At 37.6% G+C, this 246300-nt stretch overlaps 2 protein-coding genes and 2 pseudogenes across 7 annotated transcripts; 3 read left to right on the top strand and 1 right to left on the bottom strand.

Annotated features, from left to right (window-relative positions):
- The first annotated feature begins 70126 nt into the window (after positions 1 to 70126).
- On the top strand, positions 70127 to 154151 carry LOC105479616 (SNF2 related chromatin remodeling ATPase with DExD box 1). Of its 4 annotated transcripts, none has more exons than XR_011621165.1 (24): positions 70127 to 70271; positions 70879 to 71117; positions 89218 to 89395; positions 97215 to 97383; positions 100243 to 100309; positions 104183 to 104283; positions 112981 to 113082; positions 114060 to 114141; positions 115911 to 116302; positions 128151 to 128350; positions 134124 to 134214; positions 137038 to 137137; positions 138172 to 138231; positions 138329 to 138404; positions 139790 to 139925; positions 140459 to 140596; positions 141862 to 141957; positions 142056 to 142173; positions 142373 to 142494; positions 143758 to 143946; positions 144635 to 144753; positions 145989 to 146171; positions 147831 to 147919; positions 148009 to 148103. XR_011621165.1 is itself a non-coding variant. In XM_011737659.2 (24 exons), the coding sequence occupies exons 2-24, from the start codon at positions 70928 to 70930 to the stop codon at positions 152384 to 152386; spliced, it is 3081 nt and encodes a 1026-aa protein (XP_011735961.2). In that variant the 5' UTR covers positions 70128 to 70271; positions 70879 to 70927; the 3' UTR covers positions 152387 to 154151. The 4 variants fall into 4 exon arrangements, 3 of the variants coding, with proteins under 3 accessions (XP_011735961.2, XP_011735962.2, XP_011735963.2); XM_011737659.2 differs by lacking the exon at positions 147831 to 147919 and adding an exon at positions 152325 to 154151 and having other exon boundaries at positions 70128 to 70271; positions 148009 to 148118; XM_011737660.3 differs by lacking the exons at positions 70127 to 70271; positions 147831 to 147919 and adding exons at positions 70353 to 70606; positions 152325 to 154151 and having other exon boundaries at positions 148009 to 148118.
- Positions 84532 to 89211, top strand: LOC139362122 (adenosine 5'-monophosphoramidase HINT1 pseudogene; annotated as a pseudogene).
- On the bottom strand, positions 153934 to 199508 carry LOC105479614 (hematopoietic prostaglandin D synthase). 3 transcript variants are annotated; one of them, XM_011737656.2, is made up of 6 exons: positions 199478 to 199508; positions 186480 to 186621; positions 169802 to 169894; positions 166453 to 166562; positions 159637 to 159735; positions 153934 to 157150 (listed from the first exon to the last, which is right to left on the bottom strand). In XM_011737656.2, the coding sequence occupies exons 2-6, from the start codon at positions 186610 to 186612 to the stop codon at positions 156986 to 156988; spliced, it is 600 nt and encodes a 199-aa protein (XP_011735958.1). In that variant the 5' UTR covers positions 186613 to 186621; positions 199478 to 199508; the 3' UTR covers positions 153934 to 156985. The 3 variants fall into 3 exon arrangements, with proteins under 3 accessions (XP_011735958.1, XP_011735957.1, XP_011735959.1); XM_011737655.3 differs by lacking the exon at positions 199478 to 199508 and adding an exon at positions 194682 to 194840; XM_011737657.3 differs by lacking the exon at positions 199478 to 199508 and adding an exon at positions 186917 to 186939.
- Positions 199509 to 221797: 22289 nt separating this feature from the next.
- Positions 221798 to 222128, top strand: LOC112426320 (large ribosomal subunit protein eL33 pseudogene; annotated as a pseudogene).
- The last annotated feature ends 24172 nt before the right edge of the window (positions 222129 to 246300 follow it).

Here is a 246300-nt window from a genome sequence, read left to right as displayed (position 1 = left end):
AGGATCTAGAACTAGAAATACCATTTGACCCAACCGTCCCATTACTGGGTATATATCCAAAGGATTATACATGCTGCCATAAAGATACATGCACATGTATGTTTACTGCGGCACTATTCACAATAGCAAAGACTTGGAACCAACCCAAATGTCCATCAATGACAGACTGGATTAAGAAAATGTGGCACATATACACCATGGAATACCATGCAGCCATAAAAAAGGATAAGTTCGTGTCCTTTGTAGGGACATGGATGCAGCTGGAAACCATCATTCTCAGCAAACTGTCACAAGAACAGAAAACCAAACACTGCATGTTCTCACTCATAGGTGGGAATTGAACAATGAGATCACTTGGACACAGGAAGGGGAACATCACACACCCGGGCCTGTTGTGGGGTGGGGGGAGGGGGGAGGGACAGCATTAGGAGATATACCTAATGTAAATGACGAGTTAATGGGTGCAGCACACCAACATGGCACATGTATACATATGTAACACGTTGTGCACATGTACCCTAGAACATAAAGTATAATAAAAAAATAAAATAAAATAAATAAATAAATTAGATACAGTAAGAAATTAACAATAACTAATAATAAAATAGAACAATTCTAATCATATTTCAGCATCTCTTCTCCTGCACTGCAGGCCCATTATTAAGCAAAATAAGCGTTGCTTGAATACAACAACTGTGATACTGTGTCAGTCAATCTGTTAACTGAGAGGGCTAAAGCAAATAACAGGCAGGCCGCCAGTTGCATCTGCAGTGTGGATATGCTGGAGAAAGGGATGATTCACGTCCTGGGAGGGAGACAGCAGGATAATGTAAGATTTCATCACACTATTCAGAACAGTGTGCAATTGAAGACCAAAGAATTTATTATTTCTACAATTTTTCATTTAATACTTTCAGACTGCAGTTGATCTCCGATAACACACTGCAGGTAGCAAAACCACACAGAAGGGGAACTACTGTATTGCTGTTTTTGCAGCAGCAATAATAGCTAAGACTTAGAGAGTGCTTACAAAAACATGTAGACACAGTTTTAAGTGGTATACATACCTAAATTAGTTCATTTGATCCTTACAACAACCTTACAAAGTGGGTTCTATTTTATCCTTATTTTACATATAGGAAAATGAGGCACAGAGAGAGGTTAACTGCCCAAAGCCACACAATCAGGAAATGGTAAAGTGAGGTTTTAGCCAATAATCCTAACTCATAAATCTGTGTGCTTCACCTCTGAGTCTCTTGAATATAATATTAGTAAGAGAGGAATAGTAATAAGAATCTGATCCGGAATGCAGTCACGGGCTACAGAATGACATTGCAGTCAATGATGAACCGCATATACGACAGTGGTCTCGTAAGATTATAATGGAGCTGAAAAATTCCTATCACCTAGTGACGTCTAGCTGTCATGAAGTTGTAGCACAGTTATTATTTTTACAAATTTAGTGTAGCTTAGGTGTACGGTGTTTCTGAAGTCTATACTAATGTACAGTTATGTCCTAGACCCTTACATTCACATACCACTCACTCACTGACTCACCCGGTGATATAGTCTGGATGTTTTCCCCTCTAAATCTCATGTTGAATTATAATCCCCAATGTTGGAGGTGAGGCCTGGTGAGACGTGATGGGATCTTAGAGGCAGATCTCTCATGACGTGGTGCTGTCCTCGCAATAGTGAGTGAGTTTTCATGAGATCTCATTGTTGACAAGTGTGTGGCTGCAGGGAGCCGTGGCTCACACCTGTAATCCCAGCACTTTGGAAGGCTGAGTTGCGCAGATGGCTTGAGCTTAGGAGTTTGATACCAGCCTGGGCAATATAGCAATGCCCTGTCTCTACAAAAATAAAACAAAATAGCTGGGCTTGGTGCTGCCCACCTGTAGTCCCAGCTACTCAGGAGACTGAGGTGGGAGGATTACTTGAGCCTGGGAAGGTCATGACTTCAGTGAGCCAAGATCATCCCACTGCACTCCAGCCTGGCCAACCAAGCAAGACCCTGTCTCAAAAGGAATAAATAAAACGTAAAAAACATAAAAAGCGTGTGACACATGTTCCCCCCACCCCTCGCCACTGTCTCTTGCTCCCACTCTTGCCATATAATACACTGTCTCCCCCTTTGCCTTCCACCACGATTGTAAGCTTCCTGAGGCTTCACCCAAAGTCAAGCAGGTGCCTGGTACCATGCTTCCTGTATAGCCTGCAGAACTGAGAGCCAATTAAACCTCTTTTATTTATAAATTATCCAGTCTCAGGTTTTCGCGTTTTGTTCATTTGTTTGTTTGTTTGTTTGTTTGTTTGTTTGTTTGTTTTTAGATAGAGCTTCCCTCTGTCACCCAGGCTGGAGTGCAGTGGCGCAATCTCAGCTCACTGCAACCTCAGACTTCCAGGTTCCAGCGATTCTCCTGCCTCAGCCTCCCAAGTAGCTGGGATTACAGGCACATGCAACCACACCTGGCTAATTTTTTGTATTTTTAGTAGAGACGGGGTTTCACCATGTTGGCCAGGCTGGTCTCAAACTCCCTACCTCAGGTGATCCATCTGCCTTGGCCTCCCAAAGTGCTGGGATTACAGCCATGAGCCACCACACCCAGTCTCAGGTATTTCTTTATGGCAATACAATAATGGCCTAACACACCTGCCACATTCCAGTCTAGTAAGCTCCATTTATGGTAAGTGCCCTATACAGTTCTACCACTTTTAAACTTTTATATCATATTTTTACTGCACTCTTCCTGTGGTTAGATACACAACTACTTACCATTGTGTTATAATTGCCTATAGTATTCAGTTCAGTGACATACTGTACAAATTTGTAGCCTAGAAGCAATAGGCTATGCCATATAGCTTAGGTGTGTAATGGACTATGCCATCTAAGTTCGTGTAAGTACACTCTATGATTGATGTCTGCACGATAAAATCACCTAACAATACATTTCTTGGGATGTATCCCTGTCACTCAGCAACACATGACTGTATATTAAGTGTATACAGTAGAAATAATTATTATAACCTCTATTTTGGATAAGTTCTACTTTAAAGTAACCAACATCACTACCATACATTGTAGACACTGATATTATTTTTAGATTCATTTTCACATTTGAGAAACCAACCAGCAAAAAAATCCCCTCTTGCAGAATCAGTTTCTATAGATAAATATTTAAAATGAAACAAAAAATATGAAGACTCTGCACCAACTTGTAACAAGAAAATAATGAATTTAATCCAAGATCTTTATTTTTTTTTTTAACTGGTTTTCTTTAAGTAGTAAATCCCTTATAACCTTTCAAAGACATTGGATTAAAGGGAGATTTATCTTTTTCTTTAAAAACAGTTTGTATGTAAAAGTTTGGAAATTCCCCAGCTCTGGGTGATAAAAGGTTCAGGTTTACACAAATGTATCATTCTTTGAATGTGAATTAATTATATCAAACATTAAATAATATGAATTTCAAGGTATTTTCTCGATAAAAATACCAAACCTGCATATTAGCACCTTTGAGACAATTTAGCACCAATCGTTGTTGTATTTGCTATCATTGTTTTCCCTTCAACTAAAATGTTTTCCTATTTTATGATTGATTTAGATTTATATTCTACAAGGATATTAATTTTAGTTACATGATCTTATATCAAGAATTATAGAGCTTAAGTTACATTAATGTCTTATACCATAAGAGATAAAAATTGATCTTTTACGAATTTTTTCTTTTGCAATTGTTGTGTTTCTAATTTCTTTATAAACAGGCTTAATTGTTTTTAATAAACCTCAAAAATATCAATATAAACATTAGAGCCAACACCAAAGCTATGACAACAGAGTATGTTTTTCAAAGAATCAATGACTTTGAGTAATAGAATAGAAGCAAGAGAATAGAAGCAGCAATTATGAGGTACCTGGAATTGCATTCGATATTTTAATGTATCATCTTATTTCCATGATTCTTGAAGTGTGGCTACTAGTGCACCTACATAATCAGCAGGGTACTTGTTAGAAATGAAAATTCTCAGACCCACCTCAGACTTACTCAATCTGAAATGCTGGAGGTGAAGGCCAGCAATCACAGTTTTAACAAGTCTTGTAACAATCCAATTTAATCTTCACAATGACTCTTTGAAATTAATACTTTCTGCACTTTATAAACAAAATTTAACCAACATTCCAATGGTACAAAAAGAGAGAGAGAGGCAGAGAGAGAGATCCAATTGTATGCTGCCTATGAGGGACATATTTTAGATTTAAAGACACAAACAGGTTAAAAGTAAAAGGATGGACCTGACACAGTGGCTGTAATCCCAGCACTTTGGGTGGCCTAGCGGGGTGGATCACCTGAGGTCAGGAATTTGAGACCAGTCTGGCCAACCTGGTGAAATCCCATCTCTATTAAAAATACAAAAAAAAAAAATTAGTTGGGCGTGGTGGCGCATCCTGGTAAACCCAGCTACTTGGCAGGCTGAGGAAGAATTGCTTTAACCCAGGAGATGGGGGTTGCAGTGAGTGGAGATTGTGCCACTGCACTCCAGCCTGGACAACAGAGTCAAACTCCATCTCAAAAAAGAAAAAAAAAAGAGTAAACGATGAAAACAATACTATACATGGTATACAATTAATAGCCACAAGAGAGGTGAAGTGGGTATGCTAACACCACACAGAACAGAATTTAAGACAAAACGTATTACTAAAGACAAAGAGTAGCATGTATAGTGATTAATGTATAAATTCATCAGACAGATACAACAATTATAAACATACACATCTAACAACTGAGCCCCAAAGTATGCAAATTTAAAGAATTAAAAGGAGGAAGAGACACTTCAAAAGTAATAATGGAGGCCGGGAGCCGTGGCTCACACCTGTAATCCCAGCACTTTGGGAGGCCGAGGCGGGCGGATCACGAGGTCAGGAGATCGAGACCATCCTGGCGAACATGGTGAAACCCCATCTCTACTAAAAATACAAAAAAATTAGCCAGGCGTGGTGGCAGGCGCATGTAGTCCCAGCTTCTAGGGAGGCTGAGGCAAGAGAATGGCGTGAACTCAGGAGGTGGCAGAGCTTGCAGTAAGCGGAGATCGCGCCACTGCACTCCAGCCTGGGCCACAGTGTGAGACTCCGTCTCAAAAAAAAAAAAAGTAATAATGGAGGATTCAAAATCTCACTCGAAAATGGATAGAGCAACTAGATAGAAAAATCAACATGGATAGAGACAATCAGGATAATACTGCCAACAATCTTGACCTACTATTTATAGCAAACTCCAGCCAACAACAGCAGAATAATGCTCAAGTGTACATGGAACATTTCCCAGGACAGACCATATGTTAGTTCACAAAGCAAGTCTCAGTTAATTTAAAAGAATTGATATCAGTCAGGCACAGTGGCACACATCTGTAGTCCCAGCTACTCAAGAGACTGATGTGGGAGGATGACTTGAGAGCAGAAGTTCGAGGCTGTAGTGCACTGTGGTGATCATGCCTATGAACAGCCATTGTGCTCCAGCCTAGGCAATTCAGCAAGACATCATCTTTAAAAATAAAAATAAGAATAGAAAAAATTGGTATCACACAAAATATATTATCTGACTATAAGGGAATTAAATAAGTCAAAAACTGGAGAAAATACGGGAAATCTACAGATATTTAGAAATTTTAAAATGTACCTCTGAATAACCTGTGAATCAAAGAAGAAATCACAAGAGAAATTAGAAAATATTTTGAGTTGGATAAAAATGAAAACCTGGGCAGGCATGGTGGCTCTTGCCTGTAATCCCAGCACTTTGAGAGGCTGAGGTGGGAGGATCACTAGAGCCCAGGAGTTTGAGACCAGCCCTGGCACATAGTGAGACTCCAACTCCACAAAAAAAATTTAAAAAATTAGTCAGGCATGGCGGCTTATACCTATAGTCCCAGCAACTCAGGAGGCTGAGGTGGGAAGATCATTTGAGCCTGGGAAGGTCAGGCTGCAGTGAGCCATGATCACATGACTGCACTCTGGCCTGAACAACAGAGTAAGAAGAAAGAAAGAAAAGAAAGAAAGAAAGAAAGAAGGAAAGAAAGAAAGAAAGAAAGAAAGAAAGAAAGAAAGAAAGAAAGAAAGAAAGAAAGAAAGAAAGAAAGAAAGAAAGAAAGAAAGAAAGAGACAGAGAAAGAAAGAGAAAGAAAGAGAGAAAGAAAGAATCAAAAGATAAAAAAGGAGAGAGACAGAGAGAGAGAAAGAAAGAAAGAAAGAAAGAAAGAAAGAAAGAAAGAAAGAAAGAAAAAGAAAGAAAAGAGAGAAAGAGAAATAAAAGAGAAAGAAGAAAGAAAGAAAGAAAGAAAGAAAGAAAGAAAGAAAGAAAGAAAGAGAAAGAAAGAGAAAGAGAGAAAGAAAGAATCAAAAGATAAAAAAGGAGAGAGACAGAGAGAGAGAAAGAAAGAAAGAAAGAAAGAAAGAAAGAAAGAAAGAAAGAAAGAAAGAAAGAAAAAGAAAGAAAAGAGAGAAAGAGAAATAAAAGAGAAAGAAGAAAGAAAGAAAGAAAGAAAGAAAGAAAGAAAGAAAGAAAGAAAGAAAGAAAGAAAGAAAGAAAGAAAGAAAGAAAGAAAGAAAGAAAGAAAGGAGGCCGGGCGCGGTGGCTCAAGCCTGTAATCCCAGCACTTTGGGAGGCCGAGACGGGCGGATCACGAGGTCGGGAGATCGAGACCATCCTGGTTAACACGGTGAAACCCCGTCTCTACTAAAAAATACAAAAAACTAGCCGGGCGAGGTGGCGGGCGCCTGTAGTCCCAGCTACTCGGGAGGCTGAGGCAGGAGAATGGCGTAAACCCGGGAGGCGGAGCTTGCAGTGAGCTGAGATCCGGCCACTGCACTCCAGCCTGGGTGACAGAGCGAGACTCTGTCTCAAAAAAAAAAAAAAAAAAAAAAGAAAGAAAGAAGGAAAGAAAGAAAGGGAGAAGGAGACAGAGAAGGAGAGAAGGAAGGAAGGAAGGAAAGAAGGAAGGAAGGAAGGAAGGAAGGAAGGAAGGAAGGAAGGAAGGAAGGAAGGAAGGAAGGAAGGAAGGAAGGAAGGAAGGAAGGAAGGAGAAAGGAAGGAGGGAGGGAAGGAAAGCAAGCATTATATATCACAACTTATGAGATCATAATTTAAGTTTATGACAGCTTAAATCAGGAATAACTAAAATGTGTAGAAAAGCTAAATAAACCTAACAAGTGAGGAAATTGAACTAGTAATTAAAAATCTTTACACAATGAAAAGGCCAGGTCCAAATGGCCTCACTGATAAATTCTACCAGACATTTAAAATACTTCATCAATTCTTAACAAATTCTTCTAGAAAATAAAAAGGAGGTCACACCGTTCAATCTATGAGGCACTATCTTCATATTCGAAGAGAAGAAAAAGTAACCAAGAAAAAAGAAGACACAAATGACCAAATCAGAAAAGGAAAGAGGAGACATCACTAATAGTGATAGGGAAATACTGTGAATGATTTTATGGCAACAAATTAACTTAGACCAGGTGCAGTGGCTCACACCTGTAACCCCAACACTTTGGGAATTCAAAGTGGGCAGGTCATTTGAGGCCAGAAGTTCAAGACCAGGCTGGGCAACATGGTGAAACCCTGTCTCCACTAAAAATACAAAAATTAGCTGGGTGTGGTGGTGCATGCCTGTAAACCCAGCTACTCCGGAGGCTGAGGCATGAGAATTGCTTGAGCCTGGGAGGTGGAGGTTACAGTGAGCTGAGATTGCATCACTGCACTCCAGACTGGAAGACAGAGTAACAAAAGAAAAAGAAAAGAAAAGAAAGAAAATAAGTAACTTAGAGGAAAGAAAATTTTTGAAAAAAGAAAAATGTTACTAAAATTGACTCAATAGAAAATATTAATATAACCACAGTAAAAAGAAATTGAATTTGTAGTTTAAAACCTTCCCACAAAAATAAAGCTCAAGCACAGATAACCTCACTGGTGAATTCTAACAGACATTTAAAGAAGAAAGAATATCAATCCCTCATAAAATCTTTCTCAAGACAGAGGAGAAGCTTTTCAACATTTTGTATGAAGTCGATATTACTGTGATAACAAAGCCAGACAAAAATATCACAAGAACACTACAGACCAACATTCTTCATGAATATACACACAAAATCTTCAACAAAGTATTAGTGAATCAAATCCAAAAACATACAAAAAAAGAGAATGCACCATGACCAAGTGGTATTTAAACCCAAATGCATGATTAGTTTAACATCCAAATATTAATTCGTATGATACTTTACTAATTAGAACTAAAAATGCACACACAATCCTCTTAATAAATGCATAAACATCACTTGGCAAAATCCAAGATCCATCCGTGATTTTAAAAGAAAACTATCAACAAATAAGAAATAAAAAGAAACTTCCTTGCTCTGATAAAAGAAATCCATGAAAAACCTAAAGCTTTCCCCCTACTATACTATAGTGAATAAGGCAAAGATGTCTGCTCTCATCACTCCTATTTATCATTGTACTGGAAATTCTAGCCAGGGTAATCTGTCAAGAAAAAAAAAAAAATGAATGAATGAATAAATAAAATACATAAATATTGGGTTAAATCTTTATTTAACCCAATTGGGTTTAAGTACCACCTGGTCATGGTGCAGTATCTTGTTTATATGCATGAGAAAGAAAGAGGTAAAAAAAAACTCTTTATTCATGGGCAACATAATTGTGTATGTAGAAAATTCCAAAGAATCCACCAACAAAGCTACGAAACCAATAAGTTCAGCAATGTTGCGGGACAAAATTTCAATATACGAAAGTTAATCGTACTTCTAAATATTAGATATGAACCCTGAAATAAATTTTTTTAAAAAATTTCATTCACAGTGGCATAAAAAAACAAATAAGAATACATTTGGCCAGGCATGGTGGCTCACACCTGTAATCCCAACACTTTGGGAAGCCAAGGCGGGTAGACCACTTGAGGCCAGGAGTTCGAGGCCAGGAGTTCAAGGCTATCTTCACCAACATGGCAAAACCCCATCCCTATTAAAAACACAAAAATTAGCCGGGCGTGGTGGTTCTCACCTGGAATCCCAGCAACTCAGGAGGCTGAGGCAGGAGAATCCCTTGAACCCAAGAGGCAGAGGTTGCAGTGAGCTGAGATTGTGCCACTGCACTCCAGCCTGGGTGACGGAGACAAACAAAAAAAAGAATACATTTAACAAAAGACGTGCAAGACTTGTACAAATGAAATGTAAAATATTGCTGAGAAAAATTAAATATCTACATAAATGGAGAGATATGCCACGTTTATCAATTGGAAGACAAGATTATCAACATGGCTATTCTCCTCAAATTGATCTAAATATTCAACACAATCCCTATCAAAATTCCAACAAGCTGTTTTACAGACGTTGACAAGTTGATCCCAAATTGTATGCAAAAATGCAAAGGATTCAGTATAGCAAAATAATCTAAAACAAAGCAAAGCTCATACTACCCCATTCCAAAACTCTCTATAAAGTTATTGTAATCCGGGCAATGTGGTTGGCATGCAGAGAGACATTTAGGTCAATTAAATTAAGTTGAGAGTCCAAACATAAATATTTTTGGTCTATGGGTTAAAACTAAGACAAAGGTGCCACGGCAACTCAACAGGGAAAGGATAATCTTTTTAGCAATTGAAATCTATGTACAAAACAATGAATTTAGACTGCTAACTCACAAAATAACACAAAAATTAACTCAAAACTTAGCCTTCAACATAAGACTAATTAAACATAAACTAAAAATTCTTGGAATAAAATATTTTGAGAAAATTTGCATGGCTTTGGGCTATTCAAATTCTTTTAGATACATCAAGAGCATGATCCATAAGGAAAAAAAAAAATGGAGACAGGTTCAAGATGACTGACTAGAAATATTATTTGCCAGTTCTCCTCAGAAATAAAACCCAAAATTACAAACAGATTATCATAATTTGAATAGAATATCAACGAGAGAGTACTAGAACCCAATGGAGAGCTCATGGGGAAAAATAAACTGAGGCACAAAAAAAGAAGGAAGTAAGGGGCCAAGTCGGGCCATCAGACATTGTCTGGAATCCCTGAGGGACCTGGCATTGGGTGGAAAGGGTAAATGGGAGGGTTTGGGCTCCCCTCACCTCTATGGCAGACTGCTGGTATATAAACTGTAGGAGAGCTCCTCTGCCCTCATGATGGCAGACACCAGTCAGGGCGGTGATTTGGGGACTTTTTGAGGGCATTACACTAGACAGTGATCTTTCGTAGGGGCACTTGCCCTTTCCCCAGACTCGAGTATCTGCAGCGAGGCGCCATTGTAGGGGTGCAGCTATTGCGGGACTGAATTCTGCCCAAGGAACCTCAGCCCTTGGTTTTCCATGTCCTGGGAGCTCCCATAGACATTCGCTAGCACTCGCTAGGAGGCCGGTAATGGCACAGTAGTGTCTGGACCCAAGGGAGCTTCAGGGTTCCCAGCCATCTAACCCTCCGTGGAGCACTACTCCTAATGGAAGGGAAAGTGCACCACACCAATGGGACAGCTCTTGGGACAAAGGAAACCAAAGTGTATGCTTCCCAGTACCCAAAACTCCCTGCTTGGGGCTTTGATTGGCAGCTCTCCTTCCAGCAGACACACTCCATGCTGGGCTCTGCAAGTGAGGAATGAAATCCCATTTTACCAGTTGAGCAGCCTCAGTACTTGAGTCTGACATAGAGAAGGAGACTTCTCCTCTCTCTCTGCTCACCACTGCTGATGCGACTGTTGCTGCCAACAAGAAGCTGGCATGAGCAAGCGGGAGGCAGCCTGTGTGGGCCTGTGAGAGGAGACTGCATCCCCAGGGGCAATGTGACCTCTGAGCCGAGATTAGCAAGAAAGGCAGAACCCCTTCCTCTCTCTGCACAGAACTGTGAAGGAGAACAGGAGGGCCAAGGAGCTGTGTGTTTGGGACTGTGGGGAAGACTGCACTGCAGCCATTTCCAGATGGCACAGAGGCTTAGTGTTGAGCCACAAGGTAGGCATCTCCTACAGTTCTGGGCTACATTGCAGCATAGTAATAAACAGCTGTGTCTGACCAAACTGAATATCCAGAGCATCTGGATGGAAATATGACAGGGAAGTAGATCACACTGCTGCACGCTGCACGCCGAGGCCATGGTACGAGGACAGCCCCTATCTGCCTTGCAGAGAGCTCAGCGTGTTTCACGAGGGGTCCAATGACTCCTCTGCCACCGTTGTCAGGGTTGGTGCTTATATCTGGAAGAGTGTTTCCAACAGTGTTCCATTGTCCCCATCACTTTCAGGTATACCAATAAAATTTAGATTTGGTCTTTTCACGTAGTCCCATATTTCTTGGAGGCTTGGTTCGTTGTTTTTTTGTTTTTGTTTTTGTATCTTTTTTCTCTAACCTTCTCTTCTCACTTTATTTCATTAATTTGATCTTCAGTCACTGAAACCCTTTCTTCTGCTTGATCGAATCAGCTATTGAAGCTTTTGCATGCGTCACAAAGTTCTCGTGCCATGGTTTTCAGCTCCATCAGGTCATTTAAGGTCTTCTCTACACTGTTCATTCTAGTTAGCCATTCGTCTAACCTTTTTTCAAGGTTTTTAGCTTCCTTGCAATGGGTTCGAACATCCTCCTTTAGCTCGAAGAAGTTTGTTATTACTGACCTTCTGAAGTCTACTTCCGTGAGCTTGTCAAAGTCATTCTCTGTCCAGCTTTGTTAGGTTGGTAGCAAAGAGCTGCAATCCTTTGAAAGAGAAGAGGCACTCTGGTTTTTAGAATGTTCAGCTTTTCTGCTCTGGTTTCTCCCCATCCTTGTGGTTTTATCTACCTTTGGTCTTTGGTGTTGGTGACCTACAGATGGGGTTTTGGTGTAGATGTCCTTTTCATTGATGTTGATGCTATTTCTTTCTGTTTGTTAGTTTTCCTTCTAACAGTCAGGTCCCTCAGCTGCAGATATGTTGGAGTTTGCTGGAGGTCCACTCCAGACACTGTTTGCCTGGGTATCACCAGCAGAGGCTGCAGAACAGCAAATATTGCAGAACAGCAAATATTGCTGCTGGATCCTTCCTTTGGAAGCTTCGTCCCAGAGGGGCACCCGCCTATATGAGGTGTCTGTCGGCCCCTACTGGGAGGTATCTCCCAGTTAGCCTACATGGGGGTCAGGCACCCACTTGAGCAAGCAGTCTGTCCACTCTCAGAGCTCAAACGCCATGCTGGGGGAACCACTGCTCTCTTCAGAGTTGTCAAACAGGGACACTTAAGTCTGCAGAAGTTGCCTGCTGCCTTTTGTTCTGCTGTGCCCTGCCCCCAGATGTGGAGTCTATAGAGGCAGTAGGCCTTGCTGAGCTGCAGTGGGCTCTGCCCAGTTCAAGCTTCCCAGCCACTTTGTTTACCTACTCAAGCCTCAGCAATGGCGGATGCCCCTTCCCCAGCCAGGCTGCCATCTGGCAGTTCGATCTCAGACTGCTGCGCTAGCAGTGAGCAAGGCTCCGTGGGCATGGGACCCACCAAGCCCGGCATAGGAAAGGATTTCCTTGTGTGCTGGTTGCTAAGACCTTGGGAAAAGTGCAGTATTTGGGCAGAAGTGTCCCGTTTTTCCAGGTACACTCTGTCACGGCTTCCTTTGGCTAGGAAAGGAAATCCCCTGGCACCTTGTACTTCCCAGGTGAGGTGATGCCCCACCCTGCTTCAGCTTACCCTCCGTGGGCTGCACCCATGGCCAACCAGGCCCAGTGAGATGAACCAGGTACCTCAGTTGGAAATGCAGAAATCACCCGTCTTCTGCATTGATCACACTGGGAGCTGCAGACCAGAGCTATTCCAATTCAGCCATCTTGGAATGGACTCTGTGAATAATATGTCTTGTAAAGGATTTCTCATCAATAATTTTTTTCAAAGCACTTTTGAAATCCAAAGGCAAAAAGACAAATTACTCAATCTAAAAATAGGCAAAATACTTAGACATTTCACCAAAGAAAATATATAAATGGCCAACATGATAGGAAATATTAGGTGTCAACTTCATCGGACCAAGGGATGCCTAAATAGGTAGTAAAGTATTGTTTCTGGATATGTCTGTGAGGGTATTGCTAGAGAAGACTGACATTTCTGTTGGTGGGCTGGGAGAGGAAGACCCACCCTCAATGTGGGTGGGCACACTAGCCACTGCCAGAGTGGCCAGAATAGAACAGGTGGATGATGGTGGGATAAGTTTGCTTGCTGAGTCTTCTGGCTCTCTTTCTTCTTTTCATGCCAAATTGTTGCTTTTGTTCCCCCTGTCTTTTGACATTAAACTCCAGATTCTTGAACCTCTGCACTCTGGGACATGCACCAGCAGCTTTCCAGGCATTATCAGATCTTCAGGCACAGACTGAAGGCTGCACTGTTGGTTTCTCTGATTTTGAGGCTTGTGAACTTGGATTGAGCCACTACCAGCTTGTCTCTTTCCTTGGCTTGCAGATGGCATATAATGGGACTTCACCTCATGATCATGTGAGCCAATTATCTCTAATAAACTATTTCTTATGTATACATATATCCCATTCGTTCTGTCCCTCTGGAGAACTCTGACTAAAAGAGACGTTAGTGCCAGGAGTGGTTCTAGAGGAAGAGAATTTTAAGGATGAACTTCCTTAGTTTGTTTCGTGGTTTCGGGAGTCGGCTCTCTAATCTGATTAGACCTAAAAGTGCTAAGGACTCTACTTCTTTTTTTCTCCTAATTTTACTTTAATTTCTGGGATGCATGTGCAGAATATGCAGGTTTATTACATAAGTATGCATGTGCCATGGTGGTTTGCTATACCTATCAACCCATCATCTAGGTTTTAAGCCCCTCATGCATTAGGTTTTTGTCCTAATGCTCTCCCTCCCCTTGTCCCCCATCCCCCAACGGGACCTGGTGTGTGATGTTCCCCTCCCTGTGTCCATGTGTTCTCATTGTTCAACTCCCACTTATGAGTGAGAACAGGCAGTGTTTGGTTGTCTGATCCTGTGTTACTTTGCTGAAAATGATGACTTCCAACTTCATCCACGTCCACGCAAAGGGCATGAACTCATTCTTTTTTATGGCTTCATGGTATTCCATGGTGTATATGTGCCACATTTTCTTTATCCAGTCTATCATTGATGGGCATTTAGGTTGGTTTCAAGTCTTTGCTATTGTAAATAGTGCTGCAATAAACATATGTGTTCATATGTCTTTATACTACAATGATTCATAATCCTTTGGGTATACATACAGTAATGGGATTGCTGGGTCAAATGGTATTTCTGGTTCTAGATCCTTGAGGAATTGCCACACTCTCTTCCACAATGGTTGAACTAATTTACACTCCCACTAACAGTGTAAAAGCGTTCCTATTTCTCCACAGTCTCACTGGCATTGGTTGTTTCCTGACTTTGTAATAATCACCATTCTAACTGGCATGACATGGTTTCTTATTGTGGTTTTGATTTGCATTTCTCTAATGACCAGGGATGATGAGCTTCTCTTCATATGTTTGTTGGCTGCATAAATGTCTTCTTTTGAGAAGTGTCTGTTCATATTCTTCTCGCACTTTTTGATGGTTTTTTTTTTCTTGTAAATTTGTTTAGGTTCCTTGTAGATTTGGGAAATCAGACCTTCGTCAGATGGGTAGATTGCAAAAACGTTCTCTCATTCTGCAGGCTGCCTGTTCAGTCTGATGATAGTTTCTTTTGCTGTGCAGAAGCTCTTTAGTTTGATTAGATCCCATTTGTCAATTTTGGCTTTTGTTGCAGTTGCTTTTGGTGTTTTAGTCGTGAAGTTTTTGCCCATGTCTATGTCCTGAATGGTATTGCATAGGTTTTCTTCTAGGTTTTTTTGGTTTTGGGTTTTACATTTAAGTCTTTAATCCACTTTGAGTTAATTTTTGTATAAGGTGTAATTTTGTATACTTTTATATAAGGTATAAATTTTGTATAAGGTGTAAGGAAGGGGTCCAGTTTCTGTTTTCTCCATATGGTTAGCCAGTTTACCATCACTATTTACTAAACAGGGAATCCTTTCCCCAATGCTTGTTTTTGTAAGGTTTGTTGAAGATCAGATGGTTGTAGATGTGTAGTGTTATTTCTGATGCCTCTGTTCTGTTCCATTGGTCTATAAATCTGTTTTGGTACCAGTACCATTCTGTTTTGGTTATGTACCCTTGTAGTATAGTTTGAAGTCAAATAGCATGATGCCTCCAGCTTTGTTCTTTTGCTTAGGAGTGTCTTGGCTATACTGGCTCTTTTTTGGTTCTATATGAAATTTAAAGTAATTTTTTCTAATTCTGCAAAGGAAGTCACTGGTAGCTTGATGGGAATAGCATTGAATCTATGTATTACTTTGGGAATTATGGCCATTTTCACAATATTGATTCTTCCTGTCCATGAACATGAAATTTTTTTTGAGGCCAGCATCATCATGATACCAAAGCCTGCCAGATACACAACAAAGAAAAGAAAATTTCAGGCCAATATCCCTGATAAACATAGATGTGGAAATCCTCAATAAAATACTGGCAAACCTAATCCAGCAGCACATCAAAAAGCTTATCCACCACGATCAAGTTGGCTTCATCCCTGGGATGCAAGCCTGGTTTAACACACACAAATTAATAAACATAATCCATCACATAAACAGAAACAATGACAAAAACCAAATGATTATCTCAATAGATGTAGAAAAGGCCTTCAATAAAATTCAACATCACTTCATGTTAAAAACTCTCAATAAACTAGGTATTGATGGAACATATCTCAAAATAATAAGAGCTGTTTATGACAAACCCATAGTCAACATCATACTGAATGGGCAAAAGCTGGAAGCATTCCCTTTGAAAACCCGCACAAGACAAAGATGGCTTCTCTCACCCCTCCTATTCAACATAGCATTGGAGGTTCTGGCCAGGGCAATCAGGCAAGAGAAAGAAATGAAGCATATTCAAATAGGAAGAAAGAAAGTCAGATTGTCTCTGTTTGCAGATGACATGATTGTATATTTAGAAAACCCCACTGTCTCAGCCCAAAAACTCCTTAAGCTGATAAGCATCTTCAGCAAAGTCTCAGGATACAAAATCAACGTGCAAAAATCACAAGCATTCCTATACACCAATAGACAAGCAGGGAGCCAAACCATGAGTGAACTCCCATTCACAACTGCTACAAAGAGAATAAAATACCTAGGACTTCAACTTATAAGGGATGTGAAGGACCTCTTCAAGGAGAACTACACACCACTGCTCAAGAAAATAAGAGAGGACACAAACAAATGGACAAAAAGGACTCTCCTTCTAAGAGTACGTAGAGCACTGATAGTCCTTGGCATGCATTGTTTACAGAGTTATGCAAAATAAATGCATTTGATACTCCTGATTCACCACTACTGAGAGGCAAGGAGTTTAGCGACTCTATACATGGTACCTTTGAATGTTTGCAGAGAACCAAGGAACATAGTGAAGTTGGTTGGCTGCTCCTAAGTTTGCTGGACAAAGTGGTGAAAGAAAAAGATGAGCTCAGAGATCATATATCCCATCTCCAGAAGTGCATACTTAACCTCAAATCTCCTAAGATCGCCCTGGGTGAGAGTCTCATCTTCTGTAGACAAAGGGCTGAAATTGCTGAAAATAAGACCAAGCTCTATCATGTGAGTGGCTGACATACAATGAAAGGCACATGCTCAGCCTCACCAGGTGTCTACTGATAAAGTGAGGCCATTGACTCGGAAATAATGGAACCCTACAATTTGAGATGGGGATGTGTGGAAGGACCCTGATGAAGCTGGAGACACTAAGTTCCTGAATTCCAGTGAGTTTTTTTTTCCAGAAGAAATGGCCTTCATCTCCCTCACAACCCACTCCCCTATGGAGGCAACATCCCCTCCCTCACCCAAGCTGCTATCAGCCTTTCCACCTTTGTCTAAGATTAACCCTGCACTGGCTGAGGCAACAGTGATGGCCTCCCCTGAGGCAGTTGCCAGGCAAGACAATGCTGATTCTCCTCAGGACCCACCCCTAACACCTCTCTTTGCTTCTAGACCTGTAACTAGACTCAAGTCCCAGCAGACACCTAAACATGAGGTACAAAGTGTGACCCATGAGGGGGTGCACTATACTCCAAAAGAACTACTTGAGTTTTCTAATTTATATAAGCAGAAGCCTGGAGAACAGCTTTGGGAATGGATATTAAAAGTATGAAGTAATGGTGGTAGGAACATAAAGTTGGATCAGGCTAGATTTATTGATATGGGCCCACTAGGCAGAGATTCTGCATTTAATGTTGCAGATCAGGTAGTTGTGTTTCTGTTTTTGTTTTTGTTTTGAGATGGTGTCTCACTCTGATGCTCAGGCTAGAGTGCAGTGGTGTGATCTTAGCTGATTGCAACCTCCACATACCAGGATCAAGCGATTCTCCTGCCTCAGCCTCCAAGTAGCTGGGGTTACAGGTGCCTGCCACAATGCCAAGCTATTTTTTGTTTTTTAGAGACAGAGTTTCACCATGTTGGCCAGGCTTGTCTCAGACTCCTGACTTCAAATGATCCACTCACCTCAGCCTGCCAAAGTGCTGGGATTACAGGCTTGAGCCACTGCACCCAGACAGCTAAGGGAGTTTTAAGAGGTTCTAATAATTTACTTATTGGTCAGTTGAAACATGGATCAAAAGAAGGCCCACTGTGAGTGAGCTGGAAATGCCTGATCTCCCTTGGTTTAATGTAGAGGAAGGGATCCAAAGGCTTTGGGAGACTGGAATGCTAGAGTGGATTTTTTCACTTTAGACCTACTCACCCCAAACGGGAGGGTTCAGAAGACATACCCTTCACCAATACCTTGTGAAACAGATTTGTGAGGGGAGCACCAGCATCTTTAAAGAGTTCTGTGATTGCTCTTCTCTGTATGCGAGATCTTACAGTAGAAACCCCAGTCACTCAACTGGAAAACTTAAACACAATGGGAATCATTGGATCCCAAGTGGCAGGAGCCAAGTGGTAGCACTCAGTTATCAAGGCAACACGGGAGTAGTTACCGTAATGGAAAGCACAGGCAAAGCCACAATCAGAATATTCTGATCCATGTAGAGTTCTGGCATTGGCTAATGAATCATGGCATTCCTAGAAGTGAAATCGATAAGAAGCCTACTATGTTCTTAATTGATCTGTAAAAAGAAAACTTCCAGGTCAAGTAGACAAAAGTCTAATTTCAATTATAAAAGCAGATAATCATGGCCTTCCATCAGTTTCCAGACTTGAGCCAGTTTACATACCCAGAACCCCTTAAATGAAGAGGAGGCCAGGTCCCTTTGAGGAAGGACCCCACTCTACTACTGAAAATTTATACTGTTAATGTTTCTACCATCCTTTCCCAAAGAGACCTCTGGCCTTTCACCAGGGTAACTGTGCACTGGGGAAAGGGGAATAATTATACCTTTGGGAATTACTAGACACTGGCTCTGACATTGATTCCAGGGGATACTTGGCCCTCCAGTTAGAGTAGGGGCTTATGGAGGTCAGGTAATTAATGGCATTTTGGCTCAGGTCTGACTTATAGTGGGTCCAGGACCTGTCTTGTGGTCCTTTACCCAGTGCCAGAATTCATAAATAAATAGACATACTTACCAGCTGGCAGAATTCGCACATTGGTTCCCTGACCTGTGGAGTGAGGGCTATTATGGTGAGAAAGGCCAAAGGGAAACCATTATAGCTGCCTCTACCTAGAAAAATAGTAAATAGAAAAATAATATTGCATCCCTGGAAGGATTGCACAGACTAGTGCCACCATCAAGGACCTGAAAGATGTAGGGGTGATGATTTCCACCACATCCCCTGTCAACTCTCCTATTTGGCCTGTTCAGAAGACAGATGGATCTTGGAGAATGATAGTGGATTATTGTAAGCTTAACAAGTGGTGACTACAATTGCAACTGCTGCACCAGATGTAGTTTCATTGGTATCTGGTATGTAGCATTGATTTGGCAAATGCCTTTTTCTCCATTCCTGGCCGGGCGCAGTGGCTCATGCCTGTAATCCCAGCACTTTGGGAGGCCAAGGCGGGCGGACCACGAGGTCAGGAGATTGAGACCATCCTGACTAACACGGTGGAACCCCATCTCCACTAAACAAAATACACAAAAAATTAGCCAGGTGTGGTGGCAGGTGTCTGTAGTCCCAGCTACTCGGGAGGCTGAGGCAGGAGAATGGCATGAACCCAGGAGGCGGAGCTTGTAGTAAGTCGAGAACACACCACTGCACTCCAGCCTGGGCGTCACAGCAAGACTCCATCTCAAAAAAAAAAAAAAAAAAAAAACCAAAGTATCAACCGCTCTGATTTATTGGAGAGACATTTGCATGTCAGGGGATGGGAAATAAATCCAACTAAAATTCAGAGGCCTTCTACCTCTGTGAAATTTCCAGGGTTCCAGTGATGTGGGGCATGTTGAGATAGTCCTTCCAAGGTGAAGGATAAGTTGTTGCATTTGGCCCTTCCTACAACCAAGAAAGAGGCACTGAAACTAGGCCTCATAAAACTTAGAAACTAGGCCTCATATAGAAAAAATTAACACCAGGTGGCTCCGGATAGGGTCCCACCCTGCCTCGATAGGGACCCACCCTGATAGGGTCCCACCCTGCCAATTCCGGGAAACAACCACATGGGGTCCCACCCTGCCAATTCCGGGGGTCCCACCCTGCCTCGAAGTTCCCGGAATCAACAACTCCAGGGAAAAAACCTCATAAGGTCCTGCTCTAACCAATTAGCATAAGACACCTTGCTCAGGCCATAGCTAGACCCAATCATTTTGCGCCTTAAGCTTTGTTTGAATTTCGCGCCATAAGCTGTGTTTGAACTTGTGTTTGCCTATATAAACAGCCTGTAACAAGCAGTCGGGGTCCCAGGGCCAACTTAGAGCTTGGGACCCTAGCGCGCTAGTAATAAATAACTCTCTGCTGTGAATCTCGTGTCGGTGATCCTTCGCGGCGACCCCTGCCCAGGAGGGAATCGACAGTTCGGTTCCAACAGCACAGTGCCTAGTGGGTCTATTAGGATTTTGGAGGCAACACATTCCTCATTTGGGTGTGTTACTCCATTCCATTTATCAAGTGACCTGAAAGGCCGCTAGTTTTGAGTGGGGTCCAAAACAGGAGAAGGCTCTGCAACAGGTCCAGGCTGCCATGCAAACTGCTCTGCCACTTGGGCCATATGACTCAGCAGATCCAATGGCGCTTGAGGTGTCAGTGGCAGATAAGGATGCTGTTTGCAGTGTTTGGCAGGCCTCCACAGGTGAACCACAGTGGAGGTCTCTAGGATGTTGGAGCAAAGCCCTGCCATCTTCTGCAGATAACTACTTTCCTTTTGAGAGACAGCTCTTGGCCTGTTACTGGGCTTTAGTGGAAACTGAACATTTGTCATAAGGTCATCAAGTCACCATGCGACCTTAACTGTGTATCACAGCAGCATTCTATCATCAAATGGAAGTGGTATACACGTGATTGGGCTCAAGCAGATCCTGAAGGCACAAGTAAGTTACATGAAGAAGTGGTTCAAATACCCATGGTCCCCACTCCTGCCACCCTGCCTTCTCTCCCCCAGCCTGTGCTGATGGCTTCTTGGGGAATTCCCTATGGCCAGTTGACAGAGGAAGAGAAGACTAGGGCCTGGTTTACAGATGGTTCGGCATGATATGCAGGCACCACCCGAAAGTGGACAGCTGCAGCACTACAGCCCCTTTCTGAGATGTCCCTAAAAAACAGTGATGAAGGCCGGGCGCGGTGGCTCAAGCCTGTAATCCCAGCACTTTGGGAGGCCGAGAAGGGCGGATCACAAGGTCAGGAGATCGAGATCAGCCTGGCTAAATACGGTGAAACCCCGTCTCTACTAAAAAATACAAAAAAAACTAGCCGGGTGAGGTGGCGGGCGCCTGTAGTCCCAGCTACTCGGGAGGCTGAGGCAGGAGAATGGCCTAGACCCAGGAGGCGGAGATTGCAGTGAGCTGAGATGCGGCCACTGCACTCCAGCCTGGGTGACAGAGCGAGACTCCGTCTCAAAAAAAAAAAAAAAAAAAACAGTGATGAAGGAAACTCTTCCCAGTGGACAGAACTTCAAGCAGTACACATGGTTGTGCACTTTTCTTGGAAGGAGAAATGGCCAGACATGCATTTATATAAACTGATGTGCTGTAGCCAATGGTTTGGCTGAATGATCAGGAACCTGGAAGAAGCATGATTGGAAATTGATGACAAAGAAATCTGGGGAAAAGGTATGTAAATGGGCCTCTCTGAGTGGTCAAAAACTTTGAAGACATTTGCGTCCCATGCTCACCAAAGGGTGACCTCAGCAAAGGAGGATTTTAATAATCAGGTGGATAACCTGCTCTGTGAACACCACTCAGCCTCTTTCCCCAGCTACCCCTATCATTGCCCAATGGGCTCATGAACAAAGTGGCCATGGTAGCAGGGATGGAGGTCGTGCCTGAGTGAGAAACATGGACTTCCACTCACCAAGGCATACCTGGCTATGGCCACCACTGAGTGCCCAATCTGCTAGCAACAGGGACCAGCAGTGAGCCCTTGAAGCAGCACCATTCCTCGGGGTGATCAGCCAGCTACTTGGTGGCAGTTTGATTACACTGCACCTCATCCATCATGGAAGGGGCAGCAGTTTGTCCTTCCTGGAATAGACACTTATTCCAGATATGGGTTTGCCCTTCCTGCACCCAATGATTCTACCAAGACTAAAATTCATGGGCTCATTGAATGCCTTATCCACCTCCATGGTATTCCATGCAGCATTGCCTCTGACCAAGGCACTTCATAGGCAAAGAAATATGGCAGTAGGCTCATGTTCATGGAATTCACTGGTCTTACTATGTTCCCCATTATCTTGAAGCAGTTAGCTTGATATAGAATGGTGGAATGGCCTTTTGGCATCCCAGTTACAATATCAACTAGTTGACAATACTTTGCAGGGCTGGGGCAAAGTTCTCCCAAAGGCTGTGTATATATGAAAGGGAGTTTATTAGGGAGAATTGGTTCACACAATCACAAGGCAAAGTCCCACGATAGGCCATCTGCATGCTGGAGAAGAAAGAAGCCAGTAGTGGCTCAGTCTGAGTCCAAAAGCCTCAAAACCAGGGAAGCTGACAGTGCAGCCATTAGTCTATGGCTGAAGGCCCAAGACCCCTGGCAAACCACTGGTGTAAGTCCAAGAGTTCAAAGACCAAAGAACCTGGAGTCTGATGTCCAAGGGCAGGAGGAGCAGGAAGAAGCATCCAGCAGGTAAAGTTATCCCACCTTCTTCCTCCTGTTTTGTCTTTGCTGTGCTGGCAGCTGATTGGATGGTGCCCACCTACACTGAGGATGGGTCTTCCTCTCCCAGTCCACTGACTCAAACGTCAATCTCCTCTGGCAACACCCACACAGACACACCCAGGAACAATACTTTACCAGCCATCTGGGCACCCCTCCACCCAATCAAGTTGACAACTAATATTAACCATCACAGTACTGTTTCTTTCAGAGCCAGGATTCATGCATCCAGGAATCAAAGGGTGGAAGTGGAAGTGGCATCACTCACAATTACCCCTAGTGACCTGGCTAGCAAAATGTTTGCTTCCTGTTCCTGCCACATTATGTTCTGCTGGCCTAGAAGTCTTATCTCCAGAGGGAGGAATGCTGCCCCCAGGGGACACAACAATGACTCTACGGAACTGGGTAGTTAAGATTGCCCCCTGGCCACGCTCCTCCTACCTCTAAGTATACAGGTTAAGAAGGGAGGTACAGTGTTAATTGAGGTGATTGACTCAGGCTATCAAGATAAAATCAGTCTACTACTCCACAGTGCAGATAAGGAATACAGAGTACGTCTGGAATACAGGCGATTACTTAGGGCATCTCTCACTGTTACCCTGCCCTGTAACTAAGGTCAATAGAAAACTACAACAACTCCATCCAGGCAAGACTACAAATGGCCCAGACCCTTTGGGAATGAAAGTTTGGGTCACCCCATCAGGTAAAAAACCATGACCAGTTTAGGTGCTTGCTGAAGAGAAAGGGAATACAGAAACAGTAGTAGAAGGTAGTTATCAATCCTAACCATGGCCATGTAACAAGTTACAGACATGAGGACTGACTGTCGAGAGTATTTCCTCCTTTTTTCATTAAAAATATGCTTGTGTATATATACCTGTACTAAGGAAATATCTCAGTACAGGTATACATACCTGTACTAAGAAAAATCCTAATGGTTTCACAGTAAGTGATGGACCTGGCATTTAAATTCAGACCCACTTGCTTTCAAATATGTGTTCTCCTTTATGATGACTTAATTGCCTAAAAATAGACCTTTTGGACTTGGAGGTAACTGAAAGGTAAAATAGTTTAGCAAAAGGTACCCTCCAATACAATTAGTTTGTAAGGCTTTTTTCACATTTTCTTGCCCAAATATTTTTCTTTAAAATTGTGATTAGTCAATGATTATTTGCAGGTTACTATCCTTTATTTGCTAACTTTACTAACAGAAAGTCATTAAAATTTTTTAAAATTCAAAATGTAACACATTTTGAAGTGATAGGTTTTCTTTTATTCAACAAAAGTAACAGATCATATCAGCAACCTAGTCATCCTGATTTCTACTCTTTACATTGTCTAGAACTTTTCGGAGTCAGAACATCATGGCTGAAAGTGAGTCACCTTATCCAACACCTGCATATAACAGGATCACCCCCATACTAATTCCACTGAGATTTTTATCTAGCACATTTTTCTACACCTCTAATGATCCTGGCTTAATCACTAAACACAGTAATATATCAGAAAAACACAATTCCTTTACAAAAAAAAAAAAAAGTTTCCTGTATTTCACAAAGCAGAGCAAAGCAAATTTCTAATCTCACAATTGTGTCACTCATTCCAGATGGCCTTTTCCTCCTTTAAAAGCTTCCAAAAGTTCCTTGCAGAAAAGTCTTTCCAATGCTTCCCTCCTACACACAGCCTTTGCCTAGCTAAGTCCTAGTCATCACCCTTCTGGTCTTAGTTTAAATGTTACTTTATTTATATATTCGGGTTTTTGGTTTTGTTTTGTTTTTTTTTTTTTTTTTTTTTTAGTACCATGTGCACACTAGAGGCAAGGCACTGCGTTGTGCTGGATTTTGAGGGTGAGAGAACAAGCACGGACATAATGTTACTTTATTTATATACTTGGGGTTTGGGGGGTTTTTTTGGTTTTGTTTTAAGTACCATGTACATACTAAAGGCAAGGCACTGCCTTGTGCTGGATTTTGAAGGGTGAGGGAACAAACATGAATATCTATCCTTTGAAAGCTTCCGGGAAGTGGGGGTAGGGACAGAGAAACATTACAATTTAAAACCTGTTTATAACGATATAATTATAATCACTAAAGGTAAGTGCTATGGAGGAAAGGTTCAGATTACAAAGAGAAAGTAAAACTGGGGAATCTAATTTAAAATGAGACGTCTCTGAAGGCCTCTTGGTAAGTGACATTTAAACTGAATCCTGAAGTATAAAGAATAATTATTGTGAAGGGTGAAGAGAAGCTTTGACTAAACCAAAACAGTGAGGAGACACTAAAGCTTGGGAGGGCCAGGAAGTAGCCTAATGTGGCTCAAGGACAGTGAGCAAAATGGAGAAAGGCATGGATGAAAGTGAAAAGATAGTCCAGGTGCTTGGTGGCTCACACCTGTAATCCTAGCACTTTGTGAGGCCAAGGGGGGGGTGTGAATCACTTGAGGTCAAGAGTTCGAGACCAGCCTGACCAACATGGTGAAACCCTGTAACTACTAAAAACAAAAAAATTAGCCAGGCATGCTGGCGGACACCTGTAATCCCACCTACTCGGGAGGCTGACGCAGGAGAATCGCTTGAACCTGGGAGGTGGAAGTTGCAGTGAGTTGAGATCGCGCCATTGCAGTCCAGTCTGGGTGATGGAGCGAGACTCTGTCTCAAAAAAAAAAAGTGAAAAGATAGACGAGGTTTGTAGGCCCCCTTGAGGATATCTAAATTTTATTTTAGTACAATAGTAAGCCTGTCACTGGTTTCAAACTGGTAAATAACAAAATCTGATTTACATTTCAAAAAGATCTCTGCTTCTCTGCTGTTATTGTGTGAAGATTGGATTAGGCCAATTAAATTCAGAATATTTAATCCCCAGATTCTTTTTTTTTTTTTCATTTTTCTTTAAGTTCCGGGATACATGTGCAGAATGTGCAGGTTTCTTACATAGGCACACATGTGCCATGGTGGTTTGCTGCACCTGTCAACCCGTCATCTAGGTTTTAAGCCCCACGTGCATTAGGTTTTTGTCCTAACGCTCTCCCTCCCCTTGCCCCCGACCCCCAGACAGGTCTCAGTGTGTGTTGTTCTCCTCCCTGTGTCCATGTGTTCTCATTGTTCAGCTCCCACTTATGAGTGAGAATATACGGTGTTTGGTTTTCTGTTCCTGTGTTACTTTGCTGAGAATGATGGCTTCCAGCTTCATCCATGTCCCTGCAAAGGACATGAACTCATTCTTTCTTATGGCTTCACGGTATTCCATGGTGTATATGTGCCACATTTTCTTTATCCAGTCTATCACTGATGTGCATTTGGGTTGGTTCCAAGTCTTTGCTATTGTAAACAGTGCTGCAATAAACATACATGTACACGTGTCTTTATAGTAGAATGATTTATAATCCTTTGGGTAAATACCCAGTAATGGGATTGTTGGGTCAAATGGTATTTCTGGTTCTAGATCCTTGAGGAATCGCCACACTGTCTTCCACAATGGTTGAACTAATTTACACTCCTGCCAACAGTGCAAAAGCATTCCTATTTCTTCACAGCCTCGTGAGAAATGAGAGAATCACTTGAGCTCAGGAATTCGAGACCAGCCTGGTCAACATAGTGAGACCCCACCTCTATTCAAAAAAAAAAAAAAACAGGGACCATCTGGATCAGGACACTTTTCCATTAACATCTTTCTGTTGAACCACTGAAGAGACAATATTAACTTTGGGTAGGTGCTGGGGTCTGGTAACATCTTTCTTTCTTCCGAATTTCTGGTGCCCTCTACTATCTCCCACTTGATGGAAAGATAAGTAAACTCTGGATCACTTCCCTCAGGATGGCATGGCCTATGATGGCTGTCATGCTAATAAACGTTTTGTTCGTTTGTTACTGCGGATCACGGTTTTGTTAGTCGTGGGCCCCAGATTGTTTTATGAGCATGGAGCAGTATCAACAAGCTATCATCCTCAGGGCACTGTCCTTCAGTAGGAGTTCTGACATCTGTCACCAAAACCAGGGGGCTGCTCCTCAATGATGCATCTCATCCTAGAGTGGGAGATTATTTCTCATTCAATAAACAGTTTCGACATTAACGAGAACACCACCATCAAACAGCCATACCAGAAACTAGTATGTGTTAAGAGCCAGTGATTACTAATAATTCAAAATAATTCTGGGAGTAAAAATAAAATGTGTTTAGTCTTCCATCTCTTCCCTGAAGTCTTACAGGAAGCTTCTTAGTGTCCTGTTTTTGATTTTCTCACACTGAGAGATAAGAATGGGAGAAGAGCAAACATCATCATGTTTATATATTGTTAGAAGAAAGCAGAATTAGAATAATTGAAGATATAAAATATCTACTTTGCATGGGAAAATGTCATGTCTAATATCTGCTTTAATACAATTCAACAAGAAGGAATAAAAATAAAGTTGATGATTATTGAAACGGAATGTTGGGTTTATGGGAGCTCATTAGACTATTTCCTATTTTTGATGTATTTAATGTTTTTCATAATAATAAAAAGCGAAAAAGAATTCATATGGATTGAAGAAGTGAGGAAGAAGACATTCTCTGACACAAAACTGAAAGCATAAATTAGTACAACCTTTTCTTTTTTTTTTTTTTTTAAGACAGTGTCTCACTTTGTCCCCCAGGCTGGAGTGCAGTGGGGCAATCTCGGCTCACCACGACCTCAACCTCCTGGGTTCAAGAAATGCTCCTGCCTCAGCCTCTCAAGAAGCTGGGAAAACAGTCATGTAACACCACACCCTGCTAATTTTTGTATATTTTTTAGAGACAGAGTTTCACCATGTTGCCCAGGCTGGTCTCAAACTCATGAACTCAAGCAATCTGCCTGCCTCAGTCTCCCGAAGTACTAGGATTACAGGCATGACCCACCATGCCCAGCCTTGTACAATCTTTTAAAAAGTAATGGGGAAGTATCTATTAAAATTTAAAATGTGCATACCTTTTATCATCCCAGTTGAAATTTAACCCACAGAAATAATAACATTAATATTTATGTACAAGGACATTCACTCTACAATCACAATAGCAAAATATTGGACACATAAATATTTATTAAATAGACCAATAGTTAATAAGGCAAAAAAATACTATAGTCATCTTAGTATATACAAGTGTCAGAGGCATTTGAACTAGAGCAACTCCATCATGAATAGGGGCTAGGTAAAATGAGGCTGAGACCTCCTGGGCTGCATTCCCAGATGGTTAAGGCTTTCTAAGTCACAGGATGAGATAGGAGGTTGGCAAAAGATACAGGCCAAAAAGACACTGCTGATTAAACAGGTTGCAGTAAATAAGCTGGCTAAAACCCACCAAAACCAAGGTTGCGATGAGAGTGACTCTGTTCATCCTCATTGCTACACTCCCACCAGTGCCATGACACTTTACAAATGCCATGGCAACGTCAAGAAGTTACCCTATATGGTCTAAAAGTGGAAAGCTTGAATAACCCACCTCTCGTTTAGCGTATGATAAAGAAATAACCATAAAAATAGACAACCAGCAGACTTCAGGGCTTCTCTGCCTATGGAGTAGCCATTCTTTATTCCTTTACTTTCCTAACGAACTTGCTTTCACTTTAGGGACTCTTCCTGAATTCTTTCTTGCATGAGATCCAAGAACCCTCTCTTGGGGTCTGGATTGGGACCCCTATCCAGTAACACAAGATAATGAGTACATACAAGATGAACATGTATGTACTACATGGCTCATGTTAGATCACTAAACGATGTTTTTACTTGCAAACCAGTGTTGTTGGCATTGTGCATGTGTCCGTTATATACCGATGTGTATAACTTCGGGGAAATGTTGAGAAGGATACATATTAAATGTAGAATGGTTAATGGAGTATGGATTTGCTTTCATACTTTACTGTAAATACTTTGTATTTTTTTAAGTAGTAAGATTACAGGTGGGTTTGTTTGTTTACCCAAGTGCAAAGCTGAGCGATAAACCCAAGCAGCCTGGCTCCAGATGCCTGACTTTTAACTACTCACTAAACTGCCTTTAACTGGAGCAGTATATAAAGTGGGAACTTCCTATTCTTAGAATTTATTTTTATTTAGTTCTTCATATCATATCTTCATCTCTCCTGTCATACTCAGAGTGAGTATATGTTTCTGATTTCAAACATCCTTTACCATCCTTGCAGCAACAGTACCTTCTGTTTCATAAAGTATTAACCCGTAACATTGCAGGCCATGTGTATGTCCCTTAGAGATCTATTTACAAGAAAAGAAAGAAGGAAGGAAGGAAGGAAGGAAGGAAGGAAGGAAGGAAGGAAGGAAGGAAGGAAGGAAGGAGGGAGGGAGGGAGGGAGGGAGGGAGGGAGGGAGGGAGGGAGGGAGGGAGGGAGGGAGGGAAGGAGGGAAGGAGGGAAGGAAGGAAGGAAGGAAGGAAGGAAGGAAGGAAGGAAGGAAGGAAGGAAGAAAGGAAAGGAAGGAAGGAAGGAAGGAAGGAAGGAAGGAAGGAAGGAAGGAAGGAAGGAAGGGAGAGAGAGAGAGAGAAAGAGAGAGAGAGAGAGAAAGAAAGAATGAAAGAAAGAAAGAAAGAAAGAAAGAAAGAAAGAAAGAAAGAAAGAAAGAAAGAAAGAAAGAAAGAAAAAAGAAGAGCTACTTAACAGAACTTTAACATAAATCCCTGTAAATCGTGGTGCCCTTGAAATTACAACTTAGTTTGGTCGTGTAGTTAAGCCAATTATTTTGAAAATGCTACCGAAATGTTCAGTAAGCAACAACCCCTCTGGCCCCCTTTGCCTAGTTTCTTTGTCACTGTTTGGAGCTTCTGTTTTGAAACACAATAGCCTCTTTGTTACAGAGCCACAGGTAAAAAGTACTCATGCTCAAAGGTGACAGATTCCTTTCAACACTAATCCCAGGATGACCACACCCCACCCTCCAGAAGTTCTTAGTCTATGAAGGTTCTCATGTATATGCCTGTTAAAACCAAGTTCTTTTAGCCTTGTTCTTGTCTTTCTTCCCACCTCCTTTGCAACTGCTTTTTCCTTAAGGCATTTTATTTAAGTGGAAACACTAAGTTATATAAGAGAGGCAAGGAACATTTTCTTGCCTAGCCAACTAAAGGAATCTTCTTGAAGTAAATTGAGATAGGATTAGTGAAAAAGGGCAAATCTTCTGCCAAAAAAAGCAAAAAAATTGTTGTTAATATATTACCCAGAATTAATTAGATGGGCAGTTTAGCATCAGCATTACATTACTAATTTTTTTCCTTACCTCCAGCAGCTTTTAGAAGACTGATTTACCAAGCATATTTTCTGTCCAAGCTTTCTTTCATGGAAAAATTTGCTTTACCTAGACAAAGCACATGAAAGCAAATTAAAGCACATGTAAGATTAACGAGGTTCTTGCTTGCTTTCAAAGCATATTCTTAAATTATCCTGGTCTTTTCTATTCAAAAGCTTTGTGCATCGGGCATGTTTACTAAACATGAATATGAAAATATTTCTGCTGGTAAACTTCAGTGTAAAACTTCACCGCAGATATGATGAATTTTTTTTTTTTTTTTTTTTTTTTGAGACGGAGTCTCACGCTGTTGCCCAGGCTGGAGTGCAGTGGCGCGATCTCGGCTCACTGCAAGCTCCGCCTCCCGGGTTCACGCCATTCTCCTGCCTCAGCCTCCTGAGTAGCTGGGACTACAGGCGCCCGCCACCGCGCCCGGCTAATTTTTTGTATTTTTAGTAGACACGGGGTTTCACTGTGGTCTCGATCTCCTGACCTTGTGATCCGCCCACCTCGGCCTCCCAAAGTGCTGGGATTACAGGCTTGAGCCACCGCGCCCGGCCGAATTTTTTAAGACTGATATTGGTCTTACTTGTAATTTGTAGAATGAACTCCACAGCAATAGAAAAGCCCATGCACATCAGTATGCAATTGAAAATGGTGGCTATCTTAAAATCTTCCCTAAAAGAAATATGCCCGAGTTAGCACATACAGTGATAGATACCATGATGCCCAATAATACTTACCAAGTTCTTTCATCCACTAAAATTATTTAGAATATTTCCACCAGGGCAAAATGAATAAACAAACTTTTATCTGATCTTCATACTAAATAATTGAGAAAAACTGCCTACCATGGCAGCCACTCCCAATAAGGACTGTGATGGTAATTTGATCCCAAAAGAGTACCCCATCGACCCCACTTGTTCCCCACCTGCTCCCTGAAATGGTCACCATGGAAAACTTTCCACCTCTAACATTGAACAATTCTTCCTGTTTTGAAATGATCCCAACTGCTTTGCCCCTTTGTGGTCTATCAGCTATTGCCAGATGAACTCAATGACCACTCAATAAAATTCTCCCTTGCTTCTAAAATTCCTACTTTAACAAATGCTTGCCAATCGGAGACTTAGTATTTTCTTTACACACTATAAACTCATACTTGTCCAATACCATTGAAAACCTGCTGAAATAGGCCGGGTGCGGTGGCTCAAGCCTGTAATCCCAGCACTTAGGGAGGCCGAGACGGGCGGATCACGAGGTCAGGAGATCGAGACCGTCCTGGATAACACGGTGAAACCCCGTCTCTACTAAAAAATACAAAAAACTAGCCGGGCGAGGTGGCGGCGCCTGTAGTCCCAGCTACTCGGGAGGCTGAGGCAGGAGAATGGCGTGAACCCGGGAGGCGGAGCTTGCAGTGAGCTGAGATCCGGCCACTGCACTCCAGCCTGGGCTACAGAGCGAGACTCCGTCTCAAAAAAAAAAAAAAAAAAAAAGAAAACCTGCTGAAATAAAACATTGCCAAGGGCTTTCTTGCTACAAGTTTATGAGTAAATAGACTTTGTTAATTTTGCCTCATGCTTAGTTTTGTCTTTAAACATAATCATATGTGATAGATATGTTAAACTATCTCCTAAATATCTCTGAATCCATTTTTTCTCCCCATCCCCACTAATATTCTTTTTACTTTTGAGATGGAGTTTCACTCTTGTTGCCCAGACTGGAATGCAATCGCGCTATCTCAGCTCACTGCAACCTCCGCATCTTGGGTTCAAGCGATTCTCCTGCCTCAGCCTCCCAAGCGGCTGGGATTACAGAGTAGGAGGACGAGCCGCAGACAAAACCCCTCAGACACCGAGTTAAGAAGGAAAGAGTTCATTCGGCTGGGGGCATCAGCAAGATTCCTGTCTCAAGAGCCGAACTCCCCGACTGAGCAATTTCTGTCCCTTTTAAGGGCTCACGACTCTAAGGGGATCTGCATGAGAGGGTTGTGATGGATTGAGCAAGCAGGGGGTAGGTGACTGGGGGCTGCATGCACCGGTAATTAGATCTGAAAAAACAAGGTAGGGATTTTCACAGTGCTTTTCTATGCAACTTCTGCAATCTATAGATAACATAACCAATTAAGTCAGGGGTCGATCTTTAACTACCAGGCCCAGGGTGTGGCACCGGGCTGTCTGCTTGTGGATTTCATTTCTGCCTTTCAGTTTTTACTTTTTCTTTCTTTGGAGGCAGAAATTGGGCATAAGACAATGTAAGGGGTAGTCTCCTCCCTTAACAGGCATGCACCACCACACCTGACTAATTTTGTATTTTTTAGTAGAGACAGGGTTTCACCATGTTGATCAGGCTGGTCTCACACCCCTGACCTCAAGTGACCCACCCAGAGCCTTGGCTTCCCAAAGTGCTGGGATTGCAGGTGTGAGCCACCACACCCAACCAGTACTAATATTCTTATTATACATCATCTAGAATGAGAATTAGTCCAGGAAGTGATCTCTTTGCCTCCAGTGTCCTCGGATTCATCCTTGTCCTGCTGACAAAGTATCATTGGTAGAAAGCAAATGCATTCATGCCCTTCTCTAATTTTAATGGCATCCCCAAAGCTAACTAACGTAATAATGCCCAAATGCTTTCCAAAAGACTTGCAGTAATAGTAGTAGTAGTAGAATATTCTAATGAAAGTAAATTAATATTTGTTAATTTATAATAAGAGTTTCCATTAACCTTGACAAATACTCTGAAAGGTAGAAAGGTTTTGTTATCATAGCTGAGAAATCTAAGATTCAAGAAAGCTAAGTGAAATTGTCCAAGGTCACTTTGCTAGTAAGTAGCGGATCCAGAATCTAAAACTGTGTTTATCAGATTGCAAAGCCCATGCTTTCCTGAATGCCCTCCCCAACAGCCATACTGAATTCTTTCCATTCTTTCAATAAGCTGTGCTGGCTCATACGTCCTTGCCTCTGTACATGCTTCTATCACTCCCATCTTCTGTGAAACTTTCCCACACCTTCACTCTCCCAGGCAGAGATGACTGTTTTCTCTCTCTACTGCTGCTTTAGCTGAAACTTGCCTCTTTCATAATCTTCATCACACTTCAATATTATATAAATAATTCCTTACAGTGGCATTTCTAAAAATTGTAAGCTCTTTGAGGACAAGGCGTTCTACCCCACTTCCCAGTTTTAAAAAAGTGTTATTCTGACATACCAAGTGATATAGAATTTTCAGAGAATGGAAAAAAACTGGATTTTTTTATAGCTCATTAAGGCTCTTCAGCAAAGAAAGGAAACGGAGATGATAATTAGTTATTTCCTCAGTGAGTTAGTTTAAAGACTAAATCAGTGGTTCTAAAACCTGACTGTATACTGAAATTTCCTTAGGAGATTGGGATAATGTGAATCTCCAGATCTCATGCCATATCTTGTGATTCATAAATTGTATAATTCATGATTCTATGTGCATGTGGATATCCAGGGGGATCTACTAAGCAACTAGATTTGGCTACCACAGAATTTAATGTTATAAGCTATATAAACACTCAGTATAATGCCCAGTCCATGGTAAATGCTCAATAAATGTTATAATTTAAATGATAACACCTTACAAATGTCATACTACTTCACAATTTACAAAGTATTCACACAAGAATTATTCCATTTGATCTTCAGAACAACACAAGTGACATGGTTTGGATCTATGTCCTCACCCAAATCTCATGTGGAATTGTAATCCCCAAAGTTGGAGGCGGAGCCCAGTGGGAGGTGATTGGATCATGGGGGCAGATTTTTCCCCTTGGTACTATGTACCAAACTCATGAGCAAGTTCTCATGAGATCTAGTTGTTTAAAAGTGTGTGGCACCTCCCCACCCCACCTTCCTCCTGCTCCAGCCATGTGAAGATGCCTGCTTCCCCTTCACCTTCCACCATGATTATAAGTTTCCTGAGGTCTCCCCAGATGCAGAACTTGCTATGCTTCCTATACAGCCTGCAGAACTGTGAGCAAATTAAACTCCTTTTCTTTGTAAATTATGCAGTCTCAGGTATTATTTTATAGCAATTTTTAAATTCTTTTATTTTATAGCAATTTGAAAATGGACTAATACAAGGATCAACATTATTCTCTCTCATCCCAAACTATTCAGTAGAATGTAATCACTTCAATGCTGTCTCCTTCTACTGGAATGGAATAGAGAGATGAAGATCTCTTAAAAATAAAACTTTCTTTAGCCTGAAAAAAAACTCATCTGCTCTTCCAATGGCAGATTGCATACGATGACTCCCAACTTTGGGTAATCAGATCTCTAGTTTGTTTAAATGGCATTTAGAGCCATTGGTCATTAGGAGGAGAAAATAAAGAGAGCTGGTTGGGCAATCAACACTGTTATAAGAGTCATCTTTAGGCAAGATACAAATCTACATTCAGCCAAGAGAGTATTAAACCTTTATTTTGCGAAAAGGAAGAGCACCAAAAGAATGAGAAAAGATGCTGCTGTAAATGTGATGCCAAATTCTGCAATTCCTACTCGCTTACTCATGCAACTTCAGAAAGCTGAAGTTGAGCAAATTCTTCCAAATTTTTGCTTCTGGAAGTCCCAGCAGGGCACCCTAGCAGTAATACTAAGAATTACATCTAATATATTGAGTAATCTCTCAATAAATGAACATAGAAAGTCAGTGAGACATGTGAAAAAGATATACAATAGGTTTCGTGTCAAATGAGGTAGTAAAGAAATCCATTGTAATGCTGATAGGAGTGCAGAATCTCAACAATTTAAACATGGCAATTAAAAGGTGTGAAAAGGCCAGGCATGGTGGCTTACGCCTATAATCCGAGCACTTTGGGAAGTTGAGGTAGGTGGATCACCTGGGGTCAGGAGTTCACGACCAGCCTGGCTAACATGGTGAAACCCCATCTCTACTAAAAATACAAAAAATTAGCTGGGAGTGGTGGTGGGTGCCTGTAATCCCAGTTACTTGGGAGGCTGAGGCAGGAGAATCACTTGAACCTGGGAGGCGGAGGTTGCAGTGAGCAGAGATCACACCATTGTACTCCAGCCTGGGCAACAAGAGTGAAACTGTCTCAAAAAAAAAAAAAAAAAGTCACATTGCAGTAAAATGAATTTTAAACAGGGGCTTGAGGGGAAAATCCTATAAGTAGTAGTGTCAATATCCATTTTGAAACTGTATCTGTATAAAGTTCCTAAGTTCTAACGAGTTACGTCAGAGATGGGAATGAGTAGGCAGGCAATATTGCTTCTGTGCTAATCCAAAAAAATTTAATTTGTGATTTAATATGAAATATTTAAAAGAATACATCTAAATAAATTTAAATGATGTTAGACTTATGAATTTAATTTGAAATGTATAAGTTTGACTGATATTAGACTTGCAACTTTAATTCAAAAATTATAAAATTCTTTGTTCATGAACATTATTTCAAATTTTAAAATAATTCAATAGTAAACCCTCGAGTTTAAATGTATTGAATACGTAAGTAATAGTCAAATGCTTGCACAGACTTATTGGATTTGTAAGCCTTCCTTGATTTGTTGTTTTCTTCCCTCAGACATTAGAAAACTCCAACTGAGCCTTCTCTTCACACATGCCATCTTTGCCTTTGACCTTCTCTGTTGATATTTTGACTTAGCACAAAAGCTCTCACCAGAAGCCTAGCAGATGACAGCACCATGCTTCTTGTACAACCTGTAGAACCATGAACTAAATAAACCTCTTTTCCTTATAAATTACCCAGCCTCAGGTATTCCTTTTTAGCAACACAAAATGGAAAAAAAAAAAATAAAAAATCCTCAATTGACTGTCTTCTGACTAGATGGTAAGAATATGTGAGAGAGAGAAAAAAAGAGAGAAAATACTGTGTATTGGTTTTGTTAATGTATCTACTAATTTCCTCTGTTTGGAATGACTGGCATTTCTTAATGTTTCTGCTTCTATTAACATTGAGTGGAATACCTAAAATGTTTCTGAATTTTGTCAGATAATATACAAATTTAATCAAAGTTTATAATTACGTGGACACAAATTTCATTCACAAAATTCTTTTAATTTTATTCCTGATCACCTAATGTATATTCCTTTAAAAGAAAAAAGAGAAAGGAAGGAAGCAGGGAAGAAGGAGGGAGAGGAAAGATAAAAGAAGAAGAAGGAAGGAAGGAAGAAAGGAAGGAAGGAAGGGAGGGAGGGAGGGAAGGAGGTAGGTTGGGAGGAAGGTTGGGAGGGACAGAGGGAGGGAAAAAGGCAAAATTCCTATCTTTCAGAGTGCTATGATCTGAATGTGTCCCCCACATTTTTGTGTTGAAATTTAATTAACAATGTGATAATGTTAAGAGGTGAGGTCTTTAGGTGAATAAGTCAAGAGGGCAGAGCCTTCATAAATGATTAGTGACCTGTAAAAGGTGTGAGGGAGCTGTTCATCCCTTCTGCCCACCTTTTTTTTTTTTCACCCCTTCTGCCATGTGAGAATGCAGCAACAAGTTGCCATCATGGAAGCAGAGAGCAGCCCTCACCAGGCACCAAACCTGCCAGCACCTTGATCTTGTATTTCCCAGTCTCCAGAACTGTGAGAAATCAATTTCTATTATATATAAATTACCAGTCTGGGGTATTTTGTTTGACCAACACAAATAATCTAAGACAAAGAGTTATTCAAAATGTAATCCTTTTACTCCTTTCTCTTTTGGAAATATTCAGTCATTCACCAAATATTTTTCAGGTGCCCAAGTGCCACATCCTGTGTTAGATGCTAAAGATACACTCCTGAGCAATACAGGCATGGCCCATACCTGTGTAGAATTTAAACAGAACTTCATAAGGTACAATAGAATAGACTAAAAAACTACAAAAGACAAGTAGATGTTAATTTTCTAATTAACTTGAAATATCTCTAAACTATATTTTAATTCCTCACTTTATCAATATTTACTATACTAATAGATATATTGAATTTAAAGGGTAGATGTGGGAAAAAATGTTCTATTACACCAAATGCCTTGTAGATGGATTTTTAAGATAAATATTTTCATATTTCACTCTTTCAAACTAGTTGTTGTTATTAAGCAAGGGACAAATATAACAGACTAATTATGCTGTTTGGGGCAATGGTTTTAAAAATGGTCACAATTGGCTGGGCGCAGTGGCTCACACCTGTAATCCCAGCACTTTGGGAGGCCGTGGCAGGCAGATCACGAGGTCAGGAGATCAAGACCATCCTGGCTAACACGGTTAAACCCCATCTCTATTAAAAATGCAAAAAATTAGCCAGGCGTGGTGGCGCGCACCTGTAATCCCAGCTACTCAGGAGGCTGAACCCGAGAGGTGAGGTTGCAGTGATCCGAGATTGCACCACTGCACTCCAGGCTGGGTGACAGAGCGAGACTCCATCTCCAAAAAAAAAAAAAAAGAAAATCTCTTTATGATTAAAAAAATCTCCTACAGTCTATAAGGTTTTATAGGAAGTAATTAAATGCAAATAAGAAAACCATCTCAATATGAATTTTGCTGGCTCTTGAGAATATATTTTAATTTTAAAAACCACTTGATATACTTGTTCTTTTCTAAGTGCTTCATCCATTTCCACAAACTGAAAAGTATAATTTAGACTTAGGTCTTCCCTGTAAGAATTGGTCAGAAGCATTCCTACATAACACACAAAATTCAGAGAGTGAGCACAAAAGGCTAAGTCTACTCTCTTACTATGAGAACAAACAGGCTAACATTGCACTTTGTCAGTCTTAGAGTCCTATCTGGTTTCTTCATTCTTGTATGATTGCTTCTCTGGCCTCAATCCGTTAACACTGCCCCTTTTCCTACTCTTTAAACACCACTTAACACACTGAAGTTGTACTGACCCATTCACATCTTTCAACATTATGGTTTAGTGTTTCTCATACTGTGCTATACATTTCCTTTTACTTTGTTCAAACAGTATAAATGATTTTGCCGTAAATTTTGACCCCAGCCCTTGTTCAAAAATGGGCACATTAAAAATTTGTATTTACCTTTTAGATGTCTCTCAAATAATCTTACTGTTTCATTCAAATCTGAAGATCTAGTTTAGTTTCTGTGGAGCTGAAATGCTTATTGGTTGCCTCCTCACCAGCTCTACAACCTCCAGGCTGCCTCCCACTTATCAAATAATTCCTTAAAGTTGTTTACGAAGACAATGGCAGTAGTGACTATCAGCTGGTGATAACATTCGGTGCCTTCCAGATTTCAGTATTTCATGTCCCGTGTCTGGGACACATGCATACCACTAAGCTCACCCTGTTTCTGGGTTTTCTACAGCTTGGTAAAGTGATCACGGCTTCTCAATTTCTTACTTAATGCTTAGAGGATATCTACAGGAGTTTGGATTGGGCTGTGTGTCTTACTGGAATCAGACATTAAATAATGCCAGTCCTTAGAACCACAGACTCAGCACCTGCATCTGGCTGTGATTCACATCTGTCTACTATCTAGTTCAAAATCATACGAGTTTTTTTGTTCATGGTCACGTGATCAGAAATCCAAATAAAAGCAGGCAGCATGAATTATTTTATTGATTTATTACAATGATGAGGTAAGAAGGTCTGTGTGGCAACTCTTGGGGCGATCAAGTGCACGTAGAGGTTCTGACTATATTTGTTTACCTCTGTTGGTGGCTCTTCAAAACACTCCGCTTCAAAGTGGATTTTTAGTGGAATTTAATTTGAACATCTCAAAATCGATTAATTCAACTTCAATTATAGTGTCTAATATAACACCTTATAGCAGGCAATTATCCAACATAGCACAGAATTAGTTGGGACTCACTGGCACCCAGTTTGTGCTTAGGTTTTTTGTTGTTATTGTTTGTTTGTTAATCTCAGTGAATATATATATATATATATATACACATATACACACACACTAAATATATATATATATATATTTAGATCCTCGGGGTCTACTTTAATTTTAGAAACATGATATTGTGTTTTTACTGCCACTCCTCCTTGTTCGGTACAGATCCTATAATCCAAAAAGTGTTTAAAAATATGAATTTAATACAGATGAATTAATGTTTTCTAAGCTAGTGGCCTGTCTTTCTGTGGCGCAGAGCTATAATTTTCCTATTCTTTAAAGCCGCAGCGGGGTGTGATGGCTCACACCTGTAATCCCAATACCTTGGGAAGCCGAGGCGGAAGATCACTTGAGCTCAGGAATTCCAGACCAGCCTAGCCAACATGGAGAAACCCCGTCTCTACAAAAAACACAAAAAATTAGCCAGGCGTAGTGGCGCGTGCCTAACTACTCCAGTAGTCCTAACTACTCCAGAGGCTGAGGCAAGAGAATCACTTGAACCCAGGAAGCAAAGGTTGCAGTGAACTGAGATTGTGCCACTGCACTCCAGCCTGGGCGACAGAGCAAGACTCTCTACCACAATTTTGATCGCAAATGCATGCAATAAACCCTATCACGAAAGACAAGAGGCACCTGACAATTAAAGAGATTATTATATTTGGGCTGTATTGGGAGATTATTCATTGATGAGGAACCCTAAATAAGTAGGGTTTTATTTATTTATTTATTTATTTTTATTTTTATTTTTTGAGACACAGTCTCGCTCTGTCGCCAGGCTGGAGTGCAGTGGCGCCATCTCGGCTCACTGCAAGCTCCGCCTCCTGGGTTCACATCATTCTCCCGCCTTAGCCTTCCCAGTCGCTGGGACTACAGGCGGCCCCCACCATGCTCAGTTAATTTTTTGTATTTTTAGTAGAGACGGGGTTTAACCGTGTTAGCCAGGATTGTCTCCATCTCCTGACCTCGTGATCCGCCGGCCTCGGCCTCCCAAAGTGCTGGGATTACAGGCGTGAGCCACTGTGTCTGGCCTGAGGAAGGATTTTAAATAGGTGGATAAACAGGGAAGTCATTGGGAAAGAATGGAGATGGGTTTTTTGGTTTGCTTGCTTGCTCTGTTTTTTGTTTGTTTATTTGTTGGGTTTTTTTTTTTTTTTTTTTGAGGCAGAGTCTCACTCTGTCGCCCAGACTGGAGTGCAGTGTTGTAATCTCGGCTCACTACAATCTCCGCCTCCCAGGCTCGAGTGATTCTCGTGCCTCAGCCTTCTGAGTAGCTGGGATTACAGGCAGGTGCCACCATGCCTGCCTAAGTTTTGTATTTTCAGTAAAGACAGGGTTTCACCATGTTGGCCAGGCTGGTCTCGAACTCCTGACCTCAAGTGATCCACCGGTCACCACCCCTAGCCAAAATGGGTCTTAACTAAGACCACGCGACAGAGAGCAGGGTAGTTGTTTGTGGTTAGTCATTTCTTGGAGCACAAAAGAGTCAGAGAAGGGATCCTGACTGTCCGGGTTTCCAGGTACACAAGGCTTAGATAAAATTCAACATTGTCAATTGTCCTTTTGTTGAAGATAAATGAATGTCAGTCATTACTGAACAACTTCGAGCTGATTATAAACTTCCCAAATGTTGATGAAGGGTCTAAGAAGTAGTCTCTCAAGGATTGTTGTTGATATTCTTCCTAGAAAATTGGTTAAACCATCTGTTAAGAGGTGGTAGAAAATGTTGATTGTTTTAGGATCCTGGAGACCCTAAAGGCTTGGGCATTGCAATAGATGGATGCCTAAAAGGAAAAAGAGAAATGTTAGGATGAAAAGTTGTATTACAGTAAAGAGCTAGGAGTTGAACTCTGAGGGTACTAGTTCAGTGGATTCCAAGAGGTTGTTGAAAATCTTTTGGGTATACAGCATTGCTTGTTGCATTTCATGCGTTTAAGATAGATTGTCAATGCTGTTGGTGATGTCCACAGTCTTGGTTGCATCTCATCTAAGGGTATGCTTGACCCAGGAATTCCTGGAATTCACTGGAATTCCTTAGTGGTCCAGACAATGGTTTGTCCAGGGAGAAATCCAGCTTACGCATGGGTTGCTGCAGTGGTGGGTTCTTCCAAGTTTATATCAGAACATTGTTTAACTCGCGAGACTTCTTCAGATTCTGTGGAAAGGGTCAACTGCAAGGCAGCCTAAAGTCCCAGAGATTGGGCAGTCAGGTTTAGTTCTCCATGACTCTGAGTCAGGCAAAAGGAAGAAAAATTGGAAACATTAGTTTGAAGGACTATAGCCAGATATTGAAGGAAACCAGAAGAATTAACAATTTGGTAAGGATTAACTATTTGAGCAAGGTAATCAAATTCAGTACAATTTATGGGTAGGTACCAGAACTGGTTTTTTCACAGGGTGAGGGTTGGAAGTCACTTAAGTCTCTGACAGACAAGACAGAGTTTGCCTATCTATCAGTTATCTGAAATTTACAAAGAGACATGAAAAAGACATCAAAGATCATGAACTGGGCTGGAATCTGATAACCAGGAAGGATGTGCTGTAAATGATGCATAGTTTTCCATTGAAACACAAAATTTATCTCTATAGTCACCCATCTTGTGATCAAAAATGTTCCCAAAAAGAAGATTTTTTTTTTTTTTTTTGAGACAGAGTCTGGCTGTCGCCCAGGCTGGAGTGCAGTGGCAGGATCTCGGCTCACGGCAATCTTCACCTCCCAAGTTCAACCAATTCTCGTGCTTCGGCCTCCCCAGTAGCTGGGAGTTACAGGCACACACCACCATGCCCGGCTCATTTATATAGATATATAGATATATTTTTTTTTCCTTTGAGACGGAGTCTCGCTCTGTTGCCCAGGCTGGAGTGCAGTGGCCGGATCTTGGCTCACTGCAAGCTCCGCCTCCCGGGTTTACGCCATTCTCCTGCCTCAGCCTCCCGAGTAGCTGCAACTGCAGGCACTCGCCACCTCACCTGGCTAGTTTTTTTGTATTTTTTAGTAGAGATGGGGTTTCACCGCGTTAGCCAGGATGGTCTCGATCTCCTGACCTCGTGATCCGCCCGTCTCGGCCTCCCAAAGTGCTGGGATTACAGGCTTGAGCCACCGCGCCCGTCCCATTTTTATATTTTTAGTAGACACGGGGTTTCGTCATGTTGGCCAGGCTGGTCTCAAACTGCTGGCCTCAAGTGATCTGCCCAGTTTGGCCTCCCAAAGTGCTGGGATTACAGGCACCAGTCACGGCGTCTGACCCCTACTTTTTTTTTTTTTTTTTTTTTTTAGACGGGGTCTCTCACTTTGTTGCCCAGGCTGGCCTCAAATTCTTGGACTTAAGTGATCTTCCCAGCGCAGCCTCCTGCGTAGTTAGGACTACAGGCATGCACCACCACTGTGCCTGCTAAGATTATAGATTATTCTTTTTTATTTTTTTTTTTTCTTTTTTATTTTTTTATTATTTTTTTTTTTGAGACAAGCTTTTACACCCAGGCTGGAGTGCCAAGGCATGATCTTGGCTCATTGCAACCTCTGCCTCCTGGGCTCAAGTGATCCTCCCACCTCAGCCTCCCGAGTAGCTGGAACTACAGGCATGCATCACCATGGCCAGCTAATTTTTAAATTTTTTATAGAGACGGGTTTCACCATGTTGTCAGGCCAGTTTCAAACTCTTGGGCTCAAGCAATCCACCTGCCTCGGCCTCCCAAAATAATAAGATTATTCTTGATTGCAAAATAAAACTGGTCTAGTTGGATTTGACTTGATTATTTATATAGATGTAGTCATAATAATACCATTTAGACCTTTCTAAATTTGCTTTACTGAATATTTTCAATAAGGATTTGAGAATTAGATTAGACTTTTAAAAGCTTATTGAAGCTAGAAAGCTAAGCCAAGAAGCTAGATTTCACCTGCAGAGGCTATAAATTTGGGAGAATTCTTCTCTTCTTGGGTTTCCCAAATTATCTTCAGGCTCCTGGGCTTGCTGGGAAATAACTTTTCTCTCTCACCTGTAAGGCTAGAATTACTGTAAGCCAGGAACCAGACCAGTTTCCCAAGAGGGCTATGTAAGCACTGGGTCCACAAAGTCAACCTTAGTTCCTTAAAAGTGCCTAGTGATATTAATAAAAATAGCATCATTCTCAAATATGATGTTCCAGGCCAAGATCTTGTTTGCATAACCAATGCTTCTAGTTGTGTCCTTACAACAAGGAGGACAGATTCATTTTCAACCTATCTAGATAACTGTTTTGCCATTAGAACAAGAATACTCAGTAACAGTTTCTGAATTTTGGAGTGGTCGAAATGGAAAAAAAGATCATTTACAAATGTTTTTATTTTAAAAAGCAGTCTATTAAATTGTTATGAGTTATAGATAGCTTAAGAGAAAAGAGCAACTGGTTTCTTATATTTCCGAAAACTAGAACATTAAAGCATCAACAATACTCCAAACAAAAATCATAATCATCTCTCATCAGTTCATTCCTTTCAGTGTAATTCATTCATTCCAGTGTAATTAATTCCCGTGTAAGAATTAATGCCCAGTCTTAGATTAGTAGCCTCATGAGTCCACCTACTTCTTGAGTGGCTTCTGGAAATACCTGAACATACCTGACTCAGTCTGCTGGTATGATCTGAAAGTTGTTTAAGTGATGCCATCAAAAGTCTGTACCTCAAAACATCTAGAATCATCCTTTTCCACAGCACAGTCCCTCTTTGCTGAACATGAAGTATTTAGGCCTGTAGTTGATCATAAGAGCTTTCAGAGGAGCATTAGAGAAAAACAAAAAATCTGTCTATTGATGTCCAAAGATTAAAAATGATCATGGTTAAATTATTACTGATAATTTTCAAAAGTGGAAGATCTGATGGGTGTTTTTAACAAGAATAGTGCAAGTGAGAAGAACATTTGGGTATTTCTGTGTTATACAAAACAAGATAATAAAGTCAATCCAAAAAAGTGTTTTAGACAAAATATAAGCATAATGATGAAGTCTACTTTTCAAAAAGAGTGGCTATTACATTTAATTTATACATATGGATATGCATGATCTTTATGAAGAAAAAACTCCAGATATAATAATCCTGACATATACTATACCATGACTATGCCAAGCACATATTTAGAATACATCAAGAATATCAAGTAAAAGGATTCTGTAAGTCTACAGTATGTCCTAATCAGAAGACAGTTGTAGCCAGCATTTTTTAAATAACCGAAATTATGACTAACAACACTATACTGTTGCTTTTTTAATATGAGGCAAAGCAGCACCAGGACTCTGATAAACAGAAACATACCATGGACAGTAAAGGCACGGACAATTCTCCAGCAATTTCCCATACAGCTTACAATTTCTGAAATATTTGTATTAATAACATTTTACCATTTAATCTAGGGAAGATTAATCATAACTTCCTACTTAGCAATTGCCCCACCCCAAGTTCCATTTGGCAACTATGGGCCAAAAATGAATAAGGGCTCTGGGGACTCAAAGGTGAGCAAGACACAATTCCTTTCTCCAGAGATCCTTGTCTTACAGTGTAGTGGGGAAAATACACTAATAGGAGTTACAAGAAGCACAGACTAGCCACGCTGTGCCCAAACTTGGAGTAGTGAGGAGAATGAGATAAGGAAAGGTAATGAAGGTGGGTTATGTATGGCTTTTGGAGAAATGATCCCTAAATGATTTTATGTAGTTTGAAGAATGAATAGGAAGAGTAAAAGGGCATCTATCTAGACTTTATAAAAGAGTTTCAGGGAGTGAGTAGATAGAAAGGTGATGAAAGTATAGACAAGAGATGACCAAGATCCTTAAAGAGACAGAAATCAAGAGCACAAATTAAGAACATTGAAATATAGGCTGGACACGATGGCTTACACCTGTAATCCCACCACTTTGGGAGGCCAAAGCAGGTGGATCACTTGAGGTCAGGAGTTCATGACCACCCTGGCCAACATGTTGGAACCCCATCTCTATAAAAATACAAAAATTAGCCGGGTGTAGTGTTGGGCGCCTGTAATCCCAACTACTCAGGAGGCTCAGGCAGGAGAATCTCTTGAACCCAGGAGGCAGAGGTTGCAGTGAGCAGAGATTGTGTCATTGCACTCCAGTTTGGGTGACAGAACGAGACTCAGTCTCAAAAAAATAAAAATAAAATAAAATAAAAAGTAAAATAAATAAATAATAAAAAGCAACTCTGAAATACAAACGTGAATTTTAATGTAAAGTGATAGGTAAATTCCTCCCTAATCAGTAGAATTTTCCCAATAATGATGTCCTCTGCCAAGTGTGATTCATATAGTAATTAGAGATTTGAAGATTGGCTATAAATGTTTGAAATAGTTGCCAAAGAAAACAGGAATGAAAAGAATAGTGTCCAAAGACTGTAAAAGCACTTTCCATTGGCACTGATCCCTACCATGTATTGTAGAGATAATATTTCTGGAGACGCCAATCAGGTTCCACATTGGAACCTTCTCTAGCAGGGCCAAAAAGCCATTGTGTTGAGTGGAGAAGGCAGATTATGGATGAGTAAAGATGTGAGACCTGGAGTGGACTAAAGAGACACAAATCTAAAGAGGAATCAAAAGAGTGGAGGGCTCTGTGCAATTAATGTAAGTATAATGGGACAGTCTAAAATAGGTGGAAGGATAGGACCACCCCAGCTCCTAATCTGAACCTAAACTATTAAACAACTCATTCGTTATATTAAATCACTTAATCCTTGCATCCACCCTCTGAGATGAAGTGACATATTTTAGAAGCCACAGGATCCCTGATCTTGTACAGAAAATATTCTTCCTAGAAATTTTTATTAATTTTTTTTTCTTTTTTGAGACGGAGTCTCACTCTGTCACCCAGGCTAGTGTGCAGTGGTGTGACTCAGCTCACTGCAACCTCTGCCTCCTGGGTTCAAGCGATTCGCCTGTCTCAGCCTCCCGAGTAGCTGGGATTACAGGCACCCACCACCATGCCCAGCTAATTTTTGTATTTTTAGTAGCAAGGGGGTTTTGCCATGTTGGCCAGTCTGGTCTCGATCTCCTGACCTTAGGTGATCTGCCCACTACAGCCTCCCAAAGTGCTGGGATTGCAGGCATGAGCCACCGTGCCTGGCCTTATTTTAATTTTGTATTGTAGATGGATCTGCTTCTACAGTAAAGCCTTTTATAGCTAAGGATTAGGGTAATTTACTCAAACATGATTTAAAAAGTTTATTCATTCTCCAGCAAAGTCTTGGTAGAAAAAAAGTTTATTCAGTACAACTGATGAATAAATAAATAAAATGTGGTATAACCAATGAAATATTATTTGGGGATAAAAAATAGTAAAGTACTGATGCATGCTGTAGCACAGAAAAACTTTGGGAAAAAAGCAGCACATGAAGTAAAAGAAGCCAGACACAAAAGGCAACATATATATATTTAATTTATATGAAATGTCCAGAACAGGCAAATCTATAGAGACACAAAGTAGATTATGGCACCTAGGGCTAGCGGAGAGAGGGAGGAGAATGAAGAGTGACCACGTTTCTTTTAGGGGAGAAGAAAATGTTCTACAATTAGATTATGGTGATGGTTGCACAACCTTGTGAATATACTAAAAAATATTGAATTGTATACCTTAAATGTGTAAATTATATAGTATCTGAATTATATTTCAAAGCTGTTTTTAAAAAATTTACTAATTTCATGTTTAAGGGACCTAAAATGTACTAACAACTCAAAACATGATAGTTATTAACAATTTAGTAACCCGCTAGAAAATATTTCAGAACCTGTCTGTTATTCCAAATAATTATTAGTCATATTACAAGAAGATGGGAAATTAGTCATGTACCTAATTGATTGATAAAGGATATTTATTTTAAAAAAAACTATGGTATTTTGATATAATGTAGACTGGCCTTTTTTCTTGGAATTGTATTACTGTAGGATTGTCTTGTAATTGATTTATTTCATGGTGCTTATACTTCCATAATTCAAATGATTTAAAACTAATTGTATTGAATTTTGCTCTATACTCATATTTTAATGTGACATTGATATTTTGGTCCTCTATTTGGTCCATACTTATAAAATCATGCAGTTATTGGTATTTTAATTATAAAACGTTGCTGAATCATTTCATCAAAGATTAACAAAATTCTTCACCATGGATTGCTAAACATTAAATTCAATGTGTGGCACCCTTACATGTTTGGATAGATTATCTCCTTAGTTCTTAAATCAGCCTTACATTCTTCTTAGCAGCCTTTGTTTTTTGTCATTAATTAATTCAACAGCTTATATTGAGTACCTCTTATGTGCCCGGCACTGGGGACATGCAGCGAACAGACACTATCTCTGGGATGTAGGAGTCCAGGAAAGATGTATAATTGAATGAATAATTGCAATAATAGGCATTGTGGCAGCACTTAGTAAAGAGCCCTTAACAGGTATAGAAATCAGGCTAAGGCATTTCAAGGAATGTAATGGCAAGGTCAAGACTTGAAAAATGAATAAAAATTAGGAAGGCAATGAGTAGGGTAGTTCAAAGGGATAATAAGCATATTAAAAAGTGCAGAAATCAGTGACAAAATCAAGCTTCAAAGGTAATGTTCAATAGTTCAGAGTGGTTTAAGAATTGAGTGCAAAGGAGGAGATATGGCTACAGAGAACTAGACAGGTTTTGAAATGCCTAATAAGCTGGTTTAAGGAATTTGGATCGTCTAAGGGGAATGGAAATCTTGAAGAGTCTTAAGCTTTAAAACAAGATTAAGACCTGTGTTTTTAGAAAGACTAAATATCTTTAAGTACTCTTCAAATCAAGCAACTTCACAAATCCTTATAATCATGATTCCTATGAACCTCAGCTATTATTTCCAAATATTTGACATTTTTTCCCACTTGAAAAAGAGCTATCCCAAAGGGATAATCTGTCCCTTCCAGTAGCAACCAATCAAATTGCAAGTGGAGCTCCCTTGGTTGAGAGCTTCCAGGTGCACTAGATCAAGAAGAGTAAGAACAACCATTTTTAGAGCTCCTTTTCATTACGCAGTGTTCCCTCTGAAGAGATAATGGTACGTTTGCACTATGAAATATTATGTAATCATTAAAAATAAAGAATTAGAGCTATTGACATAGAAAGGTTTCCAGGAAGTATTTCTGACAAGAAATGCAAAATGCAGGAAAGTGTCTCAGCAATCTTGCAACCATAACATCCCACTATATATGTATGTGTATATTAGCATATGTATTGTACATGTTTATATTTGAGTATGATGAACATTGATCACAGTATCCAAGCTGAGTAAAGTTTCTCATTTCCATTTGTTTTATATGTATGTATAAAATATATATTTATATATATTTTGTGTATATATTATATATATATATTTTTTAGATAGGGTCTGACTCTGTCACCCAACCTGGAGTGCAGTGTGGTGTAGTCTCCACTCACTGCAACCTCTGCTTCCCAGACTCAAGCAGTTCTCCTGTTTCAGCCTCCTGAGTAGCTGGAACTTACAGATGTGTGCCAGCACACCCGGCTATTTTTCTTTTTCTTTTCTTTTCTTTCTTTCTTTTTTCTTTTTTTTTTTTTTTTTTTTTTTTGAGACAGAGTCTCACTCTCTAGCCCAGGCTGGAGTGCAGTGGCGCAACCTCAGCTCACTGCAACCTCTGACTCCCAGGTTCAAACTATTCTCATGCCTCAGCCTCCTGAGTAGCCAGGATTACAGGCGCGCACCACAACGTGCAGCCAATTTTTTGTATTTTTAGCAGAGGCGGGGTTTCCCCACGTTGCCCAGGCTGGTCTTGAACTCCTGAGCTCAGGCAATCTGCCTGCCTCGGCCTCCCAAACTGCTGGGATTACAGGTGTCAGCCACAACACTGGCCCTGTTACATTGTTATATAGAAACATGTGCAATTGCACAAAGCAAAACAAAAAGAACCTAGTAAAAAGAACCCCATCAACCAACTCCTACTAGGAACCTCAGCTTAGTCTTGATTTTTTTTTTTTTTTTTTGAGACTGAGTCTCGCTCTGTCTCGGGCTTGAGTGCAGTGGTGTGATCTCGGCTCACTGCAACCTCCGCTTCCTGTGTTCAAGCGATTCCCCTGCCTCAGCCTCCCGAGTAGCTGGGACTATAGGCGCCCACCACCACGCCCGGCTAATTTTTTGTATTTTTAGTAGAGACGGGGTTTCACCGTGTTAGTCAGGATGGTTTCGATCTCCTGACCTCGTGATCCGCCCGCCTCGGCCTCCCCAAAGTGCTGGGATTACAGGCGTGAACCACCGTGCCCGGCCTAGTCTTGATTTTTAATGAACACACATACACACTGAAGTTTTCTCAGTGTTGCAGTTTGGCCTCCCTGGGAAGCTGACTCTGAGTTGGAGGGTGCAGGGAGTTCATTGAGAAATGCTTTGGGAACCAACCACTGTGGGATATTCTTGCAGAATTGTGCTGAACTGAAACAAAAGGACATTTATATTCACACGTAGTCAGTCATCGATATGGGCTTCCTCCTCCCCACACACTTTCACTTTGCAGACGGCAGGTCTACAATCTTTTGAGGGAGAATGCAGCTGGAATAGGAACTATAAGTTACCAGCAGTCAGAAGGACTTAGTGCTTCAGTCGTGAAGTGGGAAATGAGTAGAACACGTATCACAGCATCTACTACAAGTCATTAGCATTTTATAAGGAATCATGATTTAATATACTTATTTGTCCTATTTAGTGCTTTTATCTTAAATTCCAACTTATTTCATATTAATCACATTTATTACTATTATTAAGATTCAGATCATTTTATAGACCTAGTAGTTAAATATATATTGTGGTTGCTGGCCTCCATGATAGCCCCCAGTGATCTCTGTCTCCCAGTTCTCTCACCTATGTATAGTTCACACCCACACTGCACTAGGAGTAGTCTGTGTGACCACTGGAATACAGCTGAAGTGATGGCATCTCAGTAATGACATTCAGTTGTAAAAGACACTGCAGCTTTCATCACTCTCTTTTCAGATCCCTTGTTCTGGGTGATGATGCTAGCTACGATAGGCAGGCTCACTGTTGAGGACCTGTGGCTTGCTAATAACATTAATAAGTTTGGAAGTCGATCCTCCAGTCCTACTTGAGTCTTGAGATGACTGCAGCCTCAGCTAAAAACTGGAGAACCCCTGATGCAGAACCACACAGCTAAGTCATTCCCAGATTCCTGATTCTCAGAAATGGTGCGAAATAATAAACATTTTTTGCTTTAACCTGCCTGATTTGGTGGGTAACTTGTTGTGTGGCAATAGATAACTAATACATATATATTTTTAATTATTGAAATATTTCTACTAAATTTCTGGAACTCATGAAGGTATAATTTAAACCAGCTAAAATAAATAAAAGAAGATAAACAATGGAAGATAATTAGGATATTAGAACATTTATGACTATCATACATTTTACTTTGCTAGAGTCTAGGTACCTGTGCAGGCAAAGGAATAGTAAGATTACTGTAGAAACAACATGCATTATATACACCTTTTCTTGTGTCCTATATTAACCCAAGATGATTAAGCTGGTTTAAACATCTGAAGGTTTCTCCTTTTTTTCTTTTTTCTTTAATTTTTAAAAAAATTAATAATCATGTAGAAACTCATCTGGAGCTGATTGTCTTCTAGCTTACAATTTATAGAACACAGAACATCTACTTTTATGATGCTCAACAGTCTTTGGGAATCAGTCTTAACAGGTGTGCTACAAATGTCTATTTCCAAGACAACAATGATAACTACATCAATTTCAAACAGGAATGTGTTAGAATAGGACTGTGTGTCAATATTTGTTGAAAACTTAAAATAATCATGAATCAACAACCAAAAAGACAAGATTTAAAGGAAACGGGCCTAACAGATACTATCTAATACTATTACATAATTTTTCCTAAGTACACTAAAACTTTTATTTTGAGTTTATATCACTTAAAAAATTAATTTTTAAATTATTTGATTATTCTTACATCATTGGAGGACAAACAGTTTTACAGAAACCACAAGGAACATGCTTAAAAAATATTTAAGCAACAAACAGAACTATAATAACTTTATAAAACTTGGAATAACTCTAAAGAGTTTGCAACAGAGCCCACCTAAACACAACTTTTTTCAAGTTCTAAGAATCATTCAACCTGATGTTTTTATTTACATATGAGAAAATGAAAGTAATAATAATGATAATATTTTACTGAGGGCTCATATATATCAAGCAAAGCTCCCACCTAAGCATACACCCCGTCTCTTGATCTTTTCAATTTTGCCTTATCCTTTTCTTTCCAAAAGCAATGATCACTTTCTAATATACCACATAATATATATCATTTATTAGTCTAGTGTTAGGTTAAGTAATTTACGTACTCCCATGGAGCTTGAGCTGGGTTTAGATTCTAGATTTCCTTACACCTATTTGAGCCTATTTGAGACCGTCAACAAATGTGTGCCTACTACGCACCACAACACAAATCTATCCATAGGCCAAATTGCTTCTTTTTTTTTTTTTTTTTTGTTGAGACAGAGTGTTGGTCTGTCATGAAATCCTCCCAGGTTCAAGCAATTCTGCCTCATCTTCCTGAGTAGCTGGGATTACAGGCACCCGCCACCACGCCCAGCTAATTTTTGTTTTTTTAGTAGAGATAGGTTTTCACCATGTTGGCCAGGCTGGTCTCAAATTCCTGATCTCAAGTGATCCCCCTGCCTTGGCCTCCCAAAGTGCTGGGATTATAGGCACGAACCACCGTGCCCTGCCTCCAATTGACCCTATCTTACTGGAAATATAAAAAATTTTAAGGAGAAATGTGCTTTAGAAATGATTCTAAAATTTTTTTATTTCCTTAAAGAGAGTATATTTAGAATATGAACCCATGTTAAGTATTAACTATTTCACTACTAAAATACATATTTTATTGTTTGGCTACTCTAGATATACAGAAATGTGTGAAATAAATGCCCCTTTTAGGATTAGTTCTTTTATCTTAAAATGTTATGTTCACAGTTAACTTGTGATTAGGGACTGGAATTCAGGCAGAGTAAAGACCTGTTTTGGTTTGTGACTCATACTATATAGATTTTGAGTGGTTTGGTGCCTGTGGCACTTCAGGCCTGTAATGGCAAATCATTGCTGGAATGATGATGTTTTTTCCCCTCACTTTTGAAATCCTTCATCAAATGGATAAATACACTTAAATAACATAACTTATGTAAGCTAAATATTGCAAAAATAGATATGGGGTTATGCTGTTAATATGCATTTCCCAGAATTTTTACAAAAGATTTACGTTTAACCAATTACATTTTGATCTCTGTTCTTCCTTATAATTTAATCCCCAAACTCAGCCCTAAATATCAAAGGTGTTTGTATACCAAATTGTTCAAAGTACATTTATACATTTCCAAATTATTTCTCATTTAATCCAGTTAAATTGTGTAAATTTAAGTCTGAACTCAAGTTATTCATTCCTTCGTTCCCAGAATATTTATAGAGCATCTGTTTCAAAAAAGCATTTCAATAGACTGTCACAGAGCTTAGAGTCTGTGGGGGTGACAGAAAATTATACAAGCAATTATGACACAGTGATAAGGACACACAATAGGAAAACACTATATTCTCTGAACACTGAGAATGGCTGAGGAAGGGCATGAAAGACAATCAGCTGGGTGAAGGTGGGTGGAAATAAACCACCTTCAAAGAAGAGTGCCGTTCACCTTCAAAGAAGAGAACAGCATATGTTTACAGGGTGAGAGTGTTGCATGGAAGAAGCAAAAGTTCAGTATGGATGGAGTTGGTTGGGGAGGGTCATAACTGAACATGACACTAGAGAGAACACAATTAATTTTCCCCAATACAGAGGCTTCCTGCCTATTTGTCGATGCTTCAAATTCCATTACTTTGCTCACTGGTTTGGTGATGATTCAAACTCGAGCCTTTCATCACGTAATTAAAAATTAAATTTAAACTGCAAAGACACACGGCAGAAATAGCTGCTGAAGCATTAATAACAGAGTATGCCTTTAGCTCAGGCATACAGGTGAGTCTAGAAGTTTAAAATTGGGGTGTGAATTTATGAGGGCCAGAATGTTAGCAGTTTATTACTTACACCTTGGACAGATAGATTTCACACTCATCTTCATCTCCTTTTCAGAAGACACAGGAACATTCATAACTGAATGTCTATGTGCAGATACTGGTTCCAGTTGGAAAGTCTTATCCCACCTTCTTTGTTTGTCCTATTTCAACGCATCCTTTCAGGACCCAGCTGAATAACCATCTTCTTAATGAGGCATTCTCAATTTACACAGTTAGTTGTATGCCTTTTGTGCTACCAAAGTACGTCATTCATACCTTTGTAATAGCATTTACTCTGTGGTAATATTCCGTTAACAAGTCTGTCTCCTTACTTAATGACAAACTCCTTCTCTACAGGGACTAGATCTTATTGTCTTGGTATCCCTAGCACCTAGCATTGTAACTAGCCTATCAGACATAAAACTGCTGGACATGGTGATGAGTGCCTCTATTCCCACCTACTCAGGGGGCTGAGGCAGGAGGATCATTGGAGGCCACAGTCTGCTATGATGGAGCTTGTGAATAGTCACTGCACACCAGCCTGGACAACATAGTGAGGCCATGTCTCAATCAATCTACTGAAACATAAATCAAATCAGTGGCTAGCAGGGACTGGGGAAGGAGGGGAGAAGACTGATGATAAGACAAGAGGATGATATACTACCCTCTTGATATAGATATATGTCTCAGGGGTGATATATCTCAGGGGCAGTGGTGGTTATATGATCATATATATTTTTCAAAACTCATCAAACTGTTCACCTAAAAAAGGTAAATTTTACTGTATGCATATTATACACCAAAAAGCATGTTTCATAAAAAAAATACTGCATATGAATAAGGGAATAAACATGAATGAATGAAAGACACAATGAAGCATTTAGCTGAGACTTGCTAGGAGCGCTTACTTTTTTTAAAGTAACATCTGAAACCAGGGCAATGCTTAGCACTAACAGAATTTTAATGGTGGGTATTTTAGGTACACCAGTGAGATTTCTGAATAGAGGCACTTCTATAAATTCTTTACATTATTCTAATTTGCCTAAGTATAAAAGTTACTGGCCAATATCTATCATTCTGAGACAACTTTGGTATTACTTCTAATACAGTATAAGTCATTTATAATTCACAAAAATAAAGTATTCCTTTTGGTATAATTAACTCAAAAGTGCTTTTCCAGTAAGTCTCAGAGATATATTAACAGCAGACAACAAGTGTGCTACAGAAATTTCAAATGAAGCCAAACTCTGAACATGTAGAACTTATAAAATATTTTGGACCTGGGGCGTGGTAGCTCACATCTGTAATCCCAGCACTTTGGGAGGCAGAGGCAGGTGGATCACTCGATCTCAGGAGTTCGAGACCAGCTTGGCCAACATGGTGAAACACCATCTCTACTAAAAATACAAAAATTAGCCTTGCATAGTGACATATGCCTGTACTCCCAGCTACTAGGGAGACTGAGGCACAAGAATCGCTTGAACCCAGGAGACAGAGGTTCCAGTGAGCCAAGATAGCACCACTGCACTCCAACCTGGGTGAGGGAGTGAGATTCTGTCTCAAAAAGAAAAAAAAGAAAAAAATTGCATTAATTTTGTGATCTTTTTACATGTGCCTTAAGATGATCTATTTATCATGTTATCCTTAGACACCTTTAAAATTGTGATAATCTGACAACAAACTAAACCGATGTTGAGTTCGAGTTGTGATGGGTTACTAACCTGTTTCTCCCTCTCTAAAGACTTAGGTTTAAATTTGTCTTAGGACATAAATTGAAATGTTTACTATTCTAATTTAATCACCAGTGAAATGTGGTGTCTATGCAGGCATGCACATACAGCACCCTCACCTCTCATGAATTTCAATCTCTGCACAGCGATGTGAGGATAGTCCCCTACATAAACATAGTACCATTGTTACACCTAAGCGTATGAACAATAATTCCATAATGTCATCTAACATAGAAACGTTATTTAAATTCTTCCAATTGTCCCAACAATGTTTTTTTTACATTATAAAAATATTCCTAAAATAAAAAGTGAAACTTGAGGCCTGTGTCGAGCATCATGGTACATTACCTGAAGCAATGTCTAGCATTACGTAGTAATTCACAGTTATTTCATTTCTTCTTCCATAATTTTCAAACCCAGCATTTTCTACAGCACCCCGGGGCAGTTGGAAACAGCTTATGTTTATTTTCCAGTCTTAGTTCCACTTCTTTCTTACCAGCTAAAACATGGGCTAAGTTACTGCCATGTAAACTTTCCAAGAGTCAATTTCTTCATTTATAACTGAAGAAATAACATTGTCATGACTACAGTCAGGATTTAATGAAATTATAGATGTCTTTTATAAACTTAATATGCTCCATTATTTTATCCTGGATTCTTAGGACATGGACAAATCGATAGCTTTGTTGTAACTAGTCATAGCACAAGCCTGTCTACTGGTAAAATGAAGGATGAATATGGGGAAATTTCAGAGATTGTTGTAGCTAAATCAACATATATTTATTAAGCACTTACTATACAGAAAGCATAGTAGGCACCTGGGAAACAATATAATTCCTGATTTCCTGAACTTATTATAGTAAGTATTTATGTAAGTATTATCCCTGCTTTACAGTGAGGAACCAGGGCTGAGAAAAAAAAAAATATATATATATGCCAAGTAGTTACTTCACTGGACTCTATTAGGACCATATGTGCAATGTATTTGTAAGTGCCCAGCATAGTTCTTGGTCTTACAAAGCTACATTAAGGCCAGGCGCAGTGGCTCATGCCTGTAATCCCAGCACTGTGGGAGGCTGAGGCAGGTGGATCACCTGAGGTCAGGAGTTTGAGGCCAGCCTGGCCAATATGGTGAAACCCTGTCTCTACTAAAAATACAAAAAAAAAAAACAAAATAGCTGGGAGTGGTGGCAGGCGCCTGTAACCCCAGCTACTTCGGAGGCTGAGGCAGGAGAATCACTTGAACCTGGGAGGCAGAGGCTGCAGTGAGCTGAGATCGCACCACTGCACTCCAGCCCGGGTGACAGAGTGAGACAGGGTGAGACTGGGTTTCAAAAAAAAAAAAAAAAAAAAACTACACTAAAATATCATCTAGGGAAAAATTAGTGACCTTCCAAGCAGGTCCTCACCACAATGTGGTTATCATGACAGCTTTGTAGGTCTGGAAATCCTGATTGATGGTTATTATTTTCCAAAGTTTATTTCATCATCTCCCCCAAGGTAGCTCCTCCTCCACTTTTATTTCCTATCTCAGGAGAACCATCATCCACCTACATCGTTGTCCATTCCAGAATTCTCCTCTCCTCATAATCAATGCCCCCATGACATCTCAAACTATCAGCAAATCCCATCAATTCTATTTTAAGAATTTGTTTCCAACTTCATCTTCTTCTCTCCATCTCCATTAGCACTACCCTAGTCTAGATAACTGTCATGTTTCCCTTGGAATATTACAATGGTATTCTCTCTCAACTTTAGGTGGCCTTTGGTCTGTCATTTGTTTTTGTTTTTTTTCAATAAAATTATTTGAAAAGTTGGAAAATAATATGATTGGCTCCCACGTATCTCTCAGATTCACCATTTAACATTTTGCTAAATGTGCTTTATGCCCCTTTTTCTCCATATATACATCTGTAAATTTTTTCCCCTAAACTCTTTGGGTTTTTTTGTGGGGGAGGGTGTTGTTGTGGTGGTGGTGTTTATTTGTTTGTTGAGTCACTCTTCACCCAGGCTGGAATGCAGTGGCGCGATCTCAGCTCACTGCAACCTCCTCCTCCCGGGTTCAAGCAATTCTCAAGCCACAGCCTGGGTGTAGCTGGGATTACAGGCGCATGCCACCATGCCCAGCTAAATTTTTTGTATTTTTAGTAGAGATGGTGTTTCACTGTGTTGACCAGGCTGGTCTCCAACTCCTGACCTCAAATAATCCACCCTCCTTGGCCTCCCAAAGTGCTGGGATTACAGGTGTGAGCCACTGTGCCCAGCCCGCTATACTCTTTGAAAGTAACTTTGGCAATATCTCTACCCCTAAATGTTTCAGCATGAATATCTAGATAAAGACATTCTCTTACATAAGCATAGTACCATCATTACACCTGTGCATATGAACAATAATTCCATAGTATCACCTAACATACAAAGTATATTTAAATTTCTCCAATTGTCCCAAAAATGTTTTTACATTATAAAAATATCCTCCTTCTCCCATGCAGACTCCAGTAAATGTCTACACATGGTGTTTGGTTATTAGATTTCTTTAATGTCTTTTCATTTAGAATAGCCATTGCTTCCAACATTTATTTGTTTATGTTTTTCAAACTTTGCCTTGTTTGACAAGTTCAGTTTAGCTGTCATAAAATGTGCCACATTCTGATTTTGTCTCATTCCTTTTCTTTTTCTTTTTGAGACAGGTTCTGGCTCCATCGTGCAGGTTGGAGTGCAATGGCACAATCTTGGCTCACTGCAACCTCTGCCTCCTGTGCTCAAGAGATCTTCCCAGCTCAGCCTCCAAAGTAGCTGGGACTACAGGCACACACCACCACGCCCAGCTAATTTTTGTAATCTTTTTGTAGAGACAAGGTCTTGCTATGTTGCCCAGGTTGACCTTGAGTTCCTGGGCTCAAGCGATCCAACAGCCTCAACCTCCCAAAGTGCCCGGATTACAGGCATGAGCCACTACACCTGGCCTGATTGCTCCTTTATTATGTTATTTAACTTATACTTATATCTCTTGTATTTCCTGTAGATTGGAAGTAAGATAGAGACCTAACTAGGTTATTCAAAATATTTATATTTTTGGCAAAAATTTTGACAACAGTCAGTACTTCTGTAGTAGTTTGGTAGAGATGCCCTAACAAAGTTCCACAGATTGGGTGGCTTAAACAGCAAAAACTTACTATTTCACAATTCTGGAGGCCGGAAGCCTAAGATCAAGGGGTTGTCTGGCTTGGCATCTTCTGAGGGCTTCTCTTTGGCTTGTAGATGGAGATCTTCTCCTGGTGGCTTCACATTTCACATGATCTTTCCTCTGGGTAAGTCTGTGTCCTAATTGCCTCCTTTTTTTTTTTTTTTTTTCCGAGATGGAGTCTTGCTGCATTGCCCAGGCTGGCCTGCAATGGCGTGATCTTGGCTTACTGCAACCTCCACCTCCCGGGTTCAAGCAATTCTCCTGCCTCAGCCTCCCCAGTAGCTGGGACTACAGGTGCATGTCACCATGCCCGTCTAAGTTTTAAATTTTTATTAGACGGGGTTTCACCATGTTGGCCAGGCTGGTCTCAAACTCCTGACCTTAAGTGATCTGCCCACCTTGGCCTCTCAAAAGTGTTAGGATTACAGGTGTGAGCCACCATGCCCAGCCCCTAATCTCCTCTTCTGATAAGGACACCAATCATATTGAATTAGGGTCTACCTATATGATCTCATTTTTTCTTCATTACCTCTTTAAAGGCACTGCCTCCAAATATAGTCACATTCTGAGGAACTGGGTTAGGACTTCGACATACAGATTTTGGAGATACACACTTCATCCCATAACAACTTGTCGCTGCATTGCATCAGGGGGCATATAATGTCAAGTTTGCCGGATCTCTCCATTGTAAGGATTCTCTTCGTAATTAGTAAATCATCTGTGGGATGAAAACTTGAAGACCTTCGTGTGACTGTCTTGTTCCCCACCATCCTTTCACCCATGAATTTTGCCATCCATTAATGATCCTTGCCCAAATTATTATTTTAAAGGGGCAAAGCAGTGGTTTGCCAATCATTTCTCTCTACATGTGTTAACTGTCATTTTTTCTGTAAAAAGAGGCCTTCAGTTGCTTTGCATTCCAAATTAATATTTGTACAACATGAGTCAACTTAACTATAGCTGCCTAAAAAACTATTGATATTTTCCCCCACCCTGAGGATTAAGTACAAACTCCTTTACATAGCCTCTCTCTTTTTTTTTTTTTTTTTTTTTTACAGATAAGCAGTTTTTTTTTAATTCATCCTCCTCCTCTTCTTCCTTCTTGTCTTCTTCATCTTCCTCTTCTACCTCTTTCCAGGCAATTTTAGCAGGACTCTTTGCACCATCAAACTTTCCTTTATACTTATAGTCAGCAATATCCTTCTCACATACTTCTCCTTCAGCTTGGCCACCTTAGTGACGTAAGGCTGCTGTCATTTATGTTATTCCGCATCTCACCCAGCTTTTCTTGTCACATCTCCAATAGAGATGCCAAGGTTTGTGGATTTGATCTTGGGGAGGAATTCTGAACAGAATAGGAAGAACCCAGATGGTGGCCTTTGGGGGCATTAGGTTCCTTCTCCTTCTTGCCTCTCTTAGCTGGTCCATAATCCTTCATTTTCCAGTCATAGCATTCTTTATCCACCTTGGCCATTTCATCGAATTTAGACTTCTCTTTCCCAGACATCGTCTTCCACCTCTCAGAGCACTTCTTGAAAAATTCTGCAAAATTGACAGGGACCTCTGGGTTTTTCTTCTTATGTTCTTCTCTGCACGTCTGCCCAAAGAAGGCAAAAGCAGAGATCTTGCCCTTTGGTTTCTTGGGGTCAAGAAACCAAGAATGTATTGTTCACTAGTCTACATAACCTCTTAAGTACTTCAGCCTCTTCTCTCCTTGTCTCTATTTTACCTTCTTTACTGGTTTACTTCTACTCATTTTTCATAACTCAGCTGTCACTTTTCCCTGGCTGCTTCTACAAATATTGTAAGAGCGCTCTAGCACTGTACTTCCACTATCATAGCATATTTTGTGCTATTTTGTAATTTAAGGTCTTCTCACTGACTGAGCTATTTGAGGAGAGGAATCTCATAAGTCTTGTTTATTCTTACATGTCTCAGCATCTCTTATAGTTCTTGGCACAGAGTAGGCCCGGAATAAAGATTAAATTAATTAATGGGAGTTAGGCACCATATACAAATCTATGTACACTATAATTTATAACTGATTTATGAAATTTGCAAGGGTAACTTTTAGTTTTTTAAAAAACTAAAAAAACTTTAATTTTTTAAATTGGCAAAAATTGTATATATTTATGGTATACAACATGATGTTTTGACATATTTATATATTGTGGAATGGCTAATCAAGCTTATTAACATATGCATCACTTCACATATTTAGCATTGCTTTGTGGTAAAAACACTTAAAAATCTACTCTCAACAATTTTTAAGTATACAATATATACAAGGAGAATTTTAATTAAAAGTTTTTTTTTTTTTTTCAGTTTATTTGCTTTCTGGGAGCTTAATTCCTAAGTAAGAAAAAATTCCACTCTAAAAATAAGAATTATTTAGGTAGTCCTAGCTATATGCCAGTCCCGGCCCTAAGCATGAATTATTTCAAATTTAATTTACAGAAATCCTTTAGCATAGGTACTATTTTCCCCATATTACAGATGAGGGAATTGAGAGAATATCACACAGCTAGTAAACAGAAGACACGGATTTGCACTCAGGTGTCTCTAATTTCATAATGACTTTGTAATTTAGAAATTATTATAATTTTTTTTTGGTGGAGGTGCCAGGGAATGAACGTGGGACCTCACACTGAAATTACTTTCTTGAGTTCATTTTCCTCATTATAGCTGACTATAAATGTGTCATTTTATGATCATTTGTGGAAGCCCATGTTTTTGATTCAGTAATACTTCCACCTTCAAGAGAACAGACATGTACAACATAAGGCATTTATACTATTAGCAAATACCTAAGTTGGAACAGTCTAGACAATATACATTGTGCAAAAAATGTAAAATGTTAACATGTAACTTATTCCCAGAATTGTGAGTTGATTACATCTAAGTAGATATGGCAGTAAGAGAATTTTGAATTACGTTTAATGTTTGTGGAATTTTAAATGACTGAAAAAGGAAATAGTTTATTTTCTCTTGGAATCTTTTTGTAAAGACCATTTCAAGAAGAAAAAATGTATATGTACAGGATTAGGGTGATTACAGTGATCCTGTTCGAGTTATATATATTGTGAAACATGACTTTTGCAAAATGACACATATAAAAGGATAATTTTCAAGATAAGAGTTACTACAACAAAGATAAATACCACAAGTACCCATGTGATGAAATTTGGACATAGATATGTGAATTTAATGACTCAAAGTATCAAACACGATCCTGACATTGTGGGTACGTACAACAAAATGGTGACTATAAAGGAAGGGCGTGATGGCTCATGCTCGTAATCCTAGCACTTTGGAAGGCTGAGGTGTGCTGATTGCCTGAGCTCAGGTGTTCAAGACCAGCCTGGGCAACATGGCAAAACCCTGTCGCTACTAATAATGCAAAAATTAGCTGAGCATGGTGGCATGTACCTGTAGTCCCAGCTACTCAGAAGGCTGAGGCAGGAAAATCGCTTGAACTCGGGAGGCAGAATTGCAGTGAGCCCAGCCGAGATCATGCCATTGCACTCCAGCCTGGGCAGCAGAGCAAGACTGCCTCAAAAAAAAAAAAAAAGTGACTATATAACATAATGAGGAAACTGAATTGCAAGGCCACTAGAAGAGAAAATGTAAAATCTTGTGTATATGTGAGCATGAACTCAACTTGCCAGTTGAGAGTATCCTGAAAATTTAAGATATGCATAAGCAGAAAAAAGAAGGGAAAAAAATAGGATTTAAAAATTAAGTGAAAAAGAGATACAGGCCAAGCGCGGTGGCTTATGCCTGTAATCCCAGCACTTTGAGAGGCCAAGGCAGGCGGATCACAAGGTCGGGAGTTCCAGACAAGCCTGGCCAATATGGTGAAACCTTGTCTCTACTAAAAATACAAAAAGAATTAGCTGGGTGTGGTGGCGCATGCCTGTAATCCCAGCTACTCGGGAGGCTGAGGCAGGAGAATTGCTTGAACCTGGGAGGTAGAGGTTGCAGTGAGCCAAGATCACGCCACTGCACCCCAGCCTGGGCGACAGAGCAAGACTCTGTTTCAAAAAAAAAAAAAAAAAAAAGAGTTACAATATGAAATTTGTTCTTCAAGTTCTAAAAAATCAAGCATGATGTAATTTATTTAGAATTTAAATTCTACTTTTTTTAAGAAAACAAATTATGTTAGTTAGCAAAACATGGCAGATAGTTACCAAACCAAAAGTATGAAAATTTTCAGTATTTTTCAGTTTCCTAAATTGGTAATGATAGTTGCTAGAAGTTTTAAGTTTAAGAAGGCACATATATGGATGTAATCACCAAGAATTCTACCAGAGTTATGAGGATTGTGGACATCTTTGTCAGAATTTCTTAATGTGAAGCTTACAGAGCACTAGGGTTCCATGAGCCCCCTGAAATTATGTGCCACCTGTCATGTGCATATGCAGCTTTTTTTTTGGAAGGGGTTTGTGACTTTTTAAAATCTGGATTCCTAAAAGAGGTTTATAACCATGCCCTCTACCTTCCCAAATTAAGAATCATTACTTAAAGAAGTATTTGCTTACAAATTGGTAATATTTGGCTTACTTTCTTGTTACCAAGGAAGAAAGATTTTTAGTTTTATGACTTGGCATCTTGTCTTTTCCATTTTATATTCACGTGTGGGAGATAAGATTAGTTTACACAAGTTTCCATTACCAACTAGGTGTGGTTTACATTTCTAAGATATCAAGTTAAGAAAGGATCCAAGTTTACAAATCTCATTTTTAATCTCTGTTGCTGTTCGTTTTTTTGTTTGGTTTCTTAATCAACTCAGTTCAATTTTGGAAGGGCTGCTGCTTCCTCAAACTGCTTCATGGTTTTATTTTGATAAGTATGAAGCAAAAAGAAATAACAGTAAAATTCCCACAGTCTTTTCTCCTGTTTAAGAAATTTGAGGATTCTATCAAACATTTTCACTGAGCCCATTTAAAACCAACAGGTAATTAATATGATTTTTGCAGCCATATATAAGTATTTTAATTTAAACGGTGAATTCTGTGGGGCATGGTGGCCTATAATCCCAACACTTTGTATGGTTGAGGTGGGAGGATTGCTTGAGTCCAGGAGTTCAAAGCCAACCAGGGCAGCACAGTGAGACACCATGTCTAGAAAAAAATACAAAAATTAGCTGGGTGTGGTGGTGTGCAACATTAGTCCCAGCTACTCAGGGGGCTGAGATGGGAGGAGCTCCTGAGTCTGGGAAGATCGAGGCTACAGTGAGCCATGATCACTGCACGCCAGCCTGGGTGACAGAGTGAGACCCTGTCTAAAATAATAATAAAAGAACAGAAAAAGAATAAAAGAAAGGTGAATTCTATCCCCATAGGGACCCTTTAAGCAATACTTTATTCTAACCACATTTGAGTTGCCCTGCTGACAAAATTCTATTTTATGGTCTGTATTCTAGGAAGTTTCTCTTAATGGCCATGTTTAATCCCATAAAGTCCTTTAACAAAAATTAGAAATAATGATGCTTTTCTATGATTCAGTAGCTATTTCTAAAGAAGAGATGCCTTTAATCTCATTTACACTCCTGAGAAAGAAGAATTAGACACTATTGTGGGAAATAATTTTTATGCAAAAGAAGATAGAGAAAGTATGAGGACACAAAGTATATTAAAAGATGATTTCTAGACTGAACTACTCAAAACTTGACAAAAAGAGCATAAGATTTTCAGGCAGTTTTTGAGTATGGGGATTTTAAGATAGAAAAGAAGAAAACATTTTAATTTTAACTGGAAGAATTGTTACACTCAAGACAAAAATGTAGAAAATATTTGGATATGTTTCAACTATCTAATACTGCATGACAAACCACTCCCAAAATTTAATGGCTTAGAACAATAGCCATTTTATCCTGTCTCATGATTTTGTAAATGAGCCAGGCTTGCTAAGTAATTCCAATTTATACTTTTTTTCTCATTTACTAGTTGGAATACTTTTATAAAGAAACACTTTCCCTTACCTCTTCTTCAATTACCTGGTAGAAGCCTTCAAAGAGTAAAGACAGGATAAAGCTTGATACTTTCCATCTGTTTATCAGTTTTCATGATAATAAATTGTTTTCCTTTCACCCTCCAAAGTCAACCAGTTTAAAGAAAAAATCAGTAAGAACTCCCGGATTACAACATATTTGATGGCTTTCAAATCACTGCAATTTTTAATCACATTGAAGCTCAAACTGCCCCATCTTTGGCCCGTAGGAACCTCAAGTTGACCTCTGAATCCTTTTGACATGATATTAATGGCCTTTGATAATTTCCTTGCTTTTTGGTATAGGAAGATATTTCAGTCTCACCTTGTGCATTTTCCAGTGCATACTGTAATCTGCTCTTTTTCCAAGAAGTCCAGGTTTCTGTTAGCAGTAAATGATATTCAAAGAGTATGATCATGGTGCTAGGGCTGTGTACTGGGCTAGTCACTTCCTAGGCCTTTTCAGTGGACAAAGATGGGAAACAAACACACATTGTGTCTGTGTATCAAATCTCGTAAGTTCATATTGATATTTCCAATTTAAATAAAACACCATTCCACTTGCACTGTAGGGTGTGTACTATAACCTCTCTCTATTACATCTCTATTTCCTTTCTTCTAATCTGAGAATTGTGGTTCTCAAAAAAAAAAAAGAAATAATAGAATTAGAATATAATTATTAATTTGCTTTACCCAACAATATACACACACTGGTCTCAGAATAGCAACACTAAATACACTTCAACTGTTTTACTGAAAACCACTTAAACGTTTTTTTCATATGTTCCTGTCATTCTTTGCCTTTTAGGAGGTGAACCTTGACAGATCATATAACCATTATGAACTGTACTCTCTTTCTTTTAAACATCATATTATCTTTGTTCTGCAAGTAACTATGTAGTTAATGCTCTATACCTATCCTTACAACATTGTCTCTATAGACATTTCGGTTTTGCGAAGCTTATTCTCTGATAGATACCTCAGTAGTACTCATGGAAACAATATCTGCAGAATTTTACCTGATGTTAGTAGTGTGTGCCTTTATATTTGGAAGGCACTTTTGCTTGATATAAAATTCTTGGATCACATTTTATTATTTTAAATCCTAGATGTCCAAGAAACTTTTTTATTTTCCTTTAAAATCTAAATTTTAATAGAAATGTCTTAGGGTTGGCCATCGTGTTGGTATGCTTAGCTAAATGATGTGTTCTTTCAACATATAGTTTTAAATCCTTATCGTTTTCAGGAAATTTTTTTTGAATTATAGTTTTTAGTTATTCTACTCCTTTGCTTTGGTTTTCTTCTGTAATAACTCCTATTATAATTATATTGGATCTTCTTTGTTTATCTTCAATAATTTTTTTTAAATCTATTTACCTTTCTATTTCTATTTTTAAAGTATTTTCCATTTCCACCCTATATTTCTCTAAAGGCATGATCTGTTATGTTTACCTATATATCTGTTAGGTCTACTTTAATCTCCATTTCTAAAATATATATATTTTTTCTCTTCCTTTCTTGAGATCTGTCACCTCTTTTCTGAGATTTATGAACTCTGATTTATGTTGTACTTTTGTGACATATATCACTTGAATGGTAGTTTGCCTTACATTTTATTTGTGGTTATCTGTATGCTTATACAATTTATCTAGTTATTAATATCATTAATTCACACAACAAATATTCACTGATCCTCTACTATGTGCAGGTGTTATAGTCTGAAGTTGAGCCACAGTAGCCAATCACTAGATAAATGAAAGAGAGATAAAAGCTTATTGCTTTATGCAACTAAAATTTTGTAGTTTGTTATACAACAATAGCTGACTAACACAACATATTTATAATCATTAAGTCATGTGTTTAGTCTCAACAGAATGCTTTCACACCATGAATTCACCATATTGAAATTCTCATTTTGACATTGTCAGCTGGATTTATGCCTTTAGGAATATTTTAAGGAAGATATATTTTCAGGAAATTAAAAGTTTGAATTTTTTTCTTCCACAAATGAATATTTGTGATCTAGAAAATTATTGAGTCACAATCCTTTTCCCTGAATCCTTATAAATGTTGCATCATTACTTTCTGACATTTAACAAAAAAACTTTTGCTTGATTTCTTTCCCTTTATAGGCTGTAGATTTTTTTCTGAAAAATGCTTGCAAGACATTTTTTAAATTCTTGAAATTAAAACAAATTCTGCAGGATATTTTTATGGTATAGTCTCTTTCAATAGATTCTGCCTTGACTTCATTAAGCTCTTTCACCTGCAGACTAAATGAAGGCCCATGAACATTTTCTATTATGTTTTTCATTATTTCTTTTTTTTTTTTTGGCATGTGTAGATGAGTATGTATGATTGTTTACACCTATTATTCAAAGGTTCACTCTCACTTCTCTGAATCTTATATTTATCATTTCTTTAATTTCATTGACTTCTTTTTTTTTTTTTTTTTTTTTTGAGATGGAATCTCGCTCTGTCACCAAGGCTGGAGTGTAGTGGCATGATATGGCTCACTGCAACCTGTGCCTCCTGGGTTCAAGCAATTCTCCTGCCTCAGCCTCCTGAGTAGCTGGGGCTACAGGCATGTGCCACCACACGTGCCTAATTCATCAATTTCATCTATTGTCTGCAACAGATCTTTCCTTCATGACTCTCAGAATAAACTAACTCCACCAACACCTTGAGAGTAGACATCTAGCCTCCAGAACCATGAGGAAATAAATTACTGTTATTTCAGTCATCCAGGCTGTTACTATATCAGCACTAGCAAACTAACACATCTCCTTAAACTTCTACTTCACTTTCAAAGAAAACCCCAATCATGAATCATTATAATTCTCCCAGGTCAATGAAGGTTGCAGAAAAATCCTACCCTTAGAACTGGTCAAGAGGGGTCCCTATCCTGGTCTAGTGCTTTAAAGAGCAAAATCTAGTTATTTCCAGCTATGCCCTGCCCTAAAGGAATCTTTGGGACCAAGAAGACATGTTCATTCAGAACTTGTGCCTTCACTTTTAGACAATAATTCGAGTACCTGGTCCCTAAAATTCTTTGCTCACACAGCCCCAAGAAGTCTAACAGTGACTTTTCCCGAGGTCCTCCCTACTGAGGACAGTGCTTTCAGTATCTATAATCCTAGGGCAAAAATGTGCCAAAAGGCCCCCAGGTCCAAGAGGTAACAAAGGAGTGGGAGAGCAGTAAGTTTGCCAAATAACATACAAGGCAACTTGTTAAATTTGCGTTTCAGATAAACAACAAATAATGTCTTAGTATCAATTCCAAGTATTTCATCAGACAAATGTATACTAAGAATATATTCATTGTTTATTTAAAATTCAAATTTAACTGTATGTCCCTTTTTTAAAAAAACAAATATGGTAACCCTAGTTGGGGGCCAGAGTTGGGTGTCCATATGCTGGGCATCTATATGCATAATCACATGGCCCATTATGATATTATTTCTGATAACATTAGTATCAAATTGAGTATGAAAAGGTGGCACTAGGAAGGCAGGATATATGAGCCAACCAGTTCTCTTTCATTAGCCCATATTCTGACACAATAGAAATTCTAAATTCAACTTGGCTTCCCTGGTATTTTCAAAATAGGAAGAACATACGTAACTTTTACATTTTGTTAGCTATATTTATAATGTTTGAATATTTAGACATTTTTTATTTATGTGGTTCATTTTCAATCTTGTCCCAGCTATAATGTCAAGAGGTGGTACTGTTGCAGAAAAGCACTCTAAGAGTCAATATTATTGTTAATCACATTTAAAGAATGATGAAACTAGGACTTAGAAAGGTCATTCAGCTAGAGGAGTCTGTTTTCAATTTCAGATCTCTCTAAATAGAATCAAATTGTCTTCATCACCAAAAATAATTTACTACTTATAAGTAAATATATTATTTTTTTCTTTTCTTTTTCTTTCAATCATGGCACACTGCAGCCTTGATGCCCCCAACCCGCCTCCCCCCACCCCCACCGCCAGGCCAACATGGCAAAATCCCATCTCTACAAAAAATGTAAAAATTAGCCAGGCATGGAGACAAGTACCTGTAGTTACAGCTACTTGAGAAGCTGAGATGGGAAGATCGCTTGAGCCTGGGAGGTCAAGGCCACAGTGAGGCGAGATTGAACCACTGAACTCCAGCCTGGGTAACAGAGTGAGACCTTGTCTCAAAAAAAACAAAAAAAAAAAAAAAAAAAAGAGAGAGAGAGACGAAGTCTCCCTTTGTTGCCCAGGCTGGTCTTGAACTCCTGGCCACAAGTGATCCTCCCACCTCAGCCTCCCAAAGTGCTAAAATTACAGGCATGAGCCGCTGTGCCTGGCCATAAGTAAATATATTCTGATCATATAATTTAATATGCATGCATAAACTAATGCATTTCATGGGATACTAAAGACAGGTATAAAGGAAGTCCTAATTGTTCAGGCTTTGACCCTGAGTTTTATGGGCCCAAACACCGGATTTTATAAATGTGCCCACACTTGATAAAACTGTGGGTATGTGTTGTAAATATACAATTCACAACACTGACTTATAAAACAGACTGCCAATTTAAGTTTACAATGGCTAATGTATCTGGCAGAATGATCATTTGTAGCAATTCCTCTTTATGGGAAATGCCAACCAGAAGATCAAATTATAACTCAGAAAATTGCTTGTCTAATGTTGGAACAAAGGGAGTGTATCTTAGTTGTTTTTTTGAGACAGGGTCTCGCTCTATCACCCAGGCCAGAGCGCAGTGGTGCAAACATGGCTCACTGCAGCCTCGACCTCCCAGGCTCAGGTGATCCTCCTGCTTCAGCCCCCAAAGTAGCTGGGACTACAGACGTGTGCCATCATGCCTGGATAAGTTCGTATTTTTTTTAGAGATGGGGTCTCACTATGTTGCCCAGGCTGGTCCCAAACTCCTGGGTTCAAGTGATCCACCTGCCTTGGACTCCCAAAGTGCTGAGATTACAGACGTGAGCCACTGCTCTTAGCCCAGGAGTATACTTTTTTTTTGTTTGCTTTTTCTGAGACGGAGTCTCGCTCTGTTGCCCAGGCTGGAGTGCAGTGGCGCCATCTCGGCTCACTGAAAGCTCCGCCTCCCGGGTTCACGCCATTCTCCCGTAGCTGCGACTATAGGCGCCCCCCACCAGCCCAGCTAATTTTTTGTGTTTTCGTATTTTTTGTATTTTTAGTTGAGACGGGGTTTCACCGTCTTAGTCAGGATGGTCCCTATCTCCTGACTTCATGATCCGCCCGCCTTGGCCTCCCAAAGTGCTGTGATTACAGGCGTGAGCCACTGCGCCCGGCCAGGAGTATATATTTTTAAGGTAATATTTCCATCAAGATCGGTGAATTACATGCAAAAGAAAGGAAATCAGTATATCGAAATGGTATCTGCATTCTCATGTTTGTTGCAGCACTATTCCCAACAGCCAAGATTTGGAAGCAACTTAAGTGTCCATTAACAGGTGAATGAGTAAGAAAAATGAGGTGCATATACGCCATTAAAAAAAAATGAGATCCTGTCATTTGCAACACGGATGGAACTGGAGGTCATTATATTAAAGGAAATAAGACAGGCATAGAAAAACAAACTTGGTATGTTCTCATTTATTGTATTTTGGGAGCTAAAAAATTAAAACAGTTGAAGGCATGAGAAACAGGGTAGAACGATGGCTGGGAAGGGTAGTGTGGGGCGTGGGAGGGCCTCGGTGGTCGGTGAGCATGGTTAAAGGGTACAAAAATAACAGTTACAATGAATAAGATCTAGTATAGCACAACAGCATGACTATAGTCAACAACAATTTATTGTATTTTTATTTTTATTTTTCGAGACGGAGTCTTGCTCTGTTGCTAGTCTGGAGTGCAGTGAAGTTATCTCGGCTCACTGCAATCTCCGCATCCCAGGTTCAAGCTATTCTCCTGCCTTAGCCTCCCGAGTAGCTGAGATTACAGGCGCCTGCCACTACGCCCGGCTAATTTTTTGTATATTTAGTAGAGACGTGGTTTCACCATGTTGGCCAGGCTGGTCTCGAACTCCTGACCTTGTGATTCGCCTGCCTCGGCCCCCCAAAGTGCTGGGATTCAGCCGTGAGCCGCCGTTCCCAGTTTATTGTACATTTTTAAATGACTAACATAACTGGATTGTTTGAAACACAAAGGGTAAACGCTTGTGATGGGTACCCCACTCACCCTGATATGATTATTACACATTGCATGCCTGTATCAAAATATCTTATGTACCCTATAAATATGTACCTACTATGTACCCGCAAACATTAAAAATTAAAAAAATTTTTTAAATAAATTAATCAAATTCCACTCTAAGAATAATCAAGCCGAAAGTGAGGAATTACTTCAAATGCTTTGAAGCGGGTTCTTATCCCTCACTAATTACCAATACATTTGCAGGTCTCGGTTTCTTTGCTTTGTAAACATAGGCTTCTTGCAAGGACTGGGATTATACACTTAAAATGCTTAGCACAATATTATTACTATTATGCTATCTACATTATAGATGAAACACTACAGATTATAATACCTACAATATATACTAATTGTATTATATATATATATTTTTTGTCATTATGCTATTTACTATTGTTTTATTTGATAACTCTGTAGCTAACTTAACAGGACAGACAAAGGTACAGATCAATCTGGCCCTTACAAGCCGGCAGAGACGGGTACGAATTACCATGACAACAGCGCGCGCCTAGACATTTTCGGCTCGCGCGTTGTTTGGGAAGAAAAAGCCTAGGCTGCGTGTTGCGTCATCATTACGCGCTCGTAAGGTTTATCCGTGCTGTTTTGGAAGGTCCCGGCACGGCTACCGTCGGCCCACGCCAGGAATTATTTTTTTATTTTCAACCTTTGTTACATAGCTCTGAGGCTACAAGATCGTAAGTACTGAGGGAAGAAAAAACAAGCGAGCGATTGAACGTTAAAAAGATGCCTTAGCATACACTCCACCTCTGAACCTTCCTGTGTGCTCTTAATCCTATCAGCTTCCTCTCAGCTGGGATCGCGCCGCGTCAACTTCCGGGCGGGTGCCCGCCAGCACGGCCTCCGCCGCTCCCCTTCTTTGGCCCCTTTGTGTCCCCGCAGTGTCGAGGCGCGGGCCCTGGCAGGTCCTTTCTCGAGGCAGGGGGCACGGTAGCACAGGGAGCCTCTCTTTGTGGGCGGGCGCGAGGCCCGCTAGGGGGTTATACTGGGGAACGTGCCTGCGCGTGCTGGGGTAAGAGGAGGTTGCACGAGGGTCAGCTCGTGGTTTCAGTAAGGAGGGGTGGGCGGGGGAGGCGGACGAAGGGGAGTGAAAAGCAATGGAAATTTTGAAAAGATACCCCTCGTCCACCTTCTAATCGTTGTGGCCTAACAATGAAGCGCAGCCATAATAGTCCTGAGCCACTGGCATGTTTGCGGGCCCTTTATTGCCTTGGGAATAAACTGCTGTGGCATTGTATTTCATATTGTTTTCATGGTCTCTTTTCCTTTATTTTTCCCCTGCAGATAGTTCATTTAAAGCCCCCATCCCTGCAAGGTGGTGGTTTCTATCAATATGAATCTTTTCAACCTGGACCGTTTTCGCTTTGAGAAAAGGAGTAAGATTGAGGAAGCGCCCGAAGCAACCCCTCAACCTTCCCAGCCTGGCCCTTCTTCACCAATTTCTCTTAGTGCTGAAGAAGAGAATGCTGAAGGGGAAGTTAGCAGGGCAAACACTCCTGATTCAGATATAACTGAAAAAACAGGTGAGTTACAATGTTGAAATTGATGTAACATCAAAGACAGTTTTTAAAAGATGAAAGGCAGAAGGGATTAACATTTTTATTCTTGATGTCATATATATTGATGCATTGTCCTGCGGTGTGCCCTTTTAAATTCAGCTTTGGGACTGCCGTAAACACCATGTACCCTCAACTGAGCATCCATCCGTTGTTGCTTCACTTTTATATGAGTTCTTGGAATATGGCCCCATGGTGGAAGTTGAAATTAGAATTTAGGTCATCCATAGGTCAGAATGGTTGCTACTGGAAGAGCCATGTAAGTGATTCAGTTCTATGATAAACTTTGAGGCTATTTGGCCAGACAGTTTCATTCATTCCAGTATTCCCTCAAAATATTGATCATCTACTACGAGCTAGACATTGAGCAAGGTGCCTAAAGACAACCTCTGTACACAAGGGAAGATCAGATCACATCAAGTTATTGCATCCACCTGACTTCCTGGATGTCCTCAGAATGCAAATGAGTAATTGGTATTCTTCATGGTGAATGAACATTTTTAACCTCATCAGCAGATTGTCAGAGACAAAAGGATTTGAGGATAAGCCAAAAATTAAGATTTCCACTCGAATCTATGTTCATTGAACAGTTAACTATTAGAGGAATATATCTGAGCTCTTGTTGTATTATAGGCATAGTGATAAGTGCTTCACATTCTGTCGTTTAATTTGCACAATAATCCTACAAGATAGGTATTACTGACATTGAGGTTAATGTGAAATGAGATTCAGAGAGGTTATTAGGAACTTGGTAGAGCCTGAACTCAAGTCCTGGCAGTATGATTCCTGAGCATAAACTCAATAGTTATATAGTTTCTTGTGAAAGGTGAAAGGAATGTTAGAAGTTGTATTTTAATATTTATTTCAGTAATATCTTTTTTATGCAAAACTGTGTTTCGTAAACAGCTTTTAACCTAATGTAGACTGAAAGATTGGTAACACCCACGTTTTTCCTTAGTATCTTTTTGTTTGCTACTCTTCTCCTTAAATGTAATAATGATGGCAGATCCTCTACAAATTATCATTAGAATAACATTTTTAAATACTTTGGTGTAATTGGAACTTGGCGGAATGACTTGGTAGATTGGGTTAGGAGTCAGATTTACAAAGGCTTTGTCTAAGTAGTTTTGCATTTAAATGCTATAGGGAACAACTGAAGGATTTTAAGCACCAGGATTTTAAACCCTGTGTCCACTCTTTGAATAGGTATTTGACATCCATGCTTTTCCAATGAATATATTCATCTGTTTCCTCTGTGGTTAGACAGGGCAGACAGGCCAAGGTTTTTACACGGGATTTTCAGTCCATAGAAGCTTATGCTTTTTCATTTTTGTTAAATGTGGGACATTGGACAAGTGACTTGAAATCTGTGATCCACAATTTTTTCTTCTCTGAAAGTAAAAACAGTTTATAAACTGGATTTCAGTGGAATGTTTTAGTTATTTATCAGTATTGGTCATGTGAAATCTTTAATTTCCTTTATTGATCAGAAGATATTTTTCTGTTTTTATTCCTTTCTTATGAGACCACTCATTGTCTCTTTATTGGGACTTTTTTCCATACATAAATTCTGCTTAGAAACTGAGATTGCTTTAGGAATTACATGGTCAGCCTTGATGGCTTTGGGAAATAAGAAAACTAAGTTTGTTCTAGGAATGTTGAGAATTAATCTTTGTAGGAGTGGAGCACTTTGCTTTAATAAAAGATTGTTGTAAATGATACTATGAACTTTGGAGAATCTTGAAAACTGAGAAGTTTAGATTTTACATAGTAAGTGTTAGGTATCCATTGAAGACCTTACAGATTGAATGAGGAAATGATGAAAAAGTTTTGAAAGTCAGTTTAGCAGTAGTGACTAATACACACTGATTGAGGGTAGGGATTGAAGGGAAAGAAATCATTTAGGCAACTCCCATAATCTGAGATTAATGATAGCTGTAGAAATGGAGAAGAAGGAGATAGAGAGATTTCTAAGTAGCTAAGGGCAGGGTTTAGATCCCTGATAGGAATGAGATAAGATGAATGGTAAGATTTTTATGCGGGGTGGCTCAAGCCTGTAATCCCAGCACTTTGGGATACGGAGGTGGGCAGATCACCTGAGGTCAGGAGTTCAAGACCAGCCTGACCAAAACCCTGTCTCTACTAACAATACAAAAATTAGCCAGGCATGGTAGAGCGTGCCTGTAATCCCTGCTGCTTGGGAGGCTGAGGCACAAGAATTGCTTCAACCTAGGAGGCAGAGGTTGCAGTGAGCCTAGATCATGCCACTGCACTCCCGCCTGGGGGACAGAGTGAGACTGTATCTCCAAAAAAAAAAAAAAAGGTAAATGTCTTTAAGAATTCAAGTAAGAATCAAAGGTCCCGCCAGGCGTGACCTCGGGAGGCCGAGGCGGGCTGATTACCTGAGGTCAGGAGTTCAAGACCAGCCTGACCAACATGGAGAATCCCAGTCTGTACTAAAAATGCAAAATTAGCCGGGTATGGTGGTGCATGCCTGTAATCCCAGCTACTTGGGAGGCTGAGGCAGGAGAATCGCTTGAACCCTGGAAGCGGAGGTTGTGGTGAGCAGAGATTGTGCCATTGCACTCCAGCCTGGGCAACAAGAGCAAAACTCCGTCTCAAAAAAAAAAAAAAAAAGTTCCTGCCCCCAGGTGCTAATTTAGCATGGGGTCTAGGGGGAACTGAGGAAGGGGGGATTCAGAATTGAGTGTTGGATCTCTGGAAAGTACAGGATACTGAAGTTAGACTTTAAGGTAGGTACTAGAGATGAAGACTGGTGAATTATGAGTAGGATATGACCATTGACCTTACTGTAACATGTGGTAACTTTTCATACTGCCATTTTGGGATAATGCTATGTTAGTTTATTTACAGTAAAGTGTCAGGTCAAACTAAGTTAGGTTACAGGACAGAAATTGTATGTAGTAGAAGTTACCTGTAATCACTCTTTTTTGACTAATCCTGTTATTTTATCTAGTGAGTTGACTTCATTTCCTACGACCCTCCTTTAGTTACTGTGCCACCACCACATAGTCTCTTGGATCTGTCCAGCAAGGTCCCATTTTGCTTCTTCCAGTTTGCTCTTTTGCCTGGAAAACTCTTCCTGCTGATATTTGCATATGATTCAGATGCTTTGTTTCATTAAATCTCAGTAAAATGTCGCCTTTTTTAGAAGACCTTCTTTGATCACCCTGTGAAATAGCCACCCACCCCAGCCCACCCTACCTCAGCTTTACTGTGATTTTTCTTTATAGTGTTTATCACTAGCTAACCTTTCATTATATAGTTGTGTATCACTAGCTAACATTACATTATATAGTTGTGTCTCCCCTGTTAGAATGTATGATTCATGAGAGCAGGACCTTATCTGTCATGTTCACCTATTTATCTCCATTGTTCAGGGCAATGACTGGCTTGTGGTAGGCCCTCAAGTGCATTGAAGTAAAGATTATTGCATGATGAGTGGGTTATTAGTACTTTATACATTTCTTTAAATTTATTATTTATTTGTTTTTAGACAGTCTCACTGTGTTACCCAGGCTAGAGTGCAGTGGCAGAATCTCGGCTCGCTGCAACCTCCACCTCCTGGGTTCAAGTGATTCTCATGCCTCAGCTTCCCGAGGAGCTGGGACTACAGGTGCCTGCTACTATGCCCAGCTAATTTTTGTATTTTTTGTAGAGATGGGGTTTCACTGTTGGCCAGGCTAGTGTCAAACTCCTGACCTCCAGCGATCCACGTGCCTTGGCCTCCCAAAGTGCTAGGATTATAGGCATGAGCCACCACGCCTAGCCCTATACGTATTTATTTATTGTTATTTTTTTTGAGATGGAGTCTTGCGCTGTTGCCCAGGCTGGAGTGCAGTGGCACAATCTTGGCTCACTGCAACCTCCGCCTCCTGGGTTCAAACAATTCTCCTGCCTCAGCCTCCCGAATAGCTGTGACTACAGTTGTGCACCACCACACCCGGCTAATTTTTGTATTTTTAGTAGAGACAGGGTTTCACCATGTTAGCCAGGCTAGTCTCGAGCTCCTGACCTCAGGCAGTCTGCCTCCTCGCCCTCCCAAAGTGCTGGGATTACAGGCGTGAGCCACCACGCCCATATTTTTAAATACGACCTTAAAATAGTCCCTTTAGCCATCAGGCATTCTTTGGCCATGTTTGCTTGAAGCTTCTTTTGGTACAGGACATCCTCTCTAATGCCCCTCTAAATCCCCACCAGCCTTTGGATTTGAGGGCGTACACTTAACCTCTGCCCCCTGATTTATTTTACTCTTCTCGGTGCCCAAAGTTGTCAATGATTGTTATTTACACATTATTTCTCCTTTTTTTCTTTGACTTTTGGGAGTACAGTGAGTTTGGAGGGATTGAAATAATGGCAGGTGAAAGGGAAGAGAGATCCTACTATATTTTATGAATAAAGAATAAAAATGAGTGAAGCCTGATCCTCCAAGAACACCAGGAGAAAATGGTATGTAAATACATAGTTAAAATAGTATGGTGTGATAAAACCATATAATAGGGCAAAATACTAAGCAAAGTAGAATCACTATCTCTAATTCACAAATGATTAAATTATCTATTCTTTAGGGGAGGATCACAAAAAGTCGCAGAGATACGACTTTTGGAGTGGACTCTAAATAATGAAATCATTGTTTACTGGGGGAACAAATGACGAGAGAGTTGGAAATATATGTTGCCTCGAAGAGTCTAATATGTGTATGGAGGGTCAGGGGGGATTATAGTACAGGAGGTTTTAGACAATATAGATGAAACCGAAAAGATAGAAATGTAAGCTGTTGGGTTGTGAGGGGCCTTTATATCCTGTATCAGGGAAGATATATCTTATTCGGTACACATCATAGAGCATTTCGTTATGGAAAGGTTATTAGTGAAGCTGTTGTATTAATTGAAGTCTCAATGTAGGGAAATGATTATAGAGATGACAGAGGAGGCAACTGAGGGGAGTTGTAAATGATATGCATTTGATGATATTAGGTGATCAGTTGAATGTGGAGGATTTACAGATAACTCAAATGTTCCTTGCTTGGACAGCTGGAGGATTGACACCATGGACTGAAATAAGAGGTGAGTTTAGGAGAAAGATACTAAAAAGTATGCTGTGTTTGCATTATCCATCCTGTTTTAGTACCGAGGTAGTGGATGGTTGAATATTAGAGTTTAGAGCTCAGAGAGTGGTCTAAACCTTAGAAGTCAACTTGGGACTCATCGTTATGGTAGTTAACAAAAAATGTCCTAAACAGAGTGTACAATAAAAAACATCATTTGACAATGAGCAAAGGCAGGAAAACTGATGAAAAATTTGGAGGATAACTAGAATAGTCATAGAAAATGATAGTGTCCTGGATACCTAAATACCTAGTTTGGTATTTACTTGTCCAGTAACAAATCCTGTAGAGAAGTCAAGTTGAGTGGGGCCTGATCAGTGACCAGTTTCCTTGGAAATTAAAAGCGTTTAACAGTTTCAGTAGAATGGGTGATGAGATAGAGATTATTCATTCAGGAAGAGAGAAATAGGTAACTTGATTGGGAAGCAACGTCAGGAAAAGATGTTTCAGGATTATTGAAAATTGAGTGTTTTTTTGTTTGGCTTTGTTTTGTTTTTGAGCCAGAGTGTCGCTCGTTTCCTTCCTTTTTAAGACGGAATAATATTTCACTGTTTGCCATAGACAGATTTTACATTTTTATGCGGTCAGCTTGTTCATCCTTTCCTGTAAGTCTTCTGCATTCCCCATTACCACACTATAAATATACTCCAGTTGCCCAGGCTGGAGTGGCAGTGGCAGGATCTCGGCTCACTGCAATCTCCACCTCCCATGTTCACGCCATTCTTCTGCCTCAGCCTCCCAAGAAGCTGGGACTACAGGCGTCCGCCACCACACCTGGCTAATTTTTGTTTTTTGTATTTTTAGTAGAAACCCAGTTTCACCATGTTAGCCAGGATGGGTCTCAATCTCCTGACCTTGTGATCTGCCCACCTCGGCCTCCTAAAGTGCTGGCATTACAGGCATGAGCCACTGCATCTGGCTGAGCGTATTTATTAACCAAGAGCAAGAAGCTAGTGGAAAGGGAAGGACTGAGGGAGGGAGGTATCTGAAGAGAGGCATCAAGTGATGGGAACTGAAGAACAGTTGGGCTGTTTAACTGTGCAAAAGAATAAAGATATATTTTACCTGGGGGGGGATAATTGAAGGAGATAAAAATAGATGGGTTCATAGATTATTGTGGCGTTGGAGGAATGGAGGAAAGTTTTAGCGTATGTTTGATGAATTTATTTTTTTTTGCTGAAATAGATTTAGTCCTCTAGCGTGGTTGCCTCTTCAAGGTGATTGTCCTACTGAAAGTAGCGCTTGTTGGTAAGTGAGAGACATTGTTAAAACTATACCAGTCGTCAAAAGGATTTGTTGAGAGTATTGCTCTGCCACATACAGATTGTATGATCGTGAGTAAAAAGTCAACTGTGTTTGGATCTTACTCTCTTTTCCTGGCTATGCTTAGTTTTCTGTATTCCTTGCCCACATTAAAATGGTTATTATCCTTTGAATGATGAAACTGAATGTATCATTTTAGCTCATAATTCCATGACCATTGCGCAATACTCAGTCTTTTTGTGTGGTATCTGTGACCAAAATGTGAATCATCGTTAAACCTGTAGATAGTCATTCTGGTTTCTTAATGTCTGTTAATGTTAATTGAAAAGCAATACTTGGTTAAAGGGTTAGTGCTGAATTGTTGTAACAGAAAGTACAATAAGTACTCAAACGTAAGTAGAAATCTTAAGTGCATTTTAAATGTACATTTATTTGGCTGGGCACAGTGGCTCATACCTATAGAGTCCCATACTTTGGGAGACCAAGGTGGGAGGATTGCTTGAGACCATGAGTTCAAGACCAGCCTGGGCAACGTAGTGAGACCCTGTCTCTACAAAAAATGAAAAAATTAGCCAGGCATGGTGGTGTGCACCTGTAGTCCTAACCCCTCGGGAGGCTGAGACAGGAGAATTGCTTGAGCCCAGGAATTTGAGGTTATAGTGAGCTATGATCACTACACTGCATTCCAGCCTGGGCAACACAGTGAGATTCCCAAAATCTCCCAAAAAGGGGGGCTGGTGGGGGCAGGGGGATATAAGTATTATTTTAGTCATTGCCACTTCACCCTACACAAAAATTTCACTGGTTTGTATCAGACTACATCTTGGTTTTCTGATGTCTGCTTTTTCATACCTGTTTAAAATATTGCAAAACTTTATTATCTTTAATAGGCAGAAGTATGTTATTGTTGCTTTTTCTTTATTTTTAAAGTTAAGTATGTTTTCATAAATTTACTGGCCATTTGGATTTTTTGTGTTTCTTTATGCTTTTCTGTTTTTCTAATAAATGTCTCTTTCTGATAAATTATTTGTAAGTATTTTTTAAATTCCATGTGTCTTAGTCTGTTTGAGCTGCTGTGACTACCATGGACTGGGTAGCTTATAAACAGTAGAAATCTACTCTGACAGCTTTGGAGGCTGGGAAGTCCAAAATCAAGGTGCTGCAAGATTAGGTATCTGAGGGCCATATTCCTAGACCACGATCTTTTTGCTGTAACCCCATGTGGCTGAATGAGTGAGGGGTCTCTTGGGCCTCTTTTATAAGGGCACTAATCCCATTCATGAGTACTCTGCCCCCATCACCTAATGGCCCTTCCTCCTTCCAGCAAATGTCACCCACTAATACCATTACCATAGTGGTTAAGATTTCAACATACCGTTTTGGGGAGTGGGGCACAAACAGACCATAGCACCCCCTTTGTTGTTTGCCATAGAAAAATTTTACATTTTTACTCGGTCAGCTTGTTCTTCCTTTCCTCTAAGTCTTCTGCATTCCCCATTGCCACACTATGAATATACTCATTCATATTTTCTTCTAGTATGTGTGTTAATTTTAAAAATTGTGATAAAATACACATAAGAAAATTTACTGTCTCAGCCGTTTTTAAGTGTACAGTTCAGTACATTCAGTTCAATACATATACATTGTCATGCAGCCATTCTCCAGAACTCTTTTCATCTTGTGAAACTGAAACTCTATACGCATTGAGCAACTACTCCCCATTTCTGGATTCCCCCAGCCCTTGGCAGCCACCGTTTACGTCGCCTTTTTATGAATTTGACTATTCTAAGTATCTCATTAAAGTGGAATCATCACTTAGCATAACATCCCCAGGATCCATCCGTGTTGTAGCATATATCAGAATTTCCTTCCTTTTTAAGACGGAATAATATTTCACTGTGTGTATATACACATTTTGTTTGTCCATTCATCCATCAGTGCACACTTGGATTGCTTCCACATCTTGGCTGTTGTGAATTGTATTGCAGTGAACATGAATGTGTAAATATCTCTTTGAAACCCTGCTTTCAGTTCTTTTGGTTGTGTATCCGGAAATGGTATTGCTGGATCATATGGTAATTCTATTGTTAATTTTTTGCATAACCTCCATACTGTTTTCCATAGTTGCTCCACCATTTTACATTTCTGCCAACGGTGTAGTGGGTTCCAGTTTCTCCACATCCTCTCCAAACTTGTTATTTTCTGTGTTTTTGATAATAGCTAACATAATGGGCATGAAAAGTTATCTCACTGTGGGTTTTGTGTTGAATTTTAACTTTAAATCTCATCTGAATTTTATTTCATTATAGGGACTAGAGAAAAGATGATACTGTTTTCTCGTTTGTTCGTTATTCACCAGTTACTAGTCAGTTTTTCATTTATTGAAAAATCCTTTGTCTTGCATTAAATCGTCATCATTATAGTCTAAAATTCCCATGTCTGTTTGCATCTTTAGGTCTGTTAATCTGTTCCTCTAATCTTAATTTACCAGATTATTTTAATTTTTATGGTGTTATATATTTGATGTATCTTAGATTTTGATGTGTTTTTGTTGTTGTCGTTGTTTTCTCTTTGACCTGAAAGTTGTTTAGAAGCAATTTTATGGGATTTTGTCCCTCTTTAAAAAATTTCCAACTGGCAGAAATTTTGCTTGCATATTTTTGTTAACATTTACTTCTAATTTCACTGTTTAGTGACCAGAGAATGTGGTCTGTAGTATTTCTTCTTTGGGGGAAATCAGATTTTCTTTGTGGCCTAATATTAATTTCTGTAAAAATTCAAGGGTGCTTGGAAAGAAGACATAATCTAAGTACAGATTTAATTATATGTCAAATAATAGATGAGTTTTATTATATCTTTGGTTTTCAAACTGTGGATCATTAACATTTATTGTGTCATAAGATCAATTTCTTGGGTCCTGACTAAATATGTATAACTACAATTTTTAATGGAGTAGAACAAACAAAATTACCAAAGTGTATTGCTTATAGTAAGAGCTTCTCACATTTTCTTTCAGTTACACTTGCAAATCTAACAATCTGTGTGCTTAGGATCATAATCTGAAATATGTCCCTTACAGTGGGTTTCAGTCAAAAATGTTTGAAAAACACTGTTCTATATCTTGTTTATTTTTGTGCTCTTGCTTTATTAAGAGCATGGAGAAAAGTTAATGCCTCGTATTTGTCTCTTGACTCTTTGCCTTATATATCCTGCAATGTTTATGCATTTCGTTATTAGTATGGAGTTGAGATAACGTCAGTTATATTTTTATTGTAGGTATAAAGTCTGTTTGGGTTTTACAGTTTTACCTTGTTCAATATTAATTGCATGACTTTCTTTTCCTTTACGTTTTAATTAATTTTTTTTTTTTTTTTTTTTTTTGAGACAGAGTCTTACTCTGTCCTCCACGCCGGAGTGCAGTGGGGTGATCTCTGTCACTGCAACCCCCACCTGGGCTCAACTGATCCTCCTGCCTCAGCCTCCTGAGTAGCTGGGACCACAGGCGTGCACCATGCCCAGCTAATTTTTGTATTTTTGGTGGAGACAGGGTTTCACCATGTTACCCAGGCTGGTCTCAAACTCCTGACCTCAAGTGATCCACCTGCCTTGGCCTCCCAAAGTGTTGGGATTACCGCGCCCAGCCTCCTTTATGTTTCACCCTTTCTTTTGGCTTAAATTTGAAGTGGGATTTTTCCCTCATTTCATCTTAGAACAATGTATTAGAAACTACTCTTTAATCTTATATTTAGTGTATTACTTTTCTAGAGTATTTATTAGAGAGTTTGATTCATCTTTTGTTAGGATAGTAAAGGTATTTTCCTGTCTACTATGATTTGCAAATTAAGACTACAGATTTTACAGTCTATTGTTTTGGTAATAACTCTTTTGAGACGGTGTCTCACTCTGTCACCCAAACTGGAGTATGGTGGTAGGATCACGGCTCACTGCAACCTCTGTCTCCTGGGTTCAAGCAGTTCTCATGCCTCAGCCTCCCAGGTAGCTGGGATTACAGATGTGCGCCACCATGCCTGGCTGATTTTTGTGTTTTTAGTAGAGACAGGGTTTCACCATGTTGACCAGGCTGGTCTCGAACTCCTGACCTCAAGTGGTCTGCCCACGTCGGCCTCCCAAATTGCTGGGATTACAGGTGTGAGCCATTGTGCCTGGCCGTATTTTGATAATCTTCTAGGAGGGCAAATATATGATGTGTTTTAGTTGGTATTTGAAGGAATTGCCTTGAAAATCAATTGCCATGTAAAGGATTGAACAGGGTAGAGCAATACATGATTTGAATATCGGAAATGGCAGGGATTTATAATTCTGTAGGACAGGTGTAAAGGTTTAGATGTTTTTATTTTATTTTGGGAGATTGCCTTTGTTTATGGATTATCAAATTAATTTAAACTATTTCTGTGTGAATTCATAATCTCCCACTAGTGATTTTTTGTTTGAAGGAACCTTGATCTTGGACCATTGAAAACGTAAAACCAGTGGCAAGCTTGAGTGCCTGTTTTATGGTAGACTTAGATACGAGAATGGGTAAAGGGTACTGGATAAACTTGGGATATAAGATTGTCTTCTTTTATGCTTACTAGTCATACCACTAGTGGGAAATTTCATTTGGAATTACTCCCTAGGGCCATGGAGTCTTCCTCCGTATGCTGATGATGTAGGTTCCCATTACCTTTGGTAATAAGAAAGTATCTTTAAAACAAGTTAGCCTTTCCTACTGTTTTTATATGAAAGAACAGGCTGTTTTCTCTCCTGTTGATTTAGGATTTTGTGTATTCTCTCATTGCACAAATTACGCTTATAACATAGTTACTCATGTACAGGGCTACTTCACTCCTATTTCAAAAGGGCAAGTTGAACTGTAACTTGCCATTGTTTTGCTTTAATATCTCCCACCTCTTGGTACAATGCCTTAAACACAGACCATATTCAGCATATGTCAGAATTGAATAGTAGCAGGTGTCTTTTCTTTATAACTGTTTCTGGTTTTCCCTGTTCTTTCCTCTGTTTTTGTAGTTTTCTTTTTTGCTTCCTGTCTCCTTTATGGTACTACTTAAAAGTGCTTATTTGCTTTGAATTAAAAAGCATCATTGCAGCAGAAATATCTTTTTAGCCATTAGCTCTTAGCTATTTTGCTATTGCTTACTTCTAAAAATAGTTCAAATAAACAAATCTTGCGTTCAGCACTATTCTAATTCTGATTATTGACTATATCAGTAAGTTGATATATTATAAACAGCTTTTAATGTATCCCATCAGTTTCCTTTTTTTATTTATTTATTTTTATTTTTATATTTTTGAGACGGAGTCTTGCTCTATTGCCCAGGCTGGAGTGCAGTGGCGTGATCTCGGCTCGCTGCAGCCTCCGTCTCCCAGGTTGAAGCAATTCTCCCACCTCAGCCTCCCGAGTAGCTGGGGCTACAGGCATGTGCCACCACACCTGGCTAATTTTTGTATTTTTAGTAGAGACAGGGTTTCACCATGTTGGCCAGATTGCTCTCGAACTCCTGACCTCAAGTGATTTGCCCGTCTTGACCTCCCAAAGTGCTGGGATTACAGGCATGAGCCACTGAACCCGGCCCTCATCAGTTTTCAGAGTGTGGTCTGTGAACTTTTCAGTGTTCCCTGAGGCCTTCTGAGGGTGTCCACAAGGTCAAAATTACTGTCATAATAATATTAAGACACTGCTTGCCTTTTTCACTAGATTGATATTTGCACTCATGGTGCAGAAGCAATCATAGGTAAAATTACTGGTGCCTTAGCACCATGGATCAAGGCGAGGCTCTAGACTGTTCTAGTAGTCAGTTTTTCTTAAAATTGTGTAAATGCTGGTTTCACTTAAAGAGTCTTGATGAAGCAGTAAAAATTATTAATTTTTTAAAAATCTCAACTTAAGAGATGTCTTTTTAGTATTTTGTGAAACAAAATGTGAAGTACACGTTACTGTATACTGTACAGCAGTGATCTCAAGGGAAGGCATTTGAGCAGTTGCTTTGCACTAACCAGTCACTTTTCTTTCCCAGAACACTGATTCACAAAGTATAGTTATACAAACCTAGGAATTTGGCAGATGTTTTCTCAAAATGAACAAAGTGGTACAAAGAAAACAACACAGTATGTATTGCCAGTGATAAAACCCCAGTTTTCAAAGGAAAGTTTGAATTTTGGAAAACTAGTGTCCACAGCTGTGAGTTTGACAGCTTCCAGATACTTAGACATTTCTGATAAGATCAATGGTGATATTAACCAAAGTAATTTTTTAATATAATATCATGAAATATGTCAACATTTGGAAAATGGAAGATGTGTATTACTCAGTGAACCAGTATTTTCCAAATGACCAAAGCACAGTGTTGGGAAATAATACATGGTTAACGGTTTTAATGTAGTAGAATGCAAAATGTTTTTTCTTATGGTTCCTGATTCCACATTGCAACTAACTCTAAGAAGTTACCACTTGTCAAGTTTGGGTTTAGTATCAAAGAAAAATATTCACAATAATCTAAAAAGGCTATGAAAGTACCCTTCCCTTCTCCAACTACTTTGTGAGGCATATTTTTTTCATAAAATGAAATGAAAATAATGTATTGCAACAGATTAAAGGTAGAAACAGATATGAGAATCTAACCATCTTGTATTAAACCTGAGATTTTGACAAATATAAAATAGTGTCACTCATCTGACTAAATAAATTACCTGTGGTGGGGATATATAGTTTTCATGAAGATATTGTAGGGGAGCCAGAGATCACTTCCAATTCCCCTTTAGCTCTTATGTGGGCTCTTTTGGCTGAATCTAGAAACCAGATCAATACCAGGAAGACTACAAAAGAAAAGCATACCATTTTATTAGGTTTATATGTACATGGAGATCTACCCAAGAGAAATCAGAAGAACTGACCAAAACAAATGCTTTTTTACTTTTTAGACAAAGAACAATAAATTTGAGAAGAAATGATAGGCCAAAGGGGATCTGGCAATGGGCAGCAAACTTTTAGGGGAGTCACTAGGAGACATGGGGGGTGTAAAACTGGTGGAAGGTAAGTGTTACTTTGGTAAATATATTTAATCAGGTCTGTTGCAACCCCGAATTCTCAGTCAGCGGTGATAAGGGCTATAGTTTCACCTTGGTACAGGGAGGGTACCCCTCCCAGAGGAGCCTCCTTGACTTGCTGCATGCAAGAAGAGACGAGTCAGCTACCCATTTCTGCAACTACAATTTCTCAGGTGTTGTCAATTCATATCAATGGTTGGGCATATTTCAAAATGACATCTTTCATGACTTCAATATATTATGTTAATATGTGAAATGTTTGGTTTTAGATAAATAAATATTTAAACATTCACTTTTAATTTTATTTTCAAGTATGGTATCAGAAATACAACTGACTTAAGGAAAAACTCTTTGGGACTTAGAGTACGAAGGGGTTCTGAGTTGAAGAAATGTTGTATCATAGCTTTCCCTCACCGCCCCCACCCCCATTATACTATTTCTTCTGTTAATCACTTGCCAAGCAGGCTGTGAGGATGCCACTTGGTTCAGTACAGTCTACATGTTTAATGTATATATTTTGAGACTATATTATTACATATCTGATAAGTGCTAAGTAGTTAAATACATAATGGGAAGTAAGCCAAATTTTATTTTTTTTCCGTATTCTTTTTCTGTTCTGTTAACTAAGCATATTAAAGGTTAATTTTAAAAATGGGGGCTGGGCATGGTGGCTCACGCCTGTAATCCCAACATTTCAGGAGGCTGAGGTGGGCGGATCACCTGATGTCAGGAGTTTGACACTAGCCTGGCAAACATGGTGAAACCCTGTCTCCACAAAAAACACAAAAATGAGCCGGGTGTGGTGGCAGGCACCTGTAATCCCAGCTACTAGGGAGGCCGAAGCAGGAGAATCACTTGAACTCAGGAGGCAGAGATTGCAGTGAGCTGAGATCGTGCCACTGCATTCCAGCCTGGGCGACAGAGCAAGACTCCATCTCAAAAAAAATAAAATTAAATAAAAATGTGTATGTCTTCACCATGTATTTTGTACTACAGTCTGTGTAAGGGAGAAAAACAAAGAAAAGGTCAATAAAAAATCATGTTCAGAATGTTCTAGTTCTCCTAATCCTCACTAATAAAATATTAGGCCCCCCCCCACAGGTGAAAAGATTATTCTTCATTTTTGGTCTGCAGTCCAATGCTCCACTCCCTCCTGTCTTCATTTTTAATGAAGAGGACGTGATGGCTCACATCTGTAATCCCAGCACTTTGGGAGGCTGAGGTGGGTGGATCACAAGGTCAGGAGTTTGAGACCAGCCTGGCAAATATGATGAAACTCCATCTCTCCTAAAAATACAAAAATTAGCTGGGTGTGGCAGCGGGCACCGGTAGTCCCAGCCACTCAGGAGGCTGAGGCAGAAGAATCACTTGAGCCCAGGAGGTGGAGGTTGCAATGAGCTGAGATCACGCCACTGCAGTCTAGCCTGGACGACAGAGCGAGACTCTGTCTTAAAAATAAATAACCTTTCGAGCCTCCACCCTGGCCGCTGCGCGTTAGAGAGGCCAAGACGGCCGATGAGATTGCCAAGGCTCAGCCTGGTGGCGACACAATCTTCGGGAAGATCATGCGCAAGGAAATACCAGACAAAATCATTTTTGAGGATGACTGGTGCCTTGCTTTCCACAATGTTTCCCCTCAAGCACCAACACATTTTCTGGTGATACCCCAGAAACATATATCCCAGATTTCTGCAGCAGAAGATGATGATGAAAGTCTTGGACACTTAATGATTGTTGGCAAGAAATGTGCTGCTGATCTGGGCCTCAGGGGTTATCGAATGGTGGTGAATGAAGGTTCAGTTGGTGGACAGTCTATCACATTCATCTCCGTGTTCTTGGAGGTCGGCAGATGCATTGGCCTGGTTAAGCACGTTTTGGGGATAATTTTCCCTTCTTGAGGCAATAATGAAGTTAGGCAAGTTGCAGTGTGTTAAGTAACACTTATTTTTGCCTGTGTATGGAGCGATTCAAGAAATAACTTTAAAACAGCATACATAATAAAAGACATTGTTGCATGGCTAAATAAATAAAAAAGAGAGTTTTTAAGGAAAACTGGACAATTCATTTTCTCGTTGCCTTTTTTTTTTTTTTTTTTTTTTTAGACAGAGTTAAGCTCTTGTTGTCCAGGCTGGAGTGCAATGCTGCCATCCTGGCTCACTGCAGTCTCTGCCTCCCGGGTTCAGGTGATTCTCCTGCTTCAGCCTCCCAAGTAGCTGGAACTGCAGACGCACACAACCACTCCCGGCTATTTTTTTTTTTTTTTTTAAGTGGAGACGAGGTTTCACCACCTTGGCCGGGTTGATCTTGAACTCCTGACCTCAGGTGATCCACCCACCTTGGCCTCCTAAAGTGCTGGGATTACAGGCGTGAGCCACCGCACCCGGCGTCTCATAGCCTTTCTGAAGTGTCAGAAAGTAGGACTTTATTGTTTTAAGTGTTCAATTGACATGCATTAGCTTTAGTTCCCATTTTTGATACAGTAAAGATCTAAATTTTTAGTTATATGTATTTTTAGATTTGTGATTATCAGGAACACTTTGTAAAATCAGAGTCTAAAGTACCTCTATACTTACTGTATAGGAGTTTGGACTGTAATTTTGTTACTTTGTATGTGATGATTATATGTAGGTTTCTTCATGTTTATCGCAATTAACATGGCTGTGACTTATTCCAATACAGAGTTGTTTGCTCAACTTGCATGCAATGTTTATAAAATTGTTCCTTTGGGAAAAAGTATGATTTGCTTTTTGCTATTGTTCCTAGGACTTCTTTGTAGGAAATAGAGAAATGTTTGTGTTTTGGTTTTCTCCAGGGCAAATAGTAGTTGTGTAGTACTTGGTTATTGTTACAGGTTGAGTATCCCTTATCTGAAGTTCTTGGGACCAGAAATGTTTCTCATTTTAGATTTTGGAATATTTGCGTATACATAATGAGATTGGGAATGGAACCCAAGTCTAAACACAACTGATCTGTATTTCACATACACCAAGTTTGTGCATGAAACGAAGTTTTTACAGCATTTTTGATTATATGAGATCAGATGTGGAATTTTCCACTCTTAGAGTCATGTCAGTTCTCAAAAGATTTCAGATTTTAGAACATTTTTTATTTCGGGTTTTTGGATCAGAATGTTCAATCTGTATTTACAGATATGGCTCGTGAGCCTCAGTAATGATCATTATAATTTAGTGTTACAATTTAATGGAGGTGACTAAGAGTTTTAGGGTATAACAGTTCAGACTTTTGGACTTGGATTTCAGATCTGCTTTCTCCTGTATGACTTTGGGCAAGTTGCTTTTTCTCTCAGGGTTTATTTCTCTCATGAGGGATATGTGTCCCTCATGATTATTGTAAGGATTAAATGTTTGTTATATTTGAAGATTTGATAATAACCTACGAGAGAGTTAATGACAGCTATCATTTTTAACCTTTGCACTAAAAGATTCAACTGGTTATTGCTTTTTAAAATTAATTTCCCAGACTAGGCACTATGTTAACTTTAATATGACTCCCTTCAATCTGATCCTTTCCTCCTAAAATATGTAAGGGTAAATGGTGGTTTTATTGGGAAAAGGGAAAGTAATATTGGAATTCACCCCTTGGAGAGAAGAGATCTTGGTGTAATACTTTATTGACCTGTTTTGAACAGACAGATGATACCAGTCACACTAGTCTTCTAGAACTTCCATAACAAAATGCTACAGATTCGGCGACTTAAATTTATTTTTCACAATTCTGGAGCTTAGAAGTCCAAGATCAACTTGGCATGTGTTTTCTTCTTAGGATTCTTGGCTTGTAAAGTGATCTCTTGCCTGCCTTGTCTTCAAATGGCCTTTCCTTCTTTTGCATCCCTGGTGTATCTCCCTTTTCTTAAAAGGACAGCAATCATATTGGACTCAAGAGCTCATCCTATAGGCCTCATTTTAACGTAATCCTTTTGAGGGTCCAATCTCCAAATACAGTCACAAAGAATAGGGCCCACATGACCTCAATTAAACCTTAATTACCGTTTTAGAGGCCTTATCTCCAAATACAGTTACATTTTGAGGTATGGTGATTGGGACTTATGAATGATGGGGAGGAGTACACAGTTCAGCCCCTACACCACGTAAACATAAGAGCTAATGTTTATGGGATGCTGGCTATGTGCCAATTGCTGAACTAAATGCTTTGCATATATAATCTGATTTTATATGCATATTAACTTTGTGATTATTAGTATCTGTTTTACAGAGGAGGAAATCAAGGCTTAGAGAAATTAATAACATGAAGAGCTGGGATTGAAATCTTTTGGGCTATGGTGTTCATGCTGTCTCAAGCAAAACCTAAGTGCTACAAAAGCACAAGAGAAAAGGATTAGAATATGAAACACAAACCTATGTTTATTTTGCAATTTCCAGTGAAGTCTTGTTAGTAAACAACCTGTGAAACAGAAAATTTAACACCAGCCCTGGTTGGCGATTAAGTTTTTTCTTTAAAAGGTGGTGGGAATTTTGGTTTTTAGATTGGAAACAATGAATGAAATTTGAGATTTTAGCACATGATTGTAATTAACAACAGATTTGTTTTCCAGTTGCTCAAAACGTTTTTCTCCTTTTTATTCTCTTGCAGAAGATTCTAGTGTTCCAGAAACTCCAGATAATGAGAGAAAAGCAAGTATATCGTATTTCAAAAATCAAAGAGGAATACAGTATATTGATTTGTCTTCTGATAGTGAAGATGTCATTTCCCCAAATTGCTCCAATACAGTTCAAGAGAAAGCATTCAGCAAAGATACAGTGATTATTGTGTAAGCCGATTAATAGATTTATTATATTTGCATGTGTACGAGATTTTCCAAGGAAAACCCTACCTAATTTGAGATATTTTGGTGACTTCCCTTTTTTTTTTTTTTTTTTTTTTTTGCCCTACCTGCCTTTCTTGGCCACATCTTGGTTATTTTCTCTAACTTATAGACATGGAGAGGTACAATGTGTGTGTTTTCTGGATAACAGTGATTTTTTTGGCGGGGGGTTGGAGGAGGTGCGGTTAACAGTGATTTTGAGAGCAGATACTTAATTTCCTTATTATAGAAGTTTAAAAGAATAATTAGTACCTTTGATCACATATAACTGCTTTATGATTTATTCTTCAGTCCATGAATCAAATCATTTTAACATGTTTATTGGGAACACTCTGAGCTAGACACTGTTTTATGATTAGGAATATAACAGTGAACAAACCATCCCCTGCTTCCTTTCTGCCCTCACACAGCTTATATTCTAGTCAGATAGAAAAGTAATAAATAAAAGATATAGTATGTCAAAAGGTAAGTATTATGGGCAAAGGGAAGAGGAATAGGGAGCTAGGGTCAGGGAATGGTTTCTTTTTTTTTCTTTTTTTCTAGACATGGGGTCTTGCTGTGTTGACCAGGCTGCTCTTGGACTCTTGGCCTCAACCACTCATGCCATCTCGGCCTCCTAAAGTGCTGGGATTACAGGCGTTAGACACTACACCTGGCTCGAGGGTCAGGGAATGGTTTCTAAAGAGCGTGGTCAGAAAAGCCTCAATTGAGAAGACAGTGCTTGATTAAGAAGACAGTGCCAGAACAAAGACATAAAGGGGGTGAGAAAGTGAACCATGTAGATGTAGGGGAAAGAGTATTCCAGGCATTGGGAATATCATGTTCAGTGACTGTATTATGCTTGGTGTTTTGAGGGAGGGACATGATGCAGAGTGAAGGATCTGAAGTCATATCGTAAATGATGAGATGAAGGATGGGCTTCATCACATTAGTTCCATAGGCTGTTTGGCTTTTATTCTGACTGAGATGGGAATTCCTGGGAGAATATTGAACAGAGAGGTAAAATTATCTGAGTTAGATGTTTAAAAGGTCTTAATGACTGTAAGGGAGCGGTAGTAAAAGCATAAATATTGTTGTGATAAGCCATCAAAAAATGATGGAGACTTAGATGAGGCTAGTGCCTGTGGGAGGGATAATAAGTGGTTAGATTCTGGAATATACTTTGAAGGTGAAGCAAGAGAGGATTTGTTGCTGGGGATCATGTGTATTGGGAGATAAAGGAGTCAAGGATCATCCTAAGATTTTTGGACTGAGCGTACTGGAAGGATAGAGTTACTAGGTACTGAGATAAAGGTGGCTTTCTGGTGTGGGTGGGCAAACACCTTTTGAAGGAAAGTTAGCAATTCATTCTTGAACATGCTGTGATTGGGAACACTCCTAGACATCTGAATAGAGATGTCAAGTAGGTATAATTAGGTTTGGGACATTTGAGTTCTGGGGAGAGATTACATGTCTGAATTTACTAGTTGACAGAGTATTGGTTTGCTATTTAAAGCCATATGATTAGATGAAATCAGTGTAAGGGACACTAGTACAGTATAGCTGAAGAAGGGAAGTCTGAGGCTAGGGGAACTCTGGATTTTTAGGGTCAGGGACATGAGAAGAAACTTGTAGAAGGTTCTAAGAAGGAGCAGCCATTGAGGTAAAAGGCTACACGGTCTTGTAGAAGTTAAGTGAAGATAAAGTGTTGTAAGAAAGAGCAAGAGATCAGGACTGTCTACTTCTGATAAGTTGAGGACTTCATCTTAAAATGAACTTTTCACATGAAGCTATGATAAACATGCCTCATTCTGAAATTTACTCCAAGATAAAATGTGGGAAAGATCCTGTATGGTTAACCCTGAGGAAATTTGGCACATTTTGAGAAAATTGTAGAAAAGTTGCAAAAAAGTAATGCATTATCAGCTCCCACAGTCTTTTCAGAATTACCCATTGTTAGCATTTTTCCACAATTGCATTATCACTCTCTTCGTAAACAGCAATTATTACTGAACACTTTGCCTGTAGTATTTTCTCATTTATCTCCTAAAAACAAGGTCATTCATTCATTTGCATATTAACAGTAATATTTCAAACCCAGAAATACCAATTGACACTAGTACAATACTATTATCTTATACACATTTCATATTTGATTTTGCCAGTTATACCAATAATGTCCTTTGAGCATTGCTACTCAAAATACTGATTTATAAATGAGGAATATGTCTTAGAATGCAAATCGGGTACTGATTCCTTCACCAAGAATATCTTGCAGTGAAAAAAAAAAAGACAACTGAAGTAAGCAATGTGCTTAGTAACGTAGTTGTTTACGTTCTGTTGCTTGTTCCTTATGTTGTCATGGACAGACTACAGTTGGAGAACTAGCAGTCAGTCCCTGGACCATATTTTCAGTAGTACTTTGTAGTAATTTTTTTTTTTTTTTTACATTGGATTTAGTTTTTCATGTCTCTTTAAACTCATTTACTCTGAAACTATTTCTCAGTCTTTTTTTGTTTCTCAGGATACTGACCCTTGAAGATAATAGGCCAGGCTTTTTTAGGATTTTTCTAAATTGGGTTTAACTAATGTTTATTCATGGTTAAATTTAGGTTAAGTGGAAAGGATAGTACATACTATTACCTAAATGATCTTGTGTCCTCAGTGTGTCATATCACCCTGAGGCATGTGTCAGGAGGCACATGATATCCATTTATCCCATTATTGCTGAACTTTGATGACTCAACGTGGCCCCTGCTAGGTTTTGTCTATCAAGTTACCATTTTTCCCTTTGTAATAGGTAAGTTATCTGTGGAGAGATACTTTGAGACTGGATAATAGTCCTATTCCCTAGCCAGCTTTCACTCAGTAGTTTTAGTATCTATTGATTTTTGCCTGATTAATTTATGATAATGATGGTTGCAAAATGGTGGTATACTAACCAGTGTTCTAGAACTTATACTTGACTTATACTTGTATTTGGTAGTCTGTAAAGAAATGTTCCCTTTTCTCCCCATTTACACATTTATTTATGTGGTACAATAAATATCAAAATGAAATTATACATGTGTACTTATTCAGTGGTTTATAATTTATTACTGTTATTCTTCATTTTGGTGCTCAAATTTCTCAGTTTTGACAGATGAGGGCCCCTTCAAACAGGCTGTTGTGTTTGTGTGAGGGATTCCTATCATTTTCCTTTCTGGAAGAAGGTATTCCAGACTTGTACTTCTCCTACCTCAAGCCTGAAATTAAAATTAGCTATTTCTCCAAGTAGTTCTGGTTCTTTTTAGTAGGAAATTTTACTCGGAAATCGAGAAACTTGTTTTGTGTTCTTTCTTTGCTGCTGATGAGGTAGGAATTAGTGTCATTGCCCTTTCTGCAGAAGGACCTAGGAAATACTGAGGTGTAGGGGGTTGGAGTTAGGGAGAGAGAGAAGGAAATATGTGAAACTGTGTGTGTGTGTGTGGTTTTTTTTTAATCATTTGTTTATAATGATACTGATAATTCTAATCTATATTTATTTGTTTGTAATGATACTGATAATTCTAATAAGTCACTACAGGGCTTTTCTTTGCCTCTCATTCTGTGTTGTCTTCTGACAGTGAGAACCCTGACTTCTACCAGTGTCAGTGTATTTACTAATCTGCTCAGTCATCAAGTATGCATAAAATAGTTTTAGAATAGCTACACCCATACTACTTGACCATTAAGCCCACTAAGTAGAGTTTAAGATTTGTTTATACGTTTTATTTTTGTCTTTAGATTGAGGGTATACAGTCAGTGCACTTGGATTATTAATTAATTAATTTAAATGTTTTGTTATTCATTTGAAATACCATTAATTAGTTTGTATTCCTTTTAGGGTTTTTTCCTTGTTCTTTTCTTTTAAATTTTACTTTCAAATTTTTAAAATATGAATAAGATTCCAAAAATCAAAACTTTACAAAGAATATACTCAAGAAAAGTATCACTCCCTCACTCTCTTTCCTATCCCTTCTCCTTTCAAACCTTAGAACTAATCAGTTTGTTTAGTTTATTCTCATACTTTCGTGTATTTTTTTCTTGTTTCTTACACAAAAGATAGCATACTACATGTGTGTATATTCGTTTGTTCTTTATTTACTTAGCATTTATGTATGTATCTCCTGGAAATCATATCAGTTCTAGAAATTTTTACTATTTTTTGCAGCTCCATAGTTCTACATTGTGTGAACGTTCCTTATTTTATTCATTCATTCCCCATGTATGGGCATTTTGGTTATCAGTTTCTTAACCTCAACATTTATTGACATTTGGAGCCAGATAATTCGTTGTTGTGAGGCGCTGTCCTGTACGTTTAGGATGATTAGTTAAGTATCTCTTACATCACCCCAGCAGATGCCAGTAACATTTCCCTAGTCGAGACAATCAGAAATATCTCCAGACATTGCCATATATCCTCTTGTAGCAAAACTACCCCCCGCCAAACTTTGAGAACCCACTGATGTAGATGCTAGAAACTCTGGCAGTAGATAAAATCTCCTAGGAAGCATTCATAGACAAGAAAGAACTGAAGACAGAATCGTAGGCAGCTTCAGCAATTGAAGGTGAACAAAGGAAGAAAAGTCTGTTAACGAGATTCAGAAGGACAGACTGAAAGGTGAAAGGAAAATTAGAAGTAACGTTGCAGAATCCATGAGGTGAGGGTGGGGCCAAATATTCAAGGATATATTTGTCAACAATGTACAGGACAACAAAGGAAAACTTAGATAAGCTATGAAAAGTTTTTATTCCATTCAGCAGTTTAGAAGGCATTATTGTCCTTAGTGAGAACAGTTTCACTAAGTAGTTGTGCGAAAGAAATAAAAACAGTAAGTTTGACAACTCCATAAGAAAGCCGAGATTGTGCCACTGCACTCCAGCCTGGGGCACAGAGCAAGACTCCGTCTCAAAAAAAAAAAAAAAAAAGAAAGGAGGTAGAAAATCAGTCTAATAAAATCTGAAATAGAGGAGAAATGGCTTTTTCTTTTTTTTTTTTTTTTTCCTGCTGTGTCCATAGTGCCTGAAAACCCTGGCACATGGAATTAATTTGAATTAATTAATGCAGTTTTGAGCAGGTTGCCGGCTGGGAAGGAAGAGCTTATGAAGAGAGAGAAGATTCAGGAGCAAGATAGTAGATAGTTAAAGCAGAATCTTGTAGATGTAGAAAGGACTAGAATGCCTTAGTAGTGAGAGGGGACTTTGTCTTTAACAGGAAGGTACTTCTTTATCTTAGACTGGAAAAAAGAGCAAGTGGTCAACTCTGTTGTTTTTACAGGTTTTTTTCTTTTAAAGTTCAAGCATATAAGAACATGAAGTAGTATATAATGAACACCTGTGTACCTTCCACCTGGGTTTAACAGTTGTTTTCCATATTTGTTTATTGTGTCATCTGTTACTATTTTTAGCTGAAGTGTTTTAAATTACGGACATCCCAGCATTTCTCCCTTATTACTGGTTATGTATCTGCCATCTATCAGTGAACAATTCTTTAGTATCATTTAATTTGCACCTTATGTTCAGATTTCATGTATTTTATAGCTGATTTTTTTTAAAACCAAGACCTAAATTACATTTGGCTATTAGGCTTCAACTGTATTAATCTAGAATGGGCCACTCCCCTTTTCTACTTCTCTAAAGAGATCAACTCTTTCCTCAGAAAAAATAGGTTTTTCTTTTTCTTTCCTTTTTTTTTTTTTTTTTTTTTTTAAAGACAGAGTTTTGCTCTGTTGCCCAGGCTGTAGTGCAGTGGTATGATCTCGGCTCACTGCAACCTCTGCTTCCTGGGTTCAAGCGATTCTCATGTCTCAGCCTCTCTAGTAGCTGGGATTACAAGCACCGCCACCCCGCCCAGCTAATTTTTTTAATTTTTAGTGGGTGGAGTTTCGCCATATCGGCCAGGCAAGTCTTGAATTCCGGACCTCAGGTAATCCACCCGCATCGGCCGCCCAAAGTGCTGGGATTACAGGTGTGAGCCACCGCACCCGACTGGTTTTTCTTTTTCTTCATGACATTATTTTCTATCACTTGTATTTCCTGTAGTCTGGAAGATAAATCCAAGCCATGATGATACTCATGGTCAACATCAATATTTAATACAACATGAGGCACGTGAATTTGTTAGATCAGTGAGTCTGATCACTGGGTAAGCCAGAAGAGTAAATATCTTTGGTAAGCCAGAAGAGTAAATATCTTTGAAAGTGGTTATCCAGGGCAGGAATTATAAAGGAATTTCAACCTGAATGCTTTCATTTTCTCAGTCAGCTAAGAGGCAAAGTCAAATAGGGAGCAGGGAATATAGAGAGGCATAATGAAAATTCAAAGTTGAGTACATCAGGAATGAGAAGTCTAGGTATAATAATGCAAAGGAAATACATGTGATTGTCTTCAAATTTTGAAGGACAGGCATAGTGATGAAGAGGTGTATTTGCCTCGTTACTTTAGAGCAGTTTCTCAGAGCTGATCTCAGGAAGTCAACCTAGAAGCTTTTGAAATACATACTCTGGCTAGGCGCAGTGGCTCACACCTGTTAGTCCAGCACTTTGGAAGGCCAAGGCGGGCGGATCACTTGATCCTAGGAGTTCGAGACAAGCCTGGGAAACATGGAGAAACCCTGTCTGTACAAAAAACACAAAAAAATTAGCCAGGTGTGGTGGCAAGCACCTGTGGTCCTAGCGACTCAGGAGACTGAGGTGGGAGGATTGCTAGAGCCTGGGAGGCAAATGTTGCCATGAGCCAAGATGGCACCACTGCACAACAGCCTGGGTGACAGAGAGTGGAACCTTGTCTCAAAAAAAAAAAAAGCCACACATATTCCTGATCTTTGGGAATTTGCTTTTAGATGTTCTTAAGCATCACATATTGTGCTGTAAAGGACACAACAGAAATAATGTAAGTACATATAGAGATATTGCATATTCGGATATGTGTCTAAGAGAGCTATTCAGAAATAGAATTAGCAGCATAGCAAAGTCTGAGTTTGCTGATGTTAAGAATATACCTGAGTATACACCCATCTTGCTTTCATTCTCTGGTCTCTAGCACTTATATTCATTTGTTACTATTCTAGTTCTGATCTCTAGAATGCCTACCATGTTTGAAAACCAAAATTTCAAAATGAGATTTTTTTGTCTAGGAAATAAATGAGTAAAATTTGACTCAAAATATCTTTTATAAAGAATAAACATATAAAGTTAAATCGAACAGGAATAAAGTTAGTTGTTGTAGAGTAAATCCTCATATGAAATAAATGTTCTCTGTTTGCTCAGGAAATGTTTTGTTTCTGGCAGAGATTCCTTTATTGAATGGGACCATTCTGATTTTAGCAGTTAGATCCTGATCACACCTAGGTAGGCCTGAAAATTACTTTATCTTTGTATCTGTTCAATCTTCATAATTTCTTAGGAGCAGCATAACTTCGTCTGATATGGAGAGTATTGGTGAAAGAAGATGAGTAAAGAGGAAGTGGGCATGCAATAAATGTGTGCGAATCCTAACAAAATAAATGCTAGAAGTTCCTTTTGTTCTTTTCCATCCCAGCTCAGGGTTGAGATTTTTTTCAGTGTATACTGACGTTGGTAATACAGGTTTTTCACATAACTACACTGAAATGGAAAAAAAAGTTTCCTTTCTGACAAGTATAGATTATATTTACTATTGAAAAGAACTGCAGATGTGTTGTACTGTGTATAAACATAGACAGTATAATGAAATAACATTAGTGATACATTAAAAATGTTTTTTCCTCCTCTAAAAATATTTTTAGTTCTGAGCCATCCGAAGATGAAGAGTCCCAAGGCCTTCCCACCATGGCACATAGAAATGATGATATTTCAGAATTGGAAGACCTTTCGGAATTGGAAGATCTTAAAGATGCTAAACTTCAGACTTTGAAGGAACTTTTTCCACAAAGAAGTGACAGTGATTTACTTAAGGTTATATTCTTTTATAGTAATTGGTTATTGTAACTGTAATGATGATAAAATCTCTCCTGCATCCAGTGCCATAGTTAGTAGTGGATAGTCATTTTTCTAAAGATATCTTATGTTCGAAGATACTAACTATTAAATTTAAAGGAAGTAAATGCCAGAAATTTATTGAAAGTCTTAACTTTTTGATAGATGAGGTTATTCATTTGTAAATAATGCAGTAACTATAGCCTTAGTTGCAAACATAGGTTGTGAGTTTTTTTGTTTGAGTGTTTCTAAAATGCATAACCTCCCCATTTCCATTGGAAATACTCAGAAATGTCAGGAGCCACTCCATAAAACTGTGACAAGCGTTTGCAGTGACATTTAGTGCCCTGAAGCCAGCAATGCTAAACACCCTACAGTACAAAGGACAGTCCTGCGCAGCTAAGGATAGTCCTGCCAGTGGCACTCTTGCTGAGAAATACTGATTTAACTACAGAAACAAAGTAAAGGAGTATGGTTGAACTGTAAAGTGATGTTAAGGTATCTCTAATTATAAGAGTAAAAAAAAATTTGACCAGTTAAGTTTTAGGTAGAGAATAAATTTCTGAAGATTAATAAACAGTCTATTCCTAGCTCTGTCACTTACTAGTTGAATTATCTTAGGGGAATCATTTAATTGCAGGTTCTTTGTATTTTCATCTTTATATCTGTCATCGCTACTACCACTACCAGTTCTCCTCCCCACAATATGAGACTTAGGAGTTACCATATCTGTATGGACTAGGCACGTAACTTTTAAGTGGTAACTATAGAGTACATACTCTTTTAGGAAGAGGTAATTGCTGTCTGGCTTCAGTAGGACATGGCCGTGTGAACTATTAGTGATAGCCCATTTTTACTGGATGCTCAGATTTTTCAAATAAAGCCATAAGGCTGGATATTTGTTGAGGGTTGGTCACCACTTTAACAGCTATATTCCTATGCCTAAAATCACCCATTTAAAATGTACAATTTAGTGGTTTTTACTATATTTATGAAATAATGCAACTGTCACCATAATCTTAGTACATTTCAATGACACCCAAAAGAAACCTTGTATCCATTAGCAGTCACTCTCCAGTTTCGTCACTCTCCAGTTTTCGTCCCTCTCCCAGCTCCAGGCAACCACCAATCTATTTTTTTTTTTTCCTATTATTGGTATTTCATATAAATGGGACCAAATATCTGGTATTTTGTGACTGGCTGCTTTCACCTAGTGGAAGAGATTCATCGCTGTTGCAGCATGTACTTTGTTCCTTTTAATGCTAACTAATTTAAAAAAAGATAAAAATAAACATGCAGTTCAAGCCAAACAAAACATATCTATGAACCATAGGTGGTCCTGTGCCTGCCAGTTTGAACTCTTAAGTGTAGATTACATTATTTTTATTCTATGTTACTTTTGACATGAATCCACTGGATTTTTCCTCCAAACCATTTTGATAACCGTCTTACTATTAGCTAAATGAAACTTTAGTGATATCTTGAGTCTGCATTTTCTCTGACAGCAGTGTTACTTGTCTGCTAATGTGATTCTTTTTTTTTTTTTTTTAATGGAAACAAATGTAGACCCAAGGGCTAACATATTTTAAAGCAGTAATAAAGAAAGAGCTTCCAATAGAATAAACAGGGAGTATTAAAATATTTAACATAAAGGGCCAAATCTCAGTTTAAAAATACTTTCACTTGATTGCCAATTTTTAATGTAGTTCAAAGAGTTGTTTTTTCTTGTAAAAATATCTTTCTCTAATTTTGTAATTTTATTGGAAAAATAAGATTGATATGCATAATTTCCCTGAATGTTTCATTAATCAGTATCTGAAACTGTGAAATTTAGCATATCGCACACTCCAAAGCAGAGCACTCTCTTGAGGTAATCTGTATTTCAAGTGATCCCCTTCAGTTCTAGAGATTTAAAGGTAATGTTTATAAGTTACTCAACAAAAGGTTTTAAATCCATATAAAAGAATTCAAGAGGTTGTGAAATAGTTCTAGGCTTGCTAAGAATATGCTTTGGCTATTTTGAAAATGAAGAGGGGCCAATAGGATATATCTGAGCATCCAAGATTAGGAAAAATTAATGTGGAAGAGCACTTTGATTTGAGGCTACTTGATTTAATACAAAAAGTACCTTGTTTAAAAGTAAGATCTTTTTAAAACAAGTAACTCATTTGAAATATGGGAAACTATAACAGGAGAAAAATAGGGGATTTTAGTTTTTTCTGAAATCTAAAATTACTGAACACTATTAGAATGATGTCGTGCAAGTAATATATGCGTATGTTCTTCAAAAATTCAAACAATTTGGAAATAGAGTAAAATTTAAGAGCCCTTATCCCATTTATCTTGAGCAGTATTAGATTTTTTTTAAAGAGTAGAATTGTCCTTTTTCCCCTAGAAATTAAAAAATTTTTAAAAATATAAATAGATGTCTGTCAGTCTCCTCTTTCCCCTTTCTGTCTCCATCTGACACTCACACATACACAAATGTGAGCATGCACACACACACACAGAGTGCCTACATGTTAAGTAGGAAATTTTGTGTAAAACTTTGTAATTAAAATAGAAAAAACCTGGAATATACTGTATATATGTGATTATATTTTAATTTTTCCTTTATAGTAAGGATGAGTCAACCTGATACGTTGTAAAATACACTTAAAGTTCAGACCTTTTACATAAAACAGATTTTCCGAAAATTTATCATAGGACTTAATGAACTTAAACTGTGACACACATACTTTCCTAACATGTTTATATTTAATATATTTGTTTTTGAATATTTCAGTAACAATTCTTAAAGTGCTGATTTAAAACATTAATCTTTTCTCGTTCTGTTAGTTGATTGAATCAACAAGCACTATGGATGGGGCAATTGCTGCTGCCTTGCTGATGTTTGGTGATGCAGGTATGCCTGACTTAATTTTAAGCCTTGTCGATTTATTGTTACATCATAATAATAGTACCTTCTCATTAATATTGCTCCACAGTTTATCAAACACTTTTATGAATTCTTATAGGAACCTGTGAGGTATTAATAGTTTCAAATTTTTTCCCTAGAAAGGAAAGAAGTTTCTCATTGATAATTTTACTGCTTTTCTACCAAATGTCATAACAGTGAAGTTTTGGCAGGATATATTTTCTTTCTTTTTAAAGTATAATTTCTAGTTGCATTGTGGTTTTATTATAGGTTTACAAATCTTAGTAGGAACATAATGTCTTAGGGAAAGTCATAGCTGGTAATCAGCATTTCTTCATTTAGTAAATATTTTTTCATGTTTCAGGGCTTGGGATACAAAAATAAATGTATTTGAATGAGCTTGCAATATAGAAGCGTGTCCAATTTTTTAATAATTTTTTTTTTAACTTGCACCTACCAAAAAAAAAAAAAGTAAAAATCACCTGACCCTACTAAAAAAGTATTTAAAGTAAATAGTTAAAGCAAACCCACACTTCATTAACCACCCTTAAATTATAACCACCTTTTATGTCATTCTCAACTTTTTTCCTGCTTCTATACACTGGCATGTAACACACATACATTAGGTTACAAAATGTAAATATATTGGTTTGCATCTTTTAAAAAATCATTTAATAATTTGTCATGGATAGCTTCACATTCCTCTGTGACTACCCACAGGATTAGTTTATTAACTGTTTCCCTATTAATTAGCACTTAACGTTTTCATTATTGTAGTACTAAAGTAAACGTCCTTATACATAAATAGAACAAAGATTTATGTTATTTATGTAGGCTAAATTTCAAATTAGGATGCTAAAGCAAAGTGTATACACATTTTAAATTTTAATATGTATTTCCATGTCCTTTTGTTAAAGGTTATGCCAGTTTATGCTTTTATCGACAGTGTGTTTGTGAATGCTCATTTTTTCTAAGTGGATTCTTTCTACTTTTAATTTTTTTTAAGTTTAAAATATGTACAAAAATAGAAAACAGTATGTGTTCCCCTGGACCCATCCATTCTTCAATAATTATCTACCTAATTTTTCTTCCACTAAGTGGATTGTATTTGAGTAGACGTCTACATAAGACTTTATTTTGTCCATATGAAATATTTTAAATCTTTAATTTCCTCCAGTTTGAGCAAGGAGACAGTATTTTGTGGGTGCTACCTACGCAAAGTATCAAGATTCTTTTTTGTCTTCTATTTATTATTAATAGCTGTGTGACCATCAGCAGTGTTGCTGACTCTTCTGTCTTTGTTTCCTTAGCAGTAAAATAATATATAATGCCAAACTCAGAGGTTGTTGTGAAGAACTAACAATGTATACTTCTTACTAGGGTGCCTGGTACATAGTGAGTACATACCAAGTGTTAGCAGCTATTTGTTTAAGGGTCATCTGATGATTAAAGAAAAGTTACAGGCGAATGTTACATTACTGCGTCCCTAGCACTTATTTTAAAAGCGTCTGAGCTAGGATTATGCCACTGCACTCCAGCCTGGGTGACAGAGCAAGACCTTGTCTCAAAAAAAAAAAAAAAAAAAAAACCACCTGAAAAATTATAGGCTCAGTGAACATTTGTTGAGCTGCAAAATGCTTGGGAAGTTTTGCAGCTTCCCAATACGTTCTTGCTCTCTCATTATCTCATTAGTCCATAAACATTTCGTTAAAACCAGGTTGTGGAATTACTTTATTCCACAGTAGCATCTAATCTTTTTTCTCTTGAGCAATTCATCTTATTCAACTTGTTCATTAGTTTCACAAATATTTATTATGCTTCTTTACTAGGTAGCACAGGCTGTGGCTTAGGTACTGAGGCTACATGTGGAATCAAAGTAGATACAACCTCTGCCCTCATAGAGTTTACAATCCTCATTAAATTTATTTAGCTTCAGCTGAGTTATTTCTTATTCTTCCATTGTACTTCAGATTATTTCATTTAAAAAAAAATGTTAACTGGCAAATTACAAGGAAACAAAAATTTAGGATTTTCTTGTTTTTTAATTAAACTTCCATGCTGCATCATGGAACAGACAGAACAATCTCATCAGACATCTTCATTTTTAGTGTAGTGTACTTTGAGGTAGTATATAGAATGACAGCTTTGTCTAACCTGAAGATAAGGTTAATCTTCAATATACTATGTCTTTAAGACAGGAAACTATACTTGCCATTTTAGAACAGTTTTCAACAAAAGACCTTTTCAAATACCTGTAAGTGATCTTTAAGAGATCTGCAAATTGTGACAGTTCACATTTTTTTTTTTTTTTTTTTTACCACAAATTGCAGTCTTATAGACAGCTGTCAGCCTGCATATTAAACACTAGGGATGTTTTTGTGCTGTTTCTTTTGAAGTTTTGTTTTTGAATATGAAATTACAGAAACAAAAAAATGTGTTTCCAAAGTTTTTACTCTACTTCACAAAGTAAGAGTACGAATTTATTGATGTTGTCAGGAGTCTCTCTAGCTGTTCTGTTGTGTTCTTTTTTTATTTTTTATTTTGAGACAGGACCTCACTCTGTCACCCAGACTGGAGTGCAGTGGTGCAGTCTCAGCTCACTACAACTTCTGCCTTCCAGGCTGAAGTGATCCTCACACCTCAGCCTTCCAAGTAGCTGGGACTACAGGCATGCACCACCACGCCCAGCTAATTTTTGTTGTTTTAGTAGAGGTGGGGTTTCACCATATTGCCGAGGCTGATCTTGAACTTCTGAGCCCCAGCGATCCGCCCACCTCAGCCTCCCAAAGTGCTGGGATTACAAGCATGAGCTCTGCACCTGGCTTCTGTTCTGTTCTTTTTAGGAAAGAATTCAGCATGTCTAGGTGATGTGGCAAAATTATCTGATTTGAAGCTTTTTTTTCAGACTTAAAATATTACATTTAGAATATTGTGGTTAGTATTTGTACTGACAAGAATACTGTGCTTTAAAATGTTAATAACATTCCATTTTATTTTGTAATAGCCATGTTAATGAAATTTTTAAGCTGACATGTATGTATTTATTTCAACTTCATAGTTAGGGCTCTGATATAATTAATGCTGAAATCTTAAAACTTTGTAGTCTTTAGCAGGTGCTTTCATAGTAGCACAGCAATATGTCTGACAAATTTGTTCTCTGAAAGCAAAAGTATTTAAGAAATAGGTAAAAGTATACAAAATGTATACGAGCATACATAAGTAGCATATGTAGCTCAAGTTTGTTGTCTTCCAGTCATGACAATATGCAAATTTCCTGTTACTGCTGTACTCTATGTTATATTCTCTTGTTTTTACATTAAAAGCATTTGTTGCTTAAGCTCTCTGTATCTCCATCCTCATTTGTGAAATAAAAATGTTACCTACTTTGTAGGTTTGTTTGTGAAAAGTAAATGAAACAATAGTTTATAAAAGACCTTGCACAAAGCCAGGTACATAGTAGACACAGAAATTACTGGTTTCTGTGATGGTATTCAGATAACTTACACTTGGTGGGGGTCAGTTTTATTTCACTGCTCAACACTCAGCCACTGGGAAGAAACCCTCCCTCCTAATGTTGCTCTGTAGAATTATTCACTAATTTAGAAATGTGTATTTTTAGATTAAATAATGTGATGGTTTATGCATATAGTATTACAGTGATTTCTACTTCTGAAAGACTGCAAAGAATGTTGACTTTTTTTTTTTTTCAATTCGGTCATATGTGGAACAACATACACTGGGCCTGACATCAAGAGAACTGTCTAGTAATTCATTATAATACATTTTTGCCTTTGTTTTACATTAAATTGATTTTTTTGCTGTTTCTATGCAAAGTTTGAGTGTGCTGCTCTGCTTTAAAAGGTGGTGGGCCCAGGAAAAGAAAATTATCTTCTTCTTCAGAGCCATATGAGGAAGATGAATTTAATGATGATCAATCTATAAAAAAGACAAGACTGGATCATGTAAGTTTACATTTGAATTACAGTATCAAAATTGGCTGCTTAACTTTAGAATATATTGAGTTTGTGGATATTATTAGACCTGAAAATCCACCTAAATGAATTCCTTTCTTTCACAACTAAGGGAATTTATGTCTACATTTAATTTGTGACTGTTTTTGCTTTTTAATTTATCCAGTATGAAGCCTGTTTAAGCACAGACTATTTTGTGTCTGTGGCTATCAGACCTGAAAATTTGTCTAAATGAATCATTCTTTTCTTTCACAACTAAGCCAGATAATTTATGCTTCTATATAATTGGTAACTGTTTTTGCTTTCTTTTAAATTTATGCAGTATTAATTGCTTATCCCTGCCCTCTTCATTACATTGGGTTCTCTGAACTGTGTGTGTGTTAATCTCCAAATTTCCCCTTTTTATAAGGACAACAGTCAGATTAGGTCCCGCTCTAATGACCTCATTTTAACTTGAATATCTCACTAATGACCCTGTCTCCAATAAGGTCACATTCTGAGGTACTGGGCAGCAGGACTTCAACATATGAATTTGGAGGGGACACAATTAACCCATAATAGTGGTGTTTCCAGAAGCAGGTAGATAGGGAAGGCAAATTCATACTTAGAGTAGGTTATCTGTTACTGTGTCTTTCATGATGAATTATGAAGGTCTAATCATCCTGCCACCAGACAGTTGACTGAATCTCCCAAGGAATGGTGCTATAATGGGGACTCATTGTTGGCCTCTGTTCCTTGCAGGTTGAGCACTGACCGTAGCAGTAGCCAGATTAATCTTGGTGTAGAAAGTCTTACCTTGTTGACTTGCATGCACAGACTCAAACCCAGTTGCCATGGCCATTTGTAAATGGGCCTATTGAGCAGGCATTCAAGTGGCTGTGGACTTAACTGGTGTTCACAAAATGGGTGATCTTGTATACCTGATCTTTAAAAATTTTCTCTGCCACATGTGCATCCTTGGCTGAACATTCACATGAACACCGTTATCCTTGTATTCTATTCTCAGGATACCTTCTTTTTTTGTTTTGTTTTTGAGACAGAGTCTCACTCTGGCCCAGGCTGGAGTACAGTGGTATGATCTTGGCTCACTGCAACCTCTACCTCCTGGGTTCAAGCAATTCTCGTGCCTCAGCCTCCCGAGTAGCTGGGATTACAGGCATGCAGCACCATGCCCAGCTATTTTTTTTTTTTTTTTTTTTTTAATTTTTTTGTAGAGATGGGTTTACACCATGTCAGCCAGGCTGGTCTTGAACTCCTGACTTCAAGTGATCCACCCACCTGGGCCTCCCAAAGCACTGAGATTACAGGCATGATCCACCACGCCTGGCTGTATTCTCAGAATAACTTATATTCTGAGATGTTCAACAATGTGCCTCTTCCCCAGACTTCCTGGTTACCAGTTTTTCAGTCTTGTTCTTCTCGTTAGCCTCTGTCCATGATATATTGCTGATCTCTACCCCTGGCTGTCTCTTGGTACACAAAATGGGCAACAAGATGTACTGCCCAAAGTTGTACACAGGGCTACTCTCTGAGTTGGGTTTATATTATAGCAGTTGTTCATTTGGCTGGTTCTAAAATTATGCAAATCTTTTGTAAAGTCAAGCCAGTTCAGGCTGGTTGCAGTGGCTTATGCCTATAATCCCAGCACCTTGGGAGGCCAAGGCAGAAGGATTGTTTGAGCCCAAGAGTTCAAGACCAGTCTGAGCAATATAGTGGGACTCCCGTCTCTGCAAAAAAAAAAAAAAAAAAAAAAAAGAAGAAGAAAAAATTTTAATTAGCTGGGCATGCTTACAGGCAGCTGTAATCTCAGCTACTCGAGGCTGAGGAGGAAGGATTACTTGAGCCCAGAAGGTTGAGGCTTCGGTGAGCCATAATTATGCCACTGCACTCCAGCCTGGGTGACACGTTGAGACCTGTCTCATAACAAACACATGAAGTTTAAAGATTTCTCCCCTCTTTATCAGGTCATAAAGAATTTTCTCTTTTTTTTCCTGAGACATAGTCCCACCCTGTCACCCAGGCATGATCTTGGCTCACTGAAACCTCTGCCTCCTGGGTTCAAGTGATTCTCCTGCCTCAGCCTCCCACGTAGCTGGGATTACAGGCGTCCACCACGCGTAGTTAATTTTTGTGTTCTTAGTAGAGACAGGGTTTCACCATATTAGCCAGGCTGATCTCAAACTCCTGACCTCAAGTGATCCACATGCCTTGGCCTCCCAAAGTACTGGGATTACAGGCGGGAGCCACTGTGCCCAACCTATCGGGTCATAAAGAATTTTTTATAATGCCTCAGGTATTGGTTGAAGAAGGGGCAGCAGTGATGCAGAAGCAGGTACCGTGAGAGTCTGAGACACCTGCACATGCAATTTATTTATGTCTCTTGAACCTACTCAAGTCCAGTCTCAAGTATACTATTCTACTTGATGGGTTGCTGCTGCCAATGCTAAGGTTTAGGCTAGGTAAATCAGATACCCAGATCACATAACAACTCAAGTCTCGTGGTCATTTGATGTTCTGTGGTCAACTGTTCTGCTTTTATCAGGATTTATTATCAAGTCAATAGCTATTTCACAAGAATAGATCAGTCATTTTTGTTTTTAAAATGTGAATTTATTCCAGTGTTAATACATTAGAGAACGATTTGAGTATAATCCAAAATTTGCGTGTATTTATGTGCAGTTTTGCCCATGAGAAATAGTAGGTGATCATAGAAAATTGCTTCCAGCTGAACCAAGCTACATAGGAAAGCATAAAACACACACGTTTCCAGTATCCACTGGCTGCCTCTTTTTACCATGTATATTATCCTGTTAGGTGGTGATGTGCTGTTCTTTGACATTTGTGATCTTTTCTATTTGAAAAAAGCAGTCATTCAACATCCCAATCCTATCTCAGCATTCTGGTTCAAAGATGCCACACAGTGCATGCAGAGGGAATGTTTTGAGTATTAAGGAGAAGCTCGAAACAAGAGAATATTTGGAAAGAAATAAGAACATATGATAGATCCCAAGCAAGAGATATAAAGGAATCCACATTATGGACCATCAAAGATAATGCCACAAAAATTAAAGTGTATGTATAGCTGGACCAGGTTCAAGTGCTGGAAAGTCAGTAAGAGCAAGGCCTAAAGAAACAGAAGAAAAGGAAAGATAGTCAAATATTTGGATTCAAGACCAAAGGGTGATAAACTAAGGGACAACCTTTCCCGTATAGATCTTTGTAATTATATACATAGACCTAAAATAGAAGTCGCTGTACCCTGCATAAGTGGTTCCTTTTAGTGCTAGTAGTGGTTGCTTTAATGATTTCAAACAATGCTATAGTTTCCTAAGCCTTTGGCTGTCGGACATAACCATTAGTGTAGATATGAAAGCTGCAAAAGAGTTTTTCAGCAATAATACAGAAGTAAATTGAAGAAGGCAGCTGTGCATGGTGTTAAATTCTTGGTTTTGATTAGACAAATAACCTGTTAAGAACGCATGCCTCGAATAACCCAAATATGAAAGACAGAAAACATGCTCTGGGATTTAAGGCTCCTAAAGGTGACATAACTGATATTCGGCACCAGTGCCAAATGGAGATTTGAAGCTGAAGCTGAAGCCAATAATATCACTTACCAAACTGTGAACCTTTTAAAAGAAATTGTTAAAGTCATCCTTTGAGGTTCGTGTCAGGTATAGCAAAATGTATGGATGACTGCCCACATTTGCATTTATATTTTTACTTAGTTCTCTGTTAAAGAGGATGAATGCCCCAAAACTTTAAAAAAAAAACACACTTTAAAAATTCTTAGTGTATCAAGCTCTCTCTCTCCAAAAGCAGATTTCAACCTATGTCACATTCTTCCTTTTGCCTCCAAAAACTGCCTCTCAGATAATAGCCCCTTTTTAAAGGTGTGATAGCAGTGTTTATAGCTTACTATTTTAAAGTGAACATTTAAGATATTAATTGATATTATCTAAGGCAGGGATGCAGAAGTGGTTATAGAATGTTGGAAGAGGTTTAACATTGCAATGTCATTGTTGAAGCCTGGAGTAATATACCAAGAGTGTTTGTGTTATGTGTGGCAGAAAATTGCCTTTGACTTGATTCTTTATTTTGAAGAATTTGATCCTTCAGAGAAATTTTAAAAGTTTAAAACAAGAGCTATATTGATCTGAGAAAGCAGTTTGGACTTGGAGCAGTCAAAAATGAGGATGTTGAAAAGTTTCTGGGGTCCTATCCTGATGATCTAACCGCAGAAAACTTTCAGCAACTTGCCGCTGATGGCTGTATGAATGCAGAAGATGATGATGACAGTGATGATGAAAGTCAGAAGTCTGTACGCCATGACATAATACAAGTGATCAGTTGTTTTAAATGCTGTGAAAAAAGTCGGACTGCCTTGAAGATAGTGGCTTTACTGCTGAAGATATTAGAATAGTCTTGTATGGCATCCGGACGAATTTGGAACCATACAGGCAGCTTTAGTGTAAAAGGAGGAGGCCGGCAACGCCACAGAAATTTTATTTATTCTTTATATTTTAAATTAGTACAGCGGACATAACACAAGGACAGTGAGCTACAACTTTCTGTATCTGGTGTTACACATTTCCATTCATTTTCAGATAACCCATCTTCTACCACTTCACAATAACTCATAAGCTGTGAACCTCCCAATGTCTACAAGCAAACTTCAGCTCACATTTATTGTAGTATTTATGTGTTAACTATTTAGTGTGTGTAAAATTGTGGTATCATTTTTATTAGATTTCCTTCTCTTTTTATGTGTCACTGATGAAGTTTTTAACATTGTATCTCTAACAGTTTTTCTCCTAACGGCTATAATTTTTACTTTAACAATTTTACATAGTGTAGTAATTTTTGGAAATGCATGTGTCACAGCAAAAGTGACTGTGGTCAATAGAAGAGGACATGATGATCTTTCTTTAAAACTCTCTGCAACGATTTTCCCCTTGGGGCTTGCCAGAGACTTCGTATGATATCCTTACCTGCGACAGATTCTTGGATAATCATTGCATCTGCTGGTGTCATGAAACCCAAATGGCAGAGTACCTTGTATTGCACTCTGGACCTGGTACAGAGCCCTCTCTTAACCCAGGCCCCATTCATAACTGACAATCTTTTTTTTTTTTTTTTTTTTTTTTGAGATAGAATCTCCCACTGTTGCCCAGGCTGGAGTGCAATGGCATAATCTTGGCTCACTGCAACCTCTGCCTCCTGGGTTCAAGCAATTCTCCCACCTCAGCCTCCTGAGTAGCTGGGATTACAGGGGCCTGCCACCATGCCTGGCTAATTTTTTATATTTTTAGTAGAAACAGTGTTTCACTGTGTTGGCCAGACTGGTCTCAAACTCCTGACTTCATGATCCACCCGCCTCGGCCTCCCAAAGTGCTGGGATTACAGGCGTGAGCCACCATGCCCAGCCATAACTGACAATCTTAAGAGGTATTTTATAAAATCAATCAAGCAGTACACACCCGAATGAAGTATATCTTGCCTCCAGTGTGCAGGGAGCTCCCAATGTCCAAACAGTCTAAAGAGGCAGATAGGTGCAGCCTTTCTTTTCTTAAGAGTGGAGTTTGCAACATGCTCCAGACTACACTCCCATAAAAGTGATGGGCCTCAGAGTGAGGATGGTCATTCCTTCACCCTGATACGTGGCATGTATGTATCTGACCAGTACCGTTGAAAATACCCACTACCTGTTTATCAAGTCCAGTCAACATGATGTCTTCAGTATAGTGGATCAAGTGACACTCTCTGGACTCTGCAAAACCATCAAAGTCCGTGAGTACTGTATTATTTGAGAGAGCCAGGAAAGTTACTGTAACTCTGAAGACTGAAGGTGTATCATTAAACCTGCCAAGATAAAAACAAATTGCTTCCATTTGATCTAATTGGGAAAGGGGAAAAAGCAAGTGCTTGATTGATAACTGCATAGCCATATTGATTTGCTCCAGCAAAAATACCACATCCTGTAAAGCAGCTGCAGGTGGAGTTTGATTGTTTATGATACTCTTAAATAATTCTCCCAAGACTCATCTACTTTTTGTATAGGTCAAGGAGGCATCTTACATTGGGATGAGATGGTAATGTCAATATCTGCAGTTCCTTTCGGGCTGTAGTACTTGTTTATTATTGTTGTTTTGATTGAGAGGGACAATTCTAGGGACTTGGATTTGGTGTTTCCTGTAATAGTGGCCCATACCTCATGGGTCAGGGAACTAATATAATAGGGGATTTCTGCCAGTGCCAAATATGTCTGTTCCAACTATGATTCTGAAGATGGAAAAATAAGCACTGAGTTGAATCATATCCCTTGGGCCCGCTGAGACAGATAGGGGCCCAAACTTTATCAACTAGCTTTTGTAAAGCGTCTGTGTAACCTCCTGTACCACATGAGTATATTCAGTCACCAGGAATTAGAGCTGGCAGAAGTATGGGATCCAAGAGCAAACAGCACATGATAGGCACACCATCTACTAAATATTGTGCTATCATATATTTGATTCCCAAGAGCTGTTTACTCTTTTCCAAATAATTTTATCGAGGTGAAATTCATGTAGCATTAAATTAACCATTTTAGAGTGAACTATTTAATGCTATTTAGTACATTTACAATGTTGTATACCATCATCCCTGTCTAGTTCCAAACGCTGTCATCACCACATAATAGTATGCTATACCCATTAAGCAGTTTCTCCCCATTCCCTCCTCCCCCTAACCCCTGGCAATCACCAATCTGTCTTCAGTCTCTGGATTTACCTATTCAGAACATTTCACATAGGTGGAATTATATAATATGTAACCTTTTATGTTTAGCCTCTTATTTTTTAATTTCAGAAAAATGTGTTTTGTTTTTATGTTTTATGTTTTCATACTTTTATGTATGAAATTGGGGTATATATGCAAGTTTGTTACAGAGGTATATTGCATGATGCTGAAGTTTGAAGTGTGAATGAATCTGTCACCCAGATAGTAAGCATAGTACTCAGTAGGTAGTTTTCCTTAACCCTTCCCCCACATCCTCCCTCCGCGTTCTTGTGTTCCCCAGTGTCTGTTGTTCTCATTTTTATGAACATGTGTACCCAATGTTTAGCTCCCATTTATAAGTGAGAAATGTGGTATTTGATTTTCTGATTTCACATTAGCTGGCTTAGGATAATGGTTTCCAGCTACATCCATGTTGCTGTGAAGGACATGATTTTGTTCTTTTTTTATTAGCCTCTTATGTAGCATAATGCTTTCAAATATACTACAATGTTCATTTGTGTTGTAGTATGTATCAGTACTTCATTCTTTTTTTATGACTTAGTAATATTCCATTTTATGTGTTTACCACAATTTGTTTGTTTGTCCATTGATGCACATTTGATATATTAACAAATGAACAACTGAAGTTTAGGAAACACTTACGTGTAGTGAAAAAGCAGTGGTCTAGAGTTAGATACTTGCGTCTGTTCCCTCCTCAGCTGGTTGTTATTCATCTGTGAGCTTTAAAATACTGTTCTTGGAATTTCAGTGTGCCTGGGCTATAAAGGTGGCAGTATGAATTTCTGAGGATTTTGAAATGTTTTTTCCAGATGTGTTTCACCAATATGTCTTATTATTCCTCTGCTCAAAATCCTGTTGCTTCTGAAAAAAAGATTAACCTTAGGCTTTATTCCATGTTAGCTCTGGTTTAATTCTTCATCCTTGTAACCTATCTACATTCTCTGCACTGGAGCCCAAGTGGACCAATTACTATTATGAAACACATGCAGTTTTCTTCTTTAGTCCAAATATCCATAGCATTTTACTGGTCTCTGTTTTATGAAATTTTATTTTACTCCATTGTGCAGAGGAGGTATCAGAATTTAGTTATGTCTATCTAAGGTATTGAAAGAGAAAAATAGCAATTCAGTTGTTGGATAATAAAGGAGGTTGAAGAAGAAGACTATATTTTTCTCCATCTTGTGTGTATAGCATGTGGTACAGTTCTAAGCAGAGTAGACAAATGCTTTTTGATTGACTAGAATTTTTCGTATGCATGAACACAAGGAGTCTTTTCTTTTTGCTTAAAGTGGACTTTAACCGTTTTCTTCAAGTGAAGTTAAGTGACAGAGAAGAAGGAAAAGTGAGACTATAGCCACAATTCTCATATTAATCTGTTTGGTTTATACATTATTTAGTTCCACTTAAATTCCTTTTATCATTGTTTCAGTTTTATTTTGTGACTGAGTAGTTAATATTTAAGCCATTCTGTGAATCTAGAGTGAACTAAAAGTAAACTCTTCTCAGAATTTGAAATTTATAGGTGGGTATATAATAGTGAACATAGATGAGATATTTTTGTATCCTTTTAAAATTTACCATTGTCTTGGAGAAGACATCAGTATACTTGAATTATATTGAGTTAATTTGAGGATCATTCTAGCTTTTAGCAGATTTATCTCATTTTAAGCACTGAGAATAAAGTTTGAGTTACTGGATATGCAGAGTCGCAGAGTCTTTCAGTGATCTTAAGTTAGCAGTATTTTTTATCCTTAAAGACATAAATTTGTTAATGTTCACAGAAACAAACATTTTGGATTCTTCTGATTGATTGTGATAATTTTCAGATCAAGTCAAAATACGATTATAATTGCCTTAAGACCATTGTTACTGATTTCTCTTAAATTTTTTTCTTTTTTTTCTCCCCATTAGGGAGAGGAATCAAATGAGTCTGCAGAATCTAGCAGTAATTGGGAAAAGCAGGAAAATATTGTATTGAAATTGCAAAAGGAATTTCCCAATTTTGATAAACAGGTGAGTAGTCGTGTATGAAAATTTAATCAGTGTACACCAAGTGTTTTTATTATAAAATAGTGTTAGAGTTCAACCACATAAAAGCTTAGGGTGAGTTTTGCATTCTTCTAATTAAATGTTCTTCTTTTATCAATGTTATAAAGTATTTTCATGCTGTTTATTTGTGTTGTTTACCTTGTTTACTATAGTATCTATACCGTATCCCTAAGTGATTAAAAAATAACCGTAATAAAAATTGTGAACTCATAACATGTAAGTCATCTAGAAAGTCATCTGTAACCCTGCCCCATCAAGTAACTGCTTAGTTTTTTTCATGTTCTCATTCTTGAAATTTCTTATAAGAATTTAAAAAGTATTCCATTTCAGTGTCTTAATATTTCATAAGCTTTCTTCTACTTATAGTAAGAATATTTTCAGAGTCATTAAAGACTCATGCCACACATGCTGTTGCTAAAAGGCCCTCTGTTTAATCCCATGATCATATATAGAAGCACATATTTATTTAGCATTTAGAGTACATTAACACTTGCATTGACTTATTTGAGTATATATGCTCAGATAGTACATCTACTAAATTCTGATGAGCTGAATGCAAAATCTTGTTGCCATATTGGTTCATTACCTATGTTGAAACTACATGTTTTGAGGTTGGCAGTTTGTAAAAGCCTAGCTGCATATTGAAATTTCATTGTAATTGAGCAAACACTTCTTGATCCTCTAGTGTACACAGTACTTCATAGTGAGAGTTAGAAATGCAATAAAAATGTCAAGTTTTCTTTCCTTTGAAGACTATTGTGTATTTGTGGAGTTGAAATTACACAGAAAGCATTTGTAAAGGAACGTAGAAACAAGTGCAAAATAATCAGATATGAATTCTCTGTTTTCAAGTGATTAACTTATTTTTAAAAGAGCGTAGACATTTTCTGCAAGTTGCTAATTTGAGATTTTTAACAAAAAGATAAATGACTTATTTCTAGGAACTAAGAGAAGTACTCAAGGAACATGAATGGATGTACACAGAAGCTTTAGAATCTCTAAAAGTGTTTGCAGAAGACCAAGGTAATTATTCTGTGTCATAGAAAATACATACTTCTCATTATAGTCTATATTTTGGTGTATAAGAAAATGGTATATAAGAAAACCTATTAGCTGTTAATCAGAGGGTGGGATTGCAAAAGATGTTGAAAGTAATGATGTAAAAACATTCTTTAACAACCAGTTTTTAAATGTTTTGACCTGCCTGTTCTTTATCGTAGTGTAAAACAAAACAATAAATATCTTTCTATTTGTTCAGTCTTTTTTGATAGTTAAGACTACTTTTAAACTGCCATGTTTTATTTAGTGTAAAAGAAACTTTTTAACAACTGTCAGGATGGATCTTGTGATTGGTGGTATCATGTCATTACTGTAATATAGATGTCTTAGCCTATACTTGCACAGATATCAAAAGCACTAGCATCAAAAACTTAAGGATATCATAGGCATGAACGCATTTTGGAGCACTCTTAATTCTAGGAACCAAATGATAGAGGAGAGGTGGTAAGGAAGAGTTGAATCATACATGTTTAGTAACATACCTAAGGAAGAATCAAGTAGACTAGCTCTTCATAATTGCAAAGCCAGTTTTAAAAGCCCAGCATGGTAGCTTAAGGTGTTTCGGATTTTTTTTTTTTTTTTAATAAATTGTTTTAAAAGAAAGGCTGTACTGCCAATGCTCTTGATGGCACAGAAAATGATTTTCTGTGGCAAAAAGAAAGCCACCAAATCTAAGTTTGAAAAATGAGTCAAAAGAGCCATGTTATGAATGTGAAAAGATTTGAGGAATACTTTAGCCAATTTATTTTGCTTATTTTTTTATAAATGCACACAAAAAAAGGTATGATAATCTGTAAGTCTAATAGCTGAGTAAGTAAAAATTTCTGAATAAAATATTGTATTATAGATTGGTACATGTATTCTCACTGGTACATAAAATAATGGTGTACCTTCATTCACAGGCATCTTAGAATTCTGTAAACTGATAGTAATAAAGTAGTGGGACTTTTTGGTAATACCATATTTGCATTTTTTTTTTTTTTTTTTTTGGAGACGGAGTCTCGCTCTGTCACCCAGGCTGGAATGTAATGACACAATCTCGGCTCACTGCAACCTCCACCTCCCGGATGCATGTGATTCTCTGGCCTCAGCCTCCTGAGTAGCTGGGATTACAGGCAAGCAACACCATGCCTGGCTAATTTTTATATTTTTAGTAGAGACGGGGTTTCACCATGTTGGTCAGGCTGGTCTCGAACTCCTGACCTTGTGATCTGCCCGCCTCAGCCTCCCAAAGTGCTGGGATTACAGGCGTGAGCCACCATGCCCAGACTATTTGAATAATTTTTTAAGTAACAATGAAACTTAGAATATTGAAGATAGTATTGGAAAATTATGGATAGTTGAAACATACACACTTTTTATTAGTAAGCTTTATAGTAGTGTAAGCATCGTTCTGCTATATTCAGTGTTGGCATAGTTGAGTGGGGCTGCTAAGAATATCTGAGACATGATACATATATGCAGCTGCCATTTATGTTCTCAGGACCTTTGTCAGAAAAGAGAAATTTATATTTAATTCACTTAAAAAACAAGTTATCACCTGCTTTTGAAACTAATTGTTTAACTTCAAATTCTACTTAAGTATTTTTAAAGTGTATCAAATTTAACAATAAATTGTGGTTGAATTCTTCTGTATTCAAAAGGAATAGGTAAATGTTTTAAGTTTTTATTTGAAATCTTTCTTTATATTTATGTATTTCTAATTTAGTTACTGTTTTGTCTTTTGTATGCAGATATGCAGTATGCATCACAAAGTGAGGTTCCAAATGGAAAAGAAGTTTCTTCAAGAAGTCAAAATTACCCTAAAAATGCAACTAAAACAAAACTAAAACAGAAATTTTCAATGAAAGCACAAAATGGCTTTAACAAGAAACGTAAAAAAAATGTATTTAATCCAAAGAGAGTTGTTGAAGACTCTGAATATGATTCAGGTTCTGATGTCGGTAGTTCATTAGATGAGGACTATAGTAGTGGTGAAGAAGTGATGGAGGATGGCTATAAAGGTAAAATTCTTCACTTCCTTCAAGATGCTTCAATTGGTGAACTTACTTTGATTCCTCAGTGTTCTCAGAAGAAGGCTCAGAAGATAACAGAGCTCCGGCCCTTTAATAGTTGGGAGACTCTGGTAAGGCTTTATTCTTTTTTTCCCCTGTATGTGTGTGTGTATTTAATTCACAGTACCGGTTATAGTCAAGTTGTCTTCAGCCCAGGGAAGCATAGATGGGTGGCCTTATCCTGTGTAAAGTCAAACATTACTTTCATGGTAAGCCAATAGTATTTCAAATAGTGTCATATGACCTAATTTTGAATGAATTAAGGGGTGATTTTCCTGAAAAAACCCAAGCTGATTGGCTGGGAATACTGTCACTCATTCTTTTGCATAGAAACTTCGTTCATTTCACTGCAGAAGAAGAAATTAGAGCTTACATTTAGGAAGGAGTTGTTTGCTAGCCTGTTCTGATCTGTTACTGCTGAGACACCATGCAGAAAGCAAGAATGTGGCAGAAATTTTACTACAACTACTTGAAGAGCAATAGCAACGGCCAGGGGAGCTCCATGATTCAAAATGCCAGCCTAAGTGTTTTATGCTTCACCACAAAAGAAGCAATTGTTTATTTTCTTTTTTTCTTCTAAAAGTGACAGCTCAATCTCTAACATGTTTTTCTTGGTTAAACAACGCGGCCATTTTATGGAGTGTAGCAGGCTGCAGCGTTTTTAATTGGAAAGATAGAAAAATTTCTGGAAGCCTAGAATTCAAGCGTTAGGTGAAGGGAAGGCATAAGCACTGGTAAGTACACTTTGCATGATCATTTTCTGGAATTTGACTTTCTATAAACAGGTTTTATCCAGAATACCTGCATTTTGAGTTTTATGAATACCAATAGTCATCAAATCTTATTCATACAGATAAATATAAGAACTCTTAAATTTTGCTTCAACTCTTGTGTGGGCTTTTATGGCAGGAATTATATATAGGCCTGTTGTAAAAGCAATATGGATGATTTTTTACAGCTTTAAAAGATGCAGCAACTCTTGATGCTTTATAAAATTTTTTAGGAAGTTTTATTCCCTAAATTAGGGAGCAAAGTTGCTTTTGTGATTAATTTTATACTTGTAACACATCTAAATGAGCATTAAATCCCTTGATAAGTGTCTCGAAGTGGCAGTAGGGGAGAGTCCCTGAACAATGGTTGTAAATGCATTTTTTAAAATTAAAATATTTGAGAAAGACAGAAACAACATTAATAATATTCCGTAGCTTTAAAAAATAATAATAAAACCATTCGTTTTGCCTGAAGCCTTTGCTTTTCCAGAGAACATCTGTCAAAGCAGGCCCTTTGAAAACTTGTTTGACTTTGCCTGAGTGATTTATTTGTTAAAGTATTTGCTGAAGGGCTTTCTTGTTCTTCTTTTCTTCCTTTTCTTCTTTCTTTTAATCTTTAATGGTCTCCTATGTTGTTGCAGAATTGGGTTGCTCAGGCTTGTTGGGATTCTAATTTATTTAATAAGATATGCAATTATCTGCACTAGTTTGTTTAGTTGCTGTAACTACTTGCCCTCATATCTTATAGTAAAAGTAAATTATACAATTTTACCAGAGGTATATGTGCCAGATGTTTTTAAAAAATATTCGCAACTTAACATGTAGAAATCTTATTTCCCCTACTAATTAATCAGCAGAGTTTAAATTAGTCTTGACATGAATTTGGAGATTATGCATTACTTGCTTAAACCTCCTAACATCTTGCCCCTTTCTAAAAGTTGAACATAAGGACTATATTGTTTGTTTTAACCATCCGTCCAAATAGGAAATATTTTATGTAACAGTCTAAACGTATCTGAAAAGTAAACTTTCTACTTGAATTCAGTGAGTACAGTGTTTGCCATCCTTAGCAAAGTAGGTGAATGAGCTTTTTCAAATTAATAGTGTAAATTAGCAAGTAAATATGTATATGCTTTAAATTTTAATTTGCTTAGAACTTTGAGCTTCTACTTTAAAAATCTTTAGAATTTTAAATATGACTTATTATAGGGTACTTTTTTAGCCCAAACCCTACCCTAGAGCAGATTTAATATCTTAATAAAATTATCAAAACAAAAGTCAATATTATGAATATTTTAGTTAAAAGCTATATAATTTGCTTCTTCCCTGTTAATCAGTGAGGTTTGATAATGTACCTCTAAACAACTTCAAAAGGAAACAAAAGCCAAAAAAATTGTTTTGTGTTGGTAGCTGCCATATTTAGAAATTTCTATGAGAATTCGTTGAGGTTTTAATCATATTGCTCAGTCATATTTTAGTGAAAATTACAAGGTATTAAATATATTAAGAACAACCTGCTAACAACTAGTCTTCTCTTTTCTTGAAATCATTGTTTAATCTTATTTAGTCTTAAGAATTGGAGAATTTCTATTTACAGACTGTGAAATTCATAAATATTTCATTAAAAAATGCATACTTGAGCCCATGATTAAAGTATATATATACAATAGTAATTTTTGTTAAAAGTGAGGTTTCTTTACCATTGGTGATTATTAAATGATTAAATGTAATTAGTATTTCATTGTCTTATAAAAGTAATTTGAATGTGAAAATTATGTTAGTTGTGCCTTTTAAAACAACGTTTGAAAAGTTGTAGATCATTGGGTTGTTTTCAAGATAGTAGACATATAAATGTAATATAAGTGTAATAGATATGATATATAAAATGTAAGTATAATATACTTATTAATATCACCTACTTGGTAATCTAATTACAGTAATTTTAAATCTAGACGTTACTACCTTTCTATACTATTATGACTTATTTGTCAGATAATTAGTGCCTTTTGAAACTAAAACACTCCAGATATTCTAGTCACCCTCATTTTACATGAGGAGAGTTTGATTTTTTTTAAAAGTATATTACCTAAGAAGATATTTATGCTTGCAGCTTTATACATTTTTTTCTATGAGTCAAAATTTAAATATTGTTTTTAAATTTTTCTTCATGATTTTTTCCATTTTACTTACAATTTTTCTGCATGACAACAGTAATGTAGGTGCCCATTGTGAGAAAACCTCATCATTAAATCAAGTAGGCTTCAGAAATATAGCAAGCCAAAAATGTCATTAGTTTAAAAACTTGTACTGTTATTGTGTTAAAATTGGAATTTTTATTGCCAAATCTCACACAGTTGATGGCATCCGTTCACCATCCACTTACTGGATTTTTGTCTAGCCTTGCACACAGTAGGGTAGGGAATGTTATTATGTCTGTGAAAAATCTGTGTTGCATCTTTATATGTTAATCAGATTAGTAATATTTTTATGCTGACCAATGCAACATGCATCAGTAACTCAACCTGAAAACTTTTATATATACATCTAATTTGTTAAGATTTAGATCAGTGTAGATCCAGTCTTCCTTGGCTAATAACCAAGCAGCTCAGGTTTAGTTCATGTCAAACACTATACTCCTCATTGTATTACTCTCATCTACTAGACTGTGGAGTTTCTTTTTTGGTTTTTGTTTTGTTTTGTTTTGAGACAGAGTTTCGCTCTTGTCGCTCAGGCTGGAGTGCAATGGCATGATCTCAGCTCACTGCAACTTCCACCTCCCAGGTTTAAGCGTTTCTGCTGCCTCAGCCTCCCTAGTAGCTGGGATTACAGGTGCCCGCCACCACGCCTGGCTGATTTTTGTATTTGTAGTAGAGATGGAGTTTCACCATGTTGGCCGGGCTGGGCTGGAACCGCTGACCTCAGATGATCCACCTGTTGTGGCCTCTCCAAGTGCTGGGATTACAGGCGTGAGCCACCACACCCGACCCTTTGCTTTGTTTTAACTGGTGATTTCTGTAAAATACTTGGCCTAAATTGGCCACTTAATGCATGGTAATAGGTATTTCTTCTTTCTGGATAAGGTGGCACCAGTGAATTTATTTGTAAGATTACTATATATTCAGGCTTTGTTTTAATTTGTATAAGTTTGATAATTGTATTAAAACTACAAGTGCATTTTGAGTACTTTGTAGGTTGCTGCCAGGTATTTAAAATAATGAATAAGCTTAGGACTCTGTCCTCAGGGCTGTCTTTTGGTAAGTGGGGATTTAATAATTTGAAAATTAAATCTACTTTTAAACGGTTTCTCCCTTCCCATGGAAATGCAAAAATATCTGTGCAGTAAGAGTGACACACTGTGGCAAGAGAGGGATACTTCAGATGCTGACTGTTTTTGAAAGAAAAAAGTCCTTTGAATAGTCACTCGAGGTTTTAAAGAAGAGATCATGATCAGGGCCATATTGATGAGTTTTTTTCATGTAATTATTTAGAAAGTAGCAGTTAGCTTTTTTATTTTCTTCCTTCTGAAAAGAGATTTATCATTTTTTGAAAACGATTTGTTTTACCTAAAATTGAAAACAGTATTTGTGGAAATGAAAAAGTAAAGTTTACCCCAAATTCTACCAAAGATACCCACCATTTAAGATGTTTTGAGCATCGTGTATTTATGTGTACATTTGTATACTTCATACCATGTAAGCAGAATCATCTTTTCTGTGCTTTTCAGTAACTTCAGATTTACTATTAGATCCCACATTTATAGGGTACTTTGTATTTCTTAAATCTATTTTGGGGGAAAGTTAAGTGATTTTTGTGTTCCGAAAACAGTAACATGGTGGCAGCAGTGTTCTTACACCTTTCCTTAAGAGAGAGGCTCTCTTTCCCCCTCCCCAAATTAATGAAGATATTAACTATTGGATTTCTTTACTTTCTGTTAATGTTTATACTTTTATTATTTTCACATACACCTAGATTAACAAATAATTCTATAGGCTTGTTCTCCCCCCCCCCCCAAAAATCTATATCCACCCTTTTCCCCAGCCTGTTGCCCACGGTGCAGATAACTTCTTTCATGACTTTTTGTCTGATTGTTCTGATCACCTCCATATCTTTATGTAATATAATTATAATGCACTTTTTGTCGTTTTGTCTAAAATGACGTTAAGTTGATAGATAATTTATCTACTCAACTTAACGTTATAGACAATAGGATTTAGCTCTCACTGTCTACCTCACTTCACATACCCATTTTCTGTTCCCCAGTTCTATTAATATATGTTAACGTGGTGATTTTGAAGATCATTTTTAGTGTCTGCATTGTTAAGACTATGCAGATTCCTTTCATAGATGAACCATATAGTATACTACATGTTTTTTTTTCTCTCATTTTTTTTTCTAGTTATTATTTGTCTTGGTTTTTCTGTTTATTTTCTTATATACTTGTCATTATGTCAACTCTAAAGTCTTTTCCAGTTGCCTACATTTCCTGTCAGATTTTTTTTTCTTTTCCTTTTTCTTTTTCTTTTTTCAGACAGTCTCGCTCTGTCACCCAGGCTAGAGTGCAGTGATGAGATCTCAGCTCACTGCAATCTCCGCCTCCCAGGTTCAAGCGATTCTCCTGCCTCACCTTGCTGAGTGGTTGGGATTACAGACGTCTACCACCATGTTTGGCTAATTTTTGTGTTTTTAGTAGAAACGGAGTTTCACCATGTTGGCCAGGCTGGTCTCGAACTCCTGACCTCAAGTGATCCTCTCAACCTCCACCTCCCAGGGTGCTGGGATTACAGGCATGAGCCACTGCACCTGGGCCTGAGATTTTAGACACCTCTGGTAATCTGTCAGTTTCATCTTTTTTAGAAAATCAGGAATTTTATCACCTGCTCCAATTTGGACTAGTTACACTGTAGGCCAGCTTATCAGTTGTGGCCTTAGGATTTCATTTTCCTGACATCCTGGAGAATCCTTTTGTCTCTCTCATTTTGAATCTCTTGTTTCTGAATTCAGTGCATGCCACTTTTTTTATTCCATTGGTTTTGTAAGTGCGTACTAGATGGTAGGTGAATAATATAGTGAAGCTAGATTACCTGATTTTGAATTCATGTCTGCCATTTTCTAACAGCTTACATATCTGTAAGCAAACATCTGTAAATGGGGTGTAATTATAGTGCCTACCTGTGGGAAAGTCTAAAAATGAAATGCCATCAGTTGCCTGACTCTTTAAAAACATTAGCTGCAGATATTCACAATAATTTGCACTGCAAATGTCGTATATATTATTAATGAAATGCTGAGAAACTGTTGTTTTCTGTTTGTCCACTAAGTTCTAGCCGTATTGAATCGAACTTTTTAAAATCAAACCATTCTTCTTTTTTTTTGTTAAATCTCCATGCCCACCCTATAGCTTTTTAAATCAGATTTATGGCCAGGCTTATGGACATATTACCCACAATATATTAAGACTGTTTTAGCCTCCCTTGTGATAGTTTGACAAAGCTCATTCCAGTGGGCTATGAGCAGTGATATGTTACGACTTTCGGAAAGCGTTGTTTCTTCCTGCTGATAGAAGGGTCAGTATGATGGTGGATGTTGAGGTTATTGAAGCAGCAGAGTTAAAAGAATCCTTAATTTTGGAACCAACATACCAAATCTGAATCAATTCTTCAGGTCTTTATTTACATGAGAGATGAATAACTTTCTTTTATTTAAACCCCTCATATTTTGGGTTTACTGTCACAGCTGAATCAAATCATAGTAAATTCATCATTCAGTTAAACTCTTTTTCCTTTGAAAAACTGTCTACTTCTGTTTTACCTTCCTGGTTAGTGGGTTGTTATTAGATAGATCTAAATTCTAAATCAGCAACAGTCATTTTGATCATCTCTAAAGTTGGTTTACTTGTGTGGGAGGGGAGAGGTAGGGAGTGTTAGGGAGTCCTAAGGAGTTGTTCTGAAATTTCAACTTCAAAATAACCAAGAAGTGAAGTTCAGTTAAAAATCTCATAACCAGCCCTTGACTTTAAAGCATCCTGAAGTAAGAATGACCTTGCACTCCCCTTCATTGCCTCTCCCATTTTGTTATTACAAGAAATTTAAGCACACAATGTTATAGTATAATGAACCCCTATGTGTTTCTTCCATACTCTTGTCCACTTCCTTCCATCATATTATGTTGAAGCACATCTCAGATGTCATTTTATCCTTAAAATTTTGAATATGTATCTCCTGAAGAAACCATAACATTATCATATCTAATAAAAATCATCAATAGTTTCTTAATATCAAAATATTCAGAATTCAAATTTCCAGTTGTCTCATAAATGCCATAGTATTGGTTCATTTGTTTTATAGTTTGTTAGTTTGAATTAGGATCCAAGTAAGGTCAACTCCCTGAGATTGCTTGATAGGTCTTTTAAGTCTTTTAATCTATAGGTTCCTCATCCCCCACTCTCTCCCCTTCTCTTTTTCCAGTTTTTGGTAAAGAAAGTGGGTCATTTGTTCTATAACTCCCCTGTCTAAACTTTTCTGATTATACCTCCCCAGTGTAGTTTAACATGTTCCACTGGACTAGTACTTTCTGTAAAATGATAATTAGAAAGTTAAATGGACCCACCAATATTACTACATAGTTAGTGATGTGTTCTTTCATCAGAAGACAGTAATATCTGATTGTTACTTTTTGTAACATTACCAGCTGTTAATGCTACATGTCTGAATCCATAATTCATTAGCCATTGCAAAATTAATAGTTTTTATTATTTTTTTATTTTATTTTGAGACAGTCTCTCACTCCGTCACTCAGGCTGGAGTGCAGTGGTGTGATCTTGGCTCACTGCAACCTGTGCCTCCCGGGTTCAAGAAATTCTTGTGCCTCAGCTTCCCGAATAGCTGGGATTACAGTCGTGCACCACCACACCCACTTAATTTTTGTATTTTTAGTAGAGGCAGGGTTTCACTGTGTTGGTCTTGAACTCCTGGAGCCTCAGATGATCCACCCACCTTGGCCCCCAAAGTGCTGGGATTACAGGTGTGAGCCATCATGCCGGCCTGCAAAAATAATATTTTAATACTGTTATTGCTACTTCTTTAGGAATTATCTATAAAAGAACTTCCTTATATCTGCCACTCTAAATGTTGCTGTTTGTATACAGAATTCAGAATAAGTGTTTATTCTTTCCTTTAATTTTCCAGCTCTCAAAATAATGATTGGTCACCCCCACCTTTTAACCCTTTCTTGTGGCTTCCAAATGACCATAATTAATTTATGCTCTTAAAAAATAAGTAAAAGGAAGAAAATTTTTTTCATAAATAAAAAGACATCAAACTTAAATGTATAAATGGGACCACTTAAGTGAATTTGTGATTTATGTCTGCTGTAATTTTTTTATATTAGGAAGTTTCAGCTATGAAGGAAATTTTATATTTCAGAAAGCTGTTCAGTGGCAGAAAATAATATAATGATTATTATAACAAAATAATTTTTATATTACAAAAATCATAAGATTAGATCACAATATACTAATTTTTTCAGAGTTACCTCTTGTATAACAAGCTTTTGAAAATATTTGAAGAATAGTAGTATGTTCTTTTTTAAGTGAAAAAGAAATGAGACCTATAATTGCTTTATAAAGATTCAGTGTGCTTCAGCTTCATTTTGAATATATTCACTTAGTGTAATCTAACATTGGTTTTCGTAATAATGGTTGTGTGACTTACATGTTAGGAATCTTCACATTTTACTTTTAATCTGTTTCTCAGAAAATATTGGCTGTTACTTACCACTAAACTCATACTATGCTTAGGCACTAACCTTCAGCAATACAGTAACATCTTTAGATATCTACTGAATTATGAATATGTAATTAGATGAGTATTTACCTCTCCGTGTGCTTCTGGCACATATCTTCAAAGCATAACTATTGTGAATAAAATTACACATTTATAACCACTGTGAATTAGCTACATATTTAATTACTCAGAACTGTCCATGAGAAATACTATAGAAATTATTTACCATGTGGTGTATTTTATACAAATTCATTATAATCAGTGAAAGATTAAGTAAGTCTGTTTGTTTGTTTGTTTGTTTGTTTGTTTTTGAGACAGGGTCTCTATCACCCAGGCTGGAGTGCAGTGGCGTCTTGGCTCATGGCAGCCTCTGACTCCCAGGCTCAAGCCATCGTCCCACCTCAGCCTCCTGCGTAGCTGGGACCACAGGCACATGCCACCACACCTGGCTAATTTTTGTATTTTTGGTAGAGACAGAGTTCTGCCATGTTGCCAGGGTGGTCTTGAAATCCTGGGCTCAAACCATACTCCTGCCTTGGCCTCCCAACATGCTGGGATTAGATGAGCCACCGCACCTGGCCAGTTTATTGTTTTTTGTCAGTTAAAACTTACACTTTCCTTTTTGAAATTATTTCTTCCTTGGCTTCTCTGATACCACATCCTACATTTCTTCTTGCTTTGTCTATTTTAAAACGCTTTTAAATGTTGATGTTCTTCAGGGTTTTGCTCTCAGTCTTCTAATCTTGAATTTCATGTGCTTTTCCTTAGGTAATCTCATCAGCATCTTTGTCTTTGATGGTCACCTGTGTGGCATCTTTTTCTCCAGCTTATATCTCCTCCCTAAGATACAGATCTTTATTTAACCACTGGCTCTCTCTCCAAAATTTGGTAGCTATTCCAACTTTAATATATCCAGAAAGAGACTTCCCTTGCCAACTTGGTAAATTTTAATCTCAATAGATGGTACTACTAATCTGTTAGCGTTGAAGCCAGAAGTCTGGGAGTTAGGCTTAACTCTTTTCACTCATCTCCCTACACTTAATGGATTCTACCTCCTAAAGATCATAAATCTATCAGTTTCTCTGTGTCCAACACAGGCCACTATTGTCTCTCAACTCAAAGCCACCTTAATAGTTTTTTGCTGTCAAACCTCCTTCACATTACTCTCATAGAGTTCTTCCTAAACAGGAACTCTCTAAAACCCTTCAGTAGCCTTTTGATGCCCGTAAGTTCAGTTTAGAACTCATCAACGTGATTCATACCCTTACTGCCTTCCTGTTCAGACTTGTCTGTTGCTTCTCTAGGTTCTGACATGTGAATTTATCTTTCCATTAAAACAGTTCTTTTATTATTTCTGGCTTCTTACTCCATAAGGAATTCCTAGGTCTTAGATTTTATTAGTCTTTTTGTGATGAGTGCCCATGAACTTTTGTTATTTCCCTTGTTTATACCAGTGGTTATGCTTGAAATTGTTAACTTGTGTTTCCCAACGATCATAGACCACAAGGACAGGGGCTGTGTCTATCTCCCAGATAATTCAACAGTTAGAGTAATTTCTGTTAAAAAAAAAAAAAAAGAAGAACTTAATAAATGGTAGTTGGTTACAGAAAAAAAAGTTTATTTTGAACTTTTAAGGTCTTAAATTATTTTATTTAGGGAGGTACTAGTTACAGTGAAAAGAACATGGACTTTTTCTCTTACCCAGCTTTATGATGTTAGAAATTGAATCTTAGTTTTTTCATCTAGATTTGGTAGACTACAATTGGTGGTAGTTATGAGGATTTAATGAGTTACTGAATAAAAGGTATCTAATAGTTTCTAGCACCTAAATGGCATATAATGTATGTTCATTCCTTATTTTCTGATTAATTTGTTGGGGTTCTCTCACATATACATATATTACACACACATACTACAATCAGCATGAGATTGGTTTTTTGGCCTCTAATTTTTGGTTGCATTGAAAAATAAAAGTATTTTAGCTAAAAGTTCTGGTAGAACCTCCTTAAGACACTGATTCTTATCTATACTGCTGCTTATGTGTAGATCTTTCCCCTGAAAAGCACAAAGTAGGGGGAGTGGGAGATCACATTGTGATTATGAATGTTGTCCCTGTGGAAAATGTAGAGTAGTGTGCAAATAAACCTAGTATTTTACAGTGCCATTTTTGAAGTGCTAAGAATAGATTGGATATTTTGTATATTTCCAAGTTATTCTGGGATAAATATGGAAAATGTATATTGTTATAAACTGTGTTTTATTAAATTATCTTAGTATATCCCTAAAGCATTTAATTACTATTGCTTGAGCTTTTCACTCAACTTAGAAATACTGTGATTACTTACAGTTGTTAATGTGATTCTTGTTATAACTTGGAAAAATATGCTAAATAGGATGACATGAATAAAAATCATGTGTGGTATTTTCCTAATAGATGGTTTTATTTTAGTTTCCTGTATTTAGTTCTGGCTTATGGAATTTTCATTTTTGCCCCAGATATTTCAGATCGCTTTTGGGCTTTCTCATCCTTTCCACGAAAAATATTTTTTGTCATGTTTTTTAGGATATACATTTTCAGCTATCTATCTGAAAAATTCTAATTCTGATATAGCTTTTACATATGAAATAGTCAGTGCCTCCTTTTGAAAAATAAATACAACTGTGTTTTGAAAGAAGTTCTGTGAGTTCACAGAGAACTGTTTGTAGTGTTATGTTGAAACTAGTTTTTAAAAACCTTATCTAATTATTGAATTGGTCATAGTTAACTTTTGATTCATGTAATATCTCTGCATGTAATAGTCTCTGGTTAGAAGTAAAATATCAAGTGACAAATAATTGGAGTTTTGAAAACTTGAAGGGCTACACTGATGATAGATGTGGAAAAATATCTTTTAAGAAGATTAATCTTAATATGTAATAGTCATAGGAAATGACACATAGAGGTGAGAGATCAGATTTGCAGTGACTAAATTTGATACTATTACCTTTGGTATTAGGGAAAAGTGAATTTAAGGTTTTGAAATGTTTTTAAAACCTTCATAGGAGATAGTAACAATTACTTGCTAGCGTTTCTCCTATAAGAGATTAGCTGCCAGGGTCAAAGTAACGAGTTTGGGATTATGCATTTTTTGAGGTAAGATGTATTTTATTTTAACATAATGAGTTTGATATGTGACAGTAGAATATAAAAGTGAAACATGGAGCAATGCAAATATAAACATGAAGAATCAGATTCTCTTAGTAGTTAACTATAAGCTCATTAAGTAAAGGTTTAAATTATCAGGCTTGTTTTCCTCATACAGAAATCAGGATTGCCTTTCTCTTTCCTAGATCTGAACTATTCAATTATTTTTCTTTTTATGCCATAGTTCACAAAGATGTCCAAAACTAATGGCTTATCAGAAGATTTGATATGGCATTGTAAAACACTGATCCAAGAAAGAGATGTAGTTATAAGGCTTATGAACAAATGTGAAGACATTTCAAATAAATTGACCAAACAAGTTACCATGCTTACTGGAAATGGAGGTGGATGGAACATAGAACAACCTTCCATTCTAAACCAAAGGTAATCTTTGTTGAATATATTTATTCATATTTTATCTCAATTGTATAAAATATCTGAACTTACTTATTTCTGTATCATGCCTAGAAAGTGATATGGCAACTAGTGGTAGGAGAGAATCCCCAGATTTTCTGTAATGGCACATAAGTGGACTATGAACTGTTTTTCATTCATTTCCCCCACCCCCAAGTAGGGCATTTTATTCTATCATATCATTATAAATTAAAGGGGGGGATGGTATGATGCTCTATGACCAGTGTCTTTTTTTGCCTGATAACAGATAATTGTTTATATAATCACAGAAAATGAAAAAGTGGTTTTAGCTATTCCTATATACAAATTTGATGTCCTAAAAAAATGTCAGCTGCTTAATTGCATCAGCGTAAAAATTGCTTTCCTATCCCATTTTCTTTTTAATCATAAATAAAATGAAATGATATCCCTTACTGTGATGAAATGTTTTAAATGCTTTGATAAGGCCAGCTTTTTAAATCTCCTTTTGGGGTAGAAATACATTAGTAAGAGGAAGGACAGATACTTTGATTAAATAGACCATATAAGTCTACATGTTTCCCCAGTTTGCTACTTTCAATAAAATACTTGCCAGAATTCATGCAAAAAAAAAAAAAAAAAAATACCGTCTAGTGGCCAGTACATATTAAAATGGTTTTTGTAATTGTGATCACCCACATTTTGCATGTTGTTGGTGGATTGGGGTGGGGGAAATTGTGTTGAATTTCCTTTAAAAGTTTGTATATTTTTAAGTAATTTGGAGACTCAGAACTGTTTAGAATACTTCCCTTTTTAAAAAAATAATATAAAACTGTTAATAGTATGATGGTTATAGTGGCAAAACCATGGAAACAAATGGAGTTCCTAAAATTAGGGAATAATTGAAATGAATTATGGTATAGCCATACTTTGCAATGTTACACAACTTTCAAAATGAGTTACATCTGTTCAGAGTATTTCTGATAGTTAAGATTAGCAGTAGGATCTCATTAAAATTAATTGCCTTAGTTGCTGATTTTATTTACTTCTGATATTTTTCTAAGTTAATGATCAAAGCATATTTGCTGATCATTGGTTAATAATTTAAAATCAAGGTATGGAAAAAAAAACAAGATGATTACTGGCCTTTAATAGTAAGCTACAATCTTTTCTGTGCCCTTCTAGGGTGCTATGGGATGATGTAGGGAAACGTGATGCAGTTCCCACAAAGAAGCTCTTTTCTCTGTTGCATAGAAAGAACTATATCAGCAAATTTCATCTCCTAAAAGTGTAGTTGGAGCTGCTGCTTCTTGTTCTCCAGCATTGGATATGGGGAGTTCTTCACTCTACAAGACTTACCCAGTTGAGTCTACTTTATCATAATTTGGATTTTTAAAAATCAAGTGCTTTATTGCATCACTTAAAAAATTTCTCTCTCAAAACCACATTCACAAAGTCCTGTTACTTGTAAATAGTTTGATCAGGTAATAAACTATCCTCCATTAGACTGAGGATTTTTTAAATGAAATACTTAATAGATGAGAAAAATAGTTGTTTTTTTTAAGTGCTTGTTGGATCTTATCCAAAGTACAACTTCTAAAACCTGTATAGATAGTCTCTTTAGAGTTTATTTAAGTGCACTTTTAGGGGTTACAATTTGTTATCTTAATTTTTGTTCTTCATCCAGGATAAGAGTTGCATAAGCAATTTTTACTTGGTGTACTGGCCAGGCATTGTGGGTACTTAGTATGTACACATTTAAAGTTGTTTCCTTGCTTTAGTGAAGGATTTATTAGGACAGGGGAAAATATTAGACTACCCTGATGAATAACCTATCATGCTTGCATTTTTCTCTAAACAGAACATATTCTTCATAACAAAGTTTACTTTGCTACAGACTGTTGCAAATTTATGTGAATTGTAAAAGAAAGTTTGCCTTTTAGAAATATAGATATTCCAGAATTTCTCGTGAAAAATAAAATCTCTGTAGGGAAAAGTTAAAGTTTTCATATGTACTTCAAAAGCATTACATTCATAATCTTTATTTTAAAATGTCAAAATTTAAATTGCTTAAAATAGTGAGGGAAAAGAAAAAAATCCTTAGTATTTCTCCTGTTTTATTCTTACTATAAACGTAGCCATCTCTAAAACTCTAGTTAATTAATCCATAATTTATCAGCTTTAAACTAAAAAGATTTTTCACATGTTCAAAATACAATATATTTAATCATGTGTGTCTTGCCTTTTGAGCTAAATCTGCCAAGGTTCTTCTGATCTTGTTCATCCTGAACTTGAGAGCATGGTTCCTACCCTGTTCTTACACAGGAGCTCTGAGACCATTTGACAGTGATGCGAATGCAAATTAACACTGCAGATGTGGTTTCACTAACTCAAAAGTAGTAGGATGTAAATGTTTTAGTTTGAACATTTTTCTGTCAGTATGAACATGTTGTGGTAGTATTTGCAGCAGCCATGTCATACTTACAGGACATAAACTTTTGGTTGGACAGCATCCCTAACCTGTTTTCTATGAACTACTTTAAACAAGTCTCTCTAGCTCTGTATTTCTTTATTTTAAACTCAAATTTAGCACATCATATGTACTCCTGTTATTTCTATTTTATGCCTTTCTCACCTTTGAAAATAATTTTGAAACTAGTTTCTCTGGCAGATTTAAACCCAGTTGAATTTTCAGACTGTGAGGAAATCATAGTAATGCTAGAGGGAATTGTGTTCGTTTTTTCCCCTAACAAAACAATAACTTCAAAATAGCCTGTTGCCTCATTTTCTTTCATCATCTCAGAAAATCTTTAAATCACTTTTTTCCTTAGTGAGAGATAAAAAATCTTCAGTTTAGAGATATTTTAGTACTCTGTTGAGAAGAAAGCACTTATTCAGAAGACCTGAGCAAATCCTTTTGTTCTTACCAGTAAATTGGTGGTTCAGATTTATATTCAGTCATGAAAATTCTTAGAAAACTGTGAAGCGTCGAAATAAATGGGAAGTATGATTATATAGCATCTAAATAATAGAATCAACTAGAAAAGAATGTAGGTATCCTATTTTTAAATGTTATAATAAATGGATTCAGAGTCTATCAAAATTACATTTTCTTTAGTCCTTTCACATGCTGAGAAAGGATCTGGAATTGGCAGCAGTTCCATGATAGTAAGCAACAAAGCTACTTGTAATTTAGACAAATCTAACAGAACAGCAAACATATATATACATTAATACTTTATATTTTTATAACATTTCAGTATAATAAAACCGTTTCATTTCCTGATCAAAACACCTTACCATCATTTCTTTGTGATTTTGAATAAAGCAATTTTATTTAAATTTTAAAAATCCATGTAGTAGTTTTTTAGATTTCATCATTTTTTAAAATTTCATGTTATAGTGAGTATTTTGACTCATTATAAATAGACTCTTTTCTCAATATATGTTGGTGATGAAGAATTTCAGTAATTTTTGTTTATTAAGATTTTTCGTGGCCATTTGTGATAGGTCATATGTTGAGATGGCATGTGTGTCCTCGGCTGCATTTATAAGTGATGTATTCTTATCAAATTTCATTAGTCGTAAATTGTGAGCCTTATGTGAATAGGATGACTAAAGCATTGGGAAGGATGCATTAAAATAATGGAGAACTCAGTGTTGTGTTGACTGTAGGATGGGTGGGTCAGGATGAAAGAGAATTTTTTCATTTCTGCTATTTACTGGTTAAGTGCTGAGCTCTGGATCACACCTGGATTGGATACTGACACTACCATTGAAGATACAGATTTGGTTAGCTGCATGAGCTTGAGCAGGTTATTTAACTTCTGTGAGCCCCAGTGAACTTCTCATCTGTAAAATGCAGATAATTAATATTTCCTATTTTTAATATGGATTAAATGAAATAATAATGTATATAAAGCCCATAGCATAGTCTGAAATATGGTAAATATTCCAGTTTTAGCATTTACTCTCACCGTTATAATGGAAAGAATTCTTTTGGACCTGGAAATTAAAATATTGATGATAACATGTTATATTTATTATACTTTTATAGTAGTAGCATAGAAATTACATTGATTGGGAAAGCAAAAGACTTTTTATAAAAATTCAGCAAAAGAATTTAAAGACCTTCGAAATACTGCTTTTTCTCCTACCTATACTTTTAATTGTATTAAATGAGAAATGTTTTATAAGTTGCATACCCCACAGTTAAAACATAGATTCTGATTTAAAGTGGACATCATTCAAACTACCTGTTCTTCACTCAGTTCTAATTATGTCTTGATTTTAGAGTTTGATCTTTTAACAGTGTATTATAGCTATGTCCAGACCCTTCCCTGTGTGCAAACAGGATATATGCAAGAGGAAATTAAGGGGACAGGATACAAGCTGGAGAATGGGAGGCATGGCCTTGTCCTATGTTTTCGCATTAATGCAAGGTGTTCTAGTGAATATGAGAATAGGTTTTGGAGTGAGATCGGCATCCTGATTTAAAACCTTAGCCTTAACACTTTCTAGCTATGCAACCTCAGGCAAATTAAGTTTTTTTAATCTGTTAAAGTGATTTTAGTAACTACTTAATGGGATTTTTAAAGGGTTAAAGGAGGTGATGTTTGAAAAATGATATCTGTGCCTATGTATAATAGATGTTCAATAAATGGTAACTGTTAATAGTTTTTAACCATTCGAACTATTGTTGTCATTCCTTTCTTTTTTTTTTTTTTGTTTTTTTGATAATTGAGACAGGGTCTGGATCTGTCACCCAGGCTGAAGTGCAGTGGCATGATCTCAGCTCACTATAACTTCTGCCTCCTGGGCTCAGGCTCAAGTGATCCTTCCACCTCAGTCTCTCCTAAGTAGCTAATTAGCTGGGACTACAAGCATACATCACCACACCCGACTAATTTTTTTTGTATTTTTGGTAGAGACAGCGTTTTGTCATGTTGCCCAGGCTGATCTCGAACTCCTGAGCTCAAGCAATCTGCCCACCACAGCCTCGCAAAATGCTGGGATTACGGGCATGAGCCACTGTTTTCATTCCTTATAACTCTGCCATATTACCTTCCAAACAATTCATTCTCAGGGATTAGTCTGTTTTTGTGTTTCCAAATTAAATAAGGTTTTTGACACTTGCATGCTGCTTTCTACTCACTGATGTTCACTGTCCTTAAAACATCAGTGAACATCAGTGAGTAGAAAGTAGCATGCAAGTGTCAAATAATTTTGCTAAACATGTGCTGTGTACATTTGTACATAGTATGCACATAATACACACATACATGCGTGCTCCAGAATTATACATACCACTGATATTAGGAGTGATTGGCACACATTCAGAAAGTGTTTATTAAACCTACCTGGCCAAAGTAGCAAATTATGTTTATGGTTTTTTTGTCTAATACTTTTAAGTTTTTTAATGTGCTAAAAATCAAATCAACACAATTCAATTTTCTAGTGTAAATACTAGCTTAGTAATATATTATCATACTTAATATTCTAATCATTTATGGAATTAATTTGGAGGTACTGTATTATGACCAAATATGGAAATGCTTGATTTTTCTTGCCAGAAGAAATAAATAAGAATAGAGAGTAAAGTTTGGGAAGATCTGAAAAATCATTTATGTCTTGGGTTCATTTTTTTAAGTAGGTGTACATTGCGTCTAACAGTTAAAAGGTAAGATTAGACCTAGGCATTTTAGTTTTTATGTGCGTTGTAATAACTAATAGAAAACTAATAGAAATATAAATGTGTAATATTTGGTAACTCTCTCTTTACCAGTTTGTCACTCAAGCCCTATCAGAAGGTTGGTTTGAATTGGCTGGCATTGGTACATAAACATGGACTTAATGGCATTTTGGCAGATGAAATGGTAAGTGTACTTTATTTCTAGAATTTGTTGTTCAAAATGTCATTAAAAGGTATTCTTGCTGTCATTTAAACAAGAAATTTTTTCTTGCTACTGTAGTTAACTCCTGCCACCTCAGTATCTTATGTTTTATCTCATCTTTGTTTTTGATATAGTTCTACCCTCCTAACTCCTCCCCAAGATGAAGATAGATTTATTGTCTTTCTGATTATCAAATTAGTAAATACATGTTACAAACATAAAAATACAAATTAAAAAATCAAAATCAAAGTCACCTATAATTCCACCACTTTAACAAGAACTAGTTTGGTGTCTTCTTTTCTAGATACTACCTTCTGCAGATGTTGTGTATGTACATGTGTATGCACATACATATGTGTAATATATGTGCTTTTTCTACAGCTGCCTTTAAAATTTTAACTTAGATCCCTGTCCTTGTCAGTGAATAAATCCACATATATATCAGCGACATCATATCAGCTGTTTTATTTTTCTTAGTGGTCTCTCCGGGTCTCTGTTCTTTCTCAAATCACATTTCCTTAAAGCTAAGCTCACTAAGTTTGTTATAGCCAGTAGTCCAGGTGTTGTCATGTGGAAACTTGACCTTTAATCTAACATCTCTATTCCTTCAGCCATACTTTTTTGAAGTATATGTTTAAGATGTTCAGCAAAGAAAATGTTACACTATGTGTTGGATTCCTAAAATAAGAATTAACACAGATAATGATATTTGTTCCCTGTTTAGCCTCTAGAAAAGTAATCTGTAGCATTGTAAGATATTTTCCCATACATATTTCATACTGTCATTGAAACAAAGATAACTGTTTATCTAATAGAAAAGTGAATAATATACACAGGATTTCAGAATAATTACAGAAATTACAGAATATATAGCATTTCAGCTGTGTGACTGCACTTGGAAATCAGACCTGGGTTTGGGGTCCCCAACTTTGCCTTTCAGGAGCTATCTGATCCTTGCCAATTGACCTAATCTCAAAACTAATAATAAAATATAGATAGTTTTTATCATAAGATTGCATTTACTATCAAATGAGGTATATATTATGTGAAACTATTTTTGTAACCTGCAAAGCGCAACACAATATTTATAAGTTGATGGCTTAGTCAGCTAGCATTGCCATAACAAAATACCACAGACTGAGTGGCTTAAACAACAGAAATTTGTTCTTCACAATCCTGGAGGTGGACAGTCCAAGATCAATGTATTTATTGGTAGCTTGGATTTCTCCTGAGTCCTCTCTTTGACTTGAAGACAGCCACTTTCTTACTCTGTCCTTATGTGGTTCTTTTTGTGTATATACACATGCCTGGTATTTCTTCTTACAAGGACAGTCATATTGGGTTCAGGCCCCACACTTATGAACTCATTTAGCCTTAATTTCCCCCTGAAAAGCCCTATCTCTAAATACAGTGACATTGGGGGTTATGACTTCAACATATGTATTGTCTGTCAGTGGCAAGGAGGTAGACATAATTCAGTCCACAACAGTTGGGTAGCATTCAGTTCCCCTGAGGAGCTGTATCTCCTAAGTAGCTTTTTAAAACCGGTATTTTAATGATGTCTAATTTAGTTGCAGTAAAATGTACAAATGTACAGTTTAGTGACTTTTTACATATATGTACACCCATGTGACTAACTACCCAGAGCAACTTTTCCATCATCCCAGAAAGTTTCTCATGCTTTTTTCCAGTTGTTGCTGCTACCACTATTCTTATACCTATTGCCATGGAATTTTTTCTGGTTATACAGTATATGCAGTATACTGTATACTATTTGTTTTTGGTTCATTTGGTGCAACATAATGTTACTGAGGTCCATCTATGTTCTTACGTGTATCAGTAGTTTGTTTGTTTTTGTTTTTGTTTTTTTTTAATTGCCATGTGGGATGGTAGTCCATGGTATAAATACACTGCAATTTGTTGATCTTCTTCTGTTGGATATGGGTATTTAGGTTATTTCTTTTCTTTTTTCTTTTCTTTTCTTTTGTTCTTTCTTTCTTTCTTCTTTCTTTTTAGGCAGGGACTTGCTCTGTCGCCCAGGCTGGAGTGCAGTGGCGCGCTCTCAGCTCACTGCAGCCTCGACCTCTTGAGCTTAGGCAATCCATCCACCTCAGTACTCCCGAGTATCTGGGGTCACAGACATTCACCACCATGCCTGGCTAATTTTGTAATTTTTGTAGAGATGGAGTTTTGCCATGTTGCCCAGGCTTGTCTTGAACTCCTGGGCTCAAGTGATCCACCCTCCTCAGCCTCCCCAAGTTCTGGGATTACAGGCACGCACCACGGCACCCAACCTGTTTTGGTTATTTCCAGTGTTTGGCTATTACGATAAAACTATGAACATTCTACCCAAGTCCTTTTGCCGACATTAGCTCTCATATCTCATAATTATATTCTTAAGGGTAGAATTGCGGGGATAGATTAGGCATATGTTTCCTCCATTTAGTCATGGGACATTGCCCTCAAACCATTCAGTGGATATTAAACATTCAGTGTGTATAAGCAATAACCAAAATTATATGCTTTCCTTGCAATGCAAAAAGTCTTCCATATTAATGTGTATTGTATATGAACTAGCAATGAAGATCTGTCCATCCTGCTCAGTAAAGTAAGTTATAGCCTCATTTGGAGATTATGATCAATTCTGTCATTTGAGAACTAAGAACGTAGTAGAAATTCCTTTAGAGTTGCATTATGGGAAATCAAGTCAATACAGCATAGAAGTATTGCTTTTTCTTTTGTATTTTTATGTATTTATTTTTTGTTTGTTTTAAAATTTTATATATTGTCTTTTAAACTTTTTAGGGCCTAGGAAAAACTATTCAAGCCATTGCATTTCTGGCATACCTCTATCAGGAGGGTAATAATGGTCCTCATTTGATCGTTGTTCCAGCTTCAACTATAGGTTTGTAATACTGGAGACAACTGTATTTAACGTTATCATGTTTCATATAGGTAGAAGAGAGTGTGTGTAAAGGTGTGTGTCGGAGGGGTGCTGTGGTTTCAGTTGCGTGACTGAAACAAAAGTTTGTAGAGATGAATATTAATTTTATGGTCTCCTTATACTTTTCTGCTTTGTTTATATATATGTTTGATTATATTGGGAGTCTTTTAAAAAGAAAATAACTCAAATGTAAGTCAGTTTTAAATTATAGACCAAGTGCCATTTATATTGGTTTCATAATACTTTTAGTTACTTTTTAAAATGACTAAGAGAAAATGGGCACTTGTAAATGTAAAATTAAACATTTATTGGATGAAGGTATGTAATTCCTACTCATATAACTGTTCCATTCTTTCTCAATTTGTTGGATGCAGAAGTTAGAGAATATTTGCACATGTGAATGTAACAAAACCCCTTCTCTTTAAATTGGAGTTTAATAATCAACTGTAAATATATTTGGTCCTCTACCCTTCATTTTGATACCTCACAAAACTTCAAGATCATTTTACATAAGTTTCATAAGGAGTAATATTGTAAAGGGTCTGTGATAAAAGCAATCATCATGGTATTTATATTTTAATTTTTAATTTTTATTTATTTTTTTTAAGACAGTCTCGCTCTGTCACCCAGGCTGGAGTGTAGTGGCACAATCTTGGCTCACTGCAACCTCTGCCTCCCGGATTCTCGTGCCTCAGCCTCCCAAGTAGCTGGGATTACAGGCGCCCACCACCATGCCTGGCTAATTTTGTATTTTAGTGGAGTTGGGGTTTCACCATGTTGGCCAGGCTAGTCTCAAACTCCTGACCTCAGGTGATCCACCCACCTCAGCTTCCCAAAGTGTTGGGATTACAAGCGTGAGCCACCTTGCCCAGCCAGTATTTGCATTTTATAAAAGACTAATTTCTAAGTAGCACTTGTCAAAGTTTAGTGTTCATTTAACCGTGTGAACATATCCTGTTGTAGCAGATGCAAATAATATTTCTTCTGTTCCATAGATAACTGGTTAAGGGAAGTTAATTTATGGTGCCCTACTTTGAAGGTGCTCTGTTACTATGGTAAGAATATGTCATTCTGCTTTTAACTTTGGAAATTAAAAATAAAGTACAGCACAATAAATACAGTCAAAATGTGTTCATTGTTTTTAAACTCTAGGTTCTCAAGAAGAACGTAAACAAATTAGATTTAACATTCATAGTAGATATGAAGATTACAATGTAATTGTGACCACGTAAGTATTGAGAAATTTGGGGAGGGTGGATATTTATGCAGCTCCCAAATTTAAAAAAGAAATTGTAGTAGTACTGTGTAGGAAAGTTTATGCTGTTAACTGTAATACAAAAGTAATAGAGTGACTTATGTTGAGGTGTAACACTGGTATACGAAGCTTTTGTAGTACATCACCTCATTAATGGTAACTATAAAAAGGTTTTGCCTACTTACTGAAAAAAGTCGTCTTGTAGTAGTAGTTTCTCAGTAAGCTTAATATTACTCTCAGTAAGCGTAAAATTTGAGATATCCCACCAAAATTATTTATATTTTTAACTTACAAATAAGTATCAATAATAAACACAATGAAATTCATGTTCTCAGTGAAAAATTTGAGTTAGGGCAGAAATAAAAATGAAAAATAAAACCTTGGATAAGTTGACTACTACTTGGTAATAATTGTTTGATGTAAATATCTTGCACAGAACTTAATGCTCTTGTGTCCCATTTATGATTTGATTTATTTATAGTTCTATTTTAACTGTAGTTATTATTTCTCACTACTGGCTTCTTGTGTAGGAGTCTGTCCTTAAAAAATTCATGCAGAATTTTGTTTTTTCTTAATAAAACAGGCTCCATATGTAGTCTCAAGCTGCTAGCTATTAACTATTATTTATTGGATCTACTCTGCTAGTTTAATAAAATATTAGGTTTTAAAGAGAAACATGTTTTAGCTTCATGTTCTTTTTCGTGCTTATTAAAGTATAACACTTCGTGGAGCAGATTACTTATAAATTATACCCAAATTGACCTCCTCCCAGGTATGTAGAAGTTGTCCGATTGTAACATTAACATTTTCTTTTTTTTTTTTTTTTTTCTTTTTTTGAGACCGAGTCTTGCTCTGTCACCCAGGGTAGAGTGCAGTGGCATGATCTCAGCTCACTGCAACTTCCGCCTCCCAGGTTCACGCCATTCTCCTGCCTCAGACTCCCGAGTAGCTGGGACTACAGGCACCCACCACCATGCCTAGCTAATTTTTTATATTTTTAGTAGAGATGGGGTTTTATCATATTAGCCCGGATGGTCTCATTCTCCTGACCTCGTGATCCACCCACCTCAGCCTCCCAAAGTGCTGGGATTACAGGCCTGAGCCACTGCTCCCGGCCTTTTAACATTTTTTTTCAGTTATGTATTGCAGCTTTCATAACTTGGTTACAATGTACATCAATAATTATTAAATACAAATACATCAGTATTTATTTGAGTATCACCGTGTCTAGTGCTGTGCTTTAAGTACTGGCTGTTAGAAATGCGTGAATAAAAAATGATTTTATAAGACATTAAATCTCACTAGACTCCAAGCTCTTAAAAGTATAACTTTAGAGATGTTTTTTCTTTTGGTGACAGATATAACTGTGCGATCAGCAGTTCTGATGACCGTAGTCTGTTTCGACGACTGAAACTTAATTATGCAATTTTTGATGAGGGCCATATGCTGAAGAATATGGGCTCCATTCGCTACCAGCACCTTATGACAATTAATGTAAGAGAATGTTTGTAAAGTTTTCCAAATTACCATAAAATTTTAAATTACATAATATATGTAGTATTCTTTATTAGCAGAATATGTATTACGTAATTATGTAGTATTCTGTGTTAGCAAGTTTTTTCCGTAAAAGGGAAGATAATAAATATTTCACACTTTATAGACTAGATGGCCTCTGTCACATATTCTTTGATTTTGTTTTTTAACAATCCTTTAAAAACTGAAAAAAAATTCTTAGGTCATAATTTACCTGTTCTATATGTTGAACTTTATAAATAATCTTTCATCACCTCATAAAGGTGATACGAGGACACAAGTTACCTACTTATAAGACCAGTGGTTGTCGTATTCATTGCTATTGATATTAGCAGACATCAATTATCTAAATTACTAATCGTTTATCACAGAATGTTGTTATTAATATTGGTTATAATTTATCTCTCCTCCCTTTACCTTTCACTGGGGAGGGTAGACATGAAAGGAGTGGCTCTTTAAGAAAAAGCTAATGTAAATTTTACCTTCATTCACAGGCAAATAACCGTTTGCTGCTCACAGGCACACCTGTACAGAATAATCTGTTAGAACTCATGTCGCTGTTGAATTTTGTTATGCCACACATGTTTAGTAGTAGCACCAGTGAAATACGAAGAATGTTTTCCTCTAAGACAGTAAGCATAAATGCATATTTTCTCCAAAATATGTTATTTGTGTTTTATCTGGGCCATTCTTCTTTTAGGTCTCTTTTGTTTTCATAGTGCATGTGCTCTATGAAATAACTTTAAGTAGTTGATAACTCTATATTTGGATCGGGTTGGAAGTCAGCCAAAATTTAATGGAGAAAAATAATAGCAATTTCCCTAATCGATAGCCAGAAGTCTTGGTTAATATCCTAATTTTCTGAAGGATGACAATTTTAAATTGATGACGAGCTCAAATATATAATATGTGAGGAAAATTTGATCATTACATCATCTGTATCAAAATTGGCTACGTAAATTAGTAACATTCTTTTATGGGTAAACTATAAAACTAGACAAAGCTAGAATATCCAGAAAATGCCTATGCTGAGAAATATATTTTGAAATAAATGTTCATAAAACCAAAGTCACAACTAAAAGCGACAGTAAAGAAATCCTCTTCACAAGAAAAGTTTTGTTACTTCTTTATTGTTTAGGAAAAGTAAGGTATAGCCTTCAAGGACTCCCACATTTTTCAGTATCACAGTGTTTACACTGATTCTTGGCTCTCTTCCACATCACTAATCTTTTGCAAGAATTTTCTGTGATATTCATCCACTGCAAATTAACTGCCTTTTTAACATTTACTAATTTGAATTCCCTCCCACTTAATGTACAGTGTTTTAAATGGCCTAGCAGATTTTATGAACTACTTTCTATTTTTAGTTCATAATATATGGAGGGCTCCTTCACATCCTAGAACAAAATTCTGCCTCTTAATTCTCTAAAATCACCAGTTTTGAGTAGGTGCTATTCCCCATTTTTAGACCACGTGATTTGCATCAGCCTGCGCTAGATTCCTTTTGGGGCCATTTTCCACAAAGAAATAAAGACTTTTCTACCCCCCACGCTCCTCCTTACCCACAGTTAGACACATTTTTAAATGAGAGTTATCTAGGTAATCCATTCATAATTCATCAGTTGGTGACTTCTGAACACCAATGTAGTGCAGTTCAAATTGATTACTTCAGTAGAGTACATGATTATGTATCATGAAACTTCAAAATACATATGGAGCTTCAAGAAGTACATGGCAGCCCAGAATTCAGATGTGAAGTTCCATCTAGAATGAATCATGTTTCTACAGAAAATAACTCAGACTCTAGTGAGGGAGATTTTTATGTTGTGTAATAATACTGTTATTGCAATAATTTAAATGAATAATTCCTAAAAGGATATGTTTTTATTTTGCTCAGAAATCAGCAGATGAGCAGAGTATATATGAAAAGGAGAGAATAGCACATGCAAAACAAATTATAAAGCCATTTATTCTCAGAAGAGTAAAAGAAGAGGTAATGCTTATCTACATGTTTTTTATTTTTATTGTTTTTAAAACTTACGTTTTCCTCTTTACTAGAACAATTATCTTAAACTGTTTTTTCTTTCTCAGGTTCTCAAGCAGTTACCCCCGAAGAAAGATCGGATTGAGTTGTGTGCAATGTCGGAGAAGCAGGAGCAACTCTATTTGGGTCTTTTCAACAGATTGAAAAAATCTATCAATAACTTGGGTATAATCTGATTTTCACTATTTTATGTGAAAAAGAATCTTATACTGGGGCTGCATTTTGATTAGTTATATCATGGTATTTGTGCATTTTTTAAAATTATCTGGAATTTGAGGAAGTAATTTAAAAACTTAGTTGATATATTTCAACAAACAGTTATCCACTTGGTTTTATTTTTTACTGTGTTCTTTTTGGGTCACAGAGAAAAACACAGAAATGTGCAATGTCATGATGCAGTTGAGGAAAATGGCCAATCATCCTTTATTACATCGCCAATATTACACAGCTGAAAAACTCAAGGAAATGTCTCAGCTTATGCTAAAGGTAAGGATTTCATATTATGTTAACACTAAGCTATAATAAGAGGTTAAGTTGGTAGGCTATAAGATTGGTGAACCCAATGGGCATACTAAACCTTTAACTACATATTTAGGAAAAACTTTTTGTTTTGAGACCAGGTCTAGGATTAAGTTCCAGATGATTTGGGGGACATAAGAACAAAGAAGGACTGATAACCTACATCATAGGTCAGCAGACTATGGCCTTATGGCAGTGACTATTTTTATAAATAAGGTTTTACTATAACACAGTCATGCCTGTTTTTGTTTTCTGGGACTGCTTTCTCACTACAGGGGCAGAGTTGAGTACTTGCCGTACAGGTCATTTTTCCTACGAAGCCTAAAATATGATCTGGCCCTTCACAGAAACAGTTTGCTAACTCCTAGTCTAGACTTCCATAATGCACTTCTTTTTCATTTTATTTCTTCTTTATAGTTTTAGCAATTACTGTTTATTTTTGCCTCTTTCTTTAACATTTTATCCTTATTTATCCTTACTGATCTTTGTGTTGAAAGCAACTTATTTTCTTTCTTTTCTTTTTTTTTTGAGATAGACTTTTGCTTTTGTCGCCCAGGCTGGAGTACGATGGCACAATCTCTGCTCACTGCAACCTCCACCTCCCAGGTTCAAGTGATTGTCCTGCCTCAGCCTCCTGAGTGGCTGGGATTACAGGTGCCCGCCACTACGCCCAGCTAATTTTTTGTAGTTTTAGTAGAGAGAGCGTTTTACCATGTTGGCCAGGCTGGTCTCAAACTCCTGACCTTAGGTGATTTACCCACCTTGGCCTCCCAAAGTGCTGGGATTATAGGCGTGAGCTACTGCACCTGGCCAACCCATTTTCTTTTTTAAATTTTTTTATATTATTTTAAACTTACGGAGAATTTCAAACATTTATAAAAGTAGAATTTCATAATGAAACTGTCTGCTCATATGTTACTTCACCCCTTTGAAAGTTACCATTTGATAATGACACCACTCTTCTTTCATCTATACCCCAGACTTCTCCCCAGGATTATTTTGAACCAAATTCTAGGCGTTATTTAATCTGTAAATATTTTAGTATGTTATCTCTAAAACAGTAAGGACTTCCCCCCCTTTATTATACCTAAAAGATTAACATTAATTTTCCTTACACTAAAAGGTTCTATGATTTAGGTATTTTATCAGGTGTTAATTTTATTAAATTTTTCTGATCATACTATAAATTATTTTTATTTTGAAGTATACTGTGTTCTGTTTTGTTTTAAGGAACCTACACATTGTGAGGCTAACCCTGACCTGATCTTTGAAGATATGGAAGTTATGACAGACTTTGAACTACATGTACTTTGTAAACAGTATCGACACATTAATAACTTTCAATTAGACATGGACTTGATTTTAGATTCTGGAAAATTTCGAGTTTTAGGATGCATCTTGTCTGAATTGAAACAGAAGGTATTAAAGAAGAATGGTGTTTCTTGTATTTTCTCAATTACTTAAACTTCTTAAAGCAATTCTGGCACACTGACTTGCTTTAATTAGCTTATGTCTGTTCTGCATTCTTCCAGAACTTAGTGTTTTGAACATTTTCTTGACATATTTTCTTGATTACCTCCTTTCCTCTGTTGAACCTCAAAAACAATAGAAAGTTAGTAGACTGTATCTGTATTGATGTTTTGAAAAAATCTTAATTGTCATTATTTCATAGGTGACAATCTGTATGTGTGCTAAGAAATTAGTTTTTAAAGACACCATTCATTAAATAGTTATTTAAGTAATACTGCCGTTTATGTGTGAAATAGCCTAAATTTGTAAAATCACAGTCCAGATAGGACACACATATGCAATTGTTCATATTTTCTGACATTTTTCTTACGAAAAGGAAGTAATTTAACTGTTCTTAAAATCAAAACTGAGAGCTAACTTTTAGCCTTGAAGTTTAGAGGCTAAGGCAGTATATTCATATGTAGGCTACAATAAAATGTATATCTTCGGTATTATTGATTTCTATTAAAGAAGCAGTTGATCATAGAGAATTTTCTGCAAATTTATCAACATAAGTAACACTTCTAACTGTTTAGACCTGTCAAGGCTTAAGTAAAACAATTTTTTCTATTTCTAACTCGTATATCTATTTTCACAGGGTGATAGAGTTGTATTGTTTAGCCAATTTACCATGATGCTGGATATCTTAGAGGTTCTGTTAAAACATCATCAGCATAGGTACCTCAGATTAGATGGAAAGACTCAGATTTCTGAAAGGTTGGTATACTTCATGTTCCAAAAAAAAAAAAACCACTCATTTGTTGTTGTTGTTGTTAGAATTTTAAATGTCTAGAGTACTTGATAGAATTTTGTTGTTTTTATGTTTGATTACTTCAAATCATTGCCTTAAAATAAGAGTAATTTCAATGATCAGGCCTGGTGGCTCACACCTGTAATCCCAACACTTTGGGAGGCCGATGACGGTGGATTGCTTGGGCTCAGGAGTTGAAGACTACCCTGAACAACATGACAAAACCCTGTCTCTACTAAAAATACCAATAACAACAACAGCAACAAAAATAGCTAGGTGTGGTGGTGCACGCCTATGGTCCCAACTGGGGAGGCTGGGATGGGAGGATTGTTTGAGCCCTGGTGGGCAGAGGTTACAGTGAGCCAAGATCACACCACTGCACTGCAGCCTGGGTGACAGAGTGGGACCCTGTCTCAAAAAATAAATAAATAATTTTCTTTTAATTTTTCTGTCTGAATTGCATACAAATACCTTTTGAAACAGCTGTTAGAATTGTATTTTTTATGATTTTCACCTTTAAAATTTTTTCAAAGTCTAAAACACCTTATCTTTCATCAAGATTGTTTTAAAGTCTTTCATATTCTATGGGTAAAGTTTTTTTCATTCCCAAAGGTTGTAAAGATTGACCTTAGTAAAGAAGGGATTGTCTTAATAAGGAAGGAATTGTGTAGTATGTTTAAATTGAATTATATATTTTGGTTTATTTTTTTTCTGTTGTCCAGAGTGGTTTTTTTCCCCCCAGCATTAGAGTAAAGGTAAAAATAATGTTGTGTTTTGTTTTTTTTTTAAAAGAGGAGAATCCACTGATACAATGATACACTGATCGTGAGGTCCTTGATTCATCAGGAATGCTGTCTGCCAGTAGGAGCTGATATACTTCTGAGAAGGCTAAAGATTGAAAAGCCATACACAAAATTTAGCTAAGCCACAAGTTAAAAAAGAACAAAATCGTCATTTAGGAATTAACTGAATCTGAATAGTTGAATTGAAGTAAGAGTTGGTAGGGGTAGCAATATCGTAGAAAAGAAGTTGGTGAATTGAGGAGGCTCTTCCATGATATAGCCAGAGGAGAAGTAACTGCAATACCAAGGGATGTATATACATCTTCGGGTTTCCTTTTCATGTGATAATGATTGTTTTCCATTTTAATTACATGATACAACTTTTTAGTGAGATTTAACCTAATTTGTTTATCTTACAGGATTCATCTAATTGATGAGTTTAATACCGATATGGATATCTTTGTGTTTCTGCTATCAACAAAAGCTGGTGGATTAGGAATAAATCTGACTTCAGCAAATGTTGTTATACTTCACGACATTGACTGTAATCCTTATAATGACAAACAAGCAGAAGATAGATGCCATAGAGTAGGCCAGACTAAGTAAGTGTTTTTAGTTGAAATGTATTTTTAATTCAGTGCCACTTTAATTTGTGTAGACCAGTAGAATATAGTGTTGGATATCCTGCCTTAGTTTTTATTTTTTCAGCAAAGCATGGCTACATATGTATTTTATGCCAGCAGTGTTGAACATCGACTGCACTGAGTAACCCTTCCATTTTCTAGTAATTAAAACCATCCACCCGGATTCCAAATAGTTCTGCAGTTCATGAAGTATTAACAATTGTCTACGCCTTTGAAAAAGATGAGTAATTGAAAAGACTTGCTTATTAGACCAGTTTAAGACCCAGACAAACTTCATAATACACAAATTATTGCTGGGCTGTCCTGTTACCCTTTAGGAAGTAAACTGAGTTGTAAATTATTTTAGATGAATGGTAATTTTGACATTGGTCACAGCACTGTAAAGAGGTGAAGATAGTCGGGTGCAGTGGCTCACACACTTTGGGAGGCCGAGGTGGGTGGATCATGAGGTCAGGAGATCGAGGCCATCCTGGCTAACACGGTGAAACCCTGTCTCTACTAAAAATACAAAAAAAAAGATTAGACAGGCGTGGTGGTAGGCACCTGTAGTCCCAGCTACTCGGGAGGCTGAGGCAGGAATGACGTGAACCCAGGAGGTGGAGCTTGCATTGAGCCAAGATCGCGCCACTGCACTCTAGCCTGAGCGACAGTGCGAGACTCCAACTCAAAAAAAAAAAAAAAAAAAAGGTGAAGATAGTTACAACTCTGCTTACATAAATAAAGATCAGACAGTGTCCTCTTTGTGAAGTATTTTAATATATGTCCAAAAGATATTGGTATGTTCATTTATAGACTAAATACTTACCAGTACTTATTGTGAAACTTTGTATCTGACTGCACTGCCTTAAGTGTACAGAGACACTGCTTCTTGGGCCAGGCACAGTGGCTCGCGCCTGTAATTCCAGCACTTTGGGAGGCTGAGGCGGGCAGATCACGAGGTCAGGAGTTTGAGACCAGCCTGACCAACATGGTGAAACCCCGTCTCTACTAAAAATACAAAAATTAACCGGGCTTGGTGGCATGCGACTGTAATCCCAGTTACTGAGGAGGCTGAGACAGGAGAATCACTTGAACCCAGGAGACAGAGTTTGCAGTGAGCCAAGATCGCACCACTGCATTCCAGCCTGGGCAACCGAGCGAGACTCCATCTCAAAAAAAAGTAATTTCCATCTGAACACAGAAGTGTTTGTTGTAATGTAGTTTTATCTGTGTGTGTGTGTGTGTGTGTGTGTGTGTTTGTACACACACATATGTTTTGTTTTGTTTTTGAGATAGAGCCTCACTCTGTCACCCAGGCTGGAATGCAGTGGCACCATCTCTGCTCACTGCAACCTCCACCTCCTGGGTTCAAGCAATTCCCATGCCTTAGCCTCCCAACCAGCTAGGATTACAGGTGTGTGCCACCACACCCAGCTAATTTTCGTATTTCTCTTTCTTTTTTTTTTTTAAGTGGAGATCAGGTTTTACCGTGTTGGCCAAGCTGATCTCGAACTGCTGTCCTCAAACAGTCCACCCACCTCAGCCTCCCAAAGTGCTGGGATTAGAGATGTGAGCCACTGTGCCCAGCCAGTAATTTACTTTAAATACAAATATCTTTCTCTTTTCTTGCATCTTTAGGAGTGTCTAAAAGTTAAATATTCAGAAAATGTCAGTCTCAACTGGCTTAAATAAAAGAATTTAAGGATATGTTTGTCATAATTTTCAAGGTATTCTTTTTGAACTCTTAAATATAGTTTACATATATCCAAATAACTATATTTAGTAACCAATGGACATATTTTGTATGTTTTTTTAGAGAAGTACTAGTTATAAAACTAATAAGCCAAGGGACGATTGAAGAATCCATGCTAAAAATTAACCAACAGAAATTGAAACTAGAACAGGATATGACTACAGTAGATGAAGGTAAGTTTTTTGTAAGCAGAAACTTCAGTATTTATATGACCATGCATCTAATTAGTGCAAGAAGGTGACAAAGATGACTAAAGTCCTTAACTAGCTTACAGTTTAGGGGTGATGTGTGATGTGGGAGAAGGTAAGCATATTTACTTCAAAAATACTAAAATAATTTTTTTAAAGTTTCTTAAGTTCAAAATTTTTATTTTTGTATATGTTTTTGAAAAGAATATGTTCAGAACTCAGAAATGAAAGAACAGACACCTCCTAGTCACCCCATCTCCCAACTTCCCCATAGAGGTGGCAAGTGTTAGCCTTTCGTTTTTGTGTGTGTGTGACCAGTTATTTTATGTGTGTAGAAATAAACACGTATTCTTTCTTTTATGGGAGTAAGGGTGCATGTCAACTACGATACACTCTTCTGCACCTTTTCTTATTTAATGTTAAGTTAATTGGAAATAAGCAAGTTTTTTCATTCTAATAAATAAGGATATTCCTGATATTGATAATGGTTCATTTTAATTTAGCAAATTTCTGTTCATGACAGATACTGTTATGTCTGTGTTATATTAGGCACTCTGTACTATAAAAGTCAATACACTTTAATCTGTCTACAGCGAGAGAGAAATGCATATGATCAAATAATTACTTGTTTTTCTTGCATAACATTTCAGGGTGCTATGGAAGCTTGGGGAGGCGGGCAGTAGAGAAAGTTTGAGTAAGAAGCAACTGAGATCTTTAAGGATAAGTAGGGTGATCATAAGTTAAACAATTAACACGAATTACTAGGCTTTTTGTGCATATGGCAACTTGCCAGTTTCAGGTTGTCCAGTAAATACAGTAAAGTGAGTGCGTAAGGCAGATTCTCTTTGGGCAATGTTTTCCTTATTATTTCGCTATGGCAGCTTTTAGAATTTAGTAAAGCATTTAAATTCTTTTTTACCAATACCAGCAAATATCCAGATATATGGATTTTATTCTATAATAAGTTTCTAAATATAGTAGAACCATAATAGTTGATAAAATTAACTATAAGTCTTTTCTTATGGGCTAGTTCATTTCCTCAGAGGTAAATTTTTCAACCTCCTGTGAAGTGAAGAGAGGTGGGGAGAGGTGGTATAAGCCAATGGCCCTGAGAACTGAAGGAGGGAGGTTTGTTCTCATATTTAAATATTAATAGTTAATCTGCCTGTTTTCAGCAGCCTCTCTGTTCTCTACTATGACAAGTCCAGTGTTCCTCAGACTCATATTCTCCAAAGAGAATAAACCTTCATTTTTATACATCTGGGGCAAATGGCTGGCTTTCTTGGGCAAGCTGTAGTCATCTTACCTGTTCAAGCTGATTATAGCTTCATGTTTCCCATTTACCCCCATTTCCTGAGCTTTGAGGGTAGAAGGGTAAGGATTCTTGGTATGAAGTAGCCTTGCATTTCCCACCTGCAGACACTTAAGCTTTTACTTTATTGTGCGAAAATCAGTTTCCATGCTTTCATCTATTGTTTTCTTTCAAAATTTGTGAACAACTCTCTCTCTGCTGTTGTCTTTTTCGCCTATTCTTTCTCCTTTGTCTAATCCCCTTACACTTTTTTCTCCCATTGTATTTTAATGGTATTACAGATGATGGGAACAGAGGTGATGTGTATATTCAATCATTTTCAGTCATAATTAATGTAAATTATTTGTATTTGTATAAATTTGGTCAGTCTAAAATTTTGCCTGTTCTGTTCACCTGCATTGTCTGTTAAAATAGCAGTGTATTTTTAGCTGTGCTCTCAAGCCAGTACCTTTGAAATGTTTAGTTATGAAGAATCCTGCCCTCTCTTTACCACTCTCCTTACCACTTTTCCTAGAAGTTTTTCTCTGTCTTGTTAAAGCTGTTTATATGTTTTTTTTCCCAGTGTGTATTTTATTTGCTAGACTAAGGATGTAATGGTGTCTTATTTACTCATTTAGCTGTAATCATTTGTCTTCAGCTGCGTCCCTGGTTTCATTTAGGTAATTTTGACACTGAACTAATGACAATACATGTATGCCCTTCTTTCCATCTCTCACAATGAGGTCCTTTTCCTCTGTAAACAAAAAGTATATTTGTAATTGAGTATGTATTGCTTTTTGTTAACAATCTGTTTGCCCCCCCTTACATGAAACTATGAAAGGTAAAGACCATGATTCCTCTCAAATATGCTTATCATTTTTTTGTGTTTCTAGAACTTACCTTAGTGGTTATTAAAGTAGCAACAGCAGGAGCAGCATCTCCTAAGAAATTGGCAATTTGAAATGCAAATTCCCAGGCCCCATTGTATACCTACTTGGTCATAAACTCTGGCGGTGAGACCTAATAATATTTGGTTTAACAAGCTGTCCAGGTGATTCTGAGAAAGCTAAAATCAGAGAGCCACTGCTTTAAAATAAAGATTGTGTTTGGGTTTTTTTCATTAACTTCCCTTAATGTGATTAATTGTATTAATACATTTTTTACCTTTTTGAACTTTTAAAAAAATATATATTACCACAATCATGACTACATACTTTTTGAATTTTTTTATTACAGAAATAGTCATACAAAAATGAAAGCAGTAGCTGGGTATGTGGTTCATGCTTATAATGCCAGCACTTGGGGAGACAGGTGGGAAGATCGTTTGAGCCCAGGAGTTCAAAACCAGCCTGGGCAACATAGCAAGACTCCATATCTCTCTCTCTGTCTCTCTCTCTCTCCATATATATATATATATATATACACACACACACACACACACATAATTTTTTTAATTGTTGAAAGTATAGTATGAATGAAAAATACAGTGATTTAACAGCTGTGACATTTGCAGTGTTTGTTTTTTCTGCTTCTTTTTTCCCATTGATCCATAATAAAGTCAATTACAAACATGGCAATTTATTTTCAGTATCGCAGCATATTCCTCTAAGTTGGTACAATACCATTATAGCATCTAATAAAATAAATAGTAATTTTCAGATATTATCATATGTTGTTCTTATCTAGATTTCTCTCATTTGTCCCCTTAATGTCTTCTATAGCTTTCCTTAAAACACCAGGGTCCAAAGTTCACACACAGCATTTTATTGTATTCTATCTTTAGTATCTTTTAAGTTTAAAAGAATCTCCTTATTCCTTTCCTTCTTTCCTCTTCTCCCTGCATTCTTCCTAACATGGTATCAGTTTATTTAGTAATTTATGAAGTGTCAATTTGGATTTTATGGGCTATTTTCAAGTCTATGGATGAGCTTGGAAGCAAGGATGTTTGTGAACTCCCTAAGAGTTGATGGACTATTTTGTGTTCCTGTGGATGTGTGTGTGTGTGTTTAACAGAGAAAAGAAGAGTAGATAAAAGTACTCATGATTTTAGATTTTAACTGAGGTGTGTATTTGTGAGAGAGGGGAGGAAGAGAGAAGTGGTTAGTTTTGCTACATTTCAGCCACATCTAATTTATAAAATTATTCATAGTTACAGATCTATCACAGATCAGCAAATATTTGTGAATTGCCAGCTGTTCTGTTGCACTAACTGGTAAATTAATAAATCAACTCATCTCAAAATATTCTGAGTGCCTAATTGAATTAATCAGGGATGGCTAGATTATTTGCCACTGTGACACAAAGGGATTTAGAAAATCTCAAATAATTCCTGTAAGTACTTATAAATACGGGGCCTCAATTAATATATAGGGCAAACATTGGATAAACAAGGTAATTTAAAGTGGCTAATTTAATCATCAGCTGGTATGCTGTGCTCAGAATGTTGTTTATATGTATACAGTGTGGGTCTGAGTCAGTGATTATATCTTCAGATGAAAAATAAGAAAATAGATTAAATAAGTTTTGGTTGGTTTAGGTTTGGCTTTGTTGTCTTTGTTTTCCCTACTCCGTTTCTTACATAAATGTTTTTTATTTAGCAAATGTGAGAAGTTAAGTACCAAGAATTATATATGATCCAGTGTATTACTGTGTATCTTTATATAGCTTTATAAAATTGGAAACATAACCTTAGATTGCTATGTTGGCAATATGAACAAGAACACAGAGGAAATAGCCCTAATCTAAGTAGAGATTAGGGAAGGTTTCTAACAGGGGTGACACTGAAGCAAACTAGCCCTTGAAAGATGAGTAAGAATTCACCAAAGAAAAAAAAATTGAGACAATGTTTTATAAAATAAAATACTTTCATAAAGCTTTTAATGCTACTTTCTGACCTACAGGTGATGAAGGGAGTATGCCAGCAGATATAGCCACATTACTAAAAACATCAATGGGCCTGTGAAATAAGAACTGTGAACTCTCAATTGATGAGGAAATATCAACTTGGTGCACTCAAGGACATTTACATTATGATGACCATGGGGTTTATGAACATTTATAACTTTTTATAATTTCCATATTACATTTCTCATAGTATGGACAACTTTTTGCCACTAACTGAATTCTCCAGATACTCACACATGAAATTTCAAAAAAGAAGCCACAAATATGTAGTCCTGAAGATGTTGAATAATCATTTTACAAAGCAGTTTTCTGAATGGGGATTAGTTGGTGATTGTTTGTAACAAATATGCTAATGCTTTAGAAATGTCAGTATTTTTGTAATTATTTCTACCTCCAAATATATATATATTGTCTTTCACTGGATAATGTGTGTAGATTTTTACATGTGCCTTATTTGACAATGCTTATGTCTTGTTTTTGCTTGTCTCATTTGAAGTTCTTTTTTATTATGTTAAAGAATGCAGCTGTATAGATTATATAGCTTTCATTTTATTGCTATTTGAAGCAGATGTTCACCAATGTCAGCAAGAACTCAACCTGAATTTAAAGGTGGCATTCCATATACTAACATCCCCCAGGTCCTCTCAAGTACTTCTGCTGAAACAAATTTGTTTGGCTAGGCACTAAGTTGTTTTCCAGTGAATAGTAACTAAAGAAGCCCTTACCTTGCTCCATGGATTAATTCCTTCTGTTCATTTTCCAACTGCACTAATAGTGCATATTACTCTGCCTAAACTTGTGCATGTTTTCATTGATTTCCCTCTCCCGGCTTTTGCTTCTCTTGAAACTGTTGCCCAGTCACTTCTGCTCCAATTCTCTTCCTCTCTAAATAGTAGTTTATTACTGCCACATCTCCATGCATCAGCAAAATGTTGGTGACATTTTTCTAGCCTGGCAGAACAGATTACTTAAAGCTATTTCACTTCAAAGCAGACTGAATGTGACTTCATCTAAAGGCAGCATTAGGTACTGCATGGAAATAGGTCATTAACTTGAAACGCTTATCAAAATATATTTTACCAGTTTCCAGAATTTCCAGTACAGGACCGCCTGAAGAGAGAGCCATTGTTCAATTCCAATTCAGTGTGAGTGACAAAGTGAAATTTAGAAGTGAAGTTGTCTATTTGATATTTAACTCTTTATTAAATCTTTCTTTAAATTTCTGCCTGTCAGTCTATATTGCTGTTTTTATTATACTTCAGTTTCTTTGTATAACTTGTGAGTTCCATGTGTTTTGTTTTTATTGTGTAAATATCATTATAAATAAACTTATTTATAAATCAAAGATTTGTTAATTTTTGGAAATCATACCTTTCAAAGCATCCTAACTTGCTAAGATGCTAAGGTAATATGACCCTCTGGATTTGGAAGGCAAATAAAACTCTTAAACAGTGATTATTTAGATATTAAAGACTCTGAGAACTCATGGCATAACCCCAGTCTTGATGGGATATTGAACAGACTGAATATATTTTACCATTACAGGGCTAAAAGGAGTCTTCATGTGTTAATACTACCTCCTTGTACATCACCATACCCAAATCAGTTATTCAAATTGTTAGGAATTTTACCTTTTAAAATCTCATAATGGATTTCTCATAAGTTTTCTGTATTAATGTATTTTCAATGATAGGCTGTTTCTTTTTTTGTTGTTATTGTTGTTGTTGTTATATCCATACTTTTATCTCTAATGAAATGTAGTTGGGTTCTTCCTGTAATGCGCTATTATGTCTTGGGCTTAATAAAAATATTTGTGATCATAAGTTGTATTTTCACACCCTTTTTAATAGTTTCTAATCCTCCTCTTTTAAAAATATATAATCTTGGGCACAAGTGAGATTATCTTATATGCTTAATATTGCCTGTTTGTCAGTAAATTGGAACTTACTACTTAGGATGTATTCTCATTGGTTCCTTCATTGGACTGATGTCAGTAAATACTGTAACCGATTATCACTACAGAGCAAATGAAGCGAGAGTTGGAGTAATATTGTGACCAACTGAAGCATTTTTTTTAATGCAGGCTACATGAGACATGCCTTATGCATTTTTATAACTTTGGGACCCCCATAGACTTTTAACTTTATGCCAGTAGATACTTATTTTGAAACATTACTGTTGTTCCTAACAGTTGGTATTATCATGTAGTGGAGAGACGGGGGTATGAGGAGATTTGGTTTCCATTTGTGTGACCTTATGTGTGATACTTCACAGTCCATACATTTAAGGAATTGACTTCAACTCCTCAAAAATGTATTTTTGAAATAGTAAATTCAATATGCAGTTCACTTTCTGCTTGACTTCACTCTTGCTTAGCCACCCTCTCTGTATAGAAGCAAGGAGACATTTCACTTGGATACACAACGGGATAATGGAATGTGTTGTCCTTCAGTGCAAAAAGATTACCTAAAGGTTATGATAATGCCAAATACTTCCTTATGAAACTTGCTGTGGTTATACTTTGAATTATGATTTGTATCAATATGTAGGACTGATTCTCTTATTTTGAATTTTCATAATTTTGTATAAGCATTGGATTAGCACTTAGTTCTGTCTTCATTAAAACTTGATGGGGAAATTTAGCTATGCAGAAGAGTGGAGAAAAGTTAACTACTTTCATTATCTAGAACATTATTTGCATTTCTTTTTTTAAAAGTAACATTTTTTCTTTAGATTGCCTGGATTACATGTTGGAGGGCTTTGAATGAGATTCACATACAACCTATTATCATTTACTTACAGCCACTAATAACAACAAAATTTGATCCAAAGAATCAAGGAACTTAGAAAATACACTTTGTTTTTATGTGTAATCCTTAATAATTTATATTTTTTTTGTTGTTTTGAGACAGAGTCCCTCTGTCACACAGGCTGGAGTGCAGTGGCGCGATCTCAGCTCACTGCAACATCTGCCTCCCAGTTCAAGTGATTCTCCTGTCTCAGCCTCCTGAGTAGCTGGGATTACAGGCGCCCACCACCACGCCTAGCTTATTTTTGTATTTTTAGTAGAGACAGGGTTTCACCATGTTGACCAAGTTGGTCTCGAACTCCTGACCTCAAGTGATCTGCCCGTCTCAGCCTCCCAGAGTACTGGGATTACAGGCATGAGCCACTGCGCCTGGCCTAAAGTATTAAATAACTTTTTTTTCAATTTCATAAAACATTGAGAGGAAGGAAACACCTTAAATAAGATCATACCTATCTGGGCTTTTATTTTCCTCTTCTTTCTTTCTCCCCCACATCCTCATCTCTTTTTTGACTTCTTAATTGTGAATAAAGCTTCTGTAAATATATGTGGACAGGTTTTTATGTGGACATGTTTTCAGGTCCTTGAGATAAATATCAAGGAGCACAATTGCTGGATTGTCTGGTAAGCATATGTTTAGTTTTGTAAGAAACTGTCACTGTCTTCCAAGGTAGCCGTACCATTTGTATTCTCATCAGCAACAGATGAGAGTTACCCTTGCTCCCCATCCTCATCAGCGTTTGGTGTTATCTGCTGTTTTGGACTTTTGCCATTTTGACAGTCATATAGTGGTATCTTGTTTTAATTTGCAGCTCCCTAATGACATTTTGTTGGGCACTTCTTCATATGCATATTGCTACCTGTATCTTTGTTGAGGTGTCTATTGAGGTCTTTTGCCCATTTTTGATCAGTTTGCTGTCCTATTGTTGACTTTTATGAGTTCTTTGTAGAATTTTGGATAACAGTTTTTTATCAAATACGTGTTTTACAAGTATTTTCTGCAAGTCTGTGGCTTGTCTGGCCTCTCATTCTCTTGATCTCTGGGATATCTACATTTTTCTTATCACAACAACTTTATTCATGTCAGTAAATTCATCTTTACAAGTTTCTCTGGCTGCATATCTAGAGCCTCTTGAGCCGTGTCAGATTCCCACAGTCAGCTCTTTTCTCTATAGCTCCCTTTATGTTCAGTTGAATTTCATTCCAGGATTATCAGTTTTTGTTCCTTTGCTGCACTTGCATCTTTGTTGGGAGTTCCCTCTTTTGATTCTTCATTTTTGTAAAATGTCAAAGGGATTTATCACTGGGCCACAAGCAGGCAATAGCAATACAACTACACACTTTGCTGTCTATGCAGGAATAAGAGACGTGCAGTGACCTCTGGCAGTCTTTGAAAGAAGTGACTGGTCACTGGTCATGATGTACATAGGTTATTTACACAGGGATATGTGGACTGGAGAGCTATGAGCAAAGTTTGTGTTTTATGCAATTACAGGTAATTGTGGTAGCTGAAGTCCAAACCATTTGGGGGAAGGGGAAGAATGGTGTTGCTAAACCATTATGACTGCAATTCGTGCATGTTAGAACCTGTGCAAAGCAAGGTCTGCCTGTATTACATACTATTTTTCCGCCATTGTAAATGATGCGAAGCTATTCTGAAAGAAAAAGGTACTGCAGAAAGATTTGCTTGTGTTTGTGTTTTCCTTTTTAAAAATCAGAATATGGCTTAAAGTGGAAATCTTGGTGGAGTTGGGAAGGGAGCATATGGATTATCTGGCAGGCTGATGTACCTGTCTTATCTGGTAAGAGAGATGCCCCGAGAACAACAGACTTGAAGGCAACATGGATCAACTAGAGTTTGGTTTGGGGTCTTCGTTTTATCCAGTTAGCGATGGCAGGAATGGCTTGGACTTTCTTCCGTAAAGTCACCAGCCTTGGATGGATGTCCAACAGGTCAGGTTTAAAGACCAAAAGCGTGGTACTGCAAATCTCCCAGTAGAAATCTGCCCAAGTCACCTAATTTAAAGGAAACAAACTTTTCATTTGAACATAGAAAGTATAGCTGTATCGGCATTCCAAAATTAAAATTAGTTTATTAATCTAAAAGATTCAAAATAATCTTGTTATTACAAAAACAGAATGTGTATATGATAGAAGTTCAGAAAATTACTGATAATACCATACTCCAACACTCAGGTTACTACTATTAAACATTTTCGTGTATAAGATATTTTTCCATGCTGATAGATGTTGTTTTACTAAGATGAGATCTTAATGGTACATACTCTTAACCTTGTCCAGTCTCCACCTCTCTGTGACAATACATTTTCCTTATCCAATAACCAATACATATTTTTCCATCTGTTCTAAAAATGCCCTTTACAGGACAAAGCAGGATCTATTCCAGGTCTATGCATTTCATCTGGTTATGTCCATTAACTCTTCAAAACAGTACCCTTTTTTTCACATTACCAAATTATTGAAGATTTCACTCTAGTCCTACAGAAAGTTCTATCTTCAGGACCTTTGTATTTCATCTTACCTTGTTCCTTTGTACTACATAGTATAAAGGAAGGGGCGCAGGTTACTCCTTTCAAGTGAAATATTTGTGGCTAAAGTACATTGTATTGTATCACATAAAAAGAATATATGGGTGTCTAACCATTAGGGTATGCCAAGATTGGCCACTGGATTAGTGATGACAGCCTGGTCCTACCATTGTACAGTTGTATGTTTCTACCTTTGTGATTAGAAACCAATCTGTATGCTGTTACTTTGGCTCCATATGATTATCAAAGAGTGAAGTTTAAATGTGGACTACTCTTTTATCTTTTTGTATAGAATTTAATAAAGCTGATTGCTAGTGTTTCAGGAACTTACTAAACATCTGTCAGCCAAGAGAAGCTACTGGCTGGAAGATTCAGAATTCAGAATAAATCCAGAATTTATTCAAATATTTATCAAGCACCTACTGTGTGCCATGCCCAGGTCTAGGTGCTGGAGAGCAAGGTAGGATGCAAGCCCCTTCTCTGATGTAGCTTTTATATTTTAGAAGGGACAAACAATCAAATATGCAAAACGATGGGGGTTATGAAAAAAAAGTGAAGTTGTGATGGACTGTGACATGGTCAGGGAAGACTTTCAAGAGGTGACACTTTTTATATTAAGCCCAGGCTTAAATATAAAAAAGGATTGAGACCTGCAGTGATCAATCTGGGGATTAAGCGTTCCAGATATGGGGAAGAGCATAAAGACCCTTAGGTGGGAGTGTGAGTTAAGTCTGAGGAACACACACACCAGTGTGTTTGGAGCACTGTGAAGAAGGGAGAGAGTGCTCAGAGATGAGATCAGTACATCATTTACAAAGGAATTTTAATAGAAAATGAAAAAAATTCTTATAAATTATTCATTAAATAGGGCAGGGAGAGGAGCATTTTAGGAAAGGCTATGAGGGGAGTCAGAAGAAATGAAGGGGTATGTGAAGAGGTTGAAAGTTGAGAAAAAGATGTGGCAAGTTTACTTCTGTATCACCCAGAAGGGCTGAACAGGGCAGACAGCAGAGTGTCAGCCTGCTACAGAAAGCAGTCTTATCTCCCAGAATGCAATCTCCCTGAAGGCAGGGACCGCCACTTGCCACAACTTGTAAATCAGGTTTAGATTGGATTTTTTGTCAAGACTACTCGTAGGTGGTAGTGTGCGTAGTATCTGGTTTGTGATTATTGATGGTCTATGCCTACGCTAATTAATTTTTCTGGGGTTGGAAAGTGGTGACAGTTTGTATCAGTCTGTCTTTCTTATCAACTGGCATACTTTCATGAAGAGAAACATTTTCCAGTTGAGATATAAAATGCTTCATAATTTATCCTGATATAAAATACATATGAGTTTATACTGTTAGCTGTAGTTCAAGTTCAGGAATCGGGTATTTACTTGACCTTACTCACCTTACATCTCTATCTCCTTTCTCCCACATTGAAGATCCTGGTTCTCAGTGACATAAACACAATTTATTTTTGTACCCACAATATAAGTATAATAATACCAGAAAAAAAAAAATACCAATAGTTTCTAGTACCACCACCAATATGATTACTGAAAATAGTATATGATTTTCTGTTCTAATCTAAGAGATATCTGTCTTAGATGTATAATCAAATTAGTGTGTTTTACAAATGGTACTTCTTGAAATAGTTATTCTCTAATAGAGTACATTTGTATTCTGTGTGTTCTCTATGCATCTCTTTTGCACAGTTAGGTTCATTTACTTCACTTTGATTTTTAGGATAGCTTTTTAAGTTTTTGCTGCTAATATATAATTATATAAAATACGGTTCCAAAGTCAAATCTATTTTTTAAAAAGGTTTATTTAAAGGAGTTTAACCTTTGTTCTTGCTGTAAATTCTATTCCCTCCCTATAGGTAACTTTTTTTCAATAAGTTTTCATAGTTTTTTGGTTTGTCTTTTTATTCACTTGAATTTTTTAAGATATAAAACATACTCACAGAGTTACCAATAAGCCACTCTTTCCCCCCTAAATATGTGTCCAAGTCTTGCATAAGATGAGGCGCATTATACGTGAGCAGCTCATTGAACATCTGCTCCTAGGAGAAGGAGAAAATATCACTTTAAGAATAATGAGAAGAAAAGTAACATGATCTGAGGAGGAAGTAGATTTCTCCATCTTTATTCTCCCACATGAATTCAAGAAGAAAGAGAAGTAGCTAGATTTTTTATTCAATTTTATGACATGGAGATTTAGGTCTGATTCTCTATAGATGTGAGTCATCTCTTTATTGCTCATGGATAAAAAAATAAATAGTTTTGTGTCACCAGTTCTTACAGTTTCTTTGTGTATAATGACTAAATACCCACAAAATTTTTCTAACATTTTTTTTACATTTATTTTTCTTACATTTATTAAAGCAAAATGATTCTATCTTTTTAGATTTCTAAAATTTCCCTCTTTCTTAACCTAGCTTTTTTAAAGCTAAATAATGTAACTGAAGGTAAAGAAACTTATTTTATTTCGTAAGGCTAGACTCTACTAGTTTGGCAGTTCTTCATTTCACTATTGCGTTTATAATGAATCATGATCTTGGGCCTTTATGTATTTTCTCATTGGACTACCATTGTGCCTTATTATCAGATTTGTCTATCTTGAATATCATCTATAAAATGCATCATCCAGTTATCCCTTCTTGATATATAAACTAATATTATTTAAAAATTAACACTCTTAGGGAAATATATATAAAACATCCATTTTTAAATTGTCATTATTTTTCTACTTGAAGATCTGAAGACCAAATAATTTACTCAAGGCCTCTTTTTTTGATAAGAGATGTTTGTTTATATATAAGAATTCTGCCTGTTTGAGTCTTGGTTATGAAATAGAAGCCAAACTCAAAAATATAAAATGTATATATAATTTATTAATATATCTAAATGACGTATAATGAAATCCAGCCTTTATTAAGATAAGTCAGATAGTGGATACCACACCAATTTGCTGATTTACTTGCTGTTATGATTATGGCTTAGCCAGATGATATATACTACCACAACATAATGCCTTATATTTGTAAAGTACAATTTGCAAAAGCATCCTTACATACAGGTTGAGCCTCCCTAGTCCAAAAATCCAAAATGCTCCAAAATCCAAAACGTTTTGAGCATGGGCATGATGCCCAAAGGAATGCTCAGGGGAGCATCTCAGATGTCGATTCTCCAGATTCGGTATCCTCAACCAGTAAGTATAATGCAAATATTCCAAAATCTGAAGAAAACCCCAAGTCTGAGATACTTCTGGTCCCAAGAATTTCAGATAAGGGATACTCAACATGTACTTACATATGTTTGCCAGATTTAAAAACCGAAGCTTATAAAGCTTGTCATTATTTTGACTTTATGTACTTTCCCTTGTTCTATAAAGTGCTCTGTGGTCAGTATGTTCATAGTTTTAACAAAAACATTAGGTATGAGTCTTCCTGCTGCTTACACAGAATTTGTAATCCCAGTGAAGGGCAGTGAGTCGAGAACCATGTGGTGCTTGCCACAGGTCTGCTCACCTCAGTTGGCATCGGTCAGAAAGGCAATGGCCAAACTGATTGTTGGACAACTTTCCAAAAACTCCTGTGTGCACTCCTGGGAAATTCTGTTCTTCTAACATACATTTCCAGAGCTTCAGGTACACCAATGTTTGTGTATATGCAGAGTCAAAACTATTATATCTGTGCTATTGACTTCTTGAGCCCAGATTCTCTTTATAAGTTTGGTGAATTATTTCAGTCTAATGAAATATAAATTAATAAACAGTATAATTAGTATTTAAGTTTCATTTTAAAGTACAATCAACCAAAATAATATAGAGGATAAGATTTGATTACACCTCTTTTTTTTTTTTCCAGATATATTTTAAAAAATACATTTCCTGATCCATCCTAGACAGCCACTCCTATAATAGCTTGATGGATTCAGAAATTTCTAGCCTCCCTTTTCAGAGAGTTATAAAGGAGGTTTTTTCACCCTGAGAAATTGTTGGTATGAAAGTCTAACAAACGGCTTTTAGGGAGGTTCGCATATTTCTCAAAAGCATTTTTATATATGCACTACCAAAATTATTTTGTGTTGGAACCAGGACATCAGAATGTCCTCAGGCCTTCTCATTCTTCTTCCCCATCCTGTTCTTTAGACGAGGAAATGGAAACACAGATCCATTAAATAACCAAAGTAACACTAATGATAAGTTCAAGGATTGTCATGGTGACCAATATCCAAGGACATCTTTTGTTTTTCTTTCTTTAAATTGGAAATGGAATTTTTAGTGATAAATACTGTAACATTGTGTATATTTGGTAGATTTTTAAGGCATGTGTGACAAGAATATATTCACTATCCATCTTAAGTGCATCAATATTCTGCCTTTGAAATGTTCACCTGACCACAAGATGGCAGCAATGCAGCCCACTACCAACAGTCTAAGAAATGAAATGCAGAATGTGCATTTTTCATTATATATTAGCCAAGTCCTGCTTGTTAATTAGTCTGTAGCTATCAGCAATGTTTCTGCAACGTGTTCTGCCTTTGTATGATTTAATCATGAACTTGGATTGCTATGTCCTTTGAAATTGTTTTTTGAAATAGGTGGTACATAAGAGAGTTGTTATTCTAATACAAAGGTAGAGTGTTACTCTTATCACAAATGTTCAAAGAATATTTTCCTCTGGGAGGTGGCCTCTGTTATGGAACCTCAGCCACAGAAAGATAGAAAATAGAAAAGTAGAGAAGAGCAAACTGATAAATTGATAGACTGCACATCGGGGGGTCTTTGGTACATGGAACAAAAATCTTTAGACACTTCTAAATTGGAGATTATCTGTTTCTACATTTATAATGATATGTAAAATGCAGATGCCATGTCTGACAAATAGTGAAAACAACACCAAAGTATATAACTATTAATTATAATAGTTAATATTTATTTAACACTTCTTACCTAGCCATAGGCACATATGCTAACATTTAATCTTGCCAACACACTTCAAAGTAGAGCCTGTTATATCCCCACTTTGCAAAGAGTTTGAACTATAAATAGGGAGTTAAGTGACAGCTAGTAAGAAGGGAATCAGGATTTAAGCCTGGCAGTTTGACTCCAGAGCCTAAATGTACTTAACGTCAAAAAGTTGTATTTCTATCATCAAAGCTGAGCTTTATTTCCTGGCTAGGCCTATATATATATGTGTGTGTTTGCAGACCCTACACACCTTACATTTATATCATGGAGTCAGTCAATGTAAATACTTTTGTGTCCAGATATCTCTATTCAAATCAGAAGGTGCTAATTAAATAGTATTTACAATAAATACTAAGTAGATAGTATGTGCTTAAATATGTGCTTAAGTAAATTGATAAGACTGCCTGCCATTTGTGCTGTGGCTTTCGGCTATCGGCTTTAGCTTTAACATGTACATAAATATTCATGCACAGCTGTTTTGAACAGCTGCTTGCACTGCAGCATTATACCCAGTGGTTAAGAACCTGGGGTTCGAGTCAGTGACGATTTGAATTCCTTCTGCACCACTTCTAGCTGAACAATTTTGGGTAAGTTGTTTACACTACATGAAACTCTGTTTTCTTACCTGGAAGATGAGGATAAAAACAGTTTCATTCTAAAGGGATGCTTAAATTTGTTACTTTAAGCAATTGTATATCTAGGTGATGAGACTATGGGATTTAAATTCAGCTGTTTGGGCTCAGTTCACAGTTCTGTCAGTTGTGTGACTTTGGGCAACTCTGTAACTTCCGTCTCTCAGTATCTTCATCTGGAAAGTGAGCATGACAATAAAAAGCACTTATCTTGAAGGAGGAGAAGGAGGGCTGACTGAGATAACACAGGGAAAGAGCTGAGAGTAACACAGGCACATGGTGTGCATTTGATGAGTGTGGTTCTGATCACTTATTCAACAAGTGTGTAATGCCTACTACATAAAAGGCAACTGTGATGGCGGTGTGGGATCAGTTGAATAATACAGACATGATTCCTGCCCCCCTGATGCATCCAGCTTGAGGAGACAAGCAACAAACAAGTAAATATATTTTAAAATAGAGACTGTAATGAGTGTCCTAAAGGAAACCACTAGAAGCTGTAATAAAGATGTCTATTTAGAATTCTGCATAAAGATGAATAATTTGACAAATATATATCATTTGACTTTCATCTCTAAACCACAGTAATGAATATTTTTAAAAAGATAGATCTCACAAGGAAGTGGAAAGAGAGGAGATAAGAGCAAATAAAATCTGAAGCTAGTAAGCAGATGGGTGAATGGCACCTGCAAAAAGAAAGCCAAGAACCAATTCCATCAACAACACGAATTCCTTAAATGGCTCAGGAAATGACCGGATATGTCTAGAACTGGGGTTAAGGAGGTTTGGGAGGGCATAAAATGAGGATTGGTGGAAAACTATTAAGCGGTTTTAGCATGGGATGTTCTTCATTTTACATTGCTAGGCAGCTGTCCCTTCCCCATTCTTAGCAGAAAATAGCCTAAGAATTTTTATAAATTTAGAAGCACAATATCAGAAATTTAGAACTCAAGGACTGATGAAGTTGAGAAATGCTTTCTAAAAGTAATGCATAAAAGCAAAGAGATGGGAAACAGGAAAAGAGCCAACATCTGAATTATTGGAATTCTACTATAATGGAACAAAGAAAATAAAGGGGGAGGAAATCATTAAAGGGGAGGAAAAAATTAAAGGAAATTTCCTTGAACTAAAAGGACATGGGTCCCGGATTGAATGGACTCACCAAGGAAACGGCACAATGGATGAAAACAAGATCATACCAAGACTCATCATTGCAAAATTTTAGAACTCTAAGGGCATGTGTTTTATAATCTTTCAGAGTGGAAAAAAAAAAATCGGTCACATACAAAAGATCAGTAATTAAATTGGACGCAAACTTCTCAACAGCCTTTCAAATACTAATGAAAAATTACTTTCATCAGAATTCTACACCCAGCCCAACTATAAAACAGGTTTGAGAATAAAATAAAAACATCTTTAGACGGATAATGCCCCCAAAGCCTCAAACTGTTATTTCCTATGACCAGTAAGCTCTTGGAGGATTGTTCCACAAAAACAAGGAAAGAAAACAGGAGAATGAACCCAGGAAATGATTTAAAAAAAAAAAAAATTCAGGGTAACAATAAAGATCTCAGGATGACAACTGTGACCAAGTATCTAGGACAACCATACTGGAGTGAAGCAGTGTGACTCACAAGATAGACATATCTATACCATCTGTCATAGTCATATCTGCTGTCATCAAACCTTCATTTTAGCTTTTGGAATACTAGAGGATGTCCCCCCAAATAAACAATGGAGTAAACAAAGAAAGAAGGCAGCATCCAGAAACAGGACTCCAACTCCACAGAATGGCATCCCTGGAATGACAGCAAAGGGAATTCCAATGATGACAGCTGTGCAGAAAACCTAGAGAACTCCGCAAAGAATGGAAGCCTCCTAGACGGAGCGCTCCAAGAAATATTGGAAGTAACAGATGAACTGATATTACGTTGATCTTGTGGAAAATCGTATTGGCAGGCTATTGGATACTGTGGAAAGTCAGCAATAAAAGTAAAAAGAAGCAAAAGAAAGCAATTACTAATTTTGAGGAAGAAAAGTGAGAAAGGAAATATTATAAAAGCATGCTACAGTGCACAGTTCTGTGCGTTATTTGTGTAGCATACTAATCACAGAATATTAATTTAACCAAAAGATTTTCACATCACAATATTGGGAGCTTGGTGAAAGGGAAGCAGAGAGGATGACTATGTAAGAGAAAAATTGTTATTACAGGTTGAGATCCCTTATCCAACATGCTTGGGAACAGAATAGTCCTGAATTCCAGATTTTTTCAGATTTTGGAATATTTGCATATACATAATGAGATATCTTGGGGATGGGACCTAATCTAAATACAAAATTCACTTATGTTTTATTTGCACCTTATACACATAGACTGAAGGTAATTTTATACAGTATTTTCAATAATTTTGCACATTTGCCAAAGTTTGTGTTAAGTACTTACATGGGGAATTTTCCACTGGTGCTGTCATCTTGGTGCTTAAAACGTTTTGGAGTTTGGGGCATTTTGGATTTCAGATTTGCAGGTTAGGAATGCTTAACCTGTACTATCATAAGTCCTTAGAAATAATTTACAATTGGTCAATCAGAGGAAGTCATATTTTTTTTTTTTTTTTTTTGAGGCGGAGTCTTGCTCTGTCGCCCAGGCTGGAGTGCAGTGGCACTATCTCAGCTCACTGCAAGCTCCGCCTCCCGGGTTCACGCCATTCTCCTGCCTCAGCCTCCCGAGTAGCTGGGACCACAGGCGCCGCCACCGCGCCCGGCTAGTTTTTGTATTTTTTTTAGTAGAGACGGAGTTTCACCGTGTTAGTCAGGATGGTCTTGATCTCCTGACCTCGTGATCCGCCCATCTCGGCCTCCCAAAGTGCTGGGATTACAGGCTTGAGCCACCGCGCCCGGCCGGAAGTCATATTTACATATCCTATAGAAATATGGAAATGTGTAAATCCTAAAGAAACTGTTAAATTTTTTAAAGGGTTGCATCTGAGGAGGAGTTAATGTGAAGGGGTATACAAGGGAATTGCTGTACTTTATTTTAAACTTTTAAAATATAATTTGATATTTTTAAACTATACATATTGTTTTGATATAAAGGAACTTTCTAAGGCACCTAACAATGTCTGACAGGTGGTATGTGATTAATACTAGGAATAGCAAATGGATCACATTACTTTCACATCTTGCTTTTTCTCTGCCCAAGGAAAACATGACATGAAATCGTCCAGTGTGTCCACAATAGCATCAACTTGACATTGTTCCATTTCTGTGTTTCCAGCCAAATCTATGGAATAGAGAGAGGCCCATCAATATGTTTAATGTACTATATTAAAAAGTTTGTTTTTAACAGATAGTATATTCATATGGTTGAAAATTCAAAAGTGCATAAAACAATATCCAGTGAGACTAGCTTCCATCCACCACATTTTGCTCCCTTACCTACCTACCTTACCAGTAGCCACCTTAATTAGTATTCTTCCATTATTTCTTTATGAAAATGCAAGCAAATAAAAACATATATCCCACTAGATATGCTTCCTCATCCCATGTCCCCTACATATCTTTCTTTACAAGTACCCAAAGGGTGTACTTGCTCTTTTTTTTTTTTTTTTTTTCTGGCTACATGAGATTCCTTGAGGTAGATGTGCCACAATTTATTTAACTAGCCTCAACTGATTAGGTTTGTTTCCAGTCTTTTGTTAATATAAGCAACACTACAAGAAATAACCTGTACCTACATTATAATTCATTTTGTATAAAGAATTATTTTTATTTTTGCAGACAGTTTTTGTCAGGAGCATTTGTTTTCTGACTGGAGACTAAAAAATTTAAATAATAGAGGGTTTTTTTTCTTTTGTTTGTTAATCATTATTTTTGGTAATAAATCATTGGTCTTCCTAAAAATTTTCTCAATGGTGCCAATTTAAAATGCTTCTGTGTAGAAGCCTTCTAAAATGGATTGCTTTTGTAAAACTTTATAAATTTATTAAAAATTAAGAAACTATACTGACAGTGGATGAATTGGATGTAAATTATACCTCAATAAAGGTGTTAAAATTGAAAGAAAATTCTTGAGTGATTTAGAGTTCCTCTGTAAACTATATTTGTGTGTGTGTAATATTCAAAGGTTGATTATTCTTCTTTCTGACCTTGAATAGTCTTCAGAATTCTTCACTCATTTTCATCCCTACTTTGACTTACACCTCAAGGCTTCAGCTAAAACTTTGTGGAGGTGACTCCTTATTCAATATTTTTAGTCCTAAACCACAGGCTCATTTTTTTCAGCATCCTTTTGTATATATTTCTGATTACTCTTTTGGCACCTGAACATTCTTCTACAAATCCTCAAATGCAGTCATCACACCATTTCTCAAACCAGCTCTCCTTTTTTTTACCCAACAAATAATTACGGGCCTCAACTGTGACTCAGCCCCAAGTAGGGGCTGTATATAGTAGCATTGAATAGAAGAGGTAAATTCCTTGCCTGAATGGCACTTATGGTCAACTGGAAAAGGCAGACATCGAGGAGGGTATTGAAAGTTGAAAAAAGTATTTTAAACAGAAAAGAGAAGGAAACGGAAGAGAAGAGGAGGAGAAGGAGGAAGAGAAGGAGGATGTAGCAGTACATAGTGCATTGAGAATGGCAAACTCTGTCTATGCTATACCTCTCCTGGTTAAATAGACTGCCTTCCACATCATAACATCTATCTACTGTCTCTAAGATGATTCTACATCCACAAATTTTTCATATTTTTCTTGGTCTCTCTTCTTTGCCATCTGGATCATTTCACTTATCTCCTAATGTGCTTCCCTGCAGTAGCCACAAATACAAAGTAACCACAATAATCTTCCCAAAATGCATAGCAGTAGTTATGCTGCTCTTCTAGATAAAAACCTACAATTGCGTAAGAAAAAGAGTCAATACTCTAGATCTTTCTGGAACTTTCTAATCAAATCCAATCCATTCTAAGCATTTCTCTAATTCTCTTCCACCTGCAAATTTGAAGTTCATTCTTCTTCTCATGCCATTTTCTCTCTACTTAGAATGTTCTAGCCCAGAGAGTCTCAAAGTGAGATCCATGGACCACCTGCATCATCTGGGAAATTGTTGAGAATGCAAATTCTTGGGCCCCACCCAAGGTCTGCTGACTCAAAGTTGCACAAAGTATACTTTAATGAGCATCCAGGTGACCCTGATGCACATAAAGCTTGAAAAGCACTGCCTAGGTCCAAGTCTTTCTCTTGAAATTCTAGCTATCTTTGAGCCTAAACCTAAATTTTTTTTTTTTTTTTTTTTTTTTTTTTTTTTTGAGACGGAGTCTCGCTCTGTCGCCCAGGCTGGAGTGCAGTGGCCAGATCTCAGCTCACTGCAAGCTCCGCCTCCCGGGTTTACGCCATTCTGCTGCCTCAGCCTCCCGAGTAGCTGGGACTACAGGCGCCCGCAACCTCGCCCGGCTAGTTTTTTTGTATTTTTTAGTAGAGACGAGGTTTCACCGTGTTAGCCAGAATGGTCTCGATCTCCTGACCTCGTGATCCGCCCGTCTTGGCCTCCCAAAGCGCTGGGATTACAGGCTTGAGCCACCGCGCCCGGCCTCTTCTAAACTTTCAAAATAACTTTATTTGTTGAAACATGTTAGTGTAACACAAACCTTTGTATTTTTAAAATACACCATTTCATTCCAAAATGAGGTCTAGTGTTCATGGCCCATTTTATTTGTGAGCTAACTATGTATGTGTCTATGGCTTGGATCATAGCAGTGGCAATGGTGGTGGGGAGATAGGTTTGAGAGAATGGTGATTCTACAGATTGATTGAAAGAAAGGAGTTTTAAAAGAAGCCAAAGGTAGCCTTTGGCTCAAAAAGGGTGTGTGAATAGTATGAGGGAAGAGAGAAGCAGACAATGGAGCATAGGATGGGAGAAAGTGTGTCAGGCAAAAACAAGAACAATTTCTATTGTTGCTCTTCTAATATCATGGGTGCGGGCACTAATGCAACAATCCAGAAGCCAACTATCCCCTTCAAGCTTCCTCAGATGGCACTGAGTGGAAGCAAAGAAACTCCCTTTCTATTTTTTTCAGCATGATTAGGATGAAGGACATTACTGACTATATAATTTTAATAGTGTAAGAAATTTCAACCTCCATATGCCATATGTATTTTCTGCTAAGTAATTTTCTCTGATAACTTATAATATGCATACTAGCAAAAGTTTGGAATGAAACATACCTGTCCAGTTTTTCAGCTAAACTCTAACAAAGGCTTGGAGAGCAAACAGATATAAGGCAAGAAAAGCAGGAGGCAATATAAAATAAAATTGTCTAATTGTCTAGGGAACTCATGGAAAGTTAAACTGATACAGGTGGTATATTTATACTTTTCTCTATTATTTAATTCCATTCTTATTTGTACTATAGTATGCTATGCCAAACTCATTTAATGCATATTGAATATATATCGTGTTTGTTTCAGTTATCAAAAATCTTAAGCACTTATTGTGTTTATTACATGTTTATTACATGTTACCTGTGTTTTTAGTCAAATATCTTGCTATTGCTAGGCTCTGGTGAAGGGTAAGTCCATCAACTTCCAAAATGGGGATTTTTCCAAATGGGAGAGCTTAAAATAAAATGAGCAAATAATTAACGTCATAACAAAACCAAAAGTTATATTACTTCCATTTTTACTGATAATTGTGAAAACAAAGCATGATTTTATGAAATCATGAAATTTTAAAATATTTTTAAAGGAACACTTGACAACCTGTAGTGGAATATTTACATTTTATAAGTTTTGTTTAAGTTGTTAGAAAACCTGATTTAAAGTTAGTGACAGAATTGGTTCTTAAACCCAGGTTTATAGTGATACCATATGCTATACTGTATTTTACATGCTTAATATTAAAAATAAATTCTTTTAAACGTCATTATTTTTTGTAGCCTCAATTGCAGATTATTAAAATCATAGTCTGAGGATTATGAAGATTTTGATTTACATATTGAGTTATGGTAAGAACTTAGCCATAGCCTTTTTAAAATTAATACATAATAATTGCACATACTATGGGGTACATGATACATGCACACAATGTAATGATCAAGAAACTTTTTATTTCTTATTTAATTTCTTCATTGACCCAGTGAACATTCAGGACCATGTTGTTTAATTTCCATATATTTGTATAGTTTCCAAAGCTCTTTTTATTATTGATTTCTAGTTTTATTCCATTGTGGTCTGAGAAAATACTTGATATAATTTCAATTTTTAAAAATTTATTGAGATGTGTTTTGTGGCTTAACATATGGCCCATCCTGTGTGCTGCTAAGAAGAATGAGGATTCTGTAGCTTATGGATAAAAAAACATATTTTTTTGAGATGGAGTCTCACTCTGTCACCGAGGCTGGAGTGCAGTGGTGCAATCTCCGCTCACTGCAACTGGGCTGGAGTCTCTCGCTCTGTCACTGAGGCTGGAGTGCAGTGGTGCGATCTCAGCTCACCACCTGCCAGGTTCAAGCGATTCTCCTGCCTCAGCCTCCTGAGTAGCTGGGACTCCAGGTGCGTGCCACCACACCCAGATAAGTTTTGTATTTTTAGTAGAGATGGGGTTTTGCTATGTTGGCCAGGCCAGTCTTGAATTCTTGACCTCAAGTGATCCACCTACCTCAGCCTCCCCAAGTACTAGGATTACAGGCGTGATCAACCACTCCCAGCCTATGGATGAAATGTTCTGTAAATGTCTGTTAGTTCCGTTTGGTCTATAGCACAGATTCAGCCCAATGTTTCTTTATTGGTTTTCTGGCTAGATTATCTGTCCGGTGCTGACAGGGGAATGTTGACATCCCCAACTCTTATTACGTTAGGATCTATCTCTAACTTTAGTTTTAACAATATTTGCTTCATATATTTGGGTGCACATATACTTACAATTGTTATATCCTCTTGCTGAATTGACCACTTTATTATTATATAATGACTTTGTATTTTTTTCCTTTTTTAATTAAAGTCTATTTTGTCTGCTATAAATATTGCTACTCCTGCATGCTTTTGGTTTCTGTTTGTATGGAATTTTTTTCCCCATTCCTTCATTTTTAGTCTATGTGTGTCTTTTTCAGGTGAAAGGAGTTAATTGTAGGCAGCTCAGCCACTTTGTATCCTTTTAACTGGGGAATTTAAATCATTTATATTCATTGATAGATGAGGGCTTACTCCTGTCATTTTGTGAAACGTTTTCTGATTGTTTTGTATACTTTTTTCTTTATTCCTCTCATTATTTATGTTTGTGATTTAGTGGTTATCTATAGTAATAACTTTTGATTTATTTCTCTTTCTCATTTATGTATCTACTCTACCAGTTAGTTTTATACTTTCATGTATTTTCATGCTGGTAGATATCATCCTTTCACTTCCAGATGTAGGGCTTCCTTAAGCATTTCTTGTAGGGCCAGTCTATTGGTGATACATTTCCTCAGAAAGACTATTTCTCCTTCTTTTTTTTTTTTTTTTATTATACTTTAAGTTCTAGGGTATAGGTTAGGTGCACAATGTGCAGGTTTGTTACATATGTATACAAGTGCCATGTTGGTGTGCTGCACCCATTAACTCGTCATTTACATTAGGTATTTCTCCTAATGCTATCCCTCCCGCCTCACTCCACCCCAAGACAGGCCCTGGTGTGTGATGTTCCCCATCCTTTGTCCACGTGCTCTCATTGTTCAGTTCCCACCTATGAGTGAGAACATGCGGTGTTTGGTTTTCTGTCCTTGCAATAGCTTGCTCAGAATGATGGTTTCCATCTTCACCCATGTCCCTACAAAGGACACAAACTCATCCTTTTTTATGGCTGCATAGTATTCTATGGTGTATCTGTGCCATATTTTATTAATCCAGTCTATCATTGGTGGACATTTGGGTTGGTTCCAAGTCTTTGCTATTGTGAATAGTGCCGCAGTAAACACAGGTGTGCATGTGTCTTTATAGTAGCATAATTTATAATCCTTTGGGTATATACCCAGTAATGGGATGGCTGAGTCAAACAGTATTTCTAGTTCTAGATACTTGAGGAATCATCACACTCTCTTCCACAATAGTTGAATTAGTTTACAGTCCCACCAACAGTGTAAAAGCGTTCCTATTTCTCCACATCCTCTCCAGCCTGATCTGTTGTTTCCTGACTGTTTAATGATCATCATTCCTCTCCAGCACCTGTTGTTTCCTGACTTTTTAATGATTGCCATTCTAACTGGTATGAGATTGTATCTCATTGTGGTTTGGATTTGCATTTCTCTGATGACCAGTGATCATGAGCATTTTTACATGTGTCTGTTGGCTGCATAAATGTCTTCTTTTGAGAAGTGTCTGTTCATATCCTTTGCCCACTTTTTGATGGGTTGTTTGATTTCTTCTTGTAAATTTGTTTAAGTTCTTTGTAGATTCTGGATATTAGCCCTTTGCCAGATGGGTAGATTGCAAAACTTTTCTCCCATTCTGTAGGTTGCCTTTTCACTCTGATGGTAGTTTCTTTTGCTGTGCAGAAGCTCTTTCGTTTACTTAGATCCAAGTTGTCAATTTTGGCTTTTGTTGCCATTGCTTTTGTTGTTTTAGTCATGAAGTCCTTGCTCATGCCTATGTCCTGTATGGTATTGCCTAGGTTTTCTTTTAGGGTTTTTATGGTTTTCGATCTAACATTTAAGTCTTTAATCCATTTTGATTCAATTTTTGTATAAGGTGTCAGGAAGGGATCCAGTTTCAGCTTCTACATATGGTTAGCCAGTTTTCCCAGCACCATTTATTAAATAGGGAATCCTTGTCCTCTTGCTTGTTTTTGTCAGGTTTGTCAAAGATCAGATGGTGGTAGATGTGTGGTGTTATTACTGAGGGCTCTGTTCTGTTCTGTTGGTCTATCTCTCAGTTTTGGTACCAGTACCATGCTGTTTTGGTTACTGTAGCCTTGTAGTAGAGTATGAAGTCAAGTAGCATTTTGTTCTTTTGGCTTAGGATTGTCTTGGCAATGCGGGCTCTTTTTTGGTTCCATATGAACTTTAAAGTAGTTTTTTCCAATTCTGTGAAGAAAGTCATTGGTAGCTTGATGGGGATGGCACTGAATCTATAAATTACCATGGGCAGTAGGGCCATTTTCATGATACTGATTCTTTCTATCCATGAGCATGGAATGTTCTTCCATTTGTTTGTGTCCTCTTTTATTTCATTGAGCAGTGGTTTGTAGTTCTCTTTGAAGAGGTCCTTCACATCTCTTGTAAGTTGGATTCCTAGGTATTTTATTCTCTTTGTAGCAATTGTAAATGGGAGTTCACTCATGATTTGGCTGTTTGTCTATTACTGGTGTATAGGAATGCTTGTGGTTTTTGCACATTGATTTTGTATCCTGAGATTTGCTGAAGTTGCTTATCAGCTTCAGGAGATTTTGGACCGAGACGATGGCATTCTCTAAATATACAATCATGTCATCTGCAAACAGGGACAATTTAACTTCCTCTTTTCCTAATTGAATACCCTTTATTTCTTTCTCTTGCCTGATTGCCCTGGCAAGAACTTCCAACACTATGTTGAATAGGAGTGGTGAGAGAGGGCATCCCTGTCTCATGCCAGTTTTCAAAGGGAATGCTTCCAGTTTTTGCCCATTCAGTATGATATTGGTTGCGGGCTTGTCATAAATAGCTCTTAGTATTTTTGAGATATTTTCCATCAATACCTAGTTTATTGAGAGTTTTTAGCATAAAGGGCTGTTGAATTTTGTCGAAGCCCTTTTCTGCATATATGAGATAATCATGTGGTTTTTGCCTTTGGTTCTGTTTATGTGATGGATTACGTTTATTGATTCACATATGTTGAACCAGCCTTGCATCCCAGGGATGAAGCCCACTTGATCTTGGTGGATAAGCTTTTTGATGTGCTGCTGGATTCGATTTGCAAGTATTTTATTGAGGACTTTCACATCCATGTTCATCAGGGCTATTGGTCTAAAATTCTCTTTTTTTGTTGTGTCTCTGCCAGGCTTTGGCATCAGGATGATACTGGTCTCACAAAATGAGTTAGGGAGGATTCCCTCTTTTTCTATTGATTGGAATAGTTTTGGGAAGGAATGGTACCAGCTCTTCTTTGTATCTCTGGTAGAATTCGGCTATGAATCTGTCTGGTCCTGGACTTTTTTGGTTGGTAGGCTATTAATTACTGCCTCAATTTCAGAGCCTGTTACTGGTCTATTCAGGGATTCAACTTCTTCCTGGTTTAGTCTTGGGAGGGTGTATTGTCCAGGAATGTATGCATTTCTTCTAGATGTTCTAGTTTATTTGTGTAGAGGTGTTTATAGTATTCTCTGGTGTTAATCTGTATGTCGGTGGGATTGGTAGTGATATCCCCTTTATCACTTTTTATTGAGTCTATTTGATTCTTCTCTCTTTTCTTCTTTATTAGTCTTGCTAGTGGTCTATCAATTTTGTTGATCTTTTCAAAAAACCAGCTCCTGGATTCATTGATTTTTTGAAGGTTTTTTTTTTTTATTTCTCTATCTCCTTCAGTTCTAACTATTTCTTGCCTTCTGCTAGCTTTTGAATTTGTTTGCTCTTGCTTCTCCAGTTATTTTAATTGTGATGTTAAGGTGTTGATTTTAGATCTTTCCCGCTTTCTCTCTTTCATTTAGTGCTATAAATTTCCCTCTACACACTGCTTTAAATGTGTCCCAGAGATCCTGGTATGTTGTGTCTTTGTTCTCATTGGTTTCAAATAACATCTTTATTTCTGCCTTCATTTCGTTATTTAGCCAGTAGTCATTCAGGAGCACGTTGTTCTGTTTCCATGTAGTTGTGCGGTTTTTGAGTGAGTTTCTTAATCCTGAGTTCTAATTTGATTGCACTGTGGTCTGAGAGACAGTTTGTTGTGATTTCTGTTTTTTACATTTTCTGAGGAGTGCTTTACTTCCAACTATGTGGTCAATTTTGGAGTAAGTGCAATGTGGTGCTGAGAAGAATGTATATTCTGTTGAATTGGAGTGGAGAGTTCTGTAGATGTCTATTAGGTCCACTTGGTGCAAAGCTGAGTTCAAGTTCTGGATATCCTTGTTAGCCTTCTGTCTCATCGACCTGTCTAATACTGACAGTGGGTTGTTAAAGTCTCCCATTATTGTTGTGTGGGGGTCTAAGTCTCTTTGTAGGTTCTAAGGACTTGCTTTATGAATCTGGGTGCTCCTGTATTGTGTGCATTTATATTTAGGATAGTTACCTCTTCTTGTAGAGTTGATCCCTTTACCATTATGTTATTTCCTTCTTTGTATCTTTTGATCTTTGTTGGTTTAAAGTCTGTTTTATCAGAGACTAGAACACAACACCCCTGATTTTTTTTTTAATTTCCATTTGCTTGGTAGTTCTTCCTCTATCCCTTTATTTTGAGCCTACATGTGTCTCTGCATGTGAGATGCATCTCCGGAATACAGCACACTGATGGGTCCTAACACTTTATCCAATTTGCCAGTCTGTGTCTTTTATTTGGGGCATTTATCCCATTTACATTTAAAGTTAATATTGTTATATGTGAATTTGATCCTGTTATTATGATGTTAACTGGTTATTTTGCCCATTAGTTGATGCAGTTTCTTCCTAGCATCAATGGTCTTTACATTTTGGCATGTTTTTGCAGTGGCTGGTACCGGTTGATCCTTTCTGTGTTTAGTGCTTCCTTCAGGAGCTCCTGTAAGGCAGACCTGGTGGTGATAAAGTCTCTCAGCATTTACTTGTCTGTAAAGGATTTTATTTCTCCTACACTTATGAAGTTTAGTTTTGCTGGATATGAAATTCTGAGTTGAAAATTCTTTAAGAATGTTGAATATTGGCTCCCACTCTCTTCTGGCTTGTAGAGTTTCTGCCGAGAGATCTGCAGTTAGTCTGATGGGCTTCCCTTTGTGGGTAACCCAACCTCTCCCTCTGACTGCCCTTAACATTTTTTCCTTCATTTCAACCTTTGTGAATCTGACAATTATGTGTCTTGGGGTTGCTATTCTTGAGGAGTATCTTTGTAGTATTCTCTGTATTTCCTGAATTTGAATGTTGGCCTGTCTTGCTAGGTTGAGGAAGTTCTCCTGGATAATATCCTGAAGAGTGTTTTCCAGCTTGGTTCCATTCTCCCTGTCACTTTCAGGTACACCAATCAAACGTAGATTTGGTCTTTTCACACAGTCCCATATTTCTTGGAGGCTTTGTTCATTTCTTTTTACTCTTTTTTCTCTAAATTTCTCTTCTCACTTCATTTTATTAATTTGATCTTCAATCACTGATAACCTTTCTTCCACTTTATCAAACTGGCTACTGAAGCTTGTGCATGTGTCACATAATTCCCATGCCATAGTTTTCAGTTCCATCAGGTCATTTAATGTCTTCTCTACACTGTTTATTCTAGTTAGCCATTTTTCTAATCTTTTTTCAAGGTTTTTAGCTTCCTTGCTATGGGTTCGAACATCCTCCTTTAGCTCAGAGAAGTTTGTTATTACCAACCTTCTGAAGCCTACTTCTGTCAACTCATCAAAAGTCATTCTCCATCGAGCTTTGTTCTGTTGCTGGCAAAGAGCTGGAATCCTTTGGAGGAGAAGAGGCTCTCTGGTTTTTAGAATTTTCAGCCTTTTTGCTCTGGTTTCTCCCCATCTTTTGGTTTTATCTACCTTTGGTCTTTGATGATGGTGACCTACAGATGGGGTTTTGGTGTGGATGTCCTTTTTGTTGATGTTAATGCTCTTCCTTTTTGTTGATGTTAATGCTCTTCCTTTCTGTTTGTTAGTTTTCCTTCTAACAGTCAGGACCCTCAGCTGCAGGTCTGTTGGGGTTTCCTGGAGGTCCACTCCAGATCCTGTCTGCCTGGGTATCACCACTGGAGGCTGCAGAACAGCAAACATTGCAGAACGGCCAATATTGCTGCCTGATCCTTCCTCTGGAGGCTTCATCTCAGAGGGGCACCAGCCTGTGTGAGGTGTCAGTCGGCCCCTACTGGGAGGTGTCTCCCAGTTAGGCTACACAGGGGTCAGGGACCCACTTGAGAAGGCAGTCTGTCCATTCTCAGAGCTCAAACACCATGCTGGGAGAACCACTGCTCTCCAGAGGTGTCACACAGGGATGTTTAAGTCTGCAGAAGTTTCTGCTGCCTTTTGTTCAGTTATGCACTGCCTCCAGAGGTAGAGTCTACACAGGCAGGCAGGCCTCACTGAGCTGCAGTGGGCTCCACCCAGTTTGAGCTTCCTGGCCACTTTGTTTACCTACTCAAGCCTCAGCAATGGCAGACGCCCCTCCCCTAGCCAGGCTGCCACCTCACAGTTTGATCTTGGACTGCTGTGCTAGCAATGAGCAAGGCTCCGTGGGCATGGGACCTGCTGAGCCAGGCACGGGATATAATCTCCTGGTAGGCCGTTTGCTAAGACCATTGGAAAAGCACAGTATTTGGGTGGCAGTGTCCCGATTTTCCAGATACAGTCTGTCATGGCTTCCCTTGGCTAGGAAAGGAAAATCCCCTGACCCCATGCACTTCCTGGGTGAGGCACTGCCCTGCCCTACTTTGGCTCACCCTCCATGGGCCGCACCTACTGTCCAACCAGTCCCAATTAGATGAACCAGGTACCTCAGTTGGAAATGCAGAAATCACCTGTCTTCTGTGTCAATCACGCTGGGAGCTGCAGACTGGAACTGTTCCCCTTTGGCCATCGTGGCACAGATCTCTCCTTCATTTTTGAAGGACAAATTTGCTGGTCATAGTATTCTTGGTACGCAGGTTTTATTTATTTATTTATTTTTTCTTTCAGCACTTTGAACATATCATTCCATTCTCTCCTGGTCTCTAAGATTTCTGCTGAGAAATCTACTGTTAGTCTGATGGGGATTCCTTTTCATATGACTTGATACTTTTCTCTTGCTATTTTTGGAATTCTCTTTGTCCTTGGGTTTTGACAGTTTGTCTTTCATGTTTAATGACTTTAATGTTGAATCTTACCCAAGCTTCATGTATCTGGATGTCTAAATCTCTTGCTAGACTTGGGAAGTTTTAACTATCATTTGGTTAATTGGTTTTCTATGTCTTCGTCCATCTCTTCTCCTTCTGGAATTCCCCAAATCCCAAAATTCAAACATTTGGTTGCTTTATGGTGTCCCAAATGATGTAATGCAGGCTTTCTTCCATTTTATTTTTTTTCTTGAGTATGACTGGATTATTTCAAAAGACCTGTCTTCAAGTTCAGAATTTCTTCTGCTTGATCTAGTCTACTGTTGATGCTCTAGTTGTATTTTTTTTTTTATTTCATTCATTGAATTCTTTAGCTCCAGAATTCTATTTGGATATATCTTATAATATCTATCTGTTTTTTTAAATTTCTCAATCAGATCATTGTCTTCCTGATTTCTTTGTATTATCCTTATTCTTTTGTATCTCACTGAGTTTCCTTAATACCATTATTATCAATTCTTTTTTTAGGCATTTTATGTATTTCCTTTTTTATGGAATTGGTTACTGGAGAATTATTGTGTTCCTTTGGAGATGTCTTGTTTCCTTCCTTTTTCATATTTCTTGTGTCTTTATGTTGATTTCTGTGCATCTGGTATGATAGTCGCTCCTTTCAATTTTATGGATTGATTTTTATAGGGAAACCTTTTTCCTATAGATGTATCTATAGTGCTGGTTGAGTAGGGTACTTTAGCTTTGATTCTGAGTGGGTGCAATAATGTAGTCTTCATATGATTTCTTCAGCTATAGTCAGCATCAGTGGTGTCTGTGAGTTTCTCAGTGGCTTAGGCTGTAGTTATTAGTGGAGGCTGTGGTGAGGGTTTGCTAGTGAGGGGGATGCCAAGTGGACTGGTCCTTAGGCACCAGTGGCTACAGCAGGCTGGGTGTGTGGATTCCTAGGCCCCTGAATGGGATGCACTGGTACCAGCAGTGCTGGGCAAGGCAGATCTAGCCCCCTAGACAATGCATGTGAGTCCCAGTGATAGTGGCAAGCAGAACAGGCCTGACCTCAGGCTCCCGGATAATGTGCAGAAGCACTGGTGGTGGCTGGTGGAGAAAGTTGATCCTCAGGCCACTGGACAATGCATTCAGGAATTGGCAGCAGCAGTGACAGACAGGATGGGCCTGTCCTCAAGTCTCCTGATAGTGCATGTTTGTGCCAGTGGCAGCAGGCAGGGCACATTGTTCCCCAGACCCCTGGATAATGTGCTTGGGTGCCAGTGGCAGTGGTCGTGGGAGGGGTGGGCTGGTCCTCAGGCCCCCAGATGGTGTATGTAAGTGCTAGTGGTGATGGATGGGGCAGTACTATCCTCAGATCCTGCAATGGCATATCGGTGAGCTGGTCCCCAGGCTTCATAAAGGCACATGCGGGTACATTGTGGCCCTGATGTTAGAGAAGGCATGTTTGCTGTCTGTGGCAACAGCCCCAGGCAGGCAGCTCTCAGACTCTGGAGAGTGCATGCTTTAGCTTCCTATGTTACAGCAGCAGCCTCTCTGATATGCAACACTGTCCATTCCCCCAGGTTTAGGACACCAAATGGGCTAAAGTGCTGGGGACCCAGCCACAACACTGAGTGAAGCCAGCATTGCAATGCTGCAGCCCTCTGGGTGGTTGTAGGGGGATGTCAGCATGGCTCCAAGGATGGGGAGATGCAGGGGCTTTTGGGTTCCAGGGCAAAAATATAGTCTGGTGGGGACTGGGTTCTCCAAGTGGCACCATGCTGCAGTTACTTGGGTCTCAGGGGGTGTGTAGGACACAGCACAAACTTTCTCTCTGGAACGATGTTCTCACACGGACTCCAGGCACTCCCTACCCTAGTCTCAGGGCCCAAAAGGCCCAAGGGGGCTCTCCCATGACTAGAATTGCAGGAGTCTGTGGAGTAAATGTGGACCACTGGGGATATCTCTCTTACTTTTTCTCAACAATGGGGAGCCCCTCCTGGCTTCGAGCTGATTCCAGCCAAGTCAGCAGCTTCGCTTCCTTTTCTTTCTGTGCCTCAGAAGTTTCCCATCACTTCCCAGCTGAATTCCAGTCTTCTCTCTTAGATGCTCTATTCGATGTGTGGTTATTTATTTGCTATTTTGATCCTTCTTTGAGGAGGTGAGTGTCAGGTACCTCTAGTCATTAATTTTGAAGCCCCGCTTCATTTTGATGACGGCCTATTTGAAATGTATATCAAGGCAGCAAGCATTTTTGCACAAATATCAGACAGACTGATAGCAGATACCATATTAATATTTTATCTGTAAATCCTACTGTTTTCTTATCTAAACCTATTATATTTTTGTCACAAAGTAATATACATTTATTACAGAAAAATTATAAACTGATAAAAATAATTCAGTCACATAGTTTTAACCATTTTAATATTTTAATTGATTTCCCATATATATTTTAAAACAAATTATAATGCATATAATCTTTTGTAAATCATTTTTCATTTCACAATGTCTTTTAAACATCTTTCTAAATCAATGAAACATCATTTTTTTAATGTCTACATAATACTTTGCTATGTGTATTGATCACAAGTTTCCTAACCAGTGCCTTAGTTTCAGACATAAAATTATTTTTAAAGAGAGAAAATAATAAAGTGCAATCACACTCGGATGACCCTCACACAACTATTAAACTGTGTGTATCTCCTTCGAGTATCTTTCATATGCACACCTAAATAAGTATAAGAGAATCATACTTCACATGTGGAATAAAAATACCTCTAAGTACTTACCTTCAAATATTGAGTGTGCCAACTACTATTTTTGGTGCCTGAGATACTTCAGTGAGCAAAACAAAGTCTCAAATGAAATTGAAGTGAGTTGGAATGTCTTATTTGAAGCAAAATATGTGAACAAGAGGGAATCAAAATGCCTAATCTTTTTTGGCAGGGAGGGTTTTTTTTGTGCTAGGCATTGTACTAAATATTCAGCATGCCCATTAGGTCGTCTTTCACTTACAACAACCCTATGAAGTAGGTGATAACTATCTCATTTTATAAATGAGGGGATGAAGTTAAGAGGTTATATAAATTGCCCCGGTCACACACCTGGTAAAAGTAGGCTTCACACTGAGGTCACTTGGAACCCTTGCTCAGCTGTTTTCTTAGTTCTATGAGCCATGTTTTGAGAAAGATATTAAAAATCAGAGCAAGCTCAGAGAATAGTCTCCAAGTTAGTGAGAGGTTTGAAAATCTTATTTTTTTGAGGATTGGTTGAAGAACCTTGGCACTCTTCACCTGGAGGAAATAAAACTAGCTAAGTGGAACAAAACCACCTCAAATAGGACAGAACTATCAAATAGAAGAAAAATTTGACTTATTCTGACTACCTCTAAAATGTGAAACTAGAATCAAAGGGTAGTAGAATAAAGGGCAGATGAGGAATAGTTTTGTTTGCTTTAGAGCAATTGACAACGGAATGTGTTTTCTTGTGAGATAGTGAGCTTTTAGCTACTGGAAGTGTTCAAGCCAACCTTGGGATAACTGCCCACAACTGGAACATTGGGCTGCATCTAACAGGAAGTCGTTTAAGAAGACAAATGCTAAGTCCTTCATTTGATTCCAGAAAAAAAAAATAATAATCCCAGTGTTGTTGGAGGTGTCAATAGGAGTATTCTAAAGCTTAAAAACCATTAAGGAATTTTGTTACACTAAATATGAGGCCTCAATGTGATGTGGCTGGCAAAGTAACTACTGTGATCTTGGCAGAATGTCTTACAATGATGTCTAGTGTTGTGACAGGGATGATGGTCCCATTTTGCTCTGTGCTGTTCTTGTACCTTAAAACTATGTTCTCCATAGGTATCACACATTAAATGGCAGATGTACAGTAACAGGAACTTGTTTGGAGGACACCTACTTACGTGGTGAAGAAATGCAAATCAGGGAATATAAATGAGCACTCAAGGAAGAAAAGAAAATTGTCCTTTGGACATGGATGTGATTGTAGATCTCAGATAGTCCAGAGAAAATGGCATCTAAATCAAGAAGTAGAGTCAGGGATGGGAAAGTTGGACTAAAATTCACAATGATGACCAGAGAAACTAACAAGGAAGTTCCAAAATTTGTTATCTAGGTTGAGGTATCGGATGCATGAATTAAATGGGACCCAATTACAAATTCTGCCAAAGACCTTTATCTTCACTCAGAACATTTGTATTAAACTGACCACTCAGCAATAGCTTTTTTTCTATGATGTATTTAAAGAAACTAGGTTTCTTTAACTATTTGGTTGTAAAAGAAGGAGTAATCTGGTTCTCCATGGATTAAAATTATAAGTCCAAGACCAATCTGTGAAAGCTATAAGGAGACAGATCTCAACTTTGTATAAGGAACAGTCTTTCAAAATTAGTCTCCCTTCTATTTTCTGTTCTCCCTTTCCAGAATTTTATTTGAAAGTTGGACCTCCTAAACTGAGCCTCAAGTTTCCTTTCTTTCTTTTATTTTTCATTTATTTGTCCTATTTTTGTACTTTCTGGAAAAATATCTTTACTTTTTGTCATTTTATTGATGTGTTTGTATCATATTTTTAATTTTCAAGAACTGTTTGTCTCTGAACATTTCTTTTGACAGCACCCTGTTGTTAAAAGAAAAACTTCAACCGAATTAAATTTAAAGGAGTTTAACGAAGCTACGAACGATTTGCAAATTGGGAAGTCCCCAGAATCACAGCACATTCACAGAGGCTCCAGGGGATGCCTCATGATCAGAACAAATAGACAAAAAATAAATAAATAAAGTGACATACAAAAATCGGAAGTGAGGTACAGAAACAACTAGATTGGTTACAGCCCACAGTTTGCCTTATTTGAACACAGTCTGAACACTCAGCAGTATATGAGTGGTTGAAGTGTGGCTGCTGGGATTGGCCAAGACTCAGCTCTTCTTATAGGTGCATATTCCTAAGTTAGGTTTTAATCTTGTCTACCTATTAAGTTAGGTTACAGTTCATCTACAAGGACTCAAATATAGTCGTACAAAGTCCTTCTCAGGCCATATTTAGTTTGCTATTACAGTGTTCTTGTATAGAATATCTTCTCTTATTTCTCAGGATTTTAAAAAATGTTTGAAGTGGTTTTTTTTCTTGCTAAATCATCTTGGTTTCCTCAGAGTTGCTTTTTTTCTGCTTCTTTGTTTAGGTATGTGTTCTGTTAGATTTTTCTCAAATATCTATTGATTTTTGATTGCCATTTATGTTTTAAAAAGCAAAGAAATAAAAACTACCTGTAAGCTCATCGTGCATGGGAGGGGCTTGCCAACAGATTGGGCTGGGCTGTTTCATTAAGAAACTCTCATTCGTTCATTAGCTTGGGCTGATCAGCTTCCCCAGAGAGAATTTCTCCAATTTCTGCTTGAGGAATATTAGCCTGGATTGTAGAGCAGAAGAAAGGTGCTATGGATCTCACCATTTAGTTTCTAGACTTCCACTGAATCCCACCTTTATTATAAAATTGTGTCCTCAGACATGTCTGTTGTCCCAGAAGCCTCAGGTCTATGCTCCCCTGAGAGTAACCTCCATGCTTATTCTAGGGAGGAGAAGGGATATGGTGGTCACAGTGCTTCTTCACATTGATAGAGGCAGGAGGCAGAGAAATTCTAGGTAGACAACAGCAGGTCCCCAGGGAAACCCCACCTTCAAGCCAAAAAGCCTGAAACCTATGACCCAGCATGAGAAAATCTATTCCTGTTTGCCTGCTGTCTCCTGATGGGTTCTTTCTGAATAATGCTTTTTTACCAATTGAATGTTGCCTTTTCCAAAACTACCTACAGCCCACCCCGTCCCACAATCCTCTGCCTATAAATACCCCAGACTCAGTTGGTAGAGGAAAGAGAAGGGGCTCAGCTGGAGAGAGTTGACTTGACTTCAGAGAGATGGCTGGACTTCGGAGGAGAAAGGACTTGACTTCAGGGGAAGACTACCTGCCTACTCTGTCCTCTCTCCAGCTCCCCTCTCTGCTGAGAGCCATTTCCTTCACTTAATAAAATTTTCCGCCTTCACCATCCTTCAAGTGTCTGGACGACGTTGTTCTTGGACGCTGGACAACAGCTCAGGACCCACCAAGTACAGGGACCCAAAAAAGGCTGTCACACTGGCCCTTTGCCCTTGCTGGTGGAAGGCAGCTACCCCATGTGACGAGGCAAGAGGCCCACTGAGCTGATACCACTCTGCTGTCCATGGATGGCAGGGCTAAGAGAGCATTGTAACATGCATTCTGGAGCTTCAGGGGTCGCAGGCACCCCAACCTGGGTGCCACTGCACGGCCCGTGCAGAGCTTGCTCCTGCCAGTGCCCAAAGTGCTCAGCTGGATCCCATGCTCGCTCGCTCACATGCTCCCTCCCACAAGGGATTGAGTGCAGTGGGTGAAGTAAATGGGGCACCCCAGCACAAGTCCGACAAAGAGGTCAAGAAAAACTCTCCATCAACATTTTTCCACTCAGTCCTCTGTCAGCGCAACTTTTAGAGTTATCTGCTACTACAAATTCATGAGCCTTTTTCTGTATCTCTGTGATTTAGCTTGCCTTCTCCTCCTCAAGGTTTACGTTTGAACTTTGGGCCTACTAAGTCACCTTACCATTCTTTGGCCTGCTTTTTAGCTTCCAGAATTGTGTGCTATCATATCTACATTCAAGCTTTATTTCTTTGTCCTTATGGACTTCGGCCCTTTTTAGAAGTACTTCAATGTTATTAAAGGAGAGAAAAAGCGTTTTAAAGAGAGAAAATGTAAACTCGTGTGTGCAATTTACCAAGTTTGTCCAGGAGAACATTTTAATACAAGTATCCAATGATGGAATGTGTTGACTGGAGATTTTCTAGGTTCTAGCAGAGAGAGTGTCATAGCAGGTTTCAAGCACCAGAGAGCACTGCTAAATTGGACAGCAGATGAGACCAAATAACATTTGTAATAGAAACTGCTCCTTAGTAGTACCTGTTCTTTCCTTTCTTCTTAGAGTAATAAAACTCTGGATTTTTAGCTATGTAAATGATTATCCACAATTAAATCAGCATCTCTCAATTTTCCTTGAAGTGATATGTGACCATTGGGCTTACCAAGTGACATATGCAACTTTCTAGTCATGCTGTTTAAAGGGAGGTGTCCCCTCCCTCCTTCATACTTTCTCTGAGCTACAATGTGGAAGGAGCATGAGCTATCTCACACTGTGTAAATAAGACACCAAGGGGTGGCAGATCAACAGGAAACCTAATCTTTGACAACTATATGGAGCAAAATCATGATACCCACTTGGGGTTTTGTGTAAATGAAATTTCTATCCTTTTTAAGACAATTTGACATTGTGTCTTTGTCTATTAAAACATCTGAAACTACATTCTAAGCATCATGAACTTTAAGATTCCTTTCCACGCTGAAAATCTATGGAAATATTAAGAAAATACAGAAATTCCATTTTCAGTAACAATGAAAAGTTCAAGTAGAATAGGGAATGAGGCACTCAGTGAACTTACATCTCAAAGCTAACAGGCAAAATTTGTTACATGTAATATCTGCACCTTTCTATCCATCTTGGTCTAATTAATTCGTGGATAAAAGTAATGTTCACCTATTATATATTCACCATCTTAAAATCCCACGTGCAAATTCTGATATCAGAAGAAACATGTGGATATTAATGGTAAAGTATCGTGATAATAAGAAATAAGATACGCTATCTCACCAGAGAAGAGGCCTCTGCTAAGAAAAAGAATGGTTATAAGGGCAATGACTTTTAAGGAGCTCGTACTTCCAAAGGCTGTGGCAGTTCATGGTTAATAGGCCTGTCATCCTAGTCGTGTTGTTTTGGCATTGTCTAGTGCAAATAGCTTGAGCTTGGTATTAAACTGACCTGGGTTTGAAACTCAGTTCTACTTGCTAGGGTCATGAAACTGGAAAAATAATCTAAACTCTTTGCACTTCATCTATCTCAGTGACAAAATAGAAAAAAAAAAAAAAGTCTCATGTTTATTTCAGCTCGTCTTCTCATCTGATAAAGCTTTATACTGGTTTACCTTTATATTCTCTTTCTGTAAGGTTTGTGTTTTCACCTCTAATAGGAAATTTGCTCGATCAGACAGCATTTAATTAGTTTGTCTGAACTGCTGCTTCTCAATTTAAAGCTACATGAGCTTCGAAAACCTTGATTTTTTTTTTTTTTTCATTTCCCTGAGGAAAAACAAAAGGTTCTGAAAGCATATTTTTCCTACATTTATTATTTGTGCTACTTACTTGATTTGATTTCAGGCCAGTCAGCTTGTTCTATTCTGTGGTCTTCATACTGTATGTCCAAATAAGCAAATATGTAACGAATAATTTCTGCTCTCCCCCTCATATTAAAATAAGTGAGTTTGTAGTTTGGCATGGTGCAATTCTGGAAAAAGAAAAAGGGAGGGATTATTTTTAGAGCCCTCTAGAGATGTCTCAATACTTTTCTTCAGAATTTTTTGGAAAACTTTATAGCATCTCTTGAGATAACTGGAGACATTAGAGGATATTTCAAAACCAAAATTATAAATCACTATCTAATTACATATGGGGAAACTCGGTTGAAATCAGATCATGAATCTCTCTCTCTCTCGGCACTAGTTAGAACATTACAGTGAAATAACCAAATTCAAACTTTATTTATAAAAATATTCAGATTAAGTGGGTAGCTACACACCAACCTTCAGAGCATGGAGCAAAAAAAACTTCCCACTTTAAGATGATTCTGCCCTGCTTTTAGTCACTGGTAATGCGTAATATTTGATATTTTGCCTGTTTTGTTTGCTCTTGTGACACAGCTCAGAGTTTATGAGGACATCTGGGAAAGGACAGCCAAGGGCTGGGCACACGCAAGAGGAATGTGATTGCCATGCCAACCTGTCTTTGCCTCTCTTTCCTCACCTGTGGCTTTCCCTCTAGGCATCCAAGGCCTAGGGAAACACTGCTCTCTGGTTCCCTCTGACTGCATCCATGCTACTGGGTTTTACTGGGTTACTTGCACCACAAAACACACCCCATCTCAAGACCTCTGCTGACAATCTTCCTTCATTCCCTCTGTAGAGGAAGAAAGCCAACTATTCTTACATTTCAAAATGTTTGCTAATACCAGCTAATTCAGTCATTATAATCTTATGGGTTTTCAGTGATTTGTATCTTCATTTTCATTGTTTATAAATGGTTAGTGACTTTAAGCACTTGTAGTGGAATATATTTTAATTTTGTAAGATCAAACAACTGAGAGAGAAATGTTTTCATTTGAAATTCAATTCTTTGAATTTGGCCTTTGGCCAGTTAAAATCTCCCTGAATTTCAAAGACCACTTTTGATAAACGGTGATATTAACATGGATTTGTAAATTAATGAGGTAATGCATATAAGGTACATAGCACAATGGCAAACTTAATCATTAGCATTAGTAATGACTTTGATCTCATTCTGTATTCAAGAATAAACACTATGAATACAGCACACTAAAGATAATAATTATGGTAACTAAATGAATGAAAGCATATAAAGATGATTATTTATTTAAAGTGGTGCGTTTAAATAGTTTATTCCCTACTAAGAAAGTTTTTAAAGAACATTAATGGACTACTAATTAGATAAAAAGGAAAGTTGGGCTCAAGTCTCAAAACAAGGTTTCATCAAAAATCACATCACAGACCAGGCGCAGCAGCTCATGTCTGTAATCCCAGCACTTTGGGAGGCTGAGGCAGGAGGATCACCCGAAGCCAGGAGTTCGAGACAAACCTGGCCAACATGGTGAAACCCCATCTTTACTAAAAGTACAAAAATTGGCCAGGTGTGGTGTTGCGTGCCTGTAAGCCCAGCTACTCAGGAGGCTGGGGCAGGAGAATCGCTTGAACCCCAGAGACAGAGGTTGCAGTGAGCCAAGGTCACGCTACTGCCCTCCAGGCTGGGCAGCAGAGTGAGACTCCATCTCCAAAAATAAAAATAAATCACATCATATAAAAGGTTAAACGCAAATCATAAAAATCCAGGTTGCCAAGTCCTGACTTTAAGTTTATATATTCCTGGAGTCTAGTGGGAAGAGGATGACCTGGAAATAACTGTTTCATTGCATATCTAGAAGCTGCCAGGTTCAGGAAGTGACGGTGATGGTAATTCCTAGCAAAACCATTTTTTCTGGCCCTGGTTTTTGTGTCAGATGTTGTGGAGTGAAGCTAGTGCTCCTTGCTAAAATGAGAGAGGTACTACTGCCAATCATTCCTGCCCAGTTTGCATCAGCCAGTCTAGTCTACACCCAACTGAGGTGTATCACTCACCACATGTATAGATATGTGGGGAAGTCCTTGAAAGAGACAAGAATTGCGTAAACTAATAAGAATTCCATGATCTATAGCCACAAATTTCTTTGGGGGAAAAATATACATATAAAGGAGTTCGAATTTGGGATACTAAATGAAATGCCCATCAGAACAATGGAACTGTTTTCCAGGTTACTTAGAAATGTTAAGCTTAGAAATAAATAATGGAAAAGGTCTAAGAGCACCAAAATAGTTAATAAAAAATGTAATAATTAAGAGATTATTCTTATCCAGGAAAAGCATAATTGTTATAATTCCTGGACCTATTTGTTTTAAATATCAAAACAATTTTTAAAGGCCTACAGAGTGGAAAAAGTGTGGTTATTAGTTGCAGTTTCTATTTAGTGTTTTGTTTCATTTTGTTTGGTTTTGTTGCGGCACAGTCTCACTCTGTCCCCCAGCCTGGAGTGCAGTGGCTCAATCTTGGCTCACTGAAACCTCTGCCTCCTGGATTCAAGCAATTCTCCAGCCTCAGCCTCCTGAGTAGCTGGGATTACAGGCCATACACCATCACGCCTGGCTAATTTTTCTATTTCTAGTACAGACGGGGTTTCACTTATGTTGGCCAGACTGGTCTCAGGTTCGTCTCCCAACCTCAGGTGATGCACCCCCCTTGGCCTCCCAAAGTGCTGGGATTACAGGCATGAGCCACTGTGCCCAGCCTGCAGCTTCTATTTGAAAAGCATTCTATATAAATTTTTTTATTGGTTTTGTTGGCATAGTCAATGTTTCCACAGCATGAAGAAATTATATTTTCTCCCTACAACATTAAAAGTTATCAGCATTACACAGGGCGCCATGGCTCACGCCTGTAATCCCAGCACTTTGGGAGGCCAAGGTGGGCGGATCACAAGGTCAGGAGTTTGTGACTAGCTTGACCAAAATGGTAAAACCCCATCTCTACTAAAAATACAGAAATGAGCTGGGGGTGGTGGCGGGCACCTGTAATCCCAGCTACTCAGGAGGCTGAGGCAGGAGAATCACTGAAATCCGGGAGGCAGAGGTTGTAGTGAGCCGAGATCGTGCCATTGCACTCCAGCCTAGGGGACAGGGCAAGACTCCGTCTCAAAAAAAGAAAAAAAAGTTAACAGCATTAAACGTTAAACATACAACCTTTTCTCATTCAATCAACTACCACATAGATATCAGTGTCCACCTGATGAATTCTGCATGAAAACAAAGTGATTGTTTTTTATTGTTGTTAATTTTCAAAATCATGCTGTTTTATATTGTATATGACTCAAGTAAAGAAGACATTTAAAAATTCTCAGCATAGGTTGGCAGCTATCTATATTTCTCTGCAAAAATATCTTGAAGTCTAAGATTTGGCAGAGGCCCAATAGCAGCTAACAAATGCTTATCTTGCCTTTTAAAATATTCTTTCAACAGTTGTAACTCATTAATGAAGCTGTACTTTTTATATGACATTTCTGTAGTTATTTGCATGATTATATTTTCTGTTTGTCTCAGGAATACAAGATGTTACATCTGTATAATAAACTACATTAAAAGAGAAAAACCAGGCCGGGTGCAGTGGCTCACGTCTGTAATCCCAGCACTTTGGGAGGCCGAGACAGGCAGATCACTTGAGGTCAGGAGGTTGAGACCAGCCTGGCCAACATGGTGAAACCCTGTCTCTACAAAAAATGTATACAAATTAGCTGGGTGTGGTGGCATGAGCCTGTAATTCCAGCTACGCAGGTGGCTCAGGCACAAGAATTGCTTGAACCTGGGAGGCAGAGGTTGCAGTGAGCCAAGATCGTGCCACTTTACTCCAGCCTGGGTGACAGAGTGAGACTCCCTCTCTCAAAAAAAAGAAAGAGAATTATCATAAAACACACTATCATCTCAATAGATACTAAATGCTTTTAAAAAGCATTTATAACATTATCACTCATTTGTGATCAAAACTCAGCAAAATGAAAAAAACAACAAAATAAAATACCTGTTAGCAAACTAGTAATAGAATACTTCCTTAACCGTATAAAGAGTCTCTACTGAAAACTTACAGCAAACATACATAATGGTGAAGCAATAAAAGCATTTTCTTTAATGTCAGGAATAACAAGAATCCCACTATAACATCTACTATTCAGCATAATGCTGGACAGCCTAGCTAATTCAATAATGTAAGACAATAATAAATAACATTTGTAAGTAGTAGGAAGGGAGCAACACAGCTATCCATTTGCAATCAAAATGATTGTCTATATTTAAAATTCAAGAGATTCTACAGATAAACTGGATCCTAGATTTCAAATGGAAATGCTAAGGACCAAAATAGCCAGGACAAACAAAAAAAGAGAACAGAAGAGGAAGACCTGATGTACCAGAGAGCAAGACTTAGATAAAAAGCCTTGTAATGCAGTATTTGTTCAGAGGTGCATTGTCTTAAAACAGAACCTCACATATAGGACAGACATGACATAGAGTGAGGACATAAAGAAACTAGACTAAAATGGTTCTGAGACAATAGAGGGAAAATAAGCATAATGAGACCCCGACTTTCTATCGTACACAGAAATAACATCTAGGTTATCTTGGCATGATTTGACTAGCATAGCAAAACTCCAATATCATTCTGGTCCCGTGTTTCCTGTTAGCTTCATTTCTGAACCCTTCCACTGTCATTGTATTAAGAATCTCATGTAGAGAAAACTGCATGTTTCCTGAAATGATACAGAAGCATGAAGTTTAAAAGCTGATGGTGTTTGAAGATCTTTACATCTAAAGATCTTTGCATCTAAAATTAACCACTGACTTCCATACACCCCAAAGTATATTGTGTAAAGTTACTAATTCAGCAGATAGATAAAAAGCTCATTTAGAATTCTGTTTGAAAAATAACCTATACGGTTTCTCAAAGAACACATACATAAATGACTAATAAATACCCTGGATAGAAATTTACATATATAAACTCATATGAACATAGCTATCCCGTGCAGAAGATTTAACTTTTAATATTAATATATGCATTAGGAAATAAGCTATTTTACATGGGAAATAACAGTGTTTTCTAAAGTACTATCTTGGGTACTTCCTTTCTTTCCCTTTCTTTCCTGTAGCTTTTTTTAACTTTATATAATGCTTGATGTGGTTTGGTTATATCCCCACCAGAATCTCATCTTGAATTGTAGCTCCCATAATTCCCACGTGTCATGGGAGGGACCTGGTGGGAGATAATTGAATCATGGAGGCGGTTTCCCCCCATACTGACTTCATGGTAGTAAGTCAGTCTCACGAGATCTGATGATTTTATAAGAGATTTCCCCTTTAACTTGGCTCTGGTTCCTTCTTGCCTGCTGCCATGTAAGACATCCCTTCCTCTTCCGCCATGATGGTGAGGCCTCCCCAGCCATGTGGAACTGTAGTGCAGTGGCGCAATCTAGGCTCACTGAAATCTCCGCCTCCAGAGTTCAAGCGATTATCCTGCCTCAGCCTCTCAAGTAGCTAGGATTATAGGTGTGTGCCACTAAATACAGCTAATTCTTGTATTTTATTTTTTAGTGGAGATGGTATTTTACCATGTTGGCCAGGATGGTCTTGATCATCTGACCTCGTGATCTGCCTGCCTGGACCTCCCAAAGTGCTGGGATTACAGGCGTGAGCCACTGTGCCTGGTCTAAACCTTTTCTTTCTTTCTTTTCTTTTTTGTTGTTTTTTGTTTTTGTTTTTTTGAGATGGAGTCTCGCCCTGTCGCCCAGGCTGGAGTGCAGTGGCTTGATCTCGACTCACTGCAAGCTCTACCTCCTGGGTTCACGCCATTCTCCTTCCTCAGCCTCCCCAGCAGCTGGGACTACAGGCACCCGCCACCATGCTCCCCTAACTTTTTGTATTTTTAGTAGAAACGGGGTTTCACCGTGTTAGCCAGGATGGTCTCGATCTCCTGACCTCGTGATTCTCACGCCTCGGCCTCGTAAAGTGCTGGGTTTACAGGTGTGAGCCACAGCGCCGGGTCCTTTTTTTTTTTTTTTTTTTGAGACAAAAGTTTTGCTTTTGTTGCCCAGGCTGGAGTGCAATGGCGCGATCTCGGCTCACTGCAGCCTCCGCCTCCTGGGTTCAAGCAATTCTCCTGCCTCAGCCACCGGAGTAGCTGGGATTACAGGTACCCACCACTGCGCCCAGCTAATCTCTCTCTCTCTCTCTCTCTCTCTCTCTCTCTCTCTCTCTCTCTCTCTTTCCGACAGAGTCTTGCTCTGTGGCGCAGGCTAGAGGGCAGTGGCGCGATCTCGGCTCACTGCAGCCTTCCCCTCCCGGGTTCAAGCGGTTCTCATGCCTCAGCCTCCAGAGTAGCTGGGATTACAAACCCCCACCACTACACCGGGCTAATTTCTGTGTTTTTAGTAGAGACGTCGTTTCGCCATGTTGGCCAGGACCTCCCGACTTCAGGTGATCCGCCAGCCTTGGCCTCCCAAAATGTTGGGATTACAGGCGTTAGCCACCGCGCCCGGCCAAACCTTTTTTTCTTTATCAATTACCCAGTCTCAGGTATGTCTTTATCAGCAGCGTGAAAACTAACTAATACAATGCTGATTTATTTCATCTGATTAATTCATTCCCAGAGGCAATTTTCACATAATCATTGAAAAAATTACAAACTTTTATAATAAAACAAGTTAACAATATACTATTCTGTATAGTACTGTAAAAGCACAGTAAAAAATAGTCTCAAAAATTCTAGTTTCTGTGCCAGAAAGATGACAACAATCCAATTTCAACTCTCTGACAACACAGGCTAATTAATACCCAATGCCTATACTAAACATCTTAATAAAGACTTCAGCCAAAATATTTTTAGTTCAAAAAAGAGAAATTTTGGAATAATTTTGTTGGTTAGAAAACTTGCAAATAAGGAATTAAGTATTAGCCATTTAAAATTCAATACAAAATGATAGCCAGCTTAAGCTCTTACTCTTAAATAAGAAACATCAATAATTCAAATATATTTGGGCAGTCCAGACAGTTTTTTACATGCTTACTAATTGTGCAATAATCTGAGTTTGAGGTATAAAAACAAAGATTAATTGTGAACTTGCTATAGCTCTTCTTTGAGTGTAAGATGTAGATCTTAACTTGCCCAGTAATAAACTTATACAAAATGTAATGGCCTAGAGCATGTTTACACTCCTATTTTATAGATCCTGGTGTTCTGAAATGTAAAAATTGGATTCAGATGGCAATCATGTGAGATACTGTTGTCCACATGGGAACTTCTTGCATATACTGACATTAAATAATGGCTTTTTATTACCCCTAACATTTGTGGTAAAGAATGTTAATTTCCCTCATTTCACAGTGTCCCTGGGCATTTCAAGTTCAGTTCTGGAAAAGTTGCCAGGTTGGACTTAAATTATAGGACAATAGAGAAATAGAAGAATTATTGTTGACTGAGTAAGATATTGATTTCCATCAAGCACTGGATGTTTAACTTTGAATTAGCAAGCTGAAAGCTCTATTTTTTTTTTTTTTTATCAACTATCAACTAAATATCATTTTAAGTGACTGTTTCACATTAAAGCCAAAGCAAGAGGAATCACTGAAATAGCCTTTGGGAGCTGTGAGTTGAAATTCCTGGCCTGGGGTAAATCTCTTCAACTATCTCTGAAGCCACATGATGATAGGATGCAATTCTTATCAAAACATAGATGCTTCAACAAAATGTGCCTTAAAATAATAGAAAATATTACCAGTAAAATTCTTAAACTTTAAAAAAAAAGGAAAGAAAGTGAAGAACCATGAGATAAAATTCTCTGTTCCATCAGTCCAAGTGATTGAAGAATCACTTGGGAAAATTCTGGAAGTAGTCACAAACCCTGATTAAGACAGAATTTTTCCTCTAGCATTGATTATATTTTCTATGTTAAAATCCACTTGAAGAGGTCTTTTAAAATCTCCTGTACCTACGTTTCTCTTAAAAATGACTATTTGATTTTCACATATTCACATATATGGAGAGGCTCCGGGTAAGACAAGGTCTGAGTGAGCACAATCATGAAAATAGCTCACAAGAGAGTTACTCAGTCACAAACAGGATATGAGAATAATAAAAACCCTAATGTAAAGAGTAAAGCATATCTCATTTCTTATCTATGTGGAGTTCAATAACATTACTTACCTGTGTTGTGTCTCTCAGGAGTCTGTCGTGTCCTGTATCCCTGGGTATGTGACTGCACCTTGGGTTTATATGATGAGTAAGTGATAATCACAAACCAATGAGAGGACAGGCAACTTCCTTCCACCTAACGCTCTTCCTTCTTTTCTTAGATAAAACACGCATGCCAGGCAGTTCAAGCCTGCAAAGACTGCTGGTTATACAGGATATCTGGGTATAACTAACCCAACACATTTGCATACAAGGTAAAGTCAAAAGTTATAGCTGCATATGTATGCCCACTGTTACATGTTCACTTATTTTTAGTCTTACACCATAGGCTCCTGGAGAATAAGAAAACCTGAATGCAATGAAGTCATCTTTGCAGATGTGCACGTGACTTGCTTCCCTATTTTAGAAACAGTCTCTCCTGTACCTGCTGTATGTTCCTTCAAGGCAGTGTCTAACAATGTCGTGTATTTCATTTGTTTGCTTTTGGTTTCTCCCAGTGGATTGTAAGCTCTGTAAAGGCAGGGACTTCACTGTCTTTTTCACTATTGTCTCCTCAGTTCTAAGAGGAGTGCCAGGCACATCATGACCACTAATATACATCTGATGATAGACTGACCCTAATTTATAGTTCACATTTTTGCAAGGACTGTGAATTTGCATTACTGCTGGTTTATTTCATTTACTCTCATTTCTCAGAAAAGCCGAAGTGTTTAAAGTAAACCTAGTGTAGAAGTTTCCAATTCATCTTGTTTGTGATCCTTTTACAATTTAGTAACAAATGCCTAGACATTTTAGAAATTTATTTTTTCACTTCTTAGCGCAGGAATTATTTTCATCTATAATATTAGGATAGCTCAGTGAAAAGATCCAACAAAATGCCTACCTGGGCCTTACTGAGCCTGAGGATTGTCCATGAAACATTTCAATGACTGACTGGCTTTCAACTTCCGGAAAATTCTCCACAGGCAACAATAGCAACCTATCAATCATGTAATATTTCTTATTTCTAAAGTGCTTTTAATTTTGCAAAATATGTTTACATCCACTTAGTATAAACATCAGAAATGAAAGTAAATATAAATACTAGTCTGTAAAAAGTTAGAGAAGACACAGTGTAGCCCTTTACCCACCAAAAAACAATACATGTGTGTCAAAATCAAGTGCAAATGGGATGGGAGTGGGAGTTATACAAAATTACACAATGCATTTATTATCTTTGACAACTTTAACTTACATTTTTTAAAAAAATCATTTTATCTTCACCTCAATGATTTTTAATGTCTATTTTTATAAATGAGGAAACTGAGACATAGGGAAATTAGGTAAATTGCCTGCAAATTTTTGATGGGACAAGCTAGGATTAAAACCTAGGCCTTCTGATGACACATTTAATATTTTTCCTTACATAATGCTGCCTATATATAATACAAGGCTGCTTCAGTTTAAAAAAGTATACAAAAAATAGCACTTTTCTCATTTTGTATTACAATTTTCTCTTTTACGACCAGTTGTTTTGGCTGGAGGAAAGCAGAGCAACACATCATGGGTTGGGGAAGGAGCAGCCACTTGATCCTTGGTCACCAATCAACAGAGGCTGCTCTAGAGGCATCCATTGTCCTTGTGTGCATGGCCTCCACTCCAGGAGCTCTCTGCAGCCCCTGTAGCATTCTCATTTTGCTACCTTCTTGCCCCAGTGTGGCAGTTTAATCACAACGCTGCCTGAGATTCCACCTGCCAAGTACCCAACAGAGCCACTTCTTCTCTGTGGTCTTGCCACCACCCTGGAGGCACAAGAGGGTCCCAGGGCTCCTCTATTCTTGGGAAGCACGGCTTTCCCATCCTCTCGTGTCTTCTCCCAGCCCAGGTGGGGATGCCCTAACTCTCCTAGTCTTCTACCAGCTGTGGGACTTTGGGCAGGTAACTTCATCTCTCTGTGCCTAAGCTCCTTCACCTTTAGATGGAGATTCATTCTACAATAAATATTTATTTGTTCCTAATCTTTGCCAGGTATTGTTCTGAATGCTAGAGATATAGCAGTAAATGAGGCCGGGCGTGGTGGCTCACTCCTGTAATCCCAGCACTTTGGGAGGCCGAGGCGGGTGGATCACGAGGTCAGTAGATGGAGACCATCCTGGCCAACATGGAGAAACCCCGTCTCTACTAAAAATACAAAAATTAGCTGGGTGTGGTGGCACACGCCTGGAATCCCAGCTACGTGGGAGGCTGAGGCAGGAGAATCGCTTGAACCCAGGAGGTGGAGGTTGCAGTGAGCCGAGATCGCGCCACTGCACTCCAGCCTGGCGACAGAACAAGACTCTGTCTCAAAAATAAATAAATATGTAAATAGAGATACAGCAGTAAATAAAATCAGACAAAAACAAATCTTCATGGAGCATTCTAACATTAGTAATAACTCCCTCATAGGCTTTTAGAGAATTAAATGAGTACACAGATACGTGCTTCAAAGTGTGTCTAATCCATAGTTAGAGATCCATGAGTGAGATCAATTGTTAATGTTATTCGCAGTTCACCTGAGGGGAAGATCATTTCCCTTCAACAATCTATGCTCAGGAATTCCTTCCTTTTCTGTGGTTAGGTTTTGGACACTAACAGCAGGAAGGGAAGTAGCTGTCAGGCAACTTTTATTTTTCACCCTGCTTCATCTTCTCCTGAGGAGATGAGCACGGAGCCAAGTGTCTACTGGAATAGGGAGGAGGAAAAGGGCAAGGGCAAAGTGCAAACCCCTCACAGATTGTTACCTCTCAGTTCCCTGCTCTCCAGGGCAGTGACTTCATGCCACACACCCTTCAGGATCATGTTGTGCATCCAGACTGGACTGCATGAGAAATACCCGTGAATAAATGTGGCAAGTTGTATGATCATGTCCACACAGTTATTGGAAGGTCTATTATAATTGTATGACTATGTCTTCATTTTCTCCGGGGCTTTCAAGTTGGAAAACTTTTAATCCTGTGGTATTGAATTAGCAAATTCCTAACTGCTGTTAGAAATCCAACATGAAATCATAGTCCATTTCTGTCCTTGTTTTCTTTATTTGCCCACCTGTGTAGTAATGTGACTATACAAGATAGTGATTAAAGAGTTTCATCCTGGAATCATGACCACTTAGAGGAATCTCAGTTCCATTATTTGCAAGCTCTGGGACTTTAGGCAGCTCCCTTAGTTTCCTTATCTGTAAAATGGTGATGATAAAAGTCATTCTACTCAGAGTTGAAAGGATTCAATGAGTTTGTGCATTTAAGTCACTTAGTGCCTTGCTTAGCAAGCAGTTGCTCGATAAGTAATGGAAAAATACATACCATTTTTTAAAAGTGGCCCACATATTTGTTCCTCTTTATTTATTTTGGTAAAAGAGAAGTGTTCAAACAAACCTATTTCTCCTTTTCTAGCTAGTCTGTCAATGGGGAAGGGAGGAAGTGTCCAGGAGAAGCATACAAAACTTCCTTTGCTCAGCTTCTAGTGGTTTGGTTTACTTTTGTATATTTTGTTTAATAAAACAGTTTTTCTTTTTATAGTTAGTTATTTGAAAAACTAAAAACATGTTAAACTGACTTATTTAAACCTGGGGTTGAAAAGACAGGAAATAAAGAATATGTTTTTCTGCTTCTAACCTCCTTGAGTAATCGAAACATGCCTGCAAATATTTTAGTGTATATGTTTTCCCAGATTTCAATAATGATAATGCTATTTTTCTTGTCTGCCTCTTCAGATACTGTGAAGAATGATATGGTAATTATATCCAAGATTATGAGCAAATCTTTCACTACCTAGCCTTTTGGCTAAAAGAGGATTCCCATATGTAGGCAAATAATAGTAATATAAATAGCTAAAATTCATTAAGTATTTCCTGTGGGCCAGGCATTGAACCAAGCACTTGCCTACATTGCATTGAATGCCTACAAAACAACATCACGAATGGTGCGTGCACCCTTGAGTGCGGTTGCATAACTGACTAGGCCTTGTCATGAAAGCATTTATAGATAGAAAATTCCTCAGACATTTGAATCTCGTTCACAAGAGTTCGTGAAAAAGATTTCTTTTTCAAGATTTTTCCAGAATCAATGAATGTCACCTCTGTATCATTACAACTTGTACTGTAGGAGGAAGGACTGTGCAGTAAGTCCCACCTCTGCCTGTGCCCTGTCCTGTGGGCCCCAAAAGAGTCATATCTCCTCTCTGAACCTCAGTTCTTGGAAAATAAAAGAGAGATCCTGGTGACCTCTGAGTCACTTCCTACTCTATTATTTCGTGACATAATTTTCCCCCTGAAGACGTTTCTCTGTCTTACATGATAATTGAATGAAACTAAGTCCAAAAAGGCACAGAACTTATGGGCTGAGAGTTACAGGTGCACTAGTTATCTTCGTCCCCAAGTCTAGCAAGAAAGGCAAGATTCTCAGATCAAAGGAAGGCCACCCATCTGATAATCCCAGGTCACAGGATGGACTTACTATTTACAGGTACTAAGATAATGCAAACAGAAGTGTAATTTAGAGAGTTTTTTTGTTTTGTTTTGCTTTTTTTTTTTTTTTTTTGGCGAGATTAAAGTGTCCTCCTAGCAGTTATCAAGAAGAGGCAACCAAAATGTACCTATTAAAGGAATTTGTATATTTGGAATTTTCTTATATTTCAAAAACAGATTAATCTGAAGAGGTGTGTTTTCCTCATGAAGTCTAGAAAAAGGAAATTTTGGAGAATAAGAAGGTGTCAGAAAATTTCTAGGACTCCACAGAGGGCTAATAATAGCAAACACGGACATTTGCATGTATCGTGTACCTGGTACTCACTCAAGATTTTAGCGCCAAGGTCTCAAACCTATGAACCTAGTAGTCAGCCTTCAGAGTCTTCGCGATTAATTACTGCATGAGATTGCCTCCAAAACATAGATTACTAGAGTGAAAGAAAAGAAACAGATTACAATCATTTGCTGACATTTTCTTGGGATTATCCAACTTTTTTTGGCCTAACTGCACATATCAAGCAAATTTAAGATCTGAATTCTTTCTCCTAAGCAGGCTTTTGTTCACCATTTTATTCTGAAAGTTAGTTTTGCATCATTCTGAGCAAACTATCGCAAAGACAGAAAACCAAACACAGCATGTTCTCCCTCATAGGTGGGAATTGAACAATGAGAACACTTGGACACAGGAAGGGGAGCATCACACACTGGGGCCTGTCTTGGGGTGGGGGGAGGGGGGAGGGATAGCATTAGGAGAAATACCTAATGTAAATGACGAGTTAATGGGTGCAGCACACCAACATGGCACATGTATACGTATGTAACCTGCACGTTGTGCACATGTACCCTAGAACTTAAAGTATTAAAAAAAAAAAATTGGCTTTGCATGCCTTCGTATCAAACACAGAATTTCTGGAAGAATACTTTCAGATTGGCCTGTGATACAAAGAAAGCAAGCTACTTACAAGAAAGAAAATCAAGAAATCTTGGTTTCTGATGACACAGCTCACATTTGCCGCACTGTTCCTAGGGAAAGGAGAATTCTATAGTGAAAGGAGAATTTTAAGAGATGACTGCAGTAATGAAATGAAGCTTCAATCCTTACAACACAAACTTACACAAGAATATAAAAAACATAGAGCTATGTAAGGAAAGGAAACACTGTTTTCATTGGAACCAACGTAACAAGAAATTTTGTTCAGAAAACAATGAACAAAATTATGCTAAAAATATTTTTCTGGCCTCCGAGATACAATTTTACTATGTATACTTTGGCTCTTCATAAAGTGAGCCATTGAGAGAGAAAATAACAGCTGTTTCTAAAACTCTAGGATCCAATCCATGAAAGGCTAGAAATGGTCTATTTTCTAGCAGTATGTACATTTTGTTGGTGTTTACAGTTAAATAACTCATGGGAAGCTACAGGCCTCAATTACAACATATCATCAGAATTTGGAGACAAGATCCAGAATTGCCACTAGGTCTTTGATTTGGAAGAACTTATATAAATGGTAAAATTTGTCCCCTGCGGACATCAACTGAAAGATGATGTGTAAATGTGATTCTGAAAACTTGAATGTTTCCTAAATTTTAGCACAGACTCTATGACTCATGTAACAAATTCGGACACATGGTTTTGAGATGGCAGCATCTTTTGTTTAATGACTTTAGATGGATTTGACCATTTGGCTGTTCCCTTTCTGGCTGCAGACATTTTATTAGGCCCAATTTGAAAAGGCAGTCTTTCTTTTCTGTAAACAGATAGAAATTCATATGAAACTGTATGTCACATTGACTTCGTGCTAAAGTGCTACTGTGTTTCTGTAAATGTTTGAAATAAAATATTTGACTTTTATATTATTTCTTTGGATGTAGTGGTGATCTCACATCAAGTTTAAAATTTCTATTTGTTTCTGTTTTATAACAGCAGATTACAAATACGTATGTTCTGAACTACACCAAAGTGTCTTTAGTTACACAGCTTAAGCAAGATGATATTCTGATACAAATTAGCTACCCAAGTGAAGTGACTGTTCGTGAGTCATTTTTCCAGTCTTAGCAAATGGAAAGTATTACATTCTTTTCAAAACATCAAAGTCAAAGGCATCTTTTAACACCCCACAAATGTCAAAAAGTAAAGTTTGAGCTTAAGCTGATTGCATATTTAGTTTTAGTTCTCATTCTTTGGATCATATTTACAAAGCCCTGTTTATAAACTCAAGAAATAAAATTACATAGCAATTTTCCTGGAAAATATGCTTTTTAAAAATAAATATTTAAAAATGTTCTGTTGTTATCTTAAGAGCTATATAGTGGAAGTACACAAATTAAATGTATGTATCGAATTCTGGAAACAAGTCACAATTCTTATATATTTTACTTGAAGTTTTAAAGATTTTTTTCTCTTTTGTATTATTCCTATCAAGTTTAAGATTTTTTTCTCTTTTATATTATTCATATCAAGTTTAAATCCTATTGTTTAAATTTCCAGACTTGCTCTTTTCAAAGCATCTGATTAAGCATGACATATTGGCAATACATCTTAATCTCATTTCCTTCCCCAAGACCCATGAAAGATCAGTAAAATTATACAAAAGGTATAGTAAACAAGGACAAAGAGAAAGGGTATAAAAGCATGTAAGAAACATTTTAAAAAAAAAAAGCCTGGGTGCAGTGGCTTACACCCATAATCCCAGCACTTTGGGAGGCCAAGGCGGGCAGATCACCTAAGGCCAGGAGTTCAAGAACAGCCTGGCCAACATGGTGAAATTCCGTCTCTACAAAAAATACAAAAACTAGCCGGGCATGGTGGCAAGTACCTGCAATCCCAGCTACCCAGGAGGCTGAGGCTAGAGAATCGCTTGAATCTGGGAGGCGGAGATTTCAGTGAGCCAAGATCACACCATTGCACTCCGGCCTGGCCGACAGAACTAGACTCCGTCTCAAAAAACAAACCAAAACAAACAAACAAACAAAAACCCTTTATCTGACAGGAAGCAAGTGGAGGAGTGGCAGTTGAATGGACTGCATAGTCAAAGTTATGAGCTAAGTTTAAGGCAGACACACTGAGGGGAACAATACCATCCCAGGCACCTTCGAAGGATCCATGAAATACCTGGGCCCCAAAATCCACATACGTGAATTTGATATTTGAGGTCAAAAATGAAAAGATTAGTTAAAAGTCAGCAAAGAAAGCACTAGAACCTGGTTTCCCTACCTCCTCTCACCCGCTGCTGCCCACCAACCAATCCCTTGGTCTTAAAAAGAAAAGGAATAAGAGAATCTTCAGGAAGCAGAGAAAATACAGGCTCTAAGATAAAAATTAAAGTATCAGTCATTCATGCCATTTGAAAAACAATGACTGTTGGCGTCAGACCAAATTCCCATCAGACTCCACTCCAAAGCTCACTATAGAATGCATTCGCCTCTGGCTCGGATAATGAACCATGGAAGGTAAGAGAGGACTTCCAAGGTTTCTGTCAACTCGGATTTTTATAGACGTCTCTACCTGCTGTTTCCAGTTCATTTTTGCTTGGAAAAAACTTTGCCAAAAAAAAGACTTATAAATTCTTCACAATCACAATTGCAATAGGAATTGCAATTATTTTCATACTGAGAAAGTAAATAGAAAGCATTGTATGGATGAATAGTCTAATTTTTGAAGATTTTCTTATTTGAGAACATTGCAGTGAATTCAAATATTTGGTGTGCTTATTTCATAGTCATGATTGCTGCGGGGCTATTTGAGGCACACAGCAAATCTGTAATGCAGATATTATTAGACCCAGTTTTACAGATGAAGAAATTAAGGCTTAGAGTGATTAACTTACGCAGAGTCATACAACTGTGAAGTAGCGGCATTAGTGATCAAACTCAGTTCTGTTAATTACAACTATCCCAAAATTCTTCACAAAGTTTTGGTTCACAACAATTCTGCACCAAGGGGAGATTCTCTAGGGTAAAGAAATAAGTGTCAAGGAAACTTCCCTACAAGTTTAGAACTTCCAGTTATTTGAGTGTTTATTAGATTGATGAACTTGAAATTTAAAGGCTGGGAAAAATACTTTCAAATATTACTTTTTTTTCTAAAACTGCAAGTACACAAAATCAAATTTAGAAATACAAATGAAACTGAACAACGTGGGTCAAACGTATCAAGTGTTTCTTATCTTGTTTCCATTAGTCATTTTCTCTGACACTTATTCTCTCTGCCTAATGTGGTCTGGATTCATCTGCCTGATAAAAGTTTTGCCCTGGTTAATATTTGGTCCAAGACGAATTAATATGATTTCTATTCATATAAATATTAACTGAATATTTGTTGAATTCTGTGTCACCCTTTGTCAGGTAGCCCAAAGAGCACTTTGCGTATTCACATTTTGATTTTAAGTTCCCATTTTCTTTATATGTAACAGTCAGGCAGAATCACCCTTCAGGACAGTTGACTGAGGTGGGGGGTGGGGAATTGGGTAGAATGGGTAGAAGGATCAATTTGTGGGAAGATCTGGAAGAAAAAACCTTACAGCAAGTCTTTTGCCCATTTGCCATGTCCAGCATTTTTAGGCAAGTTAAATAAAATGAAAAGTGTATCAAGAACAGCATTAAAGAGGAGAAAAGGTATGAACAGCAAAATCCTTTGTGAGGATACTGTACTAATGGGGTAGGGATAGTGCTATCTGATCATCTCTTTATGCCTAAACTGGGGAGGGGTGAGCTCATGAACCTGTTCCATCCTCAATAGTCTGTGACACCAATGCCAGCCGCCCCATCAAGTGCCTGCCCAACTGGGAGGACCTTCACAATTCTCAGCTTGGGCTGACCATCCCAGTTCATTCTTTATTAGAAAATGCCTGAAAACGCTCTGCATCAACGCTGCATGGGTTTTCTTCCAGTGCAGTTTCATAAGATCTGGTTAAGAAACTCCCGACAAAGTGTGCTAGGTCCAAAGGTTTACGATCTATGTACAAAATGCTGTAAAATTCAACCTTTTTAAAGGTCTGCAATGAAATCCAGAGAACATGTTAAAATGAATTGCCTGATAACCTTCCTCTTTTCATTTTTTTCCAGCTTTATCTTTCTATTTCTATCTCACATTGTCCTTCCTGTAGAGATAGTTTTTAATGTTTCACAGCAAAAACACATTTTAGTTCTGAAAAGGAATTTATTATGTTGGTTGTAAATCTGTTACTTTATTGGTAAGTTTAGTCTACTATGCACTACAAAATTTGTGATTGTATGCAACAGATGAAATGATTGATTTAGCTCTGCCATGTATTTAATGGTGATGTTCAGGAAAAAGCAAGAGAACAAAGAACTTTCCTCAATTTGGTCATTTTTTTCCCCAAAGTAAATACCTTTGTACATCTTTGTACATACGTCTTTGCACAATCACTTTTGTTGTCAATTCCTAGAAGAGGAATTGCTGAGTAATTGGCTATATGCATTTTTAAATGGTAATACCTATTGTCAGATTGATATCCAGAAAGATTGCACACATTATTCTCTAGCCAATGAGCTGATGTGAATCATTTTATTATTTTCCAATCTCATGGGTTAAAAAGTGTCTCACAATATTTTATATTGGCATTTCTTTGATTATAGATAAGACTGAACATCCTATGTTTCTTTGTTTTTATATGTATACTTTTGTGAATGTCCTGCTAATGCCCTGGAGTATTTTTTCTATTGCGGTTTTCATCTTTTTTTCTTATAGATATTATAGGCAAGCCAGAGAATATATATTCTATATATTTACCGATCCTTGCTGTGGATTCTCAGTAGGAAGAGTGTATTTTCTCATCATTTGGCTGAAAACTTGGCCAGGCGATTTGCTGTGCCCCGAGTATAATACTAGATGTGATACAACCAGAGGCTTTAATTGTACTTTCACAGTCTGGATTTTCCTCTTCCACTCCTGTGATGTGACATAAGAAGGGCATTCTTGTAAGAAGCCATCCCAGCTGCCCTGTAGACTTGTGAATGAGGACACTAAAATGTTTGTTGTTATAAGCCACTGAGAATTTGTTATGCAGCATTATGGCAGCAACATAATGCTGCGAAGTTTTCCTCTAAATATCAGTGTGCTCCTGTCAACTTACAAAAAGAGGAGACAATTTAAAATAAAAGAAAGAAAGAAAAAGAAAATAACCTAGAGAAAAAATCTACTGCTCTTTTTCAAGGAAAGAGGTATACTAAGAACACTTTGCCCACAAATAGTTGCTAAGGTTGGCAAAAGAAATAGCAGCTTCCACCGTTATCAGCCAGTGTAGCAGAGTGTTCTAGGAGGCAAAGTCAGAACAGCCATTTCTTCATGAAATACTTAATGGTCATTGTATTAGGTCAGGGTTCTCCAGAGAAACAGAACCAATAGATATAGAACAAACAGAATCAATGTGCACAGATATAGAAAGAGGTTTATTTTAAGGAATTGGTTTGCATGACCGTGGAAGGAGGTAAGTCCAGGAGACCCACAAGAGCCAATGTTGTACTTCCTGTTTACGAGCAATGTGCTGTAGAGCCAGGAAGAGCCAATGTTGCAGGTGAAGTCTGGAGACCATCTGCTGGAGTGTTCCCTCTTGCTCAGGAAAGGCTGGTCTTTTTGTTACACTGAGGCCTTCAGCTGATTAGATAAAGCCCAACCATATTATGAAGGGCAATCTGCTTTGCTCAAAGTACACCAATTTAAATGTTAACCTTATCTAGAAACATCCTCACAGAAACAGTTAAAATACTGTTTGGGCACCCTGTGGCCCAGTCAAGTTGACACATAAATTAACTACAACAGTCGTTTTGAGATAATTGTTGACCATAAGGCTAAACTTGGAATATTGAGGTCAACATGAATCCAGTGTAACCAGGGTACGTGGCAAGATAAGCCTGACATAAGGACACCGAAGCCATGGACAATCTCCAAAGAACCATGGAGAGAGAGAGGATCAGTCAGAGTCCAATCAGGAGACCATGACCACACCAGTTATTTTAACCAAGAAAACTTAAGAAAAGGAAATACTAACTAGGTATTGAAGGACTAAAAATTTAAAAGAGCACCTTTAAATACCATGGAGGTTAGCATACATAGGAAGCAACTCACCACTCCTGGCCTAGACGAACAAAGGGCAAGAAGTTGACATTATTTAAACTTACAAGCTTGAAGGAGATGCCCCATGCTGCTGAAGCTCAGACCCCTGAGGAGGGGCCCATGAGGCTGGGACATAGACCTCTGAGGAGAGACACAGGTCAGCTGCTGATAGTGTCCCTGAGGGGGCACAGTGAGGCTCGTTCTACAAGGGTTGGAAGAACTAAGAGCTGAGATCAAGGGCTGCTACTAGAATGAACTGCCTCTTACAGAGTGAAGAAGTGTTGCTAGGGTGACGCTTGAGACTGGGAGGTATAGCAAACAAACAGGGAAAAACAGGAAACAGCAATTCCCTTCTTCCTCTTCCAGCCTTGACATCTCCCTGCAGTGTCTTCTACTGACAAAAGCCTAATAGACAGATAGCTGGCCAATGAGAAATGTGATTGGCAGATCTCCAAAGTGGGGTGCATGCACCCAGGGAGTGCAAAAGATAGTCCACTAGGAAATGAGAAGAAATCCATTTCCATTATAAGAATAGGAAAAAAAATCAAGCTTTATTCATATTTAAAATGCAGATTGATAAGCCTCCTTGGGAACATTAAGACCATGGAAAATAAAAATAAAGAAAACAGCCAAGAGAAAGCAAAACAAAACAGCAGGTAGGAAACTGGTCTCAGTCAAATGCAATGTTTACATATGTAGTGACAAGGAAGAGGAATTAATAGCAGTAACTAAGAACTTTTTGCACAAAGAAGACATGTTTATACTAGTGGACACTAAATAAAATAAATTAGAGTCTTTGAATTACGTTTTGGATTTGAGAATCTTATGTATTACCCCAAGCTCAAATTTGCTAGTTATTTCTCTAATGTGGCAGAAGCATCTGCAATATTAACAGTTAATTAAAAGTTCAAGGATAGGCCAGGCGCAATGGCTGACAGCTGTAATCCCAGCACTTCGGGAGGCTGAGGCGGGCGGATCACTTGAGGTCAGGAGTTCGAGACCAGCCTGACCAACACGGTGAAACCCCATCTCTACTAAAAATACAAAAATTACCCAGTCTTGGTGGCGCACGCCTGTAGTCCCAGCTACTCGGAAGGCTGAGGCAAGAGAATCACTTTAACCCGGGAGGCAGAGATTGCAGTGAGCCAAGATCGCACCATTGCACTCTAGCCTGGGCGTCGCAGCGAGATTCCGTCTGAAAAACAAAAAAGGTTCAAGGATAACAGGGAGAAAGATAATTGGCTGCTAAGGATGGAGGAAAGTCTTCCCAATAGAATAATGCCTTTAAGGTAAGTTAGTATTGATCAGGGCCAGAGTTCTAGCAATGATTGTTGGTAGATGAGCCTGAAGAGCAAGCAGAGGTCAGACCATAGCAAGTCTCCCATAGCATGATGGAAAGAAAGAAGCCTGTGGAAACTACATGTAAACTTTTCTCCTTGAGAACTCTGTCAGTTCCTAATACCATGCTCTACCCACTATTTCTTACATATGTATAGAGAACCAAGCCTTAACTTTATGTTTAAACACAATCATAGGAACAGTGCATTCATGATCAATAAGACCAACTAAGTCTCAACTCTCTTTTAGAGTTTAGATATAATCAACTTGATAAACTTCACTGAACAACAACTATGTAACACTTAAGCCAAAACTTGAGGATGAGAAGGTGTGGGGAAGAAGAAAAGCATTCAGGCAGAAAGAAGGTTCAACTAAAGGTACAAAAGTAAGAGTGAAGAAGACATTCCAATCTCTACGTAAAAGAGGGATCCTGGTGGGAGGCAGGTGCAGTCTGAGCCTAACCCACTAGACTGAACCTCCTGGAGTTTGTGCCCCAGGCAGTGAGCAATCACTGAAGGATTTTAAGTAAGGAAGTAACAGGAGTACATTTCTGTTTGTGAACAATCACTCTGACCAATATGAATGAGAGAAAGAAAAGAACCATGAAAAGAAAGCAGTGAAGTTGCACTAAGACATCATAAAAGGTTAAATGGAATTATCGAGCCTCTTCCGTAACATGCCTGCAGTAACAGCACAAGCCAAGCGTTTGTTTTTTAAGTTTTCATTAGGCAGTTGTTTCAGGGAGGACCCTGTTCAACAGCAACCCCAAATTACACAGACTTCAGAAAAAAAATTAAAAAAGAATTGTATTGGGTATAGAAATGGCTGCCTGATCTCATGCTGTTATCACCAGTTTCATCCCTTGGTTCTGCTTATATGAAGTTAGTGCCATTCCCAGGTTCCTCCTCATGGCTTCCAGCTACTCCCAGATTACCCCTTGTGGTTGAAAACATCTGAGCAGGTGCAAGCCCAAAGGTCTTTTGCCACCAAATCCAGCAGAATAGAAGGCTTCTGTTTCCCAGAGGCCTGGCAAATGTCGTCTGGTATCTCACTGGCTGACTGTAAGGCCAGTTTATCATTAGGCACATAAAGGCTCAGTGCCTAGGGCCTGCAATATTTTCAGGAGCCCATGAAAATGTTTTAATTTCTTTTAAAATCAGATGAAAAAACACTTCTAGTTCAAGGAAAATGTCTTATTAACAATATCAATATATTTATCTTTATATCAGTTCTATTTAAAATATGATTTTTAATTTTTTGTATGGAGGAAGGTGTCCACATAAGCAAAAGTACCCAGGGCCCACAAAAGCCCTACCTTGCTCCTGGGTGACTGGGTTATGTGCTCATCTCTGAACCGATCACTGAGTCCTGAGTGGCGGTGGAGGGTATGGTGATCAGGGAAAACCAATAAAGGCTTACTCCAGATCTAAAGATCCATCCTATGCCAACCACTTGGCTGGGAATGGGGGTTGTGGTTTTAGGATGCTGTTTCTAGAAAGCAGAGGATGATACTGGACAGCAAATAATAGATGCCCAACATGCAGGGATATGGGTTTTGCCTTCTGATAACACACGGATTTGTACACATTTTTTATGCTCTTGGCATTGTGTAAGACGCTTCCCACTATAGGTGTTGCTGTATTTTGTAGTTCTCTTAGTAAATCCAAATTTTTAATGTCCAGTCTTTGAAAAAAGAAATGTCCTAGTCACAGTTTTAGTGATTATCTGATTTCAAGCCCATTAAATGAGAAAGAAATGCCTTTTTAGTTTATCATAAATTTTTATTTTAAGAGACAGATTCTTGCTATGTTGCCCAGGCTGGACTTGAACTCCAATGCTCGAGCGATCCTCTCACTTCAGCATCCCAAGTAACTGTGACTCTAGGTGCATGCCACCATGCCCAGTTTGTCATAAAATTAATTCTAATTAAAGAAAATAGTGGGTCTTATTGTTTTCTCAACAATCCAGCATCCACTTTCCCCATTCCACTGGGTTCTAACGGGGCTTTCCATCACATTGCTCCACCTTCCCAAACACAGAAATGGATATGTGACTTATGCAAAGTCCACCTGAGTTCTAACTTTTCTATCAATTATAATTATGATTCATTTAATGAAAACAAATTGCTCTACAACTTGATGGGGTATCTCAGCAGATCCCAAGCTAGGATTCAGTGTCTGGTTGTAGGCATTGGGTCAATGAATCAGTCCTTCATCTAAGATATTGACTTGAATTATTTCATAAGCATGGGAGGAGAACATTTTTGTACCAGTCTATCAGTGAGTGAAAGAGAAGGGATGGGAAGACAAGGAATACACAGGTTTGTATTCTCCTTGCCTGGCCCCAAAACTAGATTTGCAGGGTGGCAGGAAGCAGAGAATGGGGCTCTTTTCATAAACAACTTTGTGAATACTGCTTTTGATATCTGTGTCAAAGTGTAGCACTGAGTTGGGATGAGGAGAGGATTCTATTTCTTGTACTATTTGCCATCCCAAGATTTCTCAGTTGCAGAAGCATCAGGACATGCACCCTTGTTGAAGGCAGCAACATTTCCCCATTTCTCACATTGTTTAGCTAAGGCAGTGATCATGAGGAGACACTCCCTCAAGGTGCTTGTAGGTAACAGGCAGCAGCAACAAGGAAGGCAAATCAGGAGAACCAGTCCAGACTTGTTCTTACACACATGTCAGACATACTCTGGGGATGTTACAAAAGAAACTGAAGATTTTGGAAGAGGGATGCTAATAACTGTCAGTCAAGAAGGTGAGGCACAGAGCCTGTTAAATTTGGAAAAATTAATGTTAACATGACCTCATTTGTACCTTCATGCTGTTGTAAACAAGGGATGTGTGTGCATGTTGGAGGGGGTGGTTGTGGGGAGCTGGTGGGGTGGGATATTCTTTCAGTCTAGAACTATTTCTTGAGTACCTTCTATTTGCCTGGCACTATTCCAGAAATCAATTGTGCACAAAATAAACAAAGTTCCTTCCCTCAAAGGTTACACACCTAAGAAGTCTCTGTGAAGCAGAAACAACATGGAGCTTGGTTTTCCCTGATGTTCTAGAGTTCTGTGGGTGTTACACTCCATGTCATTTATGGATTATCAGGCTCTATGGAACTAGCTTCCAAGTCAGATTCAGTATCAAGGTAATCTCACTAACCCTCTAGCCAACTCAGTAAAATTGTAATGCCTGTCCCAAGCTAGACTCAAAACATAAAGCTTTACTCCAAATTCAAGTAGTCATCCATTAGCTCTATTAATTCTATGCCTAATATTTGGAGGCCAGTGGTCTTGAAATGAAACGTATGGTTATTTAGCTTGGTTAGAGAGACAGTGGCTGAATTCTTAGCCTCAAACTATTGGTTTTCTTTCTTTCAACTTTTTCAACATATATCTTTAAAAAATGGGATCACTGTGGCAATATATCCAAAAATTATTTGATGAAGTGGAATATTGATCATTCAGGTGCCTAAGTACTGACACTATTTTTTAATTCTTACACTGTTTCACACTGAATGGAAATAAAATCCAAGGTAACCTTATACTCATTGGGACTGCCTTAAGCCTTATGCGCAGTAGGGCTATTTATTAGTGATCCCAAGCAGAGAATTAAAAAAGAAACAGCAAAGCATCCATTTGAACAAATTGAACTCATATGGTAAACTCAGATACACATTCTTTAAAGGAACTGCGAAGTAATCAAGAGTTTCTTCCAAAAGACATTTATAAGGAATCAAATGGGAAAAAGCCAAACGTGTATATATTCTACTCATCCTTTGGGATAGTGAAAAAGATCTGAAAATGGATAGTGATGATGGCTACACAGCAGTTTGAATGTACACAGTGTAATGCCCCTAAACTATACATTTAGAAATGGTTAAAAAAGTAAATTTTGTGTTGTGTATATTTTATCACAATAAAAATATTTGGAAAAAAAAGCCCCCTATACATTCTGAGTTAAACCAGAACTTAAAGATATTCTCCCAATTAAGCTTGAACTTTCGTCATATGTTATTGGGTTTGAGCCTTGAGTGACTACCACACCAGTGATTCTTTAGCTCCTGCCAAAATCTTTCTGAATGTATTTGGCTTAGTTTTAAACAATAACATTTATTGGATACAGAAAATATAACTCATGCCCTTTCTGATTCATTGAAATAAATAAATAAGTAAACATACTGTCCAAACTGAGCTCAGTTTTTAATTAAAAGTCATTATCGTAAGCTCAAAGAAAAATGCCTATTGTCTTTCTAGCATACGTGTTCAACACTTGTATTTGTATTTGCCAGTTATTCCCCCAGAGATGTCATATGACTGCTTTTAATTTGAAAAATGTTGGACTGCTTTATCTGATGTCCAAACCTTACAAAAAATGTTTGTATGGAAAACTAAGTAATGGTTCAATGTCCACCTTCAAGCCAAAGTATGTACACAGCTCAAATGTGGATGTTCAATGTTAGACCATTGGGATCAATGCGTAATACAGAGTTGATGATCCTAAGATCCTGGAGATTATTGTCACGTATCTTAACTAGGATTCTTAAGCCAAGTGGCTAAGTGCTTTTAATGTAAATCTGACCTAGGTTTTCATCCATCACAGAATCAGGATATTGTTTTCCATGTGGTTTTGTGTGTGTGTGTGGTGAGACAGGCTATTATGCAGTGACTCTATGCATCATTACTGAATTTTTTTGTTTCATTTTGTTGAATTTTTATTTAAATAATTTTCTGTTATAAACAATTTAATTCTAGTTGGTTACTGGTATTTTATTAATTTAAATATGTGTTTAAATCTGATCTGCGTAAAATGATCACTATTCAACTAAATTCCAAAGGCTTGTAACAAAAGTAATGTTTCAATTCCTGGTCAGTGAGACTTAAGGGTTTGGGTTGTTTTCAAAGAAAAATCTCATCATCTTCTCCAGTATAGTCATATATATAACTAGTGGCCCCCTATGTAGAATACCACCATTAATGCTGAAGATTCTAGTTAATCTTTCAATCAATTATTACTGAATGATCTCCAATCCAATATGTCAATTCTTAAGAACATCATCGCCTTTTTCTTTTGAGATAAATACAGTGGCCCTATTTTGTGGTTTGATTATGTTACTGTCTTTTATTACCTCTTAACAACACTCTTAGCTAGCATAACTTACTGGCACTATGCATTGTTCTAAGTACTTCATATTAATAAATACATTTAATTTTCATAACTGCACTATGGGGTTATGTATTATTATTGTTACTACTACTATTATTCTTATTTGATAAATATTATTATATATTATTATTACCACTACTATTATTTTTTACTTTTTTAATTATTACTACTATTATTCCTATTTGATAAGTAAGAAAACTGAGGATCAGAACTTGCTCACAATTACACAACTAATGATGAAAAGAATATGAACTTGAACCCAAGCAGTCTGTCTTTAAAATCATTGCTCTTAATCCTTACACTATAATCCAGGCACATCCTCATACATTTCCTACCTGTATCCAGCTTCCTCTCTTGGCATTTGCCTCTTAACACCCTGTGTTCATACATTACGAAACTCATAGTTGTTTTTGTTTTGTTTTGTTTTGAACCTTTCCAATACTTGCTTAGGGAAAATTATATGGTAGAGGGCAGAAAGGTGTTTCTGATTCACTTGCTTTGCTTCTGGGTCATGGTCTCCTTGTAGATTACGAGTTGCAGGCAATAAGGATTGCTGAAGTGACTTTGTCAAATGGAAATCAGTGTTTGCAGAAATGCAACAGAATAAAAGATATCACAAATATATTTTTAAATGTTCTCTATGGAACTACTTAGATTCCATATAAAGATAATCTAGGTAAGACCTGCAATAAAGAAAAGAAAAGCTGAGATCCAGCATCATTCATACTTTGTCTATGACGGAACTAAGAGCTGAGTTGATTGCAAAGCTGAGAGTAGAGGCTACCTCTCCTGACTCCCTATTTAATGCTCCTTCTTCTTGCCTGAAGAGCTAATAGTCTAATAATGGGTGCATGGAAGTGAAAAGACAGTTATACAACTGGGAATGTGGTAGAGGTGAGCATAGAATGGAAAATAAATATATAGAGACAAGAAAATATTTCCCAAAGGAGGAGATACAAACTTCAGAATTGACTAGGTAAAGGGGAAAAGCGGATGCTCCATGCAGTGAGAGCAGCATATTTTAAAATCCCAAGTCTGTGAGTGTAGAGGAACTGTTCAGAGATTGCAAACAACCCAAGATGTCTGGGTAAGCTGGAAAATGGGAAAGGGGAAACTGGATATAGATAGGAGAAAAAAAAAATGCCTATTATGCCATACTGAGGAATTAAAATTTTAACCAGTCTTTTATGGATGACATTGGAGGATTTTATACAAAAAAAGTGTCACTACTAGATTTGCGTTTTAGAAAGAATGCTCTGTAAGAGAATGTATTGGACTCTGGGATGGGAAGAGAGCTCTGTAAAGACTAAAGACGGGGTGCAAAGAGACAAGAGGAAACTGTTACAATGCAAAGGAGAGGAAAGAGCAAATCCCAGAGACAGTAAGAAAACAGTGACATTATGAAAACACATGCCTTAGGTATCTGTTGCATGACACCAAGACAAAAAAAAAAAAAAAAAAAAACCAAGTGAAGAGCCCACTAAGAGGTTCACCACGAGGTAATTGTGAGAAATTCAAGCGGAAATATCTAATTGATATATGGTTCTGTGTATCTGGTGCTCAGAAAAAAATTCAAAGGCAAAATAGAAATGTGGTCATTATCAATCATTTGTTTGAACAACATCTAGTAAGATTTACAAAGTGCCGGTATTGTGATTGGCTCTGGGAATTCAGAGGTGAATCAAGTCAGATCCTATTCTTGTGTCTGTTTGTATCTTACAGAGGAAGCGAGGAACATATGAAGAGTTAAGGGAAGGAAAGAATTTTCGGTTTGACCACACGTCGTGTCCAGAGCACAGTGCTATAGCCAGTTGTCTCTGGGAAAGGTAATTCTATGCAGTGCTCTGCAGTTATAGTCTCAGTGCCTTTGAAAAAATAATTTGCATAAATAATGAATTGCTGTCTCACAATTCAATTAAGTTTCCTTTGGCATTTGACCCTGATGAACAACACATTCATTGGCAAGTTTATCAAAACTGTTGTCTCAGAAATAATAATAGTAGCTGACATTTACTGACTACAATTGCTACATTTATTGACTACCTTGTCTACTACCTGTAAGATACTTTTCTCAGTATTTCAAGTGTATTTTCTCATTGACTCCTCCCAACAACCCCATAAGGTTGGTACTATTATAATCTCTATTTTATAAATAAGAGAATCCAAGCACAGAAAGAATAGGTGACTTGCCCAAGTGCAGTAGTTAGAAAATGACTGACCTAAAATTCAGGCCTGCAGATTCACTCCAGGTCCCGTGTCTCCTTAGAGAGAAAACAAGAGTAAGTGGTGATAGGAAAGACAATAAAATGTTACTTTTTCATCATCAGTTGTGCATTAATGTTAAATTGTCTTATTTTGCTCTGCTATGAAATTCATATGAAGTTAATTTTTTTCAGAAAAACCTTTAATTTGGAATTCTTTAATGGATTGAGAATCATTGGTATTTTTGTGCCAGGGAGTAAAATATCTTCTTGATTTCCTTGATTGTGTTTGCTTTTCTTCATTCTCAGCCTACCAAAATATTTAATGACCACCCTCAGTGTTACCATGTAAACAGGCTTAGTCAAACTGAGAACTCTTTTTCCGGCTCCTTTATCTTTTATCTTAAAAAAAAAAAAAAAAAAAAAAAAATCAAACTAGTCTCATTTCCTTTTAGTATCTTTTTTTTTCTCTTATCTCTTTAATTCTTCCATCAATTACAGCTTTTATTCCAGAGGAAAAAATATAGACACCCTCAGCAAGAAACTCAGGGTGTCAACACTGTTGGTGATATAAGTGATACAACCTTGCGTTTCCTGGTTGGGCTGCTCAGAGAAAAAGTACATAACAATGTGGAAAAAGGTCCAGGATTGTCATGTTGAATCTGCATGTACTTACCTAACTATAATGCTGTGAAGACACATAGCTGTACATTTGTCCTAGTCTCCTGACTTTTTCTATTTTTGTTTTTAGACAAAGTCTGTCTCTGTCGCCCAGGCTAGAGTGCAGTGGTACCATCATAGTTCACTGTGACTCAAACTCCCGGGCTCAAGCAGTCTCCCGAGCACTGGGATTACTGGTGTGAGCCACCGCACACAACCGCTCCTGATTTTTATCTCCTCAAAAGAAATAAATAGGAATTATAAATTGTGTGAATGAATATGAACCATCTCACAGAGAAGCAAGCTCCAAAATTGGTAAATTTTATTCCGCAAGTTTCACTCTCTTAGTCTGGACCACAACACACTGGCTGTAGCAATTGTACTCTCAAAACAAAATTAAATTCAATTAATTATTACGTACCATGTTCCATGTCTGCTGGTAAACATTCTTTTAAAGTTATGTTTGAACACTAGTTTGACTTTTTTGGGTCATGATTATGAAACAGTTTTTTAAAAAATATAAATTGTTTTGGATAATGATTTTTAAAGCAAGGTTAAGAAAGCCAATTCACTGGCATGCCATAACTAATGGTAATTTTAATTGAACTGAAAATCAGACTTCAGGTTTGATGGAAATTGCCATCAAACTGTATTTGAGGACACACAAAAGGAAGCCGTCCTGAACATTAAGTCAGATTATTAGATACTGGTCTTCTTCACCCCACTCATGCTCTTTCTTATTCATCTTGATTTTTACAATTAAATTAATCTTTCCAAATAGCGAAATAATTATGTTATTCTTTGGCTCAAAACCTTTCGTAGCTCTTTATTGCATACAGAAAAGGAATCCAGTTGATTACAGCAGTGGTCTCCAAACTTGTTAAAAAATCAGCCATGACTAAACAAAGTAAGGAAAAAGAAAGCATGCAAATATGTATTGCCTCTCTGTAAAATCATATATTACTATAATTATCTAATATCTAGTATGATATCTAGTATAATTATTGCTTAGCACAGACCTTATTGCTAACGATAGTAGATTAAATTCATCTCTCAAATGGCCTTCTTGATTGTTTGACTAATATTATTAGACTACTTCCTCTCATATTCAATTAGATTATCATTTGCTTTTTATCTCTTAACATAGCTGGTCGAAGATGGGCAGGAAGAAAGTCAGCTTCGTAATTTCCTTGTTGTCTGTCTGTGCTTGCATTTTTAATATTTTCCATTTATGGCTCCTTTGCAGAGATCTTTTCATGTGTTGTCCATTTATGATTGTTTAAAACATATTGTATAATCCATTAGTTCACATAAGCAGGTGTACAGTATGCAGCAGGTGAAGACTTCAAGGTCTGATAAGATATCCAGTCCTAACCTCTGTTTCCAGAAATATGGCAGTCTGATGTTCAGAAAAATTATTCCTAGTAGGAAGCACTGAACAATGTTGTATAAAATACTTTTCAAAAAGAATTATTGATTAATAGTGGCAGAGGAATTAAAGAACCCTTCAGAGATTAGAAATAATAAGAACATGGAAAGTGAGCCATGTTTTTTAAATTTTTGTGAATACAATAGTAGGTGTATATATTTATGGGGTACCTGAGATATTTTGATACAGGTATACAATGCATAATAATTACATCAGGGGAAATGGGGTATCCATCACCTCAGGCATTTATCCCTTTTTCTTTTGGATTACTTTGTTTTGGTGTTAAGATTCAAAAACTCCTTTAAAATAAGCTTTCCAACACTATAATTTGTGAGAATGAGCCTTACATTCTTGTCTTTAGTATCACTTCCTTCATGATTTTGCATTTTATATGTTATATTTATATTGGATCTTTTCCTCAAAATTATTTTATGATGAGAAGACTTCTATTTTCCTTGTACAATGGTTGTTGGCAGGATTGAGTTCCCCTTGAGCTGTTGGACTGAGGGCATCAGGTACTTGTTGGCTGCCCTCAGTTTCTTGTAATATGGGTCCTTCCACAGGGTAACAGGGTAGTTCACATAGCTGGTTCACAGGACTGATTTTTGGTACTTATGAAGGTGTTTTTTGGGTGGATAGTTTTCCAGTTTGGTGTTCCTGTAGGGGGAACGATTGCTGGAGGCTTCTATTTGGCCATGATTCTGTGCCTCCTCATTCATCCCTTCTTTGAGGTTACAAACAGCCAATAGTACACATAACTAAAAGTTTAGTTAAAATAACTGAATTTTGAAATGTACTATAAATTATTGTTGACTTTCATTACCTTGTTGTGCTATTAATACTAGATCTTTTTTATTCTAACTATATTTTTGTACCCGCTAACTATCTCCCCTTCCTCCTCCACCTCCACTACCCTTCCCAGCTTCTGGTAACCATCATTATACTTTCTAGCTCCATGAATTCAATTGTTTTACTTTTTTTTTTTAAAGCTCCCACAAATAAGTGAGAATATACAGAATGTGTTTTTCTGTGACTGGCTTATTTCACTTAACATAATGACTTCCAGTTCCATCCATGTTGTTACAAATAACAGGATATAATTCTTTTTTATAACTGAATAGTGTTCTGTTATGTACGAATGTGCCACGTTTTCTTTATCCATTCATTTGTTGATAGACACTAAGGCTGCTTCCAAATCTTGGCAATTATGAATAGTGCTGCAGTAAACATGGGAGTGAAGATACCTCTTCAATACACTGGTTTCCTTTCTTTTAGGCATATACTTAGCAGTGGGTTGTTGGTTCAAATAGTAGTTGCATTTTTAGTTTTTTGAGGGAACCTCCAAACTGTTCTCCAAGTGGTTGTACAAATTTACATTGTCGCCAGCAGTATACAAGTAATTCCTTTTCTCCACATCCTTGCCAGCATTTGTCATTTTCTGTCTTTTGGATAAAAGCCATTTTAACTAGGGTAAGATGATAGCTCATTGTAGTTTTAACTTGCATTTCTCTAATGATCAGTGATTTGAGCACCTTTTCATATACTTTTTGCCATTTGTATGTTTTCTTTTGAGAAATGTCTGTTCAAGTCTTTTGCCCATTTTAAATCAGATTATTATCTTTTTTCCTATAGAGTTATTTGAGTTCCTCAGGTACTCTGGTTATTAATCCTTTGTCAGATGGATAGTTTGCAAATGCTTTCTCCCAATTTGTGGGTTGTCTCCTTGTTGGTTGTTTCCTTTGCTGTGCAGAAGCTTTTTAACTTGAAGTGATCCCATTTGTCCATTTTTGCTTTGTTGCCTGTGCTGTCTTGGTATTCCTCAATAAAATTTTGCCCAGTCCAATGTTTTAGAGAATTTCCTCCAATGCTTTCTTTTAGTAGTTTCACTGTGCAAGATCTTTAATCCATTTTGATTTGATTTTTGTATATGGCGAGAGATAGAGGTCTAGTTTCATTCTTATGCATATGGGTATCCAGTTTTCCCAGAACCACATATTGAAGAGATTGTCATTTCCCCAATGTATATTCTTGACATCTTTGTTGAAAATGAGTTCTCTGTAGATGTATGAATTTATTTCTGGGTTCTCTCTTCTGTTCCATTGGTTTATGTGTGTGTGTGTTTATGCCAGTACAATACTGTTTTGGTTACTGTAACTCTGTAGTATAATTTGAAGTCAGGTAATGTGATTCCTCTGGTTTTCTTATTTTTGGTATATTAACATCAGGCACTGTGATCACTCAACTGATTTTTGGTTCTGAAGAAGGTGCTCTTTTGTGTTAATAATTGCTCAATTTGGTGTTCCTGCAGGGGGCAGGGTATGATCGCTGGAGGGTTCTGTTCAGCTGTCTTGCTCTACTGGGCTTTAATGGACCACTACTAATAAGACCAAGAGACAAAACTGGGGTCCTGACCAGAATACAAATTTGGGACAGAGATCTTGGCATAAAGTCAGTACACTTAAAGGACAGTATCTATATTAGGTGAAATAAGAAAAAATAATGGTCCTCACAGACAAAGATAGTTGCCACATTCTGGGAAGATTTAAAAAAAAAGAAAATTTATCCTAATAATTTGTAATCACAAGTCTGCCCTTATATGGGTTTGTTGCCTAAATTCATAATATTTTTGCCCCTCCCCCAAAAAACACAATAAAAAATTTAAAGTAATTCCAGATTGTAGTGTTCTCTGAAAAAAGGTACATTAAACTTAAATAACAAATAATTCTCCTAAAGTTCCAAGGAAAATCAACTCATAAGAAAAAATTACTAAATAAAAATTAAAGTAAGACACCATGAGTGAAAGTCAACTGAAACAACAGGCTACTATATTAAAATCTTTAAAATTATAAATGTTAGAATTGTTAACAAAGGAAAATATGAAATAAGTATGTTTAGTATATTTAAAGTATATATATACTAAATAGTATATTTAGTATATTTAAAGTATATTAGTATATTAAATAATCCATTGAAAGTATGATGAAAGAGCAAACTATTATCAAAATTGATTAATTTGTAAAAATTATCAAAAGAAGTGTCAAAAATGAAAAATATAATAATTGACATTAGCAAATCAATGTTTTGGTTAAATTGCAGATTGAAAATGGCTGAAAGAGAATTCGTAAATTGGAAATAAGTAGAGCTAAAGAAATTATAACAAATGTAATCTAGAGACCCAAGGATCTAGGAGATATGAAAGAACAAGATCAGAAACATATGGAATAGATAGAGAAAATCATACCTGCATCTAATTGAAGTTCAACAAAGAGAAAGAGACTGGGAGAGAAAATTTAAAGAGATAATGGCTGAAAACTTTCCAGAAATGATGACAGAAATCAATCCTCAGATTCAGAAGGCTAACTAATCTAACAAAGAATAAATGAAAAGAAATATACATGTTATACTATAGAGAAATTTCAAAGTATCAAAAGGAAGATCTTAAGAGTAGCCAGAGAAAAGATACAGATCATCTTAAAATACAGATAAACTGAGTTTTCAACTGCAATAATAGAAATCCAATAACAGTGAAATAACATCTAGATGTTGTCAACCAGGTTGACAAGTACTCTATCCTTAAGCAGCACTTGGAAATTTGGAGTGTCTTCCTTGTCACGATGACTGGAGTGTGACTGGAAAGTTACATTTCTTTGTGCCTCGATTTTCTTATCATTATGAGAGTAATAGTATTTACCTCATAAGATTGTTGTGAAGATTACATGAGTTAAATATATAGAAAGCATTCATAACAGCGCTTGACACATTGAAAGTGCTTGTAATGAAAAGAGGAGTTAAGACAACCAAGAATTGTCTGACCCAAATTTCTAAGAAAATCCCTCATTGGAAAACACTGGAAACCTATCCAACTTCTTACACAACTCCCACTATTTTTCTCCATCTCACTTCATCACACCCTGTCCTCCAGTCACTCTTACTTTTTCATCCAACAAATTTAGTTAAACAATGCCTAGTAGGTGCCAGGAGCCATTCTTTGCATTGTTTTGTGATTATATAGGTTTAAACTTCACAAGGGCAAATGTAGCAGAGACTGGCTAGATATTCACTAATTTCATTTTCTCTTCCTGTTCACATGAGATGATTATATTCCTCAGCCTCCCTTGCACTTGTGGTAGAGCTACACAACTGGGTTCTGGTTAGTGGAATGGTAGAAATCATGCACTCCACTTCCAGGCCTGGCCACAAAACATCACGTACTATCGTTTCCTTAAGTGCTCTTTTTACTTATGAGCCTGTTAAGTGTGAAGTATCCAAGGGTGGACTTCTAGGAAACCGGAAGATCTGAATCACCATATCCAAAACACGTAATAAGACTTTGACATAAGCAAGAAATAAACCATTTTTATATTGAGCTGCTGAAAATTGTAATATGCTGATGAATGCAGCATAATTATTTCCTTTAAACATTGTAAACCTAGAACCCAGCACAGTGCCTAGTATATAGTAGATCTCTGTAAATATTTGTTAAGATAATAAAAGAAAGGAAAGAAAGAAAAATGAAAGAAAGGGAGGGAGGAAGGAAGGAGAGAATCCACTAATAAACTTAACCATTCCTTATTTTATGTGAAGTGATCACTCTAACCTATCTACATCTCTAATTTTACCAGTCGTGCCCTCCGTTTTCATAAGGAAGACTCCCTCCTCTGCCTCCTATTTATCTTCTTTAACTTATACACTGTAAGAAAATACAACATCACTTTTGTCTTCCCACCATCTTGGATCCTGGGGAGGCCTGCTGGGAATAGGACTTCTAAAAGGAAATATGTCTGGAAGGCTGTTGTCCAAGCCATTTTGCGGGCTATAAGCGGGGTCGCCGGAATCAAAGGGAGCACACAGTTCTTCTTAAAATTGAAGGTGTTTATTCCTGAGATGAAGCAGAATTCTATTTGAGCAAGAGATGCTCTTATGTATATAAAGCAAAGAACAACACAGTGACTCCTGATGGCAAACCAAACAAAACCAGAGTAATCTGGGGAAAGGTTACTCTGGCCCACGGAAACAGTGGCATGGTTCATGTCAAATTCCAAAGCAACCTTCCTGCTAAGGCTATTGGACACAGAATCTGAGTGATGCTGGACCACTCAAGGATTTAAAGTAATGAAAAGTCAATAAATGAAAGTGGATTTGTGAGAAAAAAAGAAAGAAAGAAAGAAAGAGAAAGAACAGAAAGAGAGAGAAAGAAAAAAAAAGAAAGGAAGGAAGGAAAGAAACAAAGAGAAAGAAAGAAAGAAAGAAAGAAAGAAAGAAAGAAAGAAAGAAAGAAAGACAAAGAAAGAAAGAAAGAAAAAGAAAGAAAGAAAGAAAGAAAGAAAGAAAGAAAGAAAGAAAGAAAGAAAGAAAGAAAGAAAGAAAGAAAGAAAGAAAAGAAAGAGACAAACAGGAAGGAAGGAAAGAAGAAGAAAGAGAGGAAGGAAGGAAAGAAGGAAGGAAGGAAGGAAGGAAGGAAAGGAGGGGAGAATACAAGACCACTTTAGTGATAATGTTGGTACTCTTCATAATGGATTAAAGCAAGAGCGTCTATTCAAAATTGTTCCTCAGACATTTCTTTTTCCAGAAAGGAAAGCCATCCTGAGCATTTCACCTTTGAAGCTGGAGTGGAAGTGATGCAGTCAGATAAGCTGGAGGCTCTGGATGGGGCAGTAGATACTACACTAGTACTGAGACCCTGCAGATAAGAGGAGCCCAATAGTGGAATGGAAAGGACAAGCAGAGCTTTCAGAGGGTTACCTTCCCTTCCTTCCTTGTCCTCAGCCATCTCTTCCCACAGACTCTCCACTGAAGTAGTACTGGGGAAATGGGTGTGAGGAATCTGAGCTAGCAAAAGGGTAGGAGCGGGGATGGAGGAAGAAGAGGAAGTGAGGTCTCAAGATCAGCAGCTGGAAGGAAATGAGAATCTCAGTGCTCAGCACCGGCAATTTTTCCTGTGTAAGGGCTATTCGTAAATTTAGCTTAAAGACTTTTTAGGCTGTCTAATGTATGTCTCAATGTTAACTTAATTCCAATACACACCATTAGGTGATCTCTAGTTAATTTTTACAATTAAAATTGTTACTAAGGTTTTACAAAAGGGAAAATAAACCAAACACTTCAATTTATATTAAACCTGTCCACATTTGAAAACCACACATGTATTGTTTCATTTATTATTATTTTTCTTGTATTTCTCCAAGATTCCTTTGGAAATAATCACTGTTGTAAACTCACTGATGTATCCAGGGAGACAGTTAGAAGCCTAGTTTCAAACATATGGCAAAGTAAATACATAAAAATATTTGGAAATGAATTTTTCCAACCATAAACATTCTTACTAATGCTTGGGAAAGCACAAAAGAAACTTTTATAGCTCTCTGGTGGTGATTTGATTTAAGACAAGAAAATTCTGGTAATCGTTTTTCTCCTGCGTACTTTATAACTTTTGTTCTTTCTTATAAAGGAAAACATTTTTGTGGGACTATAGCTTAAACTGAAGAAATGCCTATTTTTATATATCATATCACTCAAGTCCATTTATATTCTGCCTTTTTAAGGTGTCCCAGCATCAGAGTAATGTATAATTTTCTTTGGAACTCTTGACAAAACATTCTAATTCACAAGTCTTTAAACACTTCAAAAAGATTATATTTTCATAAATTTCATATTGTCTCTTTCCTGAAACGACAACTTCAGTTTAGGGAAATTTCCACACAGCTTTGGGAATTACCAGTTTATAAGAAGCCTATGTGTTCACTACCACATTTTGAAATATATAAGGATGGTTTCCTTGGAATCCTCCCAGGAACCCCAGTTTCAGAATCATGAATATAGAGGACATACTTCAAGAGTGACAAGTGAAGAATAGGACTTTCTTGATGCAAGATAATACAAAAAGGTGGGAAGGAACTGGATTAGAATAGTGACTTTCAATCTCTAGCCCACCTGACTATAAGGGGTATACTACCTTTATTCAGAATAAAAATGTATTTGCAAATATAGATTAAATAATGCTATTATTTCTGGATATATTCTTAAAAGTTGTAAAATATCAAAGTGTTGCTGAACTCATGGTAGCTCTTGCTACTATCTGTTCTCCATCAGTTACTTTCAAGTAGAATATTGGTTTGATATCAAGTAGCTATGGTTTGAATGTGTATGTCCCTTCAAAATCCACATTGAAACAATCCCTATTGTGGTGGTATTAAGAGGTGAGGCCTTTTGGAAAGTGATTAAATAACAATGAATGGAATTATTGCCCTTATAAAGGAGGCTTCAGAGAGCCACCTGACCCTTCCATCTCTTTTACCATGTAAGAACACTGTGAGAGGCACCATCTTGTAAGCAGAGAGCGAGCCATTACCAGACACCAAATCTGCTGGCTCCTTGATCTTGGACTTCCCAGCTTCCAGAACTGTGAGACATAAATTTCAATTATAAATTACCCAGTCTAAGGTATTTTATTATAGCAGCAGGAACAGATTCAGACAAATGTGTATTAGCCCCATTACTAAAACATAACCAGAGGAGGAGTTGGTTTAGCTGAGAACAGAGGTGTCCTGGGAGGTAAATAAATCTCTGTTTCAATGGAAACAAATGGTCTTCCCTAGATGTTTCCCATTTATCAATGAGAGTTGTCATCCTTTCCTTCTACTGCCAATGTATCTTGTTAATAGCTGCAGAGGTATGTACCGTGCTTAGTTACAGGTTGTTGTTTTCATTGACTGGAGGCCCTACTACACTCGGATAGACTTCTCTGATGACAATTGTCTGCACGGTTCAAATAATAAATAACCTTGCTTCAAACCCTGTCCTGGGCTCCACCAACCTGCTAGAATATCCAGGTGCCTCAGTTTGTACTAACGCATTTGTTGGTGTTTGCTTGAATTGTGTTTGAAGACTATAGATACCCTTAGTTACCAGGCTTTCCTGCAAGACTTAATCTGTCTCATCACCTGCTACAGATGGAACTTGGGCCTATCCTACTCCAGTGGGAGGGTTTATTGCCATCCCTAGATTTACTGTTCCAACTAGTCAAGTGCCATACAGCGTCGTAAACTACAAGAATGGGCACCAAATGGAAATGTTCTCTAAAAGGTAATACAGTTCTTTGTTTAGAAAAAGAATGTTCCTTCCTTTCCAGAGAGTTCCAAACTGCTTTTTCTTCAATGTGCCCTCTATCTTAATTGAACTAAACTTTCATCTTGAATATTGTGAGCCATGATAGGTTTTATTTCCAGATAGGATGTTAATGAACCAGATTGTGTTAAATTTTCAACTCTTTATCAGTAGTCTCCACACTAGGACGCATGAAGACTTCTCATAGGGATGTGAACATGGAAAGTTTTAAGGGAATCAAGTTTCTTTTCTTAACTTTTGTATGTTCGCTTCCTTGAAACTGATCTGCCTGAGAATATGACTGTGTTCAAGGAGTCTGCCAATTTTCCTCTCCCACCCTCCCTTTCACTATATAAAAGTGAGGTGAACAGCCCAGCCATCCTGAATTTAATATGTACATTATGCCAGGGTGTTAAAATCTCTGGGAGTGCCAAAATAGAAGAAGTTGAAAATATTGCTGTCCGTGAAGCCTCATTTAAGTAAGTCACCATAAATCCACAGTAGAACTTTATATATTTCCCTCTCTTACACATGTTTCTGTGCATAGTGTTAGAAATGGGGTGTTTTGGCCCTTGTTGGAATGTTCTGCATTTAGACATATCATAGAGTAGGAACAGCAAGAGGGATGACTGTTTTTGTTTAATGATAATTTCTTTTCTCTCCCCTAATTATGGGCAAGGAAAATATGTTTCATCTGAAAGAGACAGCAATAAAAACATCCAGGCACAGTGGTTCACATCTGTAATCTCAACACTTTGGGAGGCCAACACAGGCAGATCATTTGAGACCAGGAGATTGAGACCATCCTGGGCAACGTGGCGAAATCTTGTCTCTATAAAAATTAGCTAGGTGTGGTGGCACACAGCTGTAGTCCCAGCTACTCAGAAGGCTGAGGCAGGAGGATCACTTGAGCCTGAGAGGTGGAGCTTGCAGTAAGCTGAAATCACACCACTGCACTTTAACCTGGGCAACAGAGTGAGACCCTATCTCAAAAAAAAAAAAAAAAAAAAGCAATGAAAACAAAGCAAACAGAATGTCAGAAATGTATACAAAATGAAATGCCACCACAGCACCTTATTTTGTCCAGTCAGCAAATTCAGTTTTTCGAACTCCTCTTCTCCAATGATCTTTTTCTTCATCCTACCTCAGCCATCAACTTCCAGGATTATCAATTATATTTTATTTTGCCTTGTTCTTCACAATAACTGCAGCACCTCCAGAGTCTCTCACCACCACAGGTACTCACCCATAAAGAAATGTAACCGTATCTTCCATTCCCTCCTGTTAGTAAAGATAAACATCAAAATCCAGTTTCTCCATGTGGGTACAGGTCTCAACCTTTCTGTGCTCAGGAACTGGGAAGAGTGAGCCATGATCACACCACTGCACTCCAGCCTGGGTGACAGAGCAAGACCTCATCTCTTTAAAAAATTGTAAGGAACTGAGAATAGCATTCCCACTCTTTTCTACATCATCAATGTTCCCCTCTACCAGTTATTTGCTATCAGTATCAAAACATGCTGCCATTTTTCCTGTGTTAGGAATATCCTCTTAACCTCACTTCCTCAGAAAACTACAATCCCTTTTTGTTCTCATTTCTAACAAGATTCCTCAAAAGAATCATCTATACATCTATACTTGCTTTCCCTAATTCGTTTTTTTTTTTTTTTATAGACAGAGTCTCACTCTGTTGCCCAGGCTGGAGTGCAGTGACGCAATCTTGGCTCGCTGCAACCTCTGTCTCCCGGGTTCAAGCAATTCTCCTGCCTCAGACTCCTGAGTAGCTGGGATTACAGGTGCACACCATCACACCCAGCACATTTTTGTATTTTTAGTAGAGACAGGGTTTTGCTATGTTGGCCAGGTGAACTCCTGACTTCAAATGATCCACATGCCTCGGCCTCCCAAAGTGCTGGGATTACAGGCGTGCGCCACTGTGCCCAGCCCTCTTCTCCCATTCTCTTTAACTCATTGTGTGCTACAAAATTAGGTTTTCACTCAACACGTCATAGTTACTAAACCCAGTGACCAATTTTGTCTTAGAGGATTTAATTTGGTTGATTAATCTTTCCTCCTTAATATAGATTTTCCGTTCTACTAAACTCTTCATTTTCTTTCTCCCTCACTGGTCTATTTTTCAGGTCCTTATTTTTTTCTTCCTCTTCAATCCAACGTGAATATGTTGACCTGCCACAGGACTCAGTCCTTCATGTCTTCTCTACAGCCAATCCATTTGTGATCTCATCCAATCTCATCACCTTGAATAACATAGTCCATATGCGAATGACTCTCAAATGTATATTTCCAGCCCAGTCCAGTCTCCTGAACTTCAGACTTATTATATATTTTATTTTATACACACACACACATATTTATAAAAGCCCTCAGTCATCCTTTATCCTTTATTTCTCTCATGTTGCACATCAAATGCATCTAGAAATCATGTGACCCACCTTCGAAAAAATTGATAATCAGACCACGTCTCATCAGTCTCTTATGAGATATTGTCATTTTCTCACTTGAATTATTCGATAAGCTCCTTAGAGGTCTCCCTACTTCCACCCTTGCATCCATACAGTCTATTCTCAAAGCAACCAGAATGATCCTTTCAAAATGTAGTTCAGATCATGTTATTTATCTGTTTAAAATCCTCGAGGGCCCCCTCCTCCATTCTACTCAGAGTTAAAACCAAAGTCTTTACAGTGGCACTCAGGGCCCTTCATCATCTGGACTCTCAATATCTCTCTGACCTCCTCTTCTGCTCTCCCATCCCTTACCACACTGCAGACACACTGGTACCCTTGAACATGCAAGGTGAGCTTCCACATTAGGGCCTTTGCATTGTCAGTTCCCTTTGTCTGGAATAGTCTTCTCCCACTTGCCTCATCCCCTCCCCTCTTTTAAGGCATTGCTCAGGTCTTATTAATACTACAAACCACCTAAACCTCTCCCACTGCCTTTGCATTCTTGACTTCCTTTTTCCTATTCTACTTTTTCCTTTTGCCATAGCACATACCACCTTCTAATGTACTATTTAATTTAATTATTATGCTTATTATCTGTTTTTTCTTACTAGACTGTAAGCTTTTTGAAGGCTGGATCTTGATTTTATTTTGTTTACTGATGTATTCCAAGAATGTAGAATAGCACCTGTCTATAGAGGGTGCATAGGAAATATTTGTCAAATAAACGAATGAAAAATCCTTTAGGGAATAGGCAAGCAAATAAGTTTGAAAACCGCTACTAGGAATGATTTCCAAATTTCATAAGGGAACTACAAGTTCAAGTGAGACATGTCTAAATGAAAATCTTCTAATGGCAAATTTTGATTTTGATTTTTTAAATTTAACAATATTCAAATTGGAAACTATTTTAAGTCAGTTTTTTGAAATGTATTTCTGAATGAACACTCAAAGATGAAGACTATTTTTTTGTTCAGAGCAATGAGGAACTATCATCTAATTCATAACCAACTTAAAATAGAACATTTTCTGTGTGTCAGCTTTCAGAAGAGAATGGAGAACTACACTGTGGAGTTTTATACTATGAGGTTATATAAATATATGTATGTATTTGTATTTTTAATCAAGAATTGATTTCTTAGGCTGAGCATGGTGGCTCATGCCTGTAATCCTAGCACTTTGGGAGGGCAAGGTGAGCAGATCACTTGAGTCTAGGAGTTTGAGACCAGCCTGGGCAACATGGTGTAACCTGGTTTCTGTAAAAAATACAAAAATTAGCCAGGTGTGATGGCAGGCACCTGTAGTCCCAGCTACTCAGGGGACTGAGGTAGAAGGATCACTTGAGCCTGGGAGGTCAAGGCTGTGGTGAGCCAAGATTGTGCCACTGTACTCCAGCCTGAGTGACAGAGTGAGAAACCCTGTCAAAAAAAAAAAAAAAGAAAGAAAGAAAGAAAGAAAAAAGAAAAAAAAATTACTTTATTGCCTTAGCTTTTTAAATGCCAAGCCTGATTAAGTATTTTTCATTAACTTTAAATTTTGTCAGTCAAGAGCCAATGCACTACCTTTTTTAAAAAAGGAAAGCTTCCCTCCAAATAACTAAATTGAATCATTAGAAAATCAACTGGAAAACACCTTAGGAACAATAAAATAAGACACAGCATGGCTCTGAGAAACAAAGCATCCTGTGAGACAAACCTAACTTTTTTGCAGACCAGAATGACAGAACTGGTTAGAATAGATATAGTTTATCTTACCTTGAATTAGGATCACTACAGGAATGAAAATCATGATCCCAGAAATATTACAGTTTAGCATGTTTGTGGCAGCCCCTTCTTTCAGTCAGTTTCTGGTCAAGACTACAAACAAATTTTCCGCACATATCGCTTTTTGTGGTGATAAGAAAATTTTTTGGTGGCGATAGCTCATGGCCATGGTTTTTAAATGGAGGCATGCAAAAGAAGGAGTGAGATACGCCTACCAAACTATGCTGTGGAGCAAGCTAGCATACACTAAAGCCAGGTGACACCGCTCACACTGAGCCATTTCTGATCTTTCTAAATGGCGAAGCAAATGATGCTACAGGAACAAACTCAGTGCAGCTGCAATGCAAATCAACACTGCCCACAGACTGTGTATGTGTGTTGCCCCTAAAGATTGCCTAAGCTAATGTTATTGCTCAGTGGAAATATTTTCCCAGGAAAAAGAAGCAGTCATCAAAGGTAACATTGACCTGGAAGCCCAATATGTTCTGGGATCTATGTTGAATAAGCTGTTTTTTTTCATATTGTATTTGATAATCACATGAATGGAATGTAGAGCATATAAATTAAAATCATAGGTCATTTCAAATAGAAGAATAAGATATTTGCACTCTGCAATGGATATTTGGCTTAGTCAGAAAAAATAGAATTCAGTTTAATTCAATTTAGCAACAAGATTTATGTTCCTAAAGTGACACAAATACAGAAGAAGAAGAAAATGCACATATTTAAGTTGAAGAATGTGTGACTTAGCTGTGAAGAAAACAGCATGAAGAATACAGATAATGATATATTAGAAATACATCATATTATTTAAAGGTGGATATAATATATGTAGCAGAGAAATTACTCTCAACTCTGGTACAAATATCGAAGTATCTTGTACATCATTTATGAGAAACATGAAAAACATAATTTTCAGGTGTGAATTAAAATGATTAAGAGTTTAAAAATAGGTGATATGGAGACAGGCTGAATGAATGGGATTATTATCCAGTAAAAGAGAACACTGTGGGATGACCTCAGCCATCTAATTTATGAAGAGATATTATGCAGATGGTTGCCAGCTGTTCTCCATCTCTCCACTGAGGACTAAACCAAAGGAAACGTATCTAAACTTTGACTTCTGGGATTTAAGTTAAATATGAAGAATAGTTTCCTGACAACAAGGGCTGCAATATACTGAACAAATTCCTGAGAGGCAATGTAGAATCTCCTTTGCTGGTTATCTCTTAAGAACATAAAGTGCTTTACCATCTGCTGGCAATGAGCTCACTATAGAGTTGCAGAGTAACAGAGGGCTATAACTCAAATAGGCTCTAACTCCAAATCTTGTCTTTATGAGTCAATAAGTATGATCAAATGTAATATTTCCACCCAAATAGATTTCCATGGTGGTGGTTGTGTTTTTGTGCTATTTATTTATTTATTTATTTATTTATTTTTGAGAAATAAAGTCTTAGTGATTGAGAATTTTACTCACTTCCACACATTTTTCTTCTGAAGGTTAAAACAATACTCATAGTTCATTTAAAAATATTTGTAGCTCATTTTTACTGGTCTCTAAAAGTAGTACAGCTTTGTAGGATTTTTAGACATAATTAAATATTGCTTTATTCTTCACTCAAAAGATGTTATGGGAGCCGCAGTTTTTGCCTCAGTATTTTCTTATCCTCCTGAAGCTAGAGTACTATTTCTAGGACACGTGGATCAGTATATTTTCATAGGGTGAAAATATTTCAACTGCCAATAACAGCTAGGCTTGAGACTGACTCCCAGCAACAAGAACCACAGTGCCTTAGCCTCGGTTTGCATTTATTTAAGCCTTTATTTTTCTCTTGAAAGCACAGAAGATAAAACATATCTTATGTCCCTAAGCATAAGAATTTAGCTCTGTGCATCTGCTCATCTTATCTAAGTAAATCAGGCAAGGTAAGTAAGTATGAAGCTTATTGTTCATACATATGTAGACTGAAAAAAAATAAACATTTTATGTTCAATTCTAAATTTTCTAAGAAGGCAATATATATTGGCTACAGTTGTTACTGGTTTTTTTTTTTTTGTAACCATAATCGACCAAAGTAGTTATAGTTTTTATCAGTGAGTTTTTATATAATCTACGACACTAATAAGGGACTTATTTGCTTATGCAAAAATGTCATGTTTAATGTTGGCTATAAGAACTTCCCATACCTATTACTTTATTAATGACCTTGAGAACTTAATAAGTTGCCATTTTATAAAATATTTTCCAAATCAATAATTTGCCTAAGGTCACACAGTCATGAGAGAAGTCAGAACTAGATCTCAGAAACTCTATGGATAGAAGTTTTCCCAGAACTCCTCATCTCAGGGAATGCATTCCCATCAGAATTTACAAAATGAGTGCTTGCCTCTTTCTCCTCCCTTGCTCTTCCTTTCCTTTCCCTTCCAATCAGAAGACCATAGCATCACTCTGTGCTAATCCTGCCAAAGATACCTGAATTTAATCATGAGGAAACACTTTTTTTAAAATGAAGTACATTCTACGAAATAAATGGCCATAATATTCAAAAGTATCAAGGTTATAAAAGTAAAAAAGGGATTGAGAGTAGTTTCAGATTAAAAAATACTAAAGAGACATAACAACCAAATGCAACATGTGTTTCTGGGCTGCAATTTTTCACTATAAATGATATTATTAAAGTATTTTGATGTCTTAAGGAGGAAAGAAGTTCTTAGTGGATATGAATACACCTGGCACCAAAGTATACATTAGTAATACTTCCTCAGAGGTACCTAAACTCCCTTGTCATATACCAATGGTAGAAGTCAGAATTTAACACGATGTCTCTAATCTCTGATATTCATTCTTTTTGAGAACATGTATATAAGTGAACAACCTTGGATGATATAAATAGTGTCTCTTCCAGAACAAAGACTAGGCATGCTTTCTGTTCACTGTAAGTGATTAAGATTCACTAAGCTCAGGGCTCCTTTCCTATAACACAACTCACTGCCTGAACAGGTGCCATCCGGCCCTGTTTGAGTTGCCAGTTCCCTGGGAATTCGGTATCAGGGAACTGACACCAAAAATGCTCATTCTCTGGCTATTGCAGTTGGTGAGTAATAAACCGTCTTTCATCTCTGACCCAGGAGTCTTGTGTCTTCCATCAGCATCTATGAAACTATGGCAGGTTAACCTGCTAACTTGCAAGTAGAGTAAATCTCATATCTTTTGCAATTCTTGACAGCTCATTCCTTCACTAGTTTTATTTGAAATGATATGGTGATATCCAGTACCATCTAGACTAATTTATAAACTTAGCTACTACCAACCATGCCATGTAAAATAACAGGGGAAAGGAAAAAATGAAGTAAAAATGTAATTGGTTACATATACATGTGACATACACGAGGCAAGATGAAATATAACCATTACAATTCTCATTCTGTAGCTGATCAAAGGCCAAAATTTATAACTTGTTTCTCCATATCCCTTTTACAGTCCCCTTTACCCTTGGTTGCACTTCAGAAGGTCTGAGTTCTTTACTTATCTAATGTGATGACTAAATAATACATTATGCTTTATTTATGCATTGAAATACACGTCTCAAAATGGAAGAAACTCACATACATAAATGTTGATGATAAAATAACAAAAGAAGGCACATAGGGTGGTATCACTTACACTAAACAATATATGTTTAGGGATTTCATATATACATGTATTACATATACTATATATATATATATATATATAGCAAAACTATAGTGACAAAAAGAAGGTGCAAAAATTATAAACATGAAAAGCAGAACAATATTACCTCTGAGAAAATATGTTCATTGGCTGGGCATGGTGGCTCACGCCTGTAATCCCAGCACGCCTGTAATTCCCACCTTGGGAAGCTGAGGTGGGTGGATCACCTGAGGTCAGGCGTTCAAGACCAGTCTGCTTAACATGGTGAAACCCCATCTCTACTAAAAATATAAAAAATTAGCCAGGCGTGGTGGTGGGTACCTGTAATCATAGCTACTTGGGAGGCTGAGGCAGGAGAATCACTTGAACTCAGGAGGCAGAAGTTGCAGTGAACCGAGATCACGCCATTGCACTCCAGCCTGGGAAACAAGAGTGAAAATCTGTCAAAAAAAAAAAAAAAAAAAGGAAGGAAGGAAAGAAAGAAAGAGAGAGAGAGAAAGAAAGAAAGAAAGAAAGAAAGAAAGAAAGAAAGAAAGAAAGAAAGGAAGGAAGGAAGGAAGGAAGGAAGGAAGGAAGGAAGGAAGGAAGGAAGGAAGGAAGGAAGGAAGGAAGGAAGGAAGGAAAGAAAGAAAGAAAGAAAGAAAGAAAGAAAGAAAGAAAGAAAGAAAGAAAGAAAGAAAGAAAGAAAGAAAGAAAGAAAGAGAGAGAAAGAGGGAAAGAGAAAGAGGGAAAGAAAATAAGGGAATGTTGTGGCTGCTTTAATCTTCTATGCAGACCACTCAAACTTTTTCTCTATCAGCAATAAGGCTGCTTCGCTTTCGTATCGTTCATGTGTTCACTGGGGTAGCACTTTTAGTTTCTTTCAAGAACTTTCCCTTTGCATTCACAACTTGGCTGTTTGGCACAAGAGACCTGGCTTTCAGTCTTTTGACATACCTACTTCACACATTCACACATTCAAGAGTTAGATAATCTATTTGTTGGGCTGGGTGGCATATATAGATATTTGTTTTATTAATATTTTATGATATGTATATTTGTTGGACATAGAAGCAATATTCAAAGCCTTTCTAACCTAGCCACAGAAAATCAGTGTAAAACAGCACAAGGCATCCTTGGAGATATTGTGGATTCAGTTCCAGATCACCACAATAAAACAAATATTGCAATAAAGCAAGTCACATTAATTTTTTATTTCCCAGTGCATGTAAAAATTATGTTCACACATAATGAGAATACAATATACATAGAGAACTAGAATTAAAAGTGGAGCCTGAAGATGGGACTGAATTGCTTCAATCTCATGACAAAACTTGAATGGATGAGGAGTTGCTTCTTATGGGTTAGCAAAGTGGTTTCTTGAGATGGAATCTACTGGTGAAGATGCTGTGAACATTGTTGAAATGACAACAAAGGATTTAGAATATTCCATAAACTTTATGTACACTTGAATGTATATTTACAGTATACTCACTGAGTATCTGGTAGTCTATTTAGTGTGCAATGGTTTATGTATAAAGAAGTGTACATACCTTAATTTTAAAAATACCTTATTTTTTTAAAATGCTGATGATAATCTAAATCTTCAGTTAGTTTTTGCTGGTGGAGGGTCTTGCCTCCATGTTGATGGCTGCTGACTGATTACAGTGGTGATCGCTGAAGGTTGGGGTGGCTGTGGCAATTACTGAAAAATAAGACAATAATGAAGTTTGCTGCATCCATTAACTCTTCCTTTCACAAAGGATTTCTCTGTAGTATGTGATATTGATGAATAGCGTTTTACCCACAGTAGAACTTCTTTCAAAATTGAAGTACATCATCTCAAACCCTAATACTGCTTTTTTAACTAAGTTTATGTCATATTCTAAATCCTTTGTTGTCATTTCAACAATGTTCACAGCATCTTCACCAGAAGTGGTTTCTATCTCGAGAAACCACATTGCTGATCCATAAGAAGCAACTCGTCATCCAAATTTTATTATGGGATTGCAACAACTCAGTTACATCTTCAGGCTCCACTTCTAATTCTAGTTCTCTTGCTATTTCCATCCCATAGGCAGTTACTTCCTCCACTGAAGCATTTAACCCCTCAAAGTCATTTATGAAGGTTGGCATCGACTTCTTCCAAACTCCTGTTCATGTTGATATTTTGACCATTTCCCATGAATTGTGAATACTCTTAATGGGATCTAGAATGGTGAATCTTTTCCAGAAGGTTTTCAATTTACTTTGTCCAGATCCATCAGAGGAATTGGTATCTGTCACAGCTATAGCTTCTGAAATGTTTTACTTATTTAATAACACTTGAAAGTTGAAATTCCTCCTTGTCCGTGGACTGCAGAATGCATGTTGTGTTGGAAGAATGACAACAATATTTCTCTCCTTGTAAATCTTCATCAGAGCTCTTGAGTGACCAGGTACACTGTCAACGAGCAGTAATGTTTTGACAAGTATCTTTTTTTTTCTAAGTAATACATCTCAACAATGGGCTTAAAATATTCCATAAACCATGCTGTAAACAGGTGTACTGTCATCCAGGCTTTGTTGTTTCATTTATAGAGTACACAAGCAGAGTAGATTTAGCATAATTCTAAGAGCTCTGGGATTTTCAGAATGATGAATGAACATTGGCTTCAACATAAAGTCACAAGCTGCATTAGCCCCTAACAAGAGAGTCAGCCTGTCCTTTGAAGTTTGAAAGTCAGGCACTGACTTCTCCTCTCTAGCTAGCAAAGTCCTAGATGGCATCTTCTTCCAATATAACTGTTTTGTCCACATTGAAAATCTGTTGTTTAGCCACTTTCATTCTTTATCTTAGCTAGGTCTTGTGGACAACTTCCTGCAACTTCTCCATCAGCACTTGCTGTTTCGCCTTGTACTTTATGTTATGGAGACAACTTCCTTCCTAAAACCTCATGAACCAACCTTTGCTAGCTTCCAACTCTTCTTCTGCAGTTTTCTCACCTCTTTCAGCCTTCATAGAACTGAAGAGAGTTAGGGTCTTGCTCCGCATGAGGCTTTGGCTTAAGGGAATGTTGTGGCTGCTTTAATCTTCTATGCAGACCACTCAAACTTTTTCTCTATCAGCAATAAGGCTGCTTCGCTTTCGTATCGTTAATGTGTTCACTGGGGTAGCACTTTTAGTTTCTTTCAAGAACTTTCCCTTTGCATTCACAACTTGGCTGTTTGGCACAAGAGACCTGGCTTTCAGTCTTTTGACATACCTACTTCACTAAGCTTATTTCTAGCCTTTAACTTCAAGTGAGGGGCACCGCTGGGTGTGGCAATTCACACCTGCAATCCCAGCATTTTAGAAGACCAAGGCAGGAGAATCATTTGAGACAAGAAGTTTGAGATCAGCTTGGGCAACAAAGTGAAACCCTGTGTCTACAAAAAGTTTAAAAATTAGCCAAGGGTGATAGTGCGAGCCTATAGTCCTGGCTACTTGGGAGCCTGAGGCGGGAGGATTGCTTGAACCCAGGATTTCGAGGTTACAGTGAGCCATGATTGTACCACTGCACTTCAGTCTGGGCAACAGAGCAATATACTTGACTCTATAAAAATAAATTTAAAAATAAAGTAAAAGGCATGTGACTCTTCCTTTCAGTTGAACACTTAGAGGCTATTGTTATTAACTGGTCTAATTTTAATATTGTTGTGTCTCAGAGAACAGGGAGGCCCAAGGAGAGCGAGAGAGACAGGGAAAAGGCTGGTTGGTAGAGCAGTCAGAACACACACAACATTTATTGATTAAGTTCACTATCTTATAAGGGCACAGTTCATGGCACCCCTAAACCATTCCAGTAGTAGCATTAGAGATCACTGATCACAGATCACCAGAACAGGTGTAATAATAATTTAGAAATATTGCAAGAATTCCACAGAGGCATGGAGTGAGCACATGCTCTTGGAAAACTAGTGCCAATAGACTTGCTCAACACAGGGTTGCCACAAACCTTCAGTTTGTAAAAAACGCAACATCTACGAAGATCAATAAAGCAAAGCTCACTAAAATGAGATATGTGTGTAGTCCTTTTAAATGTTCCTACCATTTTTTTCTCCTCTTTTCTTTTTGGCTATGTTAATTTAAAAAAAAAAAACCACACACATATTATAGATCTGAAGTTCATTTGAAATCTCCTTGAAAGAATTGCTTTCGTTTTTATTGTTTCTTCATGGATATCTCTTCTTCTCTGGATAGTAAATAGCTTTCCTGTAGTAACTATTAAAGTATAAAAAGAATAAATAGTAGGGACCAGGACCTGGGTCCAAATCTTAAATTGCTGATCTCACGATTTGTACTTTTATTATGTTTCATTTTCGCTTTTTGACACAGAGCCACCTGCTGGCAAGAGGATGTTAACTTTGAATATATTTTAGCATACAATTGGGTTCAAGTGCACAGGAAAAGTAGCACTGATGAGGCTGCACCTCAAAATGGCTTATAGATTTTACCCATAGTAAGACTGCTAATGATACTAAAAATGTTAAAATGTACCGTGTAGTTGGGGAAGGATTTTTTTTTAAGCTGAGCTTTCTCAAAGATCAAATTAAAATATTGATGAGAAAACCTCATTAAAAGCAAAGAAGTTGAAGACACAGTAGAGAGTAGGGAGAATCCATTATCTAAGGTTCTTTAAAGGCAAGAGTAGGATAATTCCTGCACAAAGGTGGAAAACGAAGACAAGAGAAGGGGATTCTCTGCAGATGCACCAGGTGAGAATGAGAAGAGATAAGCAGAAGATGGTGAGGTAGTGGGAAGCTGATGGTTTTGATTTTATCTGGGCTAAAATGGAAAATGGATGAAAGCCTAAGGCATAAAGTAGAGCACAGAAAATGTAAAATAGTCCAGCAAATAAGAAAGCAACCTGCTTAGGGAAACACACTAGGGTTTGAGGGCCATGTTGAAAGTCTGTTGAAGTTCATGATGGTAAATTTCCAGTATTACTGAATGGATATGCCCTATTTTGTGATTTTTCTCCAAAATTCATCTGTTATCCAAGTTAAGATATACAAAAATGAAAGAGTGGGGGTCACACTGCATTAGCTTTTGCTAAACAGGAGAGATAAGACAGTTTATGGCACTGACAAAATTATTCTTAGAATTATGGGCCATGAACTATAAACTGAATAGGAAGCTAATTAAACACAGGGAGAGGATATAGAAATGGGGACTGGACCCTCATTGAAGGATTGTCAAGGTGGCAGTAGTTAAAGAATCAATCCAGAAAAATGAGACATTATGGTAAGAGTGCTCAATGTCTAAGCCATTTACTTGGAATATTGATAATTTTGTTCTTTTTCATTAAAAGATGTAGAATTTGACCAGGGGAAGAGATAACTGAGAGTAGAAAAGGCCATAAAAGGTGAATTTGGTAAGAAAATGAGAAATCAGAGAATCGAAAGGACACTGTGGATATTGAAACCACCCACAATGATGGCAGGAATTAGAGCAGGGAAAAGACTCTGAATCAAGTGCAAAGCTTTTGACAAGCAAAGAAAAGTAATCAAATGATAGATGACAATGACAAACAAAATTAGCAGGTCATAGAGGTAAAATGGTATAAGCCTTAAAGAAATAGGATTCCTTTTCACAAGAGATTGGGTGAGTCATGATCTGAAAGATGTAATGAGGAGCAGAAAGTTTTCTCATCTTGCATCTAGAGAGCAAAGTCTCTGAGGTTTGAAAGAATCGCATCCACCACTCCACTGGGCTGCTGGAGAGCACCAGCCCTACAGTAAGGCAAGTGAGGGGCTCCTTGGAGAGGCGAGTTTGTGCTGCTGATGAAGGAGCAGTTCCAGGGCTCTTCAGCCGGCGAGGTGGGAAGTGGGGATGGAATGGAGGGCAAATAATTTAGCTTCAATAATATGCTTAGTTTATTTGTCTTAGTCGAATAGTCTTCCTCTTTCCTGAAGGATCTTTTCAAATTGAAGAACTAAGTTGAGGCTACTTCTATTAAATATTCAGTTACTGAGGCCAGGCGCGGTAGCTTACACCTGTAATCCCAGCACTTTGGGTGGCCGAGACGGGCGGATCACGAGGTCAGGAGATCGAGACCATCCTGGCTAACAGGGTGAAACCCCGTCTCTACTAAAGATACAAAAAAATTAGCCGGGCGTGGTGGCGGGCGCCTGTAGTCCCAGCTACTCGGGAGGCTGAGGTAGCAGAATGGCGTGAACCCGGGAGGCGGAGCTTGCAGTGAGCCAGGATCTCGCCACTGCACTCCAGCCTGGGAAACAGAGCGAGACTGTCTCAAAAAAAATAAATAAATAAAAAATAAAAACACAAAAATAAGCCGGGCGTAGTGGCGGGTGCCTGTAATCCCAGTTACTCAGGAGGCTGAGGCAGGAAAATCACTTGAACCCAGGAGGCGGAGGTTGCAGTGAGCCGAGATTGCACCACTGAGCTCCAGCCTGGGCAACAGAACAAAACCTGGTCTTAAATAAATAAATAAATAAATAAATAAATAAATAAATAAATATTCAGTTACTGAAATAATAATCAGTTGATTGGTAAAATAAGAATGTATTCTCTCTAAAAACTAGTTAGTTCCTACTAAACAATGGGCATAATTATTATCTCAAAGATTGATAATGATGCAATGGAATTTAATCATATACGTGTGCACATGTGTTGCATATATACATATGTGTATGTATACACATACAATATCATTAAAAATAATTGACATTGTTTTCAAAAATAAGTACATATAATAAAATATAAAATAAATAGAAAAATAAAATCAAGGCAAGACAAATAGGATAGTAAGACGAAGGTAAGGGTGAAGTGGATATACTGGGAATCATAAGTTTTTACACAAATGCTGGAATTAAACCACAAATTTTTTGGTTGCCTGGAATAAAATATGATGAATTTAATAGTCAGTATCCATGAAATTAAAATATTCTGGTTGCTTAGCAGAAGTACAACTTTTCTTAGCACTGACAATGAAAATGTCTTTCATGGGCCCTCATTAAATGAGAGTCTCATGTAGCTAAGATGTTCAAAATATCCTGAGGATAAAATGCCATAACACAAAAACTTAACCTATATCATGTGACCATTATTGAGGATTTATGAATACAAGTCAAGTTTCTGTCACCAGATAAAAGCAATACCTTGTTTTTGAGGTTCAAGCATTTAGACTGACTTTTCCCAATTGCAGGCAAGTGGATTTTAGCTTTTCAATCAAAATAATTATTTAGCTTTGAGAAAGAAAGAAGAAAAAACAAATAAAATAATGGCGGGGGGATGAGGGAGAGTGAAATCAATACAATAAGTTGAAAAGTTTCTTATAAGGTTTGAATCTTTAAAAATGTGTTGCAATTTAAAACTAGGAAGTATCATCTCCAGATTGATCTATAGTTCCAACACTTCCAGTCAAAATCTCAACAGGCTGTTTTGGAGAAATGTACAAGGTGATTCTAAAATCTATATGAAAAAGCAAAATATCTAGAAAATCCAAGACAATTTTGAAAGTGAAGAAAGTGGTCAATTGATTTTTTATAAAGATGCCAAGGATTTCGATAGGAAAACAAATCTTTTCAACAAATATTAACAATAGGATATCAGCATGGAAAAAAAATAAACCTCGACCTTTACCTAACATTCTATTAAAAAATTAACTCAAAAAATTAATTAATTTAAAAAACTAAACCACAACAGTTTCGGGAGAAAACCCTGAGGTTAGGCAAAGATTTGTTAAGATGCACAGACACCCACCCCTTACACACACACACCACCCCCACGACACACACACAGAGACAAACAACCAAAAAAAGAAAATTGTATTTCATAAAATGTAAATACTTCTAGTCACTTCTGAAAGACTGTTCAGAGATGAAAAGGCAAACCACAGACCGAGGGGAAATATTTGCATAATATATATTTAACAAAGAATTTGTGCTCAGAATATATAAAGAACTTTAATAACTCAATAATAGGACAAACAACTCATTTTTTTAATGGGTAATCAGAATAGGCATTTCACGAAAGAAAATAGAAATGTCCACAAAGCGCTAGAAAAGGTTATCAACATCATTAGTCACTAAAGAAATGCACATTTAAACTACAAACACCCGCTACAATGATTATACTTTAAAAGACTATGAAGTGTTGGTAAGGAAGTGGAACAACTGGAACCCTAATACAGTGCTGATGAGAATGCAAAATGGTAACAGTCAATTTGGAAACCAGTTTGGCAGATTTTTTGAAAGTTAAACATAACATTTGCAATGCAACCAAGAAATTCCACTCCTAGGCATCTACCCAAGAGAAACGAAAACAGGTCCACCCAAAAACTTCTACATGAATGTTCAAAGCAGCATCATCAACAATATCCAAAAAAGGGAAACAACCTAAATGTATTCATCAACTGCCAAATGGAAGAACAAAAATTATGGTACATTATACAATAAGTTACTGCCCAGCAATAAGAAAGAACAGACTACTGTCATACACGACAACATGGATGAATCTCAGAAACTTTATGCTAAGGAAAAAAACCCAGACCAAAAGAAGTACATACCATATGATTCCATTTATATGAAATTCTAGAAAAGGTAAACCTCCAGTGGACAGAAAGTCAATCCATGTTTGCCCGGGTCTGAGAGTGGGGACAGGGAACTCTTGGGTGTAAAGGAAATATTCTAAATTTTTATTGTATCAGTAGTTACATGAGTATATAGTTGCCAAAACTTTCCTTAATCATTCTGGTTAAGAATGATCTCTTTGGATTTCTATAGTTTAATTTAAAATATCACCCAAGATATTTTCATCTCATAATTTTCAATGATATTATGTGTAATGTGCATTTTTCTTCTTATTAAATTGAAAAGAACAAGACTAACATTTCATGAGTGCTGTACAAAGTCATGTACTGGGTGCATGATCTCACTTGAGTCCTCACTAGTCAGTGCCTGCCGGGACCCATGCGGGTATTGCCTAATGCTGACTCTCCATCACGACACTCCCATACATTGGAAATCCTCTGTCACTATGCTCTCCCACATGTGTGTCACCTCAACCTGAATTGTCTAATGTTGTTGATTGCTTACTAGATCTCCTTTTCAGAACCTCTTTCTAAATCAGGTTCCTTGGATGCTCACTTTGGAACCCACCCACCTGCCTTTTCTTGATGTGGTAACAGACTAGCTTTGGAGGTAAGAGAACAGAGGGATTGTGTGATACATTTGTGTGTGTGTGTGTGTGTGTGTGTGTGTGTGTGTGTGTGTGTGTGTCTACGTCTTAGCATACCATCTTGCATATAGTAAGGAAGTGCTCAACATAGTAAATAAATAAACTTTAATTTTTAAAGAAATGCTTTGGCTAAAGACATTTTATTCCTGACTTAAGAAAAACCTTGCATAAATATTCCTGCTATTTTCCAATTACATAAAAAGTCACCAAATATAAAATTCTACGGTTTTTTATATACATTATGCTCAATTGTGAATACTTAGAAAATCATACAGAAATATATAGAAATATCACCACAATTGAATTTATAGAAATGCTGCTTTACATTGTTATTAGAAAAAAAATTGAGATTCAGAAACTTAAAAGTTTATCTCTAGTTATATAAGATTAGACAGGTCATTTAACATTTCTGACTCTGTCTCCTTATTGTAAAATAGAACTAACATCACCTGCTTGTATCAATAGAATTGTTCAAATCAAAGGGCAAAACATAATTTGCAAACTGTAACATGGAACATAAATGTAAGGCACTTGGAGGAAGAGCAATGCTAATAAGCATTTTCTAAACTTTATATGTTTAGAGCATTAACAAGCTGTTTCACTAGCAGAAAAGATTAAGTATGAATAAGTATGAATTCATGGTAATTAACAACCTAAAAATGCAATGAGAAAAGAAATCAAGTAAAGAAAATATACACATACCTACAACGCTAGAAATTGTTTTAATTTTTTTTCTTTTCATCTCCAGACATACATGCTTAGAACCTTCATTTCTTCCATAAATATTTATGGAACAGCTATGATTTGGAAATTCCAATCATTTATAGTTTGCCTGTCATTCTCACTAACATTATATATATATTATATATTATATGTCATTAAATATATATGTATATTTAATGAAAGTATATTATAACCATGTGGCTGCACAGCATCCAAAGCTTAATCTTCATAAAACCATAAAATGCTTTTGTTTGGGACATTACATTAGTTATTCAGTCCTATGGTTTGTGATTGGTAGCAAAATAAATATAAATCAATATTTATCAGACACCTTCACTCGCAGCTCTTTGGACCATGTTGTTATGCTTATAGTTTTCTTTAGTGTTATTAGGTCCAAGTCTTCATTATGAAGCACTAAAAACTTTCATTCTTGGCCTGGAGCAGTGGCTCACGCCTGTAATCCTAGCACTTTAGGAGGCCAAGGTGGGCAGATTGCTTGAGCTCATGAGTTCAAGACCAGCCTGAGCAACATGGTGAAACTTCATCTCTATTTTCAAAAGTAAAAGAAATAATCTTTTTTTCTTAATTTAATAAAACTTCAGGATGATCATGACAGATGGGAGGCAGGACTAGATTGCAGCTCTGGCTCTGACTCAGACAGACAGAGCAGCGTGCAGATGCTCGCATTGAGAACTTTAGCTCCAGAATGACTGCAAGAAAAAAAAAAAACAGGAATCGAGAAAACCCGCAGACCCTCTGAAGGAAGTGGACTTCTCCTGCAGGACCCAGGAGACATGCCAAATACAGTGCTGGTATCCACAGCTGAGAGACGGTTCACGTCACAGGACTCTGTGCAAACAGCCGCTAGTACCAGCCTGGAGCCAGGAAGACTCGCTGGGTGGCTAGACCAAGAAGAGAGATAAAAATCACTGCAGCTTGGCTTACAGGAAACCTAATCCATAGGAAAAGGAGGAGAGTGCCACATCAAGGGAGGGAACACCCCATGGGACAAAAGAATCTAAGCAACAGCCTTCAGCCCTATACCTTCCCTCTGACAGAGCCTATCCAAACGAGAAGGAACCAGAAAACCAACCCTGGTAATATGACAAAACAAAGTTCTTTAACACCCCCCAAAAATCACACTAGTTCACCAGCAATGGATGCAAACCAAGAAGAAATAACCGATTTACTTGAAAAAGAATTCAAGAAGTTAGTTATTAAACTAATCAGGGAGGCACCAGAGAAAGGCGAAGCCCAGTGCAAGGAAATTCGAAAAACAATACTAGAAACAAAGGGAGAAATAGTCAAGGAAATAGATAGCATAAAGAAAAACAGCCTGGATGCAGTGGCTCATTCCTGTAATCCTAACACTTTGGGAGGCCGAGGTGGGCGAATCACCTGAGGTCAGGGGTTTGAGAACAGCCTGGCCAACATGACAAAACCCAGTCTCTACCAAGGATACAAAAATTAGCCAGATGTTGTGGCGCACGGTTGTATTCCCAGCTACTCAGGAGGCTGAGGCAGGAGAATCACTTGAACCAAGGAGGCGGAGGTTGCAGTGCACTGGCTCCAGCCTGGGCGACAGAGCAAGACTCCGTTTCAAAAAAGGAAAAACAATAACAAAAAGAAGAAAAAACAATAAAAACTTCAGGAAACATTGGACACACTTATAGAACTGCAAAATGCTCTAGAAGTCTCAGCAATAGAATTGAACAAATAGAAGAAAGAAATTCAGAGTTGTTGTTTGTGAATGGTATCAAAATAAATATAAATCAATATTTACATTTGACAAGGTCTTTCAAGACAAGGTCTTTGAATTAAGCCAATCCAACAAACACAAAGGAAAAAGAATAAGAAAATATGAACAAACCCTCCAAGGAATTTGGGATTATGTTAAACAACCAAACCTAAGAATAATTAGCATTCCTGAGGAAGAAGAGAAATATAAAAGTTTGGAAAACATATTTGGGGGAATAATTGAGGAAAACATCCCTGGCCTTGCTAGAGACCTAGACATCCAAATACAAGAAGCACAAAGAACATCTGGGAGATTCATCACAAAAAGACCATCACCTAGGCACATTATCATGTTATCTAAAGTTAAGACAAAGCAAAGAATCTTAGGAGCTGTGAGATAAAAGCACCAGGTAACCTATAAAGGAAAATCTATCAAATTAACAGCAACCAAGTGGAGTGTCAAATCAAGAACTCAATCCCTTTTACAATAGCTGAAAGAAAAAAAAATACTTAGTAATATACCTAACAAAGGAGGTGAAAAACCTCTACAAGGAAAACTACAAGACACTACTGAAAGAAATCATAGATGACACAAACAAATGGAAATACATCCCATGCTCATGAATGGGTAGAATCAATAGTGTAAGAATGACCATACTGCCAAAAGCAATCTACAAATCTGATGCAATTCCCATCAAAGAACCACCATCATTCTTCACAGAATTAGAAAAAACAATTCTAAAATTCATATGGAACCAAAAAAAAAAAAAAAAAAGCCCACATAGCCAAACAAGACTAAGCAAAAAGAACAAGTCTGGAGGCATCACACTACCTGATTTCAAACTATACTGTAAGGCCGTAGTCACCAAAACAGAATGGTACCGGTATAAAAACAGACACACAGACCAATGGAACAGAATAGAGAACCCAGAAATAAACCCAAATGTTTACAGCCAACTGATCTTCAACAAAGCAAACAAAAATATAAAGTGGTGAAAGGACACCCTTTTCAACAAATGGTGCTGGGATAATTGGCTAGCCACATGTAGAAGAATGAAACTGGATCCTCGTCTCTCACCTTATATAAAAATCAGCTCAAGATGGATTAAGGACTTAAATCTAAGACCTGAAACTTTACCAATTCTAGAAGATAACATTGGAAAATCCCTTCTAGACATTGGCATAGGCAAGGATTTTATGACCCCGAACCACAAAGCAAATGCAATAAAAACAAAGATAAATAGCTGGGACTTAATTAAACTAAAGAGCTCTTGCACAGCAAAAGGAACAGTCAGCAGAGTAAACAGACAACCCACAGAGTGGGAGAAAAATCTTCACAATCTATACATCTGACAAAGGACTAGCATCCAGAATCTACAGCAAACTCAAACAAATAGTAAGAAAAAAACAATCCCATCAAAAAATGGGCTAAGGACATGAATAGACAATTCTCAAAAGAAGATATACAGATGGCCAACAAACATATGAAAAAAATGCTCTACGTTACTAATAATCAGGGAAATGCTTATCAAAACCACAATGAAATATCAACTTACTCCTGCAAAAATGACCATAATCAAAAAATTTAAAAATAGTAGATGTTGGTGTGGATGC

This window comes from Macaca nemestrina, chromosome 3, assembly GCF_043159975.1.
Source record: "Macaca nemestrina isolate mMacNem1 chromosome 3, mMacNem.hap1, whole genome shotgun sequence".
In the NCBI taxonomy this organism is placed as follows: domain Eukaryota; kingdom Metazoa; phylum Chordata; class Mammalia; order Primates; family Cercopithecidae; genus Macaca; species Macaca nemestrina.
The sequence above is the reverse complement of the archived record's forward strand: the minus strand, read 5'-3'. Positions and strand labels throughout refer to the sequence as shown.

Bases quoted from the DNA above. Each gene is read 5' to 3' on its own strand.
- LOC105479616 (XM_011737659.2), top strand. From the start codon at position 70,928: ATGAATCTTTTCAACCTGGACCGTTTTCGCTTTGAGAAAAGGAGTAAG. The intron at 138,405-139,789 runs GTAAGTATTGAG...TTTTGGTGACAG, and splicing joins TACAATGTAATTGTGACCAC to ATATAACTGTGCGATCAGCA. The intron at 139,926-140,458 runs GTAAGAGAATGT...CTTCATTCACAG, and splicing joins AGCACCTTATGACAATTAAT to GCAAATAACCGTTTGCTGCT.
- LOC105479614 (XM_011737656.2), bottom strand. From the start codon at position 186,612: ATGCCAAACTACAAACTCACTTATTTTAATATGAGGGGGAGAGCAGAA. The intron at 159,736-166,452 runs GTAATGTGATCC...TCCTTCTCCTAG, and splicing joins AGAAAAAGCAAGATGTGAAA to GAGCAGATGTTCAATGAGCT. The intron at 157,151-159,636 runs GTGAGTATGTTT...CCTTTAAATTAG, and splicing joins AGTGGCTTATTGGTAACTCT to GTGACTTGGGCAGATTTCTA.